Consider the following 288,358-nt stretch of genomic DNA (forward strand, 5'->3'; position numbering starts at 1 on the left):
TTAATAAAGTTTATTTTAATTATAGTTTACTCGTCTGTCTGGTCATTGGGGTGGTCTTGGGAAACTCCTCGAGGTGGAAGAGTTGAGAGGGGTGTGACCCTTAGCACAGTTGGGTCCGCCCTCGGGGTGTGACAAGTGTGTGTTTTCACTATTTACTGGTTGGGTTAAATGCAGAGGTCACATTCAAAGTATAGGTTACCATACAATGGCAAATACGTCTCTTTCTTTTTCAAAATCACTGTTCACCACAACATGTCATCCATTCGCTTGCTCTCATAAGCAGCACTTGTTAGATACATGACAGGTTCTTATCAGTATCCTCGGAAATACAAGATCCTTTCTCGCACAAGACACCTGGAATATTAACAGCAAACGTGACACACTGTGCTCACACTGGGTGAGCTTAAAAGCGCCGTAAGCTGTTGTAATAAACAAATTCTTTCACCGCAGGAAGAAGCGGACAGTCTGTGATTTGGTGGGGTTGTATCAGCTCCCAGGTTCCCTTGGCTGGCTCAGATCTATTTGATAGCATTTATCAGGACAAGCAGATGTCAACTGCTGCTGACCTTGCCAATTATTACTCTAACAGAAAACTAATGACAGGATTCCCATTCACTCCTGCTGTGAAACCTGATAGCTGTCATTAGGTTCCTTTACTCATTGCCGAATTTTGTAGGTATGACTGATAAGGAAAGTTGTATTCAAACATGAATGACTCGGTTTTGGTCCGGGATGTTTTAACTGACAGCTGGATTAAAATATGTCTTTCTTTAAAGCGTCAAGGGAGGCTGGTTTCAACAGACTCTTTGGCATTGGTCAGCACAGTGACATTTTCTGATCAATGATGTTAATGCAGATGATGCACAACGCTTGAGCTCAGCAGACGGTCAGGTTCATTGATCGATGGATCGCTCACATGCTCAGAATCTCTGAATTTCTCAGTGTAGAGAGACTCCATGAAATCATACCTTTTGTAAGTTTTGAGTTCATTTACTGCAACCCTTTCTCAAGGTTTAGTCACAAAATATTTGATTATTTTTGGTGTTCATGAACACAATTTTCCTCTATTTTAATGTCAATGATAACAAATGTCTTTTCATGAATTTCTGTCTATTTTTCGTGTCCCCCATCACAACTTTCTTTTTGTCATTTTATGTATTGGCTTTTCTATTTTTTCTATTTTTAAATCATTGTTGGTTGGGGTTTAAACTTGGGGTTTGGGTTAGGATGTCTGAAATGTAACAGGAAGTTGTTCTAACCCCAACCCCAAGCGACAATGGAAAAAAATTCATAATGGATAAACCAATAAATAAATTGACACAAAACAAAATCGAGCTTGGGGTCATGAAAAACAATATACACTATAAAAAATGCTGGGTTATTTTCAACCCAGCGTTAGGACGAGCCCAGACCACTGTGTTGTAATTTAACCTATGCTGGGTTGGTTCATTGTTGAGTTATAAATATAAACATTTATTGGGTTAGTTCTGGGCTGAGCGCGTCCCAGTTTGACCAAGCACTGGGTTGAAAATAACCCAGCATCTTTTAAAGTGTATAAAATTTGTGCTGAGTGACATGAAAAAAGTTTTTTTTTTTGACATTTGTGCTCATTGTCACACACACACAAAAAAAAGAGGAAAATTGTGCCATTCTACCACAAAATGCTTTGAGTTAGAGTTGTTTACTGTACTGTATGTCCCAGTACTGAATGTTAGTACTAGTACTAGTGTGGAACCAAAAATCCATTCCGATTCTAGATTTGGACCCTTACTATTAAATAAAAATTCCTTTTATCAATTCCTGCATGCATATTTAAGACAGCTCAAGTGTTTTATTCAAGTTTTCTGTGAAGACCTGACCTGTGACAGTTTACTCAAAGATCTTTGTATTCAGTTTTTTTTTATTTCAAGTCAAGTCACATTTAACTGTATAGCACTTTTTTAGGTTACACTTTATTTTGATAGTCCACTTTAGACATTCAACTAACTATAAATAACTTTTTGTCAACTAACTTTCAATAATTTGCAACTATACGTCAACTAACTGTCATTAGAGTATTAGTAGACTGTAAGGGTTGGGGTAAGGGAAGAGGTTTGGGTTAGTGTAATAAGTTGACATGCACCTGCAGAGATACTTATAGACAGTTGAATGTCTGTTGAGATATCATCACAATAAAGTGTTAGTAGATATTAAGCAGACAGTCTACTAGTTCTCTAAAGATTGGTAGTTAATAAGTAGTTGCAAAGTAACTTATAATTAGTAAAATGTCTAAAGTGGACTATCGAAATAAAGTGTTACCCTTTTTTACAATGTTTTATTGCTTGTAAGCAGCTTCGAAAACTGGGAAATTATTAAATACATGTGTATATAAAATATAAATAGTATTATTGCAAAATTGAATGTCCTTATAAATAGATTATAATCAATTAAAATGGTACACACCTTTTTTTGACTATCAAATATGTAGTTTACTATGATAAATGAGAGGTGTCATATTGGATACCACCTGAATTTAGCTGTTTTTCTCTGGTATATTATTTTGCATAACAATCAGTAATAAGTGTAGACTAAATTACCATATCTATTAACTTCTTTTTACCACATCTGAATCAAACTGGAAATAAAAAGAATTGGAATCACTAAGCTAAAACGAAATTGGAACTAATAAAATTCAAACAATACCCAACCCTACGTGTGACCGAAAAGTACATAAAAACCTAAAAGAAAAGATAATGGTAATATAATGCTTATTGTAGAAGGAATTATATCTCATTAAAGTCTAGTATTTATGGTAAATTCATTTTAGGTACAGTACACTCTCAGATTAAAAGGTACATTTCTGAGAATGCAGATGCCAACACAGATTTTGTGACATGCACTCATTCTGAAAACCACAAACAAAACTTCACAAGGTACAGTAACAGACTGTACAAACCAGACTACATTAAACATAAATTCTCTTACAGCAAGAATAAACATTATTTCCTGCAGTAAATTAATGACTACAGAAAAAAATATAATGTTTAGATTTAGGACAGAAGAAAGAATGCATTCATCAAATAATTTCATTGTAGCGCTGCTTCAGAGAGTGCATTATACAAATGGCAACATCTCGGTTGCTCAGTAAATAAAAGCTTTAATTCTGTATAAATATGAATCACAACAACATAAATACAAACTAAATGACGTTATATACATCCCCGCAAGCATCTGCCACGCCCCGGCCACCTGACTGTAGATGATTAAATGTGTGTTCAGTGGCGCTACACAGATCGATCCGCGAAAAACAAGTACAGTACCGCAAGAGCGACTAGAAAGCATGCAGAGAAGTCTGCTTTCGTGATATTTTGATATCATACGCCATCCGTTTGCACAGTAACACACGTCAGACCCCGCATTCTGTCTAAATAAAAAAGAAAAGTCTCAAATAAAACTGGTGATCAATTTCCGGTCGGTTCACATGCCTGTGAAAATGTATAGTTTGGCTGCTGAAACCATCAACTCATCTGCCTGATTTAAAGGCGGGGTGCATGATTTAAAAAAAAAACACTTTGGAAAAAGGGAGTCGAACCAAGTATGAAAACACACTTGTAGCCAATCAGCAGTAAGGGGCGTGTCTACCAACCATCATCGTTGCCTGGGTTGCAAAACCTACTTAACTGAGCTTGTGTTAAATCAATCAAACACCTGTATTACTAAGAACATAACCATACTACCAATTTTTGCTTATGTTAATAGACATCTGCTGTTTTCTTAAGCTGATCTTAAATTTACTTACAAGAAAGACATTTTGTAATTCTACATGTTTTATACTGACATGTAAGATAGCTTTGTCACATTAGATTAAGCCAAAGTCCATTAGTTACACAGGTACAGATGCAGAAATATACAGTAGACTATAATATATAATAGCATATTTGTATATTTGTAGTTTGTGTTGCTGTCATAATACAATTATAAATGATAACAACAGATAGCATATTTCTATTTTTCACACATAATATAGTGTGATTTTGTTGTTGTTTTTTAACTAAAGGGGGCATCACAGTAAAAGTCTGCTTTGGGGATCATTTGGCCAGCAGCAGCCATGTGCAAACATTAAAAGTATTTATATTTTGTACATTATCTATTACAATATAGCTTATCAATCAACTAGTTGCATGTTTTCTGCCTTCTCTCAAGCATTTTAGAAAATGGAGCATTTAAATAGAGTAATCATTTGATCTTATAACTGAGCAATTATGCCCTCTTTTCCTTGGGAAACTTCACTTATTTCTCATGAATCCTCCCCACAACTTCAGTTTAATACCTGAGGGATGTGTAATTGCATTCGTCTCGGACCAGTATTACAAGCCGACTAGACTTATGCATTATTCATCTGCATTCCCTTTGCTGTAGTTCAGATTAGAGGTCATCGTCTTGTAGAAGGCGAGGTGATGTTACACCTGCCCACTGGTAATAATACTGTTGTGAAAACTTTCAAGTATATTTACAAGTATAACAGTGCAAGTTATCTTACAAGATGCTCTCTCTCTCTCTCTCTCTCTCTCTCTCTCTCTCTCTTTCTCTCTCTCCGCCTTAGCTTACCTGTCATAATCTTTGACACACTGCAGGATCTCTCGCTGATCATTGATCCTGCTTTAGCAGTATCTCAGTAAGATATTGGTAACTCAGCAGGCTTAGTGTAACGCCTTTAAGGGTGCAATTAGAGAGTAAGACACTTTCATTATTCTTCTCCAACATAAAATTGATCATTGACATTCATACATTGTGTAGAGGAGGCACGGCTGTACTTCCATAGCCAGTGGCCAAGCTACGTTTACTATTTTTTCTGTGTCGTAAATGACAGGCAAAAGCTTTGTTAAAAATGCTTTGCATCATGGGAAAGCAACATAGAGCAATCAAATCAGAATTATATTGACCCACCAATGCATTACAGTCCCCCCCCATAGGGGTGGGGTCTTACGTGTCTTTTCCACCATCAAGATTTACAGATGGTTACCCATTATGCATGAGGTATACAATTGTGATCACCATAATAAGCCAGACTTTAACATAAGCTAACTCAACACAGACAACACAGGCTATTTCTGAACCAGGTCAGTACAAATCTCAAGAGCGGTCAGTGTAGTGAAGGTCCAGCGTTGCCATTTATCAGTCTGGCTAATTTACAAAGATTGCACAATGCGGTTACCTCCACAAAGATGAACAAATGTGGCTTTTAATGTGATTGCCAGAGGCGCTTGTGCCATCAGTCAAGGTTATGTTTGCTTGCGGTCATGGGGTTCAATATTATCCTAAGAATGTAACAACAGTACATGTGGATGCTTTGAAATAGCACCTGTTAAAATTAATGAGGCAGGGAGCTGACTGCTCTCCTCTGTTTTATGCATGGGATATTTCTGAAGACATGATAGCACTGCTACGTTGCATTGCAAGAAAGCCATAATTTACTCTAGGAAGTTTGCTGGAATCATTCATAAGCCAATAGGTTAACACGTAAACGAATTTGTCAGTACAAACAATCTCGCATTGGCTTGCATTGATTTGTCAAACGACATCAGCACAGTGTACCCGCTATGATCACTTTAAGCCCGGATGAGAACAGGAGGATGTGCTCCTTCACTCCGAGGACAGGTGGATTTATCATCCCTATAACAAATCCAAGAATTTGTCTAAAACTGAATCCAGATGAGGGAGCATTCAAAACAAGTGAATTGTCCTGGCCTTTGATAGCAGCATGAATGCTTTCGAGGGAAATGACGCAGTAGAAAATTGGTGAGCAATCGCAGGGTTCAGATTTGGCATGTTGGTTCTCCCATTAATGTGCACCCCTAGGCACAGGTGTGTCCATTTAGCATGAATAATCAAAATGGCATCCTGTTTTATAGACGTGTGTGTGTGTGTGTGTGTTTTTCGGTTATAGCACCCTACGGGTTTCTGTTTTAATATAAAAGAGAGAAAGTACAAACCTCAGTCACACTTCAGCAAAATTACATCTCCATTTTGCAAATGATTCCTATCTCGATTTTTGCAATCCCTTTGGAATGCATATATTAGGTAGGTCAGTCTCATGCCAACTGCCTGTTAGTTCTGTGCTTTGTAACGAATGGTGATCTTCCAAACGTCAGTAAGTCGTGCAACACCTTCCTTTTCACCTTATTTACTAGTTTAATTTCACACGCTGGTTGTAAATGCATGCCCTTGCACCGTAGATGTTTTACAGCGCATTTATTTTCCTGCTGAACCGCATGTATTAAGCTGATTGCTGGTAAGCTGTTTCATCAAGAGAGAGAGATAATGTTACTACGGTACATTGAACTTATGACTTTGCGCTGCCTTTGTGTTTCCCCAATAAAAAGGTCCTTGTTTATGATGAAGTACACAAAACCTTTATAACACATGCCCTTTATAGAGAAAAACACGTCCTTGATTACACCAAAAATATCTTTGTGACTGATGGTGGGCTTTGTTAAAGTAAATTGGATTGTGTGGGCATCAACAACAGGTCATTTTGATCGAGACACAGTGATGTGCCGGTACACTTTTTATTAAGAGAGGGAATGGGTTTTTAGGACAGGTGCATGCTCTAACAGTAAAGTCAAGGTTTAATAAATCTCCTTTGAACCCAATGTGTTCATATACTCAGTACCTCAGAGGTACACACTGATTCAAAATGTATACATATCTGTACCTAAATAATACATTAGGATCTTTTTAAAGGTTACTGCCCCCCAGGGCCGTGCACAGACCTTTTGAGGGGCATGTGCTGAAACTGAAAAAGGGCACCCCCTCCAAATAAATATCACTTAATAATCATCTTAATAGCTTTATATTTATTCGCTATTAATGATTGAAAAAAATCACTATTAATGAATGAAAAATTACATTTTATGATAGCTTGGCATTATACAGTGCAAACGATATCTGCCCTTTTAAGTTGCCTTTAACAATTTACATCCTGGGTGTTTGTCTGTATTAGGCCTATTTGTAGTCATGTGTTTGTGAAGTGCTCTTGTGTACTCGCTCTTATTTAATTGTAGAATATATTAATTTTAATTTTTTCCTCTGCTTACATAAAGTTACATTAAAATATGTTTGAAGAAAAAAAAGGTATTCTGTTTGGTTTTATAAGCTAATTTTTATTATTTTGTTAACATGTTTATGTATGTGATTGAGAAGAGGGGGAAATAGGAGATTAAAGATCAAAATAGGAGATTATACTATACTATAGCCATACCATTAGCATATTCAACATGTATCTGCCTACCTGGCAAAAACTGTGCTGATGACCAGGAACCTTGGTCTTTTGAAGGTGCAAATAACTGCATTACTGAAAAATATACTAAATACTAAGTAGACTTAACTCTATGCAGTTGATTTCAGAATAAAAAGTTATGAACCAAATAATCATACAACAATCATACAACTCCCTTGACTAATTCAAGGCATAAGATACATGCATATACAATAAATTATATCCAGATTGCATACTGTAATGAGTGACAGGGCAATATAATGTACATACTTGTATCCTTTACACGTTTTTCGTCTCTATCCAGTTTTCCCAACTGGGCATCTGATGTCTAAGACCTTTCTAATCTGATATGTTTTTGGTGTTAATGTAGGCTAGACCAGTGGTTCCCAAACTTTTTCAGCGTGCGGCCCCCCTTGAGTAAAGTGCATTTTTTTGCGGCCCCCCGAAAGAAAATTTATGACAAAAACTGTTTTAAAATGTAATATTTTAATTAAACAAAACATATAAAATTATACCTAGAAGTGCTGTTGGTTAGTTGGCTTATTATTTTTTAGGTTTAATTACACAGAATTCATGATAAAAGAATGTATTTTATAAAATGTCATAAAACTGGGGCCCCCCTGGCACAATCTCGCGGCCCCCCTGGGGGCCCCGGCCCCCAGTTTGAAAACCACTGGGCTAGACATTTACCCGCGCGGGCGCGTCTTCTCGCGTGAGATGTGTTGACTTTAGTTTAACGATTGAGACGCGTCATGCAAAAAAAGCGGTAAAAACCCGACCGTGCATTCCGTATTGTTGTCACGGGTGCCCTTCACATGGGTGAACACTTGTTTAAAAACCGCTCGCGCTTTGTCATAAACTCAATTTGGTCGCAGTTTGGAGCTCTTAGTGCCCCCTGATTGCCCACTCGAACAATCCCGTCTATGGATAATTCGGCTCTGCTCAAATTTATCAAACATGCGCCGTTATATACTAGTGTTTCTTTCGTAATGAGACAGCATTTTGTACTCAAACAACAAGATACTTATTTACCGTTGCAGGACGTTCAGCTGCCTCTGACTGCTGTGGAACTTCAGCTCGCTGCACTCAGGGGGCGGAGTTAAGATGTTTGACAGACAGTTTGAGCGGATCCAAAAATATTTAGTTTTTTAATAATTTTATTTGATAAATATATTTGTAAAACACACAGACAGAGGTAAATGTTTAACAATATCATTAATTTATATATATAAAATAATAATAATAAAACACCTCCAAAAAAGGGCACTTCGGAGTGTAAGGACAAAAAGGGCATGTGTTCTGCACAGGTTGAGCCCTATCTGTGCACGTGCCTGCTGCCCCCTACACTAAAACAATCCTGTTAAATGTTTATGCCAATTTGGCTGACAATCAAAATGATCTGGCACTCCTATGTGGTTATGCATTTGTTGATGTTAACAGCACAGGCATGGAAATAAACTTTTTATAGTTATGTTTAATTGGATTCATTCATTGTGTCCACATTTAATGCCTGAGGCACCGTTTTTGATGGATGCAGCATATTCACACGCTACATAACTTTAAACACACTCGTATTCTTGTGTTTTAACAATCACTTTATTTAAAACATTATCAACATTATTTAGTTTTGCAATAATGGACAGAGCCGTATAAAGAGTTGGAACGTATTATGATCTTGCCACCATACAGTTACTTGATTTGTGGTGCTCTCATCCAGGCTAAAGTCCCGTAATCTTATAATGAGATTAGGAGTATCACAGTTTGATTTCACTCATTGATTTCACATTGATTTCAGTCTTTAACATGACCCTACCCAATCAATATATCAAGATATCAAGGTTTTCACAGAATGTCCTTTATATAATATACACTCACCTAAAGGATTACTAGGAACACCATATTAATACTGTGTTTGACCCCCTTTCGCCTTCAGAACTGCCGTAATTCTACGTGCCATTGATTTAACAAGGTGCTGAAATCATTCTTTAGAAATGTTGGCCCATATTGATAGGATAGCATCTTGCAGTTGATTGAGATTTGTGGGATGCACTTCCAGGGCACGAAGCTCCCGTTCCACCACATCCCAAAGATGCTTTACTGGGTTGAGATCTGGTGACTGTGGGGGCCATTTTAGTACAGTGAACTCATTGTCATGTTCAAGAAACCAATTTGAAATGATTCGAGCTTTGTGACATGGTGCATTATCCTGCTAGACGTAGCCATCAGAGGATGGGTACATGGTGGTCATAAAGGGATGGACATGGTCAGAAACAATGCTCAGGTAGGTCGTTGCATTTAAACAATGCCCCATTGGCACTAAGGGGCCTAAAGTGTGCCAAGAAAACATCCCCCACACCATTACACCACCACCACCAGCCTGCACAGTGGTAACAAGGCATGATGGATCCATGTTCTCATTCTGTTTACGCAAAATTCTGACTCTCCCATCATTATGTCCCAACAGAAATCAAGACTCATCAGACCAGGCAACATTTTTCCAGTCTTCAACTGTCCAATTTTGGTAAGCTCATGCAAATTGTCTTTGTAAACCCTAGAAATGGTTGTGCGTGAAAATCCCAGTAACTGAGCAGATTGTGAAATACTCAGACCGGCCCGTCTGGCACCAACAACCATGCCACACTCGAAATTGCTTAAATCACCTTTCTTTCCCATTCTGACATTCAGTTTGGAGTTCAAGAGATGTCTTGAGCAGGACCACACCCCTAAATGCATTGAAACAACTGCCATGTGATTGGTTGATTATATAATTGCATTAAAGAGAAATTTAATAGGTGTTCCTAATAATCCTTTAGGTAAGTGTAGGATGATTTTATGTAGAAAACATAAAAAATATGCAAAACAGGCATTGCCTATGTGGATGATAATTGCATAAAACATCTCCAGATGCACATGTAAAAAATAGGCCTACATCAAACTCTGGGAGCAAAATCCATAACTCCACACCACAACTAATGCAACAGTTACTTAAAAAAACTACTTCTGTAGTAACCAAAGCTGTCAGACAAATGTGGTCATCGCTCCATTACTTCCAGGAATGGCAAGCTCCAGTAGCCTGGTCATTTCTCTCCACTCATAAGCCTTCGTGTTGAAAACAAACAAACGACAAGGAAGAAAATACATTTTAATCTTTTTCATAAACAGCAGCATATCCCCTTTCATCCCCAGTCTGATAAAGGTGTGTGTGGTTATGATAAATTATGTATGTATTATTTGTCTGTGTTACTTAATAAAAAAAAGAAAAATCCCATCTGTTCAACAGCTGGAAGTTAAGAGACTTACTGCATCACTAAATATCTATTCCTTTAGCCATCTCTATCGCCTACTGAAATTTAGAAATGTCTTAAATGGAGCCATAACATGAGTTGTGCAGGCTAAATTAATTTAACAAGTGTTAAAAATATTAATGGTTATATAGTTAGTAAAGTGTTGCCCAGATTCTTGGGCGTTGAAACTATGACCCGCCCACTTTTTATGGCCAATGATATTGGACCCACTCACATTTTCTCCAATGTAGCGCATATGTCTGTTTACTTGTCAAAACGCTGTCAATCAAATCCACCCCAACTCCAAGCGACAATGGTTTAAAAAACAGAAACCAATACATAAAATGACACAGAAAGATGGGAAGGGAAGGACTGGTGCATCATATGCACGCAAAATTGGAATTTGGCGTATGTATTGCATGACTTTTCACACTGCATGCTATTTATACGCACTTCATGAGAATGGGTTGCTATTCGTCATGATATAATGAGCTGTCAAGGTGTTTGACAAAGATACAGTACATCTGTGAGTCACACTTTGGTAAAAACTGATAAAAAGTGTAAAATTGATCCATACTGATTAAAGAAACTGATCAAAGGAAATTAAGAGACCACTCTAAAATTATTTTGACAAAATAATTGTCAGATGTGTGCTTACCATCATTTATCAAAATGTGAAGAGTTTGATTATGAAATAATGTTCTTTGATTGTGCATTCCAATTAATAGCAATCAAACAGCAGTGGGTTTGTTTTGATTTAAGCCTTCATAACAATACAGCTAAGTAGCGTAATAATTCAGGCCAATCACAACGCACAGATTAGCTGGCCAATCAGGGACACAGAGCTTTTCAAATCTATGAGTTTTGTACAAAATCAATGCGTTTGAGGAAGGCAGGATATCTGGAGCTACAAAAATTTACAGTATGTGAAAAATAATTTATTTTTAACCATAAACCATGTGAAACACATTTTTTTAATTATTAAAAATGGAGTTCATATCTTTAAACAACATGAGGGTAAGTAAATGAAGACAGAATTTTCATTTTTGGGTGAACTATCCCTTTAAAGGTTCTTCATGGAACCATAAAGCTTGACAAAGAACCTTTCAGGAACCTGAGTGTAGTGGCCTGAACCCCAAAGCTCAGGTGATTAAAAAGAGCATAAAGCAATGGCAGGATCCAAGAGCAGAGCCAAAGGGGAAAGAAGAGAAAGGCCTATCCATCATTCCCCGTTATATATAAGAGAAAGATGTCTTACTGTTGAGAAAATGTGGTGTTGAGTTTTTTGCTTTGCTAGATGTTTCAATGTATCATTCATGAAAACTTCACTTCCTTGCTATTTCACTATTATGCCTGCGCTTTGCATTGGCAAGTATTATTCTATTCTTGTTACTACAAGTGCAGTCAAATGGAATTTAGTTGAACAGACCAAGTGACACTAAGATGAACTCTACTCTTAATGTTTGCTACAAGAGTAAAATTTAAAGGAAAGCAGCACCGTTTTTTAAGATTTTACTATGTTCTTACCTCAACTTAGTCAAATTAATACAATTAATAAAAATACAAATTCATTTTTTTCAATGTGTGCACTTCATCTTTGCATAGCGCGTTGTTAATGTGTTAGCACTTAACCTAGCCTCATTCAGTCCTTAGGATCCAAACATGGATGAATTTAGAAGCCACCAAACACTTCCATGTTTTCCCTATCAGCCGGATCTCACATGAAATCGTACATATTTTACGAGTTGGCTAATTCGTATCAATTCATACGAAGTTAACTGTATTCTCATCTATTCTCATGAAAAAACAACAACGAAACTGAATATGAGTTGTTGGAAATGTGCAATTGTTACTTTATGGATAGGCCTATAAGTCAAACTAATCAATTCTTAGTTAACCTGTGATATTAACCAACTGTTGTCATGTAAAACAGTGGTTCTCAAACTTTTTTCACGTGCGGCCCCCCTTGTGTACCGTGCATTCCTTCGCGCCCCCCCCCCCCCCCCCAAAGAAAATTTATGACAAAAACTGTTCTAAAATTTAACATTTTAATTAAACAAAACATATTAAGTTATACAAAGTAGTGCTGTTGGTTAGTAGCCTTATTTTTTAGGTTTAATTACACAGAATTCATGATAAATGAATGTATTTTATAAAATGTCATAAAACTGGGGCCCCCCTGGCACCATCTGGTGGCCCCCCTGGGGGCCCCGGACCCCAGTTTGAGAACCCCTGATGTAAAATCAAATACTCTAAAAAATGCTGGGTTATTTTCAACATAGCGTTGGTTTAAAAAGGGATGAGCCCAGCCTGTTGGGTTGTAATTTAACCAATACAGTTGTTTCAACACAAAGTGCTGCTGGGTTGTTTTAACCCATTGTTGGCTCAAATATAAACAGTATCTGTTTTTATTTAACTCAACGGCTGGGCTTGTCTCTTTTGCCCCAACGCTGGGTTGAAAATAACCCAGCATTTTTAAAAGTGTATTTACATGTTATCAAGCTCTTTTAAGGTTACCCATCTTACACTTTGTTAACCCAAAGATGCACATTTACATGTGGGCATCTCTCCTCAACCGGTTTAAACACCTCTTGATAAGCACTGTGGGTCTCCATCCACCAACGTCTTTTTGTGTTGTCTTTTCCTAAACATAAAAGTAAATATCGACCCAAGGCTTCAGTGCAACCCTCAAAGCCCAACATATGGCAGTGCCCGCGTCTCCAATCCGAAGAGCAGGCATTTGTCTGGAGTGCCAATCAGACCAATGACAGCGGCATGTGGGCGTGTGTTGAGAGTGCATGAGCTGCTTTTTGAGTTTAGTAAATGACTGCAGCAAGAAATACTGTGAAGCTGCTAGCGTTTATGAGCGCCTTATGTGCAATGGCACAGACTCTGTGTGCTAAAACATTCATGTTTTGCCATTTATCACGGGGATTTTAGGGAAACGTTGAAAGCGAAAATGAGCAGCGTCTCGTAACTGGACCAGACAATGGAATTCGCGTCATGCAGCAGTAACAATTCACCCCTGGGAAACGAGTCCGTGCTGAATAAGACTACCTGCAGGAGCACATCGGTCAGAGGTAGCTAAACCTAGCGTGTGGCTTCAAAGCGACACATTTTCCCATTGGGATGCGTATGAAAAGAGCCTCGGAGGTACAGAGAAGACGCGCGTGTACAGATTTCCTTTGACTTTGGTGGCATTCCGACGCTGCGAGGAGATCGCGTGTAGTTGCGTTTGTTGGAAATCGCTCGCGCATATCGCCTGATGTGTTTTGGGATGAATATATTTGCCGACTGCACATCTAAAGCTGTTATGGATCGCTGGGAATGAACAGCTGAAATTGATCTCATCGAGTTCCATTCACAGCACCGTTGCCACCTGAAATCCCGCAGCCCGCTCGAGTCTCTGTTCGTGGTCCTGACACGGAGCTCGGCTTCACCTGAACAGCCTTTGTCGGGAAAAACATGATCAGCTCGTCTGTACGATCCTGAGATTTCTGTGGCCTTTTTTGTGGAATCGGAAACGAGCAAAGGACGAATCGTTCACCTCAGAAGTGAGTGGAGAGGGATTTGTAGGGCGCACTGAGCTGTAGCTAACTACATCCACTCAAATCCGACACGATGTTCGCACTCGGGATTTATTTGTGGGAAACTATTGTATTTTTCAGGTACGTATTACGGTATCACACGTACGTATCATCATTTTCATTTTGTGCATACTTTCAGTGTATTTTGCGTTCTTTCATGCTGAAATATACGATTACTTTAGTTCTGTTGAGAATATTGTGTTTCAGGAAATAAGATAAACAATTGCAAATAACGATTGACGTGTTAACATGCTTTTTAAAAAATTGGCTTGGTGGAAATGCATGTCTAGAGACTGAAAAGAGAATAATAAACTCATAAATCATAATTGCGTGACGTTCAGCCATCCGAGTCATTCACTGCAAAGCATTACTGTTAAACCGGACAAACAGCGACCACTAGTGGCCATTTGACGAATAGGAAGTTATCAACAGGCAATTCGACTGCAACTCTGTCAGTCATGGGTGTATTTATAAAAAAAATGTCGTTAAATGGTGAGGCAGTCGAGAGTTACAAAAACAAAACAATCATAGATCAAAGGGTTACAACACAGAGTGGGAGGATGTGTCTCCAAATGTAAATTTGTTTTCAGTGCCTGCTTACAATCTCATTGTTTTCCAGCATTCACTCATTCATTCATTCAATTATTCATTCATTCATTCATTCATGTAATAATTGGTTTATCCACAAATGGCATTGTAAAGCGCAGTCATAAGAGAGCATTTACAATTTCCTTTAACGATTAAGCTATGTCACCATTTTCATACATTTATTGAATTGAATTAAATTATTTCATTTGATAAAAACACACACAAAATGTAATATTCAAATAATGGTTTTTCTTTTCTAAAATTATTTGGTTTTCCCAGATCTGCCATTGTTTAGTGCAGTCCCATAAGAAGAGAGTGTAAAAATCTCATGCCACCAATTTTTTTACATTTTAAATGTTTCTATCACATTGAATTAAATTGTTTAGTTTGGAAAATATACACACACACAAAATATGATAATCATTTAAACATTTGTTCCAAGCTTAAATCGTTTTCATGTTATTATTTTCTATCCTTAAGGTAAGAATTCAGTATTAATAAATGTAGCAGGGCTTGATTCACTGTGTCTAGCTGGTGGTTTGCAGTAATTGTTTTGCATTCTGTGTGCAGTGTTTAGTTAATGAACTAGAATCAGGATATTGCAGTCTCAGCTCTACTGCTGAACTTTGCAGCGCCTGTTAATTGATATCTCTTTCCCAGTCCCAGGCTCATTTCACATGCAGACTTATTACTAAACATTGATCACTCTGCCAATGCCAATATCACTGACAAATACAAATCGTACACAAACATCATTTGCCCTATGAATTGCGTCACTGTAATTGATTTTCGTGTAAGCTTGCACATTTTCCATGCAAGGATTGTCATGCGAGACGCTGGTGTGTAAACGCCTTTCGAGTATTTTACCGTCCATGCATAAAACAGGCATGATGTTATGTCACCACACAAAGAAACACTGTATGCTGGTAATGCTACAATTACAATTACAGTAATGGCAATGGCTTCCAAATATAGTTAGCTGTAGCTTAGCCGTGATTGCCCAACCTTGAAAAAAAAATGGATAATGAATTTACATCTTGTCTTGGTGAATTGGAGATTGATTTCAATGTTCATGACCTTACTCGGTCAATATGAAAGATTTCAAGGTAATTTTTTCACAAAATGCTCTTAACATAACGTAAAGTGATTTTATGTAGAAAATAGTAAATCACAAAAAACGGCTTAAGATGCCAGGTCACATATCTGTTCCAACACATGGACATGCATTATATTTTTTGTATTATTTTACATCGTCATCTCTATGTTGGATTGCTAATGTACATGCACCCCTGCATTGGCTTTGATAATGTACTTGCATCGCTACGTGGCATTAGTGCATGTGATTGTTTCTCTGAAATCGCTCTGCAAAGCTCGTCTATGAAAACCATGAAATTGCACAGAACCCCCAAGGGTTGATATCAGCTAATAGCGACATTTAGTATTGTGCTTTGCTCATAAGAGACCCTCTTTGGTGATTGTATATACACAGGTAGTGGCAGCAATGAAGCAAAACGTATGTGTGTGTGTGTGTGTGTGTGTGTGTGTGTCTGATTGTAGTGCTATTTAAACTTAATTGTCTCATTTAAGGCAGAGTTATGTGAAAAGAAAAACACCAAGTTCAACAAAAAAATTGCCTGCCCTAACAAAGTTCTGTGTGTGTTTCTAACCACCGCTATTAGACAAGTTCATTACCAACTGCTGAGGCATTAAAATACATCATTTATCAGCAAAGACCAAAGCAGATCACAGCACAAATAACATTGACTGTCGCTATAGTGTGAAAGCAATTTATGAGTCATCACCTTTTTTATTTTATATAAAGCACTGGCCGAAAAAATTACTAACCCAACCTGTTGGGTTGTAATTTAACCTATGCTGGGTGGTTTCAATATTGAAATGCTGCGTTGGCCCTTTTTGACCCAATCATGGGTTAAAAATAACTGAGCATTGTAAGAGTGTAAAAAGAAATCAGATGATAATATGAAGAGTTTGGTTCCGAAACGCGATAAACGGCATTAAAAAATAGTTACGACCAAAATCAGTATTGAATCTGGTCAGTTTTAAAAAGTAAATTCTTAATTGTACGCAAAATCCGATATCCGCCGTGTTATTCTGTCATCTTTTCACCCTTTTTTTCCAAAACATGATAAACGCCAGTTCTCCTTCTCTGCAGAATGCAATAAATCCGCTCAACCAATCACAGCGCACCATTCCACACATTGTAAACAACAATGGCAGCGTCTTAAAAACTACACACAGAATCCTAGTTTTCCTCCTCTACTTTGTTCTTCGTGATCAACAAACAAACAAAAACAAAATAATACTTTTGATGGCATTGCTAAACCTGTGGTGGTTTTCTGTGGCGAGGAAGAAACGTAAGCCATTAAAGTAGAATAATTTACATCAGAGGCACTCGGACGCAGAAAAAATGCCGTCTGTTGCTTGTTCTCACACGACAGCATCACGCTTCTGTCATGCTAACACATTGACCCATTGATCTTATGAAAAACTTTCCATTATTTTATTCGAAGTTAATGAAAATCTCAGGACCAAAACATTTTACAGCTGATCCATGTGTAAAAGTGTATTCCACTAGTCAACTGAATGAATATAACATGGGAAAGATGAATGCACATTTATATATTGATTCAATAGATTTATAGCATTTTGAAAAAAAAACCCTTGTCATTAATTTAATACATTTTGCGGAAACAATAATAATTTTTTATAATAATTCTTTGAAAATCCAAATATGGATTTGGATTTTAAATGTTCTATATTTTCCCAAAAAAGTGTGTAGTAGCCTAAATCTGCTCACATGTTTTCCTCTGTACTTCAGCTCAGAAACCACACTGAGAAATGAAAAGCGGTTTGAAGAAATAGCGCCTTGGTGTCAGAGAGGGGCTTTGATTTCTTGAGTGTTACAAAATGCAAGATCAATAAGGATTCTGCTCATCAGTGGTCTTAAGAACATAATGAGCTACACTTAGGGCTAATGATTGGATCCTCACATTAAAGTATGCAGGTCTCTTGGTTATTTGCATATCATTTCTGGCAGCATTTTCTGGTTTGGGTCTTGCAACATCAGCGGAAGCATCAAACCCCCTCCACCGCCATGGGCATTATTGATTAAGGTTCATTTGTCTAGCAGTGCTGCTTTGATCAGTGAAACCATTAATTACTAGAGACATAGTTTAAAGTCAGTCAAGAACCCACACTACATGTCCAGGTTCTCTGTGTGCCAGACCAAAACTAATAGAGACTGTATCCTGAGATTTCACACAGCCACAAAAGATTTTTTTTCGACAGCAAAGTGATACAGAATGATTCTGGAGAAGACTCCATAATCTGACGTGCCATGACTAATCTAATTATGTTTACATTGCAAAATCGTCCAGCCCAATGGATTTTGTTTGATCCTGTGTTTGCATTTGAATTGAGTCAATGTGAAAAACAATTCACACATTTCATTTATAAAATAAGCTGATGTATACATTGACTATCTGCAGATTGTATTGCAAATTGTCACCTATCACTGTCCATTTATGTTTATGCTTCAAAGAAGGAGTTTATTCAGCATTTTGATATTCAAAGCAGGTTTTCTTTCTTGAGAAAGATGATTTATTTCTGCTCTTGAAATCTAGATCCGCACCTCCTAAGAAATTTCGCTCTATGATGTATCCACATTTAAATGCCAAAGACTCTTCCAATTTAAAAGTTACTCAAGCAGACGCCGGTAAATGTTAATGAGAAAAAAGAATAATGATGTGCAGAACAGAAAAGACCATCGGTTAGGCCGAACTAAAAGTAGGACTGGACACAGGAAGTCAATAGATGTTACAGAATAATGGATATGCTGCCAAAACAGTTAGACAGGATTCAATGGCTGGTTAAGAAAATAAAGCAATTTCCCCAAAGAAGGAGCCATGAAATTGGCAAGCAAAAGAAGCATGTCTCAAGGACCTAGGTGAAATCAATATACCACAGGCTCTTTTGTGATTATTATCCTTCATTTTTCATCAGACGGACTGAATGCTGTTGGTTCAAAAAAGAACTTTAGGGATGTGGTATATGTGGGAGGACATGAAGAGGTTTTTACATATTAAAATCCATCATGCATAGAGAAGATTTGACAATTAAAAGCAGGCCTGCTGAAGAGCCCTTTGGAAGCAGTTAAAAGCATGGCTAATCGGCATAAAGTGGTGGTCAAAAGCCCATGGGATGAGGGATCATGTGATTTTCAGGCCAGTTAGTGACCTATCATTTAATATGAACTCAGCAGACAGGTTACACAGTGCTAACAGAGAAACAGATATGTACCATATTATCACTAATTAAATTCTAATGGAATCGAATGCAAATGAAGACACGGATGTTTATGCGTGACGAGATCTCCGAATTAATTTACACATTCATTCAGTTTTTTTCAAGGATTCTCCGTCGGTGTAGAATTAAATTAACTTCTCTGTGGTGATTTGCACACATTTAAAAACTTTTCTAATTTCCTTTGTTTTGTATCAGTGTTGAAAATTACAGCAAATGACGCAACATTTCAGCTAGAAATGAAAAACGCGACTCCAGTCTGAAATTTATCAGCATGCCTCAGGGCAGAAAATGTAATAATTAAGGAAAGTCTCATAATGTACTTGTCCTGCATAGTTGATGCTTTCGTCGAGACGACGGCTTTATTCAGCAGGTGAACAGTTCTTTAATGCCACTGTCTTTCTTTCTCGAATTTCCCAGCTTGGCAGCGTCCCAACAGGCAGCAGCACGGAAAGCTGCCTCTCCCATGCCCCCGTCAGAATTCCTGGACAAGCTTATGGGAAAAGTGTCTGGTTACGATGCAAGAATCAGACCTAATTTTAAAGGTAGGTATATCCACCAATACACTATTGGATATCACAGGAATATAGCCACGCAGACCTTCAAATGCATTCAAGAATTGGCAATAGATGTCTAGGTTTTTTTTATACTGAAGAAAGTGAATTTGACAAAAAATAAACTGTAAACACAGGTGATCTAATATGCTAATAATTCAACAGGTTTCTAACATTTAAATGCAACACACACAATGTCCCTGTGCAATACAAGATTATATTATTAGGGGAGAACCGGGACGAAAGTAACAAAGCAATTTTCTTAAAGCCCTGACTACTTTTGCATTCTGAGCTATGACAGCATCTTTAGCACGTAACCCTTGACAGAGCTGACAAATATTGGGCTATTTCGTCATTGTTTTGCGCGTGTAGGTCAAGAAAGGTGTTTTCGACCATGATAAGTAAATTCCTAAAGCGATATTTTTTTTTCTTATAACGTGTTGTGTTTCTTGTATCATGTGTTACAGTACTGATCAATCTACAGGTTATTTAGTGCTGTAACACATCCTGAAGTTTTTTCAGAATAAAAGTAAATCGGATTTAAATGTCAGGAGTTTCTGTCAGGTCGAAAGTATAACACTTGTTACTTTTGTCCCACTGCTAATACTTTTGGATTTTAATAAAATGTATAATACTCTAATTTGATTAAAACAAATTTTTATCGTGTTCATACTTAAAAATACTTTTTTTAATTCTTATATATTTTTCTAAACAATTTAAATGTGTACTGTCAGGTTGCTTTGGAAACATTTGATGAAACTGAAATTTAAAATGAAATGTAATTTAAGAATTATTTGCAAAGATAAATGACAAAATATGTTTACAGTTATGGGCATGTATATTTACTTAAAACAAGTGTAACCAAAAAATCTATCTTGTTATGTTGTTCCTATGTTCAAAATTATAATGAAGTCATTATACATTTTGTTCAAAATTCCACCTGGTATTGATAGACCACACTTGTGAGTTATTGACCACAGCAAAAATATATCTATTTCTAAAACATTATCTTTAAAAATAAAAAATTCTGAAAATCTTTACTTTTGCCCCTGCTCTCCCCTATTATATATATTTTATTATTACATAATCATATTACATAAATTCACCCAAAATGAAAAGTTCTGTCATCATGTACTCACCCTCATATTGTTTAAAACCTGTATAAATGTTTTTTTTTCTTCTGCTGAATACAAAGGAAGATATTTTGAGCAGTGTTTGTAACCAGTTTTTCAGCACCGTTGACTTCCACAGTATTTTGTCCTACTATGGAAGTTAGTTGTGCTCCTGCTTTCTGCTTGATTATAAATGATCTTCCTTTGTGTTTAGCAGAGCAAAGAAATGTATACAGGTTTAAAGGGTAAGTAAATGATGACAGAATTTTTGGATAAACTATCTATTAAACAATCAGTCTACTGTTATTTTTCAATAAATATAGTGCATATTATAGCTGAGTAAATGAATTATGCTATTAGTTTTATTTAGAAACCTGTTCCAAAGCTGGCTACATTCCTGTTTAAGGAATGATCTTTATCATTATCCTGAGTGTATGTCTATGGTGGTACTCGGGTACCTATAAGTTATATAGTGTGATGTGCTCTGGCAATGTTAGAAATAGCCACTGCAAGATACATGTCAGAGGTTTCCTTATATTCAACAGTGTCAAGCATTACAAATTATAGTGTGCCTGTTTCTTGGCTATTCCTGGAGATACACAACATTTTTCTTCCAAAGGTATTTCAGTATCTGTAAAATGGAATATTAAAAATAATCGGTTTAAAACAATATTTTAGGAGAATTTGTTGGGAAATATTTGTAACAAACCAGTGTACATAAATGTAAATACATATTGAGTTGTAGTTGTTCTTCTTTAACTTGATTTACTGTAGTGTGAATATAAAGTTCAACCCTTAAGGCTGTTCAACCCTTAAATATATTGTATATAAATTGTAGTAGTGTATTTATTCAAAATATAATGTTTGAATGCATAGGCTATTATTTAATAAGAGCAACTGAAATGTCAGATTTTCAGATCATGCATGTTTATTCTCTGGAAACACATTACAATAAGGTTGTATTTGTTAAAATGAGTTAATATATTAGTTAATATGAACTAAAGGTCAACAATACTTTTACCCAATTACAGTTCATGTTAATTTCAGCATTTATTATGGATTTTAACATTAGTTAATGCACAATGAACTAACATGAATAACTGTATTGGCATTAACTAACATTAACAAAATAATATAATAAATGCTGAAAAGTATTTACAACCTTATTGTAAAGTGTTACCTTTATTTTCCAAAAGATATATCTTGTATATTTATGCTTTTAGGAGAAATTGAGACTGGCTTTTCCTTAAAAAAAAAGATTGATTATAGCATCATTTAATCAAAGGAACATCGGAGCAATGTATCCAAGGACCTTGTCTGCACTGTTAAACCCGTTTGAACGCTTAAATGGTCCTGTTTGATTATGAGGGGCCTTGCATCTTAACCTTGCTTGTGGCAAAGGATTAATGTCTTTTTTGTTGGCAGTTAGTGCTGTGATATGGCGAATGAATTCTGACATCTTAAATGTTTGCCGTTTGCTGACTTTTGCTGCATTCTTCTTCATGGTGAACTGCATTTTACTCTGCACAGTTGGTTGATTGTTTTCTCACTTGAAACGACCTTGAAGTCAAATTCATTGTGCACCTCATAAACTCTGCATCTGTTAGAATGTTAATGTACTGATACAAAAAAAAGGGTCATGAAATAACAATGTAAATTAATAATTGTTTCCCGAAAAAAACATGGTAATCTCATTATGTAATCCATTCACTTTACAATTTAGGGACACATGTGGTCACATGACCAGACAGGACATTACGAAATACAAGAGTTAGTCACGGCCGTCCGGTCAACCGTGTAAGTTCACGCTGAGCGGGGAAGCTCGCGGGTTCACGGCCAATATTCTCCACTGCACGTCAATAAAACTCGCATAATGTAAGAATCGTTTCTGAGGAAGTCCTCAACCGAAGCTGAGCGAGGACGTTTAGAGGGTCGCTCCTACGCAAACAGCATCTAATGTGAGAAGACATTTTCTCCAGCTCGTGGTGAGGAGGAGCTCACCTCCTCTGATTATTGCCTCTCTCGCAAATTTGGTCGTACAGCAACAGTGAAAAAATGAAGTGAAAATGATGAGACTTGCCTGAAGCAACGAATGTGCCGGCATGAGAAGAAATTACACTGATCATGACTGGGACTCACTGTGGGAAATCCTTCCAAATGATTTAGCCGGGATTCAATCGAAACGAAAATCTCAAACTCTGGCATATTTGGGGCACCCCATGCGGCTAGATTGATATATTTTCACATCTTCCACTTTCTCGTTCAATCAACGAATGATGGAAGTTGGCACTTTTTCTCATTACAGTACAGTTGAAGTGTGTAATTTTTTTCTTTGGTAAAGTACTTTCTCCCATCCCATAAAGGGCAAGCCACTTAGTTTTGCAGTGAACTCTTAAAAATAAAGATGTTTTCATGAACCGTTATTGGCTAAATTGTCCCATAAAGAATCTTTGGCACCTTTATTTTTAAGAGGGTGCTTTGTTTATTCGAGCTTCCTAAGCAGCCTAAGCTAGCAACGTTGTCACAACCAATGAGGTGCGTTTGGAGGAGTGGCATTTTTGTCTAACCAAACACGAAGTGTTCAAGAAACCTGTCTGAAATTTCATTACAGGAGTGTCCCAAAATTACACACTTCACCTCTCAGTCTCTGTAATTGAAATCATTTTCCCTTGAATAGACTATTTCTTGACGGATCAAAGTGCCACGTGTAACAAATTGGGAATGGGTGAATCTGGGATAGGGACCGTTCGTCCGCGGACAGGCAGCTAGCCGGAGCCGTAATCTGCGGCCGCTGGTGATGAATGGTGCGGAGTGCAGATGTGTCTCCGGTCCCGGCGTTAACCTTGTCCCTTCTCATCAGTCAATGTGAAGAGCAACAGGGCCGACAGCCACGAGGTGCTGCGGATTCCTCCCAAATAGTGCAATCATCGGCTGCTCCGGCTTCCCCCTCACCCTTCGACCAGCGGTCTCGCACCTGCCCCGTTTCAAATTAGCTGCCACGATGCATTACAGTCATGATCCGTGTAATGCTTTCTGATTACTATGTCACTTTGCTTCTGAATGGGTTCTATGAGACAAGTGTACATTTGTAAATATACAGTCTGCTGCGGTATATTTACTGATTGCTTTTTGATTTTCTTTTTGGATGTCCTGTATTTTACCTCTTTGCATCTGCTCCTCATTCATGTTATGAAGTGCAGAACCGAAGCATTATTCGCTGGTGGAGCTTGATGTTAATTCTGTGCTATCAGCACATGCTTAATGGGACTGTAATAGGATTAATGGGAATACTGTAATGAGCGGGGGTGTAGCGTTCACATACAAATGGCAATGGCGAACCTACTGATGCTTTTCACTCGCTTCAGATGATGAAGAATGAGAGAGGAAGACTCGGGTGTTTATCGTGTGATTTTCGAAGCTGTTGGATGATGTATTTAAAGAGTAAATTTCAGCGTTTGGGTCCCTAGAATATACAAGGACATGCTAAAGATTTGAAAGTTTCCTCTTTAAAGGCTGTGAATTTGTTACATGATGCAATGCTTTTCGGAGGTGGTGTGAGTTGTTTTTTCACAATGGTGGAAATGAATTGCTTTAGGATTACACTAGGGAATGATGTTTTGGCCTTTAAGAATACGTCACAACAGAGCGATCTGAGACAGACGAAGGTTAGATCTGATTTAAATTTTTCCTACACGTTTTAGCTCATCACCTACAAATTGTTTCAGTCCTCACAGGGCTGCAGACACTATCATGCATGGAAATGTAATTTTAAAACTTCTGTTACTGGGATTCGAAGTCGAGGGTGCGACTTATTAAATTTCCAGTGCAATTTTTCACAGTCTGTTCAGGAGTGCTATGAGATAATGTGCCAGAAATAAAACTTACATATGTGACCTGTAGTATAAAATACATCGAACTGATCCAGTCAGGTGCACCTGTTTTTATAAAACGTTTTATAAAATGATGTTATTTTTTTCTTTATTTTTTTTTTAATATTTTTTTCATTCAGACTAGTCTCAGCTTATGCTTTATATCTTCTGTAGCTTTTCTCAGTATTATCTCTCACGTGTCTAGACAGCTTGTGATTTTTACAGTAGGTTTTCTCTATGAGACAGGCGAGACCACCAAAATGTGTGTAGCAAATTGTCATTACCTACAGTAAGATCTTTAGAGAGATCAATGAAAATCAATGAAGGCTCATTCGGAGCGGGATTGAAATGGTTAACGTAGTTCCTTTCACACAAAGGATAAGCCTCATGGGAAGTCCGGGATTAGTCGACGCTGGCATTATTAGTGAACATGCAGTTCTTTAAAGTCCTTAAATCACCCATTTACTTTCATGTTTGTTCAGGTTAATTGCATTTTATTGGATGAGTGATTTCTGTTTACAGTTGTATGCAAATGACGGCCACCGTCGGTGCTGCTGCCCTATTGGAATAGATTGAATTGTATTCTTTGTGGTCAATTGTTCACGTGGTTTTTATCTTTATGTTTGTGATGCGAAACAGAAACACAAGAAATTATGTATGTGGTCTTCTTGAGACCCCGGATGTAAAACATACTGCCCAACGTAAAAGATTAGGAATAAAAGTAAATAAATTAAACTATATGGGGGGCTGGTCCTGAAGTACGTTCCCATTCCTTTTGTATTACACATACCTGCAACCGAGTGAAAGGCAAACCAATCTGATCATTTAAGCAAAAAAAAAAAGAAATTTTACACTTCGTGCGAAACTTAAGTGAAGCCAGTTTGACATGTAGTCTTTGCATTTTCCCTTTCTCTAGTGTATTGCATCTATTAGTGCATTTTGCTAACCTTTGCCTCCCGTGACCAGATATGCATTGCAACCCCCATCCTTTCCTTCATTTCAGTGCTTTGCCTCTGTCCTGCCCGCTCTGAAGTTTTGGACGAACAAGTGCATCCCTCCTTACCCGCTCTTGCCCTTAGTATGCCCTTAGCACCCAATACTCCCTGCCACACACTTCAACGCACAAAGTGTTGGCATATGTAAAATAAAATAAGTGAGCCTTGCTGCTTATGTTTTTTTGTTCCGCAAAGAAAAAAATGAAAGCTAAACGTCTTGCTGTTAGAATATCATGTGATTAATCCTGATCTTTTTTTCATTAGACCCACAAGGCTCCAAATCGGATGGTACTCACAAGAAAGGTACTTTCTTTTATTCATCAAGGTTCATACAAGCTTATTGATTCATGCGGGCGAGAAAATACGTACAGCAGCTGGAGTATTTCTTGGATAAATGAGTTGAAATGTTTGTGTGTGTCATTACGCCAGCGTGTTTGTTGGTAAATGGCTGAGTACAGTAACGTTTTTAATGGGAATAATTAGACATCATTTGATGTACTGTCAATTATGAAGGCTTGTGCTTGTAAAACGTTAAATGATGGCCATTGGATATGCATCTGATCTGTATTTGTTGTCGTAATAAATATTATTGCCTGGCCCATTCACCTGATGCAAGATCAAACTATTTGGTTTCAGGCAGGACATTTGCAAAAATAGTGTACATTTGATTATTAAATTCCTGTTGCTCTCACTTCGGAAAATGACAATTTTTATTAAAATCTGTGCGCAGCCTCTGGTCGTTGTTTAATTTGTTTTTCGGTTCAAAATGGGAGCTTTGTTTAGCTGTTTAGCACCGGCTCATCCCATAGCTGAGTTTTGTGTAGCTGCGCATGGTTTTTGTCTCTTTGCCATTGATCTTTCACTATTCTTGGCTTAAAAATAATTGAACGGAGAAAGCAAATGAATTTCTACACCTGACTGAGCAGAAAAACAGCAAAGAATGTTGTTGGCTCACCTATAATCGAACATAATTTTGATGCTGTAAGTCATTTATTATGTGCATTTAAATATTACATTTACATAAAATCACATTTGACTGATTCTGATCAATCCACTCATGTAGTACACGTAATGCCGTCTGTCTTGAGACTGTAGCTGTGGAAGATTTGGTCCTGTGGTTTGCGTGCCGGCAGCAGGCTGTTGTAAGTTCCTGTTATTTAGCTTTATTAAGGATATTGGATATCCAGCTCACTCTCTTATCCAGACTAATGTGGAGTCCTCTGAATGTTTGTCACGGCTACAATGTTCTCAGATGAATAATCATAGCAGTGGTATTCACAAATCACATTACTGTGTATTATTCTGCATTCATCACACAAGGTTTAATCATCATTTTACCCAGCTTAGATTATTGCTATCTATTGGTTTGCTGTAAAATATCTGTCGTGTGTAATGAGTATTTTATGCATACAATAATGTACATTGTTTCATGCTAATAATGGTCAGTAATTATTCTTCATCTCGGGGTGTTTAAGTTTTTGGTCTTGATACTTTATACACAATGAGTAATAACCATTACCACCTAATATGTGAGATATTATATATTAGTAGTCCATGTAGTCTAGAAAATATCAGTTTTAGCAGCTTTAGTAGCTATTACTACCCAATGTGACAATATGATAACACTATATATTAAACCATGTGTTTTTAACAGAGGATCCATGGAGGTATTACCAGGAGTCCTTCAAATATTGTTAAATAAGTAAATTCAGTACAATTAAATTTCACATCGTATGTTTACAGTATTTAACTGTATACTAAAAATGTATACATTATTACGCTTTTTTAATATTTATATTATTTAAATATTTTTGGTAACGTAAGCAGTATGTTAATCCAGTCTTAATTTGATACATGTACAAGATACATAATACATGATGAATATATGATGTAAGTACTACTTTACAATAAGTTACAAAATACACTAAAATAGCTAACATGAACCTACAATGAACAATATTTAGACGCAATACTTAACATTTATTTATGTTAGTTCATGTTAATTTCAGAATTTCTTAATCATTTTTTAAAATCAAAAGTTATAATTGTTAACATTAGTTAATGCACAATGAACTAACATGAACAATTGTATTGACATTAACTAACATTAACAAAGAATAATACATTATGTAAAAACTGTATTGCTTTGATTTACAACTAATGTTAACAAATACCAGCTTATTGTAAAGTGTCACTGTGATTTTTAATAAGTAAATGTTGCGAAAGTATTGTTTATTGTGCGTTCATGATCATTATTTTGTTCAACATACAACCATTGTAAATTGAAAAGTGATACCAAAATTATATTTAATAGCATAGACCAATACGCAGTCACATTGCTATGAAAATATATATTCATAAAAATAAATAAATAAATAAGAGTTTTTGTTAGTAAATGACAGTAAAGTATTTACAGACAGTTTTAATTGGGAATAATCAGACATTAGTTGATGTCAGTTATTAAAGCTTATGCTGATAAAGCATTCATCAAAATGGCCATCTGATATGCGTTTGTTCTAATCATACTGTATTGACATGCTATCTGATATGCTATTAGTTAATCTTTTGTTGTATAATTGAATATTAATCTCTTGCCTTTTCACATGATTCAAGATCTTATTATGTTAATTCAGTCATATTGCTGTAAAATAGATTTATAAATAATAAACAAAATAAATAATATATAGAAATAATAACCTGTTAGATTTTACCAAATCTACCACACCTGTATATATATTTTTTATTATTATTCTTTTTTTACATTTTTTACTGCACTGTTTAAAAATATTTATTATTTTGCTGGGGATGCAGCAGTTATAATTTTATGATTAGACTGAGAATTATTCAGTAGATTCTCAGAAGATTCATTCACACATCTGTTTCCACAGAGCGAACTGCCACAGAGAAACACAACTCCACTGAAATCTCACAGCAAGAGTTTTCCTTGCTTTCTCCATTACTCGTTGTTTTTTCTTAGTTAGTCACCACATTATGTAGGGCATCGAATGAAATGCACATCCTGAAATGTATAATCTATGGTATTAAGCAATGTTACCTTAATTCGAAACGACAGTAAATTCAATGGCAGCTTTGACCCAGGCCTGATGTCATTTTCATGCAAAGTCATCACAATACCATTACGATTTGAGCAAATCCCCAAACATTAGTTTGTGATGTCATGCACTGCCTGTACTAGGGGCGTGAATGTATGGCTCATTGAAAAGATGTGTGTTTATAAGCAATATGACAATATGTGCCTGTCAGAGGATTAAACATAGCATAGAAGAATAGCATAGCGTGTGGGCTCGGAAAGAAGCTTGATATATGTAGTGAGTGACACATATTTAAATATTAGTTACACCTTAGAGACTCCATAGCAACACCCTAGCAACCACACACAACATCCGAGCATTGTGGCACAAAGGCAAGCATCATTTATATATTATTATTAATATGAATTATATTATTTAACTATAATTTTTTTTGTATTGACCATTTTATCTGATGACTTTTGCAGCCAAAGCTAAGCTAGCCAGATAACCATTTTAATCAAATGGTAGTCAACTCATTCTCTATTCAGGGCTCGGTGCTATGGCCCGCCTATTGATTTATGTCTGTCCCTCCAGCCTCTCTCCTCCAAGGCTGTCATGTTTCCCCGTATCAGTGATGCTAGCCTCAGGGGCAGGAAGAGATCCTGGTAATTTAGCAGTGTGTCATTACTTATAGGCATGTGACAATGCAAACTCAGATGCTCTCACTGAAACTAGCTGTCACTGCACGGCTAGCTCTTCCCGCCCGAGCCGTGGCTGTCTGGCTCTTATGAATTTTAATACAATCCCCTTAATGGTTAGGGTCGCCTCCAGCTGAACCAAACTTGAAGTGATGGATGGCTATGGCTCCTGTGCAATCTGGATTTTGTTTGTTGCTGTTTAAATGCACGGAATATAAAATGAAACAACTGGATTTTGGTGGACATTTCATCCAATTCAGTGTCGTTTATAATTGTTTTTGATGCACAGAATTGTGAGGTTGCATTGCTTTAGCATAAAGTGAAAAACGTATTTTCCCTGGATCAAAATATGAGTTTGGTAGCTATATGATTAATAGCTAAAATAGCTTAAAAGATTAAATTAATCTTTAGCATAAAGCTCATTCATTGGGGCATACTAATACTACCAGTAACACTGCTGAATAGCTCAATTCGAAAATTGCCCCGTGCCAATAGATTTACTCAGCATTGGCTCTTATGTCAGTGCATGAGGAGTAAGAGGAAGCCCTTGACATTTGGCTTGCGTGATGTTGATTCAGTGAAGTGTGATGAAAACGATGTGCTAACACGAAGAAGCCGGTAGGGCACTCTGCCGTTCCTTTGTTTGGAGTGGCTATCACTCCACTTTCTGTGAGAAGCGCCTTGCCAGGACCTTACAGGTACAACCGAAGCCATATAAATATTTAATGCCTCAGTGTCATTGTATTTCTGCTGAGAGCAGCTCGATTTTATACATGAGCAATATCATTAGGCTTGCTTTATTTATATTAGACACTTTCATCTGCGGTGGTCCACTTACCTGAGAGGCATTTCGAGTGCCCGTTGTTTGCAATAAATCTATTCGGCTCCCGCATTGAGGGAGTCCTCGGGGTGCAACATCTCGTGCGCCATTTTCTCCCAAGCTGACCAGCATTAAACAGACTAATGACTATTCGGACGATATCATTCTTTTGCCGCAGAGATGGACTGCGGTATTGATCAGTTTAGGCACAGACCTTGTTAATAAATGACTATAAACCGGTTTACTGTAAAGAGGTTGCGAGTGTTGGTTTATGAAGGAGTAATTGGTCTCTAAACAAAAAGAGCTGGTTTGTCGGTGTGTAGGCAAGATTGTGATTCATGTTTTATTTTATATTAAATAAGAAATGAATCTAAATGTAATGTTTGTTAATACGGTAGAAATGTTCTCCGTCTTTGTCTTGGACGGGTTTGTCTCTAAGAGAGAAGAGGCTGATCTTTACGACTTGCGCGTCCTGTTTACGTCTGGGTGATAAATGGAAGCGCAGTGAAACGTGTGAGGTTTCTAAACTACCGTCACCTCTACAAGACGACGGTGGAGGTACAGATCAGAAATTAAGATCTGAGTTAAAAATATAAATAACCAGAATGTCCCTCCGCTGGCTGTTGCATCCCTCTGCAGAGAGCAGTGCTCGTAGGAGAGACGGGCGCAGATTGTCTGGCAAAAACATGGCACTACAAATCATTGTTGCCGATGAGTCATTCGTTCGTGACAGATAATGAGCTCTGTCTTTCTCTCTCTCTCTTTCTACTTATTGGAGGCCGAGCTCACAAATGAACTGCAGTGAGGGTGAGGACATTAGATTTCCTCTACGCTGCGTCACATACTGCAAGGAAAGCCAAAAACAGACAAATGATTACAGCCGATATAATGCCCAGTGGAAGGAATGTGCCAGGAGCAATGAACCATTGGGCCTCTGCATAGAGACTCATACAAGAACTGCCCCTTAACATTGTGTACACACTCAAACAAATGATTTTTGCTGCATAATTTACTTTTAAATGAATTATAATGAGCTTATGTAACACCATTCTTGGGTATTTTGTCATACATTCATTCCATTGAGTTTAATCCATTTAAATTTGTACTTGACCAGATCTCTGCATCGGGACTAAATTAATATTTTTTTGTTGATTCAGTAAATTAAACTAGTTAGAGTATTTCTATTTTATATTGTATGGGACTGAATGGGGAGAGAACATTCGCAATCTGTAATTGTTGCCTCTATATCGCCATTCCTGTTTGCAACATAAAATTGCAGGTTACTTTACGAACTTTAAAGGGGGTTTTAATGCGATTTCATGCATTCTGACTTATTAACACAGTTTAAGAGTTGTAACTTTCATGCTAAACATAAGCAAAGTGTCAAAAAAGCAGTTGAGGTGGTGACAAGAGTATTTCTGGTCCTAACTCACGCCTACTTTTTCCTACAAGTTTCGGAAAGTTTTTTTTTTTTAATGGGGGTATCCGTTACAACTGATTGACCCCATATTCCTTTTATGGGCCTTTACCCCTCAGAAAAGCCCACATGCCCTGCACATCAAGTGAGAGCGAGAGTGAGCATTAGCATAGTAGAAGTCAACGTTAGGCTATCACTGCACAGCTCGCGACAACTTTGTTTTATCAAGATGGTTCGACAGAAGAAGCGTGTTTTAGGATGTAGGGAGCTTTCCAATTAACCCTGTCTTAAGACAACAGTGGATGCAGTTCGTTTTTCAGAGACAGCAATGTAATTGCGAATAGGTTCATTTGAGAGGATTGCTTTACAAACAAGGCTCAGTTTGACGCTGGATTTGCCACTTATTTTCCGGACCAACTTTAAAATACCCCGTTTATGAGTCGCAAAAACAGGCGGTAAGTAAATCTAAATCTTGTGTGTTTTGTTTGCAATCGGCACATACATGCATGTAATGTAACCAACACCAACAACAGCAAACATTTTCCACATCAGTTGGCATTGTACTGCACTTACGACATTTACACATTTTAAACGGGCAAATGCAAAAAAAAAAAAAAACATGCCGCATTTTTTTTATTAAAATAGCAGATAAACAAAACCAGATAGAGACGGACATCTTGCTGTAATCGTTGCTGCTGTTGTTCCTATTGATCAATGACTGACTCAGTGTCTGATTCTGAATCATATAAGGCTGTATCTGACTGTAAGCCATAGTTACTTAAAAAAAGTTTTTATTTCCATTGATGTCACAGCTGTTAGTATTCAAACATCCAAAGTACCAGTAACTCGTTAGCTCCACCCACCGTATGACTTCAAGTCTTCGTATTTCTCAGGCAAAACCGTAAAGGCCGTTATGTCTTTTCATAATCTGACAACACAAAAGACTCTTTGGACATGCAAAGGATGAAATACTACTCTATAGGTAACCAAGATTAACATTAGATTGGCAAAATGATGTGTTATGTGAGCTTTAAAGTCCCCCTGTAGTCGATAAATGTATTACTTAAAACTCATCATTGAAAATCATAATAGCATATGTAAAAGTTCTTCCTGTGACAATAATTTCTTCATTCTTTCAAACAGCTTGAATGTAACACTACACCCTGCCTCATTTAGTATATGTGGATCTATGTATATGCAAATTAGTCCCCACCTCTATTCAATCACACAGCTTGGACCATAGATATAAATATGCGGAGTCGCCGCCTCGACTTTTTGGGAGACGCTAGAGCTTGCAAACATCTTATCACGCCACTCAGCTTTGTTTAATTTCAAAACTCAACAATGGCACGAAAGATGAAGTGTGTTTTTGGATGTAAGGAGAAGAAATCCAGCCTTATGAAAATAATGGATATAGTTTATTATTCGGGGTAGCAGCGGAGTTTTGCGTGTGTGTTTGATGCGGTGGATTTTCCCAACCGGGTCATGACGAGTTGCATGCGGTAAGACTTCTGTCTTATGTTGGAAATAGTTGCGTGCATATTATATAAATGACACGAACATGTAGTGAATCATAAGTTAAAACAGTGTTGTATAGTGTTGCATGACTCGTACTCGCTCCTCCCGCGGTATAACTCCTCCTTCTTCATTTTTTCGTACGTTATCGGAAAGATTCCGTAAAGCTAATCTTTCTTTTATAAATCTGATTAAACTAAAGACTCTTCGGAGATATAAAGGATGTCATACTACTCTATAGTTACTCCAGATTAACATCAGAAATGCAGAAACAGCGTGTGTTACGTGAGCTTTAAAGCATATTAAAAACACCACACATACATATAAACAACAATTAAAACTTGATTATCAACACAGGGGGACTATAACGACTTTTCGCTAAATCTGACTTAACATCTTAAATGATAAAATATTATTCGTTATTATCGATGTGAATTGTGGTAAGGTAAAGCGACAGGTTTCAACACTGATTGTTTATGCACTGCTATCTCATAATAATTCATATGTATTTTACAAAGTGGCTAATTTGTATTCATTCATACGATAAAATTTGCTTTTGCCCATGTGATATTGTGGTTAGGGGCGGGGTTTCGGTATTGTTTTTTATGATAATCATATGTTTTGTGCGATTCACTTCGTACGAATCATACAAATTAGCCAAGTCGTAAAATATGTATGATTTCTCGTAAGGTCAGGCTGGATATAAAATAAATAAATACTGATTGCAGCTTTAAAGGCGTTCTAAGCGAATCTGCGAGACGTTAGTTTTTGATGACGTTTGAATTGTTTTCAAACAGACGAAGCGTAGCTAACTCCTCCCCCTCCCAACCCCCCCACTGTGTTGTTATTGCCGTTTGTGGAGCCTGGGCTGTCTACAGAGATCGCGTTTTTTACAATTTGATCAGCGGACAGGCAGCAAGCAGATAGTGAGGAGATGTTTGCTGTATGTAACAAAAAATGTTTTATGGTCTAAAACGCGTCAATTCGCTTAGAGCACCTTTAAGTAATGTTTCATCTGTTTTTGACAATGAAAAATATATATTTGCTGGTGTTCAGTGTTTTGTTAGGGTAGCACTGGGACAGTCAGTGATATTGGAGCTTAAACGGTTAAGATGAAGAGTGGGTTGAGTTTTGGTTAAGCAATACTTACAATGTTTTACTTCCCTACTGAAAAATCCAGCAAAGACCAGCATAAGCTGGTAGCTGGTTTTAGCTGGTTTAAGGTGGCAGTAGCTGGTCTAAGCTTGTCCTACAAGCCTGTCAAGCTGGTGGGTCAGCTGGTCTTTCAGCCTCACCAGCTAAGTCCAGCTACAGTAGACCAGCTTAAAAAGTGACCAAAACACAGCTAGACCAGCTTGCTACATCAATACCAGCTAAAACCAAGCCGAGAGACCAGCTAAAACTAGCACATCAGCTTAAGCTGGTCTTAGCTGGATTTTTCAGTAAGGTTTAGAAGCAATTACTGTGTAAATGACAAAGTGCTGCTTTCTTTGTGAAGTTTTAATAATAAATGACATTTAAATTTGGTGTGTAAGTCTCTGCCATTGTTCACTAGTGAAATTAGATTCATTTTCAGTTTGACAAGTTTAGCTTTTCAGTATCACACGTGTCAAGGATGCATATTTCAAATGTGTTTAAAGCACTGTCTACAATTCAATTAATTATTTTTAGTACACACAGCAAAGCTATTTTGGCATCACGAATATGCTGTGACTTGGGATTTATTTGCAGGTGATTATTATTCTTTGGACAGGTTACACCTCATTTTACACCTCACAAGACTTTGCAGATTGCAATATGTCCCTGTCCAATAATCGATGCATTCAGCACTGTAGATGCCGCGTGTGGCTGAAGAAATGGGTTGCAAGCTTTTTTCGCTGCTGTTCAGCAGCTCTGTATCTAACTTCATGAGAAGTGGGGAGCAGTCTGACAGGGTCTTTACGAGGGCATGAGCAGCGTGTCACTCAGAATATCTCCCACTCCCTGTGTTCACACAGCCATATGTGATGGATCGTTTTTTTATTTTGGTTTATGGTTTCCGTCCACCCGTGTACATCTGTCTCCTTGACTGCAGTTTTTCATTTATACGTCTCATTGTGCCTCAGCAAAGAGATTTACTTATGATATTTCCTAGAACAGGAGTGGGGAGAACATTGGGTTCCCTTAGTAAAGCGTTGCACTCTCAGATTTCGTTCAAGGGTTTGGTTTTTCATCGGTGTGATAATATGGTGTGCTGGCCTTTGAAAGAAAAGTTTTTCTTTTGCTTTTAATGTATCATTAATATTTCACTTTGACAAATAATCTACTCCATGTACTGTAACAGTGTCTTCATTTTAAGAGATGATAAATATGTCAAAATGATAAATATATCTTAAACATTATATTCATTATTTTGATCATAATGTTCATATCAATATTTACACAGGTAAGTTTTAGTAAGTAATAGTATTTTTATACATAAAAGACTTTATGTTATTAAAATCAATCAACTTTTTTTGTCAAGATCATTTTAATTTTGTTTTGTTTTGTTTCTTTTTTGTCTTTCCGCAGGTCCACCTGTGAACGTAACATGCAACATTTTTATTAACAGTTTTGGATCCATTGCTGAAACAACAATGGTGAGTGCACAGATCTCTTAAAATGTATAAGTTATGGGTAATATGTATGTGATGGGGGAGTGTATTGGATACATTTCTATGGACATATAAAGTCTATGATTTGAATATTTACAATTTTGAACTTTTAAAACTTTGAACTTAATTTTTTCCTATTTTTAAATCATTGTCACTTGGGGTTGGGGTTAGATTCGGGGTTTGGGTTAGAAAGTATATTTATGTATTGGTTTCTTCATGTTTTTCTTCCTCTTTTAAAACTATTCTCGCCTGGAGTTGGGGTTAGAGTTGGGGTTTGGGTTAGGATGTCTTAAAATGTAACTGGTGATTCTAACCCCAACCCCAGGTGACAATGGTAAGAAAATAAGAAAAAAAACAATGAGAAAACAATACATAAAATGAAACGAAAAAGAAAGTCGTGCAACGCACACAAAACACTATTTATAGAAATTTGTGCGAGTGTCATAAAAAAGACATTTGTGCTCAAGGCACGAAAAAAGCTGAATTTCCTGCGATGGACACACATAAATTAATCAAATTTTGCTTGACTCTAACACGACTTTCCATGAGATAAATCTGTTCATATACAGTGGGGCTGAGAACCCCACCTACCTGCAGCTTTGGACAGTATTAAAGGTATCCTGGTTCCCAAACTTTTGCAGCATGTGGCCCCCCTTGTGTACGGTGCATTCCTTTGCGGCCCCCCAAAGCAAATTTGTGACAAAAAACTGTTCTAAAACTCAACATTTTAATAAAAAAACATTAAATTATACAAAAAAGTAGTGCTTTTGGTTAGTAGCCTTATTTTTTTAGGTTTAATTACACAGATTTCATGATAAATTTCTGTATTTTATAAAATGTCATAAAACTGGGGCCCCCCTGGCACCATCTTGCGGCCTCCAGTTTGAAAATCACTGTGCTAAATTACTTTAGGTGTGAGGGAATGCCCCGGTCATCAGGTGAAAGGTCATCATGTGGGTCATTTTATTTACGGCTAAATTATTGGTTATTCATTTAATTTAGAGTGATCAGGCTTTCACAAAAAGGCTTTTAATAAGGGCTTTTAAAAAATTTGCCTTTAAAAGTGCATCAAAAGGCAAATGGGCAGGTGCTGATGCTTCGAAAAACCCCAAACCACCACAAGGCTGCACGTGCCTGTTTCCAATCCAAAAATATCTTAACCCAGGGAATGCCAAAGCCTTGATAGACCGAGATTTCCTATTTTGCACGAGCTGAGCAAAGCCAAAACTTTATCTTGCAGAACTCCCTCAAGCAGAACAAATGCAGCGCTTTCCACTCTTTCTTTCCTCCATAACCGGCCGAATTGATCCGAGTTGTTCGTGCTCTTGTTCACACTGAGCAGGCAGCGTCTAGATGCAGGGAAAGTAGCAGGTAACTCCAGCAATATCGATAAATCTTTAGTGCTTATAGGCAACCGAGAACAATGTTTTATCCAGTAATGATGTGACCTGCTCTGGCCACCGCTCGGACAGGCGCTTCCCCCGGCGCTTCTTCTCCGCTGTCCTAATTGTTTACCCTTTTTCAAAGATATAAGGCCCAAGGGAGAGGCAAGTGCCTATTTAATTAGATCACAAACTCTTTCATTTTCTTCAGAAAGTAAGAGATCATGTACATTTCGCAGTCCGTCGTTTGTTAGCAGAGTTGGGCACGCCAGAGTCGTGCAAGACGCCAAACTTTTTCTAATATGTCACCGCCAGGAAAGGATCTGGCCTTGGGCTTGAATCGCATTATGAGTGGGTTGTTGCCATAAATCACTCTCTTTAGCCTAGAGAGATCAAATCAGAAAAAAATGTGTGTGTGTTTGTGCTGATGAATGTGTGCCCACTTCCTTGCTTGTTTGCAAAATCGTTTTGTGGGAAACCAGCTGTATGTTTGAAGGGTGCCATTTGACTTCATGGGTCCTGTTTGTGATTCAAGTTTGGTTGTAGTAATGAATGTCAGATACTAACATTAAATAAAAGATGTTTACTAATTTTGCGATATTAACGTTTTTTGCGACGTTAAATCTGCTAAAGTGGAACAAGTGTTTGCTTGAGAACAAAACTGTTTGCACAACCTGCGTAATGGGGAGATAATACCATTGGTAATGAAGCCGCAATGTATTGCTCTCATGTCTTTGCAGGGTTCATTTTGTTTCAATGACTGTGGGTTGTTTATCATAAGAGAGAAATATTGACATTGTGAAATCGATGGGACTTGTTCTTTTGCGTGCTACGGTGGCTGTGCTCTCTGAGAGGCAAATCTAATAACCCGAGACCCATGATTCTCTTCCATCAAAATAGCTTAAGATTCTGGGGGTGGACTGCTCACCTTACATTAGGATAATTGCCCCAAAATGTCCTCGCATGTTGTAGCTGATTGCTGTCGCAAAGGTCATCCGCTATTTTTCTCCCGTGTGGATCATCTCAAGTCATACCAAGGTACATTACTGGCTAGACATTTTAATGGTCTCCTCAAAATGATAAAACTGCTTATATGCTTCTGAAGAGAAATTGACAATTAGTTGTTGATGCAAAATGTCACTGATCTGAGTCTGCGCGAAATAACAATCACATTGAGCTGAATATGTTGTGACTTGAGGTCTAACATACTTAGACTAAGGTTAGACACACATGCAAAATAAATAAATACAGAAGTGCTTGTGAAATTGCAGTTGATGTTTGCAGTGGTCCTGCTCTGATGTATTGACATGGCTGTCTTTGTGTGTCACAGGATTACAGAGTGAACATTTTTCTAAGACAGCAGTGGAATGACCCTCGGCTGGCTTACAGCGAGTATCCTGATGACTCCCTTGACCTTGATCCCTCTATGTTGGACTCCATTTGGAAACCCGATTTGTTCTTTGCCAATGAAAAGGGCGCCAATTTCCATGAGGTCACCACTGACAACAAGCTTTTGAGGATTTCAAAAAATGGGAATGTCTTATACAGTATAAGGTGATTATATGAATCAGTTCTGTAATTAATATACCAAACAATGTGTTCTAGTTGTTACACTTATTTCAAATATTTCTTAAAGGGACACTCCACTTTTTTTGAAAATATGCTAATTTTCTAGCTCCCCTAGAGTTAAACTTTAGATTTTTACCATTTTTGGAATCCATTCAGCTGATCTCTGGGCCTGGCGCTAGCACTTTTAGCATAGCTTAGCATAATCCATTGAATCTGATTAGACCATTAGCATCGCGCTTAACTCTTTCCCCGCCAGCGTTTAAAAAAAGTTGCCAGCCAGCGCCAGCATTTTTCATGATTTTCACAAAAGTTTAATGCCTTCCAGAATTTTTTTTCTTTAAATATATAAACAAACAATATATCAAATGAAAGAACAGAACCTCTGCTTTCAAAAAAAAAGTTTCATCCTACCTTCATTAGTTCTCTTTTATCACCTCTCAAATATGTTTCTTCAAAAACACACATTTTTGAGCAAAAAGCTGAGATAATTCAATTTTTGTGAAGGACTTTTGATAGAGATCAGATGCAGAGCGATCTTTAAAACATACACAAGTTCTTTCTCTTTCACGTAAGGCACTACTTCCGTGTTGTATAAGTTGCGGAAGTGGTGGTTAATAGCTGTATTGCGGAAAGCCAGAAATTGGCAGGGAAGCGTTTTCTATTAATTGACGAGTTATCTCGTCAATGGCGGCGACATAGATAAAAATAAAAATAAAAAGACTTTCGATATTTTTCCTATTTTAAACTTGACTCTTCTGTAGTTACATCATGTACTAGGACCGACAGAAAATTACAAGTTGCGATTTTCTATGCAGATATGGCTAGGAACTATACTCTCATTCTGGCGTAATAATCAAGGACTTTGGTGCCGTATCATGGGTGCAGGCGGCGCAATGATATTACGCAGCAGCCGAAAATACTCCCCTTAGTATCTTTTAGGAGGGACTATTTTCGGGCACTACTTAATATCATTGCGCCTGCTGCATCCATGATACGGCACCAAAGTCTTTGATTATTACGCCAGAATGGGAGAGTACTTCCTAGCCATATCTGCCTAGAAAATCGCAACTTTTAATTTTCTGTTGGTCTTAGTACACGATGTAACTACAGAAGAGTCAAGTTTTAAATAGGAACAATATCCAAACTCTTTGATTATTTTTTTGCGCGATGCTAATGGTCTAATCAGATTCAATGGATTATGCTAAGCTATGCTAAAAGTGGTACCGCCAGACCCAGAGATCAGCTGAATGGATTCCAAAAAGGTAAAAACAATTGTTTAACTCTAGGGGAGCTGGAAAATGAGCAAATTTTCAAAAAAAGCAGAGTGTCCCTTTAAAATAGGTTTATTTTAAGTATAGTTTGAAGTTTGTATGTAGGCACATCAGGCCTAAAAGGTCCACTGAACAATGAACATTCAGTTGATTCACTTAAAATTTGCACTTTCAACAATACAGTTCATTTGATTATTATAAGCGTTCCTGCTAAATGTAAACCACTTCAAAATCTTAATCAAATCATACACTATTTAGAAAGCACAGATTTTGATTCTATTATATAATTATGCATTATTATAAAATAAATGATTGCTCAAAGCAGAACTATCAAGGGATGTTTTCTAGCACATTTTTCAAATCTACTTTATATCTTATCATTCTAGCTTTACAAGGCTGCAGTTATTGAATTGCGATGTGGAGTGTGTGAAAGGAAGGTCACGTCTCTTAACTTGACACTATCAAATGAACCCTTTAGATCAGTTTGGGCTCAGCCCTGAACTCCCTTTAATTTGTGCCAGGAGTTAGATTGAAAAATTCGAGTAAATAACCACCATCCCCTGACGTTATTATAGCCTTGAGTGAGATCTGCTCATCCGGGCTCTGCAGCGAGCTATTCTTTTCTTTTATCTAGCTTTAGGATCTTAGAAGGTAGTTAACTACGAAAATAACATACTCTGAGTCATAGTTTAATACAGCTCGGATCTGTAAAAATTATGTCAAATCAACATATATATTTTTTTATGTTACTTTAACTTAACAAATGAAGTTAAACAATTTCAACTTGTTTTTATAAATTATGTACTTTTTATAAGTTATGTCAACCTATCACAAGTCAAAACTTAAAATAGTAGGTTGAATTGACAAAGTTGTTTTAACTTAATGCTGCATTTTTTTAAAGTGTAGGCGATATAACTTTAGATTTAATATCTTGTTATCATTCTAAATGTTACTATTATAATACTATAATATTTTTTTAGAATAATAAAACACTTTTTTAAGGTATATTTAAGATGCTTTTATGCCTTAATTTGGACCGTGGAGAGTTGACAGGGAAGTGTTTGGTGGAGAAAGGGTAGCAGCATCAGCAAAGGACCTCTGAGATGGGCCCATCTGTGCTTATTAAATAAATGCTTGATTTTGACCTTGTGAAGACTTTTATAAAATGAGCACATGTAAACGCAGTTTGAGGTGATAAGAGATTATACTAGAACCTTTTGCAACAGTCTTCTTGCACAGCTTGCAAATTATGTTTTAGTGTCTGTTTTCTAAAAACCAAGGCGTCACAATATTACAGATTGAATGTTGAATTTTGGGTACTAATTCATCATTCACTCCTGTGATTCTTTCCATACCTTTGTCGATTGCTGTTGCCATTTTGATAATGACGAGTTACATTGCACAACTCTTGAAGCATAAAAGGAGTGAAATTGCCTATTGATGTCATGTTTGGCACATTTATCCTAATTTTCAACAATAGGATTCAATATTCACAATATTCTGTAATGTTATATCTTCCGCACAAATATCTCAGTAATATTGATTAGTCGATATATCACACAGCGCTTGTTTAAATGCATCAGTTTAATCAGTTTACCACTGGAAAAGAAAGGGAAATAAAATAGCAGTCTTGATTTTATTAGTTGCATATTCATTGCTGATAGTGGATCTTGTCGTTCTCAGAATAACACTGATTCTGGCCTGTCCCATGGACCTGAAGAATTTCCCTATGGATGTGCAGACCTGTATAATGCAGTTGGAGAGCTGTAAGTATGCCCTGATCCTTTCAGCCAGATGGAGAGGATTTATTCAGTGGTGCAGAGATGGATGTTGTACTGGCTGGCACGAGGAGATGAAGAGCATAGTGATTTAAGAGAGCCTTCAAGTAGATTCAGCAGTCAGCAGGGAGAAGCTTCTAGTCCCTGACGTCACTGTAGATCTATGTTATATTTCTGTATATTTGCCAAATTAACGGATATATTTGGGAATTTTTTGTTTTGTAATGCTTAACTTTTCCATTGTAAACAATGTCCTGTCTGGTGCTTATTTTGCATTATGATTCTTGGAACAAAAACTGTTGATGGGGAATTTTTGCACGCTGTCAACACGCTTTTATACAACACCCTGTCAACATTGTTAGCGAATGATGTAGTCCCATGCAAACAAAATGGTTTATAAATTCTTTTGTTTCCTCTCTCTTCTACTAGTCGGCTATACCATGAATGATCTTATATTCGAGTGGGATGAGAAAGGAGCTGTGCAGGTGGCAGATGGACTGACGTTACCTCAGTTCATACTGAAAGAAGAGAAGGATTTGCGTTATTGTACCAAGCACTATAACACAGGTTAGTGTCATTTAATCTCATGTTATTTTCTCTGTGAAACTGTTCAGCTGAGCAGATAACACACACACACAATACTCTTATATGGCTGCTATCACAAACTGTTATAAATGACTTAGTACGGTTCACAGGTTCAGCTAAAGGACAGGGACCATATTTCGGATTCTTCTTCATGAGCTTTCGATTGAGTTAAATACCATCTGCTCTGTCAACGTCAACAGTCAAAACATTTTACACTCCAGATAGAGTGGAAAAATGCTGAAGGCCAGACTAGTTCAGATTGAAAAAAGAAAGAAAACAGAAGGGACAGTTAGAGCAGATTTTTTCTCTTTTTTCTTTAATAATAATTCTCATTGGGATAATGAGGGTAGCTTCGCTGGATATATAATGTAATAGTCATAATGATATTACAAAAAAATCATCCAAAAAATTAAAATTTTGTTTTCATTAACCACCTTCTTTCCAACTTTGTGTAATTTTCTGTAACGATACACAAAACAAGAATAGTCATCTGTCTCAAACTCCAGTTGTAAAGATAAAACACTATAATGCTATCATAAAAGACTATACGATTTCTGCACTACATTTCAGTGCATTTTAAAAATGGTGCCAGTGATCAGGTATGACACTAAACGTCATTGACAGTGACCCTAGACCACAAAATCAGTTCTAGTAAGGGTCCACTTTTTGAAATTGAGATTTGTAGATCATCTTAAAGCTGAATAAATGCAACTATTTGAATTTCTGCAATCTAGGTGTGCAAAAAATCTAAATATTGAGGAAATTATTATATTAAAGAATAATAAAGTATGAATGAAGTTCTTGGCATCACATCTTACTGATGATAAATAAGTTTTTGATATATTTACAGTAGGAAATGTACAAAATATCTATCTAGTGACATGCAGAGGTGGAAAGAGTATTGAAATTTTCTGCTCAAATAAAAGTACTGTTACTTTAATAATATTTTACTTAAGTACAAGTAAAATTAGTGGTCTAAAGGACAAGGGAATATAAATCTCAAACTAGTTGTTTTTAAAGTGCAAAAACATAAAGTAAATAAAATAAAAAGCTTTTTTATAACTAAGAAACATTTATAGAATTGTTTAATGATTTTACAGGTGAGTTATGCACTTTTAAGACAAAGAATAATATAGGTCAGCAGCTAGTAAATACAATCACAATCACTATGTGTATATATATACATACATACATACATACATACATACATACATACATACATACATACATACACACGCACTCACACACACACACACACACACACACACACACACACACACACACACACACACACACACACACACACACACACACACACACACACACACACGAAATTACCATATTGAGCATATAATGAGATTGTGTCATGGCTATATTTAATCCTGACACGTTTATTGTCTTCCATCTAGTTTTCGTGGCCCAGCAGTATAAAGCACCTTCAGTGTAATTTTCCCTTAAGTTCACCCTTATGTTTCCCTTAAGGGTTAAGGGTGTTGCAGAATTTATTTTTTACATGTTTTCTGTTGCGTCTCCATGGCAACAATAGTATTTTATAACAGCAAACCTTGATTCCTGTCAGGAACCACTTAACGATTACACTTACCTAAAATAACTGTTTAAGGGATTACACTGTATGCAACACCCTTAAATTATTCTCTTAGGTAAGGGGAATTTACCCCTTAAGTGTCACAATTATCTTTGCAATGTCTAATGACCCTGCGCATTCTCGAGGACGTTCTTAAGTTGACATGGTGTCAAAAACGATTGACGCGGCATGCAAATGAGCGGTAAAAACTTACCTGAACATGCTTGCGCAGGTTTGATGTCATGTTTTTTTATAAAATGCAAGTTCAGTCACCTTGGGCAAACACAGCTCACACTGCATAATAAAGCTATTTCCTTTCTTGCACTTGTAGTCAAATTGGTCGCTTAAATATGGCCAGGGGTTTCTTTCATAAGAATTCACTTCAGGGTCTACATCACCAGTGCCTGTCTCGTCCGCTCCTTGGTTATTTTTGTGAGTTAAGTGCGTTCCCCCGCCCATCAATCAATCAGTATTCGTGGCGTGCCTTTTTTACTTTGCATATTTTTTATATATTTTTTTTTACTCAGTAACAGATTTAAGTTGTAGTGAAGTATAATACTTAAAACAAAACATACAGATTTTAAAAACTACTTTAAAAAGTATGTACACAAAAAAACTACTGAATTATAGTTAGGCGAGTAAATGTAATTCATTATTTTCCATCTCTGGCGACATGCTGTGCCAGCCCAGCTTCAATAAAGTCTATATCATGAATGCATAGCTTTCAATAGCATGCAGTGTTCAAATATAGTGATTGATAATAAAAGCAAAGCACTCAATGTTATCTATGCTATCTCATTTGAACACAGATTGTATTGCATTGCCGTGTAAGCTTTGAACATCACCTCTGACCTCACTCTTGTGCACATCGAAATCCATTGAAGACTCTGGGGACGCCCTAAAACTCATCATCCTCATACTGTGTCTGTTTATCTCTCTTTTCGCTCCTCTTGGCGTAAACATGTTCTTATAGCACAAACACTGAACATCCAGCCCAGTGCCGAGTGCAAAGGCTCTGCCGCTCCCCAGTCAAGCATTAACCGGGAAATTAAAGTGTCGTTTTTTTAGATTTATTAGCAGCGATCTATTTTGATTTGCAGTCCAGCCTCATTTCAGTCCAGTTTGTTCTCCTTCAGTTGCACTCTCTTGTGTCTCTTGGGAGAAATAGACATTAGATGTAGTATTTTTAATGCTGCGTCTCTTTTGTTTTTCGCTTGGCTGTTTGCAATCAGCAGAGATCGTAATTCAAATGAAAGGTTTGCGCTTTTGGTTTGAGTTTTGGTGTCAGTGCTTCTGTTTGTTAGAACGTGTATTTACCTTTTACATATTTTATTTTATTTTATTTTACTTTACTTTACTTTACTTTACTTTACATTATTTTATTTTATTTTACTTTATTTTATTTTATTTTACTTTATTTTATTTTATTTTATTTTACTTTACTTTACTTTACTTTACTTTATTTTATTTTATTTTACTTTACTTTATTTTATTTTATTTTATTTTATTTACAGTGTCGAAACTCATTTTGAAGTACCATGGGACTTTAAAAGGCATATATTAATAAATCTGCAATGACAAAACACAGCAGATGTGCTGTCGCATCACAGACAGGCAACAACGAAACCCATGTACTTTTTCTGTTTCAGGGAAGTTCACCTGTATAGAGGCCCGTTTCCACCTGGAGAGACAGATGGGTTATTATCTGATCCAGATGTACATTCCCAGTCTCCTGATTGTTATTTTGTCTTGGGTCTCTTTCTGGATCAACATGGACGCCGCCCCTGCCCGTGTAGGTTTGGGCATCACTACTGTGCTGACCATGACCACTCAGAGTTCAGGATCTAGAGCCTCTCTTCCTAAGGTCAGTTGGTTGTTGAATTTTTTATCCTTCCTTTATTACATTAAGCTGATTTTGTACATAATATTATTTTGCCGTTTCATTATGTCCCGCTGAAGGCCTGCGATTTGCATTTATATTGTACTACACCCTCCTCCATCATAATATCATAACCAGACAATTTGTGGCCCACTAACATTATCTCTTACTATTTCTACTCACTTTTTAAAAGCAATATATCACTCTACGGTAAACCTAACACACACACACACACACAAAGTAACTACAGCGTATGTATTTTAATACAGCATATTAACTGCGGTGTCCTACCTAGTGCAAAATAAATGTCTTGTCTGTCGACGCCACATTTTTTCGGGGTGACAGCTTTGCGGTGATTATCTCAGCATTAGGGTTTTGAAAGTAAACATCCCATTTACTTTCTTCCTACAGAAATGAATTTATAGCAATGATGTCAGCTTTAAACCTTTCAAGACAGGCCTTTCAGATTGCGTTAATATCTAGAAGTCTCAAAGCAAGGGTGTCCAAACTCAATCCTGGAGGGCCCGTGTCCTGCAGAGTTTAGCAAGGTAGATTTATGCCGATTTCATGTTACTGTACATGTAAACGCCTTAACCGACTTCCTTGCAATTTTGTTCATGTGCGCACGTTTTTGAGTGTAAAAGATAAATGTCACAAACGGAATTAAGTGTAAAGTAACGCATAAAAGTCTGCTCTCGACTCATGCAGTTGACAGAGAACTGCAAAATGTAAAACTTGTGTTACATTAACAGGTTCTGGATAAGACATGAAAAGAGATACAACAGTATAGCTTTCGGTTATTGATCTGCATTAATGAATACAAAAAAATCTATAATAAACAGATCTTGATAGATATTTGCTTATTGTGTGAACACACTCATTAAAGAAAATGTAATTTAACAGTTAAAAGAGGTAAATATATTTACATAATTAAAGTTTGTCTGGACAGCTGAGATCACTGTTTATGGTGATCATCTTTTACATGTTGTCAATAAATCAGCTGTCTGTAATAGAGGAGTAAAAGTCCTCTTTTCAAATGTTTACTTGATAGAGTACTGTATTTATTTATTTATTTTGCTGCTGCTGTCTCTTTTAGTGTAAATGTAAGATGAGCAACAACTTTTTGCTGCAAGCTGTTGGCTTTCTGTCAAGTCTGATATAGGTCTTAACCATGGGCGGAAATCCCGGGGGGGTCGGGGGGGACAGGACCCCCCCTATCTGAGGGTTGTCCCCCCTAAATTATCATTAGAATATGTGTATTGAAAATAATTTAATGATTTATAATACTTAAACTAGTTGTGTAAGAAGTGAAACAATACAAATGCAAACGGAGCAACAACAAAAAAACGTTTTAAATATTTGGATTCCCCCTCCCTTGCCTCACAGTGGTTTGGTCCACTGCCCACGCCCCTTTTACCTCACCACCACACATTCCGGTGGTAGAGAAGTGTACGGAGCCGACGCGTTAATAAGCTATATACAATACAACGTTTCCCATCACTTATCAGTTTATCCTCATATGTTTTAAAACTGGACTATTTTGACATATAAACATGAACATATTTCGTTTTCTGAGAACAGAAGCAGATAAACGATCAAGAAAACATTTTTATGCATTCATGCAGAGGTGAGGCAGAGCTGAAAGTAACAAATTACATTTACTCACCTTGCTGTAACTGAGTTTTTTGTGTACTTTTACTTTGAGTAGTTTTTAAAATCTGTACTTTACTTTTACTTAAGTATGTTTAAAGTATTGTTGGTTACTTCGCTACATGTTAAATCATATCCGTTACTGAGTAAAAATAAATAAAAAAGTAAGGTGATAAAGACGCGCCACGGTCGGATGATTGATTGATGGGCGGGGGAACGCGCAAAAAGAACCATGGAGAGGGACGAGACAGGCGCAGGCTAATGCAGACCCTCAATTCAATTCTTACGAAAGAAACCCCTGGCCATTGACGCAAAGCGATTGTTTCATTCAGGTAGGGTTCATGCTCTTGAGTACGGAGTTTGAGAATTGCCGACCGTGTTTAACCGCTAATTTGCACGATGCATTTTTAATACATGCGCATTATCTTCCGAGGTCTAGCAGCTTCGCGTCAAGTCAAACAACTTGAGAACGTCCTCGAGAATGCGCAGATCATTAGACATTGCAAAGAGAGAGAGAGCGCGAGAGAGATAGATTGAAAGACATCAGGTACACAGGTCTGGGAGCTAATAAACGTGTAAAGGATGTATAGTGTATAGCCATGGCACTCATCTCATTATATGTTCATTTATGTATATAGTTTAATAACAATGTATGTTACCAGCAATACATCAATTACAACCTTCATATAATGATTGTATTTACTAGCTGCTGACCTCATATTATTTTTGCTTCAAAAGTGCATAACTCACCTGTAAAAATCATTAAATAATTCCATAAATGTTTCTTAGTTATAAAAAGCTTTTTATTTTATTAACATTTGTTATTGCACTTTAATTGTAGAGATGTTTACAATTAAAAACATAGTTTGAGATGTATATATCCTTCCTTTGTGAACTATACTAGAAACCTCTCCCCGCTGTAAAAAAGTAACTCTTAAAATTAAAATGACTTTTTACTTGAGTAGATTTTTAGACCAGTAACTTTACTTTTACTTAAGTAAAATATTATTAAAGTAACTTTACTATTACTTAAGTAGAAAATTGTATTACTCTTTTCACCTCTGCATTCATATGTATTAAAATTAAATTTGCGTCCGTTCATAGAGAAAGAGAAACGTTTTCTATCTGTACCCATTTCCTTGCAAGTACAATTTTGCCTGTATTATTGGTGTCCCCTTCAAAAATTGTTCTTGAAAAATTTTATGTTTATTGTCCCCCCCAACATTTAGATGAGATTTTCGCCCCTGGTCTTAACAGTTCCATCTTTCAACAACATCATCTTTGCAAAGCCAGAAATACATTGTGACAGATTTACAAAACATCTGGCCCAAATGTGAAGCACAGACTGTTCATTTCAGATTGAAATGATCAGTAACCTTGTTAAACATGAATTTAAGCTGCATGTGTGTGAACGCTGGGATCTTTAAAGGCGGGGTACATGATCTCTAAAAAGACAATGTTGACATTTGAAATTACCTTAACAAACACACCCCTACCACAATAAAATCAGGACCTTCTTTTGATATACCTGCGCCACACATACACAACCCAGGCAACAATGTCAGTTAGTAGACACGCCCCTAACTGCTGATTGAATACAAGTGTGGACACCTTTTCCAAAGCGTTTCTCAAAAAATCAAAAATCATGCACCCCGCCTTTAAGGATGGTTTAAATACAGCCAAAAACATCAAACAGGTTTAGTAAAATTTCTGCATATTTTGTTTTCTACAATTCTTCTAATGTTGTGGGATAACGTACTCCTGTGTGACTGCGGGCCAAATTTCTGAACACTAAATAACGGTGCAATCAAGTCCTCCTGGGAAGTTCATATTTATGATCTTGGAAGTCATTGTTACACCATGATGTGTGTTCAGGTGCTAAAATGACACACTGGCCAATTTCAGCTTTTTAGTACTACTGCTACAAAATGAAGAGCAGCAGATGGGCATTGGCTGTGTAATTGATGATTTATGTATTTTATTATTCTCAAGCTGCCACAGACAATGATGGGAAATGTAGTTTGGTCACTCGAGCCTAGCGTTGTGTGTTCTGGCAAGCTTTATCTCTATTCTTTTTTTTTCAGCAGTACAAACACAAAACCCCCAGAAACTATACATTGACAAATACGATTTAATATGATTTTATTATGAAGACTATTTACATACCCCCAACTCAGACTTAGGTTTAGAGGTGCTCAAATTTACTCAAGATGTATTATAAGGTAAAAAGATATGAAAAAAATCTCAATACATTATCATTAAAGGTTTAACTGTACTGTATATAAAAGTAGTGTGTATAAGCAGTGGGTCATCAACTTATTTAACGATTGCTTAACGATTTTACATTAATATATTAAATATATTAGGGCTGTCAGGATTAACGTGTTAAAATGTGATTAATTCATTAATCATTTATGTGTTAAAAAATGAACCTGGTTAATTGCAGTACGTTTGACCACTAGTACCGTCATATACATTTATATTAGTGCTGGGGAAAGATTAATCGTGATTTTTTTTGCATAAGATATCAGTGTGTGCTTGTTTGTTAATTTTATGTATATATAAATACTAGGGGTGTCCTCGACTAAGGATTTACATATTCGAATCATAATTGTTGAATCTTTCTATAGTAGACAGATAGTCGAATCATCTATGTGTGTGCGCATGGGTGGAAGGGGCACCAGGTAGTCAACAAATGGTTAACTTTAATTTTGTTTCACAAGCAGCACACAGAAATAAATGTCTGATTAAGTGACCAAAACTGTCTTTGAAGTGATGAACGAAGACAACATGACGATGCATTTGAATCATTTTTAAGTTAAAATGAAAAGCAATATTGACATTCATTAAATGATTCCTCACAAGATTTTAAAGCTAAGATCTACAGAACATAAAATAAATATATAACATATCTTTTTGTTATATCAAACATTTTGATAACTAAACTTAAAAACATGTGATCCTCTGGGAAGCCCCCGCTACAGTTCAGCGATCTTATATAATTTTAAGATTTAGCGCGTCAAAGCAGTCATGACCAAGAAAAACCCCGACAAATTACATATAATTTGTGATTATTACCATAAATGATAAAAGCTAAACTTTATATACAATTCCTTAAATGTTAATTAATAAAAAGAAAAACTCTGAAATTAATGATTTTATAGATAAATACGCTTTAGTAATACCTGCTTGCTTACTTTGATCATTTCTGTATTCACCTGATGATTTTTATATCATTTATTTCATGAATTTCTTTTCTATCATTTGAAAGTGAACACCGACCATAATATTAAATCACAAGAGAGACAGTCGTGTCTGGCATACATTAGGCTTTGTGCAGATATTTTCCGTGTCATCAACGAAATTTACAAAAACGGCTTACCTGTTTTGAAATGTAACTTTTGACAAGATAACCACCCTGTTTTAAATACATTTCAAAACTTATAACTGTTTAGTTTGATGAACTCCTAAATATTAGATGCAGAGCACCTAGCACATTCGGCTAAATTACATGCACCAGCACCATGGCCAGCGCAACATTAATACAACGAAAAGCAATCCAAAATGTATGTTTATAATAAATAAATAATTGTAATAAAATAAGGTCAGAAGTAACAAGGTGCAGAATAGGGCTGTCACTTTTTATTCGATATTCGAATATGCATTCGAACCTGACGTGAAATATCCGTATTCAAACTATAAATAAAGCATCCGGTTTTTTAAATGCAATGTGTAGCGCATTTTTTACAGTAACACCTCGTAATAGGAGGCTGAGCGTGAGACCGACGACGGCAACTGTGCGCAAGAGAGGAAATCAAATGGGACCAAAATGAACCTCATGTGCATGTCAAGATAGAATTATAGTTTGTATATAAAATTACATATTATTGCTTAATGTTATAGTGTTAAATATTATAGCAGAATAAAAAGCTTGTGTTAATACGTTAGCATTATGAAATTAATGCCCAGATATTCGAATATATTCGGATACATTGCATGATATTCGAAATCCGTTCAAATTTGATTTCTCTCAAAAGTGACAGCCCTAGTGCAGAACAAATATGTGTAAAATGCCCGATGTGCACGGAAACAAAACACCAGCCAAATAGTTAAATCAGATAACCCCGAGTGATTTATAAATAAAATAAAACAAATTGTTAAAATAATGAAAGTAAAGCCAGAATTGCCAGCTTTGTCTTTTTAACTGCAAAAACAAAGAGGCCACTGCTTTGCAATGCATGGAAACCTCTTACCATATGGACGTGCAGCCCTGTCACGGGGGTTGTTGGATTTATAACGCATTTTAAAAATATTAAATAAATCAGCTACTTCACATATTATTTGCATAGCATTATCATAATAGGCTGTATTTTAGCAACATGAGAGTAAGTAAATGATAACAGAATTCTCATTTTTAATATTATTATTCTAAATGAATACCACTCATTTAAGAAATCATTTTCCCCCTGTTTTTTCCCTATAAGAAAGTTTTTGTCATCCCACTCTCACCCCAGTGGGCTCCATTCATTTTTGCAATGTTTTCTGAACCATGCTGCTGTAATGCAACCTAAACTCCACCACTACTTTGGTCACTGACTCGTCAAATAAAGTGAATCTCAGCTGAGCTCTTTTCCAGGCCAAAGAAGAAGCTCTAAACTCATCGCCCCAAAAACACTTCAAATGTCAGCATTAGCAGAGACCGACCCGCATACAGCCATGCTCTGAAAAATACTTTGATGCAAAACCTTAATTCTTAAATTCTGCATTTAATATTTATTACCATTTTGATCTTTATGTCAGGCTGCACCGAGCAGCGCTTCCAGCTCATTGAATTCTAGATGAAAGTGCTTCTTGTCTATTGTACCTTAAAATGGGCATATTTTACAACTTTCTCAACTGGAAAGTTTTAAGCACTTGAGCTAAGCGAGTGACTCAGTGCGTGAACTCTAAGCCTGCCAGTGACTCACACTCGTGCCTGTCCTCTGTTGATTTTGCCTTGCTGCAGGTGTCCTACGTGAAAGCCATTGACATTTGGATGGCCGTCTGCCTACTCTTCGTCTTCTCCGCCCTGCTGGAGTACGCCGCTGTCAACTTCATCGCACGCCAACACAAAGAGCTGCTGCGCTTCCAGAGAAGAAGAAGACATCTTAAGGTGAACCCTGCAGTCATGATCTCTAAGCCGAGTAGACTTTGTGCTTTACATTCAGATCTGCTAAATATTCACTTTGTTAAGGATTCAAACAGTCAATATTTGCATTCAGAGAAACAAAACACACAGAGAGTTAATATTTCATCTGGGCACTGAGCGGCAGTGTCTGATGAAAATGGCGCAGCGCCACATTCAATAAGCAAAGCCCAGGTTTTTTTAAATTGGCTTTTCGCTATGCTGGTTTGCTAATTTTGCGAATGAAAATCTCACAGAAACATTACATCATAACCTACATTTAATAAAAAAATAAAAAAGGGAAACAGGAGCTGGTGGTGTGGACACCAAAAATGTGACCTTGCCTGTGAAATCCCCAACTTTTATTCTTTTTCTGCATAAAATCATCCTACATAATAAATGTACATTAAAATATAATCATAACCATGTCAAAGATCAAACTTTTTCATAAACAACGAAGAATGTGTTTTTTCACCATTTATGACATTATAACTTGTGTAAATCTTTACCTGTGTTAACACTAACTATAACAAGCAACAGCAAATTATTGCTTTTGATCTTTCCTCCATACTGAGATTGTACCAAAATAAAAGAAATAGGTCATTGAGTAGTGTTAGTAGACACAGACGAATCTGTTCATGCACCTCAAAATAAACCAAAAGTCTTATCGTTGTAATCCTCAGTCTGCCTCTGGGCTGCACGTAATAGGTGCAGAGAAATTATTTGGGTACCTTTAGCCCCATACAGGGAAATCCACAGGGACACACATCGGTTGATAGCAGACCTGCCACCATTCGGGCCCCAAGGGCACAATGGCACAAATCACAATTTTAACTGTTTGAAATGAATGCCCAAGATTCCCATCCAAAGACCGCCAACCGTGACATTCCAGATGATGTCACATGAACATATATGATGAAATATTACCATGTATACTTTATTACTTTATTTCAGAATGCGTGACAGAGCTCCAATTTTGCCGCATTATCATTATCACCGCCCCGTTAATGAAACTCCCCGGCCACGGTGATCCACGGCCGCCATTCGGCCCTCCATCCTGCCTCGCAGGGGCTATCAGTCAGTACTTGCGCTCTGCACTGCAGCTCGGAGCTGTCACCTCACTGCACTAGACAATAAAACAACTCCCCAGCATTACCACGGGAGCTTATCGACCTTCTCTCGCTCGTGTCTCTGAGACTCAGCTAGAATGAGGATTCCCCCTGCTGGACAGACTGAGATCTGTGTTCATCAGTGACCCCACAGGAATCTTGTTTTTACGTTGTGGAAACAGCTGTCCTGAAAGATTTCACTCGTGCGCTGTATTTCACTACAATAACCTGCTTCTCGTTCACTAATCACCCATAATCTACTTTAACCAGACGCTAAATGCACCAGAATTGACTTAGATTTATTATAGAATGTGCATAATGCACTAAACTCGGTGCTGTTTGCCCGGCACAATTAACATCGCTGTATATCCGTACACAGTAAAGGATTTCATTTAAAAGAGATGCTTGTGTACATTTTTTAGTCATGATGGCAGGAATTATTAACATCCACAAATCATGATCAAATGAAATTGTAGAAGAGCTTTTAAAGCATGGATACAGTATATCCTGACGTGCAGCGTTGTTGAGTGCACTTTAAACATTTTAAGGAGTCGCTTCAGGTGCATGAATTGCAGTGATGGAGTACAGTTTCGGTATTGCAGTAATCGTCTGTGTCCTATTCCAACATCTAGAACTGGTTGGCGAGATATTTGCACTGTGTACCGTAAATGAAAGTCATTTCTTTGGTGAGTCAGGTGCTGAAACAAATCAGACAGCATATGCAAATCTACCAAGCTATCAGCAGGTGCAGTACATTTTTACTGAATTCCATCCTGTAATGAATTGGTCAAGCATCTCCAAAGAGTGAAAAATATTGAAAACGAATAATAAGGCAAAAGTAACTCAATACCGCTCAGCAAGGTTTAACCAATACCACTTAACCAATACCAAGGTATGCAGAATATCATCTCTGAACGCACAACATCAAGTCAAGTCAAGTCTCAAGTCTTGTTGTAACAAATAAAACTCTTAGAAGAAATAAAGAAATTACAAACATTTATATTAAAGAACAAAGTTGCACATTAAGAAAGGTCTAAAATTAGCATTAGGCACAGAAATCGAATTAAATGGATAATAACACTGTCTTTATTGTACAAATTAAATATTATTATTATTATTATTATTAGAGCAATAGAAGTGATTTTCTGTTTGTCTTGGGTTGTTTGATTAACATTAATGACACAGACTTAAGTAGGTTAATTGAGGTTACTGTCTCTTTAAGAACAAATAAGCCCAGACTGGTTTCTGACTGGTTCCTTAAGACATAAACAAATGTTTTTATTAGAAAAAGAAAACCGTGAGATCATTTTGTGTGTATGTGCCCTGTCAAGAACAGAAAGATGTTATGTTGGCTTACTTTTTGAAACATTTTTCTCTGTATAGACCGTTTCAGCAGTAATAACATAAACAAGCCGCTGTCGCGGTCCGCACGTAACTTCCGGTAAACTCCGCTAATATAAATAACAACAAAGTTCTTTAAACATAGTTTATTTGTATAACAAGCAAACAAAACAACACATAGATTACCTAGGAAACCAAAACATTTGTTATTTTCGACGAGGCATTTGTTCAAGAGATGAGTTTAGCAACTAGTCAGACCATTAAAAAAACGAAACCGGAAGTAAGGTTCGGATCCAGACGTGTATCACGTGCGTCCGATAAAACCGTCTATATGCACTACTGAGGGCTCTTAAACGCGTTCTGCTCACACACAGACGGAGGGTGAATTCCAAACAGCACTTCAGGAAGAAGATGCAGCAGTCGCTTCACATAAAAACATTACGTTGTTTTTCATTGCTCTATTCAGCAAATGTTGTTAATGGACTACAGTATGACACACAGTAGCGCAACTCTGGACCTGACTGCGTACAGAAATCTGTTCACTTAAGCGCCTTTTTGCGGTTAAATTGTTTAACCATTTAAACATTTGCAAGCCTTAGAAACATAAACTTTCCCTATTTAAATTGCATATTAATCCACGAATCGCATGCAAGCAGAACCGCTGGTCCGTCACAGCACTACCCAAAGCTTCCGATTAGCTTCCGATGCGGCCAGTGCAGTCGACATGTGTTCGCTAATGTGTGGCCGCGCTCGGGCAGGTTGTAGGTGACGGAGAGAGGGGAATAACAGCGAGCTCATCAGACATTTCCGAAAAATAAACATTGTTCAAGAGTCCTGCGGCTCGAGTCCGAGTCGAGTCTGAAGTCTTTGAGGACGAGTCTCAAGTCGAGTCTGAAGTCACTGTGTGTGCGACTTAAGTCCGAGTCTCAAACTCGAGTCCCTATCTCTGATCGAACCTGGAAGCAGATGAGCTAAAGCAGCAGACCACGACGGGTGCCACTCCTAAACTTGGCACAGGTTCACCAAAATTGGAACTGGAATTGGAAAAAACCCACTCTGCCCACTCTGATAAGTCTCAATTTCAGCCGGGACATTCAGATAGAAGGGCCGAATTTGGCGTAAACACCATGAAAGCATGGACCTTTCTGCCTTGTATCAAAGGTTGTATCAAAGGTTTAGACTGGTGGAAGTGTAATGGCATTTTACACGGTATGCGGCAGCTGCGAGTGTTAATTTTCAATAGAGGACGTGCGGAAAGTGGCAAAACGGGGGTGGTTAAAGAAGTGCCTTGCTCGTGCACCCAAAATCATGCCCCTTCCACGAACACGGCTCTTCATGGCAGAAATATGAAATATAAACATATTTGCACTAAATGCTACACAAAACCCTTCCACTACATGACAAAAGATGTAACCGCGCGGCGATTTGGCCGTGTACCGTGTGAAACGACCATAATGGTGTGGGGGATATTTTCTTGGCCCTTAGTACCAATTGAGCATCGTTTTTAAATTCCACGGCCTACCTGAGTATTGTTGCTGACCATGTCCATCCCTTTATGACCACGTCTGATGGTTACTTCCAGCAGGATCACCGTGTCACAAAGTGTCTTCCACAGTCACCAGATATCAATCCAATAACGCATCTTTGGTATGTGGTAAAACGGGAGATTCAGATCATGGATGTGCAGCCGACAAATCTGTGTGATGTTATCATGTCAATATAGATCAAAATCTCTGAGGGATGTTTTCAGGACCTTGTAAAATCTATGCCATGAATAATTAAGGCAGCAAAAGGGGGTCCAACACGGTACTAGCAAGGTGTGCCTAATAAAGTGTCCGTTGAGTGTATCTTGCTGCCCTGAATCTTAAAGGTCACCTATTTCATCGCTAAAAACAATGTTATTTTGTGTATTTGGTATAATGCAATGTGTTGTTTATGTTTCAAACACATTGCTTTCACATACCGTACATTTTTGTAGCTCCAGATTTCACTTTCTTCCTGAAACTCACAGATTTTGTTCAAAACTCATTGATTTGGAAAGCGATGTGTCCCTGATTGGCCAGCTAATCTGTACGTTGTGATTGGCCTCAATACCTCTGACATCAGCCGGAAATGTGACGCTCCTTACCGTGTTTGAAAGATTTGCTCACATTGCAATGCTAACAGGAGTTAATTTACAGGCCGAAGCGGGAGGAATTATGATAATGTCGGTCTTGTCCACGTCAACAGGCCCAGGAAGTAAACTGTTGCGTACAATCCGTGTGTTTGTTGTATTCCAAGAAAAGAGATTTATGTTGGAGACAATAACTTGCGTCATCATTTACTTTGGGGTTTGTACCGTTTGCATATCATTATCATGTACTCACTAAAAACAGTTGGGTTAAAAATAACCCAATAAATAACCCAATGGTGGGTTACTATAGCACCGACCCATTGTTGGGTTATTTTAACCCAATGCATTGGGTAGAAAGTTTAACCCAATTAGTTGGGTTATGAAATAACCAATTTGTTGGGTTATTTTTGCAATGCTGTTTTAACCTCATTATTATTATTATTATTATTATTATTTATTACTATTATTTGCTTTATAAATAAATAATACAAAACTTCCAAATACATTTATAATGCTTTATTTTCATTTAGTCATTTGCACCTGCATTTAAATGTATAAATACATACATGTATAGAAGCATAAATACATACACACATACATACATATATACATACATAAATAAACAAAAACATAAGAACAGAACAAATCTACTCCATCTTATCCAACTAAAAACTGCTTAAAAGCATAGTTCACACATTTTGTCATCATTTTCATCCTCTCATGTTCTTATAAACCTGTATATAAGTCTTTATTTTGATAACCACAAAGGTATATTTCAAAGAATGTTTGAAATCAAACCGATCATGAGCCCCATTCATTTTCATAGTATTCTTTTTTCCTACTATGACAGTCAATGGGGCTCATGATCTGTTTGGTTTCAAACATTACTCAAAAAATCTTCCTTTATGGTCATCAGAACAAAAAAAATGTATGTTTGTAACGACAGGAGAGGAAGAAAATTATGACATAATTTTCATTTTTTGGGGGAACTGTCCCTTTAAACAGGTGACAGTGTGTTAAGGAAACATCACCTGGTACAAAATGTATTGTGTGTTACAGAAACTACTTAACAGTAGTGAAAGGCTTGGGATACTCTGTCTAAAATGTAAAAAATATTAAAGCACATGTCAACTGCTGGTCTTGCTCCTGGGCCATGCCTCCCCACGAAAACAAAGGCTTGTGATTAGTCGAATTCATCCCATAACAGGACATGGGGTCTTCGTCCTACCTCCTCCTCCAAATACTGAATTATGTTTGTTTTCTGACCTAAAGACAGAATTTTCACAATGTAAATATGCACACATAAACAGGATAAAAAAACAAGTGTCATAAATGATACTTACAGGTTGAAAATGTATAAATGCTTGCTTTGCTTCTTGGTACTGTAGGAAGGCTGAACCATCTTGCTGGCCATTTTGTAAGGTTTTTAATGCAACATCTCCAAGAATGTCTACATTTAATGAAAAGAATAATTAATTAAATCTCAAAGCAAACACATCTGGCAAGCTGAATAAATACTCTACTTTGACAGTAGATGTCGCTGAAGAGCAAGTTCAACCGTTACCGGGGTTACAGTAAACAGTAAAAGACGTGCAGGATTAAACAGCGCTTTATCAGGCGACAGTAAGACGACAATATAATAGCTTCTTAAGACATTTCCATTCAGAAGCACATTTATATTACAGCTCTGTTTCTATAACACAGACCGGCTAAAAAAATATTTGGAGCCAAAAACAGCCGGTCGCATTCTCTTACAAAAGTTAAAAACGGTTTTTACTACACTTTAAACCAAAAAGCATTGTCTGTTACAGAAAACACGGTTAAAGCAACATGGCAATCAATACGCCATGAAACTAACGTAATACTAAAAAAAGACATGATTCATTTTCGTAAGGGATCATGCTGTTGGTGCTGTTTAGTATTAAAATAAATTGCGATGTTTTTCCACCTTTATGATGGTTTAAAAACGCGTGTTGGCATCAGTTAATCAATGGAACAGGTGTAACGGACAAAAACTAGACAACAGCGTTTTTGTACAAGTATTTGTAGAAATCGTGGCTGATAGTTTACTGTGTGTTAGAGCTTAAAGACACTTTGTAGCAAATAAAACATTACACAGAGATATATATTTTAAAACGTACCTCTCGTGTCTGTCCGCACTCAGCAGTGGCACCTGTCGACCATTGAAATTCAAAATGCGTGACGTGAGCCCGATTTTAACCCATCGGTCTGGGTTGTTATAGAAATAACCCAATACAAGCTAGGAATAACCCAACACAACAACCCAATATGTTTAACCCACCTGTTGGGTAAAACAAATAACCCAACGGTTTTTAGAGTGTACTAATACACACTTACAGTACAAACCAAAGGAAATGTAAAATAATGAATTAGACCATATGTGCCCTTTAAAGGGATAGTTCGGCCAAAAACGATATTAAACCCATGATTTACTCACCCCCAAGCTGTCCGAGTTGCATATGTCCATCGTTTTTCAGACAAACACATTTTCGGATATTTTAGAAAATATTTTAGATCTTTCTGTTGATTAAATGTAATGTTACGGGGTCCAGCAATGGTCCACGACCTTCAAGTCCAAAAAAAGTACGTCCATCCTTCACAAATTAAATCCAAACGGCTCCAGGATGATAAACAAAGGTCTTCTGAGGGTAATCCGTGCGGTGTTGTTGTAGAAATATCCATATTTAAAATGTTATTAACGTAATTAACTACCTTCCGGTTTCGCCGCCATCTTAGAGTCATCCACATTCAGGATGAGCGCTTACGCAGCATACAGCGGTTTCTCTGTTGCTGCTCTGTCCCCCGCCCTCCGAATTTGTCATACGTCACTAAGAAAAGTGCATACACTACGCTAATACTCTCTCCTGAGTCTAAGATGGCAGCGAAACCGGAAGGTAGTTAATTACGTTAATAACATTTTAAATATGGATATTTCTACAACAACACCGCACGGATTACCCTCAGAAGACCTTTGTTTATCATCCTGGAGCCGTTTGGATTTAATTTGTGAAGGATGGACGCACTTTTTTGGACTTGAAGGTCGTGGACTATGGGTGGACCCCGTAACATTACATTTAATCAACAGAAAGATCTAAAATATTTTCTAAAATATCCGAAAATGTGTTTGTCTGAAAAACGATGGACATATGCAACTCGGACAGCTTGGGGGTGAGTAAATCATGGGTTTAATATCGTTTTTGGCCAAACTATCCCTTTAAAACAGTCAAATGTTTGCAGGCATAATAATAAAAATGAAACCCGTCCATACTGCCACATCAAGAAAATGCTTCCTAGTGCAGCCTGCAATATGCATCATATGATGAGTGGATGTGCTGTGAATAAGTCTGAGATGGACTGAATTTATCTAACTTATCTAGCATTGTGCACTTTTCATTTTATCTTTAAAAAAATGTGCATAAAAAAACGAAACGTTTTGACGTTTCAAAAATGCATTTGCATGAACAAGAGCTCTCATCCTTTAAAGTGAGCTATTTTAAAAGCATTTTAACTAATAGCATTAAACTCAATCCAGTTTATCGCCACACAAAGTAAACTACCAGAATCACTTCCGTGCCGTGGTAGAGTTTATTAATAACTGGGTGAAACCGTACAACCTCTGGACTGCAGATGCCTTTGACTTGCTTAACAATGACAAGTGCACATTAGCGAGTGGTGGATTGATGGAGAGTAATCACCTTGTTAAAGCTGATTGTGATGCAGAGGGGATCACTCACGGGATATTGTCCCATCTATCTGCACTCAGCTCTGAGCAGTGCAGCTGCCGTCTGTAAGCGCGTAAGATGCGAAAAGGGATTATCTATGTAAATAAGAATGAGGGGATAAGTAAGACGCCGTCTCACTTCTCTGACTGGCCGTCCTTAGGTTGGCTGAACGCGGGCAGGATAATAAAAGTGCAGGATGAGACTGTTTTTGAGTTATGCGGTGTGATGGAGCTGAGTTTACTCGAGTGTTTAATACAGACGGATGTGTTGAGTGAACTTGACACTGGATTGTATGTGATGCAAAATTGTACAGTCTTTTGTTATTGCCTATACGGGCTTATGTGTTGCTTGTTCGAGGTGTCTGACATGGCAAGCATGGCTGTTGCTATTGCTACTTGCTATTGCTGTTTGTGATTTAATAACAAACACAAACATTTTGGGGCTTGTCCTGGAATTTTTGTGTTACGTGAACTGTGTGGATTGTTAACTCTTTAGCAACCCAGGAAGTGGTCCACTATCTTCCTCATCATTCAGTTATACCTCCACCCTCTTATGTGTTTATTTTCAACAATATAACAAGAAAAAAGAAACAAAAATGTAAAATAATATCTGTTTTCTAATTAGGTTATTGTTTAAAGTTTAAAGGTGCAATGTGGGACTTTTAGAAGGATGCTATATAATATGCACAACTAAATTATCAGTGGTGTATAAAGACCTTACATAATAAATTGTATTGTTTTATTACGTTATAATAAGTCAGTTTTTATCTACATTCACTGCGGGTCTAAACCCTAAACAGACAAACTGTTCTACAGAACACGTTTCGTCCCTACGTTGTCTCAGAAGAAGACATGTTTGTACTGTGGCACCAACTGTACCGTAGCTTCTCTTTGCGCTTCAAAATTGAGACTTGTTGCAATTCACAATCTCACCACTAGATGTTGTAAATACTGGACCTTTAAAGGGTCGCTTGGCATGTACTGCACATAAAAGATAACTTTGTTTAAAGGGGCAATAAGTAGGATTTTAAGTGTTTTATTAATCAAAATCAATGTCTTTATTCATAAATATGTGCTCGTTGGTGTCAAATGACCTCTGCCAGTGATCTGACTTTTATTTGTAAGCTTAGAATTTCTTCTCTTTACTTACATTGAACGGGTAAGTCCAAGGAGGCATCCATATCGTTCCACCGTATTAATAAACTATATTAGCAGACAGGGACAAAAAGCACTTGCCTACCAACGCGTTTCCACAACGCGTTTTCATTCAGAACACGTGAACCAGCTGCAACAGACCAGGAGATCAGTGATTACATAACGGCTACCGTAGTTGCAACACGCATTTGGAAAGGGGAGGAGCTAGTAAGCACTGTTTGAATGCAAAATAGATGGGGGGTAGATCCTACTGATTGCCCCTTTAAGACATGAAAATTATATGATGAAATGACATTAATTTTTAAAAATGTTTTAATGAATTTGAGTGAATGATCTTTAACTTTTGTTATGGCAACTAAAATAATTTGATCGAAAATTACAGCGCTTTGACTATTTTAGTTCCCGAATTATTGCTGCGTAATTTTAACGTTGCATACATTTTGTGCATCTTTGATGGCAAATAAAATCTTAAAATACAAGAAGATTCTTTATCTTTTTGTAATTGTTAATAAAATATTAGGACTGTTTGATACTAATGGGTTAAGAGATCCAGTACGTTTCAGGCTGCTAAAGACCCTAATATGCAATATGATTGGTGAAACATACATGCATTTAAAGGTAAAAGAGTCGGTTGCTTTTTCTAAAAGAGCACCTACAGTATTGTTGATTCTAGTTTTAACATTTCCTTTGGTGTGTAAGTGTGTATTAGTACATGTTAACAATATGCAAAAGGTACAAACCCCAAATTAAACGATGACGCAAGTTATCGTTACCAACGTAAATCTCTTTTCTTGGACTATAACAAACACACGAATTGTAATCAACAGTTTACTTCTTGGGCCTGTTGACGTGGACCGACTGTAAGACCGACTTTATCATAATTCCTTCTGTTTGGACTCACAGCCTGAGATGTACATCTGTCAGCATTGCATTGTGAGCGAATCTTTCAAACATGGCAATGAGCGTCACATTTCCGGCTGATGTCAGAAGTATTCAGGCCAATCACAACATAAATATTAGCTGGCCAATCAGGGACACAGCGCTTTTCAGATCAATGAGTTTTGTACAAAATCAATGCATTTTAGGACAGCAGTATATCCGAAGCTACAAAAATCGTGTTTTTTTAGCAGTGAAATAGGTGCCCTTTAAAGGAACACACCAACATTTCGGGAATTTGGCTTATTCACCGTATCCCCCAGAGTTAGATAAGTCCATACATACCTTTCTCATCTCTGTTCATGCTGTTACTATGTCTGATGCAGCCCCCACTAGCTTAGCTTAGCACAAAGACTGGAAGTGAATGGCTCCAGCTAGCATACTGCTCCCAATAAGTGACAAAATAACGCGAATATTTCCCTATTTATGTGTTGTGATTTGTATAGTCACACCGTGTACAAATAACAAGGTCATATGAGATACTGGAAACTATATTCTCAGAAGACGAAGCACTGCTACTTGGGCGGAGTGATTTTCACAACTCTCTTCTCCTCACCAGGGGCTTCTCGGGTGCCGCAAGCATATCACTCCACCCAAGCAGCAATGCATTGCCTTCTGAGAAAATATATATACTGTTAAAAGATGGCTGTGTCTCATACACTCTAAAAAACAAACGGTGCTATATAGCACCAAAACAGTTGCTTTGGATCGTAACGATAGAAGAACCATTTTTAGTGCCATATAGCACCGGTGAAGAACCAGTGAAGCACCTGTGTAGAACCATATAGTGCTATGTAGAACCATATGTGGTGCTATATGGCCCCTATATGGTTCTACACTGGTGCTTCACAGGTGCTTCACTGGTGCTTCACTGGTTCTTCACCGGTGCTATATGGCACTAAAATGGTTCTTCTATCGTTACGATCCAAAGCAATTGTTTTGGTGCTATATAGCACCGTTTGTTTTTTTAGAGTGTATGACCTTGTTATTTGTACACGGTGTGACTATACAAATCACAACACATAAATAGGAAAATGTTTGCGCTATTTTGTCACTTATTGGGAGCAGTATGCTAGCTGGAGTCATTTACTTCCAGTCTTTGTGTTAAGCTAAGCTAGCGGTGACTGCGTCAGACAGAGTTACAGCACGCACGGAGATAAGAAAGGTATGTATGGACTGGGGGATACCGTGAATAAGCTAAATTCCCAAAATGTGGGCGTGTTCCTTTAATATTGCCCTATAGGCAACAACTTATCAATGACACAGAAAATACTTTCATAAATTCATTTGTTTTGTTGAACACATAGCAAGATATTTCGAGCAATGTTTGTAATCAAGCAGTTTTTGAGCACCACTGACTTTTATAGTAGGATAAAATACAATGGAAGTCAATGGTGCCCCCCAAAAATGGTTACAAATTATTGCTCAAAATATTTTCCTTTGTGTTCAGCAAAACAAAGAAATGTAACTATCCCTTTAAGTAAATTTAAAATGTATAACTTTCTTATTTACACTGAAGTAAAGCTTTTAGTTATACTTGAATAAATTAAGTACTAGATTTTTTATGCAATTAAGTATTAAATTAAATTAAATTTGAAATGTAGTGAAGCAAAACAAAAACATTAAGTACAAATACTTGATTAAAGTAAAAATACTTCACTACTTTACATCTCTGCTTGATACTACATAGAAAACACTAATCTTTGGGATAAGGCATGGACAAATGCCACTCATATCATCTTCAAAAATGTAAAAGTGTATTTTATACCATCTGCAAAACTACTAAATTCAGTCTAAGGATGCAAACCTATTTATAAGTATGGTTTATTTAATAGGTACCGTAAGAATCAATGCTTGTCCTGAATTTTCTCTCTTGAGCCAGCACTTCTAACTTTATCCTGGAGGTCACAGGAAATAGAGACTGAGTGCAGATCATTTCAGTGGTTTTAAATAGACGATGGCATGTGGTGAACAGGGCAAGAAGTACTGAATATAATTTTCCTCATTTTAAAAGGCTTAATATTCTTCACAGAACAAATGTTATTTGTTGGGTCCTCATTAGAATTCATGAGGGCACCGAGAAAGAAAAAGGGATTTTATAAGCATACATTCGTCTAAGACACAACCGTTGGGGATATCTGCATAATGCACGAATCTTTTGTTTTACGCCGCTCATAATATATTCATTCTAAGTCACCCATAGGTGATAAAAGAGCCGATATTATGTAAATGTAATGCTTTTTAATGGTACACAAAGCAAGGGTGTAAAGAAAAAAATCCCGCATGACTTTCACACAAATATATACTGATCACGGTACCAGGCGTCCTATGCAAAACATTTCGAATATATATATATATATATATATATATATATATATATATATATATATATATATATATATATACAACCATAAAGTAGGCCCATTTCAATCTCTGTCATTTATCACCGCGTCCCAATAAAAGACAGAACAACATCAATCACATCTAAGTGCTTAGATTGATGAAGGAGCTAAGAGGTCCTGTATGGTGCGTCAGACGCCACACCCCTGATTTGCAAACGCCGCCGTGAGCAGCATTCTGATGCACGCTTATGATGTTGCGCCCCACCGTAAAGCTCATGGATGCGGGCAGCCTGTTGTTTTTTTCTCTCTTTCCTCTAACAGTCGGACTGGGAACATGGCCGGCTGATGCGGTAATGGAAAAGCTTTAATTAGGGAGGGAGGGTAATGAATCTGGCAGGGCCGTGCTGGAGGGAAAGTGACGCAGGACGCTGCGCTTGCCGCAGCCCTGCTTCTCTTTACAGCTCCACGTCACGTCTTGGAGCTACCACATTAATCATATGGCTGCAGAAATAAAGGCGAGCATCCGTAATACTTACAAATGGTGAGCCGGTGCAGCTGAAGGACGGGGAAGGTCGTAGCACCCCAGCATCAAAGATAACGTTGTATACAAACTAGAAAGACTATGGAATAGCATCACCCCTATATACACACACACACACACACATGCTTATCCTAGTGTGATCTTCCATTTACCCCAGCACACATTAAAAGTTATAAATGGGATAGCTGAAAGACAAGGACAGAAAGAGGACAAAGTGTCTAAAAATGGAGTCCTGGAATGAAAATGGCTGATCTTTTAGGCTCCTTTCCCAGCGCTTTGTTTTCTTCATTGGTTTGCACCTGCAAATGAACTACGTGCATTATGAAGATAATAATCCTGTTTTGCTTCCCCCGGTAATCAATGGGAAATGTCTATATGTGCTTGTAATTTTGGTGCCATTTTCATTATAGGTGAAACGTGCACTTTTTACTACCGGCATAAGCAAATGGAATTGCAAAATAATAATTGTCCATTTGCAATTGGTTGGGAAAAGGGATCCCTGCCGCACATTCACAGCATTGGTTAAGCAAACAAAACAACATTTTGGTAGCACTGCAGAGTTGCCTGATCTCATGGAAATTGGAAGTGCTTTAGCAAGGTGGCTAATTTGCATGAATTTGCACGATGTGAATCGTACAGAAATGAGTGATTATTAGAAAAACACAATAATGAATTCCTACCCCAACCCCACTCCTAAGCCCAAAGTCACTGAAGCAAAAACCATGTTGTTTGTAATGTTTACATTATTAAACATTTGTTGTCTTTTACTCAATTGTGTTGTATTGTATTGTGTCATATTGTTTGTTGGGTACCGCTTATCTTGTGTATGCTGTATATTTGTATTGTGTATATTGTCTTATGAATTTTAAACAGTCATAGTCGTATACAGTGTATTCGACTACAGTGTTCGAATTGGGGGGGGGGCTGGGGCTATAAGCATTGAAGGACCTCCTTTAAAGCACAAAAATATAAAATAGGGGGATCCCCTGGTTTATATTAAAATACTACATGAATTTAAAATTCTCATGCTGCGCTGCCACAAAGCGGTACTGTCCATTATTTGCCCCAATTTCGCAATAAACGAATCAGGGGCGTAGTGTGTATGTTTGTGATTTCAAATTTGGTAGAATGCATAGAAATTATGTCTTAAGCCCTATTCGGACGGGATTAGTTTTACAGGGGGACCTCTGAGAAAATCGTGCTTCTCAGAGGTCCTCTGTGTTTTTAGTTCTGTCCGAATCGGCCATGTCTGTGTTTTTCACTGACGACCTCCGTAAGAATTCCAGTGCAATTTACCTACTGTTTTTCGCCGAACTCAGAGGTCCTCTGAGACATTTAATCCCGTCCGGATGCAAATGTCTGTGTTTGCTCGCAATATCTTTTGAAAACGTGGTTCATTTCGTGTTTTGGCCAACGTGATCTGCCGTAAGGTCTTACTAATGCGCGTATATTATATTTCCTGTGTACCATTCATTCAGATATGGATGTTTTTTCCCATTCGGTGAAATAAAATAATTAAATCAAGACGAGCTGAATATCAAACACTGTGACTGGCCACTGTAATATCATTAACATTATAAGGTAAGAAACTCTGTTCAACTCCTGAATGATTATGTTAATTAATAAAGATAATAAATTGTTATTAATCATTATTTCTTAATTTCTTTGGGTTTATTAGCAGATATTTATATAAAACATGTATAGGCTAACGTTACTTTAGTATTATTTGTATATTTTATTTTGATTTGTTAAAATTAAATTTATAAATTACATGTTCTGTAATAATTTTACATTTAAAGCAAAATAATAAACATTACAAACACGCGTATCCAGAGCACGTGCTCTTCTACAACGCCCAAATGCATGAAACAGACACTCCCATCTCTGGAATAGCCTGAGAATTTTAATCCCGTCCGAATCGGTACATAAAATCACAGACGTCCTGGGGGACATGTTGAAACTCAAACGTCGTTTGGAAAACTAATCCCGTCCGAATAGTGCTTTAAGTGATTTTTTTTTGGCCACCCCAATATAATCACTGGGTCTTACCTGGCCACCCCTGAAAAAAAAAAACGATCTGGCTACCCTCCTGAAACAAATCAAAAAGATTTTTACCTGAAATAAATGTAAACCCTTTTTTTTCCGAGGATTTGTAGATTTAGGATTGGATTAGAGGCTTTTTTATTATTTCACACTTACTTCAGGGGTAAAAAATTGTTAGGTTTGAGTTATGGCTAATTCTTTGATTAAAACGTTGATCCAGGACCAACAACAACAAAAAAATGTTAATCCAGGATCACATTTTATTATTTTTGCCTGGCCAGGGGGGCTTAGGTAGGGGACCCTCATAATCTTTGACATAATCGAACACTGATCGTATAGTGCCTCCTATGTATAAAACTATCTGTCAGGAAGGCATCTTGCTCCACCAAAATTGCATTGTACATATACGTGACATGTATCTATCTTAAATGAGATCACAAATTAGCCACCTTATAAAATATGGGTGTTCCCAGAGCTTAGAGCATTGCATTAGCCATACACGTGTTTGATTCCCCCGAGAACACACATATTGCTTTATTGTACACATTGAATAGATTGTATGTTGCTTTGGTTAAAGCATTTCCCCAATGCATAAATGTAAAATAGTTACAAATTGAGGTGAGATTGTGTTGATGTATTTAAAGGAAAACACCACAGTTTTTTTAATATTTTACTATGTTCTTACCTCAACTTAGATTAATTAATACATACCATTCTTTTTTCAATGCGTGCACTTAGTCTTTGTACAGCGCCTCGTGAATGTGTTAGCATTTAGCCTAGCCTTATTCATTCCTTAGGATCCAAACAGGGATGAATTTTGAATTATATGGCACTTGCAGTACTTCGACCTCAGAACGCAGTAACATCATCACTCCTGACTACTACACCTCTCGCTTAAACTTTCGTCAATATTACTGCGCCCGAGGTCGAAGTGCTGCAATCTAAGTGCTCTTCCATACAATATAGTTCTCATTTTTACCCACTTAAAAAATCTCCACGTTTTATTTTGTGCCACCATACTTACTCGTGTAACTACTCATGTAACAGTCTTTAAATATGGAAAACATGAAAATGTTTGGTGGTTTCTAAATTCATCCCTGTTTGGATCCTAAGGAATGAATGTGGCTAGGCTAAATGCTAACACAATCACGACACATTGTACAAAGTTAAGTGTACGCATTGAAAATATATAGGTATGTATTAATTAGTCTAAATTGAGATATAGTAAAATATTGAAAAACGGTGGTGTTTTCCTTTAAGCAACAGTCTCAGCATATTAAGATGGGACTTAATCTCAAAAATGAATAGTAGGCAAAAGTTGCAAAGCAAGGTCAGCATTTAATCTCCTGAAATATTGTGACCTCTGACTGCTGTCCAGCGAACATATGTCAATAGTTAATTCTCATAAGCGCATGTAATCCATTAGCCTGGCTCCGCCCTCCTACGTGCTTCCGCTTATTTTTCATTTCGCTTCAGCAGTACGTCTGGGATGGCTCTATAGAGTTTCGTTTTCTCCTGCAAAAATCTGCAGGACCAATCAGCGAACAGATGGGGGTGGCTAAGAACGATGACGTTGAGGTCGTGCGTCAGTTTGAGTTGTAGTTCAGTAACGGCAGCGGAGAAAGACGTGAGAAAAGCTATTTGGTCCGTTGTTGCAAAACTGCCGAATATACAGAAGTTAAAGCCGGAGCAAGAACCAGGTTTGCTAACTTTTGTTTGTCTGATTATTCTGACTTGTTGTTTCCGGACGGTTTCGGTGCATGATATACGTCACGACCACACGTTAGCGATTGGCTTTGGCAGATCCTGAGTGACTCTGGGCAGATCCAATAGTTTTAAACTTCAACAATGGACCCTCCTTAAAGGAAGTAACGCTTTGCAATGGAGCGTGGCCAGACTCTCTGTACAAATGAAATGAATGTACGAGAGTCTGGTTATACCAGGCTAGTAATCCATATCATGCTGTGCCACATTAAAGATGTGTGCTGCAGATCAAGCCAACAGGATTGAAGGGATCAATAAAAGGGCATTAAAGGCCAGGCTCTCCGCATTGTTTAAGGTGGAGTGTGTGGATAATAGGCTTGTTGACGCTTGACAGATGAACGATTGTGCTGTGTTGCAGGAGGACGAGGCAGGAGACGGCCGATTCAGCTTCGCGGCCTACGGCATGGGCCCGGCGTGCCTGCAGGCCAAAGATGGCATGGCCATTAAGGGGAACAACAACAACGCGCCCACCTCCGCCAACCCCCCTGAGAAAACCGTGGAGGAGATGCGCAAGCTCTTCATCAGCCGCGCCAAACGGATCGACACCGTGTCGCGCGTGGCCTTTCCGCTGGTCTTCCTCATTTTTAACATTTTCTACTGGATCATTTACAAGATCATACGCAGCGAGGATGTTCACAAGCAGTAAGAAGAGATCCGAATATCCCCGTCTCCACGCTCACACTCCCCATCTTTCTGCGCCCGCCTTTATCTCAGTGCAGCGCTCACTTGCTTCCGGTGATGATGAGCCCCCAGCAGAGGTATTTATGAATATTTTTCGTCTCTTTCTCTCCTGCCCCCCCCCCCATGAATAATCCGGACCTGTGCAATAGCAATGCAGTAAAATGCATGATATATGAATGTGGCAATATATTTACTAAAAAAAATTCAAAACGACTGAAGTAAATATGAAACTTTTTGCAAAACGTCTCTAAGAACTTTGAAACCGACGACTGGGAATCCCAGAGGAGGAAAACTTTTTTTGCAACTTGAAGACGTACTGCATTGGGAGAATATGGAGAATCGTTACAGCTGTGTAATATATATCATATATATTTAAATTATAATACTTCCATGAGAACGCCTTTGAAAGTTGAACGTATTTTGAGATCGCAAGGCAGTTCGGGCTTCCATGAAAACAGGAGGAAAATGTGGCGGGTCCTGTAGACCCAGATTTGCATTTGATGTGTGTATTACAAGCACTTGTCAGAACTGTCCCGATGTTTAACTCTGATATGAATTACTAATGGAGTGCCAGTCAAAACAATTATTTATTCGAGTTGTGGTCAATGTGTTCCTCTATCTGTGCTCATTTTTTGTTCATGTGCCAAACATCATGTTGCTGTAATACATCTTATTTTCAGGTCTCCGAGAGGTCTCAATTGCATTTTTCATCTGTTTACATTTTCAAAGGACTGTGAAATATTAAAAGCTAAAACGACCTTGCTAAGGTGTGTGAAGGAAACATATATACACATACAGTATATATTTATGTATATGTATGTTTTGGCAAATTCGACCCACTCAGAATGCACCAGAAATGGACACGGATAAAAGCTGAGATCTTTCATAACTCATACTATTTCATACAGCTGAAAGTGTTATTTTTATAAGCTTGGTAAATAAGCAGTACAAGCCAGTGCCATGATAAAACTACAACTATATTTCAAACCAAATGTATATTACAGTGATTTTTCAAACTATATTATGTATGTTGTGCAGCAAAGGTAATAAGTGCACAAAGGTTTAGTTTATGAAATTTAAAATGCATCTTCATCTGGCTTCTCTATGCAATAATCATATATGCAATTATTTTAAGTGTTTATCATGGTAAATATGGATATTTTATTCTGAGGGCCCACAAAGACTTTATCCCGTATCTTCTATTCATCCTTGATTATGGCTATAAAATAGCATTGGGAAACTTGTCTATGCATGGCAAGGCTTTTTTGTGCTATACAGATGATATAGATGTCATTTTTCACTTTTGTAATGTTTCGTTTGACTGCTGGTATGAAGAGATCCACTGATTTAAAACATGAACATGGTGTCCAGGGCTTAACAGGCTGTGTGATAGATGATAGATGCTTTCTGTAGGATATGCAAGTTTGTACCATGCGTAACATCATTTGTTTTTTCAAACCAAAGAGTCATTTTGTCATAGCCTGTATTTATAACAACTATGCTTTTGACATTTAATTTCCTGTTTTCACTTCAGTCCTGGAAACAGACATTTTCAGTTTTGTTCAATTGTAAAATCTGTAATGTTTTAAAACGATACTTTATTTCATTTCAGGTCCCTTTATATTTAGACATTTTGTTACATAGGATAGTCTTGACTGGGCAACACATTACCAAGAAATACAAAAAAAAAGTCTAATTAATGGTATAATAATGTTTTGGTCTTAATAAATATAATGAGATATTTTCACATTTTGAAATAACTTATTGTTTATTTAAATGATCTGGCATCATGACATCATTCGAAGGGCTATTTTTGATTATCAATGTCAAATCCTCTTCTCCTGTATCAATATGATATTCGCATACATATGTATATGTGTTCGTAAAACTGGTTTATCCCCCAACATGGCGGGAATTCCATTAAAACACCGGATTATCAGAATTATATTTAGGACTCATTTAGTTGAAACCAAAATCATTAGTAATTCAAAGAGGAACATTGTAAACCAACAGCAGCACAATGTAGCAAGGTTACATATCATTTGAATTTTGTTGACAGGATCTATTTTTGACATTCCTCATAATCTTAATTTTGATTAGTTCACGTAGTCACCAGACTAGTCTTTCTTAAACTGGTTTACGCTCCATCCGTGAGACTGATAGAGGCATACGATGTATAATATACATCACAATGTACAGTGTGGAAAGTGATCGAGATGCTTTTGATGTGCTCATTTTTGATGCAGGCTCTGAAATGGGACAATTCAAATATGTAGTCAAAAACACATTTAAAGAAGATTTGTAGAAATATTGTTCAGCTTAATGTTGCCGTTAATGACAGATTTCTTTATCGACAAACCCTGCTTAAGGCTATTTCTGATACTGCTCTCTGTGTAAATGACAACAGTTTTGCCCTCACACACCCAACGTGCTAAACGCAATATAAAAGACGCGAACATCTGAGATTAATCCTGGCTTGGGAATACAAGGGCAATGTGATGTGAAATGTGTTCTGTATACAAAACAGGTTTTTTTTCTTTGGCCTGAGAATCATGCAAATGTCATTTTATTGTCCATATGATTTCAGTCAATCGAAATTATTGAGGCATGATATTGTTTTTGGCTTTCGCATTTATTTCTTTAACCCCTTTGTTGTTTTGAACAATGACACATTGCGTACTTTATATTGTAATCGCCCATGAACCGATGATGTCAGAGTGACAGTGGGCATGGTGATCTGATGTAAGCAATGTATGCAAAACTGTGGGTAAAGTTTTCATTTTTGCACAAGTTGGTATGGCCTTAATTTTTTGGTTGATTTGCTTAAATTGTGTATTGGCACAAAGTGCATCTCTTCATTTGCTTATTGACAGAGTGCATCGGAGTGCACTTCCAATTGGTGAAGAAAAAAAATGCAGATCCTTATTTTTATGTTCCAATACTAAAATGTGGAATTTTGCATGAATAGAATTAAAATGGCAGATATTTTTTGGCTTGTACAGAAATGTGAGCAATTTGAAGAAAAAAAGGAATGTACCATTTCTGCTATATCTGTATATAACACGATATTTATTGAAATATGTCATAATGCTAAATCTAATTCTACTATTAAAGGTTTTCTGAACTAAAATATCTCAACTGTTTGTGAGAGTTGTGAAGTTTGTGAGAGCTGAATCTTTAACTATTGCAGTGACTTATGAGTCAGTGATGCTCATTGGTGTCTAAAGGTATATTTAGTAAGCAATTCATCTAATCTTGATAAAAAAAAAATCAGTTTCTTTATTTATAATGAGGCATAGAAGAAATGCAGCTTTGAATGTAAAAAGTAGCAGGGAAGTATCATGTGAAAAATTGACCTCTGCATTTAACCCATCCCAGTGAGTTAACACACACACACACACACAGAGCAGTGGGCAGCTATCCCAGCACCCGTGAAGCGATTAGGGTAAGGTGCTCAACGGAACCACAGTCACAACCCACCGGCCATGAGATTCGAACCGGCAACTCTCGGGTTACAAGCCCTAACTTCACCTATTTGTAACAGTATGAAGATAAAATAAAAATATAAGTATACTAACTCCTGAGGCTCTTTATCAATAACTTGACCGTGTAACCAAGTAATGTTGGTTATTTTTTGACAAAATAAATTATATAATAATTACCCTATATTGTTTTAGAAGCACTCGTCACTGGGGCAGTACCCTTCCTTGTGTATGGTGCATTTCTTCGCGGCACCCCAAAGAAAATTTGTGACAAAAAACTGTTCTAAAACTCAACATTTTAATAAAAAAAAACATTAAATTATACAAAAAAGTAGTACTTTTGGTTAGTAGCCTTATTTTTCTTATAGGTTTAATTACACAGAATTCATGATAAATGAATGTATTTGATAAAATGCCATAAAACTGGGGCCCCCTGGCACCATCTCGCGGCCCTGGCCCCCAGTTTGAAAACCACTGCCTTAGAGGTACATATTGTACCAAATGTATACACATTTGTCATAGGTGTCATTTACACTGGGGACATGTCCCCACCACTTTTTGAAATGGCTGATTTTGTCCCCACCGCTTTTTGAAAAAAATTTGTTAAAATGTTCTGAAAAATCAAACAATACTTGTGTGACTTACACTGCAAAAATGACTTTCTTACTTAGTAATTTTGTCTTGTTTTCAGTATAAATATCTAAAAATTCTTAAATCAAGATTTCTTTTCTTTTTCTTGATGATCAAAATGACCTAAGCATATAGGTCTATTTTTTAGACAAAAAATATACAATTTAAATGAATTTGTGATTAAAACAAGCAAAAATATCTGCCAATGGACTGAAAAAAAATCTAAAATTACATTTCTTTTTTCTTAAACACTTAATTTAAGCAAAATTTTCTCACACCATTGGTAGAAATTCTTAGTATTTTTGTCTTTTTTTCAGTAAAAATATCTAAAAATTCTTAAATCAAGATGCTTTTTCTTGATGAGCAAAAATCTAGTTTTTAGACCAAAAATATCAAATTTAAGTGATTTTGTGCATAAAACAAGCAAAAAAATTATATATATATATATATATATATATATATATATATATATATATATATATATATATATATATATATATATATATATATATACACACTTTACAATAAGGTTGTATTTGTTAACATTCGTAAATGCATTAGCTAATGAACTAACAATGAGCAATATTTTTTCCGCCTTTATTAATTCTTGTTAATGTTAATACAGTTGTTCATGTTGATTCATGGTGCATTAATTAATGTAATCAGTAACACCTTCTTATTGTAATAATATATTAGTAAATGCCAAAAATAACATGAATTAAGATTAATAAATGCTGTAGAAGTATTGTTCAGTGTTAGCTCATTCCAGGGTTTTATTTTTCACATAGACAATTGTATAGAGGCTATTTAACCAGTAGTTAAATTACAGTCAGGTCTGCACCATGGACAGAATAAAAAATTAAATAAAAATGACACACACACACACTAAAAATGGCTGGGTTATTTTTGACCCATAATGGGTAAATATTGGACAAAACTGGGTTAAAAATTATCCAATGTTGGGTTGTTTTTATGCAACCATGGATTATAATAACACAACAGTTGGGTTAAAACAAAACAGCATTAGGTCAATTTTAAATCGGCTGTGTGTTCTGTCTAATATTTACCCATTATGGGTCAAAAATAACCCAGCCATTTTTAGAGTACAGAATAAAATTATTAATGTTAGCTAATGCATTTACTAATGTTAACAAATGCAACCTTAATGTAAAGTGTTACCAAATATTTTAACATCATATGATACTAACATAAACACAAGTCCACAATGTGCATGTGCAAATTTAAAACTATTTTAAGTTTTTATTAGTTCATAATGCATTAATTAATGTTAACAGTTACAATGCTTGATTTTATAAATGTATTAGTAAATGCTGAAATTAACATAAACTAAGATCAATAAATGCTGTAGAAGTAGTGTTTATTGTTAGTTCACGTTAGCTAATAAACACAAAGTTAATGTTAAGTGTTACCATTGTTTCTTTTTAAGAGTTGTCTATACAGTGTTGAGTATGCAGCAGTGGTTATTCATTGAACATATCAGAAATAGCCTTTTTCCAGCATTTCCTCTCATATTGTGTGTTCATTCTCTTTTTATGAAACACATAACCTTGGTCTATAGTTAAATGCTAATCCATGACTATTATGAGTATTTATTAATTTTTTATGATTCAAATTCAAAGCGGTGTTTATGGCTGGATATACATTTGCCAGATATTTCTAATATTCTTATGGTGAAGCATTCTTTTATTTTGTGGTTATGAACCCCAACAATTTTTATATAAATTCAAATAATGTAAAAACAGGTTTGTTTAAAGGTTAACCCAAAACTGAAAATTCTAACATCATTTAAACTCTTATATTTCTTAGTTTTGCTGAACACAAATATATTTTGTAATCAAACAGTTTTGGAGCACCTTCCCTTTAATTTTTTTTTATCCTAATATGGAAGTCAATGTTGCTCATGCTACCTTAAAATACCTTCCTTTATGTTTAACAAAAAATAATGTATTAGTGTGTTGGCATTCTTACTCTCGCCTTATGGCTCACATTACAATAGATTTTAATTATGCGCATGGATTATTTTCCAGAAACGCTTGATCAATTTTCCCCCTCCCCCAACTCCAGTTTACCCAGACCATCTGACTATCCTGCGCATTACTACGACATTGGGACGGAATCGCTTTACAGCTGACACAAAAACCGCCACAGGGCCTGAAACCAGTGAAACATGAAGGCTTTGACAGAACGTTTCACAACATACGAGAAATGAATATTTTCAGTCTTAGCCCAGAAACAGAGGCATATATTTTCCTTTATTAACAAACTGACAAAATGCTCCTGAGATTGCCATATTTTGACTCAAAAGTATGCAAGCAGAGAACATAGCTGTGGCGAGTTTTAAATAGCTTGGACCATCACCGTGTGTGATGCAGAAGACTCGTGGGAGTCAAGTAGTTGTGTGAATAAGGACATCTCTTCAACCCACATGTGATATGTATGGGAAAGCAATGGAGCGGTCGCATACAGCAGTTTTTCTTTCATGAATACCAATGCCGGGCCCCCTGCTGGTCAACACTCAGCGGCTACTTATCATACCGTTAATCCAATTGCTACACTTGTAAATCTTCAGTAGATGCAATCACATGAATTTATAATTAAGGTCAATAATCTCATGATACATCAGTAATGCAATCACACTGAGAAAATGGAAAGATGATTGGGCACCGGATGCCTCAGGACACAGTACCTGTGAAAGAACGCTGCTGGAGTATTATTACGTATTGATATTTGTTGAGAGTAGCAGCACAATATCACAAAATCTCATCATTCTGGCAGCTGGGTGATAGATGTCTACGGTCACAAAATTGACTTGCTGTTATGACCAAGACTATGCGGGCAATAACGAAAGATTGAGCCTATGCTACAAGAAACTATAGGTGGAGGATTTCCAGACCTTTTGACCAATTATTATCCATTACTTTAGTCATAAAGTAGCATTTCTAAATTGAGACTGCAAGAAAATGAAAAAGCACAGCGTGAGGCCCCATTCATGACCATGGGAACCCCGTTAACCTCATCCCCAGACAAGACACACCCATGCTTCAAAATAGTACATAGTTTATTTTTGTTCTCTCAACAGTGGAGTTGTTAAAATGTTGTCATTCTTGATGAAGTGCAACAGTAGAAGGCAAACAGGATTCTTTACATGCTAGATAGTCACTCACACACAACCATGATTCGACTTGGTAACAATTCCAAATAAAACCATACTTGCAATTGACCTGAAAGCGGGTGCTAGCAATACACAGGATTGCCCAAGCAGTAAAAACACGTTCCTTTAAGAAACAGGGAGAGAACGCTAAAACCAAATACCAGGTTTCTCCTTCCCCAATTCAAGTAGTTTTGTTTTTCTACAACAAATTCAAGTTCAAACTCAGAAATAAAGGAAGAGTCCAGATAAAGAATTCAAACTCCTGGGTCCTGGAGTGGGGGGAATGGAGACGGGGAACAAGGAAAGCCATCTGTGTTTATTAACCAGGGTGACTTGCATCAGCAGCGAATGACGTGGGAGCTGCCTCACTGACGCGGTCCCGCGTAGCGGGCCTCGCTGGGTCCTGTGCCACGACCGGCTCCGAAACTAGGTTTCTGAGCCATGCCTCCACGGGTAGGTGGTCCCCTTGAACCGCCAATCCTGTCTCGCGGTCCTCCAGGGCCTCTGGGGCGGATGTCTCGTCGGTCACCTTCACGGGCCGAGCGGGTCTTCTTTTCTTCCACGTTCAGCCGAACATCTCCTCGCAGTTTGATGGGCTGAAAAGTGAAAGTAAAGAGCAAGTTTTAAAAAGGTCATGCATTAGATATAAAGCAAGCAAACTAAACCTTAAAACAAAACTTACCCGATTGCTGAGAATCTTCTGCACTGGCTCAGAATCGTCAAACACCACAAATCCAAAGTTAGGCAGCTTGCCACCGCTGTTGATTCTCAACTCCAAGACTGTGCCATATTCTGGGTAAGAAAATAAACAGGTAAGCCTCAACCACAAAAAAATAATGGTTTTAAAATATATGCTTTCCAAAACTCACGTTCAAAGAATTCCTTAAGCTCGGTCTTATCCACATCGTGGGGTACGTTTCCAACGAAGAGCTGTTGGCTATCAGGGTACCGGACTGTTCTCCTCACCTCTGACTCACCACCCTCTCCTTCCCGCAGTGCTAAACAAAGATTGTGCATTAGACAGGTGACACCACAATCTGCATATGATGTATAACCACTTAACGGTGATTTGTGCTTTAATTTTACTTTCAATTTTGTGAGGTGAGAGGCCATTTATATGCAGACAGAATGTTTATTAAACTGTGCTGAAGCTGCCTTAAGCACTGTAACTCATACATAAGATGCAAAATCAGCTCCAATTACATTGTTGCAAATAAATACTGAAAAAAAGAATTACTTTGCACACCTCCTGGCCTAGGTGTTCTGTGAGCTGGGGACGGTCCTGGTCTTTGGTCACGTGGTCTCTGGTCTCTCTGGGGTCTCTGTGTTGTGGTCTGTGTTTCTGCTTTCACCTCTACACGCGGCTACGAAGTAACACAATAATTGTTGAACACCTACTGCAAAACTGCATGTGCACAAAATGAGCATAAATCATTTTAATCAACTCTTAAAACACATCCATTATTGAAGCTTTCTACTGTTATGCCACTAAGTAAACAAGTCCAATGTTGATGGGGTATATAGATATATATAGCTGAGATTTAACTTGGCCTACATGTTACGCAACAGATATGCACGTAAACAACTTGTGTAACGTTTGATCTAGTTAAACGGTACACAAGGCATATTCAGAACTAACATTAATATTTTAAAATATTAGCATTTTAAACAAATCATATACATGCACTTTAATACTCAAACACTATACAAACAGTGAAAGCAACATGTTTATTTACCTGAGCTAATGGGACTCTGACAACATGTGGAGGGACACCTGTGGCAGGGACCACTCCACCCGGTGGGAGATTCTTGCTTGTGACTGAAGCCCACGAGGATGGCTAAAAAGGAAAATAAGCAGTTGAAAGATCTCACTTATGCCAGTTTAGCATTGTAAAGTACAGTTCACATGAGACCCAACTGATAATTTCATGTGATTTTACATACTCAGGGGAACGCCCCCACTGGAGGACAAAAAGCGCTCACGGTAACAAGCAATTTCTTTCATTTAGCTAAATACTGAATAGTTGTTGTGCAATAATATGCACTGACGAGGAGACAAGCCTGGGCTATGCTTCTTTCTGTGTGTTCGTTTCTGACTGCATTCTGTAGGAGGAATGTGAATATTCTCCCATAAACGTATGTGCAATAATGGCAACCATCAACAAACACTGGTAATTACAGTGCCCACCTTATCAAAGGTAAACTCACGTAAAGACGAGAAATATTAAAAGTTAAAAAATTGTCAAATCATATCTGCTTCATTTTCTTACCTGGATTGTTGTTAACTAAAGAGTTGTCATGTGAAAATGCAAGTGTGATATGAAAGTGAATATGCAACATACGCAATTTTTGCAAATCCTTTCACACAAAGTGTATTAAACTTGTGCTCAGACTGATCTTTATTGTTTATCATTAATTAATGATTAATTAAAATAATATTATACAATACAATGATATAATGTTAATATTAATTTATACCACAGGGTTGTTGAATACTTCATGGATTATTTTTATAAATGCATACATAACCTTTCAAATGCCTTAAAATAATGACCAGAGCAATGTCTCAGCAATTTCTGTGGTATAAGTGGAATAACTGACTCCGGTCCTTTGAATTATTTGAAAATAATGCACACCCGCGGTGTAACAGTACCCCGCATTGTGCCGCATTGCCACCTTGGGTGTGCATTATTTTCAAATAATCAATGGCCTGTTTTCAATTATTCCTTATAGGGTTGTGCCGATGGACGATATCATCATTGTGATGCCACGCCCCCTCCCCACTCGCTGCGAGTCGACATACACCAACTAACTCTCTTCTATAGACTATAGTTAACCTAAAATCTTTGCGGGAATTGCTCTATAAATTAACTTGAAAATAAAACTAATGCATATATGCTATTTTAAATACTTTAGTCTATGCCTGAGAAGTGACGTGTGTTAGTCTGTGAAAATATCCTGTCAGGCATTTGATCTTGACATTGCTAGAATCTTGTCTTTTACATGTTGTATATTTAACTTAATTATTAATTTTGTACAAGAAAACAGCCCATATTAGTCATTTATTAGTAGCCTATTGTAGTGTCTCGGGAGATCGTGCTCATTGTTACATAGATATATGAGGCTATACTGCACTGAAAGCGGCAGTTTAAGATATAATTCACCGAATGCCAAGAACAAGAAAATAGCAACAACACTCCGACCAAAACGTGGGATTTACATACACAGACCATGTTTACATTTTGATGTTTCTGGACAGAAATACCAACTTGTTCACTTTGTCTAGTTTTAATAAGGTGCGGATTGAAGTGCTGGCGGTGCTGAAGACCCGCTCTGATGGAGTACTGGTGGCAGTAATATATTAAAATAAATATAATTATATAGTAAAATAAAAAGTGCACAACTCCTCTTAAGTGAAAGTAATGAAGTAGAATAACGAATAATAATTATATAACGAAAAATTAAAATACCCCCCTGCCTAACGATATCATCGTCCATCGCGATGGTTTAACATAACCATAGTCAACTGCCAATTGAGGGGACATCGCCTAACCCTAATTCCTTACACAATCCTGGCAGCAATATAAAAACGTGATCGCATGATTCAATGCATAATCAGTCAAAGTCTGCATATTATGTTGGGGCTCGCTTTTTTTTAAATACGCCGCACTTTCTTCACCGCATAAATTGCAGATTTCTGCACGCAAAATATGCGGGGCTTTCAAGATTTCATAATCCCTGCATTTTCATAGCAAAAAGTCACATATCTTAGTACAAAGTTGAAAAATGTTGCATTTACATTTAGGTAGTAGCCTAGTGTTAACAGGGTTTTTGGAAATTCACTTTTCTCCTTTTCATCCAACCGCAGTTTTTGCAAGTTCCCACAATTTCATTGCATAAATATCCCGCATATTCCATCGCATTTTTTTAAGAAAAGGTGCCGCAAGATCAAGGATTTTTGCCCGCAACAATCACAAAACTATGCATTTTTCTGTAAGGATTGTATAGAGAGCCCAAAGTAAACTGGCGCTTTCTTGCCCTCCAACCCACATGACTGAAACTATCAATTGAGCATGGCTACTCAACTCTGGGGTCATATTCAAGCTCGACCCCTAGGACATGTGAACAAACAAAAACATGACTTCAAGATTGCTTAAATTCCAGGCCATGGTTTTTGCTTGGGTCAGATCTGAACTCCTCAGAAAATGGTACCCTTGAGGACCACAGTTAACTAGCCCTGCGGTAAAAAGTGAATAATGAGCGTGGTCTTACCTGGTTGCCCTCTGGCATGGCGGGCGCGGTGTCAGCAGGCGTGGGTGAAGGGGGAGATCTTTGAATCTTTTCCTCAGCATGAGCTTCAGGTTGACTGACAGGCTCCTGTTTCAGCTCTACAGCTGCTGGCTCAGGCTCCACCTCTTCTTCTGGCTCAGGCTGGGGCTCTGGGGTTACAGCCACCTCTTCCTGCACCACCTCAGGCTCCACACTGTAAAAGCCACCATTTTATATTAAACCACATTTATGATCTTAGTGGCTCTATTTTGAGAAGGTATTATGTAGAGCAAGTTTTAGACGCTGCATGACTGAACTTAAATAGGCTTTGCCCTATATTGCAAATCATGACATAGTAAACCTGTATGTTCTATATTTAATTTGTATGAAGGGCTAGCCAAAGCGTCCTCAAGCACCTCATTTAAAGTTAGATGATTAGGATATATACAAAAAAGTACATATTCTAAATTAACTGGGGAACCCCAAAAACACAACATATATACGGTTGTTCATCCTTTCTAATTAAATCATAATGGGGACAAACACTATTTGACATAACTGAACAAAGTAAAAAATGTTTACCAGGGTGACTGTTCATAGTATGAAGCAGGCTCTTCCTGGACCACCTCAGGTGAATGGTCCCGCTCCAGCTCATCCACATCTTCCTCAGACTCTGTCAACAGAAGGAAAATTAAGTCAACTTATCACGGTGAGATAAATTACTATTAAGAGCCTAAATACATTAAGATTATCAGCTACTCACCCTCAGGAGGTTCAGAGTCAGAATCGCCAAATACTTCATCCTGGTACCGGAATATATCATTGTGTACGTAGAACTTATTTGCAACAGTGCCCTAAAAAAAGATGACATAGCAAAACAAAAATGTAGATAGACAGGAGTATTAAGACATCAATTACAAAGAACAGAAACCAAAAGTTAATTTGCTCTGAGGGAAAATTGCTCCAGGCACATTAGGTAAAGATCTTGTTTTGCCAAGAACTACTGCATTTTGAAAGCTGCCCTTTAATAAAACTTGCATCAGCCTAATACAGAAGACTGAAAAGTGCAAATGACTCCCTGAAATGCCAAAATAATCCTTTATAAAAGATATAGACTTAGACTAATTACATTTATAAATCCTGCCTTAATAACCAATTAATTTATCTTACTCATCTACTCATTTGTGATTAAAGGATAAGGATTTTTAGCAATCATTTTAATTAAAACTAATTTGGTAATGAACCTTTTAGCCGATCGGTGATCATGTTTGATTGATTCACAGAATAAGCAGTATTTAGTCTCAAAAATAGCTACAAATTTTTTTTTAATAATTTTAACAAAGTAACAGATATAAATCATGCCAAGTCAACTATCAACTTGCCAGATTTGTTGTCATTTAAAAATGTGTAATATTCATAAAGACAAAAGCTGTGAAGATGCACTGGTGCATAAACTGAACAAGATGTATAAAGTCGTAGCCTAGTGGTTAGAGAATCGGGCAACTCTCGTGTTACAAGGGCGCACTCACATTATCCAAACCCAGCCAAACCATACTCCAGCGCGATTGTCCCCCCGTACTCACACTGTACTTCTATCGATCCGAGCCCCGGCGTGTTTTCATAAGGATGCGATTGTTTTGAATAAAGCAGGAAATAAAGCGCTCTCTTAACACTGGAACCCATCGTAATGTCAAGTCTGTGTTTTTTAGTCCGAGTCGTTTGGTGCACGACGACACACAGCCCTCACACATGTCTATCATATTGCTTAGTTGGTTTTTAAAGGTGGCATATGAAGGTAAGTGGCCGCGCAATTGACGCCTCTCCTTTTGAATCGCACTCAGGTGTGATTACACTCACACTATAGCCTTCTGCACCTGAGCCTAAGTGAACCGCGCTCCAGCCCACACCTGCAAGTGGGCACAGGCCCTTTACAGAGCGATCACACTAGTCAAACGAATCATTGGAGTCCAACGCAACCGAGCGCTATTTGGTTTGGACAGTGAGGGTGCGCCCGAAGTCTCATGGCCTGCAGGTTGTGACTGAGGAGCCCTTGAGCAAGGCACCTTAACCCCAAATGCTCCCCGAGCAATTGCTCACGGCTTCGGGTGTGTGTGGCAGTTTCTCAATTCGAAGGCTGCAGCCTGCAAAGGTTGCATACATCATCAAGCTTGGTTTATTCAAGTTAACTGAGCATTACATTAGCAAGTCATAGGCATATTACATCAATTTAAGATTAATTAAGAATAAGTCAACTTTATAATTGTTAATATTATGAAATAAGAAAGTAGCTGTAGCCTTCATATTGAGAAACGGCCGGTCTGTGTTCACTACTCACTGGGATGAGTTTAAATCAGGTGTCACATTGAGTACGCGTTTAATAATTGATAAAATGTCACATTAAAGTATTACACTGCTATCAGTCTACATCTGATAACAGAATCAATGTTCATACCTCAGGTGCCAAAACAAACGTTTGCATGAACTTCCTCATGGGCTGCATGTTATTGGACAGCTCGCCCATGACCTGCACCACCACTCCCTCGTTCAGGGTGGCATGGGCATCCACATGCCTTATCTTAGTGTGGCAATCTCGGAAGCTCAGAGCCATAACCTTCTTATGAATTTCCTATAGGAAAACCATGAAAACATTAACATTTGAAACAAACCATCATTAATGACCAACTCAGACATGAGCACTGGAAATGAAACACTTACCGACTGCCCAAAGACTGCTTCAGCTTGTTTGCCATTACCGTCCAGACCACCATGAACATAAGAGGAGTTCTTGCCATAAAACCTAAGAACAAGTCCAATATGCATCATGTTATTTTAAATACACTTCACTTTAAGCACAAACGTAACCGGTAGGGGCTTTAAAAAGGGTTGCTACTACAGTAATCCAAGATGTTTAAATATAGCTACATATTTTCCATGCAACATATGTAGATACATAGTTATAAGTAGCAAGTTTTACTGTTATACCTTTCTGATCTAAGAATAGTAGGTTTACGTGAAGGCACGTGACTCTCACCTGTGCAGGTAATCAGGAGCCTGGTTCAGCAGGGTGTAGTACTGTCGGACAAACTCTCGCCCGACAAGCTGGGCACTTGGCTTCTCCATCACCATTTCTTTGGTCAACTGGTTTCAACTGCAAGTAACAAAAACATGAAGGTTCATTCTCAAACTCTTTAGACGTTAAACATAAATGCTTAAGAAACGAAACGCATTAGACCCTAGGGTGAAACTGAAACAAATCCCTTTGTTAAGCCAATCGACACGGAATGAGGGCGTATAGAGTCGACGCCTCTACTGTGGGTTTCTGAAAATCATACACCCTGTGGTCAGGGGATAAATCCTTAAAATTCTCTGATGATCGTGTATATCAAAATTGTATAGCTAATAAAACCAAAAGTTGTAATCAGACTGGTCCATTGTGTGATGTAGTGAACTAGGCCCGTTTATCTCCAATGGCCTCGTTGCCACCCTGAGCCTGCTTTTGTGATCACGCTTATGTAAATGACAAGCTGAAGCTAACATTTACGGCAAATTTCACATTTTCTGGAATGTCTCAAAGCACAAAAATTAATAAGGCACGTGTACAGCACTTCGTCGCATTAGGTAATATTAGGTTATCGTTGTGTGTAAAACACCAACCTCAGTAAAAGTATAAAATAAACGTTAAAGTGTGTACGCTTAACATCTAACGTTTAAATACAAAAGTAATTAAATGTTATACGTTATAAAAGACGAGGTAAAATGGATCCTCTCTGACGGAAATGTCGGCTAACAGAAAGCGGAATATAGCTAAAGCTAATTCGCATCGTGTCAAGAAACGAAATCTCACACCGGTAACAAAACTGTGTATTGTAACACTTACACTTTATAATACATGCGTTAAACAAATAACGTGTGATATATTTCTTAAAAAATATAAAAATGTATAATTTAATGTAAAGAAAGGTTTCACGTCAAGCACATGGCTATTAGCTGCGCACGAGCTAACCGAATCAATAAGCTAACAGCTCCGGGAGCAAAAACCATACTATGAATAAAGAAACGTCACGTTCCCCTTAAAAATACAAGTTAAAATATCAAAATTCTTACCCGGAGGGAATCAGTAATTTATATTTGAGATTGAGTTTGAAGTGATTTTAATGAATCACCTCCCGTGCCGGTAGCCGTGAGACTTTAGCTCAGATACTGGCAGCTGCAGCGCGTGTGGCGAATTGCCGGTTTTACATTAGCTGCTACTAAATCAATCCGAGCGGGCACGCAAAAGTCAACAACCAATGAGATCTTCGCAGAGACTCTGCGCAACCAATCAAAATTCGTCTACTAAGAAAATCCCCGAAAATAAGCCAATTATAGTCGATCATAGGATTTTTTTTGTAGCCTTTTAGAATTGACGCTGAAAGGAGGTTGCTAGGCCTGTGAACGTGATGAACATTGAACAATGTTTGGGAATAGTAATTGCGTAGTAGCTACACATGGTGCTTTCTGTTTCTGAAACGGAGTTGCCAGGTGATAGTTGTGCAGTAGAAACCGTACAACACAATTAATAATCAACTAATTTTTAGATGCGTGAAAAAGTCTGTTGTATTTGATCTGTTTTTGCATCCAGTGTTGGGAACGTTAGAATAGGTGATTTTTTTGTATATATATATATATATATTTACAAACATCTCAAAAGGTATGCAGGCAGTTTTATAGAACTATAGTAGCAGTAAATATAACAATATCGACGATTTTGCAAGGTGTACTTGAGGTGCACAGGACATATATTGAGAACGTTTAATGTCCAGTAGGGGGCGACACATATCCCATATATACTGTATGTATATACAATGAACATTACTTAGGATGAGGACGATACAGATCATTTATTTGCAATTAAAAAGGATTAATTTGACTGCCAACAATCCATGATGAGTATTCAATCTCATCACCAAACACTTTTAACAGATCTAATAAGAGTTTTTTATAAGATGGTACTACAGACATGAGTTTGGTATCCTTACTGAATGTTGATACCATTTATATTTGATTTTATTTGTGCATTTGGTAGACATTTTTTATCAAAATAACTTACCGTGCATTTAATCTGTAAATTTTTATTAGTACTTGGGTCCCATGGGATCAAACCCATGACCTTTCATTTGAGCCAGTGGAATACCAAATAAATAAGATAAACAGATTGCATAGCAGATTTTGAGATCAAGTTGTGTTCCCGTATCTCAATCAGTGTGGCACAACACAAAGATACATTTTCATGTAACCAAAATCTATTAGTTCATATGTAAACAATAAAATGTATTTTGTAAATTGCTTAGGATAAATGTATCTGCCAGATCCATAAATGTCTTCTGTTATGGTAAAGGGACAGTTCACCCAAAAAGCAAACTTCTGTCATCATTTACTCCCTCTCATGTTGAAACCTGTATAATTTTTTTGTTCTTATAAAGACAAAGGAAGATATTTTGAGAAATGTTTGTAACCAAACCGTTCGTGGACCCCATTTACTTTCATCATATTATTTTTTCCTACTATGGATGTCAATGGGGTGCACGAACGGGTTGGTGACAAACATTCCTCAAAATATCTTCCTTCGTGTTTATCAGAACAAATACATTTTTATAGGTTTGTAAAAACTTGGATGACAGAATTTTCATTTTTGCGTGAACTATCCCTACACTCTTAAAACGAATGTGTTAAATTAACACATCTTGTGTCTAGTTAAGGACAACACACCTAGTGTGTTGTCCTTAATTTAACACATCTCTGTGTTATTTTTAGAACAACACACTTTGTGTTGTTTTAACACATCTTGTGTTGTCCCTTTTATTTATATGAACTCTAAATCAGCACGAAATGACACATAATGTGTTAAAATTAACACATAATGTGTTAAATAGTTTAACACAAAGCAATGTGTTAAAATTAACACACCATGGATGTGTTAATTTTAACACATTGCTTTGTGTTAAACTATTTAACACATTATGTGTTGTTTTTAACACATTATGTGTTATTTCGTGCTGATTTAGAGTTCATATAAATAAAAGGGACAACACAAGATGTGTTAAAACAACACAAAGTGTGTTGTTCTAAAAATAACACAGAGATGTGTTAAATTAAGGACAACACACTAGGTGTGTTGTCCTTAACTAGACACAAGATGTGTTAATTTAACACATTCGTTTTAAGAGTGTATAAGCTCTGTATATTCCTCAGTTTTAATCATCACACTCATGGTGGTAATCATATTGCATGTGTATTTATACATTTGTTATCCATCCACTTTATAGATCTGTACCTCATTCTGTTTTACAGGGTTAAAGAGAGGGTTGGAAGAAGAGAGGAGTGTTTTTACTCCTCCCTCCCATTGCAGAAGGGGTTGGTCTGAACTCACTGTTCTGTCTGGAGCTCTGCCATTGTTCAGGGTTCCTGATGTGAGTGTCTGGCTGGAAGGGTGAGCCTGGAGACTGGGTAAATCCTGCTTTCTGTAGCTCTGCTTTCCCATGACTGTCTATCCTCACTTGAGACCATTGACGTATTTTCCCACTGCTTTGTGCATTACATGTAACCCACTTGAGTAACCTCTATTTTATAGCATGTGTTTTTATAGTTTTTGAGAATGATAAGTTATAAATTATTAAAAATAATGAGTCCATCACCTCCTGTTTTGAATAATCCCATATGTCAAGGATAGCAGTTAAAACAACTAGACACTTAAAATCATGCTATAGTTCTGAAACTAAGTTTCAAAACAATATTTAAATAGAAGTGTGTTTATTGTTTGAGGTTTTTCAACATTTATCTGTTCAGTGCAATTCATTAAACAGTTTCACTAACCATACAGCCTAGGTCCCAAAATATATTTTTATATTTAAAAGCAAGGAAATTATGTAAACATCCTCTCCACCCTTGGTAAATACTAACATATGTGTTTTAGATTTCTAGCCGCACTGTATACAGTACAGTGACCCTCTTGATGTCGCTGAACTTTATTTTACTTTAGCTGCGTTAAACATGGTAGCATTTGTGAGTAATGCAATTTGAAATCTGGGAAAAGGCAAATAAAAATGGAGAAATGCATGCAAAGATGGTTTTGGAAAATTCAGTAGCTTTTATTTTGTAAGAGTTGCATAGCGCCCACATTGTGGCAAATACTGCAAACGTATGTGAACATGTTAGTGGGAGGAAAAATCTCATCCTGCGAGATTACGTCCTCTTGAGGTTCAAATAATATTTTCTTGTTTTTCTCAAATCTTAAAACACTCAACATTTTACCCTGATCTCTGACAGGTACAATACGCAAATAAACACAACAACCTGTAGATATCCAGGGCTCCAATTGAAATCGTTTTTCAGATTGAAATCAAAACAATAACTCCACCACCAAAGAGTGAAACAAACAAAACTAAAAAGTTTATAAAGCAAGCAAAAGGAACATTTATTTGGAAACTTTATTTTTGTTTTTGTACATTTCCACCATCTGAACTCCAAACTTACATTAAATTCAAGCCCTGATTTTGAGTTTCAAAAAACAAAAAAAATATATCCGTCAACATACGTAGTTCATCATATATTTAATTCAGCCTTTCCGACATCTATTTGGCCAACTTCAGACTAAAAATGGGCAGTGTGATGAATTGTGCACTTTTTAAACATTATGAATGTTTAGTGGTATATGCAGGTTGTTAGAAATCGCGATTAGCACCGTTACTTTGATTTTAATTTAAAGGTTAGCACCTCATCCCAATAGTAACTAGGAAGTGTCAGTATTAGACATGCTTTAGATGACAAGGTCCTTGTCGATATCCTCTGAAATCAGAAAACAATCAGTGTTAGCAAATATAATAAATGATGCAAATTATATTATTAGCATTTATGAAGAAACTCACGCTCTTTAATTCCAAAGCAGTTGGCCCATTCCTCGAGAGCGATGTACTTGTCTTGGTCAGCATCGCACTGCTCAAAGAAGCTGGTGGTGCAGTGCTCCATTGGGATGAGAGGAGCACGCAGAGGGGCCAGTTCAGTGTGAGACAAGAACCTGGTAGAACACACAAAACACACAACCCGTATTTATAATGGGTAGACATGTCGCTAGAATGTCTCTTAAATAATAACTGATACATTTTAAAACTAGATAAACATACCCATCAGCGGGGTGCTGGTCAAGCTGGCCGAATTGCCAGTGAACTGGGAAGATGTACATGTTGTAGTTCTTCACAAAGTCCAGAGCCAAAAGATCCAGAGAGTGCTCACCAGCCTCCAGTCTCTTCTCATTCTCATAGATCTTCTTCACCTAGAAACAGACGGTTGCTGGTGAGATCTGGATTCTGCTAACTTTATTTTGATAGACCACCTTAGACATAACTGCACGTATCTAACATTTATACTAACATTATTCTATTTGCTTAAAATGTACTTTATTGTGATCATCCCTCAGCATATATTCTACTGACAATAGGTACAACTGAACTAAAAGTTTATTCACAGCGATGCCAAAGAAGAACCACTATTGGTTCCTAAAAGAACCATTTAGTCAAAGGTTCATACAATTTTATAATCTAAGATCCTTTTTAACCTGATATTTAAGATTCTTTACAGAACCATTTAGCAAAAAATTGTTATTTGATGGCATCGTGAGAAACCTTTACCCTAACCCAAAGTGTAACCCTATCCCATAAAAGTGTAACCCTAACCCATACACTAACCCACGGGTGTGGATTCCTGGTCCTGGAGGGCCACTGTCTTGCAAAGTTTAGCTTTAACCCTAATCAAACCCAATGGCATTCCCAAGTCATCCTGCAGCCTTTGATTAGATTTTTCAGGTGTCTAGGACCAGGAATGCGAACCCCTGCACTAACCCTACACAAAAAAATAGTGCTAAATAGCACTAAAAGCTCGTAATCATAGGGGAACAATTTTTAGTGCTATAAAGCACCTATAAAGCACCTATGAAGAACCATCCAGGGGTGATATAGCCCTAGATATGTATAATAAAGGCTAGATATCTCGCCCGCGCTGCTGGCCAATTGAGTGGAATGTTCGCATTTGGCGGCCATCTTACCACAGGGCGCTCGCTCACTCGTAGCATTGTGTTTTAATTGTGCATGTACTTTTAAATGACCGTAACTTGCATAATTTTCTATTGATTTTCAAATTATTTGGTTTGTTATAAACGTCAAAGATGTACCTATGACACTGCATACTTATACTAAAAAAAAATTCATGAAACATGTTGAATGCATCCAGAATTATAGCCACATTAATAACATTTGTAAGAAAACCATTTGAAAATTGGTAGAAAATTGAGCAAGTTATGGTCATTTAAAAGTACATGCACCATTAAAACACAATGCTATGAGTGAGCGAGCTTCCTGTGGTAAGATGGCCGCCATAGGTGCTATATGGCACTTAAAATGGTTTCCCTATGATTACGAGCAACTTTTAGTGCTATTTAGCACCGTTTGTTTTTAGACTGTATGCCTAACAGTCTACTAATAATACTCTAATAAGTGTAAGTTGGCATGAAATTGAAAAGTATACTGTCTGAAGTGGACTATCAAAATAAAGCGTAACCTAACTTTAATTCAGCTTAATGGTTACTAGGATTTTGTGATCAGTGCAAAAATTAATTTTCTTTAAAGGTGGTTGATATTTTACTTGTTTTATGCATACATTGTGTCATGTAAACAACAATGGAAAGTTTAGCAGATTAGTCTTGAACTGACTCTAAGTTTCTGCTTCTCTGTGAGGAGGTTGTTGTCCTCATCACGCTCGAACAGGGTCACCAGTACGTTCTTCAGCCAGTCCCTCATGCGCAGGGGAAACTCATTCAACTCGTTGTCCAAGCAGGGGGCAATGTCTGTGGCGAGATTCAACCATTAGAAACAACAGATAAAAAAATCAGCAAGCCAGGAAACCCCTTTGGCATATACTTTATTTTCAAGTCAACATTATAAAACTCAACAGCATACGATTTGGAGTTTAAAAATGGGCCCTTTGGCTAATATTAGTGCCATAGCTGTTATGGTCTTATTTGCTCATGCCAGAAACACATTTCTCTTAAGTTTATCCCTGACTGATGAGACACCCCGCCTAGCAATGAGACTATATGCCACAGCAGGAGCTCCATCTGAGCCCTTCAGTCCCGACTGATCTCATAAGGCATACATGTGGATGAGGAAAATCATTCTGCTTTGAGAAACAAGCCCAATCTTGCTCCGTGCGCTGCCTGTGCAAAGGGGCAACAGGGACGCCTTAAAGCTACAAGCTATCAATCAATCCAAAGCATTTAGCTCCGCTTTTTTAACCCCCAAGACGGGTCTGTGTTAGACATATTCTGTGGCATAAACCGTTTGTTATTATTTTTCATAGTTTTGACAATTTATCCTACCAAAATTATAGCTACTGTGTATCTATTGATCCATACTAGCACATTGAAAATCCTACGGTGTGTTTCTACTTGACTGCGTAAATGTAAATTCCTATTAAGCAGGATGATTTGACTATGCAAAATACCCTAGACTGTATGATATGAAAAAACAAAAAATACACAGTGGGACAAAAATGACAATATTGATATGACACCATCAGTTTGCAGACTTACATTTGCATGGTCCGATGTAGTCCATGTGCAGTTTGTGGCCCTTCTTGGTGCCCTCCAGGGCGCATTTGGTGGCAAAGAATTGGCAGGAGGACTCGTATGTCTTGTTGTCATTGCCACAAACCTAAATGCCACAAACATGAGCAGTTTTAAATGCCACGGCCGTCAACTTGACAAGCTCAGATTTGTACCCAAATCGCATGTTGTGTTTAAACTTTACTGGGTAGGTACAAAGAGTACTTCCAGGCATTGCTGTCACCGTGCATGTAAACACATGAAATAGATGTGAAATAAAGGAAATGAGCAATGAAACACACATGTTCAAACTCTCCCATTGGGGCGGGGCAGGTCAGAGGGTCCTGGCAGACACACATTGGCTCGTTGCTGTCATCGACCTCGCACACCTTGCCTTTCTTGCAGTGATGGTTTAGGCAGGGGTCTGTGAAGAAAAAAAATCTGTCAATTTTTCCATTTTTATTTCCTACATATTTTGCGGCATGCAAACACGTAATGTGGCTGAATGACTGGTAGTCCTGCATAACTATAGTCTGTCGGATCCCATAATTATAGCTGTCTGCTTTTGACTTATATGTAGTCTGTCATTACCCCTGGCTTTATGTGCATCTGTATAATCTATTCACATTATAACAACCTGAAAGGAAGGAAGACCGAATGATGCAAGCAGCAGATGCATCATCTCTTGGAAGAAATACATCTTTATTAATGTACAAAACTTTGCTGCATCAGACTGCAAATTGTTGGAGGTATGGAAGCTCAAACAATTTGATGAAAAAACGCCTCTGGTTATTTGGGAAATGTTATTTAACTCACTCTCAGCAATAACATCCTCCACAACTTCAATGGCCTCATCAAATTCTCCTGTCTCCACCTGGACTGGGTTGGCTCCCACTTCCAGCTCCTGAAAAATAAACAAACCAAAGCACTGTTGATATCGACTGCATAGCCAGTTTTCAAACACTGCTTTTTTAAAATAGATTGAGCTTCAAATGAACTAAATGTGTATGACCAAATAACTGGCCAGCCATGGTAGACTTTGCTTTTGTTTCCAATGCAGCTGGCATCTCTGCGCAATATGGGAAAGCATTGAATCATAAATGCTCCCGTTCAGATATATTTGTGCATTTCAATCTCCCATGGAGTTTAAACGGAAACTGAACATCTGTTCCCATTATGGGGGATAAGTTATCTATTTACGATTATAAAACTTTAGTTTGGATTACAAAAGCCTGGCTTCCATTATAGACAATGGTGAAAGGTATATTTGACTTCATACGGCACTGCGCAGACGTCGATGACATCAAAATACAGCGAGAGCGATTTGAAAGCATACAGAGCAGTCGGCTCTTGCGGTATTTTGATGTCATGCGCTTGTCGGTTCATGCGACACCTCATGACGTCGAACATATCTATTTGGTCTTGTCCTTCAACCAAACATACAACATACCATACGCCATATTTAAATAATGTGACTTTTACGCCTGTCTGGTGACCTGTAAATGTGAAAAAGTGTAACCATTGCAGGTTTGGACATATTTTCCTATTTCAAATAGCCTGTAAAAACATCTTACACGAGTGTAAAAACATTTTTGTGATATTTTTGTGAAATTGACTGCACTACTTCCTGAACTTCAGCCAGCTCCTTGTTTCCTGTCTGCCATTTTTGGACAAACCGATTAATCCAGGTGTGTCTGATTATTGTTATTGTGACTACTGAGGTCAGGCACACCTGAATTAATCGGTTTGTTTGTGACTACTGAGGTCAGGCACACCTGGATTAATCAGTTTGTCCAATAATGGCAGACAGGAAACAAGGAGCTGGCTGAAGTTCAGGAAGAAGTGCAGCTGGGCATAAAGCCTATTTGTGCAATTTTAAAGGGAATGTAAACGTGTCTAGAGACAGGGACACACATTACTTTTATAACACAACATACCTCTTCAACAGTTGGCTCCTCTTCAGTCTGCAAAATGACATAGAAATTAAATTCAACGAAGGTCTATTTATAACTCAAAATGAGTCATAATAAAATTAAAATGCTAATTCGTTCACATGCCAAGGTTGTACATTTATTTGCATATTTAATGAATATATTATTTAGTTTTAATTATAGAACGAGTTCATACACAAAAGATTGACTTACTGGAGCAGCCAGGGTCTTGCCAGCGAGGCAGATCAAGAAGAAGATCCAAACCCTCATCTTGAGTTTCAGCCTAAGAAAAACATAAAAACTCACATCATGAGTTACTGGAGCTTGAGCCATATGGACAACAAAGTCACACACATCAATCAGGCTTACATTCCCTTTTATACAAGTCCACCTATGGCTCGAGATCAATATGACACCAGTTCACCTCACACACTGAACCACACACATTCGCAGTCTTGTACCAGCTGCCGGTTTTGGGATCTGGCAAAGGCTGTGAGCATTATAACATCTCGCATCTGCCATCAGACCTGCTTTGTATGCTGTGTAGCGGATTACCAGCCAATAGAAGTCTGTGTCTCTCCAGACACAGAGGCTGATTGAGATAAGAGCTCTGCTTGTCTTTGTTCTGCTAGCTCAGATGCTTTCCTCCCTCTCAAACAGACCCTGGAAGAGGGACTGATGTGATATGTTCCCCTTAAAAAATACACTCGTGCTGTGGGGCGATAGGGGATGTTTTTCTCTCTGCCCTTACTCTGTGTGTGCCTGTTTGTATAGATGTATATGTTTTTATGGTGTACTTCAGACATCAAAGATCAAAGCTAGACACTATTGTTTGTTGTGTAAAAACACAGGCAGAGTGCTTTAGCTTCCTGTCATGTACATTTAAGGCAGCCAGCCTAATGATATATGATTTAAAAAAATTATCTTGCGTTAAGTACCGTTAAGACTTATTGTTATGATTATAAAAGAATATTTTAAAAAAATTGATAGTAAAAATATGTAGTTGAGGACTTGATGTGATAAAAAAATCAACCAAAGCTACCCATAATGATCATGTTTCAGCATGAGTGAATAAAGGGTGGGATTATCCGCGTCTTATCTGCACATTCATAATTTGTAAAGTTGTAAAATTCCAATGGGAATGAAGGGGGCTTCTTGAATCCACTGACATAACAATAAGTGGTGAAGAAACTACTGGAAATCTCTTTGGCTTGCAGCCCAAGTTTGAGGAATTCCTTGGAAAGAAATGCAGGAATAAGTTTGAGAAGTTTTGTGGTTTAATCTGGCGTTAAAACAGCATTTAGTTGGTTATTTTCTCCATTGTTAGATATCTTTTTATGCAGTTCCTGCGAATCACAAGTTTTCAGAATATAGTTACAAATGATATATTTTAGAGAATTAGGCATTGGGTCAAAAATGGACAAACCCAACCCATTGGGTTGTATTTTAACCTGGGATCTTTTTTAATCCAAAACCTAAAATGCTGGGTTGTTGTGGCCAAATATACACATTTAATAATTTAACCTATCGGCTGGGTTTTTCCCTTTTTTGATCCAACGTTGGGTTAAAAATCACCCAGCTTTTTTTGAGTATATTAAATCTGTTGACTATCATTATAGGACAGACTTTATGTGAATGCAATGAGCAACTCTTAATGTGCACATTTTGCATGATTTGTGTTCCTGCTGGAGGACCTGAAAACAGGACAGGGTGTCAACTCTTTAGTTTTAATTGGCAGAGGAAAATAAGTTGAATGCCACACTTCTCTAATAGACCTAGACGTGGAAAAATACACAATTTAAATGCTGACGTCTCAGAACGTGGCAGACAAAAATCCTCTTGCTTATCTGTCAATAAAAACAAACAATTTCACCGGGAAAATTGTATTTAAACAAGCTAATGCTTATAGCAATGTGAGTCATAGGATGAAGGAAATGACCTTATGTCCTCTTAAATATTTAATTTGGATGTACTTCTTTCTTGTTTTGGCATATTTGTGTATAAGTCACTTGTAGGGATGAGGTAAAATACATTACTGGTGGAGTCGCTTTAGAGCAAAACAACCTGTTTTATTTGGAAGGTCGCGATCAAAATCAAACATCTCGGGACTGAAGGAAAGTCAGCAGTATAAAGGATGCCTTTTTAACTTTGTATTTAATTTTGAGTTGGGCAAGCGGGGGTGTTAACTGTGAGGAAAACAGAAGCTCAGTGCCCTGTTTTTTCCAAAGGGTCTTGGGGCATGCTGGCGAAATTCTCACCCCTCTCCAGAGTGACAAAACAGGTGGTTTGATCCCAGGATAAACAACTGAGTTACTGCATCCAAATGAGTGATGCTATACTTTGTCTCGCTGCCAAAGTAACCTCTTAAAAACAAGCTCATAAAATACTAAACAACACAAGACTTGCATACTTTGCTATGTGAAACGCTTCTGTAATATCATCAAAATCTTTTTTTTAGCTTATTATTAAATACAAACATGTTATTATCATCAATGCCCAGTGCTGGGATACTGAATCTGGTATGGTAGGATATGCTTGATTTATAGAGCTAGAAACCACTTGGCACGAGAATTAAACTCTTACACAAACCACCTGTCCATTACGGCACAATTACTTCCCCGCATCTGTGCATGTTGAGCGCTAAGCAGAAAAACAGACCCCATCGTATTAAAAGCTCCACTGAAAGCTTTTCTGTAACAAACAGTGTATCTGACAGAAGTGCAGTCAGTCACGTGAAAAAAAAAAATGATTAAACTCCACTAAACAAATCACTATTGGCATGCAAAGGCTATGAGGTCGAAACATGCTGTAACGCAAAAATCATGTTTCGCGTGAAATTAAAACTCATCTCTCTGTAACATTATCTTTTTTTCAAGAAAGAGCCGATACAAAGCTAAACCCTGTGCAATTGAAATGGAGGGGGGCCACTGTGGGAAATTTCATCCTTTGTTGAAAAACGTGGATACGGATAAGGTTAACAGGTACAGGGACCTCCGAGGAGGACAAAAACAGTCAAACAAGAGTGACTGAGCAGAAAGATCTGTAACCTGAGTAAACAATCACCTCACCTTTTTAACTTACATCCCATCCCCCAAAGCTGTTTGTAAGTTAAACCTCTCTGAATAACTAACCGTCTGCTTTATCCAGTACAAAGGAAAAGTACAAATTCCATGGCAAAGGAATTAAAACCTATTAAAATGAATGCATACTTTAAAAGAAATCTATTATTTTGGGAATGCCAAGTCATGAAACACAGTTTTTAAGTGAGGATTAAATAAATCTAATCTGCATGCATACTTCAGTTGATTTGGTAACTTTTCAAGTTTAGAAATTAAATACTTTGTGGATTGATTTTTTACTTATCTGCATTGTAAACATGAGTCTAAAGCAGAATTGTAAATCACGGTTGGGTTTTTTCCTTTATTTTTTGCTCCACACAAAGGTCTCTGTTTCTGATGAGAAAAACAAATTGAACCTTTTCTGTTATACCCAAAGGCACATCAAACTTCTTGTTTCAATATTTTTTACAATCTCTTATGAAAATCTTTATAGTGCCCAGGAGGAAAAACACAAACTGGAAAATTGCATCCATGTCATACGACATTTCTCAATACATCTTAAATTAACCTTATACTTTTTGAATTAGGTGCCAAACATTTATCATTTGACTTTTTAATAAAAAATAAACTTTACACATTATATTTGTGGACAGCAAGTCTTGTTTGAGTAAAAAAGTGTTTTTTTAAAAGTAAATATTTTTTTAAACCTGTTTCTTTGTAATAACAGCAGCAGCAGCTGTGATGGTTAGTTTGTTCACACATCAGTCTTGTTTGTCCAAAGAGGCTACATCTGCCTTGTTTCGACATGGTCCCAAACAGCTGCTGAAAAATTGCCATGGAAACCTGCATTCCTTTGGATGGGAGTAATTAAAAGGGGAGGGGCCTCTCTCTCTCTCTCTTTTTCCCTGAGTCTATGACGCTCTCCCCTCCCCCTCCATCTCTGACTCCCGGTTCACCCCTCCTGCTGCTTATGTGGCACACAATATATCACTATTGTGCCTCTCTGTGCATTACAGTACAGTTTTTGTAATGTTGCAAACTTAGCAACCACGCACTGGTTTGCCCAGTGAATGGCAAATAATCTGTTCAAGTGTTTTTATGAAGATATATTTTGGTAACACACAAAGACTGCATGAACAATTGACACCTGCAAACATTCAGAGCTTTCTGTAAATCTGTGCACTTCTTAAGCTAAAGAAACAAACTTAAGCTAATGTTAGCGAATTTTTTTTTCCATAATTATTCAGGTATTGTAAAAAACAATTCAATATCAGTCGGCTATGTACAGAGAAGAAGCTACACAAATGAGTGCTCTTACCTTCTGTCCGTCTAACAGAGAAGCCAGAGAAGAAGTCAGCTGGTGATCAGGTCTGAAACTATCTAACAGCAACACAAGTCCACACAGAAGACATTTGCTGTGGGCAGGCCCGGTCAACCCCCTTCGCTCAGTTAGGGTGGGACGTCCCAGTTAACTCTGTGTATCCAACTCACATGAACTTTTATGTGGTATACTCTACACCCAGCTTTTCATTGTATGTTTGAACTTTGATTTATTGTTTATCTTTGATAAATTGTGCATTATATATATAAGAGTGCTTAATCAATTTATTGTCTCATGGTGTGTAAACCTTTTTTTTTTTTGTTATAATGCTTTTCAATAATGTTACTGTATTGTTTTTTCCAACATAACAAAAATATGAGTAGACAGTGAACTATATGCAAATGTGGATACAAACATAACAGGGCAATGCGTAATTGTGAACTCACAAAGACTTTCCCTTCCAGGTAAATATTATTGAATAAAACATGTCAGATCATGTAGGTCAGTTGTTTTGTGATATATCTGAATAACAATGACTTCTGATCTCACTCTATTAAAGGGATAGTTCACTTTAAAATGAAAATTCTGTCATCATTTACTTATCCTCATGTTGTTCTAAACCTGTATGAATTTTTTTTTCTGATGAACACAAAAGAAGATATTTTAAGAAATGATGGTAAACACACAACAGATAGTGACCATAGACTTCCATAGTAGGAATAAAAAGATATGATGGAATTTAATGGGCACTGCCAACTGTGTGCTTACCATCATTTATCAAAATATCTTCTTCATCATTTATCACAATACTTTCAAAATATATTTTTCCTACTATGCAAGTCAATGGACACTATCTGCTGTGTGTTTACCATCATTTCTCAAAATATCTTCTTTTGTGTTCATCACAAAATGAAGAAATTCATACAGGTTTAGAACAACATGAGGATGAGTAAATGATGACAGAATGTTCATTTTAAAGTGAACTATCCCTTTAAAGAAAAGGCTAAAACAAATAGTAGATTTCAATTATTTAATAATGTGTTTAGTTATTGTTATAAAAACAAATTTTTAAAGATTATTTTTGTTTTTGACACAGTGTTGGATCACATCATATATTATTGATCAATGCCTTTACACCAAACTTGAAAATTGAATTAATAAAATAAAAAGGACTGGTCTTTAGCATATCTATACACATAATATAAAAAATGATAATTTAACTTGATTAACTATTAAAAATTAATTCATGACCCATGATAGTGGTGCATTTAGCTGTGTTAAATATTAGTTTGCTCTAAAGGCAGCTCATATTTCAGATGTGCAGAACAGATTTTTGTAGACAGCGTGTCAAAAAGTGTTGATTCCTGTTAAAAAAGTCTTAAATTCCATGGGCTCTTCCCACTGTCTTTTAATTTTGTTCTCCTTACCACCAGACTAAACTAGTCACTCCTTTCTTTCCACACATGCATGAGACCGATTCCTCAAAATTCACGGTCAAAGAGGTATGCTCTGTTATAGATTGCTAATGTCTGTACTTTCTGAGTGTACAGACCAGTAAGGAGAGAAACATCTGGATGAGACAACGCTGGAAAAAAATAGCTTCTCTGCAACGTGGCATTTTCCATTCTGGCCTGTGCAGACACTGAAGTCGGGCCACAGAGGAGGTGTAATTATTCTATGCACTGCAGACGTGGCGATGTCTGTGGGAGCTAATAAGTTCTCAAAGGGTCACGGACTACCAGGAATTTGTTTCTGATATACAAATACTATATGAAATTAGGTTTTCTGCAAGACAATAATTAGTTTATGTGTAGATTTACATATTGTTAATATTGTATCTCCTTTAGAGTTTTTAACAATATCTTTAATTGTTTACAGATTTGCCAAAAAGATTTCCCTCAAGTATGTGTCTCATAAGTATTTTCCAAGATTAAATCAAAACGATAAAAAAATTAAAATTGTATATTTTTATACTTTTGTGTAGGCATATTTACAAATTTTTTTTTTTTAAATAAATGTTTCCTGTGATGTGATGGGGCAACACCTTACCAAATTAAATAATATTATTTGTTGTGTGTCAAAATATTGATTTGTTTTGAAAAAGCCTCTCTTTGGTTAGTTTACGGGAACTACCTCTCTAGGGACCAAACCCCAGACGGTGGGATTTTGACCTCCGTTTCCTCAAATAAAGTTACACGGGTTCTTCAAAGACTCACATCCCTCGAGAAACAAGTGCTCTTTTCATTTTATTTCCTGTTTAGTCTCTGTGTAAACTGTGGTCATGCAAGAATATCTACACTTGAACACATTAGTTTACAGTCAATATTCACAGTATGTTTCTGTTGTGTGCATTAACATAAAAGAATAAAGTGTCTTGGAAAGATTCACAGCCTAATAAACAGGTTTAGCGGGCATTGCAACCTGAAATATAATTTAAACTAAACAGTAATGTAACTGCATAAGTGGAGCAATGAGCTTTCATCTTCAAATGTTGTAATAGGAAATGCAATAGCAAAATTAAACCATTCAGTCTTTGTCATTGCGTCAGCTGAAGGGATCCCAGTCGTACAATGTGAATGTGTCTTTTCACAGTGAACCGTGTCATTGTCTAAAAGAGCTGGTCTGTAATTTGGAAATGTAAATTGTATTTAGAGGCTATGTGGAAACTATTTCCTTTTCCACAAAAATACACTATTTAACATGGTACAGGTAAACATTATTATATTAGTAACTGAGAGGAGATTAAGATCCATCTTAAATTAGTTTTAGTGTTGGCAGAGGATAAATAGTGATGAGCATACTGCTTACATTTGTGTGTTTTCAAACCTCCTAACCCAAACTATTAAACTTTGATGTGTTTTGCACCAGTTGCATGAAAAATATAATACCATAAAACATATAGGACTTGTTAACTACTTTAAAAAGTGTAGGGGTTTTCATTTAACCATGCTTTGTTGTTTAAACACAAAATGCTACATTGTTTTAATCCATTATTGAGTCAAATGTTTCACACTTTCTGGGTTAATTTAACCCAATGGCTGGGTTTGTCCCTTTTTGACCCATAACTTTGTTGAAAATAAAAGTGTATATGGCTGAATAAATAAGCTTAATGCTTAAATTATTCAAAATCCACTTTTACAAGGTGTTTGGCCATAAATGTGTGTTGGCAGTGTGTGGACACAACAACAATACATTGGATAAAATCCACCCACTCCTCCTTTTTAATCCCTATTAAAACAAAGCAGTCTCATTAGACTGATTCTCTTGGTAATGTGACATCACACAAACAAAGCCCCGCCCATGACCACTGACTGACTGTAATTTTACCCAAAAGCTTTTCTAAACATTTTGGGTGTTAATGCGACTTAATATACTGTCTCAGACTGTTTTAACAGGAATCAGATTTATTTTAACCGAAAACTCTCACTGTCTGTTGGTAAGGGAGTGAGGAGCTGTGGCTTATTTGCATTTAAAGGAACACAGATGAAAACAGCACTTTTGCTCCCACCCAGATAGGGTCATTTTGGACATGCTATAATAATCTGTGGGGTACTTTGAGCTGAAACTTCACAGACATGTTATTATTACATAATATGTGCCCATTAAAATGTTTTTAGCCACTAAAATAGTCTGTGACTTTACCTATAATAAAGTGTTTGCTGCAGTCTTTCTTTATCCAGGATTAGATGTAATCTGTGGCTGTAAAGTGGCATTTTCTAAAAGCAACAATTTTTTATTTTAAAGCTATATATTTAACGTATTATAAAATACCGTTGGAGTTTTGAATGAAAAGCAGATGGGTGTGTAACCTGCTGTTGTCTTCTAAAGAAAAACAATAGTTCTTCCTCTCTATCCCCAATTTCCTTTACTCCACAGATGATTTGGACAGATATGAGTGCAGAGAAAACATCTGGGCATCGATCCAGGAAGACAATGATAAACTAACAGATGGAGCAAATGGACAGAATAGTGAGCACGTCATGATTTTTGCTGTTCTTGTTGCTAAGTGGATTCAAATGTGGTGGATCAGTGCGGACACGTGATAATGGAGTGGACTGCTTCCAGTGGGATGGATTATAAGTGTGTTGGGTTACATGGTGACGTATACATCAAAGATGTTTCTGGTAATACTAAACTGATCTAGCTAAATACGCAAATAAATCTTTGAATAGCATTTCTACTTTAAATGTAATAAGACTGATAACTACATTTTCAGCATTTTTACAAAGTGTTTTTTTTTTTTTTAAATGAAGGTGTCCATGAGTGTATTAAACATAATGTAGATTTCTCTGCATCCTTTACATTAAATCTCATTGAATTGTAGACCCTTAAATCATTTCCACCTTTCCCCCCTATAGATTTATCTCTGGTTAACTATATTTTAGTTATACTTCAGTTTAGTTTAACTTTACAAGCCTAACCAAGGACAGGGGTTGCAAATTAGTCATGGCTATAAACCTGTATGCATGGCATCTACTTTGTATTTTTTATAAAGCAATGTTTTATGCATTTGTCCCTGTCAAATAAACATTAAATAAATAAATAAATAAATTCAAAGAGACATTTTGAGGCAAGTTGCTACTTAAATATCTTATTGTTAATCTTACTGTAATATCTATCTCATTCTCTCTTCCTGAATGTTTGCTTTTAATGTAAATGCAACTGATTCTTTTAATCAATACACTTTTTAATCACAAAACTCCTGATGGGCAATTATTCCTGAATAATTCCCACAGTGAGGATTTGATACAGATGACATTTAAAACCAATGCTGATGACAAGAATATTAAGAATAGAATTATGGTCTCATAAAAATGTCCTTGTGTTGCCACATCAGCAGCTTTCTCATGAAATCTAAAGTAAATGAATAATCCATAGAGTCTTTTCCATAAATGACATTTAGAGATACAAATTAAAGCAGCATTTAATCAACCCCCATAGTCTTTATAATTAGCTTCAGTTTTGGCCCCATCTGTTAAGATTTTTCAACAGCTAATTTAGCACATAAGCAATGACTGCAAACCTATTCGAATTTACTAATGGATTGTATGAAAGCAATCGTTTCATTCTTTTCCATCTTTATTACAATGTGCGCACTGCAGAAATCTTTTTTCTTGATTCATTGTCTTCTTTCACAGTAAAATTAGCGAAACATCACTAAAACAAGGCAAAGTCAGAAGTAACATTTCCATTCTTCACCACGACCTCAGAGAATGTATATCTTATTATATTATCTTATTAAAACATTTTCGTCTCTTGCCAAAAAACACAAAAAATCTATATCTTACATCATATATTTTTATTTCACACTGCTCCCATATGCGTTTCGGTAGCTTAGTTGGTACAATTAGGAACATGATGGGAACAATACTAAGGTTTGAGTCTCACATAAAATAGAAAAAACTAAATAGTTTAAACAGGGAAACATGTTTGCTTTAAAGGGCACATATTATGCCCATTTTTACAATATGTAATATAAGTCTCAGGTGTGTCTAGATTGTGAAGTTTTAGCTCAAAAATACACCAAAGATAATTTATTATAGCATGTCCAAAATGCCCCTGTTTGTAGAAGCAAAAAAGCACTTTTTCATGTGTGTACCTTTAAATGCAAATGAGCTACAACTTCTTACTCCCTTACCAACAGATAGTGAGCACATTCAGTTAAGAAAGATTTGAGAGATCCTGTGAGAGTCTGAGACAGTCTGACAGTCTACAATGTGATAACAAACACACAAAAAACAGTCAGTCAGTGGCCGTGGGCGGGGCTTTTGTTTGTGTGATGTCACATTAACAAAAGAATAAAACAGCATGTCTAATTAGACCGCTTTAATGGGGTGTTTTTTTAATTGTACGGTTGTCTGCCAACACACATTTATGTCCCAACCTTGTAAAATTCCATATTATGTGGCCTTTTTAAAGTCAAACTGCATGAAAATGTTTTGCTATTGTTAAAAAGTATATGGGTGGTTAAGATTTTAGTTAATTAAATGTATATGCAATTCCATGCCTGACCACTGACCCTAACCCTAACCCTTACCATTAAAAAATACAAACCATTAGTTTTAACCATACTTATATCTCAGATCGAGACTTTTGTTGGTGTTTTAAATACCAATGCGAGGTCTCTTAAGTTTATCAAGGAATATTTAATTTTTCCATAGGTAAGCACAGCTTGTCAAACTGAAAAATCTCACATCCATAATGTTTCTTCTTTCTCATGCATGTGTTTTATCACATCCATGTTCACTCTAAAAAATAATTGCCACTATTTAATTTAATGCATTGATGCAAGTTAAAATTTTTAAATAATTGATTTATTGAAAGATTTAAAGTTGCAAACATTTTTTATTGAGTTGTCCAGACATGATAATGTTAATCAAGTTAATAACAAATTATCTGTGTTAGTTTGTTTAAAACATTATTTAAGTTGTAATAACTCAATGCATTTAGCTTGATAACTTTGGGTTCCCAGCATGCTTGCATGGGACTTGATAGTGAGAGTAAATGTAGAAATATAGTGTTATTTTATGCATTTCTAATCAAGAAGAAAACATAAGAAGACTTTTAATGATTATTGTTCTGTACTTTTGGTATTTAAAAGACTTTCTGTTACGTTGTTGATTTTTAAGAGGTTACTATTGTGCTGAAGACTAGAGCATTTGCTCAAGTTGAGAACAGACTCACCGTGCATTACGTTTTTAATCAGATGGCATTTTGATAAAAAGGCTAAAACTGGTTGTCTTCTGCAACCTGACAAGTGTTGTTAAATAAAAGAGTCTGAATCATTTTAGTAGTTTTGTGTAAATCAGTGTCCATGATTGAATCAAATTTAAAATTCAAAAAAACACAAGTATGAGTATTTTATGAGTAATGCAATTTTTTAAGTACATCCAACTTATTATAGTTTGTTGGCCGGAATTAATTTCAGAAGTAGTTGTCTTAACTCAAAATGATTGATGCTAACTGCTGCGTAAATTTTTTTTGTTGAGTCCAAGCAATATTTTACTGTAGTCTAGATTTCCCTTTATCTAAAATAGAAACACAAGTATGATGTTTTTCTTATGTCTGGACTTAAATATATTGGTAATAAATGCAACAAATGTTTTGACTGAAAAGTCACATTCATAATGCTCATGTATCCTGAAACTGACCACTATATTTATTTAAGTAAGATTTTCCATTTTTAGTCAGTTTTTTTACATGTACAATTCCTTTTTAAAGTTTACAAATAAACCATTTTTATTGGTTTTACCCTGAAAATATGATAACTGCATACGTGATATTATCCTGTGAATTTGATGATACAGTAAACCAGCGGTGAGTATCATGAGATGTGGAAGTCTGCTCACTATCAGATACAGACTGTACTGTGCTTGGGTTATAGTGAATGTTTTATCCCTTGATCAGCATGACGTAAATGCACTTGTCTCTACCCGTATATACCCGTCTACAGTCACGTTCCACAGATTTAATATTTTAAAGAATTTCAGCATCTTTGTGTGACATTTATCAGTAGATTTTATCCTCTGCAAATACTGTACTTTCTTTCAAAAGTACAAAAAATGAATATCTCGTCATCGTTCACAGTATGCTCTTTTCTTTAAGACATGTCTGGTCCAGAAGCACATGAGCCAAAGCTGTAGTTACTTGCATGGGCTTGGATTTTGCTAGGATTCTTAGTTAAGGAGATGCATGTGATCCTGTGATAGCAGTTAATTTGCGAAGGGGTTGGTGTTAACAGGGTATATGCCGTATAGCTGTTTCAGCCTGTCACCCAGCGACTCTGTCTGAACATGATACCATTGATTCATGGGCTACATAGAGTTAAGCATCTTTTATCATTTATCTCTTTGGCACTAATTAGCAGTGTGTCCCTTTAATACTGCTGCTTTTACTACTTAGATGTTGAGTAAACAAAATCACAAACAAAATCTCATTAATCATGAAAGGACAGAAACAACATCACACAATTTATTTTTAAAACGCATCTGTATTTAGAAATGTCAATTAAGGCTGGATATATTTTGTACATCCACAGTAGTTAAAGGTGGGGTGCATGATTTTTGAAAAACACTTTGGAAAAGGGAGTCGGGCTGATTACCAAAACACACTTGTAAGTTGTACCCAAGCAGCAGTAAGGGCCGTGTCTACTAACCAATATCGTTGCCTGGGTTTTTTACGTGTGGGGCATGTCTATCAAAAAAGGTCCAGATTCTATTGGGGTAGGGGCGTGTTTGTTTATATGATTTCAGGTGTCAACATTGGCTTCCAGACATCATACACCCTGCCTTTAACTTTCTGATACAGTAAGGTTTGGTATTAAAAAATGTTAATATTTTATAGTGAGCCGTTGTGTAAGATTGACCAAGGAGGTATGAGATATGAAGTCCAACTGAATCTCATATGGACAGCCTGTGGCAAACTGTAAATAATTTATACTGTGATAATATTGTACATTATATTGTGGCAATAACCATCCTTTAGCTTTTAAATATTCACAAAGAAACCTGTTTACAGTAAAGCCAAGGAATGGTTATCATTTTTACAGTGCTGTTGCATTTTTATTATATGAGCAATTCCACCATTATGGATGTAACATTTACAGCCAAAACTTGAAATGTAAATTGCAGAGAATGCATTTATTAACAATATATTAAACCATATGTTTATATTTTCTTAAAGCCCTGATGATAGAGTCATGACATCAAAAACTATACTCATTTTTTCTAGTTTAAAAGAGAGAAACATGCATGCGTTATGAATGCGTCAAAGGTAAGTTTTTGGGAGACCATATCATTTGTAGGAATTATTTGAATTGAAAGGCACAAACCAAAAGCAATAATACACAACAAACGGAGAATGAATGGGTTATCAAAGAACATAGTGTGTGTATATGCACTATATATATTTTATCTGAGATATTAAGCTTTGGGTAAAAACTTTACTATTCATGATAAGGTTAATTTTGCATGCATAGCCCATTTATAATAATAATTTAAAAAAATCTAAGTAATTTAACTTTGTTATTGACCTGTACTCATAAATGTCTGCAGTATCTGAAAAAGACACTCTTTTCAAGAGACTCATTTATTTTAGGAAATTAATGGGCTAGAGCAGGGGTGAGGAGGTCCTCGAGGGCCACTGTTTTTCAGAGTTTAGTCCCGACTCTAATCAAATACTCTTGCATTTCATTTCCAAGTAATCCTGAAGATTTGATCAGGCGTGTTTAATTAGGGTTGGACCTAACTCTGCAGGACAGTGGCCCTCCAGGACCAGGCTTGCCCACCCCTGGGCTAGAGACAAGATATTAATCAAGGATCTCTATAAAACAGATTGAAGTTGGGATAGATCATTTGTCAAGTGAAGAAAAAACTAAATCTTGGCTCTCCTTTAAAGAATTCAGTCACTGATGCAAGTGTCAATAGAGTTCTTGTATCCAATGGGTTTTATATACCATCACCTGCTTATTCACTAAAAGTCTCTTTTCATTTGTTGAGTGCATCTTCAGCCACTGTACATGGCCTGAATGGCAGAGCATTCCTTACATGTTCTCCTTTCAAATCATTCCAGACAACAAAGACGCAATTGTGTTGCTAGCACAGAAGTATGACAAGTTTCTGTATGCTTTATTAATCAACACAGGCTTTGAAAGGAACCCCAAGACTTAAACTTTTGACTTACAAAAGTGAAAGTTGGATCTACTTAAATTAATGTGTTTGGTAACACTTAAAAAAATTCTTAAACTGATAAAACTATTTTTAGATGTTACCAATTGGAGCAATTATTTAAGTTAATAAAGATGATGAGTTGCCCTTAACTTCAAAACTCTTTGTGCCAGTTAAAAAAATCACTGCAATCTATCAAGAATGTAATGTATTCCTTTAGGACATTCCCTTAGACCAGCCTAAACAATACACAATACGTCACTAATGCATTTAACAGCAGGTTCTTTTCAATGACGAACCTGTTGTACATGTAGAAATTCCTACACTGAGGTTTTAGTGGATCTGTATTCAGCAAACTATAATAAAACCACAATTCAAAGGTGTGAGCCATGCATCTATTGGAATGGGAGATGAGGTTTGCACAGCGATTTGTATTATAATGAAACTTTGTCCCCTGAGCTGCTCCATATATTACACTGTGAAATTCAGAGCTAGGCAGCAACCTGATGATTCTGCTCTGCAGTTGCTGAATGCAGAACAGGTTATATTGTGCTTCCTGTCATTGCTTTGTGTTTGAAGTCAAATAAAATTGATTTACCCCAATACATAAACATAAGATTTTAGGATTTTGAAAATATAAAACAAAGAAATGTTATAAAGCAAGTCATATAACCTAAAAAAAAAAAGATTCTGCACTTTCTATAGGTTAATAAATCAAGGTTGCTGATCTGCAAACCTATTGGACAAAAGGTCAGATTGTATCGTCTACAGAAGATGGTCTTGGATAAAATGGATTGTTTGGTTTTGCACAAATGTTCTCAATTTCACTATGCTCAAATCTACTAACATCAACTATGGTTGTATTTTCCAGGAATTTTTTGTCAAACATCAGAATACAGAAAATAAGATCTCAAAAGAATACTGGTAAATTTTAACATGGATGCAAAAGGTTTACTGCCTGGAAACATAACCTATTTTTTGAAAGGGTAACATTGCCCTCTACTGGTATACTGAATGCCGTTTTAAAAATCTTTTTTTTAAAGTTAATAAAAAACAGTTGATATATTACATAATATATTACATATTTCATAAAAATTCTAAGCACCTTACGTTTCATAAAAAAAAGTATTTATCTGAATATGCTATGACCTGGAAAAATAAATTCAAGTACTGAGAAGCTACTATGGTCAAACAATTGCAACACAAGCAAATACAGGAAATCTTTATTTTGTCATGTGAGCATCACAATCACATGCAGACTGGAGAACTTTAGATGAGGAACGTACACAGCCACATAGTAAAAAGTTACATGCCATACTTATAACTGCCAAAAAAAAGACAGTCTTGTAGTGATTCTTCAGGGTGCTTTGATATACAGACTTTTTTAATCCTGATGGTCCCAAAAATACCAGAAGCAATCAAGAAATGTAATGATTTGTCCTATGAGCTGTCCCACTTCATAGTCTTCAAAGCAGCACAATTATGATCTATTAAAACAAAAGGCAGATACTTTTAACATAGCATAACATAAATGCAATTGGTTAAACTTTCTTGTAAAGTTTGTTTGTTCAAAAATACATTGTTTTATTTGGAAAAAAATTATAATTGTGAGGGGAATATTCCAAATAAAAGAGACACGATATAAGAACAATATGTTGCAGAAAAGAAGGCGGAGATTTGAAATTGCAAGAAGGTAAAGACTACCATATAAATCATGTCTGATCACAGAAAACTTGAAAAAAATTAGGATATAAAGTAACCCTGCATAAGTCATATTTCACTGCTGTCTAATAAAATATAATTTCATTTAATGACACAATATGATTTAAGTTAATATGTGTTTTTAGGGGATCAGTCTGTGATTTTTGTGCAATGATATTTCAATGATTTAAGACAATAACACTTTTAGGAATAAAGGTGCTACACAATTTTTGGCTCTAAGGTTTCATGAAGAACCTTTAACATCCAAAGAACCTTTGGAACCTCTGTTTTTTTTTTAGATTATAAAAAGAAAAGGCACCCATTGAAGTGTGTATTGCTCTTATGAGTTGCTGACAACTGATGTTCTCACCTTGCTGTAACAGTGTGCCATGGATGACTGCCTTGTCATTTTGGTCCGATGTAGGTCACTGTTTTTCCAGTCTTTTTCAGTGTTTCTAGCAGCACATCTGTGTCTTTGTCTGACTCAATAACAACCTTCTTGTTGGGGAGATCAATGTCAAATTTTACATCTGTTGAAAAAACACATCGTGTTGAGAAACGTGTTGTTTTACTAAAGGGATAGTTAACCCAAAAATGAAAATTCTGTCATCATTTACTCACCCACATGTTGTTACATCTCTAAAATGTTTAACTAGTTTAATGTACACAGGTCAAAGTTCTTGCAGTAAGAGACTGTAAAATCTACAATATTAAAAACAAAAACTTACCCAGTTTTTTAAGAACACGAGTTACTGCACCCGAGCATCCTTCACATGTCATGTCAACAAAAAACTCGTGAGTCTGTAAAGAAAAATCTTCAATGAATCAATTGTTAAGATGTCATAAACGCTAGCTGGCAAGCTAAACGGCTGGATAGTTATCTTAAATAAAAAAATAAATGATTTAAGCGCGAACTTACTTAAGCGAAACCAAGCAGTAAAACATTTACAAATATTTGTGAATTACATTTCTGATTAAATGTAAATTACCGTCATGATCAGTCTGAATATCTCCCAAAGTGCCCAAGAGTTGCTTTTGACACTGATGATGTACGCGTTCAGTGACGCGACGTCTAGTTTAGGGATCCTTACTAAATTACCACTATTTCTTAACAGCGGTCGTTTTGTGAAACGTGAAACGTTAACAAATTCGCTTTAAAGATCATAAAGTGTAAATGCTTGAACAGTACTTTTTCTTTATATGTGTATGTTATAGTATGTGTTTGCGGGCTTCTTCTAGAGAAATTTACAAACGTTTTAATCACATTGGATATATAGTTTTACATGATCCCTTTGTGTCTTAACCCTTTTTTAGACCTCCCCCTAATCCGCGAAAAAAAAAATATAATTTTATAAACAATAATATTATAATAATTGTAAAATATATATATTTAAGAATATTAAAAACAAATACAGTAATGGAATTAAATACATTTAAAGAAAATGTTTGGTTTATTTTATTTACATTATATTCCAGTGCTGCACATTCGTATCATAACAACATTGTTTTAATGCTGGGATTTAGGAGTACTTGGATATCCGGGAAGGCGATAATTAAAAGTGCTGATAACAATAAAATAAAAAAATTGCGGTAAAACCAGAAGCTGTTCTGCTTGTTCACGAAACTGCAGCGGTAGAAGTGAAGTCAGCTGACCGGCACAGTGTGATCCTGATCATGTGACACAAGGAGGAGTACACGAGTAAGCATACACAATCACACTGCAGTTACAGGCAGTGGGGGCAAATGAAATCGTTTGTGTTCTCAAAGCTAGACATAGCTGTCGGATATGGGGTTTATGATCGTTATATAGCGGGTGCACGTCTTCACCGGTTAGTGTCGTGTTGACGGTAAGTCTGTTGTGTTATGCATGATTGCTGACAGCTAAACGTGCACCGGATCTTACAGTAGGAAATGTAGCGACACTTATGACACAGCACTAACTGCTTTTCTGTGTGAGGATATTATAGGTTATTATTTTAAAAAGCATTAAACTATTTAGAATATAGGATATGCTTCAAATACTTATCTGGTGTACTACATTTACCAACGTTTGATAAGAGATTTAAAAACAGACTGTATGACAGCATGAGGACATGATGTACTGGGACTCCTACTATTCATCATAATGCTCTAAAGATCAACACATTTGGGTTGTGAGTTGTTCTTTTATTTGTAGTCCATCATGGTTTGGCAATACAGTACCTGGATATTAAATGATGGCACTGTCAAAACTTCTACACTTTCTTTAGTTTTCTCTGTCTTTTTTGTGAGGTCCATTGGTCTGTTGTTGTATTGATTCAATTTTTAAATGCCAAGACACTGAGTCACAAAGTCAATGTGGTTAAGGCAAAACAATTGCTCCAAAGTCAAACATTGATTTTAAAGTGACTGGATGGACTAGAATTTAAAATGCTTTATTTGTAACATAAGATGATAATATAGGTTCAGTTTATCATAACTCATGATGTGTGATGATGCTGTTATGACTGCAGTATTTGTAAAAGTTGAATCTTAAATCTGGTGTTGTTTGGGTGTCAATACTATATTACATCTTGTAACCGCTTGTAATAGCTGTCTGAATATAAATGAATGAATGAATGAACCAGTTGGTTTATTTCATGCTTTTAAATATTAGTGCATCAACGCTTACAAAGTATCACATGGTAATATTATGCTACTTTCTGAGTTAATGTCCATCCCTGCATCACAGTTTAAAGAAAACTGAATGGCGAGGGCAATACATTCATTATGTTTAATAATTATTAGTGATGCACCGATGTATCGGCCGCCGATATTTATCGGCTGATTTTTGATGAATTTGAAACCATCGGCATATCGGCAATAGCACGAGAAAGGCAGACACAGATTGTTTATTAATTAACTGCATAAAGAAATCCATTATATGTAAAAAAAAAAAAAATGAGTTAATGTTGCTGAATAGCAAAAACCACCTTTGAAGGTTGTCATGTTGTCTTATTATATTTGTTTTAGCTTAATTTGTGCCTCTCTTATTATGTTGGTCAGTTGAATGTTAAATAGATCCAATCCATGTTCAGTAAAAATAATTTGATGCAGAAATAAACTAGACCAACTGTATAGTATTGTATACAAGTGTTTAATATCAGTATCGGCATCGGCCAGCTGTTGTCTGTTTAAATCGGTATCGGCCCAAAAAATCCTATCGGTGCACCCCTAATAATTATGTATATGTATAAATGTATAATACATTTATATAATAGTTGTAACAAACAACACTTTCAGACAATAAGAACCTATTATTCTATCATTTTTAATATTATTAATACATCTAATCATACAAAAGATTTAGTTATTCCTACCATAAACTATTAAATATACCTAATGCTTGCGTCATGTCAGCTCAACATTTGTTGTGGGATCATATTGTATTTAGCCCTGGGAGATGATAAAAGATTTTATGGCACAGAAAGGGCACATTGTGCGTCACCTGTGTGTTCTGGTAGGGTTAATAACTCTCTTCATTTGTCTGAAATCACAGGACCTGTAAATGCAGCATCTCCGCAGGGAAGCGTTTGATCAGTGAAGCTATCAGTGGTAAATTACACCCCACCAAACCAGCCATGGCCTCTGATATCAACTATCAGGATGGTAAACCAATTTCCTTTGCATTATGATGAAACCCGACCTGACTGTTGTTTTTAAGGTCAAGCTTAAAGCAAACATAATAAATGTGAGTTGATACTGAATGTGTAAATAAAAAATTAAAAAATGAGATACATAAGATCCTGCAACGACAAAATAGAGCAGTTTTTATTGCTTGAGACTATGATAAAGCTTTATTTGTTTGTTGATCACAGGTCCAAACTTTGCTAGAAGAAGTGAGAGCCCTGATGAGGATGAGCCTATTGGTTCACCCGGATCTCCACGGCACCCCGAATATGAACGAATCGGAGGCAGAGCAGGATCCTCGTAAGTGATATACAGTATTTAACAATTATCTGTTCATGCATTTATGTTTCATGAATATATATCTAACCTAAAGATAATTTATTTGTATTACAATATTTATTTTGCTTGCATAGTTTTTTCCAGACATTAATTCATTTACTGAAAGGAAATATTGGCACTGGACTGCTCGGCTTGCCTTTGGCTGTCAAGAATGCTGGACTCCTGGTAAGACCCTTAAACTCATTTGCATTTAGGGATAAATGGTCCTGATGTTTTGTTTTATTTGTTATGAACTATTCAATATCTTTAAATACAAAAGTGTGTAGCTGTCTGTCACAAATGTTTTATTGTGTCGTTGCGTGAACATGGCCTTCTTATGTCAACATCATTTTAGGCTATCATAACTTGTTTCTCCTACGTGTTGCAATAGGTTGTTACTCATCTGATCTACTGCATTTGTTCTTTAATAAACAACACAAACAGTTGTGTAGAGAAAAGTATGATTGTTCAGGGGATGTGGTTTAGTTTCTCACCATCAGTGGTCTGTTCATGTGACCTGGGATGTAGCAGGTATCAATAGTCTTGGCTTTCACAGGACCTAAGCATACATTGCATGCATGTGAAATTTAAATAAAAAAGGCTTCCTTTTAAAATTCTAATTAATTCCTGTAGCTCAATTGGTAGCATTAGCAATGCAAAGGTCACATATTTGATGGAACGGACGTATGTGATAAAAAAAAGAAAGGTGTAGCATAAAGTATGCATAAATGTAAAATAACGTTTTATTTGAGTTTAAATGAACAAACTGCGCCACATTATCCAGACTTTAAAATGACTTTTGCACTTTATGCACTGTTGTACCAGACTGTGTATAATGCATAATACATTATCATGAGCTTTCCGTGTAATTAAATGTACACAGTTGACATTTAGTATGGGGCAGGGTGGTTAATTTAATGTCTCACGGTGCTCCACCTTTCAGTATGGTGCAAGAGTAAACTATCCAGTATGTTTGTTTAAAGTATAATTACACTATGTACATAATGTTGTGTACAGATGAAGTGACTCTGTTAGCCACAGGATCAGCATTATGATGCATGTTACATAAAATGTATGTTTTTAATAAGATCAACTTGTGCATAGTCTTGTTTAAAATAAAAAGCCTACGTGGCCCGATATGTCTCAACAAAAAGGTATCTGTTTTTGTTAATATGTAAGTTTATTATCCCAAAATTTGAGGTAAATCCCACACATCAATTCTAATAGTTACTGTGTTTGTGAAATATGTTTGATCATTTGAGATTAGAAAAAGAAGAGCCAGGTATACTGAGAATTGTTTCATTCATGCCCTATGACCAATATCAATATAACACAAGTTTTATTCATGTTGTGATGTCTCTTCTTGTTGTTTAGGTGGGGCCTTTAAGTCTTCTGGCCATGGGCATAGTGGCAGTACATTGCATGAACCTACTTGTGAAATGTGCACATCATCTAAGTGCAAAGTAAGAAGATTGACTTGTTTTAATCCTTATATGAAGCTCTATTGCTTCATTTAGCATGTTGTTGACTCTATCACCATATACATTCTGGTCCTGTTAGATCACTTAAATAACTGTGAAATGTTCCCAAGTGACATAAAAGCCATAAGGAGCTCATATTATCAGGGTAAACGTAGATGGTGGTTTATTCTGTATACCTGTTCAACTGTTAAATCACACAATTTCTCAAATAAGAGAAAGTTAATTATAAGGATAGTTCACCCAATACTTTACTCACCCTCATGATGTTCAAAACCTGTACGAGTTTCTTTTGCTGCGGATACAAAAGAAGATATTTTGATAAATGATCACAGTTGACGGTACCCACTGACTTCCACAGTATTTGTTTTTCCTACTTAAGTCAATATGTACCATCAACTGTGTGGCTGTTTTATATCTTTTTTGATAATGACAGTACTTTTCATTTTGTGTAAACTATCTATTTAAGCTCTGGGTTGTATATTTGCTCTTCCTAGGCTTGGAAAACCCTTTCTGTCCTATGGAGATGCAGTAGAGTATGGGATGGAGAATGTACCATGGCTAAGCAGACATTCGGCGTGGGGAAGGTAACTGAATTGATTTACATGTTTTATTCATTTCTTTGATCTAACAGTTCACATTTGCATTAATGTGGAATTACAAAAATAGTAAAGACTTTTTTCGCTTTTAGACGTGTGGTGAATTTGTTCCTCAACATAACCCAGCTGGGATTCTGCTGTGTGTACTTTGTGTTCCTCAGTGAAAATGTCAAACAGGTAAATGCTAGATTCAGCCACTGGAAGGGGAAATAATTCCTGATAGGGATTGGGCCACACAATACAATCTATGTTTTTTTGAAGTCACTTAGTAGAAAAGTATCTGCCAAATGCATTAAAAATAAATCCAGGCATGAAGTTCCTTATGTGACCACTAGAGGGAAGTATTGCCTTTCAATTTACAGTTACAAAAACCCAATCCTGAATTTTACCAAATTCAGTCTTCTAATAATATAATATGTTGTATTGTGAAAGAATAATAGTAAATTCTTCAAATATATTTCATGGGCTGATTTTCGTCCATTGTAGGTGGTTGAGACTGCCAATGGGACCACTGTGAACTGTCACACCAATGAGACAGGAGTGATGATCCCCAGCTATGATTCTCGCCTTTACATGGTCTTCTTTCTGCCCTTTATCATTGTTTTGGTGTTTATCCGCAACCTCAAATACTTGGCGCCTCTTTCCTTTTTTGCAAACATTTCCATGTGTGCCAGCCTGGTCTTCATATACTACTACTGCTTAACGGTAAGAGAGCATTAACTTACATCAAACATACAAAATACAACCACATGCAATGAGCAATATACAGTTTGGAGTTCCAGAATTAATAGCCATGCTCAGAGACACATATATAGTATGTCAAACGGGATTTCATGTACCCCTTCAGTTTTTCACAAATTGTTATTACGAATCATTACATACGTCTAGACAAACAATATACAGTGACTTATGTTTTAGTAATAGCTTATAATGGGTTTAAATACTAGCTGGTAGTTCTAAATAAATGTTAAAAGTTATACTGCATTTGTTTGAAGATATCACTTGCAATTCAATTACTTTTTGGTACCAAGAAATATGTTTCAGAATTGATTGTTCTCATCCTGGTTAGAAAGGCAATTCTTCAGACCCCAGTCTCCTGATTTAGTCTCATATGTTATGGATGAAGGGTTAAATGTAAATGACATGTTTTCAGGCTGTTTCCAGCTTTAAATCCTGTAAATCAGACTCCCTGCCTGTAATCAGCAAGCGGGCACTGCAGGCAGGGAGAAATGGGCAAGTGGGTAATGCAATTTTTCAGAGAGGCAAGAAAATTTGCCATGGTAGAATAGAAACAGGAAGTTGGCTGCAGATTGTTGGTTTGTTGTTTGCAATCCAGTTATCATGAATTGTCAAGGGTTTCGTTGATGTTTTCAGAGTTGCTAAAAGGACACAAAAATGTTTTCTCTTACATGGCCCTCAAAGCAAGCAAGCAAGTGCAGGCAGGCTGCCACCTGCTTTCTCCAATGACATTCCAATCTTTCACAAGTTTCAATTGAATAAACGTTTTATTTAAGATGCTCCATTTATAAAGTTAATTAGCATCTCTGAATAAGTAAGATTTTGAAAAAATTTAAAACAATATGTTTAAACTTTTTCTGAATGTCACTACCTATCAAACATTTTGTCATGATTGCAGAATATTCCATATCCGATTGATCTTCCATTGGCTGGAAGAGGAGTCGATTATCCTCTCTTCTTTGGAACAGCAATATTCGCCTTTGAGGGAATTGGAGTTGTAAGTTTTATTTATTTTTTCTCTGCCAATATGTTTGTGTATGCCATAGAAATGGTATTAAAGTGATATTATTAAATTCTCAAAAACTGTCATATCATTATCATTTTCAGGTTTTACCACTTGAGAATAAGATGCAGAATCCCAAAAAATTCACCATGGTTCTTTATCTCGGCATGGGTATTGTCACCGTCCTCTACATCACTATGGGCACCATTGGTTACATCGGCTTTGGAGAGAACATTCGGGGCAGCATCACGTTAAATTTACCTTTGTGTTGGTGAGTGTCAGTAATGTCATAAATTTACCATACGAATTAAAGAAATCGTGACAAATTTGGCATAAATACATGTTAGACTATATAGACAGTCTCTGTGGACATTAACTAACTTTAACAAGAATTAATGCATGCTGCAAAATAGACATGGGCCGGTATAAGTTTCTGGCGGTATGATGATTTTAAGCAAAAATATCACGGTTTCAGTGTTGCGGTATTACCATTGCAACACTAAAATCTAAAATGTGTTTTTTTAAATGGCAGGTAAAAATAAAGCCTTTAAATTATAATATGCTTTCAAAAAATATACTATTTTTGTAATGTATATTTAATGTAAACATCAAATCCGTCACATGACTTAATAATTTAATGAATTTTTTATAAACACGGCTCATACCTTGGAGATGATATCAGAGAACATTTTAGTTGTTTTAAAACCTTGACTGTTTAAAACCTCGGTATACCTTGAAACCAATAACCGGCTCATGTCTACTGCAAAACTGTATTGCTCATTGTTTAGTTGTTCAGGTTAGTTAATGCATTTACTAATGTTAACTAGTACAATCTTATTGTGAAGTGTTACCTATATTATTTGTAATGCAACTGAAGTATCACGTTTTCTGATATTTGATATTCATTATACTGGTAACACTTTATAATAAATAGTTGTATTTATAACATTGGTTAATGCAGTAGCTCATACATTCATAAAATGCATTAAAAAATGCATTAGCTTATACAATTATAAAATCACTCGTTGCAACTGTTAAAGGAATATTCAATTTTCTTAAAAGAAAAATCCAGATAATTTACTCACCACCATGTCATCCAAAATGTTGATGTCTTTCTTTGTTCAGTCCAGAAGTTATTGAGAATTAAGAATTATGTTTTTTGAGGAAAACATTCCAGGATTTTTTAATGGACTTTAATAGAGCCCAACATTTAATACTTAACTCAACACTTAACAGTTTTTTTCAACGGAGTTTCAAAGGACTATAAATGATCTCAAACGAGGCATAAGGGTCTTATCTAGGGAAACGATTGTCATTTTTGACAAGAAAATTAAAAAATATGCTCTTTTAAACCACAACTTTTCGTCTAGATCCGGTCCAGCGTGACCTAACGGAAATGCGTAGTGACGTAGGGAGATCACGTGTTACATATATAAAACGCACATTTGCGGACCATTGTAAACAATAAACTGACACAAAGACATTAATTAGTATCAGTTGACATACAACAACGTAGGAACGGTCCTCTTTTAACACACTTGTAAACACTGGGGCGGAGTTTCGCGTTCGTCCTCTGTGACCTCTTGACGTCATGATGTATTGGGTGGGGTCACGCTGACGCATCACGACCGGATCTAGACAGGAAGTTGTGGTTTAAAAGTGCATTTTTTTTATTTTTCTTGTCAAAAATGACAATTGTTTCGCTAGATAAGACCCTTATGCCTCGTTTGAGATCATTTATAGTCCTTTGAAACATTAACAAGAATTAATACATGTTAAAAACTACATTATTCATTGTTTGTTTATGTTAAAGCAATTACTAATGTTTACTAAAAGAACCTTATTGTAAAGTGTTAGCAAAAAAACATTGATCTTTAGTGTTAAGAAAGGCATACCAGAATGTACATACAATGTGCAAGTCTTTGTGGCAACTGACTTATGCTTGAGTTTCATCTATAATAAATAAAAACAAATAAAAAGGTGGAATTTAATTTTTTTACCAATAATATAAAGTAAACCTCCTTGGCATTTTTGCCCCAAGTCCAATGCAATTAAATGATACAATGCAACAAAATATGTAAAAAAAAAATGCAGCAAATCTTTCCAAGTTCAATGCCAAACTTTTGGGACAACAAATCAACTCTGAGCCATCCAAACAATAACCCCAGTCATAGAAGAAACCTTGGCAGGATCAGAAACTTGTTGCCTTGTTGTTTTTGTTGACTTTTAAATGCATTCGGGCAGACCTTATAGGCAGTGTAAAAAAATTCAGTTTGAAATATAAACAGAAAGCGCCTTTGTGATTACTAATCCTATATTACAATACTAATTTCTCAATAGAAATGCAATTAAAAAATGTAAAAAGTGAAAATATAACTTTATTTACACTACATTTGTGCCCCAGACGCCATCTTGGCCGACATTTAATTTTTTGAACTCGACCAGGCTCGACCAATCACATTCCCAGTGCACGCCCTACACAAAGAATTGTGGGACAGGACAATTGAAAGTATCTTAGGAGACAGGAAGTAAACCTAACATTGGATTCAATCATGCCTTGGATCGGAGGCAGCATTTTAGAGCTTTCGCATGCAGCCCACATTTCATCATGAAATGCATTTAAAATATTGTGAACTTGGTGTAGGCTTGTTGTAATAGCTGGTGTTACCGGTGCTTCACAATGGTCACCCTTTTACCGATTACATCAGTTGCCCACCGCCCCCCATTTTTTTAGTTCAGTTAGAGAGCAGACACTATAATTAAAAACGGAAAGTGTCTGATCAATTCAGTGCGAGCTGAACGTGAGTCACAGTACAAATGAGCAGCAGATTTCAGATTTTATTTTTCAATGAGAGTGAGGTGACGCCAGCTGACTAACAAGACCATGGCAGAAGCCGCACGCTTATTTGTTTTGTAATAAAGTTTAATATACGTGAGTTCGACATTTTGTCGTTTTGTTGTTGTGTTTTTTTTTACCAAGAATAATAATGAACCCACCATTCAAGAAGCGTTTGAAATGAAGAAAGGTGCTCAGTCCAAAATCTTAGGACGGGCCGGCTTTCATTCGTACAACATAACAGAAGTACCAGCTTGCACCGGGTCACTTCAAGCACTTCATATAAACGAGGGCATTGCTGCTGATTTAAAAGTTTCCTCACCGTCACATTCCTAACTTGCTGTGAATAGGCCTTTAAAATATTAAAATTAGGTGTGAGTTGTGAAGCTTTTGCATGCTCACACGACAGGTGAATACAGAATAAGCTGTTTAAACTGGCCATTGAGCCCAAGTGGAGAAAAAAGATGACCGATTTAAAAAATGGGCACAGTCCCAAATGCGTCACCACACCTGAATCTGTCAGTAGGGTGAATCTGCAGGGAATGAGGATGTCAAAGGAGAAGTAGTCGATTCAATGTTGTTTGCAGAAGCAGATGTGTCCATCCTTCATTCATTTGTTGCCATTAGTGACGGTGCAGTGTGACTACAGAGAAAATCCTTCATGATTGCTCATAATTACGCTTTTGATATTTTATTTTTATTGGTGAAATAATTTTAATAAAATAGCTCCATCCTGCGATCAATATGACATAAATGGCTGCAGAAATGATCAACATTTTAGTTTGGAGGAGCGAATGTCAATTGATGTGGCTCATCTCTTTATCTTTTATCAGGCTATATCAGACCGTGAAGCTGCTTTACTCATTTGGAATCTACATCACCTACGCGCTGCAGTTCTACGTCTCAGCAGAAATCCTGATCCCGCCGGCACAGGCGCGGTGCAGCACCAGGTGGGCGCTGGCGGTGGACCTCAGCATCCGTGTGGCCCTCGTATGCCTCACATGTAAGTCCTAATACAACAAGCAACTTTACATGCACCCACCCCTTTCCCAAACTTAACTTCTGCACGGTAGCTGTCTTGTAGCAAAATCCATTAGCCATTGGGTACGAGTTCACGCGAGCGTCAAACAGTTTCCATTTTAAGCACAGCTCAAGGTTGCTTTCAATCAATTCGCAGAGCATTTGTCATTGTTAGTTGAAGGCTATTTTTTAATCTATTGTCACCCTGATTTCTGAAATTGGCTGGGCCTTGAGCATAACAGAATGGATGGGGCTTTGAAATTAAATATGTTCCATATTTGGGTAAGCCTGAGTTGGTCGTCAGTGTGCTTTTTTGCTATATTGAAGGTCATTTTGTTTTGGACCCTCTAAACATGTAAATTGAAAGCCACGTGCGCTTGCCCACCCTCCCTACATCCACATCCCGAGCCTCTGTAGGTAAATATTTTTAGAAACAGCTGGTTATATTGATTTTTTTCAGAGCTGAGATTGTTCATTCCTGTTTGACACGTGAGGTGTGATCTCACATGATTCCTGCAGTGTCTGTTCTGCGCTGATAGCGTTTACGTCAGTAGGTGGTAACGTTGAACACTCCTCAGTCTGTTAACACAGCTTACACTTCCATAAGCAGTATTTTGATCTTTATATTCTAATCTTAAAGGTAGGGTAACACATTTTGAAAAATGCTAACGGTAGCCGCCTAGCAATGAAATCCCGATCCCACCCTCAAGTCAAATCGCTCTCCAAAGTCACGCCTCTTTCCAAACACATGAACACGCACAGATCAGACGGTCACGTCTCATGTCTCATTCACCAGTGAGAAAACTTTGCAGTACAAAGTGAATAACACTTCCAAAATAACCAACATAAACAACGTGTTTACATCAGAATTAGTTTAAGCACACGTTCGATTGTGTAGACGTAGTAACTATATCGTTATGCTAATCCGTAAACGAACACAAATTTCATAAGCAACACAACGTTTCATCAAAGTAGAATATCTGAATCCATCTCAATACAAACATATCGCGTACCTACCTTACCAAAATAAACAGTGCAACGACCCTTTCAGACCCTTTGCCTCCTGTAGCTGTTTGCATCTCGTGGTAAAGCACTAAAGTTACTGATGTTAATTTGGGTTTTTGCTCTTGCTAATCCAGGCAGTTTTTGCTGTTGTTGTTATAAAAGATGCATTTAGTTTTGTTGCTCCTGTGTAGGTTGTCAATTCAGCAGAAAAGTTTGGTGTTCTCGCTGTTTACAGACAGAGCGCACGTGAACGCGCCGATGACGTATGGTATCTGCGTGGACTCGCTGCGCGGTGGGAATTCAAATTACGCTTACGTATGAGGGACATAAAAGGAAACGTCCGTTCGGACCGAAATCTATGATTTGTTGAAAATTTTTTGGTCCTACGCCTTTCACAGATGACATACATTTTTACAAATACATTTAAACAACTTAACACAGTGATTGCTATCAGGATGTGAGGAGACTTTTAACCAGCATAACTAAAAATGTTTCAGGATCAAATCTGTTACCCTACCTTTAATGTTAATGATTTACTCGTCCTTAAGCTATCCATGATAAATATGTCCATCAAATTTTAGACGTACACAATTTGAGTTATTTTAGTAAATGTCCTGGCTCCTCTAAATTGTATAATGGTAGAAACAGGGTCAATGACTTTCAAGCTAAAAAAATTGCATCCATCTTTCACAGAAGTAATCCACATGGCTCCAAGGGGTTAAAAAAGGCTTTCTAAAGGTAATCGATGTGATTTTGTAAGAAAAATATCCATATTTTAAACTATAATAACCAGCTTCCGGTAGCGGCCAATGTGCATTCACCAGAGAGTTTCAGCGTAGGACATAGCTTACAATGCGTAGTAATCACTATGAGCTGTGAAAAGTTTTTTTTTATTCCCAAAATTGTGTACATTTGTGGTCCACAGAAAGAATACTGGTAAGGAATGACACACGGCTAAGTAAGGGGTAATGTATAGGCAGCAGGTTGTTTTCAAGACAAGACGTTCAAATGTCACACTATTTTGGTTTAATTATTTGTAAATATAATAATAAATAATAAATAAATGTTATTAAAAGACATTTATGTTACATTTTTGTGTAATATTAAACTGTACACTGCAAAAAAATATTTTCAAGAAAAAATTCTTAGTATTTTTTTCTTGTTTTCAGTAAAAATATCTAAAAATATTTAAACTAAGATGCTTTTTCTTGATGAGCAAAACGAAAAAAGAAAATAAGTCTAGTTTTTAGACCAAAAATATCAAATGTAAGTGATTTTGTGCATAAAACAAGCAAATAAATCTGCCAATGGGGTAAGCAAAAAAATCTTTTAAACACTAAATTCAAGAAAAATTTGCTTACCCCATTGGCAGATTTTTTTCCTTGTTTTATGCACAAAATCACTTAAATTTGATATTTTTGGTCTAAAAACTAGACTTATTTTCTTGGGTTGTTTTGCTCATCTAGAAAAAGCATCTTAATTTAAGAATTTTTACATATTTTACTGAAAACAAGACAAAAATACTAAGACATTTTTTTCTTGAAAATAATTTTTGCAGTGTACCTGTCAAAATGGTTTGCATCATTCAGGTTTCCGTGTGTTATAAATTTTGTGTGGTTATTATCTGGAAATAACAAACATGGAAAATCACGACTGGCCAATCAGAATGAAGCATTCCAGCAAGATGTGTAATAAGTTTAAATAACATACAAGTATGTTATCATACTAATACTTCATAACAGAGTAGTGATGCATAGTACAATTTCAGTATTGGTTTGTGTAATAATATTGTGTAAATCAGTAGTGTTGCACGTGTGTTTTTTTTTTTTTGCGTTGTGTGACCTATTTACTTTCAACTGGTTTAATGCCAAAACATTAAAGCATTATTGCCACCATTTCAATGGTCATGTTAATGGCTCTAATGCGTACAGGGAAAATTGATAGCATTGTTGTATTGGGAAGTAATCGGATGTGCAGCTGTGGGATTATATTCAGTTAGTTGTTAAACTGAGCATTGTAAACATTGTGTTTTTTTTAAAACCCTGTGTGATAATGTCATCTGCGACATGGGTGGCAGGGGCTAGGGAGAGATGGGCCTTTTTAGTTTAAATTGCTCGGGGCATTCTGCTAGATAATGTTTTGTTAACACAGTTTGCCTTTTTTTTGACATAGAAGTGAATGGAAATGTCATGTGACACGGTGGTCGTGATGTGAAATGCATTTGTTTATCTCCTCGCCTTCATGTTTTTCAAACATGACCCAGTACGAACATAATGCCATATGTGATACGGGTGTGAATAACATCCAGTCTTGACCTTGGGCCAGTTGGACTTCAGCTGTGTCTATTGCAGCGTTCGCTGAATAAAATAAAATTAATATTCTTTTCTAAAAGAGAAAAGTAACTGCATGTGGAGTTTTCTCTCTTGGTAGAGCTAATGCATATTGATGAAAATGTTTCCCACATGTTCAGTCTGAAGTGAAATTGTAAAGGACTAAAGAAATTTGTAATAATTCATTGCCTTTTGTACAATACTTCATTTGAAATCTTTATCTTGAACACATTGTGCTGGAAAACAAGTATTGAATACAGAAATATCATAATCAGATGAAGAAGCTCTGCATTGGTTTGGGATATTAAAGTAATAAAGGGATAGTAAAAATCATTTCATCATTTACTTACCCATGTATGGGTTATTCTGTGGAACACAAAAGAAGATATTTTGATACATGATGATAAGAACATGGTTGACGGTACCCATTGACTTCCATAGTATTTATTTTTGCTATTATGGTCTGTTTCTGAATATTAATGGCACAGCGTGTGAGTCTCAGGTGTGAAGATGTGTCAAACAACCTTCACAGTTCATCAGGCTTTGTGCTGGGCAGTTACAAATAGACATGTCCGAAAGTTCCTAATCAAAGTTTGTGGCCTATACAATCTGGACACTCCACTAACCATTTAGTATAGACCCTCTTTAGTTACCAGACATACATAACACCCAATATTTAAATATGACTGACTTCAGGTCAGGCTTGAGTTGCTTACTTAACTCGCTCAAAGTAAACAACTGTCACAGTTGTCATTGTCTTCAGTGTGGTTTATGTTCTGTATCACTGCAAAAACTTGCAATATTTTCTGAATTTATACTTGTCTTTCAGTAAAAAAATCTACATGTCACCTGTAAAATAAGATCAACTTGCTTAAAATTGGTAAATTGATTTTAGAGGCTACGGGCTCTAATTTAAAGATCTAAGCGCATTGTCTAAAGCGCACAGCGCAACGTCTAAATGGGCGTGTCCGAATCCATTTTTGCTAATTTAACGACGGGAAAAATTGTTTGTGCGCCGAGCGCATGGTTGAAAAGGGTTGGTCCTTCTTTTTTAATGAGTAATGGGGGTATTTTGGGCGTAACGTGCAATAAACCAATGAGAGTCTCAGCTCTCATCCCCTTTAAAAGCCAGTTGCGCTGGCGCTATGTCTAATATCTATTTAGATGACGGACTTTGTAAACTGAAAAACTAAGTGGAGGAAGAAGATCCCCAGTTTAAGATTAATGTTAAATAATTGTGTTGTTTTTCACTTGTATTAAAATTTTTTTTTTTATTAAAACCTTTAAAACCCGTTTTCTTTTAGTCATGGAAGTAAAAAAGCAGGCTTTTAATTGCTGTAAATGTATGGCTATCCAATATCATCAAAATATAATTTACAAGTATGTTAGAAAAGGTTTGTACTCTAAAAATACTTTATTTCTAACAAACAGGAGATAAAGAATTTACAAACGGCTCTCCGCACGTTTCAGCACTTGGACAGCGTCATGAGTTTTTTTTTAAGCATTACTTAAAAATGTTTCTCATCTCACCATATCCACAGGTACAGAGTCATCATAAACAATAAATCTGTGAGGTAGCATTAAAAAAACATTTAAAAATAGATGCATTTGTTTAAAGCGGAGCATTTATTTACTTCAGGTGAAGCTGCTCTATACGCCTAACGTCTCATAATCGGTCCTCATTTATGTCCAAGAGACACAATAATAATCTTTTACATTCAATCCTTTAATCTTTCATATTTAAAAGCGTTTTTGTGCTGCTCCCATTCATGTATGTGATAAGCAAACCCGCGTTGTTGTCCCGTATGTCCCGTTTATAGGCGTATATTACTAATGCGCTCTTTAAATAACAAAAAAAAACGATTGTGCCTCAAAATAGCAACGCGCCAACAATGCGCCTGAACACACCTCGTTTTCAGACCAGAACGCCCATGGGCGCAAAAGGGGGCGCAAATGCATTTGCTATTTAAACAACGTGGCGCTAAACGTGAAAAAGATAATTGCGCAGCTAGCAAAAGACACTTGCGTCGCGCATTGCGCTTCATTGCGCCGGGTGTAAGATAGAGCCCTATACCTTAAAGGTCCAATGTGTAGAATGTTTAGCACCATCTAGTGGTGAGACTGAATTGCAACTACCGTCCACAGCTCAGTCCACAGCTTACCCCTCCCTTTCGAAATCCATAGTAAAGCTGCGGTAGCTGCCACGTCATTGTTTAAGACCACCTAGTAACAAAGCGCCCTCTATAGAACAGTTTGTCCGTTTAGGGCTACTGTAGAAACATGGCACGACTTTCATGTAAGGAAGATGTATGTAGAAAAAAACACCTAATTCTAAGGTAATAAAAACAGTACAGTTCATTTTGTAAGGGTTTTATACACCACTGATATCAAGATTAATCAGATTTTTTTTTATACCCTATTGAGAAATAATTTGTTTCTTCATTTTCATTTATGCGTTTGGAAGAAGCTATATATCCATATATATATATATATATATATATATATATGTATCCAAAGCAACTTATAGTGTGATTGGCCCCTAAGTCATGAATATTTATAGTAATTTTTTCTAAAGAGTAAGATTAAATACATTTTTAATATACATATCTTTAAAATTTTAGGTGTACATTCGAATGTAGATGGCTTCACAGCTAACAAACATGAAGTCCACAATAACGTAGCCACAAAACTTTTTTGGGGGGTTCTTATAAAAAGTAATGTTTCTCATCAACGTGAAAATACAAAGAGATCAATTCCTCATTAATAATGCTTTGGAGACCTTTGTCTTGATTTGCACCTTTCCTTAAAGTTGTGGCCTATAGGGATGATCTTGAAGTAGAAGCCATGCACTCATGTAATGTATGTCAATACTCACTGCGTAACATTAACATTATATGTGAATTCTTTTTTTATTATTAATTCTGAATCTAAAATCAGACACTGAAGAATAATCTGCATTGGGTCTCGAGGGCAGAACAGATGATACTGAAAATGCTTTAGTATCAGAAATAAAGAGAGAGCACATTTTTGCTGTGCCGCCTGATTCTTAGATCTCCAGAGCGAAGCTAGAGGTCTTCATCTTTAGTACACAGAGCTGAGATTCTCTCTTCACTTAAAAAGCCAACAGTGGCTGGGCTGTGCTGATAGTGTGGATGCAATAATCATGTGTCGCAGTGAATTTGGCATGAGAACTGATCCGTGCACTTAAGACATTTCACTTCTCACTTACACTGATATTATAGAAATGTGTGTGTAGAAGTACTTCTAAAGATGATTGACATTACCATATGGGACTGGATACAAAACATACAACAAGTTAAAGGGATAGAATAATGCTTAAAGTTTGTACAATCAATTTGAATTATAATAAAATAGATTTAAAAACTGAAAATGAAATAGTCAAAGTACATTTTACAATCTTTACAAAAATGGGTATCACTCACTGGTATCAACAAAAATAACATTGACTATACATAACTTTTTGAATTATTCAAAACTTTTTGATGTATTCAAAGTAGTGGTGCACTGATGTATCGCCGCCGATATTTATCGGCCGATTTTTGCTGAATTTGAAACCATCCGTATATCGGCAATAGCACGAGAAAGGCAGATACCGATTGTTTATGAATTAACTGCATAAAGAAATCCATTATATGTAAAAAAAAAAAAAAAAAAAGAGTTAATGTTGTTAATAAAATAAATGCTGAATTGCAAATACCACCTTTGAAGGTTGTCATGTTGTCTTATTATATTTGTTTTTGTCAGGAACAGCAGAGAGAGAACCCAAGTGCAAAAGGATGTCGGGGTTTAACAGAAAACACTTTATTATGACACAAAAACAAAAACCCACGAGGGGGTAAACACATTAAACAAGAGGCTTGACAAAGACTAAACACTAAACTAGACTCACAATAGACAGATAAACTAGACTAGATATTTTGACTAGAATAGACACGACTGGATCACATGGACAATACAAAATGAACCTGCATAGAAACAAGGACAAGAGAACATTATATACGAGAAACTAAACAAGATAACGAGGAGGGAACAGGTGATGGGAGTAAGTAATAATTAACAATAAGCAGGAGGACGAGGGGGGCGGGGACAATGACAAGACACCGGAGGCACATGCCGCAGTAAACAAGGCATGAGCCTCCACATAAGGCCTGGGACTGCCAGAAATCTGCCCCCATGACAAAATACAAATATAACACAAGACTTCAAGGCAGAGTCCTGACAGTTTTAGCTTAATTTGTGCCTCTCTTATTATGTTGGTCAGTTGAATGTTAATTAGATCCAATCCATGTTATCCAGTAAAAATAATTTGATGCAGAAATAAACTTGCTAATAGACCAACTGTATAGTATTTTATACAACAGTTCTTTCTGGTTATACAAGTGTTTAATATCGGTATCGGCCAGAAGTTGTCTGTTTAAATCGGTATCGGCCCCAAAAAAAATCATATCGGTGCATCCCTAATTCAAAGTATTCAGTTATTGCTAAATGCATTATGCGATATTTCACGTTTGCGATATTTCAGTAATAATAATTCTATCTTCCAGGTCTAACAAGTATAGACGGTTTCATCGGACGCACGTGATAAACGTCTGGATCTGAACCTTACTTCCGGTTTCAGTTTTTTTAATGGTCTGACTAGTTGCTAAACTGATCTCTTGAACAAATGCCTCGTCGAAAATAACAAATGTTTTGGTTTCCTAGGTAATCTATGTGTTGTTTTTTTGCTTGTTATATAAATAAACTACGTTTAAAGAACTTTGTTGTTATTTACTCTTAGCGGAGTTTACCGGAAGTTACGTGTGGACCGCGACAGGCGCTTGTTTATGTTGTTACTGCTGAAACGGTCTATATAAGAGAGAACTTGGTGTGAAGATGCCCGCAACAAACATAATATAAATACATAGATCAGGCTTGCTGTTACAGTACATTTCAGTAATTGTAGGTTTGACTCAGTTAGCACAATTGTTTAAATAAAACATTTATTTTATTTAGCCAGGGTTTGTTAGTTAAATGTTAGTTAACACATTTCGTGTCTGTATGTGATTGAAAATTCCTTTTTGATCCCCTAAACTCATGCCATTGTTTCAAATAACCAGCATTGTTTTAGAAGCGCTACAGTCTTTATACACAGCCTATGACTGGCTTGAAACAACTTTACATGACTGCTTATTTAGCTTTTTTTGGGAATTAGGAACAGGCTGTTTATGGTCTCTCCTCCTAACTTAAATAGATTTACCATATAGCACCAAATAGGAAGTGCCCATTGCTTTGAAACACAATTTTACGATTCTCAATTCTCAAAAAAATGTAGACTAAACCAAATATACTACACTACTCTACAAAAATAATCTGACAAACACTGACACAGCCTATTCAATTTTTCATGTTTACTCAGTTCTTATGAATTCACAAAGCGTTGCGGTCTGTCTTACAGTATATTACTGTTTGAAAGTTATATACTGTAAAATTACTATTGTTTAAAAGAAGTATAATTGCTTTGGCATTTTGGATAATCAATTTAAACAAAATGCTCTGTCTGATCTAATGTTTATTTTTCCTTATCATGCTATATTTTAGCTTTTCATATTTTATATTTTATGTGCAGAAAAATGAAACTGGAATAAAGTTTCAGCTTTTTCGTAAGTTCTCATGCAGGGGTTTAAAAATGTTGATCCTAAGGACACTGAACAGAATATATAATGTTTATTCTGATCACTTGTGTATCATCTGGGATCGATGCTTATTTCTAAAAGTCATGTTCGACTCATGATAAAATCTCATGAACCTCTTAGGATTTTATTTTGAATTGAAACATATGTTTAAAGTGTAAATGACTTCTATCTCTTCATTTTTATCTGAATTGGCTTATGATGATCATCTATTGATTTTCAGGGCCCAGACAATTTATTAAACTAACAAGGTTTTTAAATGTTTGGGGGTTTGAAGGTACACCCATGTTGGCTAGAAAATGAGTTTGATTGGATTTTTGCGACCATAACTATGTACATTACGCTTGCATGGCATTTTCATGTAGCATATGGTTGAGAACCACTTATTTATTGAATGATCGTTCTCATTTGTTTTTCATCTAGTGTCTGGCAAACTAGCCAAACGATCTGCCGTCTGTCTCTTCTAACATGACTCTTGTTGGAAGCTAGACGTTTAGGGATCATCTAAGCTATAAGTGTGGTGTCAGCATGGTAAACGCAGTTCAATTTTTCTCCAGATGAATGAGCAAATAGATTACTATATCTTCCTTTGCTGTATACAAACTCAGATGAACCCAAACATTGTGTAAATGCACAGTGGGAGACGTTCATTTCATCACATCACTGTCAGTCCACGTTAATGCAGATTAAGAAGCCATGGTGATAATGTGATCTGTTTCGATTGCTTTCATAAAACATGCAGCAGTTAAGTGCTGCTTTTCAAACATTTCAAAAACATCAGTCACTCAGGCAAAAACTCATGTGTCTCATAGAAAACATTACCGTCCATCTTCTCAAGGTCACTTACATTTAACAGAACATGTAAGATGAAACCGTTGCATTTGGCCTTGTTGATTTCAAAATGATGGGGACATTTTCTCTCTTTCTTTGCACGATCTTCTTCTTTAACTGGTGTTATATACTGTATGTTGGCTTTTGTATTAAACTTGAAGTTGAAGTGACCTGGTTCTATAAAATGTTTTTACGTCTGTTTGCTTTCAGATGAATAAGATCTTATGAAAGCTGTTGTCTCGTTTACCTGTTTTTTTGCCTTGTTCATGTTTTACTGTACTGACGTCAGAGAAAATAACCCAGTGTTGTAAAGACCTGAGGATGTGCAACTATAGGCTATTAGCTCAGTTTCAAACCTAGTCTTCATAGGCAGAATACTAACTGAAAGAAATCAATGATATGGAACGCTCTTCATACAGGTTTTTATACATTAAAGGAATAGTCAATTTTCTTAAAAGAAAAATCCAGATAATTTACTCACCACCATGTCATCCAAAATGTTGATGTCTTTCTTTGTTCAGTCGAAAAGAAATTATGTTTTTTGAGGAAAACATTGCAGGATTTTTCTCATTTTAGTGGACTTTAATAGAGCCCAACATTTATTACTTAATTCAACACGTAACAGTTTTTATTCAACGGAGTTTCAAAGGACTGTAAACAATCCCAAACGAGGCATAAGGGTCTTATCTAGCGAAACGATTTTCATTTTTGACAATAAAAATAACAAATATACACTTTTAAACCACAATTTCTCGTCTAGATCTGGTCCAGCGCGACCTAAAGTAAATGCGTAATGACGTAGTGAGGTCACGTGTTACATATATGAAACGCACATTTGCGGACCATTGTAAACAATAAACTGACACAAAGACATTAATTAGTATCATTCCACAAACAACAACGTAGGAACGGTCCTCTTTTTCAACACACTTGTAAACACTGGGCCGGATTTTCGCGTTCGTCCTCTGTGACCTCTTGACGTCATGACGTATTGAGTGGGGTCACGCTGACGCTTTCAGGACTGGATCTAGACGAGAACTTGTGGTTTAAAAGTGTATATTTGTTATTTTTCTTTTTAAAAAATGAAAATCGTTTCGCTAGATAAGACCCTTATGCCTCGTTTGGGATCGTTTATAGTCCTTTGAAACTCCTTTGAAAAACTCTGTAACGTGTTGAGTTAAGTGTTAAGTGTTGGTGTCCATTAAAGTCCATTAAAATGAGAAAAATCCTGCAATGTTTTCCTCTAAAAACATAATTTCTTCTCGACTGAACAAAGAAAGACATCAAAATTTTGGATGACATGGTGGTGAGTAAATTATCTGGATTTTTCTTTTAAGAAAATGGACTATTCCTTTAAGTACCAAAATGTACCTCTTAGCTACTAATATGCACTTTTTGGTACCAATATATGTAGGCCTACCTCTGAGGTACTATAAGTCTTAAGGTGTAAAAGTATACTTTTCGAAAGGGTACCACGGCGCCCCAGTGACAGCTTGGAACCATTTATGACTTATTGATATTTTATTTTTTCTTAATGCCATTCCAGCATCTATGGCTATATTCATGGTGAGAACTGGTTAATCCAAACACAAGTTGATTCATACATATGTTGGGGGAAAGCCAATTTGGCATTTCCAATTCATCTTACCTGCATGTTTTTGGCCTGTGGGAGGAAACGCGAGTAAACCACACTGACAAAGGGAAAACATGCAAACTCACACAACCTAACCCTAAACCCAGCTCGACCTGGGGCTTAAAGTCACCATGAAACGTAAGTAGCAATTGTCTTATTTTCCCGTGGTGACGTAAATCTGAGTGAAATGAAAAAAGGGAGGGCTAGACTTGAATTCGTCCTGATTGGTTCATTTGATGTTGGGTCAAGTTGCAAATTGCTACAATTTTTTTCCTGGACCCTGCCCAACCTGCCATACCATATGACCGAAAATAATTGTTTCGAGAAGGGGAGGAGATTTGCATCTTTAATGAAAGATTATGAGGGCACAGGAATTTATAAAAAATAATGAAGCTCACAGATAAGTCAGCAGTTTTTAATTTTTATTTCATTGCAGCTTTAAACCGGGGACCTTCTTGCTATGAGGCAAAGGTGCTACCCACTGTGACACCTCCCACCATTGCTGTACTGCAGACTGTGGGTCAAAAAAACTTATTTTAGAAGATTCTGAGTATACGATATACTGTATGTTATCCCCAGAGATCTCTGTAAATGTAAATACTGTAAAAGCTTTGCTTGGTTGCAAACTCTGGTTTGACCCTCTTACACCTGAAAATAAGGCTTTTTAAAATCCAGCATTATAGCAGCGTTTCCAGACAGAGAGTGTCTTTGTTTGAAAACAGCAAAGATATCCAAAGGCAAAACAGAGCACTAAAATCACAAAACCTGTCTCTGACACAGCTTAATGTCGGAAGCCTTAAATCTCTAAGAAATGAAAAGGCTGTTGTCCTTTGCCAGCCAAGTGTGCCAATGAAATGGACCATACAAAGATACTAAGATGAATACTAAGAGATGCATGGTCATGCGTAGTTTAAAACACTGTTGTGACACGATCAGCTTGTAATTGTGCCATGCTCTATAAAATGTTAACAACCACTTTGCCTCAAAATTTCATGTACTGTAGATTCACCACAACTATGGACAAAAATGTTCCCAAAACTTAAGCTAAATCTGACAATGCCACCATTGGAGGAACCGAAAATGAAAGCCCGGGATACACTAAATGATTATTGGCTGTCCCAGATGAAAGATTGTCACCGTGAAACTATCGTCGTGATTTCTGTGATCGTGGCTTTTCATCGGTGGTCCTATGTCGTACAGTGAGAGAGGTTCAAAAACTGCAGTTTTTCCAGTCTTGCATCCAGAGATAGCCTACGATAGTTTTTTGACCGTGTCATAAATTCAGCATGATCAACGCACAGTGTGTTTGCTGCTATGACCTGCGTACAGGTATTTGTTTACCACTAGCGCATGCTGGTGACGTTGACGTTGTCGCCGAAGCGTCCATGTCATCGTACAGTCTACATGCTTGTTGTACCCGAGTTTAAACGATCCATGTCGCACAGTGTGATAAGATAATGATCTCATAGGAGGGCAAAAATCCTGCAGTGTATTCCGGGCTTAAGGCAAGTCTATAGTAATTACAGTAGCTTAAATAATATAAGTCTTTGGTATGTCTCTATTTAGGTTGTAAACATGCATATGTACAGTACGTGTGTCTGCGCACGCACATTTGCGTGCCTTGCGCATGCAATCTTGTATTATGTCAAGCTATCAAATTGATCTAGTCTTGACAGGTTCGTGGCAGGCGCCCACAAGTTTTATTGTGTAAAATATGTGCTCTGTTGATTCATAGCTGTTATTATTATGTAATATTTCCTTCCACTAGCAAGAGATTAGCACACATCATACATATGACAACTGTAAAACTCTGAACAAAAGCATCCTGTACCTGTAACGCTGTACAAATGATGCTACGCTGAATGACAGCCTTTCATTGACTTCTTTGAGCTGTCGTTCAGCCAGCCTTTTAACATTACTCAATGAAAACAAAATTGTTTTGTTCCTTTTAGTTCATGTCAGTTGATGTCCTCGAGGCCAGCATGCTTCTTAAAGTTAGTAATTTAATTATAGTAGATATATATTAAAACAAAAAAAATTGATGCACTCATAGGTGTATGCAATGCCCAATACAGTAATGTTGCCTTCCACCTGCTATAACAAGCAGCAAATCATAGTACACCGCAATTAATGTACATAGACTAAAAGCTATTGGTTTTGTTAAAATGTATGTGCCAGTCCTCTTAAACTTCCTCTTTTTAAAGGAAAAACTTTCCTTTGGTTAATGATTGTGGTTACTACTTTCAATTTAAAAAAATTTAATTCCTTCAGTGTCATATTTTTGGGTGTTTTCGCTTTGATTTATTGAAGTGAAAGAGCTGTCGGTGTTTCATACTTGCAAACAATCCCCTGCCTCTGGTTAATGTTTGGGTGACTTAAATACAAAAGCTTCCCTTCATCTGCAAGGTTCATTTAGGAATCAGAAAACAATTTTCCCTGAAGAAAGCCTCAGAAATTAGTGCGCGATGTGTAGAAACTTGAAGTTAATACTCAAAATCAAACCATTTGTGCTTCTGAAAAGGCTGCATTCTCACAGTGAAGTACCTACTTGAAATCAGCTTCACAGGCGAGTGCATCAAAGCTGGGAAGAGAAGAGGGCGGCATGACTAAATTTCCAACAGCGTGAGTGCGTGCGTGCGCACTCTTAATGGAAAGTGGAATGGACAGTGCGTGAGCCCCCTCTGGTCCTTTACTTTTTCTGGGAATGCACTGCTATCACAGACGGCACGCTGACACTCGAGCACCAGGGCATTCTGACTGCGCCGCGCTCATCTGCTTTACCTCCGAAGCCAGAAACTGACCTCCGGTAGCCCCAGGGAAGCTGCAAACCTGATTCTTTCTTTCCTGTCGAAGACAAAAGTAGACACTTGAACCGCCCGGCTCCAAAGGTCTCTGAAAATGCCACGCTGTAAAGAGTGAAGGTCTTAAAAACTGCTTTCGTGACTCACGTGATGCTGCTCTCGTTTTTCACGTGACTATTTGGCCTTTGACTGTTTTAAGAGACCTTCTTATAGTTTGTTAATTTTGACCTTTACTATATACACGCGCTTTGTTCTAAAGCAGTATGTCAATAGAGACCAGGGGTTACAGAGATTTTATCATGGTTAAGCTTTGTTCTTGATCATCATAACAAAATGCATAAAATGTGAAATGAATGTATTATTATTCATTTTACAAAAACAATTACTTTGCCAGGTAATATTGTTTATTTGTTACAGCATGCTTTGGAATGATTGATTCTGATTGGTCAATGACAACATTCCGAATATTGTTATGTAAGGGATAATGTAGAGGCAGCCGGTAGTTATCGGGAAATAAGCCCCGACAGTGTGATCAGGACCCGACGCGAAGCGGAGGGTCTTGTATCACACTGAAGGGGCTTATTTCCCGATAACTACCGGCTGACTCTACATTATCCCGCTTATTACACGGCTACTTGCCACATAAGAAAAAAAACTGGACATGAATATGAATTTGAAACATTTTATTGGCATATTTGTTTTAAATTAACATTTTTTATCCTTCCGCGAAACTTTGCACAGATGCATAAAATGATCGTAATACCTTATTAAGATCCTCTGCTTCATACTTGTCTCCATTTTTTCTCTTTTAGCCAGTCTTTGAGAAGTTTTAATGCCCATTCTGTATTTTTTTGTGTGTTGGCTTCGTAGCTGTCATGCTCTATTTTGTCAAGTTCAGTCTCAGTAAGCTCTCTGTGTCTTGTCGTGGTTGTCCAGTGTTTGTCACAAGATGGCGCCAAACAAACAGTAATCTTTATTGGCGCGGAGCGATCTTACTCGTAAAAGTAGTACCGGCTATGCGTTATTATTTTGGAGCGGTTATTATTCGAAAAGAACGAACCTGCAAATGTCTCAACTGACCAATCAGAATCAAGCATTCCAGAGAGCCGTGTAATAATCTCAGATAACAACCACCTGAAACTGATAACATACGGGCACTGTGAGTCATCTTGATATGTGGAGTTAAATTTATTCTCTGTTTAAAAATATGCATAATAATAATATATAACAAATGGGATTATATTTAAATGGTTGTATTTGCAAATGATCACACGAAAAGTTTTCACTTTTTTATCAATCTAGAAAATATGAAAAATAACAACCCAGTAACTTAGCTTTGATCAACCAATCTCTGGAAGCATGTGAAATAGGTAATTGAAATTTAGCTCCCCCTGTGATGTCAGAAGAGGATAATCTTCACTAATCAACTATAACACTGCCATTTAGTACAAAGATCAGCTCATTTGCATTTAAAAGGACACACCCAAAATGGGAAATTTTTGCTCGCATCTACAAAGTGGAAATTTTAACATGCTATAATAAATTATTTATATGGTATTTTGAGCTTAAACTTAACATACATACTCTGGGGTAGGGCTGTGCATCGATGCATCACGTTCCCAATTAAAAATACCTATTTGAAATCGAATATGAATCACAAGGATCCGATTCTGTGTTTTTACGGATCTGTGATCAGTAGGAGGTCTTTATCAATCTAAAATCACTATAAGTTTGAGTCGTTTATAATATGCTTTTTAAAAACCAACACTCGTCAGACAACGCGCATTTGCACGATTAATTTTCACAACCCTACCCTGGGGACACCAAAGATTTATTTAACTTTATTTATTAACTCTTTTGCCGCCATTGACAAGATATCTCGTCAATCAAGAGAAACGCTTCCCTGCCAATGACGAGATTTTCCGTCTTCCTGCAATACCGCTAAAAAAAAAAAAAAAACGATTCATCCTACCTTCAGTGATTCTTTTGTAATCAGCTTTGCAATATGGGTAAGTTTCTGCAAAAACACCACATTTTGAGCAAAAAGCTGAGATAATTAAATTTTTGTGACGGACTTTTCATAGGGATCGCATTCAGAGCGATCTTTAAAACAGACACGGACATGCAGTGATTCATATTCTTTTTAAACCACCCTTCCGCAACTTTTTAAACCAGGAAGTATTGCCCTATGGCAAGTGGCTGCATGTCCGTGTCTGTTTTAAAGATCGCTCTGAATGGGATCCCTATGAAAAGTCCATCACAAAAATTTAATTATCTCTGCTTTTTGCTCAAAATGTGGTGTTTTTGCAGAAACTTACCCATATTCCAAAGCTGATTACAAAAGAATCACTGAAGGTAGGATGAATCGTTTTTTTTTTTTTTTTTTTTTGAAAGCAGAGGGTCTGTTCTTTCATTTGGTATATTGTTTATATATTTAAACAAGAAAATTTTCTGGAAGACATTAAACTTTGGGGAAAATCATGAAAAATGCTGGCGCTGGCTGGCAACTTTTTAAAAAAACGCTGGCGGTGAAAGAGTTAAAGTAATTACACTGAAAAAAATGATTCATTGAATTTAATCCATTTTTTTAAGGTAAGTGGTTGCAATCAATTTATTTAAGCTACATTTAAACAAAAAAGATTAGTAAAGTAAAATAAAATATAAAACTTTTGTTTAAATGTGGCTTAAATAAATTGATTGCAACCACTTACCTTAAAAAAATTTATTAAATTCAATGAATCCTTTTTTTCAGTGTATTACATTTATTTATCTTAAAGTCTTGTGAAATGTCTCCTTTACGTAAAAATATGCAGCATTTTTGTCAAAACATATATTTTTATGTTACTTTAACTTAAACAATTTCAACTTGATTTTATGTTATGTTAACTTTTCACAAGCCAAAATGGTATGTTGAATTAACTTGCAAAACCAAGTTGTTTTAACTTCATGCTGCATTTTTTTACAGTGTAGGAAATGTTTCTTCTTCTGGGAAGGTTTGCCTTTCTTACAACTAAGCTAATAACATCAATATTTCCTGTCCATAATTACTCATGTGGCAAGTGTAATAAGCTTTATAATGTACAGCCAGCCGGTTGTTATCGCAAATTCCTTCCGGGGTGATTTAAGATTCGGATCACCCTGTCTGGATTGATTCTGTAATAACAACCGATTGCCTGTATGTTATCCCTTTACTTTTCAGTTTATGTTCTCTTTTTTGTTTTCATTTTCAAAGTCAACTTGTATGCAAATTCTATGTTAATCAATAGGTGTGGTTTACTTATTCAGGGAGAGTGTGAGCCAGTGTTGCCAACTTACCGTTTACTTACCTAACTTGTTATTTTACATCATTACCTGGCTTAATTCTGATTGGCCAGTCGAGACATTTGCAGATAAATGGTTTTGTTTTCCCAGATAACAACCGCTCAAAACTAATAACACACGGTACCCGGATGCTGCAAATCATTTTGACAGGTACAGTGTAATATTACACAAAACTTAAATATTAATATTTCTTTTAATAACATATATATGACATTATATTTAAAAATGATTAAACTAAATAGTGTGTTTGTGACATTTGAACATCTTGTCTTATCTTAAAACCCAAAGTAAATGGGTTTTCCTCACGCAATTGTCTGCATTCATAAAAATAAGCAAATAAAATATTTAAATTCAATATTTAGTTTTACTTATGAGTTAATTAGCCGTGTAATAAGTGTATCCCTTACACAAAGCATTCTTGGGTAAAATGCAAATTTTCGTAGTTTAGTCAATATACAGAATATTCAGAATTCGATGAATATCCAATCAGAATCAAGTATACCAGAGAACAGTTTAATAATAGGAACAGGCTAGCCTGCAAAGTATATTATTATTATCTTTATTTAAATATTCTCAAATAGCACATTCTCCACAGAGAATATTTTAAGCCATCAGCATTATGTTACTGTACTCTGCACATTGTAGTAGACCTGGTTTTTGCAGATGATAATAAACTATAGAGGATCACGTGAGTTAATGCCCCAGAGAATGGCTATTTCAATTTCAGATGATTTAATTTGGTTCACCGCAATTGCCTGGTTTGTGAACGAAGGTAGGAAACATCAAAGCCAATCAATCAGTTTAAGACCAATCTTGGTCTCAGTGCTCTTGGATTAGCGTTTCCAGCTTGATTTTAGATGCTCAGAGGTTTTCTCCGCATTGCTCTTATTCGAAGTGTGAACTGTGAGCCCACACTCTTAACTGGAGGCTTTGAACTGTGCTATGAAGCAGTCATAACTTAGATTACATTTCGTGAGAGAGGTACAGTATGTTATATATACAGTACCCTAAATCATGAATAAAGTTGTAGCATAGCCAGGATGGCATTACATAGGATAACTAGATAGAAAAATGTAATGTGAGTGGAGCTCGTGCACACCTAGCCACATGATGATTGAGTGTTATGGGTTGTTGCTATGGGCATTGCTGCTTGGTTCTAAAGGTGTTTCCCTAATCATGTTGATTTGCGGTTGCCAATGTGTTTTGGGATGGTTGCTTACTGGTCCAGGTCAAAATAGCACCTCCTGAGTCTTTGTGATAGTCACTTCAGATCCCACCTTCAATGGAAGTCTTTGGGAGTTGTATTCATTTCATAGGTAGTTGTGTACTGTTTATCAGTAAAATAAGCCTTGCATTTCAATTTAGAGTCATGCTCAAATTTTGGTTTGATGCGGTCAAATTTGACAAACATCAAGTTGTAGTTCTCACCAATGAGGTTGCTTTTCAGCTCTTTGCTATATGGTTGATTCTCACAAAATCCAGATTTAGAAGGTGACCAGCATCAGAATTTTTAAAAAGCCCTTGAAGCCAATAATTTTTTTTTTTTTTGCACAAATAAGATTAAGGTCTGAACTTACTATAACCATTATTTTTAGAGGATTTAAAAAATATTTCCTTTAGAATTATTTAAATTTTTTTAGATTCATGTTTCAGTAATGAGAACTAAAAAGTTGTCTAGGTACTATGACAAACAAAATTTCAACTTTTATCTGGAGAGGCAAAAATAAGAACTGCTTACCTGGTAGCCATCTTGAGTGTCACAGTCAGTTATGTCCCTTCCAACAAACTAAAAAAAAAAGTTAGTTACTTGAGGGCTTAAACAATGATTGAAAATAGTTGTGGAGGATGAAAAAATTGCTCTGGACACATTTATATTCCTTATTATTGTATCTACATTTACCAATGATCACCAAATACCACATGTTTCTTTACTGTAAATGTTTATAGTATAACATGCACTGAAGCTTTTTATTTTTGAGATTTTTTAATTATAAATATAACCATGTCAAAGAACCCAAATCCAGTCATGGACACGTTGCGGTAATGAAAATTTTCCCCTTAAATGTGGAAAAAAAACTACAAAATTGGTTTGTATGATGTCATTTGAAATCATGTTTGTAACTGTATGCTTATTATTTTGATAGCATTTACTTTTTTTATCAAAATGTTTCATGACACCAAGTCTAATTTCACAGGAATCACCCAAATACCTTGGCAATGATGCTAAATTTCATCTGTAAACATGTGGACTCTTAATTATAAGATAATTTTTCCATCTAATTCACATCTGTAATGATAGGATGCCACATCCAGGCCTGTCAGTATTGCACATGATTTTGGTGCTTTGATTACATTTCAATTCACTTCTCCCTTCCCATTTTTTACCACAATATTTAGCTTCTTTGTCTTAAGTGAGACAGAAACGTGCTCTTTTTCATTAATAATACTATGCTGTTTATGACACTAACTGTCCTAGTCATCGTAATGAGGCGTTATGTCACGTTTTCTGTCCATATTTTGAAAGCTTTTTGAAATACTCCTCGTGTTTTTCCTTCCCTCTGACAGTTTAATAGTTGCTCATTTAAAAAGCTGCTGAGAAATAAATGGTTTCCTTGTGATTGATGTGTCTGAGATGAGTTCATTGTTAATCTTTTTTGGCAACAAGAGGCCCTCTTAATGGGCTTGGAAGGATCTATTGAAAAAGTCTCAATGGACTTGTTACTTACAATAATATATACGGATTTATTTCTTTCATTATTTATTAACGGGAATGGGTGACATCCTTGACATACATTTCTTTCGCACTAGGACGTTCCTTTTGTGCAAATAGGAATGCATAATATACTGTATATAATGCATATAGAGCAATGATAAGAGCCAAACAACGTGATTTATATAAATGCTGGCTCACGTTTTTGAAGTGCATCAACACAATCAAACATTAGTCTGACTTCTGATGTGACCAGTGAGTCATACGGCTTTATCGATCACATTGCAGTCACTGTGCACAATTTCAGGTTTCATTAAAAAGATGTAGGCCTGGGTTGTGTCCAAGAAAAGCTGCTCACCCTACTGAAAAGACCAGCTAAAACCAGCCTAAGCTTGTTTGTCGGGTTTATCTGGTTTTCCAGTCTGGTTTTTGCTGGTGTAGCATTTTGGTTTAAGAGAGGTTTTGGGAACCCATTGGTTGTCGGTTGGGATTAGAACAACTTTCTGTTACATTTCAGACATTCTAACCCAAACCCCAAATCTAACCCCAAACCCAAGTGACAATGGTTTGACAATAAAAAATAAATAAATAAATAAAAATACATAAAATAAGACAAATGATGTATGGTATTTGCACGCACCTGCTCTTCACCGAAGTGAATGGGAAGGGTCGTCATATCATATGCACATAAAATTGGACTTTGGAGTAATCCTTGTATGACTTTTGAAAAATTGCACAAAATGATGAGAATAGGTAGGGTTTTGGCCACCTTTTTAGCTGATTAAGCTGGTCAGGCTGGAGACATGCACGCGTGCACACACACACAAAAGCGAAACGTCTCCGCATTGGATAAGAACACGCTATCTTATAGCATTGTCTTCTATGATGTGCAAAACAACTCTGTTAAAATCTAAAAAAAAGTGTTGGTTAGTGTTTCATGACGCTTTAAACCAGCTAAAAACAGCCAACAAGCTTCCAGCCTGACTAGCTAAGACCAGCTAAAAAGTGTCCAAAACCCGCCTGCTTTGCCAGATTAACTTGCTAAAACCATCCTTTGTGCTTTTGTCACACTTTCAGGATTTTTTACAGATATCTTTTATCTAGGAATATTCAGAGCATTTCCGTGAATAAAATGCTACCCAGATGCAGCTGTTTATTAAATATTCATCTAGCTTTTGGCTAAAATATAGACCACCGCATCTATTTCTCGACAATAAACTTGACAAGTCTCTGTTTTATACTTTAAACATTCACTGTCTGACAGTCAGCAACTATTTATAGGGTTATAATGGGTAATTTGTCTCAGCGCAAGTGTTTTCCATCTGTAGTTTTTTCACAGCGCATCCATGGAAATCTTCACATGGCGGAGGGACTTTTGTTGTGTGTTTGAATGAAAACTGCATTGTGACTGAATTATCTCAGTAGTGCGGCCCAACTATGCTCAAACTCTCAAAGCTTTAAACACACAAACTAGACTGGCAATGCTCCAACTCCAACCAACTTATTTTCTAGTAATTAGAGATGAGAAGATTTTAAAGAGAAGACATTTTTTCGACACACTTTCTTTCTGACCCAAAACATTAATGTGGAGTTTTGGACTTTAATCCCAAGCTGAATCTTGGTATCAAATTTTCGTAACCACTCGGGAATTAGCTTTTTTAACTTGGACCACAAAGCAACCAAACAGAAGGCACAAGCGAAAAATATAAAAAAAATATATATATAAAAATACAACAACAACCAAGCAGCACTCCTTTTATTGAGGATAAGTGGGTCTAAGCTATGTTCACACTGCAGGCTGAAACGACCTAATTGCGATTTTTTTTTTGCCCCTATGCGACCTGTATCTGATCTTTTCATGACAGTCTGAACGACACAGATCCGATCTTTTCAAATGTGACCCAGGCCACTTACAGTAGGTATGTGGTCCTGAATCCGATACGTCGGATCTTTTGATATGTGACCTCCATCTGAACGGCCAGGCCACATGTATCCGACCCGTACATCATTGATACACTACAAATGTGATAATTCTGCATTGAAGCAGGCGGGAACGAGAAGATAAACAACAACCATGCGGGACGATGCTGCTGAGACCAGTCAATGGAAGGGAAGCGAGGTCATAGTAGGGCTGGGCGGTATGGCGGTATATTCCGTTACCGCGGAATGCAAATAAGTGGGCGTGGCTAACTCTGACCTCCAGCATGTTAGACTGAGTGTGACGGAGAAACATGTAAAATAGTTCACTTATAAAAATTGAATGAGTTATTTGTGTAATTTATATAATAAGTGCCAGTGAATCCACTGCGGGTCACGCAGCGAGACTCTTGTCTTGCTCGCTCTCTCGCGCTGTCTCTCGCGCTCTCTCTCTCTCCTCATGCAGCAGCCGGCCGTTCTCTCGCGTGCAGAGGTCTCTCTAGGCAAGCGCAAGGAGCTGCGGCAACACCAAATAAAGAGTTCTTCTCGCACATAATGCTAATAGATGTAAAGTTTTCTGAACTTTAAGCAAGCTAAGACAAAACTCGCGTTTATATCAGTGACCCGTGCGCTGCTGTGATGTAGTTTGACGCGCCATTTGCTTATACAAACATATTTGATCGGAAAGAGGAGAAAGAGATGCAAATGTTGAGGTCTAATAGAAATTAAAGGGCGTCAAGACCTTAAAACAAACTTTATGATCATCACATCATAGCACCTGTCACATTTATAGTATCTAGAGCTTCTTCTCTCATATACAGGTATTTATCCTGTCTGTAGGTTTTTGCATATATTTTTACCTGTTCATTTTACATATTGCATATGTTTAATGTAATGTATGCATAAATACAAAATACAATGAAGCCATACTATAGCTTCAATAGTCTATAAAATTAATAACTCAATTAAAAACAAAATTAATAACTCAATTTCTGTATAATCAAGACTTATCTGTTGTTATCTTCTGGGCATTTTCACTTTAACATTATTAACTTTAAATTGCTCATATTTTAAAACTGTGGTGAGCATTTAGTTAAAAGCTATAGTGAGTGGTGTATTTCTGTACATTTTTATCATCAAAAAAACAATATAAACTGAAAAACATGTATACTGTGAAATATTCCGTTCCGTGAAATAAAATGACTTATTCCGTGAAATAGATGTTTGGTCATTCCGCCCACCCCTAGCTCATAGATTTTATTAAAATTTGCTAACACGGCTCCACAAAACGCCATGGCCAAAAACCTTGCTCTCCTCCTTTTTAATTTTCTTCTTAAAACGAGAAGATTGTAATTGTGTTGGCTCCGTTGGGAAAATAACTTTAATATTGCAAAAAGAGCTCCGCTATTGACTACACTGTTGTTGACATCCATGTTTAATGTTAGCTACTTCCGCAAACAACGAGTGACGTCGTTGACCGTTGAGTACTCTTCTGCGCATGCGGGTCACTTCTGGGTAATTTCACATTCACACAGGAGATCACATAAGGTCGCATTTCATTGAAAATGTGAATGGCCTTGCAAAAAAATCTAATTTTTTCAAAATATCAGAATTGAGCATTAAGCCCTGCAGTGTGAACGTAGCCTAATAATGCTATACTGTATATCACCATATAGCACATTTTCTTTGTATTCATTTTATGTGATGACTCTTTATACTCTTACATCAAGACTTGCGCTCCGGGGTTAAATATGATTAATGAAGACTTTTATATCCTCTGTTGCTCGACACCTTTTTGCTTGACACCTCTGGAGTTCCCCTGAAGGTCTTAAAGCGGGGCTCTTCCATACATGAAGCAATTTACTTTAAAGCGTAGCTGTCAAAGTTGCTGCGCGTGCAGATCGAATCCTTGCTTTGTCAGAACGGCCTTATAAAAACAGCTTAAAAAGAGTGGCAGACCTCATTAATCTAGAAGCTCTACAATTTGGCAGGGCATAGTCCTTTTTTCTTTTCAAGTGGAGATATGTGCTGACTTCAGAATATGACAAGGTGATCCAAAGCTGAACAATAAAATAGATGAGACACACGTGCGTACCTGTCGGCGTGTTTGATATTCGAATTGATCACCTGTCTGATCAAATACCTGCAGTCAACAATCTTAACTGGTTTCATTGGTTTGACAAAGGTTGGTTCATTTAGTGTATCAAAGGATGTGGAATCAATTACATAAAACTTGGATCAGCTGAATACAGAAAACCCAGATGGCAGCTGTCCCTGATACAGCGCTGGCCTTGATCTCCGAAATCTGGAGGAGGACACGAATTACAAAACACAGAAAGGAACTTGAAATCTTGTTGTCTAAATGAAAAGTAGGATAGAGCTGCAAATCAACAAAAATAAGGTGAAACGGGTTAATTGTAGGATTTTAAATCTCTTCAGATGCATTGTGTTCATGCTAATAAAGCTGATTGTTATAAAAGTATATTCCTGTAATGTGTAGCTATGGTGCAACCTCCCATCCCATTCCCATCATCAGCGCTCTGAAACAAATGAGTCACCGTCCGAGGACGAATCTGTAATTTTGTTTGTTGGAAGAGGCGAGGTTAGTAGTTCCATCAATTGATCCAGCACATGTCCTAATGTGCATTTACTTTGTGATACCTTGAAAACCCCTGTTCTGCTTTTAGGTCCCAAGGGGGATGTCCCTGCTCTGTAATCCGTTTGGTGTACAACTCTCACATCTTCAAAGTGACCTACATCTCAGTCCCCTTGGACTGTTGTCTCCTTCGTGCTTAAAAAGCCTCTCAAAACAACATATTATACAGCAGACTATTCTCTTACATGGGTTGTGGAACGTCCTCCCAAAGGTCATCCTTCTTTAGTCCTTTGACGTTAATTTGCCAGACACACGGGTGGCAGATTACGGTTCAAAGAGTTTTACGTGTCAAATGAGAATGGAATGTGCGGCCGACAAGTTTTAACAGCTCCCACAAAAGCAATAATAAGTGACAGGTAGCGGGTATGTGCACAAATGCGTGACTGACAGGAATTCGCAACGTGAGGGTTTGAAGATTTAAAAGCTCCTGATTTCTTGCTGTGCACGGTGTGAAAAACGGAGGAACATTTGGTGGGGAGCGATATGTATCACAAAAATAAATAATCCCTAAAGTACTGCTCTGCATGGCCACCGCCGTACCCAAATAAAACAAAGTCATCAGCAATTATTTTAATGCTTCTGTCTTTTTTCCAAATAGATCTACTAAATGTTTTAACCTCCTTGTCTCTCTCAAGACCTGTTGGAAGCGATGCTATGGTTAAACATGATCTCCTTTTGTCGTTTTTTCAGGTGCTCTTGCCATATTGATTCCAGAGCTTGACCTCGTGATCTCGCTGGTGGGATCTGTGAGCAGCAGCGCTTTGGCCCTCATCTTTCCACCTTTGCTTCAAATCATCACCTTTCATAATGAAGGCATGACTCCATTGGTAATGGCCAAAGATGTGGGAATCAGCGTCATTGGTCTGGTGGGTTTCGTGGCAGGGACCTACATCTCGATTCAAGAGATTATCACACGCAACAGTGCCGGACGCAACAGCACACACCTTCAGCTCATGTGAATGTTGAACCACAGCCATTACTCTTTATATACTGTAGTGAGTTCTGCTTGGGATTATTTTTGCTGACCATTTCTTTATGTTTTTTTTGTTTGTTTTTATAGCACTGCATTTCTTCGCTATGAGTTTTGGCGAGGTTTTTTTACTTTTTGTTTTAGAAGTACCTTCTTTTACTCAAACATGGCCATTTCTCCAAATGTTAAAGAGACACTGCGCTTTTTTTGAAAATAGGCTAATTTTCCAGCTCCCCTAGTGTTTAACATTTGATTTTTACCATTTTGGAATCCATTCAGCTGATCTTTGGGTCTGGCGCTACCACGTTTAGCATAGCTTAGCATAATCCATTGAAACTGATTAGACCATTAGCATCATGCTAAAAATAACCAAAGAGTTTTGATATTTTTCCTATTTAAAACTTGACTCTTCTGTAGTTACATCGTGTACTAAGACCGACATATAAAATTAAAAGTTGCGATTTTCTAGGCCGATATGGTTAGGAACTATACTCTCATTTTGGCGTAATAATCGAGGACTTTGCTGCCGTGCCATGGCAATATAAAATAGTCCCCTGCTATTAAAAGTAACTGCGTCGGTCTGAGTACACGATGGAACTACCGAACAGTCAAGTTTTAAATAGGAAAAATATCGAAACTCTTTGGTTGTTTTTTAGCATGATGCTAATGGTCTAATCAGATTCAATGGATTGTGCTAAGCTATGCTACAAGTGCTAGCGCCAGACGGAGATCAGCTGAATGGATTCTAAAACTGTAAAAATCAAATGTTTAACTCTAACATTTGATTGGAGCTGGAAAATGAGCATATTTTTTTAAAAAGTGGAGTGTCCCTTTTAGGTCTTACAATCTTAGCAGAAAAATCTGTGTATGTTAGTTTTTTGTTTACCATCTCAGCAGATTCTTGAGAAACAAGTTTTACCTCTGCATATTATAGACCTCATGGTTTATTTTATTTTTGGATTTATTGGGTATTTTTGTTTTTATTATTATTTTGTGGAAATGCATTTTATATACAACTACAGGATGATTTATGTTTTTAAACCAAACACAAGATGCACACTGATATCCACTAACAGTCTCTATATACAGGTATGATCTCATTTAAATGTACAGTATACATTTTGTCCCCTCTAGTTTTTAAATATGCTCATGATCTTTACCACAACAAACAGTTTAACTTTATAGAAACAGTAGTGTGTAGTTTTTAATTCAACACTGATTCTGTTGTTAAACACACTTATGACTGTGGTACTTGAATTTGTTTTTTTTTTATGTGTGAACTTGCTGTATATATTGTTAATGGTGCCACATTTTTTTGGGAATCTTTTTTGTATTTGTTGTAAATTTTCTGTATTTTCGAATTGCACTCAGATTCAGCATTTCAGTGTAATAGGTGTTATTTGACGTGTGTACTGTACATGTACTGTAAGTTGTTTGTCTATCCTTGCTGATTTTAATCAGCATATTTCACACATTTTAAAGTTTTACACTATACAGACATGATATGTCAGGGACAGATTCATCTAAAAGACCAGGGCTGCTTTTCCCAATAATGTTGTCACTTGGCACGCTATGATTAAAGACTCTTGGGAGCAGTTTCCCAGACAGGGATTAGACTAGTCCTAGACGAAAATAAATGTAAGAGCTGTCCAAACTGAATACAACTTGCACCGACATATCTTAAAAAACATCAGTGCCCTTTGTTTTGCCTCAAAATGCACACAAGTAATGTTTTTAGTTTGTTAAAACTAATTATATTTCATAATTAAACTAAGGCCTAGTCCTGGCTTAAACTAATCCACTCCTAAAGGTTTACCTTAAATGCATTTATACCTTTTCTAAGCGTGTTCCCCTAACTGTACCTTAGGAGGTTGATTAAGGTTTACTTTCTTAAGTACAACATTACCAGGTGCTGTCCATTGCGGTGGTGATGAATTGGTTGATATTAATAGTTCGCTATGTTATGTGAGATAGTGGTAGAAGCACTTCAGATAAAGTTGAAATGTATTCATTTATTAGGACTATCTTGTAAAAATAATTCAATATAATTTTGAAATAAGTGTGCAAACCGCAACCTCATGCTCAAACGTATAATGCATCACCCTTTACCCACAGTATGCCTTCACTTGCCTTTGACCAAACATGGTGTATTGTGAACCTGTAGTATCAGGATTATATTTGTATAGAAAGACTGAAATGTTAAAAAGATTTTTTTCACAGTGGTGGCTACTAGCAAAGTGAACTGCTAACAGTGATTAGGTAACATTATGAACATATGACTTACAGAATGTATACTTAAAGGTTGGGTGCACGTGTTTGGAAAACGCTTTGGAGTCGGGCAGAGTACCAAAACACACTTGTAACCAATCAGCAGTAAGGGGCGTGTCTACTAACCGACATCACTGCCTGGGTTGCGTATGTGTGGGGCGGGTCTATCAAAAGAAGTCCAGATTCTATTGGGGTAGGGGCGTTTCTGTTTAGGTGATTTTAAATGTCAACATTGGCTTTTAGAGATCGTGCACCCCGCCTTTAACTAAGACATTTAGTAAACACGTATTAACCATAGGGTACAGCTTAAGGTATAACTCAAGAAGAACGTAGCATTGAGGTTTTGGGAAATGCAGCCCAGATTTGTGATCATATTTGTACACATTTATTAAATTCCAAACATAAAAATTCAAACAACCTGTTGTTAACTTACATGTAGTCTTATAAGAATTGGTACATGCTCTTTGGAATAATTAAAGAATGGATATCGTGCCTGGGCGTTTTTAAGTGTGTTTGTAAGTGCCAGAAGTTCATTCATATTTTTATGTTGAAGGGCATTTTAGTGCTAAGGTTTTGCCTTATCCAAGATGCATCACTGCTATTGCTATGAATGGGGGAGACTGCAATGGTCTAGCAAAGGAATTCCTGCCTTCCAATTAAAAGAGCCAGTCGTTGTTTGCGCACGTGGACAATGACATGACACCCTTCAAAGACTTTTGCTAGTCACATTAGATGGGTTAAGGACAACTTTACTATCGACCTTTATTGACTTCCATACTAGTATTTTTTTTTACTTTGGAAGTCAATGGTGCTTTATTACAGATATTTTCTGTAAGAAATTATGACAGGTTTGTAACAAACTGAGAATGATGACAGAATTTAAATTTTTTAGTGCACTATCCCTTTAAGTGGTAGAAAGTCACACACAGCAGGTATCTGTGTAGAGCAATTTCATGCATAGTTATGCTTTTAATCCTGATATGAAATAGAAATGGCATATTTACACTCCTTACTCAGGAAAATAAATGGCAGATTTTATCCGTACTTCAATAAGCATCATGACTTTACACTCATGTTAAATAACTAGTAAGTAAATTGTGTGAGAAATACCACGTTTTTTTACACGTGAAACATGAACACATGTTATATTGAGCGCTGTAAACACAATCAAAGCTTCAAAAAAAACAGGAAGAACGGGATGTTTAAGTTTGATGCCTTTGAGTTGGGATGTTCAAGGGTAACATCTGCAGTAGGTACTCTGTCAAAGATTGTAATAACAGTGTTTTGTACTGGAACCGTTCAAAAGAAAATTGGTATGGTACACTGTCATTATTTTTAAGTAAAAATATAGACTGGACTAAAGAAAAATGATTTTTTCTATTGCCACATTCTATTCAGTAGTTCCAGATGCAACTTTCATTCATGTTTTTACGCAACTAAGTGTACCAGTCTATACTGTATGAGCAAGTATCAGGACTCAAGTAAAAGTGACTCACTTTTAAAAAATAAACAATATCTTTGTGTATGGTGTATAGGTGTTTCAGAGTGATTATAGTAATGTCAAAGTCAATATCTATTAAACATTGTGTTTTGATTTTGCAAAAGCCCCACAGCTTACCAGTTTTAGTCTTATACACACAGACAGATGCTAATAAGCGATTTAATCTATTGTAACACCTATAATAGTCAGGAATCACAATAACCACAGGGGATTGAGAGGAACTAAAGAGGGTAATAAGTGAAAACAGCTGAAGAACATGAACTCATAATTATATTAAACAAAATAAAATATTTAAAAAATAAACAGACAGAGCATAAGTTTAGATCCTGACAGAAGGCACAAAAACAGATTTGCAATTTACCTGAATCTAATGTTCAGGCACAGAACCCACGGCTGTCATGGACCGGTCACAAACAAACTACACTGTAAGAATGATGTCAAATCAACAAATTAAATTAAATTAAATATTTAATTATGTCAATCTATCACATGTCAAAAAGTATAATAGGTTTAATTGATTTGCAAAACCAAGTTGTTTTAACTTCATGCTGCATTTTTTTACAGTGTACAGTGCAGAAACTGTACAAGGATGTCAAGTGTGTGATGATAATGTCACAAGTCTTATTGTTACACATTATGAATGACCAATGTCTTGCCTCATAGACTTCTATTGTAAGGGTATTACTAAAATATACTTAAATACATTTTTAGTACATATTATTTTGTGTTAAATAATAGTGTAAAAGTTATAAACTACAAATATAAAAAATTAAAATGTATAGTTCTTCTTAAGTAGTACCTTAGTTCACTTAAAAAAGTATACTTAATACCAGTATCACTGTACTTGAAGGAAAACACGGAATGGCGGAAGAGCACTTAGTTTGCAGCACTTCGACTTCGGCGCAGTAATATTGACGGAAGTTTGAGCGAGAGGGGGAGTATTCAGGAGTGATGATGTTACTGAGGTCGAAGTGCTGCCATCTAAGTGCTCTTCCGCCATTCAATTAAATTTTTTATCCACTTAAAAATTGCCAAGTTTTACTTTGTGCCATCATACTTACTCGTGTAACTACTCATGTAAGAGTCTTTTAATAGGGAAAACATGGAAGTGTTTGGTGGCTTCTAAATTCATCCCTGTTTGGATCCTAAGGAATAAATGGGGCTAGGCTAAATGCTAACACATTCACGACGTGCTGTACAAAGTTCACACAGTGACAAAATAGATATGTTTTAATTTGTTTAAGTTGAGGTAAAATATTGAAAAACTGTGGTGTTTTCCTTTAAAGGGAACATATCATGAAAATCTGATTCTGATTTAGTCAGATTCCCCATTGCTTCTATCAACCTAGAAAATGTGATAAAGATCAACCCTTTAACTTTGTTTTGGTAAACTATTCTCTGCAAGTATGTGAAAAAATAGGTAATTGAAATTTGACTCCCCTTGTGATGTCAAAAGGGGATAATACGGCCCCTTAATCTGCACTATCCAACCACGGCACTGCCATTTAGTGCAGAGATCAGGTCATTTGCATATAAAGGACACAACCAAAATGGCACATTTTAGCGCACACCTACAAAATGGCAAATTTAACATGTTATAATAAATGATCTATATGGTATTTTGAGCTAAAACTTCACATGGATACTGTATTAAACAAGTCTTGTGAAATGTCTCCTTTTAGTGTTTTGAATTAAAACTTTTATCAAATTACTGCAGTTAAGTATTTTTTAAGTAGGCCTACTTTAAACATTTTTAAGGTTTATTTAATACTAAAGACTTTTTGCATATAAAGTAGTTTGCTTGATTTTTTTTTCAGACCCATACAAGTTGAAAGAGTTTTCAACAGTTAAATAACTTCACATCCTGATGTTGTCTTGTCGACAAAGCTTTACTTGTACTGTATTGAGTCTGGAACAAGCCTATCTGAAGAGATGGGTGCAGCAGACACATTTTTTTCTCGGATAAAAATCAGAAGTACTTTTACTGTGATTTGGACTCTGTGCCATCTTCAGCATAGGTGTGGTGTGTCTGTGTTTTACTTTCAAACCCCGAGGCATCAAAAACAAGCTATTTGTCCTCAGTGACCCACAAAGCTTCCAGTCAGAGATAGTTTTTTATTGCTGAACCTGCTCTGAATGGATGATAACCGGCAACAGACCATGAAGAGAATTGCCCCAAGCAAGTGTTAGTTTTGCAGTAATGTGTGTTGACTTGTATTTATTGTAGTTTTATAAACATTGTCAAACACATGTCAAACATGTACCTTTGTTGTTAATCCATAAAAACAACGCCATGTCAAAAAGATTTCTTTATACTTTTTAAAAGTACAACATTTTCTCTCCTCCCACATTGGAGTGAATATTTCACACATTTTCTGACAAAGTTAAATACAGTGATGATTAATGTTTAATAAGTCTTATTACTATAAAACATGATATTGTAAATGAAAGCAGCATTCAAATTCCCGGTCAAGTTATAAGAATGTTTACATATAAAAATATGATTGTTAAATAAATCTTTGATCTTTTTGAGGAAAAGTGCTGAGTGGGGAACTTTAAATAACATAGCATTGCACATTTCAATTTCCAAATACTGTACTTACACATAAAACACACAAAAATGTGTGTGAAACATGAAACTGGAGCGCACAAATTATATAAAGCAAAACACAATATTCCTTGTGCACTTAACATTGAAATTGTATGAAAAGTATGATACAAAACAGGCTTTAACAAGTTTTCATCAACAAGTCTCTCTGCAGCATCATTTCTGTGTAAATGTGTAAAACATTGATACTCATATCTTAGAGTAAATCATACAATCTTCTGTGAAACTGAGGTCAGATACTGTAATACAGGTGATACATTTCAATTAATGATGCTCACAAATAAAATCTATCAAAATTATAATATTCTCAATAAAATGTTCTATATATAATTCATTTATTAGATATCTGTACTAAACAAATAAATATGTGTCATAAGTCAAATTTATGTGTTAGTTATAAGTGGAATGTAGATGCAAGTGTTAATTATAACCATTAACCTCATATATCTTCCAGAAACAGATTTTAAGATTTATGTAGTTCTAAACGTAGGTTCGGGAGGAGCCTAAACATTCAGGCCTGTCAATCATCATCATCATGGGCGTATATAAGGCAGCCTTCAGGCCTCCGCATCCAGCTGCAATTTTTTCCGCCATCCCTCCTCCTCCCCATCTCCTCCTTCACTCTGTCTTTCTTTTGCAGGGGGTTGAACTTGGGGCTCGAGCCCCAGCCTCAGGTTCGCTCTCTCTGAAGGTTCAGAGCTCAGGTACAGAGCTCCCTTCGAGGACAGCAAGCCAAGTTCGTTTACCATTAATCATTAAGACGTGAATGCGCAGGCGAACTAGTGAAAAGAGATTAATACTTTAAATATTGTAACAAAATTTAATAAAAAAAACTTAAGATTTCATCAAATGAACAAACATATACTTTTGTGCAAATTTAGCTGCTGTATGCTGTATACAGTGACAGTGACTCAAAAGATGTCAATATTTGATATAACAAAATTTTAAAGTTATAAAATAACATTCTGATGACAATAGATGCACCATTAAGAGGTTTTTTTTTACATGTACCTGCACAAGTATATTCCTTTGACTCATACGCAGTGTTCGACACGTGCATTTCGACAAACTGATATACTTGAAGAGTTTGGTTCCATAACGCGATAAACGTCTTTTTTTATAGTTACAGACCAAATCAGTATTGTATCAGGTCAGTATTGAAAAGTAAATTCTTAATTTTATGCAAAATACGATATCCGCCGTGTTATTCTGTCATCTTTTCTCCCTTTTTTCCAAACCACGACAAACACCACTCCTCCTCCTCTGCAGAATGCCATAAATCCACTCAGCCAATGACAACGCACCATTCCACGCATTGTAAACATTAATGGTGGCGCTTTAAATAGCCTACACACAAAATCCTTTCCTCATCTACTTTGTACTTCGTGATCAACAAACAAACAAAAACAAAATAGTAATTTTGATGGCATTGATAAACTAAACAAACAAAAATCAAGCAGAACCTAAACATTTTACAGCTGATCGCTGTCAAAAAAGTTCAGCAATGATTTATGGCATTTTGAAAAAAAAATACTTGTCATGGATTAATTGCATTTTGCATCTGTTTTTATAATAAATCTTTGAAAATCAAATTATGAATTTGAATTTTTAATGTTATTATAACCCAAAGATGCTATGTGAAAGTTTGTAACAGATAGTGGTATTCATCATGTCACTTCCTTGGTATAGAAAACACATTTTTACCCAAACTGGATTTATTGCATTTTGGAACCAAACTCTTGCTGGCTTACATACTCCTGTACTTGCACGTACAAAGTATTCACGGTTACAAAAATCTGGCAGTGCATGTATTATACTGATGAGAAAATTTGTCTCACATGCACTGTACATTGACCCTAACATACGCGTAAAAGTGAAGTATAATTTAGTCTTCGCCAGTTTATGAAAGACACAGTGGTTGTCTCCTCGAAAAAACTTTTAACAGTGAAACTTGAAAATTGCAAGTACAATCCTTTTATACTCTTTTCTAAAGTTGTTGTTTAACACTCCATATATCACGCCATTTAGACAGCTGTTAAAGTATGCCATGAAATAACTGGCTGTGAAGAGCCACTCCGGTATGGCTTGACCCAGTCCGGGGTGGATGGCCACCGCCAAGCCTATGAAGTTCAGAGGAGCCCAGCAGACGGCAAACAGCACGAACACCACAAACATGGTGAGAAAGTTTCGGAAGTCCTGAGGTTTGATCTTGGGCCGACTGTCGGGCTTGACCCGTTTGCGAACCTCTATGACAAGGATCCAGATGCGCAGGTAGCAGTATGTGACGATACCGATGGGCACAATGAAGTGTACCACCACTACCGTGATAGTGTAGAGCGAGCTCACCGATTGGGCGAAGGTGCACGAGTAGACTCGTGGGTCGTACTGCAGGGACTCCACGAACCAGTTTGGGACGATTGCCAGGATAGTCAGCATCCAGACCAAGATGACGTAACATGCTGTATTCTTGTTGGAAAAGAGCTTGTCGTATTTAAGGCTGTGGCAGATGTAACAGTAACGGTTGACTGCAATACCTGTGATGTTGAAAATAGAGCCAATAACACTGAGGCCCATTAGGAAGCCGCTGATTTGACAGTGAATATCACCGGCAATCCAGCGGTCATGGAAGATTGCACTTAACACTAGTGGGTACGGATAGATGGCTACTACCAGATCTGCTACTGCCAAACTCACCACAAAGGCATTGCCTGGAAAGAAAAGAAGAATATTGAAAATATTTTATACAGAGACTTCATTTGAAGATAAGAAAATAATTAAGTGCTTAAGTTCATTATGCATTATGAATTGCAGTGTTTTTATGAATTGCATTATAAATTGCTTTTTTTTATGAATTGCATTATGAATTGCAGTGTTTTGTGACTTTCTCTTGACACATTTCAAAACAAAAATACAGAAAAATTGAGCTTGCGTGGTTAAGTGTTTGCTTTAAAGCAACACTTTGTAGTTTCCATGTAAAAATGACTTACAGCTCCCCCATGTGGTTGAAAAGCGCAACAGTGCCTGGTATCAGACACTCTTCTGCAGGCAGGGGGAGGGGCGGGGCTGTGTTTCCTACCCTCCACTGCCACTTTCAGAGTGTGCTTGTAGCAGCTAGGAGGTTGCTCAGGTTGCAGCAACAGCACAATTTGTCCAGTTAAAAGTTGTTCTAGCACTGAAATAATTTTAGAGACATTATTTAAAGGTAAAAAAACTACATAGTGTTGCTTTAACACTGTAAACTACATAGTGTTGCTTTAACACTGTAAAAAAATACTTTGCTGCCTAAAAAAATTTTTGTTAAATCAACTCAGATTTACAAGTCAATAGAGATGAGTTGTCACAACTTGTAAAATATAGTTGAGAAAAGTCAACTTAATTTTATAAGTTATAACAACTCACCTGTAGTTATAACAACTCATCTCTAGTCAAGTTAAATAATAGTAAGTTGAAAGTATTTTTTACAGTGTACTAGCATAAAACATGTTTTAGGCTGAACTCCTTTTAAACCAAATTATTGCAATGAAGACTAAAGGTTGGAATGAATCACTTAATAACAGTTTATTGTGATACAAATCACCCCTATTACCAGTTGAAGGTCTTGATCGTTGCCATCAACTATTTCCATTTTTGTGGTGTATTTGAAATTAATGCTTTTCATGTTCATGTAATCATTGTTCTCATTTTACATAAATGCCAGACTCATTCTGTGTCTGATAAGCCCAAAACAAATAGATATGCTTGATATGACTCACAAAGATCTCTCGTGGGCTGTAAATATTATTATCAAATGATGTTTACAAAAATCCTAGGAGTTCATAGCAATGACCTACACCAAATAATTGGATTTTGTAATGTTTGAGCAATGCATTTATTATGATGTTCACAGTAACCACTCATGGTAACACTTTATTTAAATAGACCACTTTAGACAGTTTAATAACTATTAGCAAATATCAACTACCAATCTTTATAGTATTAGTAGACAGTCTGCTTAATATCTGTTAACCCTTTATTGTGACGATCCCTCAACAGACATTCACCTGTCTATAAGTATTTTTGCAGGTGTATGTCAACTTATTCTACTAACCATTACAGTCTACAAATACTCTAAAGTGAATTGACATATAGTTGCAAAGTTATTTATAGTTAATGTCTAAAATGGACTATCAAAATAAAGTGTAACCCAACTCATGTAGTCAATGGCTTATTAAATTAACAAATTGGTACAGACATTAAGACTCGATTGACCTTTTAAGATCAACATTAAAAGAGGATTTAGTACAGTAGTTTGATGTGAGCACATTGATGAGCTAAAAACTCCCAGTTGTTATGTTGTATATGCAACAGCAAATGTTTATGATTTTTATTAAACATTATTTTAATATGTTGCTTTTGCCAACTTTTATCAAAACAATTAGCCATTTGAGAGATTTTACTAGGGTCAAAACCTGCCTAACTGTGGTAAAATCTTTAAGTCTTTAAGTGGCGTGTTGTTTTATTTCACCAACAAATTTGTTCACACTATTGTTTAAAAATAGCTACTTTGAATTTCATCCATTTAAATGCGCTTTACACACAACAAGCCTAATGCCAGATGCTCCATTAAAACAAGTGCTGTATTGACTTTTGCATCCACCCCAGTGACTGGAGGCAATGAATTGAATTCTTTAAATTACTGAACGCACGTCTCACATCCAACAGTGTTAACCCAACCAAGTCTGCGGGGCTCTTGCAATAATTTTCTGTGTCCCTTGAAGAGGTACAGGGACCAGTCACATTTTTACCTATTTATTCTATTTACTACCTATTTATTCTCTACTTAGTGAATCAAACGATTAACAATGACAACCAGAACATCATTTACTCACCCTCACGTTGTATTGAACCTATATGAGTTCCCTTATTCTGCTGAACACAAAAGAAGAGATTTTGATAAATGTTGGTAAGCACACAGTCAACGTTACCCACTGACTTCCACTGAATTTGATTTTCCTACTGTGGAAGTCAATGGGTACCATTAACTGAGTGGTTATTATTTATCTTTTTTTTGATAAAAAATAAATAATAATCATACAGGTTTAACAACATGTGGGTCAGTAATTTGTTACCCATATTTTATATACCTAATTTCTATAATGTGACCTACATGACACTCTTAACAATACAAGTGCTTTATGATGCCTTCAAAGAATCATTTTTGACTGTAGGGTTTTTTTTATATAAAAAGAACCTTTTAAGCACCTTTCTTTATACATAATGATTTGGATACATGTAAAGTGTAAAAGTAAATAAAACACACACATACACACATATTACAGCTAAGCATAGAGCTGTAAGTATTGATTATTGAGTGCATCAAAAGATCATACTGTAAACCTGTTTCTCTGCCAGCATTGTGAGCATCTACATTAAAAATGGCTTCGTAATGACTTCATTGTGGCATTGTTTGAATGGGTTGAACAAGTTCTTTCTAAAAAACTAAACATATCACTTTCTTTATTAGTGAATAATAGAAGTATAATTAACAAAATTGAATAAACACATCAGGTAAGAGTCTCTTTTGTAATATAATGCTTGCACAATAATAATAATTCAGTTAATAACAAATTATATGTTGCTTTACATTAAGGTTGCAGGTAACACTTTATTTCGATAGTCCACTTTAGACATTTTACTAATTATAAGTTACTTTGCAACTACTTATTAACTACCAATCTTTAGAGAATTAGTAGACTGTCTGCTTAATATCTACTAACACTTTATTGTGATGATATCTCAACAGACATTCAACTGTCTATAAGTATCTCTGCAGGTGCATGTCAACTTATTCCACTAACCCAAACCTCTTCCCTAACCCCAACCCTTACAGTCTACTAATACTCTAATGACAGTTAGTTGACGTATAGTTGCAAATTATTGAAAGTTAGTTGACATGTAGTTGCTAAGTTATTTGTAGTTAGTTGAATGTCTAAAGTGGACTATCAAAATAAAGTGTAACCAGGTTGCACAACTTGTTTGTTTGTTTTTACATGCAAGATGATAACTTAGTTTCAAGCACTTGTTAAGTGTATGTCATGCAAAAGATGAGGCTGATCTCAAAAAGAAAAGTGTATATTATGTCCCTATGCTCATTAAAAGCTTTTTTAAAATGTTATTATTGAACCTTATAGCCACTTTATAACTAAATCACTAAACTTAAAGGTCAAGTTGTGCTTTGTCAGATAAGACCAGTGGTCAGAAGACTCATACAAAATTAAAGCTGACAGTGTTGCATAGATGCAATACAGCATCCTCATCCGTGCATGCTTCCATGTGATAGGATTATCAGGCACACTTGCTCACATCTGGCTCACAAAGTGTAATAATAAAATAAAATAAATTCATGAATAAATAATCATTTATAATCAAGCATGATGTATTTATAGAGATGTATTTACCTGCCTTCCTGAGTTTTCGGTTTCTGAAGACTGACACAATGACCAACAGGTTGCCCAGTACATCAACTATAATGGTGGTGATGAGCACGCTGGAGAGTAAAGTCACCACCCAGGGGAAAGAGAGATACTTGCTGTCCTGGTTTCCGGTAGAAATGTTCCTCAAAAAGGCATCCGTTCCATCCACCATCCTCAATTTATCATCACGGGACAGCGGTGAGGAGTACTGTCCTCCGGTGCGCGCGCATCTGTGGAGTAGTGGGTTCATTCAAAAAGAGAACGGCTGCTGTGCGCGTAAAACACTGACGCGCACCGTAAATACGAGTCATTTAAGTAGAAATTTTGACAATGAAAGGACGACATTTAGATAGCTCTAATGTCAATATCGCGATGTTTTATAGTTACGACACTTCTTGTTAATTGTAAGGATGTATCGCCCAGTTCAATCAAAACGCAAAGAGTTTCCAGCTGCCACAACGACGCATTAGGATTAAATGAAAATAATACTTCGTTTGTAGCAGTTGTGTTTGGCGAGCGGACGGACATTTTCCAGCGCGTACCTTTGGTCGGTAACTTCTGATGTGCTCTGGATTAAGAGACGCCCATTCATAAATCTGATGCACGTGCCTCTAAAATACAGTTGTGTGCATTCACCCATCTACATTCATAGTGCTGTGTCCAAAATATTTCGACTTTATAGTTCTTTTGTGCTCGGGAATCCAGATGGAGATCCGTTTGCCTTCGCTGCCAGAAATGGATTTATATGAGCGTGTGCGCTGAATTGACTTTCATCCGTGTGAAGCTGGATGCTGATGCTGAGGATGCTCGAGCTGGTCATGTGAGGCACCTGATGACTCTATCACACTGACATGTGAGCAGGTGCGCATCCTAAACCACCAGCTCTGCAGGTTCAAGATGTGAAATCTAGTCACATAATTGAATAATGGAAGTATTATAGGATCTCACAAAAAATATGTTTTCCTATTAAATATAGTTTTTGATTTTGTTTAGAGGTTTCTTTCATAATGAATGTGCTGTCTATAAACTAAGTATACACTAAACTATAGATAGTTTACCATGTGTGATGGTAGTCTGTTCTATTAACATTCATTCATCGGATGCCTGAAACATCTCAGAAGACCTCTGACATCAATTCATTCATCAAAAAAACACATTCAGCACCCCATGATCTCTTTGAACCTCATGCTTATGGTTGTCTCATTCACATCTCACATTATCCATCATTCGCTTTTTTGTGTGTGCACCTTTCCAATGTAAAGAAAATCCAGAAATGAGTTTTTACTTGTTTATTTGTTCTTTTCTATTCCAGCAGGATGATCCCTGACCAGTGAAATGAGATTTTTTTCAGAAATGATTGGACACCAGCTGTGGAGTTTGGGTTTTTGGCCCATAATAGGCTTTTTGGCGAACGTCACATGACAAACCGGAAAACAGGTCTCATCGCTTCCGGATGTCGAAGAAAATTATAACAGCAGTATGAACTGGCAATATCTATAAACGTTTAACGTATTCAGCTAACCTATTTTATGTGTTGCATTTATTCTATTTCAGTATCGAAATTTAGAAGAGCAAAAATAAAACTGATCTTTCTTTTAGGGCATCTTGAGTCAAACATCTAAGTTTTTAATGAAACACATGCAAAAGACCAAAACCGGAAGTCATGTGACCTGTTTTGAGAAATATGGACATTTATTGCACAAAATCCCTAATAAGCTGTCAGTAGTGTGTTAGATTTCTCCTGCTGCCCCATCATCTGATCTGTCAACTATCTGTGCTTCTTGTCAGATTTATTGATGCTTATGACAGACTATGCTAACTTTTGCTAACATACAATTTGTAATCATTCATTCAGAACGGATTTGCATTATTGGCATTAAAAAGCAGTGATTATGTTGATTTGGGATAATTCATCAATATATATTATAGAACCAAGTATTATGGATATACATTATATATCAAGTGGCAAATAAGTGTCACATTTGATAAAAATTAACAATGTATGATATAAATTTTTGAGGGCATTGGTATTTGCATGTGAGTTGTGAGGTCATACATCTCTCCTCTTTTAAAAATGCATTAACCTGAAAGCACTGCTGCCCCCGATTTGCTGCCCCCAAAAATGTCAGAGGATCACATTAATAACCAGACCTTGCTGTGTGCACAGCATTACGATGCAAAACATTGTGCCGTGTGCTCCAGCCGGTGTTTAACAATCCAGATGTGAAGGGGTTTACCCGCAAGACAACACTGTCACATGGAGATTAAGAGGGCGCTTGCATCACTTTAAATGATGACTCTATGCTCACCCTGCCATGCTTGTGTATGTGTGAGGGGAGGGGTGTTGGTTCAAATGAATTTTGAATGACAGAGGGGTAATGCTCAGTGGCAGTGCTGATTACAGACAGTTGGGTTGCAGTCGAGTGCGTCAGGGTTTGAGGTGACCCATGGTGATTAGCTGAGCCTCTGGTCTGCTTCTGCACTAAATCATACTTAATCTGTCACTCGGTTTGTTACTTTAATATCAAGAAGTCATGGGAACAGCCGATGCAGCTTTCTCAACAAGTGAATGCCTACAAGGTTACTTCCTATATGTTATTTATACAACGGGGATGTTGAATGCTTTATTCTGATTGGTTGAGAAATGTTCCACAGGTATGCATTATTTTTGTATAAACGCACACCTGACCTGTCAAAAGTATTAAAAGTGCCCTATAATGTAAAACTGTATTTACATAAACATAATAGAATTATAAATAAAATGAATAATAGGAGTTCTGTACATATATGACATATTGTGAGCCTCAAACACTTGTTTCCTCCTTATGTTAACCTTGAATGCAAAAGACTGCTGGAAAACATGCCAATCTTAACATAACACAGACTGTGACATCACATTGTTTTAATATATGCCCCATCATCAAATTACACAATAAATTAATTACAATGTTGTTTCAATGCTAAATACAAAATTGTGACTGCTGAGTTAGCACTACATGCTTGTTAATGTTATATGCTAGCGTTTAGGCGGAAGTTCTTTTATTTATGTTACAGTTACATTTTGCAGGTCCATAGAAACGTCCATTTATATTTTATTCTAAAATCTGTATCTTGGTCTGATACAGGCTCAAACACAAGGTCTGTTTACACACACTAAGAGCTACTGAAGGAACTGCTGTGTGAAACAGCCAATCAGAGCAGAGCTCGACTTTATTATTCATGACTCTTTCAAATAAGGTAATAATGGAGCGGTGTAAGGTGCGTTACCACCTTGGTTGTGCATCATTTTAAAATAATTTAATGGCCCTTCGTCAATTATTCCTTACATACTTTGCACATTTTATGTCCTGCTTAAAAATGTTTTGTGTAAATCAGATCACCTAATGCAAATTTCTCACTGTTTCTAAATATAAATAATTTTTAAAGGGCCACTGCATGCCTTGACTGTTTGAAACGGTATAGTACTGTAATATGGTGGCACGTTGGTCTCAATGGCTGCATTCAAAATTGCACCTTCTTACTATAGTAAGTTTAAAACAATATGTGACAAAAGAAGTATGTTTGAATTTACAGAACTCATAAAATAGTAAGTGAAAAGTACCTGGATGACCTATTTTGTCTGGCTGGATTGTAAAGTGTGCATTCGGTGGTCACTTTACTATCCCATGAGGCCACGGAAGAGGATTTGTGAATGGAGATGACAAAAAGCAACTGACACTGGTAGGGCAAATAAAAAGGACAACATGCCAAATGTACGTGTAGTACGTCCGAACTTTATTTGTACTACACACATTCGTATTATATAGAACATACTTTTTTTGAGCTTGTTAAAAACAAAGCTTTGAACCGGTTCACAGAACGAAAACAAAAAACAGAAACGCTGAATGTATAGGCATGTCAGAATTACAGTTATGCCACTTACATAATGTAGCCTTTTTTAATGTTTGATGACAAGATAGAGACTTAAGGAAAATTATGTAAACTAATAATTAAGTTTATTGTCCTAATGTTCAGCCTACTTATTTGTATATCCAACAGCTGACATGGAACGTTATTAATCAGTTCGGGAACTTTATTTTTTTTGTTCTTACCGGTTCATGAACGTCAATTTTAGGGTGGAACCGAAAACGTTAAAATACTGTTTCTGGTCGGAACAAACCAATTGGGGGAAAAAATCTGGTTCAAAGCCTGGTTAAAAATTTGCTGTGGTTATGCAGCTGTTTGCCAGTAACCTACTGTAGATTAAGATGTTATTTACTGGCAACAGTTTGTTCAAAGTTATATGAACTATAAACATGAACTCTTTGTCTTTACAGAATAAAATAATAAAATAACAGCCTCATGCAAAGCATTCTGGGAACCAGAAAATTTTCTCTTTTTTGATTCCCAGAATGCTTAGCATGAGGATGTTATTTTAGTTTTATTATGTAAAGATAAAGACTTTTTAATGTTTAATGTTCATTTAACTTTAAACAAACTGTTGCCATAACATACATTTAAATCTACAGTAAGTTACTGCAAACAGCAAAAATTGTCACAAAAAAACGATCATTTTGCTTTACAAGATGTCAGCAGTATGCTACCAGAAGCAGTGGGGATTATTTTTGTATTTGATATGCTGTTACTTGCATTATTTGAATCACAGAGCACTGCGGTTTCTGCAAAATATCTTCTTTATTGTTCTACTAAAAAAAAATGTCACCAACATATTTTTATTTTTAAAACACAGGTTATACACATTTTGTATAGTAAACAATTTTATTTTCGATAAACATATTTTTTTCATATTTTCTATAGAGATGAGAAATGGCAGCCAACATAAATTCTCTCACAGAGGAACTCATTTAAAAAAGCATGGGGTTCAGCCAGCATTGAACTTTCTAAATACAAAAAGGTACATTCGCAACATATGTCACAACCACACCCACTTTACAAACAACTGTTCATATTCACAAATACTTACAACAGCTGCCATTCATATTTACATCAACACTGTACTGTCATTTTGAAAGACTACAGACTAAACACTACAATGAAGTAGCAAACAAGGGAGAAGTTTCACCGACCACATGCAATAAAATGAGATGGCAAAAATCAATGTGCAGTCACAAATTTGAAATAAATCACATGTGTCAGTAGCATTTACTTAATAACATATAAAAATTCCCATTCATTACATTTGAAATAAAAGCAAAATACCCATACGACCTCCGTCACTGATATGAATACAAATCAAAATCTTTGTAAAATATAAAATACAGCGTATTGTTCAAACAATGAGTTTGAATCAGTTCATGTCTTATCAGCAGATTTTATTTCATACTTGCAAAGTATTTTTTTATCTTTTTCATTTAGTAAGCACTATAAAAGTTTGACAAGTAGCATTAAAAAGCTACATCAGGATTTCTCATGGCTTGAATTGGTTTGCCTTTGATCACTAAAAACTGCATAACGTCTGCTGCATCAGAAGTTTATAGTGTCAAGTTCACATTTAAAATTACAGCATCACTGCTATTCACCAAGTACTGCAATTTGGACACATTCAGCTAAAAGTACTTTAAGTTGACAAACATTTCTCCATCTACTACTGACATCTATCAAACATCTATGATAATAGGGGACATATATTTCATAAACATCCATGTAATTTCACATTGCGTATTTATTATTTAGCAAAGAACCAGCCTCTGCTTCAGTCTATTCTCACAAATCAATGCTTTCTCCTATACAGCTTTCTATTGTTGGAAAATATGTCTCTTGATACACTGCATCAGTAAAATGCATCTTGGGAAAGTATACAAATATTCTTGCATGGTGGTTGTCGGGAGCACAAGGGATGCACAACAGTTTGTTAACATAAAAAAATAATTTGTGCAACAGTTTGTGTCCAATCTAATAATGACATGCCACACAACAAACAGTCATTTAATTTAAACAAATGGGATTATATATAGATTTTCTAAATTAACAGGACAGGGTGCGATTAAAGTTGTATAATTGAGGGTGCATAATCTTTCGACACTTTTTAATCACACCGTAGACATGTTTAAGGTCATGCAATTTATCTACAGGAATGTAAAATAGTAATAATATTTAGATTTTACACACATTTATTCGTTTTTTCCCCTGAAAACGACTATTAATACTGATAGTCTTAGTGCTTGTGTGGCCTTCAGCCATTGAGCTTCATATACTATGTGTAAGAAATGACCTTTCGCGTTCAAACTCCAACAATGCAAGACTTTAATGCCACTGCAGTCTTCACGATTGGCTGCCTAAAACATGACCTCTTCACAGCTGCCATAGTCACTTTCTACCATATCTGAGCCGGCATAATTGCGAGATGTCCTTTGAGCAGATCCAGCCCGATTGGATCCACCGCTATCCGCATAGGAAGGTTGGGCCACACTCAAGCGCACACTGAGCCTTTTGTAGCTGTTGGAAACGTTGTCCATGCTTCGAGTGTGCTGGGTAGGGTAGTAGCTTATGGCAGTGTACTCATTAGGGCACTGAGGGCTGGGCAGTGGCAACCCATCCGGCCCTAGGAAGTCATCTAAGTTCTGGTTGCTGTAACAGGGGGGCAATGGAGCGCGGCGATCGACACGCTCAAGAGGAAAAGGGAAGCCTCCGAAACGAGAGTTTCTGCGGGGTTCGGTAGGAGCGTTTGAGTAGGTGCTTTCCACGATGTCAAACTGTGGGAATTCTTGAACGGAAGGTCGGCCGTAGTAGTCAGGATCTGCTGGATACACTGTAAATGAGAATTTAGATGGATTAGTGTCTTGATGTGCTGGGACCGACTTGTTACTCATCTCAAAATATTTAATGAGGTGGCTAAAGGCAGAAGCGTAGTCCAAAGGTCCCCATACAAAGCGCATGGCGCAATTTTCGTCATCATAAGAGTGTGCGCATAAAGTACGTGTGCTGGCAAATTTGAAACTATGCTTTGCAAAGATGTGCGTTTAACTGTGTGTGTATGCTCACGTATGCATAAAAACAGACTATACTGTGCCAAGGGCTTAATTTGTAAAGGTGAATCATACAAAACATACAATTTTGAGGAAAAAGCATAAATTAAACCCAACGTCCCCTTAAACCCAACGTCAATGGGGTGAAATCAAATCGTACAAATACGTACAAATGAGACTGTACTGTACTTTGTGCGATGTTATGAGCGAGAGGCGAGCCTGTTATTCATTCAGTCTTTATTATAATATAATATAATATAATATAATAAAATATAATATAATATAATATACTAATATAATATAATATAATATAATATAATATAATATAATATAATATAATATAATATAATATAATATTCGAATATAATATAATATAATATTCGAATATAATATAATATAATATTCGAATATAATATAATATAATATAATATTCGAATATAATATAATATAATATAATATTCGAATATAATATAATATAATATAATATAATATAATATAATATAATATAATATAATATAAAACTCTATATAATCTATATACATTGAGTTGAATCGAAAATCAAGTATAAAATTTATCCAGAGAATCGAAATCGAATCGAGACTCGAAATTGAACCGATATGATTGTGAATCGAAATCGAATCTAACTGGAACATCTGAATCGATTCCCAGCCCTAATAAAGTATAAAACCATCACAGAATGTGGCAAATCATTTTGATAAGGTAAATACTGACCCCCAGACTATTTAATTACTTATTTGGGTGACTGAACAACTAGTAAAAATTTATATTTTTGACCCTGGACCACAAAACCATTCATAAGTTGCACGGGTATATTTGTACCAATAGCCATTGTATGGGTCAAAATGAGTGATTTTGTTCCAAAAAATTAGGATATTAAGTAAAGATCATGTTCCATAAAGGTATTTTGTAAATTTCCTACCATGAGTTTATAAAAATGTAATTATTATTAGTAATATGTGTTGCTAAGGACTTCATATGGACAACTTTAAAGGTGATTTTCTCAATATTTTGAGTTTTTTCACCATCAAATTCCAGATTTTCAAATAGTTGTCTATCAGCCAAATATTGTCCTATCCCAACAAAGCTTATTTATTTAGCTTTCATTGTGATGAATCTCAAAATGTATGAAAAAAATGACCATGTTTTGTGGTCCAGGGTCACATTTGTGCATTACCTTACTTTTACTGTGTATATTCATTTGTACCTTCTCAAATATTATTATATTGCTCGACTGTTAGGGATAAACTGTCCTTGAGATCACAATAATAAATGTGTTACAGTTATTTGACCATATTTTAAGTAGAAGTTTAATGAAATATGGCCTGCGCATGCTTTTCAATCACCTACACAAGTGTACTCAGCCACAGTATTTGTCCTCCCACTTTCTTATCTGCCCTCTTCACATCCATCAACAAATTCCAAATTACTGAAGCTTCAAAAATAAAACTTCTTACCTTCATAGTCGTGCTCCCAGGTGTTTTTTCTAATCGAATCGTTATCAGAGCAGGAAGAGGGCGGAGGAGGTAGATTGGGGGCCACGCTGCAAATCACGGGACCTTGAACCCGATGCGAGCGAGGTCCTACCTGAGGACCGAGCTCCCGCTGGCTGCGAGGTTTCAGTGAACGGAAGGGACTATTCTCCAGATCGCTTCCGGAGCCAATCAGGGTGCTGATCTCCACAGGAGAGCTGATCTCCTTTGCTTTCACCATGCTTTTGGGCATAGTTGCAAAGTAACCATTGGAATCCTGCACACAGCCTGACTTGTGCTTCTTATGGCTGATGTACCATTTTCGAAGACACACAAAGCCCACAACGACAAGGATGAGCCCCAGTATGCCTGCACAGATCTCTGCAATCTCCACATAGAAGTACTGAGGAGAAGTGGTGCGCTCACAGTGGATCAGGTTCTCTGCCATTGAACAGTCAAAACCGTTGAGACAGGGATTTGGAGTGCAAGCATCTTCTGTATCATTCTGACATCTGTCAAGAGAGAAACAATGAAATTAGCGTACATTTAATGAAAATTGCACAGAAAAAATTAGAAATAGTAGCAAGTGAGTTAGATCCTCTTCATCTTTTTAATCTCCAACACACTTTAAATATATTTATATATATAGTGTATATACACATATATATATATATACACTCACCTAAAAGATTTTTAGGAACACCATACTAATACGGTGTTTAACCCCCTTTCGCCTTCAGAACTGCTTTAATTCTATGTGACATTAATTCAACAAGGTGCAGAAAGCATTCTTTAGAAATGTTGGCCCATATTGATAGGATAGCATTTTGCAGTTGATGGAGATTTGTGGGATGCACATCCAGGGCAAAAAGCTCCCATTCCACCAAATCCCAAAGATGCTCTATTGGGTTGAGATCTGGTGACCGTGGGGGCCATTTTAGTACAGTAAACTCATTGTCATGTTTAAGAAACCAATTTGAAATGATTCAAGCTTTGTGACATGGTGTATTATCCAGCAGTAAGTAGCCATCAGAGGATGGGTACATGGTGGTCATAAAGGGATGAACATGGTCAGAAACAATGCTCAGGTAGGCTGTGGCATTTAAACGTTGCCCAATTGGCAAAGTGTGCCAAGAAATCATCCCCCACACCATTACACCACCACTACCCGCATGCACAGTGGTAACAAGGCATGATAGATCCATAACCTTATTCTGTTTACGCCAAATTCTGATTCTACCATCTTAATGTCTCAACAGAAATCGAGACTCATCAGACCAGGCAACATTTTTCCAGTCTTCAACTGTCCAATTTTGGTGAGCTCGTGCAAATTGTAGCCTCTTTTTCCTATTTGTAGTGGAGATGAGTGGTACCCGGTGGGGTCTTCTGCTGTTGTAGCCCATCCGCCTCAAGGTTGTGCGTGTTGTGGATTCACAAATGCTTTGCTGCAGACCTCGGTTGTAACGAGTGGTTATTTCAGTCAAAGTTGCTCTTCTATCAGCTTGAATCAGTCGGCCCATTCTCCTCTGACCTCTAGCATCAACAAGGCATTTTCACCCACAGGACTGCCACATACTGGATGTTTTTCCCTTTTCACACCATTCTTTGTAAACACTAGAAATTGTTGTGAGTAAAAACCCAGTAACTGAGCAGATTGTGAAATACACAGACCGGCCCGTCCGACACAAACAACCATGCCACGCTTAAAATTGTTTAAATCACCTTTCTTTCCCATTCTGACATTCAGTTTGGAGTTCAGGAGATTGTCTTGACCAGGACCACACCCCTAAATGCATTGAATCAACTGCCATGTGATTGGTTAATTAGATAAGTGCATTAATGAGAAATTGTACAGGTGTTCCTAATAATCCTTTAGGTGAATGTGTGTCGATATTGTTATAAATCATTAACCTAAAAACACATAGCTTATTTGGCACAAGAAAGTTTGGCTATAGAAAAACATTATTAATTAAACTCTCAGACACAATTTCTACTTGTAACATGTTCAGAGAAATGCAGTTCTGTTTAGTAGATAGGCCTTGGAATATACATCACCATACAGATCCAGTAAATTTAGCAAACAGGTGTCACCTAATTGTGCAAAGTGCAAAACATCACAGGAGTTCCACTGTGTGATTCTTACCTGTTTCCAGCAGTTTGCTCTGAACAGTTGCAGACGTAACCCTGAGTGTTTGGCACGCACAGACCATGGACACAGGGTTGAGATGCACAGGGATCGTCCGTCAGATTGTTCTTCTCACAGTGGGAGCCATAGTACGACAACGGACAGCTGCAGCGAAACTCTGGAGGAAAGATGTAAAACTGTATCTCATGCTTATTTCTGACAGGTCAAACATATCAATAGGATCTCCTTTGGCCTCAGATTAAAGTGTAAACTGCCACTGGTGTCCAAATAAAGAATAAGCACAATAACATTTTATTCTCACCTCCACTTGAGTTTTCGACACAAGTGCCTCCATTCCCACAAGGATTACTGGCACAGCTCTTTACATCAGAGCAGCACTGATAGATCCCAAAGAGTCTGCCACTCTGTGGGCCAAAACTTGCCATCCCCTCCTCCTTTCTCACTGCTTCTCCATTAAACTCTAAGCTCTCCAAACAGCCACTGAATCCGGGTCGCAGGGCATCTGTACTGGGATTAGAATTGGCAAGCATCAAAGCCCCACCGGACTGAGTAAGCTTGCAGGGTCGTGGCAGAACGGTGGAGTTGGTGTGGCTGGCATCTACGGTGAGTCTAAGGGTTGTGCCATTGACCAACAGAGAGACGCTGTGCCAACGGCCATCAGCCACAGGATGATTGACCACCTGCAGGCTGGCAGGGACCGTGTTGCCACATTTATATCTGAACCGCAGCTCCTTGTCTACCAGCTAGAAAAACACAAACACAATAATACTTCAGGTCAGATCAGAAAGAACTTAGTATATAAATTCGATGCCACCCATGCCAACTAAAATGCAAAAAATAGGCACTATTGTCATACGGGTTTCCCAAACATTAACACTCTGCCCCAAAATTCACGCCACTGTATAAAGCAAAAGTTGAAATGTCAGACCACTTTGAAAGCACTTCTTAAAGAATTGCATTGTATACACTTTCATACAAATGCTAAACATACAAATAATGTGCTTCTGTTTAGATTTTAACGTCAAAGATTTGGCACACTTCACCTTTAAAACCTTTATCTTAATCTATGAAGAAGGTCTGGGCCTTGCATGAGGTTAAAGGTTTATGAACTCGACCCTGGTATTATGAATAGTAAAAGAGCAAGCAAGTCTCATGCTGAGGAGGGTTAGATAGGTTGTGTTTTGCACAGTAGGAAGTGTTCGCTCTCTCTCTGCGGGAGATAAAAAGCACTTTGAGCGATGAAGGTATATTTAAAAGAAAGAGCTCGAGAGAGTGTTTGGAATCGGGATGCAAAGCCCGTCTCCAATCAAAAGCATTTGGATGCATGCTGACATTATGCAGCTTCAGCGTTCCACCGCCAAATAATAGATCACTTCCATATTTATTCATTACTTGCCTGTTCTGTGCATTAAATAAACATAGCTGGTGTGTGTACTTCCAAATTAAAAGTATTACACTGATGCAGAGGGTATGCATTATTAACCATCATCTCTTTCACACCAGCCTCTTAATTGCTGCGGCAAAATCTTCAGAGAGTCTTGTGGTGTGAGAACCCAGCGCTGAGCCTTTTGCATAGCAGTCAGCCCATGGGTTTTGCTCATTGGTTTTCATTGGTTGGGAGTGCTGTTTGAATTTGTGCAGTGCTGGGGCACAAAGAGGAGCTTCTCCCGGGAGGACTGATAGAGGGTGAGCGTTCGATCTGAATTTAAGTCCCTTAAGGACCAGCCACAAATAATGGGTAAAACTGTCTAGTATTATATTACAGTGCATGCTGATTAATTATTTCATTAAGTATGAAGTTGAACTACATTACTGCCTTACATTTTTACCAGAATTATGTATCTTAAAACAGCATGGGGAACAGGTGCTTGCAGAACATTGTTCAATCTTTTAGGCCAAGTGGATTATCATTGATAAATAATTTTAAAGGGATAGTTCACCCAAAAATTTAAATTCTGTCATTATTTACTCACTCTCATGTTGATACAAACCTGCATAAATGTCTTTGTTCTCATGAACACGAAGGAAGTTATTTTCAGAAATGTTTGTAACCAAACTGATCATAAGCACCATTCACTTCCACAATAGGAAAAAAGAATACCATGGAAGTGAATGGAGCTCATGAATAGTTTGGTTATATGAGACAATTATTATATTTTTGGGTATCCCTTTAAACATTTATTTTTACTGTTAAATACAAAATGAGAAAATAATATAGAAAAAAATTAATAATTCCAGTTTGAAGAAAAACCTATAATGTAATTTAAAAGTCCTTGCTTTGACTCTACACTGTATTAAAAGATATCTACGGAGCCCGTCTCATGACATGGTAAAACTTTTTTTTTAAATCCTGGCCATAAATTAGCAACAACAATTCCCACAAATTATTAAATCGTGGCCACGTTTTAGTAATTCATTCCCTCGTTTAAGTTAAATCGTGGCCACGTTTTATGAATTAGTGCCCAGAATTTTATTTAAACCATCAGGACATTAACACAATGCTAACACATCTTTTAAAATATCAATTATAAAACGGGCAGTTCTGGTTCTTCATTCTGATTGGTTGAAACGCATTCTAAGCTGTGATAAAATACACCGGTAACCTCATGGTTCAGACCACATTACATAAGTATCACTGCGCCACTGTTGCTGCGTACTGATTTATGAAAATAAACAACAGTCTTTAATCATATTTTTAATTTGTCTACAATTGCACAATTAATGGTGATATCCAGATAAATGTCAATAAATATTGTTGAGTCATCTCGTCGATAAAGAGAAAACGTTGTCTGAGGAGTTTATAACGCAAGTTCATACGTCCGCTATTATTCACTGGGTGGCGATCTTACCCAACTTAAACACTGACGCATTCACTCAACACTGAAAACACAGCGTGTAAGTTTTGATGGCTTTGAATCTGATCACTTACATAAGTTCTTCACAAAAATTGAATTATCTTCGGTTTTAGCAAAAAAATTGAGAGGTGATAAGAGAACAAGGTAGGATGAAACGTTTTATTTTGTTTGTTTTTGTTTGAAAGCGGATGGTCTGTTATTTCATTTGATATTTTATGTTTATTTAAAGAAGATAATTTTTCTGCAAGGCATTACACTAAAACTGGGTGGCAACTTAAAAAAAAAACGCTGACGGGGAAAGAGTTCAGCATGCTCCCAAGCATATTTGATCATCACTTCAACAGTTGCACAATATCAATGTTAATGTATAAATTAGATGAATGGTGATTTATAAAATAAACACCACAGTCTTAAATCATTTTTTCATTGTGTCTTTGCTGCATCTCTGTTGGTTGTGAACTGCGCTCTGTTTCAGTCACTCTTGATTCTGAGGAACTACTTTGTTTGGCGGCAGAGTAATATTTGTACTAATATAATTACAACTTATTTGTGTTTTATTTTATAAAATCCCTCTAACGTTATGCATATGAAGTAACCGTTTTATAAACGCAATAAACCCCCTCGAAGCATTGGGGTTACCGTGCATTTTATAACAGCTAAGGGGGTTTTAGGCACTCCGCTTCACGTCGTGCCTAACAACGCCCCTTAGCTGTTATAAAATGCACTGGTAACCCACTGCTTCTTGGGGTTTATTGCTTTAATTCACTATAGACATTATTAATGACGCATACTAAATGCAGTTTTATAAATGGCCACGATTTAAAAAAAAAGTTTTACCATGTCATGAGACAGGCTCGGTAGATATCAGTTTTATCACATCATGCCACAGTGATGTTTCTGCTAATAATGTTAGATCGCAACTGTCAGTATTCATAAATGCTACAGTCGCTTAACTGACAAGTCACCTTTTCTTCCCTCTCTTGTCACGGGGGCTCAATTTCCATTTGAAAGTAATTACCTAAAACGTAAGATAATATTAAGAAATGTATGAGCGCAGGAGTTAAAAAGTGAATTCAAATTGTACAAGTTTCGAGATATCCTATCTTTCCAATTAAAAATGTGATGAGACAGGAGCTGGCTGGAATTTGCTGAGGTTGACATGGAACGTAACGTCTCCAGAGAGGCACATAAACTGTGTCATGATTCTCTGTGAAGACTCTACTGGATGACCATCTTTAACAATTCCTTTTGAAGCCCTCCTCTAACAATGAAATGAACCAGATTGCCAAGTTTGAAAACCCAGAGGTAAAGCTTTGAAAAAATATAACTGCACTTTTGATGTTGCAAGCCACTTAAAGTGAATTTTCCATTATGATGTATAAATGAGACATCCACCGGGATGAGGGATATATGGGATTTTTAAGCAGAGGTTGCAGTTTCAAGTAGTACTTTTTGCATTACTTATCCGTATTGAAATATATAGGACATGAGAAGCACTTTTTTGTGTAACATTACTTCCTACTGAAGTGTCACAGTTGCATTATGCCTGATAAATAAAATAATACTCAAAATATCCTCTCTGTTTCTCTGAGAGCAGTTAGCCATTCATTCATTATTTAGAATGCCATGTAAACAGGTTGATTCATTACCAATACGCTTGAAGGCCACATCAAAAAAAAAATTCATTTCCTCCTCGTGTCCTTGAATATTAACATTTATAGTTTGCAGTCAAGTCAAGTTTCCTAAGCAAACAGTTTTTTGTGAGCGGTGGTGGCTGGTACACATTTTTGGGGCGCAACCATTGATCTATATATTGTAAATGACTGGATTGCGTATGACGTCACAACTGTGAAGCCACCACACCACCATGTTGGTATGCCCAAACATACTATTAAACGAATAAGACGTTATCAGTCTCCGCTTTTATATCTGAAGTCTCCCTGTACATTATTACAAAGCAAAACTGTTTGTAAGCATCCGATTTCTTTTTTGGATGGATTCAAGTTTCCTTTTTGTTTGCTTTTGGGTTTGTACCTGGGTTAATTTACAAGTATACTAAGAAAGCTGAGCTTTGTTTCTAGCTTTGGGCTAGAATGTGACAGGCAAATAAACAAAATCAAGATATCTTTTCTCAGTTAACTAGAAACTGTCGTACCTCTAATGTTCCCCAGTCAGATGCATTGGTAGTCATTACTGTGCCCTCCGTGTCAGATGTCTTAAGTCGAAGAGATAGATGAAAGCTCTGTTTGTCTTCTTCCATGCGATAAAGGTATTTCAAATAACCTTTACCATCAAATCTCACAGCAGATTCTGCAATAAAGTAAGGCAAAAACTGTCAATATTTTGCAAAACATAAATCCACCTGCTTGCAGTTGAATGAAATATTGAGTGTTATATACACAATGCATTCATTCATACAGGTACATTCTATATCGATTTCCCGGTGTAAGCATTACTTCAATAATTGCATTTATGAATTTACTCTAAAGAATCTTTTCATACCCCATAAAATGAATGAAATTCTTAGTTTACCCAAAAATATCATCATTAACACACCCTTTAATATATTTCTTCTATAAATAACAAAATTATTATATTTTCCATATAATAAATAATAAAGCCTTCCATGTCGCAATTGCTCTGAAAACCAATAGTTGGTGTTACAAGGAAGGTAAAAGTTGATGGTTATCTATAATCGCCTACCATTGCAGAAGCAGATGCTCTCCCAGCTGTGCTGTGGAGTGATGAAACTAGCTCGAGCTGTGGCATAGCTGCTCATTCTCCCGCTCTTTATCACTACTGAGTTTCTGCAACCCTGTGGTGGACAGCTGGTACCCACACAACCATCATGCTTCAATCTCAGAATGTCCAAACCCAATGTATTTTCCACAGATGAGAGGACCCCAGTCAGCCGCTGAGCTTGAAAAGGCTGAACAGAGCCATCCTGAGTTCGACGGACTACCAATACCTCCGTGTTGACGGAGTTTGGCTGTTGTTGCAAGCTGGCAATGTGCAGCTCCTGTTTGGGTATATTGAGTTCTATGCCCAGGCTGCGCTGGAGGGTTTTCCAATGATCGGCCACGAACTCCTCAGCCGAAACACCTGCCAACCGCAGCGTGAAGCCCTGATCCAAAGCGTGCTGAGCAGCGGACCAGACTTGAACCTTCACTGCAGCCCAGATGTTGAACTTTCCATCAGACACACTGATATTTAAGTAGTACAGGCCTGGCTCCACGTCCTTCTCTACCACGATCTTTCCATCCACTGTGTCCACAGAAAACAAGCCTCTGTCTGGGATATCAGAGATGAGTTTGTAAGAAAGGACATCGTGGGGGTCTTGGTCGGTGGCGTGCAGTTTGCCGATCACTCGTTTGGAGAATGTCCCACCAGCGGTGGTGATAAAAATCTCGAGCGGAGTCACGGTGGGTGGAAATCTGCTCTGCTCTGTGATGTTGATCTTCACTACACATATGGAGGAAAGTGGAGGGTTGCCGTTGTCAGTGACCTGTGGGGATGAAATTTAGGTGATGTGAGAAAATCTATTTTGGTGAAATGTAAACAGTACAGTGACTTTTGAAGAGTCATGTTAAATTATTTAAGAGGTTTAAAGATATCAATCAAATTTACAATCACGCATCAGACTGTTAGAAGTGTACACTATAAAAAAAGTTTGTTTAACGTAAAATATTATGTTACCTGGTTGCCTTAAAATGTTGAGTTCATTTAACTTAAAAATAAATACTTTTTAACTAATATTTTTAAGTTGAATGAACTCAAAATATTAAGGCAACCAGGTAACATACTTTTTTTAAGTTGAACCAACAAATACAATTTAAAGGTGTAACTATAAATAAGTGGCATCCGATGACTTCTTTTTCAAGAGTGCATGAATGCGAAGCTCTTCACAACATGTATTTAGCCCATCATGTGTGTGCCTCGCCGTGTCAAAATATGTGTTCGGCACGTCATGTGAACCTACAGTATGTGCATCACCCGTCATGTTAAAATACGTGCCTGCTGTAGACACTTCGAAGGGGTTTATGATAAAAGAGGCGCTCACTTAATCTCATGTATTATCAGAGATTAGTGTTAGGTTAAGGTCTTGTGAGTATTCTGTGAACGCGAGCGTCTCTTTTATCATAAACGCATGTGCACGTATTTTGACATGATGAGCCACACAAATGACCCGCCGAACACATTTTTAATTCCTGCCCCACGGAGGAAAAGTCACCGACTGGCACTGCTATTGTTGATTCACCATCATGTTGTTTCAAACCTATATTACTTTCTTCTATAGAACACAAAAGGAAATTCTCCATTATATATGAAAAAGCAGAAAAGATACTGATGGCGCAAACTTCAAAAGTGATCGTAAAACTACCTGAAAATAGCCAATGTGACATGCAAGTGATATTCCACGCCTTTAAAAAACTACCTGAAAATAGCCAATGTGACATGCAAGTGATATTCCACGCCTTTAAAAAACATGTTAAAGCTTTGTGTGAGGACCAAACAATACATGACACTTTAATTTCTAAGCTATTATATGGATTCTGAGAACTTAAAGGGCCCATAAGTCTTGGAATACTTTTGTAGTTTTTTATTGTATTTATTTTGCATGTTTAAGAGGCTTGGAAGTGCCACAGTCCTTATTCATCCTTACTGTATTGACCATATCATATGGGTTTGGACTAACATACACACATGAATTTTAATTTAAAAACAGAATAAAAAATTTTTTGTGTAACTTTCTTTAAACTCAAACCGAGCTGTTCATGCATTGTGCAGTAGCTGAAAAATACACATAAAATCCTGTACCTGGATTTTCAGCAGATGCTGAGGTTTGCCTCTCCTCCTCAGTGGCGAGGATATGGACAGCAGTCCTCCTTGGTCAATGTGAAAGTTCCTGTCCTCATTTCCAGAGACAATATGAAAGGAGAAGGGAGGACCGTTCTGAGGCGTATCTCTGTCTGTAACCACCAGCTGTAAAATCCCACTGCCCACAGCCTCACTTTCCTATCAGACCAAAAAAATGCAGATGCTCTGAAAATGCAGTTTAACCTCAATGAAAAGTAGTAGTCTATTTTTTAGCAAAAACATGCTCTGTTTTGATAAGGACTCGATCTTGCTCGTGCATTCATAGTACATTTCTCTATTTTCTATACAGATGGTTTAGCAACAACAACATAAAAAATGGCTTTTGAGGACTAAACGCAAATAGAATCAATAACAACAGAGTCATTTTACAGTAGTTTATTTCTGACAACAAGGGAAATAAATGACAAGTAAATTACCTTGTTCATATACGTATGTATCATATCTAATGCGTATCAACTATTACATTGAGCTAAGATTACTGTGTAAAATAAAATGTTAGCTACACGTCCTTGAATTCTTGCCTGGCTGCCAAACCTCTCTGCACAGTTGTGATCCATGCTCGTTGTCTGCCCTCATCTTTAGCAAACCAAAACATTTTATTTTCGATAAGGTATATGTTTCAGAGATCAGTTTAGCAACTACCCAGACCGATATATGAGTACAATCTGGAAATGTCACTTGCGTTCAGGTGCGTAACCAAAAACTTATTTTGCTGTAGCAAGATATTTTTTTTATTCAAAACGACTTACAATGCATTAAAATATAAAAAATTGTATCACTATGTGTGTGTTACCTGCTGATCAAACCTTTGGCTTTTTGCACAGATAGTGCAATGCTTTTTCACTAGCGGAGAATTCAATCTCAATATTGGTTGGCAAAATATATATATATTTGGTTTAAAGACACAGCTCAAGTTGACCAAAATAAAAAAACAGCATATGGAGATTTTATCATTTGGTATGAATTTGCCAACAAATCAAGTGTGTCTTAGTTTATTCTCTTCAAATTGGCACAACTAGAATAGGTAACTGAAACCAAGTGCCGGCCTGACCGACATGAACCTAATTGTTTCTGACCACCTCCATGGTGCCAAATAGCTGCTCCAGTCTAAAGACCCCAACACCTTGGGTGGAGATAAATGGGGTGTAAAAAATATTTCCAAGTCAGTGGAGTTGGGCCTATAATTAGAAGCAGTGAATACAGCTGACTACAGGGGTAAAAGCCATCCAAATACTGGCACAGAGAAACATAGCAGGGAGGCAAATCCATAGCTGTATTAGACATGGCTGATTGGTTCTTTAGCCTGAACTCTTGCAGCTTAAAGCAGCGATGAGAACTTTGAATCTAATGTTTGCATTACATCCTCTACACCACAACACTTACATAGCTGGGTCTTAATGGTAATAACAGAATTGACACTGACTAATTCAGACAAGAGGAAATTAATAATCATAATAATTAATAAACAGATTTATACTAGGAATGCAATGCATGTTTACCTGAAGAACAAGGTCGTGACTGATCTGCGAGAACATTGGTGGATTGTCGTTGACATCAGATACAGTCACCGTCACCTGGACGGCAGTAGATAATGGCGGATCTCCTTCATCGTTCGCTTGCACAGTTAATGAGTAGTGTGTTATCTGACAAGAAAGAAGCCAAGTAAGTTGATTTACGACGATAGAAAGATCCCTGCGCAATAACAGCAGTCAGATATGAAAGGTGGTGATTAAAAATGTTCTTCTTTGATCAGTGGACTCAAAGCAGACACAGCCAAATCTCTGATAAAACATGCGAGTACGTGTTACGGATTCATTGGTGCCGTCTGAACTTGCCACCTTTTTTCTCATGACTAAACAGGAGACATGCTCACCTCCTCCCGATCCAGCGCCGAGTTCACCGTGATGCGGCCTGTGCGAGAGTCGATGCTAAACTGCTGCTTGGGATCGCCGTTCACAATGGAGTAGAATATGAAGTTGTTCGGTGGCCCATCAATGTCAACGACAGTTACCTAAGACAGATGCACGATGAATAGAAGATGAGCGCACCTGAGTGGTATTAGGCTAAGCTTTAAAGCTCTGGATTATAAATCAGACTGCTAATGCTGTAAGAAACACACTTTAACAAGCTGTCAATCACTATTGGCTGTTTTCTGATCACTTAACTGACAGATGTAGTTAATCATTTACTCAGCAGCTGTCACCACAACATGGTCATTAACGGATTGAGAACATGTGGCTTTACTTTGCTTAATTTTTGCACAGAAACTGCGCATAAAGTCTGAGAATCAGGAGGTGTTTACTCAAAATAATTATGAAACCAAATTAATTGGTGGGTAATCATTCGTTTTACCAAAAGCTGGCAGATTTTCTTTTGCCTTACTTTTGCCAGCATATTGTGTCTTGACATTGAAATGAGACAACCATGATCGAAAGCAATCAGCAGGTATGAGCTTGAAGCAGTCAGCTTGTCATTGTGTGAGATGCAGGAACAGTCTGTGTTACCTGCAAAACTGTGTCCCCACTTAAAATGTCCTCTGCAATCACTGTACTGTAGCTACTGCGGTTAAAGACAGGTGGGTTGTCATTGACGTCTGTGATATTGATGATAACCGTGGTAATGTCACTGAGCGCTGGTTTGCCCCTCGCACCCTCCACTGACAGGTAATACTCGTGGCGGACCTCAAAGTCCAGTGTAGCATTCAACGACAGCGTACCTGTGGGACAAAGCAACAATATTACATGCTTTTCATCCTGCACCACCGTGTTCCTTTAAAAAACTAATAAGGCCCTAATAAGACCCTATTCCAACAAAATGTGAAATTAAGCCTAAAGTCTCATAATCTTAGTTTGATTTAACTCATTGATTTCAATCTTTGACTCATTGTTGTTTTTTACTGGGCCTGTTTCTGTTCTTTCTTTCTTTCTTCTTCACGTAATACAGATAATAATAACAAAGTCAGTGGCGTTCCTGCTTAGTGGAAGCATCTTGTTTTCAACATGTGCAAAATTGTTCTCTGTAACATTTCTTTTTGATGATTTTAAAGATTTAAGTGCTATGTTGTGTCACTTTGTGGCTTTGGAGACCCACCGCCATATAATTAACATGACTGTGTTTGTCCGTGGCACGCGTTCTGTCAATAAAGGTATGTTTGTGCCTGTGTCTGATCACAGAGCTTGTGTTGTGGACGTGGTCTTATAAAAAGGAGGTCTTGTCAATGTGAAGTGTTATAAAGGTTTGCTTCAGTGCTCTCTTTCAAAACACTCGTTCATTTCACCACAAGTGCCTCATTCAGCCAAAAAGATTGTGTAGCTCGTTTATTGCAATTTCTGAAACTTAAGATTAAGAGAGATGTGGGCTGCTATGAAAATAATCCATATGGACTGAAATTAGTATCAAAGTCAGATAGGGGTTTATGTCCAGTCCTATTATGTCCTTATGTCCCATTTTCATGGCAGACAAAAACTTCATGGTTTGTGTCACAAGAGATGTACAGGAAAATGTGACACTTGTGCATGGGTAATAAAATGTAAAACTATGACATCTACTGGAAGATGTAAAAATTGGATCCTAAAAAATCAGTTCAGGAATTATATATTATAAATATCAGTATAAACTATAGACAACAAAGCCATTGTCATTTTATAATTTCTCAACATTACTCTCATCTACCAACAGCTATGAAACTGAACTATACCTTTAAATAGCTCATAGTTATCCTTTAACGCATTACACCTCAAGGTAAATACAACTTCCTTCATCTGGCTAAAATAAATAGTCAGTTTCCATTGACAACATGCTGGCGTGGGAATAGGGCAGGAATATAATAATTAAAGTTAGCCTTAAGGATATAAACGAGTGTAGGTTACTCCAAAATATTGGCAAATTTTACATTGAGAAAATGTAAGCATTCAAAACTGTTATTCTGCAAATATGGATTAACGGTTTTTAGCATTCTGCACTTCAGTTTCTCATCAGATTACTTAAATTCCCCGAATGGCAACGGCTAGGTCAGGTGGTCTTTCTGTGAGCGTTACTCCCACAGGCCAAAAACATGCAGGTTAGCTAAATTGCAGATGTCAAATTGCCCTTCCCACATTTTGTGTATAGATCAACTAGTGTGGATTCACTTGTGTGTAGATTAACCAATTCTTATATAGCCAATAGCCATAGACGCTGGAATGGTGTTAAAAATGCATAAATACTGTAAATAAATACTCCCACTGAACAAATTTCATTTATCATTGAAAACCTTTCAAAGGTGCTTTTCAAATGTCATTATGTTGTTAATCAAATGATGATTTTCATCAAATGTTATCACAGTAGCCCTGGTAATGATCTGATATGAAGATTAATGCTACTCTACTATTATCAAATTTTTTTCTGCCTCCATAAAAATCATATTAGTTATGAAATTAGATAGTGGCCTTGCCTGATTGCCTTTAATTAAGTGTAATAGGCAATAGTGAAATAAAATTATTTCTTACACCGATAAATGTTTAAAAAACAATTCTGATTAAAATGTTTTGCAATTGCAGAATGACCCAATTGTTTCCTGATACACGAGCATTGTTATATTTATAAATATAAATGAATCATTATGTCTCTAGCTGTTTATGTAAGACTGCATTGGGACATTTGACAACAATTGTCCATGTGAAAATATCAAAAAGCTTTTTATGCAAATACGCCTCATATTACGTCTAAAGAACAAGAGATTTCTAATGAAATGTAGTGACATCTAGAATGTGTCAAAAATTGTCCAAAATTAACCAAAAACTAACCTTTATAAGGAAATATTTCTAAAATAACAATAAAAAGGCTAATTGATTCTGAACTACAATACATGGTAAAAAAAATTGTAATGGTCCCAGATGTCACTTAACAAGTAGTCCTAATATGTGCCATTTAGGTACTAATAAGCACTCTTTGGTAACAATGTGTACCTCTGAGGTAGTGTTGTAGTCAAGACCACCTAAACCGAGACCAAGTCATGACCAAGACAGGTCGAGGCCGAGACAAGACAAAGACTTTAAAGGGTCGAGACCGAGTCAAGACCAAGACCCAAACAGGTCGAGACCGAGACAAGACCAAGACTTTAAAGGGTCGAGACCGAGTCAAGACCAAGACAGGTCGAGACCGAGACAAGACCAAGACTTTAAAGGGTCGAGACCGAGTCAAGACCAAGACCAAAACAGGTCGAGACCGAGACAAGACCAAGACTTTAAAGGGTCGAGACCGAGTCAAGACCAAGACAGGTCGAGACCGAGACAAGACCAAGACTTTAAAGGGTAGAGACCGAGTCAAGACCAAGACCAGGACAGGCCGAGACCAAGTGTGTGTGTGTGTGTGTGTGTATGCCATCAGAGAAGTTGATAACATAATCAAATGCATTGCAGATATGTGGGAATTTATCTTTGTCTATAAGCAAATAAAAGTGAACAAACACTAAAGAGCTGAAATCACTTAACCATTTAATCTGAACTGTCTTTCCATGGCTTGCCATTCACTTAACACATTTGCAGGTGTTTTAGTAATAAATTAATAAACTGTCATTGGGAGAAACTTAAACAATGCTTAAACAATGCCAACATCATATGCCAAACCTGAATAAACTGCATAAAATTAATGATAAAAAATAAATTTGTGATATGCACTGCAGAAAATGATTTTCAAGAAAAAATGTTCTTAGTATTTGTTTTGTTTTCAGTAAAAATATCAAAAAATTCTTAAATTAAGATGTTTTTTTCTTGTTAAGCAAAACTACCCAAGAAAATAAGTCTAGTTTTTAGAGCAAAAATATCAAATTTAAGTGATTTTGTGCATAAAACAAGCAAAAAAAATGGGGTAAAAAAATATTGAACCTTTTTCTTAAACACTACATTCAAGAAAAATTCAGATTTTTTATTGTTTTATGACAAAATCACTTAAATTTGATATTTTTTGCTGTAAAAACTAGACTTATTTTCTTGGGTTGTTTTGTACATCAAGAAAAAGCATGTTAATTTAAAAAAAAATTGATATTTTTACTGAAAACAAGACAAAAATACTAAGATTTTTTTTCTTGAAAACCATTTTTTGCAGTGTGCCATCAGCTGTGGTCTTGACCGGTCTTGAAATAAAATTCCGAGTCCTATTTGTCCGAAACCGAGACGAGACCGAGTAAAAATGCGGTTGATTCCAAGACGAGACCAAGACCTTTAAAAAGTGGTCTTGAGAACGGTCTCAGAAAGACCAATACCGGTCTCGAGAACTACAACACTACTCTGAGGTACTTATATGAACTCTTTAGGTGCAAAATGTAGTATTTGAAAGGGTACACCCCAGTGACAGCTATAAGACCCTTTTACTTCCTATGTGATCAAACAGCCTGCGCACGCTTTTTGGCAATGAAAGTGGTGTTGTTCCCCAGTGGTTCTAACGTGTTAGCTCAGAAAGTTTATTAAAAGGGTTTCCAAGAATCAAAATGTCTGGTTGTTGTGTATACAACTAATATACGTATATATGTATCTGGCAACTTTATATTTGACCATCTGCTAACGTCTTCTATCCACTCCACTATAGTACACGGATCTGGTAGCTGTGTTGAAAAAGTTGATAAAGTTTACTTTTTAAAATAACTTTCCCTGTCTGTGTTGCTTCACTGCTGATTCTTGCCATACTTCTGTTGCCAAAATGCAACATCATTGTGTACAAACGGTAGGGACCATTTATTTAACCACGATTTTCTTTAATTTATTTGTGTACAGTGTGTGTTAAACATTATCTAAGTAGCTCACCATGCAAAATACCAACACCACATTAACGAAAAAGTCCAGCCCTGTCGAAAAATCTAATGCATGCCCTCATGTGCTTTGAGAGTATACAAACCAACAGTTATGTGCTTATAGGTTTTGAAAAGGAAATTACTTCAAAATAGCCTCTAATTCATTCGCGCAGAATGCCTGCTAGCAGACCTCACAGTTTTTATTGTTTGACAAGTAATAAAGAGATCAACTCAATCCCCCATTAAAGGCCTACAGGATTGAAGGCTCTGAGGATTTGTGATAAGAGAGAGGCAGAACTACACGAAGCGAACAGATGTGAACGAAGCTGACATGTGCCTGTGTGGATTCAAAGCATGTCGGCACAGGTTTCTCAGTGTTTAACATTACTGTAGTCATGCTGAGGAAAATTGCTCTTTCAGTCTACACGTGTAAACCACAGGACCAATGAATAGCGTGCTTGCATGAACATTTTAGGTCACTGCATACTGTCATAGTTTCATTAGTGCATTTAAAATGTGTAAAAGAGTAAAAACCAAAAATTAAGCTAAAAGCATCTAAACACTTGACCTGTAGTTTATTCTTGAGTTCATATCTACAGAACAAATCAAACAAGCAAAAAAGAGAAACATAAATAAAACAGCCCTTACCTGTCACAGGGTTTATCTGGAATCTGCCGTCCTCATTGCCTGAAATGATAGCGTATCTCACAGGCTCATTTTCTGTCCCATCTTTGGTAAGCGCAGACACAGTGATCACCTCTGTCCCCATCTGAAATGATTCTGGGATCTGTACAGAGTACTCCGAGTTAGGAAACAGCGGTTGGTAGTCGCTCAGTACGACCACGTGCACAGTGATCTTGGCGGTGGAGAAAAGGTGGCGAGGGAGGCCTCGATCTGTTGCTTTCACCGTCATCTCATAGATGGACTTGTTCTCATCAGCTAAAAATCTCTCCAGTCTCAGAATGCCCGAGATCTCATCAAGGGAGAAGAAGCCACTGTCGGCGCCTTGAAGAGAGTATCTCACCTCTGAGTTTATACCTGGAAGAGTTATGCAACATAAATTTCTCAGTATTTTACTGTTGAAACAAAATAGTAGTTTTTTAAAGCAACTACTGTACAAAGCAATTCAAGAACAAGTTTAAAATCAATGACTAATAAACCATTTTGAATAATGTTCACGCTGTCAAGCAAACATAAACTAAAACCTTGCATGCTTTGATTTTACACATCTGCTAATGCTCATTTCAAAATAATGTCATTAAATCATTTGTTGAAACCACATTACATAGTTCAAAAAGAGCAAAGCAGTTCAAATTCCCATGAGTCCCATGTGTGTACTTTGCATGTTCATACACATCTCCAGGTGTGGTCTGTCCCTCCCAAATCATGTTTGTCTGTCACATCTTTCAATCCTACATCAAACACTGCATACCTTTACTGTTCCACCTTATTACATTGTGTAAAGGAAAAAGAAAAGATCTAGGGGCTTTTAATCTGTTCTGGCTGAATAAACAGAAAGCAGTCTCTCTTTAACACAGTTTTTCATGACATTGTTATGTGTCCGCAGAAATACTTTCATACCTGTGTCTGGGTCTTTGGCGTAGATGACAGCAATCGGTGTCCTAATCGTGGTATTGTCAAATACAGAGATCTCATAATGGTTCGTGAAGAATTGAGGTGGGTTGTCGTTCATGTCCTGCACCATAAGCATGATGTCTGCCTGACAAGAATGTCCACCACCATCAGTTGCTTTGACAACAAGATCATACTCCGTTTCCCTCTCCCGGTCCAAGATGGCAAGAGTAAATAGCTCCCCTGTTCCACGAAAAGCATTGACTTTAGTGATTTGTTGCATGATAGCAGGGTAGCATTGGACACTGATGTATGATATCGGAGACAAGTACATGCTTGCAACTTGAATTAAATAAATGTGACACGAAGGATTTATTTTAAAAAGTTTCGGACCATTTTTATCTTGGAAAAAGAATTATGATTATATTTAAGGTTAAAAACTGCCCTAAGGGAAAGTACTTACAAGTTGTATTTCGTTAAACCAATATAAATGTCTTGTTAGATGTGAAATAGATAGGAATACCTGGAAAGCAGGTCACTTAAAATACTGTAGATATCATAAATCTAACACTTTCATCGTCGTCAAGGAATTCCAAAAACGCTGCATCTTATCTACTGTGCTAAACTCATTTCCTTGAATCTCAACTAAACCAAAACAAATTCAAATAGAGAATGTCCCTAAAAACCGTCTAAAGATTGGTCTAAAAATAACCTGTTTTGGAGTCAAGATGGAACTTGTCTGCATTTGGCCCGTGAAGACTAAATGAGACTTGTCCATTAGTTCCAATGTCAGGATCAGACGCAGAGATCTTCAGGATGAACAGTCCGGATGGGGAATTCTCCATGACTGCTTCAGTATAAAGTAACTAGAAAAAGTAGAAAATGTAACACTGTCAGCATACTATACATATTTTCCAAATCCAAACATTGTTTTTTTGTTATTTGTGAATAATACAAGTTTAAGCACTTTTTTTTTGGAGAATGCCTGACTTACTTGTTCACACAAAGGACTATTGTCATTGATGTCAAGAACATGAACCTCCACATTGGTAGAGGTTTGGAACCTGCCATCTGTGGCCATTATCTTAAGGATGTATTTGTCCTTGTCTTCTCTATCAAGTGGACTATGGGTAATGACACTCCATTCGTTATCTGCTGCTGTGACTGAAAACTGTCCCAATGGATCTCCATCTGCAGAGAACACCAACAATATGCGTGCATGAGCAAAATACATCATTTAGTCATTGGCAAAAGATATAACAATTAGTGACTGTATATTAGTCTTAAAATTTGAGATGAGTTAAACTGTATGAGTTCACTGAGTGCAACTAAAGGTGTACACAAATGGCTTACCTGTTATATAACACACAATCTGTCTATTATCTGCAGACACATCTTTATCAGCAATTGTCAGAGTGACGATTGTCTCTCCAGGCCTGCTGTTTTCCAAGATGGAGCCTTGGTAGAGCTCCTCTTTAAACTGAGGTGGGTTATCATTTTCATCTGTAATGGTCACTTCAACTAGCACAGAGGAAGACAGCTTGACAGCATCACCATGATCGGTGGCTACCACATACAATCTATGAAGTTGTTTGGTTTCTGAGTCAGCTTGTTTTAAGGTAGTGATCCAGCCAGTTTGTGAGTCAATGGTAAACATGTCTCCGATGTCATCTGGCTCTGACTCAAGTGTGTATGATACTTCTCCGTTGATGTTTGCATCTGCATCAATAGCTGTCACTTGAATGACCGTGGTCCCGGTCGGCAAATTTTCTGCCAGAAAGGCTTTATAGGGGTCAGCCTCGAACATGGGCTGATTGTCATTGACATCTTGAACCTCTATGTGAACGGAAACAAGAGATGCTACATCCGTGCCATTATGATTACCGTGGGCGATGACATCGATCTTATACATCTTGGTTTTTTCATGGTCAATGTTCTTCTGCATCATAACTGTGCCACTATCTTTGTCAACGGCAAAAACATGGTCTCTGTTGCTGTCCACAGTGTTTCCATTCACCAAGCTGTATATCAATGGAATATCAGCATCTGCCTTGATTGTTCCTATCTCATATCCGATAGGGAGGTCTTCAGATGCTGAGAATGAGTACAGTGGTTCGGTAAACCTGGGCAGAGTCGCTTCAGGAGGGACCACATTGACCTGTACCGGTACAGTGGAGTTGTAAAATGGAAGACCTCCATCTCGAGCCTTAACTTTGAAGTTGAAAATCCTATTTTCTAAGCCAGCCAGACTCTCTTTGACTTTGACTATGCCAGTGAAAGGATTGACCTCAATAATGTCCTCTGTAACCTCCTCAGCGTCTTCTACTATGTATGTGACATCTGCATTTTTACCTTCATCTGCATCATATGCCATTATCTGTATGACCGGTGAGCCTTTGTTCACTGTGGACTGAATAAAAACTTGATATTCTGAGGCTTTAAACTCGGGGGCATTATCATTCTCATCTGTTAGAATAATCTTTACAGTGCAAAAGCCCACTCTTCCTCCACCATCCTTAGCCATGACCTTAATAGCAATCACTCTCTGCGATGGATTTTCTCTGTCCAAAGGCTGAGAAGTCACGATTTGTCCATCCGCATCGATGGAGAACTTCTCATCTGCTAGCTTGTTAATGATAGTGTAATCAATGCTGCCATATGGCCCATCATCCGGGTCAATAGCAGCCAGCCGGATCACACGTGTTCCTATCTCTGCATTCTCTGCCAGATCAGCCTCATAAATGTTCTGGCCAAAATAGGGACTATGCTTGTTGCCATTAGTCATGTCGATGTTCACAGGGGCGGCCTTTTGAAAGACACCGTCAGAAACTGCAACAGTGAGGTTATAAAATGGATGCAGATTTCTCTTGCACACATTCGAGAACGAGATAAGTCCAGATGACTCATTAATCGAAAAATATCTCCCTTCATTGCCAGAGAGTATCTTATATTGGAGATCATCCTTGCTGTCAGGGTCTGAAGCTTGAACTTTGATAACTATGTGACCGCAAGTGGCCATTTCATCAAGAGTGGCATGATACGATGACTCACTAAAATTGGGAGGGTTGTCATTAATGTCTAGAACATTTACAATGACGTGAGCCTCACTGCTGAGAGGGGGCGTACCTTTATCTGTGGCTTTAACTTTTAAAGTGAACTGCTTTTTGGTTTCATAGTCGAATACTTGTGATGTCACCAAAAGCCCAGTTAGGGGATCAATTTCAAAAATCTGTGTTTCTTTGTCAATCAGTTGGTAAGTTAAATCTGAGTTTCTGCCAGAATCTTTGTCTGTGGCTGAGACTTGAATAACAGATGTGCCAATAGGAAGGCCCTCAGGGACCTCTGTAACATAAGTGGGCCTATGGAAGACAGGAGAATTGTCATTTATATCTTCCACATCAATCTCTACTCTTGCTTCCGAAAACATACCGGTGACAGAATCTGTGGCACGGACCGTCAAAATATGTTTTGTTTGAGTCTCATAGTCTAGAAAGTCAGTGACACTTAAGACTCCTGTTTTGAAATCGATGTGAAAGAACTTGGAGGTGTTTTCTTCCTCTAGATTGTAGATAAGGCGGTATCCCTCTGGGTTTCTTGCTTGCACATGCAGGATAGTTGTAAAAGGAGTAATATTCTCTGGTAATTTCAATGGGTAGAACATACTTTGAAATATTGGATGAGAACGATTTTGCACTTGGATGTAGAGAAGTCCTGCTGCTGACAGACTGGGCTCACCCTCATCTGATACCAGCACAGTGAGCACATATTTATTCATTGATTCAAAGTCTAAAGGTCTTTCTAGCGAAACATCCCCAAGATAAGGGTCGATTCTGAAAAGATTAAAATCATCCTCCAGTAAAAAGATTATAGATCCATTCTCACCAAAGTCATCATCAGTTGCCAGCACTTGGAAGAGAACATCCCCTGGTTCAGTCTCCTCAGAAATCATTAACGAATGAGGCAAATTTGATATCTTAGGAGTATTGTCATTGATATCATCTATGAAGACTTTAACATGGGTAACATCTACACGTGGTGGATGTCTCGTGTCTCTGACTTCCACAACCACGTCATATTCGTCCTGTTCCTCCCTGTCAAATGGGACACCGGTCGTCTGTAAAACTCCAGATGATGGAATCACTACGAATTTCCCATGTGGGTTTAAAACAGTGTACTGCAGAGGCTCATTGAGGTAGCTCCCTGTTGCCCTTAGGACTGCTAAATTTTTTGTAGTTGTAGTGTTCTCCTGTACTGTAGCCATGTGCATCCTCTCCTCAAACTTCAGACTAGTCTTTGTTGAATTAATGACATTGATTTTCACAATTGTGGTGTCTTTGTACAACCCATCCGAGGCAATGATTTTTAACTCCTCATTATAAGACTGTAATTTAGACCTCAAGTCATTTATTGAGATCATTCCAGTCGATTGGTCTATTTTAAATATGTGATTATGATTACTTTCTGATATTATGTAAGTGACTGCTGAATCTGCATCATGGGCTGTTACTTGGATTACTTCCATGTCTTTAAAAACAGGTAAGTTAATGGAAGTTTCATATACAGGTAAAGCAAATTTTGGAGGACAATCATTAAAATCCAAGACATTGATATTTACCCTGCATGGTTTGGATGCACTAAGCGCAGGCTCACCAGAATCCCAGACCTGAACACTGAAGGAATATTCAGGCGTTGATTCAAAGTCAACTGTAGATTTTAATGAAATGGTGCCCATGCTTGGGTCTATTTTAAAGACTTTTTGAGCTGCAGGTTCAAGGATTTTGTAGACCAGAAGGGCATTTGTGTCTTTGTCACCATCTGATGCCTTGATCACCAATGGCACGTTGTTGTCCCCAGTTACAATGCTATTCACTGGTGCAGACTCACTGATCTGCCCATAGTAAGTGTCTTGATAAAAAATAGGAGCATTGTCATTTTCATCTATTACGTACACATTGACCATAGCATCAGATGAGACTCCCGCAGTACTTGTAGCTCTTATTTGCAGTCGGTAGGATGGACGCTCCTCAAAATCAAGTGCTTTTTGAACAGACAGGAGTCCAGAGTTGACGTTGATGTCGAATGTCCCATCTGGGTTTCCATTAATGATTTTGTAAATCACTGAGGAAGGGCAGCTGGCGAAGATGGATAGCATTGGGGAGTTTGGAGATATGGCCTCACTTATCTCAGTGATGTATTCATCTGAGGAGAACATGGGAGGTGTAAATTCAGACAGTTTTACAGTGATGGTTACTGGGCAAAAGGCATTGCGTTGGGGAAATCCCTGATCTGTGGCTTTTACTGTGAGATGATACTGCTCCTTAGGAAATGTGTCTAACACCTTAACGACATGTATGTTTCCTGTCACCTGGTCGATGTCAAAAGAACCATCCACATTTCCACCTTCAGGAAAAATGAGAACATTTCATGTCAACTCAGAAACAAATTACATGTAATTATTATTTCCTAACTGGAACCAAAGTAGGATTTACAGTACAAGCGTCACAGTAAAATAAAGTAAAAAGGCAAACCAATTATTTTACCTGTGCCTATGAATTCAAATTGCTACTTTTCATAATAAATATAATATAAAACTAACACGCAAAGATACCATAATGCTCCAAGCAAATATCTCACCAGTGTGAAAGGAATAAACAATTTCTGCATTGCTGCCGGTATCCTTATCCAGGGCTTTGACTCTCAATACTTCTGTGCCAGCGGGTGCCAAATTACTTATGGATCCCTCATAATGAGTATTCATAAATGCAGGTGTGTGGTCATTACAGTCCTCCACATGCACAACAACTTTTGCAAAGTTCTTTTTTATTGGGATCTTCTCATCTCGGACCTACAAAGATAAAACCTGTTTTAGTGTCCATGTCAAATTAAATGATATACGTCTTTAAGAGTTAAAGAGACAGACAGGCAAACTTTTGACCCTTTTAGTGAGGAATTCTGAGACAATGTTTAGGGAATTTATGGTTTTCCCATAAATTCCAACCCATCCATATCTCTGTGTGCATCATGGTAATTACATGAATTCCAATACACTTGGAATCTAACTGCAAATGTCTTATCCTATGACATTGTCATGTCGATTAATAAATTTTTCTGGCTTACCAGTAATTGCAACAGGATCAAGTGGCTATCATAACCATTTGCATACAACCTTGAGACAAGAGTCTAGTTAAGTCAAGGGTTACTTTACCATTACAATCAGAGTGTGAGTGGTTATGGTCTCATAGTCTAGCTCTTCTTTCAGGACAAGCACACCACTCCTTTGGTCCAGGTGAAAATACTTCAGGCTGTCTGGGTGCAAGCTGTTGTGGATGGTGTAAAAAAGCCCACTGTTTGTATCTACATCTCGAGCGCTGATGTGAACGATCTCTTTCCATGGGGCTGTGTCCTCTGGTACCCTCACCTCATATAGGCTCTTCAGGAACATGGGCCGATGATCATTTATATCTACGACTTGAATGTAAGCCTAAGGGACAAAACCCATAAGAAGTTTATCGGCTTACAATGAGAATGTAAAATGATGACAGTAGTAAATCCTCTATTCGCATATTGTGTGACGGCTTTACATGTTTGCTCATACCTGAGTGGTTATAGCCTGAAATCCGTCGGTGACTCGGACAGTTAAGTTGTAGTTAGATTTTACGCTTGCATCCAGGCGCCGGGCTTTGACAATCATTCCTGTGTTCTTCTCAATGTAGAAGTTCTGCTCTTCATCCCCACCTAATATAAAACATCAGCTATGGGTTAGGATTAAATACTTCCCAGAGTTCATAAGATTTAAATATGTGATTGTCTGGGAAATCCAAGCAAAAGTGTCCTAATCAAATTGTAAGATTGGAAGCATCAAAGTTTGATTTCAGTCATTGATTTCACATTGATTTCAATCCTTACTCCGTCAATATAAAGTTTTCAAGGTTTTATTTTTTACAGAATGGTCTTTTTATGTGGAAAAGGTAAAACACAAAAAATTACTCTAACTGGGTTTTCACAGACTGTAATTCACATAAAAGTATAGCTCACCTAAAAACAAAAATGAGTCATCGTTTATTCAGATAGGTTGTGTTAACACATACGGGTGAGTAAGTAATGACTGATAAAATTTCCTGTGAACTAAGCTTTCAAACCAGCAATTTAAGTGCAAAATAGCAGGATGATAAGCCTACATGTATGGCAACTTAAGGCTTTGATGAAAAGCACCAGCACTGATTTCAGATACTGTACATGTCAAAGTATATGTGCCAATCACACATGCCTGCATGAGGGTTTGGTGTTATTGTACAAGGAGGTGTATAAGACAAAACAAGGGCATATTAGGAGGTCACTCCTGACTGACACTGTGTACGTGAGATTAGCAGTATTGTTTAAAGGGAAATATTTGGCGCATGTAATATAAGACCAGACGTCTTTCACAGTGGGGGTAAATTCATGCCTGCTTTAACAGATGGTGTTTATTAAGAAATCCACCTATTGAATGTTTTTTGATCTTGTTTTAATGCGATTATAGTATCTTTTCAACTTTGTTTATTTCTTAATTTAACACATTAAGAAATCTTCAAATTGATTTATCATCCTCTTTGCTGAACACAGACCGTGTCTAATATTGGTCTTGATGGAGGCTTTGAGATATGCTCTGAAGAAGTTATTTGAAGATCTCTGCTTTATTCACATAAATACTCGGCACAATACACAAAACTAGTCCACCAGAAAATAGCTTTTAATTGTCATTATAAAACCATAAAGTATACTTTGTAAACATGCGGAAAATTTCAGAGAAAAAGTGTGAAATTCTTGGATCCTAATGTCTGTTCTACCACAGTATGCTGTTTAAAAGATAATGTGTTCATGCGTAAGAGTGTGTTAAAGGAATACTCCACTTTCATTAAAAAATCCCGATAATTTACTCACCCCTATGTCATCCAAGATGTTTGTGTGTTTCTTTCTTCAGTAGAGAATAAATTAAGTTTTAAAGGGAAAACATTGAGGATTTTTCTCCATATAACGGTACATTCACACAGGGCGAAAGTGTTAACGCTTGACGGAAGGCTTGTCTGAAGCGTGGCCAACAGCCAATCACAGTGGCCGCAGCACATGCTCCAATCTTCCATTAATGTAATTGGCTGGCTCTGCCTAGGTTATTTGTATAAGGCAATCTGATTGGCTGACGCTCGCGTTGCCGATTGAAAAGTTGAGAAATGTTCAACTTCTGCCGCGAGCAACGGCAGTGACGGGGCGCCGACGGATCCACAATTCAGTTCGCCAACGCTTGACGTCAAACATTAAAAGTAAATGCTTACGCCCTGTGTGAATGCGCCGTAATGAACTTTAATGGAGTTTCAATGTAGCTTCAAAGGGCTCTAAACAATCCCAACCGAGGCATAAGGGTCTTATCTAGCCAAACGATCATCATTTTTGGCAAAAAAAGTACTTTTAAACCACAACTTCTCATCTTGCACTAGCCGTGTGACCTTACAGATTACGTAATCACGTCAAAGGTCACGCATGATATAGCAAAACTATCAGCCCAGTGTTTACAAGCGTGCAGAAGGAGGACCATTCCGACGTTGTTGTATGTGCAATGAGACAACTAATGTCTTTCTATCAGTTTATAGTTTAAAGTGGTCCACAAGTGGGTTTCACATATGTAACATGTGACCTTTCGACAAAAAAGACACAAACATCTTGGATGACATGGGGGTGATTAAATTATCATATTTTTTAAGTGAAATATTCCTTTAAGGAATGTACATGAATGCCGTCCTGTCATAATCATAATTCTCTGAATGAGTCTCTGGGGCTAAATGTAAGAATGCAGGAAGCAGGAGTTGAGTTCAGGTTCAGTGCTTAACTGGAGGCAAATATGGGTTGGTGGGACCTGAAAGATTGACGGTGGAGCTCCTCTAGTGCTCTGGCTTATCATCTGAGGAAATAATGTCTCACTAAGCCGTGCCTTCTGGCACCGATCTTATCACAGGGTGGGAAGCTGTAGCATCACAATGACCAAACCCCCAGTAGGCTACTTTACCATGTGCCAAGACAGCCAACACTACTAGTGTACTAGTTATAATCTTTAACAACTTTGACAACAATAAAATTCATTATTATGGTGTGTTTTATGATGTTTTTAGCCACCAAAAATAATCTAAAAAAGTATAATGTTGAAACAAAATAAGTATACCACCCACCCCTACTGACACTTCAGCTCTTCCCCTCCATCTTCAATTGTTCAAATGATATTAAAACATATTGAATTTTTTTTTTTTTTAAGTTAAAACTAACATCATTGGTTGTAAAATCTTATCACATCTTTTAAAATTCAATCTTTTGGCATTGGGTCAAAAACCATTAGATTAATTTAACTTGGAAAATGTTTCTATTTGACCCAAAACAAGCATTTTGAGTTGAAACAACCAAGCATAGGTTAAAATACAACCCGGTGGGCTGGGTTCGTCTCTTTTTGACCCAACGTTGGGTTTGAAAATAAGCCAGCATTAATTTAGAGTGTAATTTGTACTGTAACCAGCAAACAATGAATGGTAAATAATAGTCTTGCTTACCAATAATGTCAAACAAGAGTAGATTCTTAGTTATCTCTGTATGGATGATCCCCACCATATCTGTCACAGGATCTGTCTCCATAACCACATAGTTGAAGGGGGGTTCATCAAAAGCGAGCACTTCAGAGCTTTCCTCAGGCTGAGGTAGCCACTCAACATGCAAACGGGTCTTAGACATTCTTGGAGGGTTGCCTTGATCTGTTGCTTTAACCTATGGCAATGCGAGAGAAAACAAAATTAAAAGGTGGATTTTTAAATATAAATATATATAAGTACTCCAAAATGGTATATGCCATACCGTCAGAATACTGTAGTTGCCTTTATCAAACTCTCCTCTAGCTGTTACGACCCCGGTCTCAGGATTGATACCAAAACGATCCTGAAGGCTGTCTTCAAGGCTGTACGTGATCATCCCATTGAGCCCCACGTCGTCATCACGGGCAACCAACCTGTAGATCTCCTGAGGTTCGGCTGTGCTCTGCTGTTCCGGAAGTTTTACTTGGAAAAGTTTATGACTGAACTGAGGACTGTTATCATTCTCGTCCAAGACTTCAACAACTACGGTGGCAGTAGAGCTTAGGGAAGGACCTCCTTCATCTGACACCATCACCTAAAAAATAACAGAGGGGAAAACAGCCATGAACCTCAAACCCTGCACATATCACAAAACCAAAGCCATATTTGCTGTTTACAGAAAAAGACATTGCATGCATATTTAAAGCAAAACAAATTTGTATAATTCAGTTGTCATGCATGTAATTAAACAAATTAATAATCAAATAATCAAACAAAATAAAAGAATAATTTATTTGGGGAAAGGGCTTTATTACATTACATTATACGATAAACAAACTTTCTTAATTTACAGTGTCATATATACATACATATATATAGAGCAGCATTTTATAAATGTATATGATCAGGCCGAGTATCATGACCTATATAAAATCCGGATGTAAATGCACCAACCTCAAAAATATGCTCTGCTTTTTGTTCCCGGTCCAGGGCAGCAAGGGTGCTGATCACACCTAAACAAACAGAAAATGAAACAGACGGAGTGAGCAGTCGCGCTGCCTTTAGATGGATGGCACACCTGTTTATTCCCCCCCTCATGTTACCCACTTTCTTTTCTCGCAGGCTTGTTTTTAAAGCTTTATTTGTTTTGTTACACTGTTTATAGTAGGTCAACCTGTGGTGTACAAGCCGTGGGAACGGCAGTTATTATTTATGTTCGCGTCAGTGAGGATCCATACTGTACAGTAGCAGCCAAAAGTGATTCTGACATCTTAGCCCTTTATTCAAATATTTTATTAAAATGCATTAAAAATGTTGTGTGCGTGTTGCGTCAGTGTGTTTGGACTATAAAATTAAGCTCAGCTTTATAAATAATTTAAGGAGACTTGACAAAACACACAACATATGTGCACAGTTTATAAAGATATAGTCTTTATAAAAAAAGACAAAAAATGGTCACTTTTAAAAGTACATCCTTGCACCTAAAGATTTCATATTTCTAACTCAGAGGTACATATTGCTACCAAGGAGTGCACATTCATACCTTAAAGGTAATGTACATACTGTTTTGTTATCAAATGTATACATATGACCTTTTAAAAGGGTACTGCCACAGTGACAGCTTGGGATTTTTTTTACCATTGTTTCTGACAATGCAGCAGAAAGACAAAAATGTGACCACAATAGAGGATCAACAAATATTAATAACAAAAAAAATGTAGTCAATGTATTCTTTGTTATATTTCCACTGTGGTTTGGCTTGTGGCCACGTTATTTTGTCCAATGATAAATCCAGGAAAAGCTCTATTTTTTACTATATTTCTTATATTTGGATGATTTAATCTGTCGTAGCCATACTGTATAATTTTTCCTGCCCGGACATCACCTTTGGCCTTTACTGTACATAGTGCCTGATGCATACTGAGACCTAAGTGCACAAGAACCACTACAGTTAAGAGTAGCAAGAAGCATAGTGTTATGGATCAACGTAAGAGGTTGACAGATATCTCTAGTGTTATGAGTGCTCTATGACAGAACAGCACATGTTAAGGGTTAGACAAAATACACAAGCAGTTTAACACCACTGCAATAAACACTTGAAAATGTCATTTCGGTGGAGACACACATACAGCATCTTTCAACCTCTGCAGCACTAAAAAACAAATCCTGCTGGGCTTTTATGATGGCCTGTATTTAGGCAGGTGATCCTGTGAAAGAACTTCCAGAAAGTGTGGTTTTGACATTAATGTCCGCCCGTGGGAAGCCTGCCCTGTCATGCATGCTACAAATACATGGATTTGGAAATATCTCCTCAAGTGCTTTGAGCATTCAAATGTGTATATATGAAACTACTAATACCAAAACCCTTTGTTTCGATCTACAGGAGATGATTCAGTCTATCTTTGATGATGCAAGCTATTTTCTCAACCCACCCAAGGAGTGATTTATCTTATCTGTTTGCCCATTGTAAGATATATATCCATTAAAATACAATAAATGAGCTGTTTTGTGGTGATAAGCTGTTAAGGCGGTTAGCTTAGTCACAATGTTCATTTTAATGATGAATCATCTGTGCTCGTCCTGTTCTGACATGGAGCTACAGAAACCTCGAGAGTGAACTTCAGTCCTTTTAGCCCTGAGGGAAAGAGCGAAACAGCGCTCAAGTGAGATTTGTTGCTGATTTTGGCTCTTGAGATGTAGCATTGATTTTATTACCCTTTCATGTTCATTTAGCATTCTCCTTGATCCTCTCCAAGACTGTTCATTCATACAGTATTCATGGAGAGTAATGGTTCAATGTCACACTAGTTTTGTTAAAGACCTGTTTGCTTAAAGCTTCCAGGCAAACTTGCATACTAACATTGGGTATTTTGAATACTCTACAAACCTTTCAAGAGCATTTTAGTGTGATGTAGCCTTTATAAAATACACCCCAACCCCCTCTGTTCTTCTTTGTAATTCTTGTCTATTAGTTCAGGGTGGGGCAGATCGAACAACAAAGGGACAAGACTTAGTAAAAACAAGTGTAAGCTTGCAACGCTGGTTAATGCGGTTCCAATTTTCATAGCTACTGTTCAAAGGCCATGTTAAGCTGCAAAAATGGTCAGAGCTGTTGTGTTTTTGTGATTGTGTGCAATCTCTGTGGGCCTGCCGAACAACTATTTTCACCCTTGACCCGAAATTACACACACTGATCACAGTATTCACAGTACAGTAATTAGAGACTCTATTCATTGTGCCCTTCACGTGGCATACCACCGTTACGTAAAAAGTGTGCCTAGACATGTTTGATCAATCTGTTAAGAGATTGTATTATCACACGAGATGAATCACCATTAAGATGAATCAGCGCCAACAACTTTAACAAAATCCGAATTCATTGAGGTCAAAATGAGTTTTGATTGTGAATTATTTAAAGAAGAGTTTACCTGTTTTTCCATCTATGGTGAAATATCCACGTTGAGAATCGATGATCTGGAAAGTTAGTTTTCCCTCTGAGGACTTGTCCATATCGGTGGCAGATACTTTAAGCACAGATTTGCCCTTTGGCAGATTCTCTTGCACTGAAGCAAAGTAAACAGGTTGCGAGAGCTCTGGGGGATTGTCATTTATATCCAAAACTTCAATGTAGACCTCAGTCCAGGATAGCAGTGGTACAGTGCCCAAATCTTTTGCATAAACTGTTAGCCAATAATGTGGCACAGCCTCACGATCCAGAGGACCTGCAGTTTGAATAACACCTGCAAGGTAGAAATGTCTTTAATTAATTAGGTCGAAACGATATACTGAAGTACATTTATGCATTTTGCTGACGTTTTTTTTTTTTTTTCAAAGCAACAGTGCACTTAAAGTATTTAAGTAGGTGTGTTTCCTGGGAATCAAAACCAGAGCATTTTGTATTGGTCGATCTGCCAATGGAGCTACAGAAATAGGTACATTGAAATATCACATGCATTTATGTTTAAGGTCCACTACTTATTTTCTGTGAGTCCTGAATTACTGTTAGCAGTGGTAATAAGAAATCCCAATAATATATAGATACGCATATAGCACCAGGTGTCGACTACCCCATTACCGCTGAAGCTCTCAAATACGGAGGCCATCACACAGTCAGACAGCTGTGCAATATATGCAATGATGTCTACATGCAAGAAAAAGCACCAGAGCAATTCACCACTAGTCTCATTGTCCCATTGCCTAAGAAAGGCAACCTCACTTTGATGAATAACTATAGAGGGATCAGCCTGATGTCGATCGCAGCAAAAGTCTACAATAAAGTTCTTCTTAACCGAATAAGAAAACCAGTAGACGCTATCATGAGAAAGAATCAAGCAGGATTTCGAAGAGGAAGAGGATGCACCGAACAAGTTCACATTCTTAGACGAATAATTGAGGGCGCCATCGACAAGAACCTAGACCTCTACATCATATTCGTTGACTTTAAGAAAGCGTTCGACTCGCTCATACGAAACGTCATGTTCGACATCTTGCGACACTACGGAATTCCCGAAAAAACCGTAAGAGCTATTCGCACTATCTACAACAACTCAAAAAGTCAAGTATTGGTCGAGGGCAAGCTATCAGAACAGTTCAACATCTCAACTGGCGTTCTTCAAGGAGACACGCTAGCTCCCTTTCTATTCATCATCGTCATAGACTTCACCCTAAAGAAATCAGAACAAGAGCATGCAACATCAACAGGCTCACATGGCTTCACGACGAATCTATCAAGATCATCGAGATATCCAGCCACTTCACTGTTCGACCTCGATTTTGCCGACGACATTGCGCTGCTTGAGGGCGGCGACAACAACAAGCAGCAAAATCTAGAAAAATCGCAAGCTCAACTACAAACAACAGCAAAGTGGGCTAGACGAGTAGGACTTGAGGTCAACATTAAAAAGACGGAAGCATTTAGCAACCAAGAGCTTGCTGGGCCAGGGATGCCGATCAACTTACATCAATTCATTGAACTCAACGGACAAAAAATCGAGTGGACAAAAGACTTCAAGTATCTTGGCTCTTACATCGCGTCGAGCGAAACAGATATCAGAGCACGAAAAGGACAAGCGTGGGGAGCATTCTGGAAAATGAAGGATGTATTTCTATCAAAAACTCTTCCAATCAAACTCAAACTAAACATCTTTGAAGCAGCGTGCATCTCCGTCCTCCTGTACGGCTGTGAAAGCTGGATCATCAACCAAAAAATGCAAAACTCACTCAACAGCTTTGCCACCAGTTGCTACAGAATTATGCTCGACATCAAGAAAATAGATCGAATAAGTAACCAAGCTGTATACGAAACAGTTGAAAAGAACCAGCTTATTCTTCAAATCCAACAAAGACAGCTACGTTTCGTTGGCCACTCACTCAGAAGAGACCCAAACGACCAAATTAACAAATATGTGTTATATGCACCCGAAGAACGACATGGCAAACGAAGCCGAGGAAAGCCACACACATTATATCACACATACATCGGCAAACTAATTAACAACGACATGCCACCAACTGCTGACGAGATGAGAAGAGCTGCTAGCAATCGAACAGAATGGAGAAAACTTGTGACCGACTGCAAACCCGTTTTGTTCGCAGCCGATTAATGATGATGAATGATGATGATGATGATGCATATAGCATGTTGTGTTAAAAAACCCTAAATATCTTCTTGACCTCAAGGTTATGACAGAAACATGATTTATTGTTTGCCCTAACATGTGTATGGCACCATATGTCAAATTCTGGATCAATATAAAGTTCAGTAGTGTCCACAAGGTATTTTTCCTGCCACGAGTAAAGCATGTAGAACATACATGAAATATTGTCATCCCAAACATACCTGTTTCTTCATCAATCGTGAAGACGCCAAGCCCTGAGCCATCATGGATATAGTATCTAACAATTCCATCTCGTCCAAGATCGTTATCCACGGCGGTGAGTGTCAGAACTGAGGCTCCTATTTTAGCATCCTCCATAACTGCTGTAGTATGTACAAACAGGCTGAAGATCGGCCGGTTTAGATTTTCGTTGACGTCCAACACTTCGACTTCGATGAAACACGAAGATGACATAGACCTCGGCTTTCCGTGGTCTACAGCTCGAACAGTTAGATTATAGAACTGCTGTTTTTCGAAGTCCAGTTCATGCTCTAGGGTCAAGCAGCCTGTGGAGGTGTCTAGAATAAATGTTCCAGCCTCATTGTTTTTCAGGTTGTAACTTATAAGGCCTCCACTATCCAGATCCAAGTCGAAGCTTTCGACCCATAACAGCACTGTGCCTAGAGGAGCGTCTTCAGGAACTTTGACCTTGAAGATTGTTGGTACAAACTTCGGAGGATTATCATTAACATCTTCAAGTACAACCACCAGATCTGCAAATGAGAAAAGCTGGGGGTCTTGCTTGGCTTGATCTCTGGCCTCAATTTTTAAGTCATATCTGCTAAAGGTTTCTCTATCTAAATGCCCAGTTACCTTCACCACCCCTGTGACTTCATCAATCTTGAACAAATCCGTGAAGGTTAACAGCGAGTATTTAAACTCCCCATTGTCATCAAGGTCAAAATCCACTGCACTGACTTTGAAGATGCTTTTGTCGAGCTCTGTATCCTCTGGGATCCATACAGTATATCTCGGCTGAGAAAATAATGGTGGATTGTCATTCGCATCCAAAATACTGACAGCAAGCAATTTCCAAGTAGAGGTTTGTGGAGAGCCCAAATCATACACTGTGATGTTGAGAATGTAAAATTCTTTCTGCTCTCTGTCCAGTGCACAAATGACTTTGAGGTCACCTTTGTTCATGTCAATATAAAAACACCCATCTTCGTTTCCACTGGAAATTGCATAGACAAGCTTTCCGTTAAACCCAGAATCATTATCGGTGGCGTTAAACTGCAATACAGAACCATTGAGATCAAAGTCCTCCCTGATGTCAATCGAGCTTGGTGTGCTCGTGAAAAACTTTGGAGAGTGGCGGTTAATGATATGAATATCAGAGATGGGCTCGTCTTCTTTGACGTTAAGAGAAGGCTTAAATGATTCGATAAGCTTTTCTGTCAACTGCCTGGTAATTCCTGTGTCTTCGCAATGCGTGATGGCGCCTGTTCCCTTGGCTGTGATACGCACAGTTACAGTGTTACGATCAGCATCATATTTGCCATCTGTTGCTGTTATTTTAAGTTTATATAAAGAATTATCTAATACATAAGTAGAGATGGCCTTGGCAAGTTTAAGGCTGCCAGTAAAAGGGTCAATAGCAAACAATCCATCATTATTTCCAGACTCTATTGCGTATATAATCTGCTGCAGTTCATCCAGATCAAGTACTGACATCTCTGCTATACTCCCCCCCACTGCAAAGTCTCGAGGTATGGAGGCATTGCACGCCACCCGCTCAAACACTGGAGCGTTGTCGTTAATGTTGGTCATGGTAATGGTTACTGAACATTCGCTCACTCTATTGAAAGGGCTGCCGCTATCAGAGGCCCAGATTCTCAGGTGGTACCACCTCTTCATGAGTTCATAATCAAATTCCTCAGTAGTAGAAATCACACCGGTCAGTGGGTCTATACTGAAAGGCACAGGAGCTGTGTTTGCTATTGCGAAGGTCACAAAACCATTGTTATCTTTATCAACATCAAAAGCGGAGACAGTTAAGATGCTTGTTCCGATTGGAACATTTTCAGGGAGGGAAGCTTGGTATGAGGCCAATGTGAAACTAGGGGCATTATCGTTTTCATCAATTACATCCACAATGACCCGGGTTACCGCTTCTCCATTATTAACCGTGACATCAAACTCATAATGAGATTGCTTTTCAAAGTCAAGAGACTGAGTGGTCACAATTACACCGGTTTTGGCACTGATTTTGAATCTATGGCTTACTGGGTTTTCTTTGATACTGAACGTTGTATTTCTTATACTCGAACCCACGGATACTTTAACTACATGAGTTTTCGGTGGAGAAAACTCACTAAGGGTGACACGGTACTGTTCCTGTTCAAATTTCATGGGTTTAATTTCAGGTGAAGAGATATGGATGTTTTTTATTTGTGTTTGCAAAGAGGGATTACTTCTGTCTATTGCTTGAAGAGAAATGTTTAATCCGAATTGGTTTTCTGACCAGTCAATCAATTTAGTTGAGATCAGTTGAAAGCCATCGCCCTGCAAAGCAGAGGGAACAATCTCAAAGCTCTTCGGTGAATCTCCTTCAACTATCCTCAAAGACGTCGCTTTCTCCTTCTCCTTGGGATCCATCTTGATGTTCACATTTATTGTGCAATCATCCATTTGAGGATTTACTTCACTGATGGGTGTGATAATGGTAAAGTTTTCTGTTACCCTTTGCACGTTCACAACAACCGTTGCTACATTTCCAAACTTTTGAACACCAGAGATTTTCTTTGTCCTATCCTCTGCCAGAACGGTGAGCTCATATTTGTCTCTCTCACTAGCGTTAAGTCTCTTGACAAGCGAAACCATCCCAGTGAAAGGATCAACAGCAAATGGATGGGATCTAGTCGTGAATGAGTAATAAAAGTCGGCATTGCTGCCAATATCAGCATCTGTTGCGCTTACTTTCACCAGACTTGACTTGATCGGTGTGTCTTCTTTGATTAGCACATTATAAGAGGCAGGGTAGAACAGCGGTTTCAGATCATTTGTGTCAAGCACCTGAATCGATACCTTTGTTCTAGCCTTGTTGTCGTAGATGCTTTCTGTAGCTTCAATAGTAAGAGTGTAGATGTCCCGTACCTCTCTGTTGAGCACAGCAGAGTTACTGCTTCGGGTTTTGATTCTCAGAAAGCAGAAATCTCCGACAGCTATCTCCTCCACTTTGAAAAGACCGTCATCATCACCAGCAACAATCTTGTACTTGATGTCCCAGAAGGGATCAGATAGTACGATACCCATCCGGACAGGACTTTCCAAGTAAGTTCTGGGGGCAGAGTTCTCATAAATGCTGGCATTGTACAAATGATAGGTGAACCTCAGCAGAGAGTTGTCTTTAAGCAAGCTCCCCTGACACCTGGTTATGGTTCCTAGGACTGCCGTGACAGTGAGAATTATGGCTGTATCTGTGAAGGCCATTCTCTCTGTCGGGACCTGCAGACCTGAAACAAGACAAAGAACAATGTTTTAAGGGGCTTTTTAATTTTATGCCAGGTGGATAAAAGTCATGATAAGTTGCTTTGTTATATAAACAGGTCATATATTCATGTTTGCCCATATTCAGATTAAAGACTTACACACACTTATTTATCCAATTTTCATCTTGTTAAAGACCACAGTCTGGTATTTTTCCTCATTTTTTCACATGTCTTGACAAGCTAGAACTGTTTAAAACAGATGATACCCTTTTTCACACGGTTTAGCTAGTCAAATACAATACATTAGCATATTTAAACTACACCACTACTTTGTGACACTATTCCAAAGAACTCTGTTAAAGAAATTAAAACTAATTAAATTTACTGTTGATCATGTATTATAGTTTATGTCAAATTCCTGTCTAAACATTTATGACAACAATTTAAAAAGCCATAAATCTCTGTATCTCTCTATCAGTCTTTTGGTTTGTGTGTGATGGGGGTGGTGGGGGGTGGCTTATTCCGAGGAACTAATTTGTGACTTTAAAGGAATATAAACATTGCGTGTGAGTTAGTTACAGTAACAATACTTTTTCAGCTATATGAAAGCTATGAAAATCCAGCCGGTAAAAGTTGCGAAATCCCTCGGGGTGAGTCTGTTAGCAGTAGGATGTACTGTGTGCTACCCTGCAGCCTATACTCTCACATATACCTGTCACCACACGTTCAGCCGGGCGGCAGGGCCTTTCAGATCATATTTCACTATCAGATCTCACTTTGCCAGTTTTGTTAGATTCAACGACATTTAAGGATACTGTGAACACCTTAGCATGCAAGCACACTTCCTGTATTGACACTGTATAATAGAATACATTGAGTGAAACCAGCAGAGTATTAAGAACGTAAAATCAAATATTGCATAGGTTTTAAATACATGTGACATTGCCTGTGAAAGCCAGGCTAAAGGTTAAAAATCAAATTGTGAGATAACAATTGTCAAAGTTTGATTTTAGCCATTAATATGATTTCAATTTTTGACATGATCTTACTCAGTTAATATATCAAGTTTATATTTTCACAGAATGTTCTTTACATTGTGTAGGATGATTTTATGTAATAAGCAGTAAATCACAAAAAAATGACTTTAGATGTGTTGCAGGGTCACGTATATTACTGTAAAACATTTTTGTAAGAGCAGTGTTTAGCAATTTGTATAAAGTGCAATGTCTTAAATTCCTTTGTCGTAACCTAAACGGGACTCTTTATGAAACTTTCTCCTTTATGTTTTTGATGTTTTGTGGTGTATGGGTTTATAACTTAAAACCACCTAGATTATGTTAGCTCTCTCGGTTGATTTATTGTTTGCAAAAGTTGTGGCCAGAACCAAGCATCAACATGCCCGTAGATGCGTCATTTTCAAGAGAACAACTAGTTCAACTGTAGTTGAGTATTTCAAGTGACGCAAAAGCACATTAACTGACAAACCTCTATCTGAAATGATGCCATTTTTGCTTGTATTAAGGAAATGGTTGCATAAAAAGGAAATGGATGCATTTTTGTCTGTTTAGATTAAAGATGAAATATTTCTTCAGAAAAAAATTATTTCTTATCAACTCTTCATCTATACTCAAAATCAAACGGTGCTAAATAGCACTAAAAGTGGTTCACTGGCTCTTTATCAAAGAGGAACCATTTTAAATGCTACATAGCACCTATGTAGCACCTGTGTAGCACCAGTGTAGAACCATATTGTGCTATATAGAACCATATCTGGTGCTATAGTGGTGCTATAGTGGTGCTATATCACCCCCGGATGGTTCTTCATAGGTGCTTTACAGGTGCTATATACAGTAGCACTAAAAATGGTTCCCATATGATTACGAGCTTTTAGTGCTATTTAGCAAAAACATTTTAGAGTGTACAAATATGGAGACTAGGGCTAGGTGTCGATTCAAATGTTCCAGATCGACTCGGTTTCGATTCACAAGCTATCAAATCGATTCGATTTCGGTTTCCGATTCAACTTTCGATTCCGATTTTCGGTTCGATACAAATACTGTATTTATAAAAAAGAAAGGTAATTAATAAAAAGAAATTAAAAGCCACAACACTATAGTCGTTGTCTTGCTTGCTAAATCTAAAATGCTTCCATACCTCAGACTTTTTATGTGAAGGTGGCATCAACGTCGACAGAGCACCTGAAACTGCCATTTTAAGCACTGAATGAATGAATGACTAGTTCGCCTCTCGCTTCTTGGTAACATCGCGCAAGGCAAAAAAGATGGTAACATCCAGTGGAGAAGACTAGGGTAACGTAAATCTTATGTTCAATGTTTGCGGAAATAAATATGAAATAATCGATTTGTGGCCTTTGAGAATCGATTTTGAATCAACCACGTTAAAATAAAAACGATTAACCGAAAAATCTTTTTTTTTCTTTGCCCAGCCCTAGTGGAGACAAATGTGTTGATAATGTTTGTAATTTTTGTAATGTTAAGATTAATCAACTTGCTGTGCAAGTCATTTCAACTTACTATTTAAATTTTTGTCTAGTGAAGAGTTAATATAACTTATAAAACTTGAAGTTTAAATTACTTAACAAAATTTGATAAGTTAAAATAACATAAAATAAATGTTGATATAACATCAAATGACATAGATTTTTTTTACGGTGTACAATGTTTTCAATCGTCAAGCTTTTTAAATAAATAAAGGTTTGGCAAATCTTCCACACTGTAAAACATTTTAAGCATTTTTGTCTAATCAACACATATTTCTATGTTACAATTTCAACTTGAATTTTTTAAGTTATGTCAAATTTTTTAAGCCAGAACTTAAAATAGTATGTTGAATTGACTTGCAAAAGTTGTTTTAACTTTGTGCTGCATTTTGGTTTGCAGTGCATAAACTTGGATATATGCTACAAAATCATTTTTATAATTAGTACCAAATAATAATTGTTAATATGTATGTGGCATTCTAGCAATAAAAATATAATTTATTAGTGATTCCTTGTAATTCGCTTCCTTAATAAATTAAATGCAAAAGAGAACCATACATTTCCATGGCCAACGCTGTAAAAAGCCAATGCTATTTTTCCATACGTACTAGGAGGTCTTCATTGAAGAGTTTGGAGAAGTAGCTTAATCCTACTTAAGTTGGCCTTGGTCAACTGTCTATCATCCTGACAGTTGTAAATTGATAATTAATATATAATTATCTCACAGTTCAATACCACGTTTTAATGATGGACCAGGTAAAATAGCCCTTGTTGCTGAGATAAGACATTACTAGTCTTAAAATAATAGTTAATTTTCACCAATTTTACTTTAGGCCTCAACCATGCTGTGTCCAGTAAACAGATTAAATACTGTACTGCTTTAAGATGTTAGAAAAAATAGTTTCTAAATATAAATTTGTGGTATACAAAATAATATTACAAAAGTTTTTTCTAGTATGTTTAACAACAAAAATATGAAGCACACTTTCAGTTTGCATATGTGCATGGTAGCACCTAGTTTGCAACGGGGAACTTTGGATTATTATTATTTTTATTTCGTTAAATACTTAATTCTGTTTTTGGAAAACCTACAAAACCGGTTAAATTTGTTTCATTTCCACACTTTGTGATTGTAAAGCCCATCATAATGTTCACCATAACAAAATAAGATTAATACAATTACTACAAAACATTGTTAACAAACCCACAATGACTTTTACAAATCCACATATTTAAACTGTTTTGTGAAATGAAATATCCACTTTAAAAAGACAGAAAGAGAAGTTAAGGAAACTGACACCACATGCCTGACATCTCAGAAACTTACCTGAGGTCCTGGATTCCAGTAATGCATAAAAGTTTTCAAAGTCCTCGCACCTTTATGACAGTATTCCAAAGCGGCAATAAAGCTAATCGCTTTTTATCCATAATGAACACCAAAATACTTCCAAAAAGCTAATGTTGAAGGTTCCAGTCAATTTAGCATGCTCACGACTGTAGAGAGTTGTAAGGCTGACACCTTATTCCCTGAGGAATCAGGTTCATCATCTCCTCCCCAATCCTGATGACATTGTCCCTCCCTCCAAAACTCTTCTCCCTCCCCCTAAACTCAGCCCAACACCCATGAGCCACCAGCCAGGCTCAAAAAACAGATTGGAGGCGTTTAACTTTTCTTTCCCACCTCTCTCTCTCTCTCCCTCTCTCTATCTCTATCTGTCTCCCTCTCTCTCTATCTATCTCTATCTGTCTTCTGTTTAGTTTGGAATTTGGGTGAGGAAGAGCGCTAGTGCTTTACACAAACTATACCAGAACGTTTTTAAAGTTAAATGTACAAATTTGCTTATTTCATATTTTTTCAGAGGTCATGACAATGTTTTGCTTCATGTAGTTTATGGAGAGACCTCCGTGCTTTTGAAGTTTGTTGACAAAATACAGAAACAGATTAAAGAATATTAGTGCCTGAATAACTCACAAGCAAGCTGAACACAAAACTCCTCCAATGGATACCAGAAGGCAATTAACTATTCTTAGGGCTTGCGCTTCTGCTAACAGCCCGAAGCACATGGTCTTTGTGTAATTGTTATGTAAACAGAGATCCCTGTTCACATTCAGACAGACTGAAATGCGGTGTGTACAGTTTTGCTGAAGAGATCAGCACGTTCTTAGCAGTAAGGTTCTCCAAGATAAGTTCACCACCTTTTTCCACGGTTAATCCATTCACAGTGCATTCATGATGAAGACCCAAAACGGCTAAGGAACTGTATACAGTGAGGTAGGAGAGCACTTTTTAATCCACTAGAAATGATGCCAGGACCTGCCATGGAGTGAGAGAGGATGCGCACATGGACCCAGCCAGCAAGGGAGCAGGCATGGCCCACAAATAAGACCCAACAGACGGTGGGCACTGAGCCACCGGCAGCAGGTGGACTTTGCCGAAGTGCACTTTGAAGATGAAGTGAAAAATGTTAAACCCTAAGGGATGAGACGAAAATTTAGAGAGAAAGCCACCTGCATCTTTATTTCACAATATTATTCATTTAGACAGTTCAGTTTCATAATAGTATTTGTAATAACAAGCAATACAATACTGGTCATATGTTGTTTTTCCTGCTGATATGACGTTATGCATCAGTCGTCACCTACAAAATTCATTGAAGTAATCTTTTTACTAATACCATTATTTACAAGCTGATAGATACAAATCATTAGTTGGTACAGCATGAGAGTGAAGCTGGTAAAATAAGCAGCCTCCTCTGTGTTTGACAGAAACACAACGGTTTGAGTGACATCTTTTATCTGCTTCCTCCTCAGATAATGCATGATCTTTGTATTGTATGTCTTCATTTCCCTTTAACATTAACAGTCAGAGGGACATGAAAGAGTAACATGGTACATATCATTTGCTGTTATACTTCTTTAATATATTGATAAAATATATTATTCAGCATTGTTCTACAGAAAAAATATATATATTTTTAGAACAAAATATTTCCTTGAGAGGTAATAGAAAGAAGACTGATTGTCAAATAATATTTTATATACTCTAAGCAGTTTTCAGAGCACTTTTGTTTGTAAAATTTACTTGTTTAGTTTGCTGTAAAATAAGATGAAAATCTAAAGACAGTTTTAATAGAAAATAAATTAATGGGATTTTAAATTTAAAATTATTTACTTTTCAAATGTTAAATTGACTTTGATTTCTACACTTAACTTAAAAAATTACTTCAATTGGTAACCCCTTAAAAAAGTTTTTTTTTTAAACTTATTCTCACTTTAAAGGTGCAGTGTGTTAGCCTGGTAGAACCATCCTCTGCTATTTTGCTTCGCTTCATAGACAGAGTCTGGCTGGGCATAATTGACAATCGTTTTCCTTCTCATGGGAGGGGCTTGTCTGAAGTTTAAAATCATTGGTCTAAACGTAAGCCAATCACATAACGTTTGGATATGATGTGCGTTATGCGCCAGCTCAGCCGCATCAAATTTCTGCTGTAAAACACACGCATGATGTGAAAACAAACCCATCGAGCGAAATACCGAAGTTAACATGGCTATGAACGACTTATGCAGATTATGTAAAGTAAATCGGGCCAGAGCTAGTTGAACACTATCCTTACGGTGTCTTTCCACTCACGTCTAAGTGGAGGAACGCCCCTCTCTCCTCTCAAACTCTTCCACCAGACAGCCATAACCATATGTAAATTAAATCTTCCTACCTTTTTTTCTGGTTAATCAGGAACGTCACCAAAGAATGTTTGCCCACGCGTCCTCCACCATTAACTGTGAACAATGAAATTTCCTTCCATGATATCGATTGTTGTGCACGTCAAGCTGTGCTGCACACAGTTTCTCGCTGGCGATCGATAATAGTTGATAAATTAAACTTTTCCCAAAACCTGTCGGGAGTAGGGCAACAACATAATCTCCATTCAAAATGTTTAACAAACACTTTTCTTGTTCGGGATTAAGTTGGCAAGTGCCGGTTCTCCACAACAGAGCAAATAGCTTTCTGTGCCTCCATGTCCACTACAAACTACAACCGTACATTCGGCGCTTAGCGTCTACGTCACGGCTCTCAGCCCGCCCTCTGTTCATTGATTCGCCGGTTGTTTTGAAACCTGAGGAAAACGGTTTGAATGGGAGGTATCTCAGACTGAGTACAGAAGCGTAATGAAATTTAGCGGAAGTACAAAGTCTGACGTAGTCAGGCTAGCAGTGTGTACCTTTTAGCAGCATCTAGTGGTGAGGTTGCGAATTGCAACCAACGGCTCAGTCCACTCGCTTTTGAAACGCATAGAGAAGCTACAGTAGCCACCACCGAAAAAACATTTCATAGACGGAGACAACTAAAAAAAAGTAAAAAAAAAAAAGGTTGGTCCATTGAGGGCTTCTGTAGAAACATGGTGGCACAAAATGGCGACTTCCATGTAAGGGGACCCTCTGTGTATGTAGATAAAAATGGCTCATTCTAAGGAAATATAACGGTTCATTATAAAAAGGTCTTTATACACCCCTGATAATATAGTTTTGTATATTATTTTTCATTTTTGTCAAGAGATCCTTTTAAAAATTACACACTGCACCTTTAAGTGAAAATGTAAGGTGAAAAAAATTAAAAGAAATAATTTATTTGGTAACGCCTAAAATATTTAAACATTTTCAACTTAAATTTTTAACCGTTACCAAATGAAGTAATTTTTTAAGTTAATCCAACTTTTTTTATTTTTTACTTTTTATAGTGGTATTTCCTAATTATCAATATGATTAATTATGTTAAGACATTTATAATCTACGTTGTTACAATATTACTGAAAACTACAAATTCTTAAATTTTTAATTAAAATATATATTTTGAAATCAATTTGAAATTCTGTAAACTCATTATGTCATTCATGTGTCAGGCTTTGTAAAGGCTAAATCACACTGATCCAACAAATGCCAACGAACAGCAAAAAATCTCATTTATTATAAATGAGAATGATGGTGTTTGTTGTCATTTGTCGGATCAGTGAAAATTTGCCTTAAGTTCAATGAACTGAGCTATTTTTTGCAGTGATATAAAGTTTCCTAATGACAATAGCAGACCATCCAGTAATGCAAAAGCCTTACAGTAACAATGAAAATACTTAGTGATCAAATGTCTATGACGTTTCGTGCCCTTCGGAAAGATAAATCATAACCAAACTCATTTTAATTAAACCAACCTTAATATTTGACAATAAAAAATAACAGATGATGCACACTCTCAGAAATAAAGGTACACATAGGTAAAAGGTGCATATTGGTACCTCAAATGGTACATAGGACCTTTTTAAAGGTACCGTCACAGTTACAACTTTTATACCTTTTTTCTGAGAGTGTAGCAAATAAACATTCAATAATTATTTATTGATACCAGTTTTCTAAGTAATAGCAAACACAGCTGAGAAAAAGTGAAAGTATTAACCATTGCTTCCCATGACTTTTACTGGCTGTCAGACAGACCTGCTTGTTTATTTGTCAATGTGATAAACAACAAGCGAATGACTGAAACTCACAGCTGTCTGCACCATGTAAACAGTGTCCTGCACTCACTGACCACATGGCTGATAGACACGTCAATGAACTCTTCAGTGTGTTTGCAGGGATCATGGATGGATCACTTAGGGGCAGTTTTGCAGACAGGGCTTAAGCTAGTCTCAGACATAAACGCATGTTGAGCTTTCTTAACTGAAAACAGCTTGCACTGACACATCTTAACATATATCAGTATCATAGTAGGTGCACATCAGTGATGTTTTTGTAAGGTATGTTTGTATAAACTACTTAAATGTCCTAATACAACTAAGGCCTAGTCCTGGATTAATCTAAACCCGGTCCGGGAAATTGCTCCTTAGTGTTCAGTTTCATCTCTGGATGTGCTACCAATCCTCAGTGAAGGGGTTGGTAATCAATCACTGTGCAGTTCATGTTTCATTAGTTACCTGCAGGATATTTTTAAAGAGACGGTTCAATCCAAAAATAAAAACAACTCTGTCATTCGGTCACATGTCAGTCCAAACCCAAGACAGTTATTTTTTGCTGTGGGATACAATTAAAAAGCTTGATGGATGATAAACTTACACTTTATTTATTACAATGTGCTGAAACATGTTATGAGCACAATTTAGAGGAGCAAATGAAAGTTTTTACAGCCTCGCTGACAGATGCTTAGAGCATTATTTAGCAACTTGAAAAACCTGATTAAAGTAGCTAGAACAGACCACAATACAATGACAGAGATATGTTTGTGTAATATTAAAGTATTAAGTTTGCACTTAAAGGTATAGTTCACCCAAAAATGAAAATTCTGTACTAATAATGTACTAATGATGTTACAAACCTGTATTAATTTCTTTGTTCTGATGAACACAATGGAAAATATTTTGAGGAATGTTTGTAACCAAACCGATCAGAGGCCCCATTGACTTACGCAGTAGGAATAAAGAATACAGGCAATGGGGCCTCTGAACAGTTTGGTTACAAATATTCCTCAAAATATCTTTCTTTGTGTTCATCAGCAAAAAAAAAAAAAATGTATACATGTTTATAACAACATGAGAGGGAGTAAATTACTAAATGTTAATTTTTTGGTTAACTATCCCTTAAATTAATGTAAAATTATGAACAATTACTTTAGGTTTTTCAGTTAAAATATACATAAAATGTCGTATTAGTCCCTCACAGTGTTAAAGGGGACATATCATGAAAATATGACTTTTTTCATTTTAAGTGCTATAATTGGGTCCCCAATGCTTCTATCAACCTAGAAAATGTAAAAAAGATCAACCCAGTAACTTAGTTTTGGTCAGCCTGATTGCACAAAATACGTGAAATAGTCACGCATTAATTTGCTCAGTTTTTCATGGCATTGTCACGTATTTCCACCATTTTACGTGCCCATGCCACGCATTTCTTTTTTGTGTCAGTTTCACGTATTGGTTACTCAACTGTTTTTCCTATTTTCTTACAATTGTCGCTTCGGTTTGGGGTAAGAACAACTTTCTGTTATATAAAATGACATCCTTACCCAAATCCAACTCTAACCCTAACGTCAGGCGATACTGGTTTAGAAAGCATACGAAAAATCGTGTTAACCAATACTTTAAATGACATCCTAACGCAAACAGCAAAGCTAACCCCAAAACGAAGCAACAATTGTTTAAAAATACGAAAAACAGTTGAGTAACCAATACGTGAAACTGACACAGAAAAGAAATGCGTGGCATGGGCATGTAAAATGGTAGAAATACGTGAACTTTCCACAAAAAACTGAGCAAAATAATGCGTGACTATTTCACAGAAATTTGTGAGATCAGGTCGGTTTTGGTAAACCATTCTCTGCAAGCATGTGAAAAAATAAGTAATTGAAATTTGGCTTCCCCTGTGATGTCAGATGGGGATAATACCGGCCCTTAATCTGCACTATCCAACCACGGCACTGCTATTTAGTACAGAGTTCAGCTCATTTGCATTTTAAAGGACACACACAAAAGGGCACATTGTGCTCACACCTACAAAGTGTCAATTTTAACATGTTATAATAAATTATATATATGGTATTTTGAGCTATGTACTCTGGAGACACCAAAGATTTATTTTACATCTCAAAAAAGCCCCCTTTACAGTATGTCGGAAATGTCCCTTTTAAATAAACTTGAAACAAATGTGCAGTGGCGGATTTAGCAAATTGGGGGCCCAAGGCGAAGGTATGACTGGGGCCCCCCATCCGATCTATAAAAGTTTTTTAAAGATTTTATAAAAAAAATTTTTTGACCAAAACGAAGATGGAAAGCAGAGAACACAAAACAATAGAGAATAAGTAAATGGGGCAAAAACAGCCACGAACAGTAAATGATTTAATCTGATGCTGCACACAAAGCCAATGTTGTTACTAATCTTTCACATGCCCAAGACTGTAATAAAAGGTACAAAAAATCCAGTCCACAATCACTTTTTATATTGAAAATAAGTAATTGTATGTGTGTTTCCCCAAATCAGTTTTAAGTAAGTTTTTGAAAAAATCATTAGCAATTAAAGAGTAAAAATCCTGGATTTTTTTAGTAAACATTTAGCCGTTTTAATCAGGACTGAGGTTGATTAACAGATTTATGCAAAAAAATCTAATATTTATCTGATTTTACAGCAGTTTAATTTAGTGGATGTTTTCTTCACAATCATAATGAAAGGGTTGTGAATTTGCCCACAGTGTATTGTTGAGATTTTGAAAAACAAATTCAAAGTGTTTCCCCAAAATATGTGTGAAAATAAAATTTGTCAGCAAAAATCATTCCAATTGCTGAAATACAGAGAAATTTGTTGCCAAATTAAGACTCAACAGCACTTCATAGTGAACAGAACCATCACCAACATAACATAACATAAGGATTAAATTAGTTTTTTTCTGTAGTAACGTTATTTACTTCACCACAAAATCATTTTTTATCAGTGTAGGGACAATTTTTAAGATTATTTCTAGCAGGACAAGGCGGTTGACTCACCAAAGCCCCATTTTTATTTATTTATTAGGTTGGTCGGGGGCCCCCTAATATGACTACTGGTATGGGGCCCCAAGCAGCCGCCTTCCTATGCCTCTATGTTAAGACTAAACATTTGGAATAAAGATGTTACATTCTATTAGCTACATAAACTCAAATTGTTATTCATCTGACATTTACCTTGTCCAGATCTTTGCAAAAATGAATTATAGACAACTCTCAATGACCTCTGATTGAAATGCTGGTCAGTGAACAACGCAATTGCTGCTGTGTGTTTATTGTGTTTGGAGCTGTCAAATAAAGAGAGATGAATGCATTAACTGCATCATTAGAATGTGAGCAGCTGCTTGTGGCCTGCATAGCAATTCACACTGAGATCAGCGAGAGCTGCGTAGGGCTCAGACCGACAGCTCACTTGCGTGTCAGTCCGTCTTTGCAATGCTAATCGAAAGATTTCCTAGCTGGGTGTTTCAAGAATATAATGAATGTTTCTTCGGGGCAGATCAGTGGGTATTATGCTTATTTAACAGGGAACACCTGTATTATTATACAAATCATGTGTTTGAATAGAAACATATTTATCTGATTTGACTCCAAGCCCAGCTGAATGTTATTTTATCCACATCATGTGAGCAAAAATGACACTTCTGCCTAACCGATGTGTGTGGTTTTATATGACATTGCCCAAGCATGTTAAAAATTCAGGTTGATTCAGTTCATACAACTGATGACAAAACTTGAACATGAAAAAAACTTACACATAATTATAAACGTTTTTATGTGTATGTGTAGGTTTATGTTTCGATTTACTGTTTGCAAGACACTGTTTTATGTCAGCTCTGACTGCTCATACAATGATGTTTTTTATCACAGATGTTTTGCTACAGGCATTAAAGCAAGACAGGTAAATCACATATAGCACCTATACAAAAGTACAGTATGCTGCCATTCCTTTTATCAAGAGATGAGAGCAATTTTCTTTCGGCAGACTTTTTTGTCAGACTCTGGGGGAAATAGATGGCACTCTTTACTAAATATTTGTGACCTTTGCTTTGCACTTACAAAAAGCATGGATTGAAGTCACTTAAAGAAATAAAGACTTATTTGTACTCCCCTGCGAGAATGAATTGTTGCTTCGATTGTAGCTGCCCTGTTGAAAAGAACAGCTTTGCTGGTCACCACCATATGTTGTGTTTTTGGCATGCTGGGATCCCTGCCAGACATCCTATGGCAAGCTTCCTTTGGTCAATCATGCTGATCTCACGGGAATTCATAACTACTTTACGAGGTGGCTAATTCGGATGAAGTTAAATGATGTGAATTTAAAAAGAATGAAGCCCCACCCCTAAACCAAAGCAGATTGTACAAAAATGTACACACGAGATTGTATGAATTTATGAAATTAGCACCTTGTAAAATAGTTATGAAATGCCATGAGATTGTCAGAAACTGTTCCTTCGTTCACTCATTCACTATTCCCTATATAGCAAATGACAATTGAGTCCACTATATAGGGAAGAAGTGAATGAAAATGAGTGAGGGATTTCGGACACTGACGTAAATACCATGCATCAGAGATTCGTCATAAACCCTTGCACCTGTGTGGCTTTATTAATTGTACTGTGAATTTTATTGTATTATTGTATTAGTTGATAAAAAAGAGAACAAAGCAACTGCTTGTCATATCTGTTTACTGTTGTTTATTTATTGTTTAATAAAAATGTCTGTCAGGGTCCTTCAGCTGATTCCAGTTACGTGTTTGTCTCCAAATGTATCATGGGAAATATGAGTGAGCGAGTGTACATCGAATGCACCTCAAAATCAGAGTGCATTGTGGGTAAAAAGTAGTGAATGAATGTAGGGAATGAAGTTGTTCAATCCGGTTTCGGACACCACTATGGCCACCACCAGATATAGTGCACAATATAGTGGATAGGGAGTGGTTTGGGATACAGCTGTAGTGTGTGCTAGTCTATTCTGCTATTTCCAGCTGGCTGAAGCAGTAAAGTTTGTTGTTCTAAACCCATATGACCGTCTTTCTTTTGGTCACCTGCATAAACATAGCAGTGAAGTTAAGACTGTGTCTTGAGAAAAAGTCTGACTAACTAGCAATTAGTAAGGGCTAGTCAGTCTTACTATTTGGATTAAAATAAGACCAATCTACAATAAAACAGCTATGATCAGTCTTGAAGAGAAAAATAGATGACTAACGTTTAAGACTAGTCTAAGAAAATTATGCAATCGTCCACTGGTGTCATTGACACGCTTCATTCCTCTCGATTAGTTTTAACAGACTGTGAACAGGACTTCACACTTTTGGTATTAACAGCAAAGCTCACTTCTGTAAAGATTATGACAATATGTGTAATCTGTGTTGTTTCAATCCATGATTGGCTAAAATATTGACAAAACCAACCACTGGGTTAAATGAACCTAAAAAATTCCCATATCTTACCATGGGTTGGAACATGGTACAATGCAAGTCTCGAGGCCCAATTTTGATTTCTAACCTTCCTGTATTTATGACCCTTATACATCATCTTTTTAAAGTAACTTGTATCTGATATCTGCATTTACACTAAACACTTAGTGAAACAATTATAGGTAGACATACTGACCTGAAACAGCTTAAGCCACAGAGGAAGAAAAATGGTGCGATATGCACAGGACGTAGATGATATGATTAACACAACCCATGTGCTTTATTCCTGCTAACACTTTCATGGGTCATATCCGATCTGTGCCACATGAGAGAGAAAAAACTGTAATAATTTACTCGAACCATGCAGTGTAAATGCGGCCTTTAGCTAGAAGTATAGACGATTTCAGCAGTAACGACATAAACAAACGGCTTTCGTTGTCGATGTATAACATCCGGTAAACTTCGCTAAGAATAAATAACAACAAAGTACATAAACATATTTTATTTATATAACAAGCAAAATAAACAACACGTAGATTACCTATGAAACCAAAAATTTGTTATTTTCGATGAGGTATTTGTTAAAAAATTAGCAACTAGTCAGACCAGAACAAAAATAAAAACCGGAAGTAAAGATCGGACCAGACGCTTATCACGTCACCACACATGCGTCGGTGAAACCGTCTATAGCTGTTTTTCACAAATTTTATCATCAAAATAGTGCTGGCGCAATAAATGAAGAATTTCCAAGGCACTTGAATAGTGTAAAGAAGTTAAAAAGCTGGTTTTATCATGGCTTAACCATTAAAAACAGGTGACAAATGCACCTACGTGCTGTGTCTTACAATCCTTCAACAGCAGATAGTCAGTGCTGGCGCAATGTATGCGAACCGCTGGATTATTGGACTTTTTACTTGTAGGTTGCACATGCATGTACAGAAGAATGTATGCACCCCATTTTGCATTTTATTGCAATGCGCATGCAACAAACATTTGTGTACACGTTCAAGTCAAATAAGCTATGCTTTGCAATTCTGCAAAATTGTGCATTCGACTGTGCGCGTATGTTCATGTACATGTAAAAACAAACTATATTTCAGGCTTTAGAGTGTGTTCTGTAGTTTAAGTAGTTTGGTTATTCTGCAGTTTTTTTATGTTTTTTTTATTTTGTTTAGTTTTTTTGGAGCTTGACAGGCCCTGCTCACTATACTGGATGTTTTCATTGTAGTAATAGATGGACCATGAAATAACTTTTTTTGGTGATCTAATCCCTGAAGTCCAAATTGGCTATCAAGAATGAAATTGACAGTTAACGTTTGTAAAACAAATTTTTTTGTTTATACATAAACATTAAATCTATGAAACAAGAGCCGTTTTGCTATTCAAGCAAAGAGCAGTATATTTAAAGTATTAAATGAGGCAGGAACAAAAGCCGTATTTAAAGAGAAGGGTGGGACACGTGTTCCTTCTGTCTGAAGACAGTGGGGTGTAATTACTGGTTTTGAATGTGAATCCTACCATACAAATCTATCATTAGGGTAAAAATGAGAACATTTCATTCCTTCTGACTTGATCACTCTCAGTATTATTCGAAAACGTGCATCATTCTGCTCAATAGAGGGTTACGAAGAAGAAGAATTGTATGTCTATGTTGAATTGTCCTTGTAATTAAGTGCATGTTATTTGTAGAAACAACAGAAAAGTTGCACAGAGCGGTAACAATTCCAGGTCACCACCACATTAGTGTACTGTATATAATGAAGCAAAAGATTGTTTTCAGAGACTTATAAAACAAGTTTGGCTATTACTCACTTCACCATTGAAAGCTGTAAAACTTGCAAGTTTTTGCACTTGAGGCATAATTCATTTTTCTTACCACCTTGTTCTGCCATGAGACAGAACATCAAGCCAACAGGGAACAACGAGTGCTAGAGCGGAGAGAACACCTTTCTTCATGTCACATCATCACCGTCATTACTTGGCCCTGCTCTAACCAGGACATGAGGGTGGGAGGGGGACGAGTGGAGGGGGGTTTGGGTGGGTTGTATAGATGTAGGATGAGATAGGGCAGAATATACAGAGCGGGAGAGGCAGATGGTGCATGGTTGGAGAGAGTGGGTACAGGAGCAGGCACTCTGCAGCACGCCCAGGAAATACAATCAAACTCCCAGCAGACCTGCTGAGTCTGACATACAACACATACCTCTCTCTCTCTCTCTCTCTCTCTCTCTCTCTCTCTCTCTCTCTCTCTCTCTCTCTCTCTCTCTCTCTCTCTCTCTCTCTCTCTCTCTCTCCTTAACAGTTATATTGTTACGGGTATTTGTTATAACATGAATATAATTTGAAATGATCACCATAATGATCACTCTTTTTTGGGGCATGTTAATGCATGAGAAAACTGTGGAGGGTGCAATATTGTGTACATATCTGTTTGGATGTGTTTGCTGCCCTAAGGGGACTGGGACTGATTTATAAAACATTTCATTCATGAATACATTTAAATATACATTTTTACATTGGATTAAATGCTTTTACCTTTTACATAAAACTGATTTTTAAATGCATGATTCATTTTGAATGAAAGGATCTTAGGGTGGGAAAAGTACCCCTTTTAGCACCCTTATTTTTATGAGTGCGCATAAGGTTATAGTGAAAGCTGAGTTTTTAGGGTCAGACCAGGTACAAATAGCACTTTAAGGTCCGCATATTTCGGCTCGCAGTGTAATATATTTAAAGTTATTTATACTAGGATTTGTTGAGAGAGACTAAAACTGGTTTAGTCAGCAGGCTCAAATTTACAGATTTGCATTGCAAATCTGACAGTGATGACATCCTGTTGTGAGGTGCATGTATGTTTTATCATTTTTATCTCTCAAGCCTCTATCTCCCCTGGTACCATTTTAGGGTCCCCCCAGTTGGCTACGGCCCCAGTTTGAGAACCACTAAACTAAACAACAGTGATATCCACAACAAAGAAAGTAGAGGAGGAAAATACATAACAGGTCAAGGGGAGTTATTTATTTAAAATTGTTTGGTCGTTTTGAAGCTTAAAGGAATTTCTGGTTACTATAGGAGTGGATGGTGACCGAGGTGGTCACCATTTACTCCCATAAAAACCCCAAATAAAAAATTTTACAAAGTCTGCGTTTAAGTTTTGGAAAAAAAGGAAAGACACTGGGGGTTCAAAACGACATGAGGGTGAGTAAACAATGACAAAGTTTATTTTGTGCGTGAACGGTGCTCCGTTTAAGCTCCATTTAAGTGCAATAGTGCAAAAACAAAGAGTTTGCTCAGATTTTTGTTCCGTCCTGTTGTGACAACGTAGTTCGGGTGCAGATAAGCAAAGTGAGCTGAAGAGTTTGGATAAGATTAAGAGCTGGAATTATTCTCATTAGAACAAAGAGCTTTTCAAGAAGATGTCTGTGGGTGTTAACGCAGGAGAAAGAAAGACCACTAGTGAAATGCAAACAGATAACACGGATTCCAGAGTGCTACACAGATATCTTAAGATGAGCCCATGGCCATGAACTACTCCTCCTCTCACCCACCACACAAACACATACAGATACACATACGTACACACAGCCCAGAAATCTGCAAGTAAATATTCATTGTTATCTAGAGAGGAGACAGATAAAGCCACAGTGAGATGTTTATGGGGGCGATGGTATGTCATTTTGGTGGGAATATTTTTTTCTGCAAAACGATAGCCCTCAGAATAGGCTATATTACAGTTCTCCTGTTCTGCAATGTCATAACAGTCACAAGATTCAAACAATATCTGGATAATCTTTGTACATGTCCCCTCTATATACAGGTAGGGTGAAGATTAGACATAATTGAATGAATAGATTATATCCCCTACTATTCCCATACAGGATAAAAGCAGCTATGGATAAGTTTTGTTAAAAGCAAATGATGTTTCAACAACACACAAGACTGTAGTTTAGTTATGTAGTTGTTAACTAACTGATGTTTCAGCCTGATCTCACGAGAATTCGTACATATTTTACGAGCTGGCGAATTTGTAATTTAGATGAAGTTAAACGTGCAAAATGTACGATTCTCATAAAAAACAACAACAAAACTCAACCCCTAACCCCAACATCATAGGTGTCAAGGCAAAACTTACAAATAAGCTTCTATACTGAAGCTTAGTGGTAGAACGGTCGATCTAATGTTTTTAAGAAAACACATACTGATAAAATGTACAGCTTGTATGTACATGCAGACACTTTGGATAACGGCATCTGCCAAATGCGTGGATGTTAATATAATTTACATAAATGTTTTAAGTCATTGTTATTTACTGTAATACGCCCAAACTGGCCTGACTACATTAGTGTTTCTTAAACTGGGGGTCAGGCCCTCTTTGCCAGTGGGGCCCCAATTTTATAATTTATCAAAAAATCTTTTTAATTAAACTTCAGGCTATTATTTATTTCATTTAAATTTGAGATTGTTTGAGATGTCATGAATTATCTTTGGGAGGGGCGCAAAGGACGCACTCTACTCAGGGTGGAAGGGGCAGGCTGAAAAGTTTAAGACCCTTTGTGCTACACTAACAAAATAAATGAATTTTCTTATTATTAAATCAAGTAATAATCCCTTAAGTGTATGTTTCTTCAGTGTGAAATGTTAAAACAAAGTAAACATTTTGGATTTAGGATATTTGTTGTAACCTTTCACCCAGTCCATTTTTCAACTGTCAAATGTTTCTTTATCACAGTATCAGTTTCTCTCTCAGGCTCTGTCTCAGCAAGTCTACCTGTGCAGGCAAATGCATTCACTGTAATTGCTCAACAATGCTGCAGGCACAGCTTAAAACTGGCAAGGTCTGAGCTTTCACAAGGTTCTCGGTCGTACCACCTACAGTTTAAAGCATCTGAATCCATCTCAGAACAACACATAAATAACTTGACTTAATGATGTTAACTACATAGATTTCGTAAAACTGTAATGCTACTTTTCAAGATTTCTTTAAACATTGGGTTTCATTCACTAAGCATGCGTACGCCTAAATTTGTTCGTAAAATATATGCGTATGGACGTTTGATCTTAAAAATCATGTTTCAACAAAAACTTTCATACTAAAATTTATTTTAAATGCATGCAAAAACGTAAGAACAACTTAGACCACACGTGTGCAATAATCATGGAAAAATATATAACACAGATATATATTATAGGGTTATTTTCCTTGTTCATGATTATTGCGCATGTGTGGTCTAAGTTGTTCTTACATTTTTGCAAACATTAAGAAGAAATGTTAGTATGAAAGTTTTTGCTGATTCATGATTTGTTAGTTAAAACATTCAAACACCCATTTCAAGAACAAATTTGTGCGTACACATTTTTAGTGAATGAAACACAGTGTGTGATCAATGACCATAAAACATGCAGAGATAGGGCTGATATGTAAAACATTTATATTTTAAAGCCAACTTGTTACCCAACACAGAAGTGGCATTTTGTTATAAGTTTGGTGGTATTGCGTATAGATTTATTGACTATTGCATTTAAATATGTCAGGTATATATCACAAGTACATATCTCTACTGGGCAGCAAACCAGATTTATGAGGAATGTTAACTTTGGCTGTGATCTATACAAGAATGTCCTGTGTATCATAACACTGAAGTTGTCATGTAGGGGGAACATTTATTCATCCCTGCAGCTACAATATATGATATTATATAGCAACACTGTTGAGTGAGCATACTGCTTGCCTGTCATGCAAATTATTATGTTATGATAGAATTGTCATGCATGAATTATTCTGCACTATGCAAGGTTGAGTGAATCCTTCCTATAGTTCTGTACCTACAGTACAGGATGCATCTGTGTGGGTTTCAAAGTAACATTATTACAATAGGAGATGTGTAATTTCAGAAGAATTTTACTTCCTGACCTTTGTATCCCACTTTGCATTGTTTAAGTGTTTAGGACAATTTACAGCTAATAGTGTACAGCAGGCCCGGCATCAAGGAAGGGCTTGGGGGTGCTTAGATCTCGTCTGGAGATCCTGATGCTCCAAAAAGTAATTAAACGTCTAGAATTATCTACATTTGCTTGTTTCTTATAGTTTTTATGATGCACTGTCATGCTGGTGTGAACGATTCCACATTGATGCATGCAAATAAAATAATCAATTTTTAAAAAACATAATTTAAAGGGCATATAATACAATATTAATGCACAGTTTTATTGTAGACCAAATAAAATACACCCATAACATATTAATAATACAATGTCAATTAGAAGTAAAGCGTGTAGGACAGGCAAAAGAAAATAAATGCAGGACTTAATTTATTTAAATTATGTGATTGCTAAACGCCCACTAGCACTGACACTGTGCGCCACCCACAATTTTCAGAACTAAATGTCTTCTTCAGGCATCAATCAGTTTTAGTGTGACCTCTCTTGGCACTAAACACATCTTGAGATTTTTTGAGGAGACTGAAGTCCTGAAGTAATTCGATTAGAATTAGAAATTAGGATTTAATTTAATTTAGGTTTAAGAGATCCTGCAGCTGCCTGCTATTGCTCAAGTGGAAGTTTACCCTAAAAACTTGACACTTCAGCTTATACTTTTATACTGTTTTTAATACTACATACACTTTTTCTGTATTTTCTGGTTGTATTCTAATAAAGAGACTGAGAAATAATAATAAATGATCACTATATAATTGCAAAAAACACTAATTGTAGCATGGTGGACTTTTGCACAGTACCGTATGTATATATGTTGCACTGTAAAAAGAATCATAATTTTAAAGGAAGAATAATGTAAAAATGCTATAGTAAAAACCCGTAAATAAAAAACCTTGACACCTTGACATATTAAAAACTGTAATAGATTTAACCAAATATTACATTTAATTTTACAGTGAAATAAAGTAAATGAAAGTTTTTTAAATTTAAAATATATGAATTACCATATACTTCATGGTAAAAATCTATATAAAATTCAACAGGATTATGTATTTACTTTTAAAGTAAAATATTGTTTCAAATTATTTTTTCTATAAGTTAAAAATGCAAGTCACCATAAAGTGAAAAACAGTAAAAGGAAGTTCCCACAATTCCCTGCGTGAACTTTACTGTAATGAAAAAAGCAACCATATTTTTATCAGTTTTGGGTCCCATATTTTTTAAGTGTTTTTTTTTTTTGCAACCACAACTGACAGTTTTTTAACATAAAAATGGCAGATTTTTACAGTGAATCAAACATTTTAAATTGTCTCAATAAACTAAAATATTTCTTGTTGTTTCATAAAAACTTAATGACAGCAAAAACAGCATTTAATCAAATAGATAGGAGAGCAATCTGTTCTTAATTATTCTGTAATTAACTTGTTCTTTATTTTTTATGAATTATATAATGAGCTGAATCTGAAACTTTTTTGAATGCATTTATCATAGTACGATCACATGCTGACATAAATCACATTTCTGCATAACTGCACAGAACCAGCATTAAGTCCAACAGGCTGACACACACATTTGACTTATATGGAATGAAAAGAATCAATACCAGACAAAAGACTGTGCATGCTCAAACACAATATTAGCTGCATGTGCCAGACATTCAGCTTGTATTAAAAGCAATAACGCCTGTATTACCACTTACTACCCATGAACCCACATCTCAAAATGTGTTTACAGCAATCTCTGGCTGAATATCCCAACAACACTTTCAATCATTTTAGCAACAATGCCTTATCTTCTTTCAGATATACATTTAGCTCTGATCTTTTTACATACCTGCTCTTTATTTAGAGAGCGTGTTTGCTGTAAAATAATACTAAAGAGAATCTAAAAAGGGGAATGTTGTTGACAGATTAATATGTTGCTGCAAATAAGCAAATGAGAATGAAACATCGTATGCAAATAAAAGTGTAATTGTGTCATGTATTTTATTTCCCAAAATTCAATTAATAGAAAATGCACTTGGCTCATGTTAATGTACTTGACCTCTGGCCACACTGACAAATTCCAGCTTTGTAATTTGATAGACGGGATTTTCCTCAGCACTATTTTTGAGGAAAACTTTATGACAATGCATTGTCTGAATAGTGAACTGTACCCGTTTCGGATCTAAACGTTGGAGGATTATTTGGCACACATGGGCTGGCATTACCTGCAGGCACATGCAGAGAGATTAAATGTGACTCATGCATGCTCATCATATGGCCTGTGAATACCAGGGTTCTGTTAAATAAAACCTGATCCCCTGATAAACACACACACACTTTCATGTTTTATAACATGATAACTTATGGTTTCTTTCAAAGCTGTGGTTTTACAAACTTTCTCTCATAACAGTGGCACTTTATCCCATAAAACTGAGCTTTATGAGGTATCTCTGACCAAATGTATGCATTCTTTAATGTATTGCTTTTCTGTAGCTTAACTGGTAAATTATAGCATTGCTAAGGTTGTGGGTTTGATTGAATGTAATTGTTCATAAATGTATAGCTGGTAAAGCTTGTATGCACTGTGAGCTGCTTTAACTAAAAACACTTGTCAAATGCATAAAATTATGCTCTTGGGATAATGCAGTCTCACCGAGTGTTAGATTTTATTGACAGGACAACTTTGTATTAAGCATGCACTCTGAAACACAAATGCAACATCTCCATCTTGTGGCCAATGAACGCAGACGACGTTGTTGTTTTACTGTAAATCGGCAAATAGACTATTATTATAAGACAGTTATTTGTTGTGATATGGACTTTTAGCCTAAGGTCAGAACCTATCTTGTTTACCTTTCAAAAAGTATTTAATTAACAAAAATAAACAGTTAAACAGTCAATTGAGTATGCTGAGTCACAAAATCATAAAGAGTGTGAGGTAACACTCAAGCCATCTAACCTTCAATACTGATTTAGTGGATCATGATAGCTTGAGGATGGTGTTACAACCATAAAAAGAGAGTTTTAGCCCATTATTGTGACATGCCAAAGGCACCGCCATATTGCAGATGTCAGCATGTCTTAAACAAATAGTAAAGTAAAAGGAACAGCTATGGTTTTACTGGATTAAAAAAACAATAATGTTTACAATTCTCACGAGCTACAATAACTGAAAATCTTGATATTAAGACATGAAAAAATATTCATTGCAATAAGAACATTAAGGGAAAAAAACATTTTTTGCCTTATTTTATTTATTTTGCTAAATGTTATTTGTATTATTTTATTTTCAACGTATTTTAATCTATTTTCTTATGTTTCTTTATTTACTGTATGTATGAGCTCCTGAAGCGACAACAAATTACTTGTGTGCACACTTGGCGAAAAAGTCGGATTTTGGTATTTCTTAGCATAGGAGTTTAGCGTTTGTTCTTGGGGGACATCTACCGGCAAACAAGGGTACTGCAATACTTTGAGATTAGCGAGAGAGTATTTATGGTTTAAATTAATTAAAACTATTTTAGCCTTAAGTTACTCAGAAATGTCATATAAATTCTCATATTTTTTATTTCACCAATAGCTCAAAGTCATAATTGGCTCAACCCCCAAAACCCCGCCTTTAGGTCAGTCTTGACCTTCCCAATATGGCGGCGCTGTTGCCCTGCGATTCTACGATCTGTCAAGTGGTGTCTATGTATGTGGCTACAACCACACCTTTATGTTTTGTACTAAAATGTTCTCAAAATGTTCTAGGAACAAGATTTTGATTAATGGTGTTATTATTAATGAAGTGTGTAATGATGATGATTAATAATCAGATGTTTTTCCTCCTACCTTTAGGAGTCGCTGCTGCGCTCTATTCCTCAGTGCTGTTTATATCAATGCGGAACAAAAACCATTCAAATACCACAACACATTCACATGATACTCTCACACACATACAAGGGGGTACATGCTGCAAATTTAATGAGAGGTGTCATTGTCTTCATTGCTTCTGGATAAGGACTGTCATCCTGTCAGGTCTCCTCTTGCTGTGATTTTCAGAGCATGCTCGCTTTTAATTTTGCGAATAACTAGCGAAATACCGACACAGTTTGCGTGTTTAACTAACTTATATAGTGTGCAAAATGACACGCACTTTTGTGTTTTTGGCTCTGTTCGCTGCAAACTGTTTTATACTGGAGACCTCGTGCAGTTTTCAGAGCAGAAACATCATCAGATTTACTAGGGTAAATGACTTCTGTTAAAACATCGTAATAAAGCAGAATCGAGTATAGTAGACTGATTGTTAATTTCTGTCATTGAGCAGGTGTTCGGGTTTTCTTGGGAAAACTGCGGTAAGCAAGGTGATGCCGCACAGATGAAGACACTGAAAGTCTCTCCCGATCCCATTGCTATTCCTGGACACTTGACAGCAGAGGCATCGGGCACCACATCAGTAGAGTTGACCTCTCCTCTTTCTGTGAGTTAAGACAAAGTTATGTTTAATAGTAATGTCATTGATGGGATTTTATCTGTCCTTTTCTGAAAGAAAAAAACTTACAAATGTTTAAATAAATGATTTAATTATTTAAAGACGTTTTTGGAGTTTGGGTTTGGTCATGATCACTTCCTCTTCTGGGTTATAAAAACAGTATCAAATAGCAGCACCTATATTTAGGAAGTGAGACCATGAGACTATTTTTAAATTAAGTTAAAAGTTAAAAACTAGATTTGCAATACAAATATTTATTGTTTGCTAGTGTGATGTCTTACAAATAAAATATCAAAAAAAATGTTTTATATGCTATCTTGCATGGTGAACCTCTGCTATTTTTATGGCCTGCTTTAATAGATAATTTTTATGTCCTAAACATACAGTTTGATGTGTATCATGTGACTTTCGAAAAGGATTGTAAACCTGCATGTCCACATTCAAACATGTTAGAAAGCCAGTAACTGAACACTGTACTTTTTAAGTACATATCACAGATCTCTTGATTTTTTTTTTTTTTAGGTGAATGTGACACTGAAAAGAGAAGTGGCTGGTTTGTGGGTGAAAATACCGTGTATAGAGGAAATAGGAAGTTGTCATTATCCTAATATCTGTGACTTGCTCGATCAACTAATTCCTCCAGGACAAGACTGTCCTGAGCCTCTGCATACATATGGCCTGCCCTGCCACTGTCCATTTAAAGCTGTGAGTATGTCCTTCTGAGCTTGTTATGAGGTATTATTTGTACTGTTTCATGATGACTTTTTATTGTTATTTTTATGATTTGTATTGTGAAGTTTTATGGTGGTTCTGTTGTACCTTGTTATAAAAGTTTGTAGGGTAGTGAAATTGGATTGTGTACCCGAGAGTCCATTGTTCCCTTTTTGGACAATCAAGTTTATTACAGTTTAAATGGTCTTTATGGCACATCTGTAGTGTGTTTTATTTATTTTTTCTTTATGTTTAAAGTATAAAGCCATTACATCTTTTTTTCCAGGGTGACTACGCATTTCCATCTTCAGATATCACCATACCTGAGATTGAACTCCCCAGTTTCCTGACCAATGGCAACTATAAAGTGCAGGGTGTTTTAGGAAATTCTGACGGAGAGTTGGGTTGCCTCGATATCAGCTTTTCTTTACACTCCCAAAACTAACACAAACCGAGATCAAGGTTTCTGTTCCGGGTTTTGGGCTGGTGCTTGCATAGGCAAATGAGAAGTAGTGTACCAACCTACAGGAGTTTATTACTGTACACAGTACAAATCAGTTTTAAGTGACAGAATCCACAGTAATTGTTGGCCTATTTGCTATACTTATTTTTAATTAGAAATCTTCATCTCATCTCATTACCTTATTTAATTGTATTTTAAATCAGCTCTAAAACCAGCAAACAATGAGATTTTTGATAAGTCCAAATCACACTGTGATTACCATTGTTTGACTTGTAATCAGGTTTTTTAAATCAAGTTTTAGATACTGTGCAAGACTTTGTTCTCTTGCTGATTTGTATGTAAGTCTTGTGTGATCAATTGTGTTTTCTCAAACAATGCTTTTTAATAAACAATTGAATTTTAGAAGTTTACATCTGTTGTGTTCAACTTTTCCAGTAAGTAATGTTTTTTTTTTTATGTAACAATTTATCTCAAATGGTCATTTTAGTCACTATTCTTTTAAACGCCACAGAACATGTGTGTGAGAGCTGTAGTTTTTATTCTGCACACTTGGTGGCGACAAAGGTAGCTGTAGTAAAGGAAGTAAAAGTTTTTGACCTCGTCGTGGCAGGCAGTCTTACATTTTAAAATGTTGGTTAAACAGAATGTGATTATTGAGTGATAAACATTTCTCATCTTTTAATCTTCACCAGCTGCTCTTTTTACATAAATGCTCAAAATAATCAAGTTTGAATACCACATCATCACAGTATTTCCTTTTAAATTACTTTTAAGCTAGATTGAATTGAATTTTGTTTTATTTTTAGGTGATTTTGACATTCAGAAGAGAAGTGTAGGTTAAAATATACTGGGAAGTTGTCATTATTCTATCTGTGACCTGCTTGATCAACTCATCCCTTCAAGAAAGGACTGCCAAAAATGTTATAGCAGCTGTCCAATATATGGTTCATATTTTGTATCGGTATTTTAGTCTTTAATTTATTCTCAACACTAAAAATTGGCTGGTCTAGTTGTTCCAAAATGTTTTCAAGGTCTCGTTCTTCTTGTGTTTTGAAGCTTTGCTTGTGTTTACAGAGCGCAGTATAACATTTACATTTAGTCATTTAGCAAACGCTTTTGTCCAAAGCGACTTACAAATGAGGTAAACAATATAGGCAATTATAGCAACACAAGAATGGCAATACTGGAAATAGTCTTAACACAGTATACATAACCAAGGGTTGTTTGGGTTTTTTGTAAGAATGTATAGATACAGATCAAGAAAAAAGGAAAAGAGAAAGACAGTAAGTCTTATATTAGGAAGTGAAGTAAGTTAATGGCGGAAGAGATGTTCATGTTTCACGTGAAAAAAACATGGTATTTTTCACACATTTTACTATACTACCTCTATAGCGCTGTTTTCACTAAAAATCCTAAAAATGGGATAATGTCTTCCTTCTTCTATAAAGTCCCTCCTTCAGAAATACATAAAGAGTTCTGATTGTGTAGTTTGTTTAGTGTGTTGTGATTCGATAGCAGCTTAGTTTAGCAATGCGTTTTGAGCTTAGCTGGCGACTGATGTATTCCTGTGGGCGGAGTTTAGTCAAAAACTCTTATATTGACTTAATTAAAGCAGGAAGTAGAGGACTGTAGTCCAAACCGGCCGTTCGCTGTAGGCTTTCAAAGGGGACGTCTATTAAAGAAAATATATCGCCTGGCAGTGAACTTTGAGCTTTATAATTTTGCAGGTATTATATGCTCTAACAGCAACATTACAAACTAACTGAATTTTGACAAGTGGGATCAGGAAGAACGTGACCTTTAAGTCTTTGTGTTTAGGGTTAAATCCATCATGGGGCAGTTTCCCAGACAGGGTTTAAATGAATCCAGGACTAGGCCTTAGTTATATTAGGACATTTAAGTCGTTTTTTAAACAAACCCTACATAAAACAATACTTGTGTGCATCTTAAGACAAAACAGTGCCACTGATATATGTTAAGATATGTCAGTACAAGGTGTTTATAAAATGAAGGCAACTCAAACATATATTTTAGTCTGGGACTAGGGTAAAGTTAAGCCCTGTCTGGGAAATCATATTTTCCGCTTCCAGGATTATGCTTTCGTCATTGTAGGGGTCTATAAAATATTCGAAATACAAGCTGTTTTTAATATGGTAAGAATCTGGAAGCCTTAAAGTTTCTAATTTGTGTCCTGGTTGCACGAATAAGGTCAATTGTTTTTTCCATTACTGTCATCATTGTTTGCATTCCTGATTTTTACAGGTTGTCTTTAAAGTGTAATACAGCCCTCAATCCAGATGTCCAGGTGGATTGTCAATGAGAGCAGACGTCCAAACAGAGCAAGACTAGCCATGTTTTTGAGTTTTACTGACGGCTAAACATGAATCAACCATCACTTAAAAAACATACAACTGTGTGTGTTTTCTCTCTCTCTCTCTCTCTTTCTCTCTATCTATCTCTATCTCTCTCTCTCTTTATATATATATATTTATATATATATATATATTTATATATATATATATATATATATATATATATATATATATATATATATATATATATATATATATATATATATATATATATATATATATATATATAAAGTCTCAAAGTATTACTGTTTAAAGACCTTGAGGTTTATACTATGCCTGGGGTCAGAAGGGGGTGGGGTAGGAGGGTTAATGGAAAGAATGTTATCTTCTGGTTGTCTAGGAGGCTGTGTCTGTTCTGTTTTTAAGAGCTGTGTGGCACAAAGCACTTTCAACACCCTGTGACACAGACTCTCTCACACTAGCACACTACATGCACCCAACAAAACTATAGAACAAGGGGGAAATATTTTTATATAAAAAATATATGTTTATCTGGACACCATTTTATGTACAACATTGCGAGAAATAAATTATAAATGAAATAATTTTCCTATAACATGTTTTAAAATTAAAATGTTTTAAATGTCATTTAAATTTTTATTTCAATTCTATGCATGCTAAAGATTGCATGAGTAAAAAATTAATTCTTGTTCTTGCTTTAAAATGACCTGATTTTGAAATAACATGCCCTCTTATGTGATAACCCTGTTAACTCTGGCATGTCATATGCTAAATACAATCATGCAGTATTATTAGATTACAGTGTTTTTTGTTCTTGTAGATAACTGCAGACCTTATCTAACAGACAGCTAACTTTATTATTGTCACCATTGAGACTCTGCTACAGCTGCCCATCAATGGAAAGTTTGTCATCACGCACACTTCTGAGCAACAACTGCTCTATCGCTTTTATGACCGATTACAGACCTGCTATAAATAGGGGGAGTTTTGCCAAAAATAAAAGTCTCAATTTACCCAAATGATCCAAAGCCAGTGTATCACATTAGTGCCTAATATACACTAAACAAGAGACCAAAATAGATATCTACTACTACTGTATACACCATATACAGCAGTGAATATGGTTACATCAGATATCATGTTTTGTCCACTGAAAGGTGGACATTATGATGGCCAATTAATTTTCAATAGTTTAAATATCAGCCGCATTCTTGCACTCAATTCAGTTCACACTCAATGTTTAACTCATCTGTAATCAAAATGACACGAGTGATGAAATTTTAACTGGTGACCAGTATAAACAATGCCTGTTATGTTTACATTCAGCATGCGCATCCACATATCTCTGGACTGTGCTATGGCTCATTGCTGTTTTGACAGTTTCTCTAAACAGAATTCCTCTGAATCAACAGGGTGACAGTATAGTATAAAGTACTATACACAAAACAGCTCTACACCCCTGTTATGACCTGTAATAGCCATCTATGATATTTAACCTTTTGTAGAACATTCAAAAATAAAAAAATTAGCTTTACTGTGAGAAAACAGAGATTTGCATAATGAAAACCACCATACAAGTGGCTCTACCTTTTTGACTTCAAGGTCCCCATGGTCCACAACAATATTTTAAAGATTCAACCTACTATTTTAAGTTTTGACTTGACATAACTTATAAAAACAAGTTGAAATTGTTTAACTTTATTTGTAAAGTTAAAATAACATAAAATATATGTTGATGTGACTTTATGGTTGTGTGGTTTATGGTTCAAAAACACAATGGGCCCTATTTTAACGATCTGAAACGCAAGTGCGAAGCGCAACGCGCAAGTGAGTTTGTGGGCGGATCTTGGGCGCTGTTGCTATTTTCCCGGCCTGAGAAATAACTCTTGTGCCGGCACAAATCAATAAGGGGTTGGTCTGAAGTAGGTTCATTATTCATAGGTGTGGTTTGGGCGTAACGTCAAATAAACCAATCAGAACGCTATCCAACATTCCCTTTAAACGCAAGGGTGCAAGTTTCATGGCGGGTTGCTATTATTATGACGGATTTACCAGGCGTAAGCCAGGAGCGGTTTACAGCCGAGGAGACCGACGTTCTTGTAAGAGCAGTCAAAGACAGAGAAGTTGTTTTGTATGGGGATAGGAGAAACCCGCCCAAATCAGCGTAGGTTAAACAGGCGTGAGAGGAAATAGCCACAGTCTCATCAGCTGGCATCCCCATCGTTGCGCCGCAAGCGCTACAATGATGTCAGGAGACGGGGAATCCCAAGCTTGCCAGCATAAATCGGGCACGCCGTGTAACGGAAGGTGGATCTGCGTCTACACAGACGCCAGCAGAGGACATCGCTGCGTCCACCCTCACCGCTGAAAGGGTTTGGGGGCTTTGAAATCGGACCCAAGAAACGCAAGCAAGGTCCAACCCCAAAGTACACTTACAAATCAAGTTCACATACATTAAGGTTTCTTATGAAAGCATTTTAATTATTATTAACATAAAATAAACATAATACAGCCACACAACAAACTTATGAAAATATTTTAATCGTTATTTGCATGAGACTTTTTTAACGCAGCCACACAATAAATAAAAACTATCACCACAATGCTCACCACTATGATTCCCCTTATCTCGTGTATTAATATTTTTTATTGTAACAATTTAAGATTTGCAAAAATAACTGTTGCATCTGTGTAGATTAGATGCAAAGTGTATGCGCGTTGTGCACGCTATACATTATGGTCAAGCATGCACCCTTAAAATAGCATAATGAACCACGCGCAACGCGCCACTGACTTTGAACTTTTTTTTTCTGGTCAGTGATGCAATTGTTTTTTGAAACTGCAAAATAGCATCAGGGATGGTTTGCGCCGGAACACGCCTCTTTTTTTGCGCTGAACCGCCCAGGGAGCGCAAGTTCATTCCCTAGTTTGCCGACGTGCGTCTGTGGAGGGAAAAACCCGCTGTGCGGCGGTGCAAAATACGAATGATACATGCGTCACTGACAAAGTCAATTGCGCTGGGTGCAAGATAGGGCCCATTATTTTCTTCATATAGTACAATTTTGGAGCTCCAGAGTTCACTCTCTTACTGAAACGCATGGATTTAAAAAGCACTGTGTCCCTGATTGGCCAGCTAATCTGTACTTTGCGATCATCACCTGGAAATGTGACGCTCCTTACCATGTTTGAAAGATTCGGTCACAATGTAATGCTGCGTTCCAGGCAACCTGTAACCCGTAACTCATGACTTCAAAACCACGACTCTGAACTGGGAGTACATCGATCTAGTACGAGTTCATGGGTGGGAAGTCACGGGTTTGACTGCCGTTCCAGTGCACTTTCACCGGTAGAAGGATGTAAAAACACGAGTTACAGGCTGCCTGGAACGCATAAGGTCGTGAGTCGTGGTTTTGAAGTCGTAACTCACGGGTTTAAAACACTGCCTGGAACGCAGCATAATGCTGACAGGAGTTAACTTACAAGCTGAGTCCGAAGCGAGAGAAATTATGATAATGTCATTCTTGTTTACATCACCAATCCCAGGAAGTAAACTGCTGCCTACCATCCGTGTGTTTGTTGTAGTCCAAGAAAATAAATTTATGTTGAAACTTTGGGGTTTTTACCTTTTGCATATCATTTACATGTACTAATACACACTTACACACCAAAGGAAATTTAAAAAGGTGAATCGGACCATAGGTGCCCTTTAATATTTAGTAATTTCCCATTAATTAATAAAACATCTAATGCACACAGTAAGGCAAAAACTTATGAGAGAAGTTTATCACAGATTCTCAGTAGAGTTAGGAGATGCGCAAATGTGACCCTGCCCAGGTCATTTTTGTAATTTACTTTTTAACATAAAATCATCCTTAATAATGTAAAAAAAACATTATGTGAAAATATAACCCTTATATCTTTAATATTGACTGAGTAAGATCATCTGAAACACCGCAATGAAAGTAAAATCAATTACTGAAATCAAACTTTGATACCTCAAATCTCAAAATTAAATTATGGAGACTTTGGAGACCTTTTCATGATCCTTTTAAACAATTTATTGAATAAGCATCCAGTCAAAACACACTTAAGTTACAAACATTTATTAATTAGTTAATGCGAAATAATTTATGTCAGCATCTTTTTCCTTTGTTTAGGAACTCAGTGCAACAGTTTGGTTATATTCGAGGAAGTTGCGGCTGGCGGCAATTTGCGCATCTATGTACAGATTCTTCGTAAATGCGGTATGCGTTTTTGTTACGCAGCCATGACTCTGAAGATCCCGCCCATCGCCCCTCTCCTGCGCATCAACGATCAATGAGAGAGCTCATATTTGAAAAAGGGTTAGGCGATCTGTTACTACACAAGAAAGGGGGGTAGGCAAAGCAGAGGAGAGGAGCATGGGTTGTCACAACAGCAAAGTTTGTGGCCAAGTCTCCCGGAAAAAGGTAAGTTTTTACATTTTCGTTCAGCATCTTCAGTGAGTTTAAAAATGATACAAAGATGCAATTTGACATTTGAGGCGTTAAAGATGTATGCACCACGTGTGAATGATATCTCTGCTGTGAAAGTCACTCTTGTTTTGTTATTTCAAATCACTTGTTACTTCCTCTCTAATGCGTTAGTTTAGTCGACGTGAAAGCTCTCGTGTTAGTTTCTTGACTTGTGAAAGTTTTAATTAGAAACAGATGCCGGTTTACTTTAAAATGTGCTTTTGATATGAGTTATGGCCAGTTAAAGACGTTTAATCTTGGATGTTAGTGTGATAATTTTGTGTCAATTTAAATAGTTCCGCATTTACATTAAAGGAAACGCCAGTATTGCAATCACAGCACGTTTAAAATTACATTTTTGTTTTAATGTGCGGGAAAAACTAATGCATTCTTGTGACATCTGGCTCGAGCTTTCATTAGCCCAGACTGCTGAAGGATTCAATACAGTGAGCTTGAATGTGATATGCACTCTCCCAAGTTCCTCACTGCCAATTTTAATGTGCCCTATAAAGTGACCCACACCAGACAGACAGAGTTCATTTGGTCCTGTTAATCACATAGCCATGTGTCAGTATACTTGACATGGACAACTGGAAACGTGTAAAAGTCTCTGAAGACTAAACAGAGAAAGCTTTACACTTACAGTCTGCACCAGATGCATTAAATGCACATAACCACATGACTGTGAAGTGTAATAAACCGAAGGGTTCATTAAAGTTTTAGAACATTTGGTTCTTTGCTAAAGAGCCTTTAAATCCATGAAAGTAGTGTTGTGGATTAAACTGAATTATGTTGTGAAAGCAGTTCATGGCCTTGGTGTTTAGTTCGTGATTTATTTTTGGAAAGTAATCCTGCTTATTAATTGCCTACTGTATTGTTTAACTAAGAAGTGTTTTTTTTTTAAGAAATGAAGCATTGTAGATGTTTATTATGTGCAAAATTACATCAAATTGCCATTTGTGCATTTTAATGCTTGAATTAAGGGATTTTTTTGGTAATAATGTGATGTGATAATGCTTTTGTTTGTAAAATCAAAAATGTATGTTAAAATACATTTACAATCTGAACATAATACATCACCGAGATACATTTCAAACTTTTGAAAGTGAACAGGCATATTACATGTAAACATACTTGACAATGGTTTATGCACAACTGAACTATTTCAATAGGCCTAACATCATGCAGCTGTAGTAGCAACCCAATACAGTATAAAAAATGTATTATACAAAAGTAAACACATAACTTCCTTAAAATCAAAGAATTAAATTTTTTTTATTACTATCAGTAGTAGTGTACGTTGTAATGGTCAGGCAATATTAGTGCTGGCCGGTATCTCAAGTTTTTATAGTATCTGTATTTTTTCCCCACCAGAATACGTTATGAGACCATGAAGTATGGTCTGATATAACCCTCCTTTGCAACAAAAATGTACACTGAGGTCAGATGTAAGCTTTCAACCAGCTTGCATGTTGTGCAGCTGTATATTAGGAAGGAACCCCCGTCTTTACATTTTATTTTTATCATGTGCTGTTTAACAAAAGTAATCGTGACATCTCATTGATTCTTTTCTCAATATGCAATCTTGTCTATACTTGTGAACTTGTCATCAGTCGCGGCCCAAGTACTGTTCCAATGACAAGTTCACATAAACTCCGGATGTGTTCTTGATCCGGCTCTTTTATCGAGGATGCATAGGTGTCTCGTGTGGACTAATGACAGCCAAGTTTCCCAAATGCATTTTGCAGAAAGGGCAAGAAAACTGCATACGTATTACTGTTTATGTGTCGCATAATATTGTTTTAAAGAGTAACTAAACCCTAAACCAACTTTTTTTAGTTAATGATCTGTAAGAATGATGCTTTATTAGTGCTGTTCATTGATTTTAGTAAGTTTTTTTTGACATTTGGAGATAAAGTGTTTCAATACTGCAATATATGGTGTAAAAACGTCTGAGTGCTGCCCTCTTCAGGTTGAACGGTGGCTACTGCAGTTGAATTTTCCTATTGGATGTTGGGTCCAAGAAATACCTCGTGACGTAAGCAGGTTCACGCTCACCACGCCCTTGTTACGATCTCACCACACACTTAGTTCGTCCCCTCTATCTCCGTTGGGATCTGCCCACTTTTCTTGCATTTTTCAAATATTGCAGTGGGTGGAGTCAGGCTCTGACCAGGGGTTTAGTTACTCTTTAAGAGTTGTTTTTGTGAGAATATATACGTATAAACTTGAAATCTGGGTTCAATTTGTAAACATAGCACCTATATTTAAAGAGCACCAATTATCCGTTTCACGCATTTACATTTTCTTTGGGTGTAACTGTGTGTTTACACCAGGCGCGGAAGAGGCGTCAAAAACACGCTATTTGCGCGTAGTTGGACGCTTAAACATTTTGAGTTTACTCACTTCATTCGCATGTGAAATTCTAGTCATGCAAGACAATCACGTGTAAATTCGTGTGTAGGGAGGCGCTTATATAGCTCTAATTGAGTAAACTTACTAGATTGTTCGACCTCCTCACTCACTTTCTTCCAAACAAGATCATTTCAATTCCTGTAAAAGTACGAAGATGTCCCGTATAGCGAAGATTATTGTCTTCAATTGTTGTTTTGTTTTTCTGCCTATGCTCGCTTCCTGTAATCACGTCACTGCTAGAGCAAGCTCCTGATGTGGTGCGAAAATCCCCCAAAGGTACAAACCCCAAAGTAAACAATGACTCGAGTTATCATCTCCAATGTATATCTATTTTTTTTGGACTACAACAAACACATGGATTGTTGCCAACAGTTTATTTCCTGGGTTTGGTGATGTATGACCGACATAATCAGAATTCCTCTCACTTCGGACTGTAAGTTAACTCTTGTTAGCAACTAAATCTTTCAAACATGGTAAGGAGCGTCACATTTCCGGCTGACGTCAGAGGTATTCAGGGCAATTCCAATGTAAAGATTAGCTGGCCAATCAGTAGACACAGAGCTTTTCAAATCCGTGCATTTCAGGAAGAGAGTGAAATCTGGAGCTACAAAAATGTATGGTATGTGGAAAATAGTGTTTTTTTTTACCATAAACCACACAAACACATTGTATTATACCAAATACACAAAATAACATAGTTTTTAGCAATGAAATAGGTCCCTTTAAACTTTTGAGATGTGAGTTCCAGGCTATCAGCGGGTGGTAAAATGACTAGGGTTGATAAGGGGCGGTAAGTTTCCATGGAAACATAATCTGGGGGATTTTGGAAATATGCAAAATTGGAAACTTAATAAAAATGTATGGGAATTATTTGGAAATTTAGGGAAAATTATATAAACTATCATTTACAAACATAAATAAACAAACTTTTGTTTGATCATATTCATAAGCAAACATGCATGCAAGGTAATACAAAATTTGAAGAATCCTGATACTTCACTACTCAAGCCTGGATTTATTTTATCAAAAATCCTTCAGAAAACATTCTACAATAAATAAGCATGTTTTGGAAGAATGCAAGTACACGCAGGGGTGTGGCCTCAATGGCCCTTCAGTAAGCTGTGTGAAGTGACTAAGAATTTGCAGGGTAGAAATTAAACTGAAATTGCATTAAATCTTGTCGTTTTAAACTAAATTATGCTGCAAGATTTGTTTAACTATTTTTAAGTTTCATATTATAGGCATCTCTTCCAGTTATTTCCCATGGAAAGTTTCTAGCCTTGAATATTTCCGGAATTATGCAACCCTAAAAATGACTAAATACAACAATAGCATGCAATAAAATAATGTTGATAATAATGGTCTCAGTACTGTATACGAGTGGTGCAATGTCGAATTTAGTTAAAATATGCTGAGAAGCTTGTGTAAACCCACAGGCGGATCGCAGAACATCTCATTTCTCACAAAGGTGCATCCTCCTTGCATCCATCCGAGTTAGTTTTCCCAAGGTTGCCTGGCAAGAACGGTCTTCACAAAAACACAAGTCTATTCTTTCCACTCTTGGAATTGAGAAACGGCCTTTGACCTACATGTAAATATGGTTTACACTTTGTAGAAAATACTAAGCGTACCGCCATCATTCCAAAATTACTGAGATGTAAATTTGGGTCAGTATCACCCAGCCCTAGGCAAAATGCAAAACTATTCGTTTTATATGCAATTGACTGAATAGAAAAACTTTTGTCTTGTGAAGCCATATATGAACAACACAACAAATGTCATTTCATCTCTAATATATATTTGATCTGTACGTTCTTTAAATGTTGTTTTTACAAATGAGGACTTGCCAGTGCAACCAGTGCAAGTCCATGTTTTGTATCTGCCTAATTTGGTTATGTTTACCAAGTGACTGGGTTTGCACAAAACACTTTTTTTGAGTTTGCAATTTGCATGGACGCACAGCCTTTTGTCACCAAACGATATATGGAAAGTGTTGTTTTCCTTTTAAATATTTAAACATCTATACTGCTGTTGATTATACACGGTCATAGGGTTAGATGCATACTATTCTTAATGTATTTAGTCATGCTGTATACAACCAAAGTAGAACATGAATATTCGGATCACAACTGACCGGTTGAGAACCACTGCCTAGATAAAATAGGATTTATATCGCATGCAGCAATAGGGTCATGATTTAATTTTACAAATATCAGCTTTGGTTAGTTTATGGGTTCCACCCCAAAACCATATACTTACTGTACATTGCTAACGTACTCATTAGATTGCATAACACCCAAAAGTCATAAAGCAGTAAAGAAGAGGATTGTGTCTTTTGTTACTCTTGCTGGAGGGTGTTGCCTTTAATTGAATTATAAATTGGTTTGCTTCAAATTTGAACTACAAACAAAAGATTGTGAACTTTTGAGAGAGATTATGCACTGGTTTGATGCCATGATGTGGGTATATGGGCCTGATGTCAGCAGACATTTGGCGTGTAAACTTCAAAACATTAAATCACTACTGAACTGGTCTGGCCTTGAGAAATCTTTAAACAGTCACACCACAATGGGACATTCTTTACTCACGAATTATAAACGTCTTTACATTTAAATGCTTGCTCAAAGGAAAATGTTAAAACCACACAACATCCAGGAGAGAAGTTGCAGTATTTTCTGGTTGAGTTTAGGGCTGTGGGATTTCAGGAAGCCTTTATATTTAGTTTACCTGTCTTTCTGTTTTAATAATGTTTTGGATTGCTATTTCCAATGTAAAACCTGTAGTTTAGGGATTTTAAAATGCTTCATTTCATTTGCTTACGAATATGCACTGGATTACTGTAAGTGATTTGAAGGTGATGTCATGGTTGTGCAATCTCTTGAGCGCATATTTTGCTAGCGATGTAAGACTGGTTTGGAATGTAACAAATATTGACATGCATAAAACCTTTATGTAAAGTTGCACACACGTTTTGCTTTTGAATTATTGATTTAGAATCTATAGATATAAATGAGTAACATGTATATATTCCTGTTTATTCAGAAGAAAAATCAAGCAAAAGAAGGTGTGAAGCAAACAAAGGAGGTCATCAATCTTCAGGATGGGAGTGGTGAGTGATTTCCCTGAACCATTTTATGGGAATGCACTGTATCAGGGCTACAGTTTTTGTGTTTGGAAGCATATGTCTTTTTTTTAGATAAAACATTGTGACTGTAGTTTCCTGGATACAGATTTCTTTACAATAAAAACATTTTAATGAACCATAATTTACCTGTCGGGCACCATGTCAATATATATAAAGGCAGTATACGTCGCAGTTAACGTTTAAACGCTTGTTTACAACTTGCATGTCCTGTGTTATTTATTATACATCGAGTACTTTTGAATGTATCCATGATCCCATGTGTTGATTTTGGCAGAGAACCCCTAATGCGCTTGTGTTGCTGCATCTGGGCAAACCTGGTATTGTTTTATGTAGCTAAAGTATCAGGCATACCCTTAAGAGAAAAACATGTTTTCGATTGTGCTCCACTAGCTGTACTTTCATCTGAGGAGCAATGCTCTGACTTGGAGAGTCAATTAAAGGCTTACGAATGGCAGCTGAAGATACTCCATGCAGTTTTGACGGCTTCGGGAGACCAAGAGAGAGACAAGCTCCTCAAGGACCATCCTGGAGATGTTTGTACATTGGTCCACAGGATTACAGAGAAGGTAGAGAAGCCATTATGAGTCTTAAACCTATTCATGATGAAAACGCCATCTGTGTATTTGATCCTACAGTATATGATTTTTTTGTTGAGTCTTGTGAATGAATGGAAATCTTCTCGAGTACATGTAGCTTCAAGTTAAAATCCATTCAGGAAAGACTAGTATTTTGATCCCAGATTATGTCAGCAGCTTGTTATTATAAAGCTGCCAGCGGTGATAAACAAGTCGTGCTTTTCCATTAACGCATAATTGGGAACTTAACTGATTGTGTGCACGTTTGTTCTGATGTCTGTATAGGGCTTGAGAATCGGTGCTTTTGTACATCTGTCCTTGCGTTAACCCTTGACCAACAATGGTAAACCTGTTTGCAGGGAGGGATGTTATTCATTGCCCTGTAAGGAGGGCTGGTTCGTATGTTTAAACATACAGTACAGCAGAACATGACTTGTTTTAACAAGGAAGAACAAAAGATGACATGTCCTGACCTTTTTAATATAATATATATTATATTTTTAAACAAAACAATATTACATAACTGTACCTGTAACTGTTATTGCAATGATAAAGTGACCATATATAAATCATCAAATCACCAAATTTGTATGCAGTGTAAAATTATAAACTAATGTGTGAAGTATTTAGTGTAAAGTCCCCTTATACTTGCGCAATAGCAGAACCTGCAGGCTCTTTTACACCTAAATTAAATTCTAATCTATTAATGACTTCACTCTTCCCAAAAGAGTTTAAAGGCTTATTTTCCAGCTCCCCAGTTAAACATTTGATTTTTAATGTTTTAAAATCCATTCAGCTGATCTCTGGGTCTGGCGGTACCACTTTTAGCATAGCTTAGCATAATCCATTGAACCTGATTAGACCATTAGCATTGCGCTAAAAAGTAACCAAAGAGTTTCAATATTTTTCCTATTTAAAACTTGACTCTGCTGTAGTTACATTGTGTACTAAGAAAGACCATAAAATTAAAAGTCAGACCATGGCAGCGCCCGAAAATAGTCCCCTTGATTACTTTCAATGGCAGGGGATTATTTTTGGACACTGCGTAATATCATTGTGCATGTTTTTTGAAATGACAAACCACACACGACGGGCTAAATGCATGTTGTGACGAGCTTTGCATCGCGCACCCTCGAAAAAGAAGCCAATGGCTGCCACTGCTACATGCACTAAAGGTCCCATTACATGGAAGTCACCATTTTGCTTCTACAGTAGCCATAAACAGACAAACTTCTTTACAGAGTGCGTTTTGTGATGATGTCCAGTGGCGTTACCGTATCTTCTCTGTGTTTCGAAAAGGAGGCCTGAGCTATGATCTGCGCAGTTGGCTGCAATTCACAATCTGTCCACTAGATCCCGCTAAAAATCCACACAGTGGACCTTTAAATACAGCAACCCTGACACTGTTATTTTATCATGCTATATCATATTTTGCAATGCATGTCCTATGTGTGAACAGGTGAAGGCCGAGATAACTGCTGATCTAAGTGATCTTCATGAAAAACAGATGAGGAGCACCGCAGAACAGCATCAGAAAGGAACAGAAGGTCAGACAGTAGAGCCCATCTAATAGTGACTAACAACAGCTGCCACTATGTGAATGTATTTGTGTCTCACGAAAGGAATCTGCCAGGATCATACATGTCAATCTAGAACCTATTTATGTACATCTAGTCATTTTCGGTGTAGAAAAGTGAATTGATGTTTACTTTACAGAGCTAAAGCAATCACACGACGAGGAGAAGAATGTTTTAAATGAATCTCATGCAGCGGCTCAGAATGCTTTGAAGGTAACACCACTGTTTAGATTTGCTTAAATATAATTTCTTAAGAACTGACTTAATAAACTGCGCCTCCCAATTTAAGCCAGTCATAGCAAAAGTGATTCATCTAAACTTTCTGTGAACTCAGGAACAGATTGAAAGTCTGACATCAGAGCTGCGGCATTTCAATGAGTTAAAGCGTAGAGCTGAAGAGTCCACGCTCAGGAGAGACCTGCAGAGAAATATTGAGGTTTGTAAAGATTATCAAAGCACATATCAGATAAGTGTGGTTTCAAGATACAGTTCATTTAGTTGCATCTATTGTGCTGTATCAGACCCATGGCAGCCCTGGAGGATTCTGGGAGCAGGAGCAGGAAAGCCTGTTATTCGTCATTGAAATGAAGCGTGAACGTTTACTGGACCAGGGGAACAAGCTGCTGCAGATGGAGACGCTGGTACAAACGCTGATTTACTTTATTTTTTATGTCTGTCTTGAAAAAAAAGTTTGAAGAAAGTTGTTGTGTATTTTGTTATGTGCATTAATCAAGTGGATAGGAACAATGGGTCTCATTCAAGCATGCGTACACACAAATTTGTTCTTAAAATGTGCGTAAGGACGTTTTAACTTACAAATTGTGATTCAACAAAAACTTTCATACTAAAATTTCATGCAAAAACGTAAGAACAACTTGGACTACATGTGCGCAATAATCCTGAACAAGGAAAAAGAACCCTATAATATATATCTGTGTTATATAAAATATATTTTTCCTTGTTCATGATTATTGCACACATGTGGTCTTACGTTTTTGCATACATTTAGAAGAAATAGAAGAAACGTCTGTACGCACATTTTACAAACAAATTTGTGCGTACATGCTTAGTGAATTAGCCCAATCTTTTTATCCATTGTTTACCAAAGGTTGAAGACCCCTGATCCTGAATTAACATTGTAATGTGAATTTTTTTTCCAGAAATGAGAGCAGGTGCATGTTATTTGTTTAGTCATGGTGTATATTTGCATGTGGCGTGTGGTTTGCAAAATGAAATGCACAATTGACCAGATAAACATTAAAAACGCGTGAGGACCCTGATAAAGAAAAAAGTTTGTTTGATGTTCTGCTTGTTATTTAATTTTGATTGTCAGGTTGAGAAGAATCTTTCATTGGAAGATCAACTCCTGCATGTTTTACAACAGAATGAAGACTTCAGGGTCCGGATAGAAAACTATCAAAGCCTCATACAGTATGACTACTACACACACACATACATACATTTTACTGCACTCACTTCACTGCTTAGCACAGTGGTTCTCAAACTGGGGACCCAAAATGGTGCCATGGGTATTTTATAAAATACATTAATTATAAATGCTGGGTAATTGACAGCACTACATTGTAGCATATAATATGTTTTGTTTAATTCAGATTTTAAGTTTAAGATTGTTTTGTCATGAATTTTCTTTGGGGGGCAGCGAAGGGGAGGGGGGACACATACAGAAAAGCAAGAAACAAACCTACTTTACAATTTTTAGTTTTGTTTTGTTTTAAGTCACTCAAAAATACATTTTAACAAGTTAATATTTTAATATATTTAAAATTTCTTTTAAAATATCTACAGGGATCATTCTATTTTCCTCATATTAAAATTGGCTGTGTGTTTGTTTTTATTACATGAAAGTATTGTTTTTAAACGTTTGTTAATCCATATCTTTGAATATAGCGCCACCTGGTGTTTGTTTAATTATATTTCCCTTTAAATTTGAGATTAATTACATGTCAGTTGTCACTTTAAGGTGTAGTTCACCTAAACTTCCTAAATTAAGAAGAAAATTTCCATTTATTTATTTAATTGCTATTTTTCATCATCTTAATCTTGATGACTTTGTTCTGTGGAAAACAAAAGACTAAAAGAAAGACATTGGTGACTTTAAGCATGAGTTGCAGGAATGAAAGCAGCATTGTCTTATTCATAAATTAAATATTATTTTGTGTTGCATATTTTAATAATGAGCTGCTTGATCTGGTTTACAAAAATTAGTCTGAATGCCTGCTTATCTCATTAATGGGGAAGCGATGTCAGAAAAAATAATGTCAGATGTCAAGATTCTTAGTTTTTCTCCCAAACCTATCATATACCTATAAGTTATCCTTAAACAGCAGTTAATGGTTATGCAGGTTTGGCGCACCATAAGGGTGTGTGATGACAGAATGTTTGATTGAACTGAACCCTGTTCTTTGTTTTTGCAGGCAACTATCCAGAGAGCAGATTGACCTGCAGGAGGCGCTGGAGAAACAGTCTGTGCAGAACCAGAAGCTCGGACAGGAGAAAGAAGAGTTGCTCTTTAAACTTATACACCGCAGAGACTCATGCTCTTCTTTTCATCTTTCATCTATTGTACCCACAGAAGTGTCGCCCAGCTGACCTCCAAATCATCCCTGACACCTGTTTCCAATGTCTACCTGGATACGGGGGGCTAGTTTTTTATGCCAGTTTTATGGAGTGCTGTGCTGAAATGGACCTAATCACTGCATTTATCATTTTATCTGGCAAAACAAATATTTTTTTGTACAGTTTAAGATTTTTTTTTAAAAGACTTATCAGGTATATTAATTCCGTTTTGAAATGGCTGTAGATGTAATGCAGCAGTTATGTTAACAATTTAGTAACCACTCATGACTGTAGGTATTTCTTTTCGTGTTTTTTTTTTTTTGTCCAGGAAATAGCAGTCAAGCAGGTTCTCTGTGTATACAAATATGGTTATAATTTTTGAAGCAAGAAGCACTTGTATGTATAAGATGAGGCTTTGGGATCTTTTCAGATGCACTTGCACTTTTAAATCAGTGGTTTTATTTGTAAGAGACACGATCGGCCTCTGCAAGGTTTTAGCGAATACCAGTACTTTCAATCTACAACTTCCCGGCTTTCAGAAAGTTTTCATTATCGTTGCTGAACAATACTTAAGGCAGATATGTTTTGTTTTTGCCACTGTACCTGTAATGGTCTGTGTGCCATAATTATGATTTTTGTAATGATTCTAAATCTTCTGCCATATGTTAATGTCTGAATCAGTGCCTTTAGTGAATGTTGTTTCCTTGAAAACCAAGCAATAAATCTGCATCTTAGGGACTGTATTATTACATTATATGCAGCTTGCTTTTGTGGAATAAGATGTTTAAAGTAAATAATTGCATTGGGAAAGTTACACACAAATAACATCAAATGACATGAACGGTTATAAGCAGGGAAACGTTTAGTCATTCATTCTGATTATTGAGATGTTTTCCAGATTATTACAGTTCTGTTCCCAATTAAATATGACGTCAACTTAACCATCCCTCTAGTCTAGAGTGCACAATAATATGTAGACAAAGTTTGAACCAAAGCACACTTGCATACCTTGTCCATAGGGGGCGCAAGAACTCAATAAGTGAAACCTAAAATAGTAATTTAATGTCATGTTATGAGTTAATTTGCCAAACTATGAAACAACAGCACATTATAATGCACCAATTAGCCTAAAAATGTATGTTACATACTTTTCATTAGGGGCCTGTGGAAAATTGTCACCATTGAAAACAAGCACTGTTATTTATTTCACTTTACATGTTCATCTTATTTCAACGTATGTTTTCACTGAACCTGCAGGAGGATTTGTTCTTTAAGACTGAATTGCAAATTTAAGTGTCGGTGTTATTTGGATTGCATTGCAATATATAGGCAAGCTCACACCAGGCCTACACGTCTTTTGGTTTGATTGTGTGTAGTATGGGGCACCGCTACGACGAGAAAACAAATGACAAGAAACATTGTTTTGTGTAAGGACCACATCGATTTAGTTGGATCTAAAATTATGAATTTCGAGCATGTATTTAATAAACTATACCGTTTCTAAATCGTTATCAGATGCCAGTTACGATGTGTGCGAAGACTGATCAGCGTATACGTCTAACCAAAGTACCGCGAGATCAATACTATAACAGAGCGTTCGAATCGCTCTCGCGGTACTGTGATGTCATATGCCGATCGGTCTGAATGACGAACACGCCAGTGGCGCGTGTGAATGGCCTCGAAGAATCGGACAGACGGGAATATCGTCGTTGAAACATTTTTGAACGTAAGTTGTGTTTTATATAATTTACGCTCACCTTTGTTTTGACGTCACCACAGACAGTTACGCGTTCCATATTTTTGATGACATAAAGAAGTAAAAATTCTGTTGATTAAAAAATATTTTTCGGCCAACTGATCTTTCTCGCCATGACTAGACTATAAGGTCAGACACCCAATAACTTTCACTGCTGCGTGTAATGAGACACTGATTGGTGGGTGTTTCTCATGACAATAAGAACATAAAGGTCGGCTGATTGACAGATTGAGACGTTTGCCCCTTGGTGCCCCCATATTAGACAGCAGCACTTCCCCGTTAAGAGCCCAGCTCTTTTTGCGGGTTAGCGGATGTTAGGATCACTGGTTCCTTTACTGCTTGACATGTTTGGACAATACCTGCCTAGCCAGTAAGATAAGCACAGGTCAGCCCCCTGAAGTGATGTCAGGAGGTTCCCAGAGCATTTAACAGCCACCTGGGAGACCCTCACAAATGTTTTCATTCCAGCCAAAGAGAACACCGCAGACCTGAAGTAAACATCAGACACTGAATGATCGAACCAATAAAATAACTTTCTTCAATATGCCAACTATCAGACAATATAAAACTAGGGTAGGCTATACGCAGGTTCTTTTTGTTTCCAAATTGTATGATTAGGGTTGTTTATAATAGGTTAATAATAATAAATAAATAGTAACAAAGTTGTTGCATAGTGTAATTTAGTGGCCAGACGTTTTTATGTAATTAAAATAAATAATTTAGTTAAAATTCTGGAACCGCTACACCCTTGGATTTATTTATTTAAATTATTGATCCTTTTATTAATTGATAAAACTATAGCACTTTTATTTTACTTTAATTTCTCTCAACTTAAGGTTTGGTCTAAATGCCTGGAAATACAAAATATCCTTATGGTGTTTCATTTTTTACTATTTCGTTATACTATAAATAATACGATGTACAGCTCGGAATTAACATTTGGAAATGGTACTTCTATGATAATAAATGTCATTTTAATAAGGAGAAATATCCGTTACCAATTTAAATGGCATCAATGTTCAGGTTTGAATGCATGACAGCCTATATAAAGTTAAATTATATGTTGTAAGTTAATCAAACATTTTTATACTGTTTTTAAATTATTAATCTTAAGCAAAATGTTTTGTTATTTTTGTAATTAACGGGAATTAGTCTTACCAAAAGTTCTATTCTAATATTTTTTACTTTAATAATTGGAATAAACTAAACTATCCGAGTAATTTAAATTTTAAGCTTAAAATTTATAAAGACGTCTTAATAACAACTAAAAATAGTTTATCCTCTGAGATGGCGGGAAGGCGCGCGAGTTTTATGTGTACCTCAGTTTAAGCGCTGTCTCTTGTGACATCATCAGCCCGACAAATGTAATACAATACCTGTCTTTAAATTCATTATCTGTTAATAGCCCACCAGAAGCGCCCCGTATATGCATAAACAATATTGAAAATGTGTTGCTATTAACTTACATCCTCTCCCATGTGCGGTCATTCGAGGGCTTCATTTATTTTATTCGTATTTTGCAGCAAAGGTAACCTTGAAATTGCCAAGCGTTGATGCAGACATGATTCTTCTCAGATAAGATGATTGCTATTTGGGGCTGCTGCGTTGTTCCTTATCACTTTGACTTAGAACAAAAAAGGTGAAAATTGCACCCTGGGGAAAACAGCTTTGATTAAAAGGTGTGGGGCTGGTTATCACCCCACTTTTTACACACCATAATCAGCTTTATTTCCTAAACTCGGGCAAGGCTTTGCTGTTTCGGTGCACCAGTATAATATTTTAAACCATGTCATACGGATTTGGGCTATAATGAATTGGCCATTAGTGCAAAAAATTAACCATAATATATTTGATTCACTTAATTGTTTTAGATATTAATTGCATCCAGTTTAGATGTATTTTTATGTCCATTTGTCAAAACAATTCTTCACATTTTAACAGTATAAGCATTGCACATTAAACACAACAGGCCTATCTAAATAAATGTCTGTTTGCACATATAATAAATTAAAATAATTATATTTTTAAGACATTTAAGAACGCTGTAAGGTTTATCTTCTCTTATCCTCACCGACTTTTGAAAGATTGAGCGTCTCTTATCCCTATGACATTTAGGTGTATTACTGTAAGAAACCACTAGAGGGCTCTATGCTGTTGGCATTGCAGGTGCTTTCTGAAGTTGGCCCAATTCCTATGGTCGCTTTAAATCAGATAAGATACAACATGTTTGCTCTTACTACCCGTCAAATTTGTCTGAGATGATAGCGCCATGTGTCTGGTTGGTTAATAAATCAACTCGATTTGAAGGGTAGATTTGCTAAATTTATATGATACCGGTTTCGATGTCAGATTAGTGATTAGTAAATTCATGGTATTTATTTTCTGTAAAATTACTCGCATAGATATTTAAGGTTTCTAGTTGTGTCAATTAGAATATTATGTATTTAAATTCACATTATTTAAGGCTTATTTAACATTTACACAGTAAACAGTTGGATCAATTTAATTAAATACATGTAATTAGTAACACCTTAAAAATACGTTTATTCAACTTAAAATTTCCCTTTAGTTTTACTTTTTACAATTGAACTTTTTAAGTTGAATCAACTTTTCGGTTTTTACAGTGTACATGCTACAGTTTTGTTTGTGAATGAAATTTACATTCACATCATTTCGAAAATGCTCATTTTTTATTACATTTAATTATAGTCACAAAGGATTGCGTGGTATTCAAATGACCCAAATTGAGATGAATAGATTGACAGTTTAGATGAGCTAGTGAATGGGATGTTTCTGTCTTGTTGAAATATGTGCTCAAGTTCTTTTGAAACTCCTTCATATGTCTTGTGCTGCTCAGTGTTATGGTGAGTTATGGCATTTTTTGCATAGCTCTCATACAGGTGAAAACATGCAGAAGAGATTGAGTTTAGTTAATGGTACACCAACCCAGAAGCAAGCTGTCCCCAGGAATAAAACATAAATTATTGTTTAAAAGCTGACTACGCCTCTGCTGCTACTACTAGGCCCTTGGGCCAAGTTGGATGTAAAAACACAGAGTGTAACTTTGTGTAAACAGCTTGCTTTAAATATAACATGTAAAACATATACACTTGTATTTCTGTGTACACAGTGTGATAAAACAACTGTTGTGGTACCCTCATGATACATAAGTAAGTCTTTGTGCTTTATTAAACCAGGATCAGGGATCATTCTTTTTTTATTTGGGAGGGGGGGTGAAACAGCAGACCACTATTTGTAGTTACTGAGTGAAACAATTTGTACCCAGCGAAACAGGCATTTGTTTAACAACACACATGGACGCACACCTTCCCAAACTCTCTGTTATTTATATTAACAATATTTTCCTGGAATAATAGCTTGTTTGTCGTCGCATAGGGCTAATAGTACAAAATACTCAGATGTGGTGTTGGCCAAGCATTGCCCTGCAGAAGTTTTGAGCGCACGCAGGAGCGTGAGTGACACACACTTTATATCAATTGCAGATGATGGACAAGAGATGCAGCCTAGCTACATTCCTTCTGTGCATAATGTCTACACTTTCATGTCTTTCTTTATGGTACGCGCAAAGTCAATTTATGTCAGTTTCGTAGGATGAAACAAATTTGAAGTCAATCATCAGTAAGGACGGTTTTCAAAGTCAGATCTCTCGGAAAATGTTTCCTGCCATAATCTGTCAACCTGTTATCACTTTAGCTGAGTCATCCAGAGCATTAAAGGAAATTGTTTACGTTAGAGCAAAAAGTAAAGGAGTAAAAGTTGTTTACTTAAAAGAAAAAAAATATATAGAGATTTTGTGGTAAATTTTTGTGGTTAATGTTTAATATTCACTTCATCCCCCTCTGTGGTAATGCGTGGTCCCCAAAATCAAAGATCCAAATAAAGCAAACGTCGTAAGAACATAACGTAACACCAAAACAAACAATGCATCAACATGAAAACAAGAAAACAAACAGAAAGATATACAAAGGCTTAATTGTGCACACCAGGGAGCCGTTTGGGCTGGTTAAAGCCTCTATTTAAAGCCCCATCACCTTTAGGGATTTCACTGGAAACATACGCCACCACAGGAAGACCCCAGGGGCAATGCAGACACCCCCTCTCCTCTTAGCTCATCTCCCCTTTACAAAGGCAGAGGCACCCTACCTTGACACCTGTCAACACATTAGGTGTCAAATAAACTACCTTTCAACCTGGGCCAGCAGGTAAGCAACTGAAAGACCTCACTTGACAGCATGGATCAGTGTCCTTAAGTCCTTGGGCACAATACTAATGGGGCCGGCATGATCTATATACCTATTATTTATAAAAAAAGTTATACAATTAGCAAAATGATTGGCGAAATTTATATGTTTTTATATGAGTTTGGGTCACTATACCTAAATTTCTCAATCCTCATTATTTCTTGAGTTTGGTTGTAAAGCATCCAGCTGTTGGGACTGCTGTAAATCTTCTTTTATGGTTACTTAGATGGTAATTTATCTTAAAAGAAATTCTACAGGTGTCTTCCCAAAGTGGTCTGGATCAGATAAGGCCAATGTGACGTACAGCCGCCCCTGCTCCAGGGCCAGCGTCACACAGATTCACCAAACCAACGAAACTAGAAAGTAATTATACATTTCCAGTGAAAATCAATCTTTCCTTACCACATTTTGCTAAAGAGCACTTGACTGATGTACAATAGACGAATACCAGGTTCTTATTTCTTGTCTCCTAACAGTCGCTGTGTGCGCATACAGTACAATGAAAAAGCTGGTGATTTGACATTAGAGCAAATTTGGCTTCAACGTGGTCTGCAATCATTGTGTTAGTCACAGATGCGTTTGAATGCATGACCGTTTTCGGTTGAAACATTTCTTTGAAAGTTCAGTTTTCAAGTCGTCCATTGTTGTTATTAACCTCATACTGTACCCAAATAAAGAAACGTGATACTTTGGAAAGCATTCGGGTGTTTCAGACACAAATATTTAGATGTACTGTATGCACGATTACAGTCAACTATTAGTGTGACAAGTTATGCCAGTTAATTTGACTACAGAAGGATGCCATTTGCGTCACTGGCATGTTTTGCGGATGAAAACATGCTAGCTGTCAATCACCCGTCAGAAAGAAATAAAAACATACCCTGTCACAAATACTGACAAAGAGCATTTGTTGGATGTTGGACTTTTCCCAAAGCAAATAAAAAAACATGTGAATCAAAAGATATCGACATGCTGAATGTCACGATCAATCCAGGATTCATCCCTTACACAATGATTCTTTATTTTTTCTATCGCAGGATTTGGCAGTCACATCATCCAGAAGGTACAACAGGTTTATGATGCGCTGAAAATCTGGAATAACATCCTAGAGATATCAGTGCTTGGTAGATCAGTGTGATGTCTCTTTTTTATTATTTTAAATATTGACATGTTCAGTCAAGCAATTTGTATGCCATCATCGCTCAATGAATGGGAGAAGTATCTGCCCGCACTTCCTGCTTAATGATCTATCAGCATGTCATGACTTCAAATGTTTGAAAGACAGCTTTTCTGCAAGCTGACAAGATCAAATATCTTTTTTAGTGCTTGTAATGCACTGTAAATTGCGGTAACGATGACTATTACCGAAATCCTACGGAGGATTTTGGGAAATGGGAAAACTTTTGTCGTGCCAGGTGGAGCTGAGTCACTTTAAGACATATATAGATAAATGTACAGTTGGTTCAAGTCCAAACTTGTAATACTCCTTCATCAGCAAAGAACAGTTAGTAATGTTTAAATGTTGCAGCGCCTGTCAGTTTTGTCACCTGAGACACCACAGTCTGTCTTGTCTTTGCTTAAAGTCAAATCATTTTGCTCTAGATTGCTCATTTGAAACAAAATGCTGCATGCCTGATGTCACATTATCAGGAATATATCCCAGAAAAGTCTTTAGGAATCATTTAAATTGCAATGATCATAACAACAAAGTGTAATTTTGTAATCGTGCTATATTTTATTATTTTAAGACGATCTGGATCATGGGTAGGGCCCAGACACAGGATTTCATACAGCATAATTGTTCATTGTATAATTAGGCTTCGATGAATCACTCAGTCTATGCCTGAAGGGCCATCGATGCGAAATGAATGGAATGTCACGTCTCTAACAGGAAGAATACGGAGAGTTTGTGTCATGTCTTGTTCAAAAGATGATTTAAACAAAACTGCTATACTGTATGTCACAACAGATAAACATTGCAAATTAGAGCTTCATTTAACAAGAAACAAAGGACCTGGCCGTGCACCATGCAAGTGCAAGCCGTGCCGGTTAAAGGCCTTTGTAGACAAAGCAATAAACAGGAAGTGTGAAATTATATAAAACATTACCAAGAATTACATTTAATTTGTTTGACGCAACATTCAGAGAAACTTTCGAAACCAATGGCAATAAAAGTTGACAAGTGCCGCTGGCATATACAGGGACATCTTGTTTAGCATGGCAGTAATTGTTAATGCTTTGGTAGCAGGTCAAATATAAAGCTTATGTCAGAACAAGTCAAGATTTGTGGTTTGCACTATAGCCACGCTATTAACAGTGGCTCTGTTTAGGTAACAAAACTCGCCCCAAACAGCCACGCGGGCAAACAGTTGCAGGATTAAGGAAACAATCCGGTGAAAACTGATGCTGTCGTTAATGAAAGCCGTTCTGTCATCTCCTACTACAAGAGTGTGTCAAAATCCACTGTTCGCGGAATAAAAGATTTCACATGCGTTTCGCGAAAACCAAAAATACGTTTATGAGAACGACGAGAGCAAGAAATCTGAAAATAATAGTGAGGTTCCCCGAGGGGGGCACCGAGTTGAAATAAAGCCTTCGGCCGTTGGAGGTGAAGAAATGTTAATCCTGAATTAAACGATCTGGCACTTTACAAAATACGAGACAATTACACGGATAATTATACCAAGCCTTCACACAGTGCCCGTGGGTCACAATTAGCATAATACAGGCTTCACACAAGGAGTACTCAAGCGTCTCCAGGTGTGCCTGTTACAGTGCACAGACCTACTAGGGAGGTGAGGAGTGTGTGTGTGTGTATGTGTGTGTGTGTGTGTGCGCAGGTATGAGAGTGTGTGCGTTTTTGTGTAAATGCTTTTTTTAAAGCAAGAATAAAAAGTGCAATTGATGTAGTTTAGTTTCTAAATTGTGTGCTTATACTTCAAGAAAACATAATGCATTGATTACTTTTAGCTAGGTCAGAGAAACATTAGCATGGTAACTGCACCTGTATGATTCAATTACACCTCTTCATACAGTGGGTTTCATCTTGGTAAACGATTGGTCTTTGGGGACATATTCAAAATGATGCAAAATGTCAGCATTTTAGCTGTCTGTGCATAAAACTGTACATGCAATTTTGATTATCACTAGAAATTAAACTATACTATACTCAGGGGTCTCCAACCTTTCTGTGGGCAAAGCTACACAATGAATAAAACAATCTGGAGGGCTACTTTTATAGTCTACTCAAAACTTTTTTGTTTTACTTGTTGATTTATTTTATTTTACTTGTTATGTTTAAGTATTGTTTAAAATTTTAACATGCGTCAACAAAGCCAAGCTAATATGAAAAATATGTAATAATTAACCCTAATAAGTCCCTTGGGGTCAATCTTACCCCCAAGCCACTTTTATTTAGTTTAAAAACATGGTTCCCTTCATCTCAGTGGAATAAGATTTTGAGACTTTTCCAGATTATCTGTCAAGATTCATATAAAAAAACTGGGCTTGATTCGGTCGTTCTAAAGAGGTGTAAAAAATTCACCAAAAGAGGCCATTTGGGGGTAAAAATGACCCCATTTGAAATGAATGGGAAATGCAAAAAAAATCATTTTTTTCTTGTTATTCATCAAATAAAATCAATGAATCCAGAATAAATCTGAAATTTTTGACACAGAAAGGTAGGCCTGGTACTAGAGCACAAATGCAATATAGAAAAGACATGCTTAATCACACACACACACAAACAGATACACACAAAGGTATGACTGCCACAGAGAGCATTTTTTACAGAATTTGGCAAAAAAACAGCCACAGATGCAAAACAAAGATGTAAAATGCTCACACAGGTGTGTGCATGCCCACACACATACACACACACACACACACACACGCACAAACACACACACACACACACGCACACACACACAGACTCACAAACACACACAGACACACACACGCACAAAGACACAGTAAAACTTACACACACATAAAGACACAGACACACACAAAAAGACAAAGTCACAAACACGCACGCGCGCACACACACAGACAGACACACACACATACAAACACCCTTACATTTAGTCAAATTTCTGTGGCATTTTGTAAAAACAGACATTTCAAAATGCATCAAAAATATACTATTTGAAATAATTTTTATTTTTAATGACTTTTCTAAAGTTTATATAAACATAAATTCACAAAATGTTTCACTAAAGGATTTATGTTGAGCAGTTGGCCACATTCAGTAAAATGAATTTTTTCTAAACACCAAATGGTCGAATTCAACACATAACATCTAGATCAATATCTAAAAACAATTTAAATCAAATTTAAATAATAATTTATGCAATAAATTTTACAGGCAAGCAAATGGTGTAGTTGAGGAATTGAGTGGTAAACAGGTACAAAAGTACTTCATATCTCCCAAAACACAGCTTTATTGTATAGATGGGAATTAAACAAAAAAAATTATGCATTATTTGTATCATTAAAAATGTGTATATTTTTTTGTAATCACCCTTTTAATTTCTGGGGTCATTTTTACCCCCAGGGAACTCTAACGTATACAGGAAAATAGGGGCTTATGAAGGTTAAATATTACTATTTAGTTTATATAGAATGTGCTTTGGCGGGCACCTCACAGACTCGTTGGAGACCCCAGCATTGGGTTAAAAAGGACAAACCCACCCGTTGGGTTTAATTAACTTTTTTACCCAACAGTTGAAAGTAACCCAGCATTTGCATAGTAAGGCAGTAGTACAGTTCATGTTTAGCATATATGAGATAAACAAAGCCAGTCTTGAAGCAGGTGGGTCTGAATCCCCAAACACATTTGTTTTGTAGTAATAACCACCTGACAGTTTATACATTATTCGGCTTTTATACCAAATGCACACCTATGCTTCGCATCGTGCCACATGTTCACCTTGGGTGTGCATTATTTTCAAATAATTCAATGGCCCGTCATCAATTATTCCTTATGTGACATAGATATGTAAAAATATATGTATACTATAAATAAATGCGCATAAATTGATGATTTGAGGTGATGCAATTTTTATACGTGAGAAGAAGAGTGCTACAAGAGACCTAAAACAAGCACAGGTTGGCTGGGTTTGCAGATGAATTTCTAAATATATATTTTTAATCACAGAATCGCTCTATTGACCGATAAAAATCAAGTATTCCAGAGAGTTGTGTAATAAATTATGTTGCTATATTATTATATACTGGTGTGAAACTATCATAGTACTCATAGTAGTCAGTTTCTAAATGGTGTTTAATTGTATGATTCCTCTAATAGAGGCCTTAGAGGCAGATCTTGTGACATCTTTTTTACTGGATGTTACAGCTACCACAGAATCACCATCTGTACAGGCAGCTTGGCTTCTCTCATTAGATCACCATTATCTATTGCGGACGACATCTATTGCGGTTCACAGCCAAAACATCTGTCTTTACAATGTGTTTCGCAGAGTAACTACAATTCAAGCTTGTGGTCATTAGATACAAATTAAGCAAATTATTTGCTGCTTATTGCCTCTCCAACAATGTCCTGTGTGTTGTAGTTAACCCTTTTGAGGTTGATATTATTAACCTGGGGACTTAATACAGGTGTTTAAAAATTTGAATGGAAATCATTGCAATAAATTGATAATGTCATTTCGTTGGGGTGCAGGGGAGCTTTGCTGTGGAAGTCTCCCAATGCAACTGACTCCTTGAATGATTTAATGTTGTTGTTTTTTTTAAGTCAACAGCCCATCTTAGTGCGAGGTATTACGGACTCTCTGGCTTCAGTCCAGGCCCTGAGGGCTGCTGTCATGGACGTCAACAAGACTTCCTCTTCTTGAGCAGCAGGGCCTCCTGCCAACACCAGAGCCACAATAGGGGGGTAAGACCATCTAAAGACTACTCAGCCTGTCAGGTTTGGAATCTGCTTAGCATTATGAAACGCTACAATCGAAAGAAATTCTTAAACTAACAGCGTAAGTATTTTTGACAGCGTTGCCGAAGCAATCACGCAACCAAATCAATTCACCTGTTCTGACAATATGCAGTATTAACTGTATCTACTGTATTCCAACATAATATGTATTTAACAATGTGATTTATTTGTATGAATTTGTGCGATTTCATTCATATGTTTTGTGCGATTTGCTTTCACCCCAGTGACGTTGGGTTTAGGGGGAGGGATAGTGGTGGATTTTAATTAATGCTTTCTCCTCATAATCATATGACTCACTTCATACAAATTCATATTTGCCACCTTGAAAAAAAAACATACGTACGAATTCCCCGTTAGATCAGGTTTGTATTCTCTTTAGTCACACTACGCCCAAAAAAAGTAATAATAAAAAAGTTTTTAAACTCATGGTTGGGTAAAATGTGCACAAACCCAACCATTGGTTTAAATTAATCTAAAAAAAAAGTTGTATTTAACACAATATTATGACAATACATAACCATTTTACAATGTGGCTAATTCTTATGAATTCTTGTGATCTCATTAGGTTTCAGTATGATCTGCTTTCGCCCCAGTGACTTTAGGTTTAGGGTTGTGGCTTCATTATTTCTTTTTTAATAATAATAATAATTTTATTAAACTGTCAAAAGATTAAACGTGATTAATCGCAAACAAAATAAAAGGTTGTATTTGCAAGCTATATTTGTGTGTTTATTGTGTAATATAATATATATATACACACACAAACACACATATACACATGTAAAAGTTTCTTAAATACATGCATTTGTGTGTATTTATTAGGGTGCACCGATACCACTTTTTTGGAATACGAGTTCGAGTACTTGCATTTCAGTACTTGCCGATACCGAGTACTTAATAAAAAACATGATTTAAATTTACAGGTAACAGCTTTAATCATATAATTTAACAAAAAAACAAGGGACTAGTTTTCCAGTTTGTTGTAAACTCTGCCTCTTTGGACAACACAAGAGGCATTAACCCCTTACACGCCGCTCAAACATAGACATTTCTCAGACCGTGGTATCGATCCCTGGTATCGGGGGACTTTTAACGAGTACGAGTACTTTAGAAAATGTGGTATCGAGGCCGATACCAGTATCGGTATCGGTGCATCCCTAGTATTTATATATACAAACAAATTACACACAGTGCACAAACATATTATGCAAAACAACCTTTTATTTTGTGTGTGATTAATCGCGATTAATCTTTTGACAGCCCTTAATTTTATATGGATTCATACAAATTTGCCACATTGTCTTTGTCAAAAGATTAATCGCGATTAATCACATAGAAAATAAAAGGTTGTATTTGAAAAATATATTATGTGTTTATAGTATAATTATTTTTTATATATAAATACACACATACATGCATACATTTAAGAAAATGTTTATGTATGTATATATTTTTTAATCTATATATAATATAAAATATATATAAAATCTCTCTCTCCCTCTGTATATATACACACATACACACTTGTAAAAGTTTCTTAAATATACATTGTGTGTATTTATATATACAAACTAATTACACACAGTGCACAAACATATATTATGCAAAAACAACCTTTTAATTTGTATGTGATTAATCGCGATTAATCTTTTGACAGCCCTAATTTTTATACGGATTCATGCAAATTTGCCACATTGTCTTTGTGAAAAGATTAATCGCGATTAATCACATACAAAATAAAAGTTTGTATTTGGAAAATATATTTGTGTGTTTATAGTGTTATTATTTTTTATAAATAAATACACACATACATGTATACATTTAAGAAAACGTTTATGTATGTATATATTTTTATCTATATATAATATTTTGACAGCCCTAATTTTTATACGAATTCATAAAAATTATCCACATTGTAAAATACAAATTCCTGTGCAATTACACTTCAATATTTTACCCAACCATACTTGAAACAAACTGTGATTGTATAGATGAATAAAAAGACAGACACACACACACATTACAAACACATATTCCTATTTATGCAAACGAGAATAAAGCAAAAGCGTCTTTTTGGCGAACATTTCCGTGGATAACAAACAATAGCAGCTAGCATTTGTCTCACCAAACTGCCAGGCGTAATGGTGCGCCTCTCCGCTGTAATTTATGCAGGGCTGAAAGCTGTTCCAGCGTGGTTCGGGCCTTCTGCTGGTTTCACTCATCCTGGTGCCCAGACCTGCTCTCTTGTTCTTCCAAACAACTGTGACTGTTTTAATTCTCCTCACTGATTAGCCCGAATCAATTAAAATGGCCATGCTGGGCCCAACAGCAGCACAGCATGTGGCACTTAGAAACACATTCATCAGAGCCGGCCTCTTAATCATGCTTTAATTACAACACGGCTCTAGAGAGATGAAGGACCACATTAGTGCAGCATTGCTTGTTCCTGCTATGAAGCCGACGGTAAAAGTTGCCTCACTTGAGCAAAATAGTTCTGCTCTAATGGCTGTAATTGGCAAACCTTAATTTTTTTCAGTCAGGTAATAAAGTTTGAAGTGTGAGTCATTAGACCAAACAACCTGACATTTTCACAAATTGCCGGCTTTAAACGTTGAACTAATTCAGACGTTTTTGGTCACTTAAGAAATGGTGCAAAAGCTGAATACGCGTTAGACTTCACTTTATAATACTCGACATTTACATAGGGTATCACTGATTGTGGAGGAAAACGTTATTTTAAAGGAAAATCAATAATGACTGTGGTTTGTCAATTAATGCTGCTTTTACACTAATCCTCTCCTCATTGTGGAAAGACCCAGGACTAAAGGGGAAAAAAGTGAATCGCTTTAATGCCATCTAATGACGTTACCTCTAAAATAGCCCCATACTGCTGGGAACAAGCTAATCCATGCCCGGTCCTTTTCTAGCGGTCGTTTTCAAACTAGCCGCCGCTCCTCCCACTCCTCAACCTCTCATGGAGAGAGAACACAATAGACACCTGCAGGAGCCGCCGTCATTGCAGGTTCCCAAAACAACTCCCTCATTACGAGCGACAGGACCGGAGCTCGCTGTATTATCAGGAGTGATTAGTGAGGTGCACACGTATGCTTCATAGCCTTCAGTCCTGCAGTGAGTTTGCATTCCAATGTTTGTCTGCTCTTTCATCTCGTCATCACTTTCATGGCATGTGGTGTGATATGAAAACACGCCTGAAAGACCAGTTCAATGGGAGCACATAAGTTAAAAGAAATCTATCTATCTATCTATCTATCTATCTATCTATCTATCTATCTATCTATCTATCTATCTATCTATCTATCTATCTATCTATCTATCTATCTATCTATCTATCTATTTATCGTCTGCCGTCTCTAAAGGGCAATGGTGCAAACTCCTGTCTCACAACCATAGCACCTTTAAATAGATGGTTACTAAGATCCACAAAATAATATTTAAAATATTAGTAAGCTTAATTTCATATATATAAATATCATTTATCGGGTATTTTTAAATGGGAGGTGTTTTTTCTGGACCCTAAACCGTAGATTCGACAACTTTGAAAATTATATTATTTTGTATTATTATTTTTCATTATTGTTTAAAAAAGTGCTTCAATAAATAAATAAATAAATAATTATTATTTTTTTGATCTTATCTTCTTTCCCTCAAAACTTAATGTAAAATTTTTTGCCTGTATTTTCATGTCACTACCGAAACAGTATAGGTTTTTTAGTTGCTGATACTACAAAACTTCTGTAATGTATCCCTATCTCTCTCTCATAGCTACATGGTGAGTCCTACCATTGAGGTAAATTTGTTCAAAATTATGAATAAATTATTAAATCTGTGTGTAACTTTAAGGAAGCATCACTACCAAACACCTTTGTCCTTCATTTTTGTGTGTTTTTCCAAAACATTTAGTTTTTTGTGTGTGTAAAACTGTTCAGAACTGTGCTAACTGATTAGCGTCTTTGAGCTAAGCGCTAAAGTATTTAAAAGGCGGTTTACACCTGTTATTAAGATGCATTTTGGTTGATCAGATCACAAGTCGATGACGCTAAATACAGGTGTAAATGGGGTGTTAAACGTTTTGAGAACGTCCACTTTCGACCACATTCAGAGGTAGTCGAAAACGCATCCGCGTGCAATTGTGATGTAGGCCTTGTCCACAAGGACACGGGTATTTTTATTACCGTGACTTTTTTACACGGTTCGGCCATTCGTCCACACGGAAACACAGTATCATGTTACTGAAACCGAACATTTTTGAAAGTTTTTTTAGAAACGACGGTTGCAGAGTTGTCGTGTAGACAGTACAACCAGGGTTTTGCTTCTGATTAAGGCTTCTCATTGGCCAACGTGACTTTACGATTAGGGTTATATCACCTGCTGGTGTGGCATGCTCTTGACAGCGTGTGATCAAGTGTTTTTGCGTGTTCATGTAGGCGGCGATTTCTTTTAAACCGAGCATGTGTGGAGGGGATTTTTTTTAAACCGCAGGAGGAAAACTCTGGTTATAAAAATACCTGTGTCCGTGTGGACTAGGCCGTAGATGGCCATGTGATCGAATGTGTTTGAGCAGCCACAAAAGACCGCTTACTAATGTGATTTCAATGTAATGTAATGTAAATGTAATGTGATTGTAATGTAATTGATCTAATGTGTAATGTACAGGGCACATGTTTTTACATCGGCCTTCTAGCATGAACCAACAGTGTTCAAAGTGATCTTTCATTGAAAAAACTGAAGGGCTGCTTTCCGCCTCTTTCGATTTTGTTTCATTTTGCAAGCGTGTGAAAGTTGCGCGAGCTTATTTTATCAATTGCTCTGAAATATCAAGCTCTCATTGTGCAACAACAACACAAGCAGCGGACTTTGACATAATATAAGTGCGTAACAATTTAAAGGAACACTAAAGAGTTTTTGCTCTTTGCTCCCCCTACAGGTTGGAAGCAGAATTGTCCATTACCACTGTCGTAAATAATTTAGCCTACTGCAGCAATGCTGGCTCTGATTGGATTGTAGGTCTGCAGTAAAGCAAGTTTTTGTAGTTTTCACTCGAACTACAGGACCGCGACCCGATGGTTGGAAACTTCTTTAGTGCGGTTTTGGGGATTCAAAGCGAATGTGAAAGTGCCGTTCACCCTGTTTCAAGTGGATGAATGACTGAAACTTTTTTGGAACGTTATTTTAATGTAAAAAAACTCTTTGGTGTTGCTTTAAACCCCGTCATTTCTCCCACTTGTGTTTTAACGAAAGCAGAGGGATTCTCCCACAGACCACCCTATCAAATTAATCGGGACAGAAGCGGACAAAAGAGATGGATTAAAATACCAGGTGTATACGTGAATGTGTCTCTCTCATCCATTTGTGATCCGATCGACAAAAACGAATCATATTACCAAGTATAAACAGCCCACTGTCGAGTAGGTTTGTACCAGTGATGCGCGGGACAATGTATAAACAATCTGCACCCCGACCGAAGTTTTCAACTTTTTCAACCGAAAAAAAATGTTTTACCAAACCGAAGTACTAATCGTTTAAAATAGTTAATTGGCATCTTTATTTCGAAACGACCCGATCAACCGCGACCCAAATATCATTACAAATATTTTTGGATGACTCGTAACCGCGGGCACCCCCTCATTTTGGATCAACGCGAACATCACTGGTTCATACCGAAACAACCAATACATGTGGTGAAGCTTCGTTCTTGCATCCATGTTTTTCTAGGGACAATTTTAGTTGAACAACAGTTCTGGCCCATCTGCAGTATATTCGTATTTAAAAATACTCTGAGAAACTGACTAGTTATTTACCATCCAATTTTATTGGTGAATGCATGCATGCTATTGCCACTAGCCTGGTAATTTTTTGGTCAATCTGCATTATATAACCAGTCAACTAGCCAAAATAACATTAAAGCTTTCCTTTACTTCTCCAGACATTAACTTGTCTTTCTTTAAACCACAGTTCATTGCTTTACTTTTGTGACAAACAAACTAAACATATAGGATTAAGGAAATAAAGATATTATTAGAACTTTTTTTGCATCAAAGCTGAAACAGATTGGGAGTTAATTGGTCACATGAATTTATGGCTGAGAAAATATTTACTTCAAGTCATATGTTGGCAGTTCACTTTGTGTGACATTTAGTGTGAGATCTGTGCTTCTCCGCTACTTTCGGCGGATTCGCACACAATGAACGTCCAATCGCAGTCCATATCCCACCACTTTTGGGAGTTGTCTGGACGGAGTTATTTCAGAGTGTTGGTTGTGGAGGTAGAGCATCACTGTGTGCCAAGAAAAGCCCTCGCAAGGGAAGAGCGGAGGACAGATGGCCCTTCCATTTGAAAACAGTGTTTGGTGTGCTGCAAGAGACTCTGGAGATAGTTTGGACTTTTCCGCAAGTTAAGAGTCAGAGAAAGCAGATGCTTCTGCATATGGTTTCCTTCAAATGACTCATTATTGGGTTTAATGGCCTAAAAGTTATTGTGATTTATTTATTTATCTAGCTCAGTTTCAGTCAGCGTGTTTATCAAACATATATTTGAGATCACTAAGCAGTTAGTCGCTTTACCTCTGTTTCTACATTACACTACACATTCCAGTAGTTATTTGGTTAGTTAGTGTCTCCTCTGTTTCAACAACTCTGCCATGTGTTTATGGAGTATAAAGATCATTTCACTTTGATCTAAAGAGGCGGACAATAAAGACCACAGAACGTAAAAGACAAAGAATACAATATCAGAGACAAGCACGTCATGAATATAGCATTTAGCGCAGAGGAAGTGGGCGTCCCTCATCAAGTGGGCAAACTCTCATTAGAGGCAAATCCTTGACAGATTTCACAAAGCACTCTTTTGAAGTCTTGGCTCACTTAGATGCTGCCATTCAGGGTCTTCAATTCTAAAGCCCCTCTGAGAGAGCCTACATGAAACCATTGGTACACTTTACAGAGCGAGTCAAAATCCTTAACGACAAAAGAAACGAATTTAAAGCTATCCTTACATGTCCAAAACCTTAAAAGAAAAAATAGTTTGTAGATTTTTTTCCGGCTATAATAACAAAAGGAGAGAAAACGCACACACACTCACCTACAAAATAGAGAGTCATTAGGCAAAATATTAACATTTGGAGTTAACATGACTGCTCTGGGCAGGAGTGCGGAAACTTGCACGCTGGGTAAAAATACCTTCCTTTTCCCGGCAGAGGTGCCAAGCCCTGAGGCAGAGGGGGCGTGGAGTTTGGTGGAGCTTGCCGGCACCTCGGAAAGCCCAGAGCAACAATCTGTCGTGACAACAAGATGGTACCTTCATTATCGGCTTCATCGCCCCACACCTTCTCCTCATCAGCAGAACGGGCTGACAGCTGAGGTGCCAAAGCTAGGCGGGCACTGCCGCTCGGCACTCTGGGAAAGGGACTGTTCCTGGTGTGCCTGATGTCCCAGGTGCTGCCGATCACACATGCATACACACAGAAACTCGCATTCAGAGTTGACACACACACACACACAAACTATAGATATTGTTATTACAAAAACATCAACCGCATTTGATACCGCGATAACCAAGTTACAATAAATACCACGAAACCAAAAATGCTGAGGTTGCAGTTTATGTTGTACTCTAAACACATTTCACTTTTTTTACGTGTTGTACGCAAACGTGCACGTAAATTTATTTCCCACCAATTTGTCTTTGTTGATAATTGACTTGAGATAATAGGTTTGGTTGATATTAAGCAAACAGTGTTTTGTTGAAGCTGAGCAATAACTTCAGACTCTGTGTTCACTAAAAGGTTCCTCAGGTGTGTTTATTATATGCAGAAACCGTATGTCAGGGGCGTGGGGTCTGAGCCGTGGACTTTGCCTCGGGCAGTGCAGGTGTGTAAGCTGGACCGACAGCGCTGGGAGAGCACCAACATTGAGGAAGAAAAAATAAATAAACAAAATAAAGAATGTCCCATAAAAATGGCTTTCAGGCCCCTTTGAGAAGTAAAGGCCCTTTAAATCTACACAGTGCTGATTCAGGGAATTCAGACAGGGTGAGAGATGAAATCAGAGATCTCAAGAGTGTTTAAGACTGGGGGAAATATGTGTGAATCAGAAAGAATCCCCTAAAGCATGGCATCCGGTGAGAGATGGCTGAGCCTACTTGACTAATGTGCCCAGTTTTGTGCAGTCTATAACACCTTTACATCCAGCACCTGAACAGGCGGCTAATCCCTAGAAAGGGAGAAAAAGCATGTGCATGTGAAAAGGTGGAAAGAAAGAAAAAGCGCGTGGTTTTCTTCCATGGATTCTGCCAACTAAGCAGTATTTTGACGGAATTTGAAGCGAAAGTATTTGATGAACGTATAATAGGTGCCGAAAGCATATGGTTAATATCATTATCTAGTTTTTGATGGAGGTGACGTTTAGCGGCATTTGCATCTGAGCTGTTAGAGAAAGCTTGTCTTGAGCAAGTGCAAACACTGTCCTCTAGTAGGGTGACCATACGTGCCATTCTTCCCGGACGCATCCCGTCCAGGATTTCGGTGCGTCTTCCGGAAGTCGTATTTGTTGACCGCATATGCCATTCAGTTAAAAACATAAGATATACAATCGTAGTTTCATTCTTACCCAAAATGTAACGGTTGCTTTTCTGTAATAATAATAATAATCCTCTATGACGTATGCGGTCGACAAATACGACTTCCGGAAGACGAACACAAAATCCTGGACGGGATGCGTCCGGGAAGAATGGCACGTATGGTCACCCTATCCTCTAGGCTGCGGTTGTTGTTTTGGTTTTACTTGCGCATGCCTATAGACTAAAATAACACATGCGGGTGATTCTCACGAAATCCAGATTCAGAAGGTGTCCAGCATCAGAATTTTTAAAAAGCCCTTGAAGCCAATTTTTTTTTTTTGCACATATAAGATTAAGGTCTGAATTTACTATAACCATTATTTTTAGAGGATTTAAAAATATTTCCTATAGAATTATATACATTTTTTAGATTATCATTATCAAAAATTTTCATTACCTCAACATGATATTACATTAAATGTATGTATTTACAAACTCATGTTTCGGTAATGAGAACTAAAAAGTTGTCTAGGTACTATGACAAACAAAATTTAATCTTTTATCTGGAGAGAAAAAATAAGAACTGCTTACCTGGTAGCCATCTTGAGTGTCACAGTCAATTATGTCCCTTCCAACTATATTTTTTTTTGTTAGTTCCTTGAGGGCTTCAACAATGATTGGAAATTGTTGCGGAGGATGAGAAAATTGGTCTTGGACACATTTATATTTCTTATTATTGTATCTACATTTACCAATGATCACCAAATATCACATGTTTCTTTACTGTAAATGTTTATAGTATAACATGCACTGAAGCTTTTTATTTTTTTTATTTTTTTATTATAAATATTTCCCTGTCAAAGAACCCAAATCCAGTCATGGACACGTTGCGGTAATGAAAATTTTCCCCCTTAAATGTGGAAAAAACAACAAAATTGGTTTGTATGATGTCATTTGAAATCACGTGGAAAATAGTACATGAAGAGATGTTTGTAACTGTATGCTTCTTATTTTGATAGCATTTACTTTTTTGTCAAAATGTTTTATGACACCTCATAAGTCTAATTTCGCGAGAATCACCCATGCGCACATAAGGTGGGTGCTTGCTTGGCACAACTTCACGCAATGCTTAGACTGCTTAGCAACGGCAGACACAACAGGAGCGCCCAAGCAATTTGGATAGAAGGAAAATGTGAAGCGCCCCTTATTTAGTTTATTCATCAAAGCATTGTAGATATAGCAACTCATGAGATCTACCAATCAGAGAGGCTCAATTAAAATTAATTGCACATATCTGCCGATTTTCCGGGATCGGCGCCTATGCATGCGCGTGATGTCACCATTATCACATTTACGTATTCTGCAGAAGATAACAAGGTGTCGTTATCAAAAACGTGCACTTTGAAACCCGTCTTCAAAAGTTCAAGTTTTCACAACATCACAACGCTGCCGTCGTGTAGACATGAAAACGTTCCCGTTTACATTTAAAAATTGTTGTCGTGTAAACGGCCCTTTAGTGCACAGTGAGAATATAACAAAATGCTTTGATGCACACAGAGGTCTCTTGACATCCATGTAATTTGTATTTTGTGTATGTCGTCTCATCACAGGCATGAAAACAGTTTGGAAAAGCAGCACGTGCATGAATGTTAATACATGCTGAGACGCATAAACAGGGCATTTGCGATCCATGGTGTTTGTCATCCAAGTCACATTTTCACACCGTAAGTTACCCATAAACCTCAGATATGTTGATAGGCCTGTCATCATCTTCGCACAATTTCTTCGCAACTCCATGCAGCCTAATTAGAGACTCAAATGTGCCATTGACAAATGCAGAACGTCTCGCAATATTTGAGTACATGAACAATAAATTACCATAAACAATACACTAATAAAACACATTAAATTATGCCATAATCTCAAGCTAATTACGTACAGTCAAAACTAAATAATCACATGGATCTTTATGAATTTCGAGAGAAAAATAAACACCGTCACTGACAGAGGCAGCAAACGCATTTGCAAGCAGATGCATTTAAAGGCAGAAAAGAAACTGCAGAAGAGGTTTATTGAATCAGATGGTAAAAAATAGGTGCCTATAGGATTTTATTTACTGTAGGACTGGGAATTGTGCTCTATAAATGCAACTTCCTGTACTTATGATAAACCAATGATTTAACATTCCATTAGTTTTAGATAAGCCCTGTTATTGAATGTAATCCTTAAAACCCATTTAGCTTTTGAAAGTAAACTGTTTTGTAATTAGTGTATCAAAAGTATTACGAGCCGGAATCAAAGCTACGTGTCTTGACATCCCTCATAGGAGAGGGACAATAAGTCTGAAGCAAAAGACTTGTCTTTGCATGCCATCTGTCCTCAGCTCTGACGCTTGCTCTAATTACTGCTTCTCCCTTGGCTAATGCTCCCTCATTAGGCATCGGGAGCATGTGCAATCCACACAAGCACTGAGAAATTTGCACTAAAAACGCTAGCTGGAGCCATAATGGGATCAGAAAATCTGTCTGGTGCGAAAGGCAATTCACACTCGCGGCTAAACGCTCATTTTGCTTTTCTGTCTCTCTTAAATTTGTGCATCATTCACTACAACAACCTTCCAGTTTTAAATTTTTTGCTCTTGGTTGGAAATATTATACTCATGGTATTTAGGACAACGCTGCATTTAAGCATGTTAATAGTTTTTAAGTTTGAAAATGTGGTATTTCAGTAAACTTTTGTTGATTGAGTAGAACTTATTTTTAGCTTCAATAGAGCACAAATGTTATGATAGCAATTTTAACCGGAAAGTTATCCATGTTGTTCTCTTTAAGGTGGAAGATCTTTGGCACACCACAAAAACAAAAACAGTAGCATGTGTCTTAACTTTTATGCTGTGCCAAATTGCTTTCTTGTTTTTCTTATCGTGGTTTGATTCTAATGTTTTGGGAGATAAAAAAAGAAAAGGTTAGTCAGTGTATTCAAGTAATTAACTTTATTATTGAATCTCATTGTTCTGAATAGATCAAACATGTAATTGCAGTACAGATAAAACCGATACAGTGTTATCTTTATTGTAATCAAAGAAATAGGAAACGGTTACAGCACACATCTCTAGAATACCAATTCTCATTGTGAAATCATTGCAACATCATCAGTGTAATGTAAGCATGGCTCAAGGGTTCCTTAAAAGGACTGCTGGCATCAGATGAATAAAAACTGTAATTTATATTCTATTACAAAATACATAAAAAAAACTACAACTGACATGATAATTTGGGTTAGTATTCATGTATTTTGATTGATGTTCAAAATGTACTTCATAAGCATCAATTCCTGAAGGCTCAATAGGCCTGAGAGATCTTACAATAAACTTGAAGTTAATGATGCGAGCAGACTACAATTCTTTTCCAAACACTGGAATCGTCGAAGCTGCTACGCCCCCATGTCACGTCCGGTCGGCTTGCCAAGCGGGAAAAAACACGTGTTGAGTGCTGCAAGTCAACCTCCTCTAAGGGGCTGTTTACACTTGGTATTAAGATGTGTTTTCATCGATCGGATCAAAAGTGGACGAAAGAGACACATTACGTTTACACCTGGTATTTAAATCCATCTGTTTTGTCCACTTTCGACCGCTTCTGTCCTGAATACTGTGAGGGGATGGTCCGTGAGACGGTGGGCGAGTCTCTCTGCTGTCATTCGGGAGTAATTAGGAGTTTATATGGACGCAAACTAATATTATGTCGGAGTCCGCTGCTTGTTTAGCAAGTATACATGCTGCACAGTGTTTTGTACGTTTATATGTTGGAGCTTTCTCTGAATTTTCAGCGCAATTGATGAAATAGGATCGCGCAACTTTCACGTTTTGAAAACGAAACTACGGAGAACACCCGCAGTAGTTTTATCAATGAAAGGCTAAAAATAGCGCTGTTCACCGTATGTTCACGCCAGAAGTCAAAAAAAGACGTAAAACTTGTGTTTAATTCCTCAGATTAGATAAATGGGCGGAGAGAAGGTGGTCGCGTGTGACTGTTCGAACACATTCAACCACATTTGCGTTCCGCAACTCCAAAGTGATCCGATCGAAAGTGGTTTCGACTACCTCTGGATGTGGTTGAAAGTGGTCGAAAGTGGACGCGTTCAAAACGTTTTGAACACCGTTTACACCTGGCATTAACGTTGTCCACTTGTGATCCGATCGACGAAAAACGCATGTTAATGCCAAGTGTAAACAGCCTCTAACTTAGCTAACTACAGCCAGCTGGAAGATAGCATGGCAGATGCAGGAGACACCACAGGAGCTGCTCTTTACATGGAAAACAAAAAACAGCACGCGCCTCCCGCCTTCAGCTGAACTCAATCAGAACACACCCTTGTGCACAGCAGAGCGGCGTCTGTGACAGGACCGGTTGTTTCTCTGAACTGAGATCTGTTTAAGTTTCACAACAACTTATTTCAGTTGCTTAAGAGTTATTAAAACAGCATTTAAACGTGACTTATTGGGGTATAGTCTCATAATCCTGTCTGATGGTAATAAAAATGCGTTTTTAAGGTGCAAAGTACTGACAGATGTTCATATGACAGGAAGTTTCGTTTTATCAGGTATGTGCGTGTACCATATTTTTCCACTGGCAAGCACGACTAACATGGCAGGGCATCTGCGGGTTTAAGGTCAGATATTATTTTTCATAAAAGTCTTAGAATGTTTAAAAATGGCACAGAAACCTGTTCTTTCAACAAAAAAAAAACTAAAAATCAAGAATCGAATGAAATTCTCCAATCCTTAGAATCGAATATGTAATCGAATCGAGGATTCGGAGAATCGTGACACTCCTAGTAGTTTGTGTCAATTTTATAAAAACATTTCGTACTGCTTGACCCTCCAAAATCTTAAGACAGAGCAGCCAACGGAAACCACGTTTGTTACAATTTGATAATCAGGATCCTATAGTGTCATTTTCTGCATGAAGTCTAGCATTTATTGTGACTATTTATAAAGTCAGCAGTTTGAAATCTGTAAGTTGTGCGAACCTACTCGGCAGAGGGGCTATTTATACCAAGCGTGCCGCACAAGCCCTGAAAAGTGAAGTCAAAACATCTCAATCGCCCCCCAGTGACTGGTCCCAGTATAGTTCATAAACCCCGCCTCCCCCATGTTATTCAATGGGACTTGAGACCAACTAAATAAATGAAATACATTTCAATTATCTTTTTTCTGAAGCTGGTTTCTGTCATTTCCTGTAGTTTTTATCACACTGATATAAATACAAGTGTTTGTTTTTAAAATAAGTTCGTTTTTAGTTAGTTAGTTAGTTAGTTAATGCTATAAAATCGGTGGTGTCACGTCATGATTGACAGCTGTGATATGCGCATTCTGCGAGGGCGGGGCCTTGATTTTGCGGCTTTACTTCCTGCTCACTACTGCGCATGACTGGTCCCGCAATCGCTACAGCACAGACTCAAGACCCAAGATGTCAGCGCCGTATCAGGACACTCGCGCCTTCACTTTTCACCAAAGGAAGAGACCGAACGGGCGTCGTCAATCTTTTTTTACAGTCTATGAATTATACCTGTAAAAAAACGGTAAAATTCTGGCAGCTGGGTTTGACGGAAAAATACTGTTAAATAATGGGCACAATAAATGACGTAATACAAAAATTTTACAGTCATAAAATGCACTTTTGTCGATCAGATCACAAGTGGACAAGAGATACACAATTGTGTTTACACTTGGTATTTTAATTCGACTGCTTCTGTCCTGATTACTTTGAGGGGGTGTATGTGAGCGAGTCCCTCTGCTTTCATTTAAATATGAGTGGGAAAATGAAACCTTAAAGACTGCGCTAAACACTGCGGATTTGCTCTAGAAATCAGGTCTGATGCTCGGTACATCACAGATCAATAAGCAGAGAGTAGGCAATCTTTTGTGGCTGCTCAAAAAATACATTTGCATTTTCGACTACCTCAAAATGTGGTCGAAAGTGGACGAGCTAAAACTTTTCACAACCTGTTTATACCACTATTTAGCGTCATGCACATGCAATCCAATCGACCAAAACGCATCTTAATACCAGTTGTAAACAGCCTCTAAAGGTACTAAAGTAAACTTTAGAAATAATAATCAGTTGCATTTTCTGTACATTGATTAATGTTTTGTCTGCTTGTGTTGTCGATTCAATGTCGTGTTTTTAAAATATATTATTTTGAAAAGTAGATATCTAAAATCAAAATAATTTCACCTTAGACTAGGGATGCACCAATAGGATTTTTTGGGCCGATACCGATACTGATTTAAACAGACAACTTCTGGCCAATACCGATGCCGATACCGATATTAAACACTTGTATACAATAGTACACAGTTGGTCAATTAGTTTATTTCTGCATCAAATTATTTTTACTGAACATGTATTGGATCTAATTAACATTCAACTGACCAACATAATAAGAGAGGTACAAATTAAGCTAAAACAAATATAATTAGACAACATGACAACCTTCAAAGTTGGTTTTTGCTCAATTAACACACAAGCAACTCATTGCCTTTATGCGGTTAATTAATAAACAATCGGTATCGGCCTTTCTCGTGCTATTGCCGATATGCTGATGGTTTCAAATTCATCAAAAATCGGTCGATAAATATCGGCGGCCGATACATCGGTGCATCACTACCTAGACTTGTGTGTGTTTTCTATGTGTCGTAAGCTAAGAGAAATGTCGATTGCACCACATACTATTGTTACTTTTTTTGTTATGGTGCTTTGATCTATATACTGTAGTAATTTCATAAGATCATGATTCGCACTCAAATAATGTATTACATTTTTTTCCCTTTACATTTTACATAGGAGGACAAAATACAGACATTTTGGCCTAATGCCTTCTTTAGTGTGTTAGCCATCTCGTTTCTATATCCACATTTTTAATAACACTGATTGAATTGACATCGTTATTCTTCAATTGGCTTGATTAATCACACAGGTGCATTTACATTAAAGGTCCCATTCTTTCTGTGTTTTTGAAGCTTTGATTGTGTTTACAGTGCTCAATATATCATGTGTTCATGTTTCACGTGTAAAAAGCCACAATTTTACTTATTTCTATAGCGTTGTTTACATTGTCCCTTAAAACGACTTGTCCCTTCTTCACAAATACGTAATGATTTCTGATTGTGTAGTTTGTTTAGTGTGTTGTAATTCGACAGCAGCTTAGCTTAGCAGAGCCGTTTAAGCGACTGACATATTCCTGTGGTCAGAGTTGCTTTGACGTCATTCAACCGGGAAGTAGAGGGCTGTAGTCCAAACCGGACTTTCGCTGTAGGCTTTGAAAGGGGACTTCTACTAAAGAAAATATATCGCCTGGCAGTGAACTTTGAGCTTTAGCATTTTACAGGTATTATTTATGCTCTAACATTACACACTAACTAAAGTTTGAAAAAATGGGATCAGGAAGAACAGGACCTTTAGTATTCAATTGGCCTACATACAATATAATGCTCCAAATACATCAACAGAGAAATGTCCACTACACTCATGCTGGGTTGTTTTAAACCAGCACACCGCAAAGAAAGTGTGGAAGTATTTTGTCAACAAAAGAAAACTAAATTGCTTTGTGGAGGTTATGTCACGTCTGGCATATACCAATTTAACTGGAACCATCCGTAACCATATTTAGTATGAATACTGTAGGTGTTAATAAAGGAGAAACTAGCTGAAGCAATCAAGTTGAAAATGGTTAACATCTGCCCTTAAAAATGTGAAATCCCATATAAACAAAGTGTTTTCACAGTGTCTTCTGGAGGCTTCTTTTAGACAAAAACTCGAATTGTTAACAACGCTATATCCATGATTGACTGCAGCTCTTAAGGGATTGACATCATAAAGTTTTTGAGACGATTTCTTTACAGTTTACAAAAGTGCTTCATTATGTTAACACATATTGACCTTGTCTTGCTCAGCTGTCCAGCACTGTTTGGGGGAAAGTGAACGGTTAATAACAAAATGTTGACTGTAAATAAATAATGTAACGTGATGAGACAGTACGTGCCAAAGACGTTATTAGCCATTTTGCACTTAATATCAGCCCTATCTTAGCATTATCGGTTCTTATAACAGGGTTAGAATAATGTAACTATTCAGTGTTATTTACATTTAGGCATTTGGCATACACTTTTATCCAAAGCAACTTACAAAGATTAGGTAACAATGAAAGCGATGTGTCATAGGGAGGCAATAATACAAAAGATACCCAACAATACCTGTCAAGACCTGATGAGGTTTTTTTATATAATGCTATTTAAATGCTTTTTTTTCTAAAATGCTATTTACAGCATTTTGGGGTCCTAAAAATGCAAGCTGCATTGAAGACAGGTTTCATAGTGCAAGTTTTGGAAAACAACGGCTTGTCATGTCTGTCTACTACAGTATGTAAATGTGAATCTATGATAACAGTGACATCATTTGCATGAGTTAATTCAATCTATAGGCATGTTTGAGTATAACTAAAACAACAAAGGTGGCCTATAGGACTGTGTTTGAGCTGCTCAAGATACTGAGTTTATAAACGCTTCTCCAACAAAGTTAACAAAAATTACTTTTTTGTCCAGGGTCACTTGTAGTAATAAACTTCGTCCATCTAAACAAAACTACTCAATGCCTTCGCCATCATGATCGCTTGTGTTTATCGCTCTGTGAAAGAATGCGTATGTGCGCAGGCATGTCATGTTTCTTCCAATATGTACATTTTAGGTATGAAGTGTATTTTTTTTAAAAGTACCATCCCAGTGACACCTTTTGTACCTTCATGTACCTTTTAATCTGAGAGTCAAATTTTCCAAAAATGCAAAAATTGTTGTTGTGTAAACCAGTGGTTCCCAAACTTTTTCATCCTTGTGTAGGGCGAATTCCTTCGCAACCCCCCAAAGAAAATTTGTGACAAAAAACTGTTCTAAAACTCAACATTTATACAAAAAAAAAAAAACATTAAAAAGTAGTGCTTTTGGTTAGTAGCCTTATTTTTTTAGGTTTAATTACACAGAATTCATGATAAATTAATGTATTTCATAAAACTGGGGCCCCCCTGGCACCATCTGGCGGGCCCCAGTTTGAAAACCACTGGTGTAAACGTTCCCTTAGGCTGTAACCACATTAGTAAAAATACATATTTGTTTATCACAAAAATACTGGGTTCAGACATCCAGACATTATTCACAGCAGTTCTTCTATCAGATTAAGTGTTAAAAATAAAACCATGTTTTGAGGATGGGCAACGCAAAGGTTTGATCTTCAGGCAAAGCCACAGAAGAAGCTGAAGAGGTGATAGAGGACTAAAATATCACTTGAGTTCTGTACCGTTCCCAGCTCTTGTCTCTCCCACACAAGAGACCCACAGCCAGCCCCTGTCCATCTGCACCGGCAGGCACCTCAGCTGGGAGAGTTACAAGCACCATCCTCCTTCTTCTGTTCAGGTCAGAGTCCTTCACACTCAATGACATCATCATTGTCTGTCAGTCACTAAAGCTGCGAGCCTCCTGTCTCAATACAGACTTCATCCATGCCAAAAAAGTGCCTCCAAACTGAAAAATTACTGAGGAATGCAGATCTACTGTAGTGACACCGTACGTCAAACAACCGGCTTTACGTGGGCTTGGTTTGTTTGATGCACGGCGATGTGCTGAGTAGCTGGCCATCTTTAATGTGTGCAGACGGCGATGAAGTGATGTGAGCCAATCCAGCCATCTTGTACTGAGAATTCAGGGCTGGGCAAGATTTGGCCATCTGTAGCCACCGCAAAGCGTGAGTCTGCAGCCAGCCCACATTGTGTTGTCAGTGGCGGCACGAGTTCGGGGGGAGTATGCTGGAGATGTCTCACTCCTTTCTGTTGTACACTATCACCCACTAATGGCGCATGAACTTTTGAGGGGGTGACATCAATTACTTGAAAAGATTTAATGAGTGTAAATGATTTATCTTAAGTGCAAAAGAGGAACTGGGAAGGAGCTCATTATGTAGTCAGTGATTATCACCTGTATATTAAGTGTTGTTAATAGTAATGGAAATTCTCATGTTACAGTGCGCTGGAAGTGTCATCATGGGGGCTCAAAACTCAATCAACGATTAAATATTACTTGACATTGTTTTTATTAAAGACTTGATTCGAAATTCTTTCTATTTAACTTGGGCGGCCCTGTTCTTCATCATCCAAAATTTACTTGGACAGGAAGATCGGCCTGATCGACATGTAAATTGATCACATCATCACAGTTGGGTGATTATGTTTAGTGGTGGGTAAAACTTAAATGCTAGGAGAGAATGTATGAGGAAAAGAAGACAATGTCCTTAGAAAAATTAATGGGAAATAATGTAATCTGCAATATGGTGATAAAAGCAGCAATGGAAGCCTAAAGGGGGCGTTTACACCAAAGCTTTTACGCCCGCAGCCGGCGTATGTTTTCAATGGTTTCCAATCGAAGCATGACGTTTTTCAAAAAAGCCAGCAGCTAGCGTTTTCAGCGTACCCAGCAGCGTGCTTAGCGCTGAGCGCTGAGAGTTAAAAAATATTCAGTTCGTCAATGTCAGTTCTCACACAGCCGTCCAATCACAACGGAGGAGGGGCGGGACAAATAGCACAGCAACCAATCCGCGCATTGTACAACGACTAATAAACAAAGTAGAAGTATCACAGCAAGCAAAGCGCTTAGCTGAAGAAAGCTGCCAGTCGGCTGAAACAAAGCTGCCAGTCAATGTCCGGCAGGCTTTTTGATGGAGGCATTGCTTTATATTCAAAAAACCAGCTTGAATGTTTTTAATGTTTGATTTCAGGTAAAAGCAGGGGCGTCAGATTGTGCTGAAAAGCGGTGGGGACAAAAGATCAGATGAAAAAACATTACAGCAGGATGGGAAAATATTGAATAACAGCACATCAAAAATGGGCATAGCGTAGACCAGTCAACAACACAAAAATACTCCGCATAAAACCCTCAACAATGTCGACTGCTCATGTAACCGTCCCTACAACACCAGCACAGCCTAACAGTGCCAAAGCACCATACTGTAGAAAACCGCAGCATGTTAAGTCAATTATTACAATGAAATTCATTACATATGTAAAAGAAAACATACCATAAGCATACAACGCAAACAAGTCGTACACTGCAAAAAATGATTTAAGAAAAAAATTCTTAGTATTTTTGTCTTGTTTTCAGTAGAAATATCTAGAAATATCTTAAATTAAGATGCTTTTTCTTGATGAGCAAAATGACCCAAGAAAATAAGTCTAGTTTTTAGACAAAAAAAAGTGATTTTGTGCATTAAACAAGCAAAAAATCTGCCAATGGGGTAAGCAAAAAAATCTTGAAAATTTTTCTTAAACACTAAATTCAAGAAAGTTTTTTTGCTTGTTTTACGCTCAAAATCACTTAAATTTGATATTTTTGGTCTAGAAACTAGACTTAATTTATCTTAATTTAAGAATTTGTAGATATTTTTTATGAAAACAAGACAAAAATAGTAAGAATTTTTGTCTTGAAAATCATTTTTAAGTATACACTGCAAAAAATGATTTTCAAGAAAAAAATTCTTAGTATTTTTGTCTTGTTTTCAGTAAAAATATCTAAAAATTCTTAAATCAAGATGTATTTTTTATGAGCAAAATAACTTAAGAAAATAAGTCTAGTTAAAACAAGCAAAATTATCTGCCAATGGGGTGAGAAAATGTAGCTTAAATCAAATGTTTAGGAAAAAGAAATCTTATTTTAAGATTTTTTTCTCACCCCATTGGCAGATATTTTTGCTTGTTAAAGGCTCATTATGCAGCTCATTATGCAAGCCTTTTGTTTCCTGAGCTGTCAATCAATCCTTCTTGCATACGGCGCCTCTAAACAAGTGTCTTACAATTTCTAAATCAATATATTATTTTATGTGAATGAGTAAGCAGAATGATTTTCACATAATTTTTAAGAAAAAACTCTAGACAACTACATCCTGTTTAGAAACGTCTTGTAAAAACATGTTTAGTATGAGATTTGTGGACTTATATCAGTGACTTAAAAATGTTGCTTTTTTTAAAAACCATGCATAAACATTTTTCTATAGCCCAGTTTGTGCTGAACGCAGTGTTATGAGACACTTGCATTTATTATGTTTTAAAGCAATTGAAAATAGACCAAATGTAAGAGCATGTCACAACCTCTGACAGTGTCCCGTAATGGTCGGACCCCAGAGGGTTAAGCACAAATTCACTTAAATTGAATATTTTTGAGTAAAAACTAGACTTATTTTCTATTAGGTCATTTTGCTCATCAAGAAAAAGCATCTTAATTTAAGAATTATATATATATATATATACTAAGTAAGAAAGTAATTTTTGCAGTGTAAGTCGCACAGGTATTGCTTGATTTTTCAGAACATTTTAACCAAATGCTTTCAAAAAGTGGTGGGGACAAAATCAGCCATTTCAAAAAGTGATGGGGACATGTCCCCAGTGTAAATGACACCTATGGGTAAAAGTACAAAATTGATGGTACCATTATTATCAAATGTTGTCACTGATTACTGATGTAAAACATGTTAATTAAAACATTTAAACCATTATGAATTTTCTTTCAAGTAAATAGAAACTGTAGCCTGTTACCTATATAGAAAACAACTGCCAGCAACATTACCATGTTCGCTGCCATGTTAACTTGCCTTGAAGAGCCTTCACCATAACCTGATGAGAACAAATAAGGTTCAATTGTTTTTAAATTGTGTTGTCTTGCTACAAAGTGTCTAAATACAATCCTTTGATCATATTTCAAACATTTAATGACACAAACCTTGCAAATGACCCAACTAAATAATCCTTTGAATGACTAATTGTAGTTAACTTGTAACCATTCTTCTTTTTCCTGTTCGACTAGTAAAAACCCAGAAATTCTTGAGTTTTTGAGAATTGTCTAATCAGATTGTACTGTGTATGGGCAAATTCCCTTTAGGAAAGTCCCGCCACTAGGCGACCATGTTTTCAATGCCTTGAGGCAGTTATTTCAGTTGTGCCAGACTAAAGTCCTATGTCAGATATCTCTAAAATCACAATTAAACCACAAATTGACCAACAATTAAACCTGACATCAACTTTACCATAAAATTATTCTCTTCATCTCAAATTGCATTAAAAACACATTTTTCAAAGTTGTTTTAGCTTTTGTACAAAGCCCCTCGCCCAAATAATCATAGTCTTATCGATTGATGATTGGTTCTTTGAACTGGAAGGCGAGACATCCGACCGCAGAGTGGTCAAATTGAGTGCTGCATTTCCCCTGTTCACAGTTACAGCAGTGCTCAGTCTTGTTATATCAAATAACTTTGGTAAGGGTGTGCTGAATAAGTCAATCCACGTGACTCTGGTGATCAGTATAGTATCTTCTTAAGAACTGCAAGTGTTACCATAGCAACCAAGATTTCCTATAATTTCCTCAACTTTACCCTCAAGGTCTTCCAGCTGATAGAAAGGTGCTTTTATTCACAGCTAAAGCAAGTGCTAAAATGTCTAGAGTTTACTTTGACATATTCTCCAGATTTCTTCATTAGCTTTCCTCATTGTAACACACAACCAGACACCACCTTTGGTTTAAGGCCGGCACACACCAAAACATGATCAGGCCAAATGTGGGCCGATTTACCACCTTACGACAATCCTAGGTAAAGCCATAATCGTCTTCGTGGGTGTACCTATTATGTAATCTGATTTTCTTGTGGTGTGTTAAAAGTAAATGAATCTGCTCAGAAGCACGTCGGGGCCACTCTGGTCACAAAACATGTTGAATATTTACGTCGATCAGAAATCATGTTGTGTGGGGGGAACCCCTAGGACAAACATGCAAACACATTGTAGATTAGGGTGGCCATTCATGCCAGTTTCGCTGGACACGTACCGAACATGTTTTCGGGTGCGTTCTCCGGAAGTCGCGTTGGTTGACCGCATACGTCATCAAGGTTTAATATAAAATATATAAAAAGCAACCGTTACATTTCAAGGTAAGAATGAAAGTACAGTGATTGTATGTCTTAAAAGAAATAAATCTTATTTTTCAAATGTATTTTAACTTAAATGTGAGAACCTCCGAGGACGTATGCGGTCGAGCAACGCGACTTCCGGATAACGCACCTGAAATGTCGGAACTGGCACTAATGGCCACCCTATTGTAGATTGCCACTTGGAACAAAATGATACTCAATCAGAAAGCAAGTTAATGAAAGACAAACAACCACAGTCATGGTGCAGCAGGCACAGTCCAAAGTGAGATGAACATCAGAGATGTAAAAAGCAGTTTTAATGCCATTTCTTTAATGCATGTATTCTCAGAGACTTACACTGTTGGGGTTCTGGCTAGAGGGGATACAGCTATGACCTAAATCCCGTATAATGTTGGGTTTAGGGTTAGTTTTGGGGGTAGGATTTGGATAAAAACAGTGCTTTTCTAGGTAAAAATTTGAGATGGTTCTTACTGCGTAACACAACATCCAGGGGGCGGGGTTGGATCTAGATCCAACTCCTCCCACTTTATATACTTTGTTCCGCCAAATGAACCAGTATATTAACGTTGTTGCAACCCGCTATTAGTTGCAACCTGTGGTCACCAACATTTGCTCTTAACAATTTAAGTTTGATTAATAATATAGTTGAGAAAGATTAATAATTTATAAAGTATCACAGTAAGGTGTAAGTGGAGGTAAGGACACGTTCCCGACATTGTAATATCACTGAAGGGATTTATTTGTACATTATCCCACTTATTACACAGCTATTCCTTTACGAGTAAATATATAAACAAATTTATTTTATATCTTTTATTAGCAAATAAAAAAAAAGTAAACCATCTGTTGTAAGCAACGCGTAAAACAAGTTCAAAGTCCATACATTCAGTATACTAATTTCTAAACAACATGCCATAGCCTATATATTTTAATAATTATGCATATTTCTTAAACTGCATGTGGTAAGATTACTCGTAGTAGGCTTACCCGAAATGTTTTACTCCAAAACATTATAGCAAAAAACTTACATTTCACCCTAAAGGCACTACTTTTATTGTAGTCATAAGTTAAGTTAGTTTTTATGTCTAAAGAATAACTTAATTTAGTTATGACTTTAATGCGGAAATGGTAACGCAGCAACACGTGTATGACGTGTCTTGTGGTAAAACTGCCGACCAATGGGATCTCTGAATCTGGATCCAGCTCCGCCCCTGAATCTAAATCCAACCCCGCCCCCTGGATGTCGTGTCATGCAGTGAGGCGCTACTGAAAAATTCACAAGATTTTGGCTGTAACTGTATCCCTTCTAGACACAACTTGTTTGTGAACAGAATCTGATGATGTGTGGTGTGCTGTTATGACCACATAGCGGCACTCCACACACTTTAGGAACAAAACTGTTAAATCATAGATTTTTTGTCTTATTTTTGTGGTCTCTCACATTTTAAAAATCGGATAAGATTATAAAAATCTTTCAGTGTGGGCCGAGCTTTAGAGAACATCTAACATCCTGCATGTTCTGCTATGCTGAGGAATAATGCATTAAAGAGCCCCTATTACATTGCTAAAAACTTTATTTGGTGTATTTGGTGTAATACAATGTGTTCACATGGTTTATGGTTCAAAAAACACATTATTTTCCACATTCTCCTTTATGCCAGCTGCCTCCCTAAAACAGGTTGACTTTGTACAAAGCTCATCATTCTGAAAAGCGCAGTGTCCTTTGATTGGCCAGCTAACCGGTACGTTGTGATTGGCCTGTATATGTCTGACATCAGCCGGAAAAGTGACGCTCCTTACCATATTTTGAAGATTAACTCCCAATGCAATACTATCAGGATCAAAACCCTTAGTTCATCTCTCAAAGTAAATATCTGTGTCAATGAACATGTCAGTGCTATCAGAATGACAAGTCAAATTGCTTAGTCATGTTGTCAATATAACAGATGTTCTGATGTAAACTACAGCTAAAGTTTTGATGACATTTATTGTAAATTATATATACCTTAGTGTATGTGGGAGTTTGATTACAAGAGACTGGACAAGATTCACACTTACGCTTTTACTGTTTGTACTGTAATTTGTTGACAGACCAGTTCATTGCAATACAGAAAGAAAAGACAGCACTGCATAGCACAAAGAATAAATATAGTTGAAATGTGCAACAATCTCCTGTACAAAATATGCAGTGCTGTAGGAACTCCTGACGTTCCTGTCTGTTGGGCCACAAATTCTCATCCACATCACAATGTATATATATAATATCTTCTCTTACGATGCAGCATGGAAAGAATTTTTTAGAGTCTTATCCAGCCTCTGCAGGCATCTGGTGTGATGTCATCTCATGCTGTATCTATGGCAGCCAGAAGGGTCATCTGTGTATGTGGCAAGCGATCATATACTTTCTATCTCCATGCTGAGAAAAATACCTCAATGGGGTTAAGGAATAGAGAGTAGGGTGAGAGGAACTCCATCAGCATACTGTTGTGGGCCGCAAACCACTGCCTGAGGATGTTGGTACTATCATATACTTTAGCACAGGGGTGGGCATCGAGGGCCACAGTCCTGCAGAGTTTAGCTTCAACCTTAATCGAACAGACCTGAATGTCATTTCCAAACAGTCCTAAAGACTTCAATTAGATTTTTCAGCTGTGTTTGATTAGGGTTGGAGCTAAACTCTGCAGGGCTGTGGCCCTCAGGACCAGGAGTTGCCCACCCCTGCTTTAGCAGGTCATCTCCAATCTGACCCATCCCTTTTTCAGGGATGAGATCCATGTAATGAGTGTCTAAAAAGGTGACAAGATGATCTGTATTGTATGGCCCAATAATCTAAATACAATTTTGTCCTTCCATTGTGTTGTGCTCTGGCTATATACACTCACCTAAAGGATTATTAGGAACACCTGTTCAATTTCCCATTAATGCAATTATCTAATCAACCAATCACATGGCAGTTGCTTCAGTGAATTTAGGGGTGTGGTCCTGGTCAACACAATCTCCTGAACTTCAAACTGAATGTCAGAATGGGAAAGAAAGGTGATTTAAGCAATTTTGAGCGTGGCATGGTTGTTGGTGCCAGACGGGCTGGTCTGAGTATTTCACAATCTGCTTAGTTATGGGATTTTCACGCACAACAATTTCTAGGGTTACAAAGAATGGTGTGAAAAGGAAAAATGATCCCTTATGCGGCAGTATGTGGGCGAAAATGCCTTGTTGATGCTAGAGGTCAGAGGAGAATGGGCCGACTGATTCAAGCTGATAGAAGAGCAACTTTGACTGAAATAACCACTCGTTACAACCGAGGTATGCAGCAAAGCATTTGTGAAGCCAACCTTGAGGCGGATGGGCTACAACAGCAGAGACCCCACCAGGTACCACTCATCTTCACTACAAATAGGGAAAAGAGGCTACAATTTGCACGAGCTCACCAAAATTGGACAGTTAAAGACTGGACAAATGTTGCCTGGTCTGATGAGTCTCGATTTCTGTTGAGACATTCAGATGCTATAGTCGGAATTTGGCGTAAACAGAATGAGAACATGGATCCATCATGCCTTGTTACCACTGTGCAGGCTGGTGGTGGTGTAATGGTGTGGGTGATGTTTTCTTGGCACACTTTAGGCCCCTTAGTGCCAATTGGGCATCGTTTAAATGCCACGGCCTACCTGAGCATTGTTTCTGACCATGTCCATCCCTTTATGACCACCTGGTACCCATTCTCTGATGGCTACTTCCAGCAGGATAATGCACCATGTCACAAAGCTCGAATCATTTCAAATTTGTTTCGTGAACATGACAATGAGTTCACTGTACTAAAATGCCCCCCACAGTCAACAGATCTCAACCCAATAGAGCATCTTTGGGATGTGTTGGAACGGGAGCTTCGTGCCCTGGATGTGCATCCCACAAATCTCCTTCAACTGCAAGATGCTGTCTTATCAATATGGGCCAACATTTCTAAAGAATGCTTTCAGCCACTTGTTCTGAAGGCAAAAGAAGGTCAAACACAGTATTAGTATGATGTTCCTAATAATCCTTTAGTTGAGTGTATATACTTGCCAGTTGATGGTTCATGAGATGCACATTCATTAGAGAAAGTCAAGATTTACCTGGATTCAGGATAGATTAAAATAATCTAATGGATATGTATAGAAATATACTTGACATATTATGACAACTTGTTCATCCATTTTGCATGTAAAGAGTAAAGACTTATGCTATGAACTAATGCCTAAATTTTGTAAGGGGTGAGACTGTTTAACAGAGACCTATTATAATACATTTTGATCAACATGGCATAAGCAATTGATAATGTAGGAAAAATAATCATATGCATGGATGTACCAAAGCATTTGCAACTTGTAAAGATTGAACAGGTAGTTTTGAGAATTTCAAATCTATTTTGAGAAATGTACCAAAGCGACTGAGAAAAACTGTACTATCGTCTTTACTACATTATTAATACAAGATGAATGTGATCCAGAAAATGCAAGCTGATCGATCAACTTTACCAGCACGGCTTGAGCAGGACCTAACAGATTGGTAAGGATACTAAAAAATTAAAACCATGTTTGCAAATGTGATTGTAGAAATGACAAACAACAAGCGCTACTCTACAACAAGCGTTTGAATCATGGTTTATTAGGAGTAAATTCTTTAAATAAAAAAACATAGACTACTTACAGGCTGTATTTCAGAAGTGGGCCGAATTATGATAATAGGGACTTTAAGCAACAGCCTCTGGTGGAACGGCAACGGCATTCTGGCGTTGTATTGCGTTAACTGCTACTTTGCGACGTTCTACTGTAACGGTCTACTACGGGAGAACAGCTGATTTGCCGTAGTCGCTACAACGTGAGAGATTATGTACATAAATATTATGTTTTATGGCATATGACATTGTAATTGCATCAGTTTATGATTTTACCAGTATTTTATATAATATGTGTTCGAATGTTTTAAATTTAAGCTAATTTTAAAGATTTTTAAGTATTCAACATTTTCAGTATTGCTTAAATCTAGGTTTTTAGACTTATTTACATCATACAATAGTAAAAACTCTTCTTCTGACAAAAGATTGTCATTTAATGCCAGCAATCCTTCTTCTCTTGCTTTTTTAAATGACATATTTTTGCATCTTAATAAATGAATTAATACCGCGTTGCGCTGTCCTGTTTACGTTTGCTTAGTGATTTTTACGTTCTTGGCTACGGTGGTCTGACAGCTTACTTCCGGTCGCCGTAGCCGTTCCATTCCCAGCTGTTGCTTAAAGTCCCTAAAGAACGTTGTGTCCACGTCAACAGGCTGAAGAAGTAAACTGTTCCCTACAATCTGTGTGTTTGTTGTAGTCCAAGATAAGAGATTTAAGTTCGAGACGATAACTCACGTCATCGTTTATTTTGGGATTTGTACCTTTTGCATATCGTTAACATGTACTCACACACACTTACCCATCAAAGGAAATGTAAAAACGTGCATTGGATAACACATGCTCTTTAGCTGCTCTTTCATAGTTAGAGTTTTTAACAATGTTAAAGTTTTTAGTGCAAATCGTTTTGTAATCTTGTGGTGGTGTAATGCAGGCTTTTCAAAAAGGAAGGGGGGATTAAAATGTATGTTTAAGCCGAATGCAAACCTTGAGCCAGTGTGTGAGTATAGGCAGAGAAAGCACTCCGCTCTGTTGCTCATTTTCATGCAAAACGTAAGCATACGATCAAAGTCTTTACCAATATTACAGAGAACAAAAACATAATATGACCCCATCAAAATCATGATCTAAAAATCAATTAGGCCTCACTAAAAAGTTTAAAATCTGTTCTTTGTCTCATCCTTATTT

General features: G+C 36.9%; 9 protein-coding genes and 1 long non-coding RNA gene across 12 annotated transcripts; 4 read left to right on the forward strand and 6 right to left on the reverse strand.

Annotated features, from left to right (window-relative positions):
- The first annotated feature begins 13,333 nt into the window (after positions 1 to 13,333).
- On the forward strand, positions 13,334 to 73,453 carry glra1 (glycine receptor, alpha 1). Of its 2 annotated transcripts, XM_065271547.2 has the most exons (10): positions 13,334 to 14,210; positions 19,461 to 19,585; positions 25,835 to 25,873; positions 35,603 to 35,670; positions 38,398 to 38,621; positions 41,591 to 41,673; positions 42,115 to 42,252; positions 45,505 to 45,719; positions 52,390 to 52,536; positions 69,993 to 73,453. In XM_065271547.2, exons 1-10 carry the CDS (start codon positions 14,164 to 14,166, stop codon positions 70,278 to 70,280), a joined length of 1,374 nt encoding a protein of 457 aa, XP_065127619.1. In that variant the 5' UTR covers positions 13,334 to 14,163; the 3' UTR covers positions 70,281 to 73,453. The 2 variants fall into 2 exon arrangements, with proteins under 2 accessions (XP_065127619.1, XP_065127625.1); XM_065271553.2 differs by lacking the exon at positions 25,835 to 25,873.
- On the reverse strand, positions 57,657 to 59,425 carry LOC135748296 (uncharacterized). The gene is made up of 3 exons (XR_010532009.2): positions 59,253 to 59,425; positions 58,455 to 58,561; positions 57,657 to 58,377 (listed from the first exon to the last, which is right to left on the reverse strand). It is a non-coding gene; the product is annotated as an uncharacterized lncRNA (long non-coding RNA).
- Positions 73,454 to 77,488: 4,035 nt separating the features above from the next.
- On the reverse strand, positions 77,489 to 86,127 carry g3bp1 (GTPase activating protein (SH3 domain) binding protein 1). 2 transcript variants are annotated; one of them, XM_065266483.1, is made up of 12 exons: positions 85,973 to 86,127; positions 84,900 to 85,016; positions 84,584 to 84,665; positions 84,321 to 84,494; positions 82,632 to 82,722; positions 82,451 to 82,541; positions 81,872 to 82,082; positions 79,336 to 79,437; positions 78,846 to 78,963; positions 78,469 to 78,597; positions 78,282 to 78,391; positions 77,489 to 78,195 (listed from the first exon to the last, which is right to left on the reverse strand). In XM_065266483.1, exons 2-12 carry the CDS (start codon positions 84,992 to 84,994, stop codon positions 77,965 to 77,967), a joined length of 1,434 nt encoding a protein of 477 aa, XP_065122555.1. In that variant the 5' UTR covers positions 84,995 to 85,016; positions 85,973 to 86,127; the 3' UTR covers positions 77,489 to 77,964. The 2 variants fall into 2 exon arrangements, with proteins under 2 accessions (XP_065122555.1, XP_065122554.1); XM_065266482.1 differs by having other exon boundaries at positions 78,837 to 78,963.
- Positions 86,128 to 89,296: 3,169 nt separating this feature from the next.
- Positions 89,297 to 98,944, reverse strand: sparc (secreted protein, acidic, cysteine-rich (osteonectin)). The gene is made up of 10 exons (XM_065266531.2): positions 98,807 to 98,944; positions 94,643 to 94,712; positions 94,436 to 94,462; positions 93,315 to 93,402; positions 92,801 to 92,922; positions 92,487 to 92,607; positions 91,609 to 91,742; positions 90,028 to 90,176; positions 89,773 to 89,921; positions 89,297 to 89,692 (listed from the first exon to the last, which is right to left on the reverse strand). Exons 2-10 carry the CDS (start codon positions 94,697 to 94,699, stop codon positions 89,664 to 89,666), a joined length of 876 nt encoding a protein of 291 aa, XP_065122603.1. The 5' UTR covers positions 94,700 to 94,712; positions 98,807 to 98,944; the 3' UTR covers positions 89,297 to 89,663.
- A 10,737-nt stretch (positions 98,945 to 109,681) lies between these two features.
- Positions 109,682 to 111,245, reverse strand: atox1 (antioxidant 1 copper chaperone). The gene is made up of 4 exons (XM_065266534.1): positions 111,165 to 111,245; positions 110,904 to 110,976; positions 110,546 to 110,705; positions 109,682 to 109,961 (listed from the first exon to the last, which is right to left on the reverse strand). The coding sequence occupies exons 1-3, from the start codon at positions 111,168 to 111,170 to the stop codon at positions 110,581 to 110,583; spliced, it is 204 nt and encodes a 67-aa protein (XP_065122606.1). The 5' UTR covers positions 111,171 to 111,245; the 3' UTR covers positions 109,682 to 109,961; positions 110,546 to 110,580.
- Positions 111,246 to 111,865: 620 nt separating this feature from the next.
- slc36a1 (solute carrier family 36 member 1) lies at positions 111,866 to 147,972 on the forward strand. Its single transcript, XM_065271576.2, has 12 exons — positions 111,866 to 112,022; positions 113,693 to 113,802; positions 114,012 to 114,123; positions 114,237 to 114,327; positions 115,516 to 115,604; positions 116,117 to 116,206; positions 116,311 to 116,395; positions 116,705 to 116,923; positions 117,855 to 117,953; positions 118,064 to 118,230; positions 121,629 to 121,798; positions 147,400 to 147,972. Exons 2-12 carry the CDS (start codon positions 113,775 to 113,777, stop codon positions 147,666 to 147,668), a joined length of 1,419 nt encoding a protein of 472 aa, XP_065127648.1. The 5' UTR covers positions 111,866 to 112,022; positions 113,693 to 113,774; the 3' UTR covers positions 147,669 to 147,972.
- Positions 147,973 to 155,829: 7,857 nt separating this feature from the next.
- Positions 155,830 to 160,704, reverse strand: mtnr1al (melatonin receptor type 1A like). Its single transcript, XM_065266515.2, has 2 exons — positions 160,494 to 160,704; positions 155,830 to 156,764 (listed from the first exon to the last, which is right to left on the reverse strand). Exons 1-2 carry the CDS (start codon positions 160,678 to 160,680, stop codon positions 155,995 to 155,997), a joined length of 957 nt encoding a protein of 318 aa, XP_065122587.1. The 5' UTR covers positions 160,681 to 160,704; the 3' UTR covers positions 155,830 to 155,994.
- A 4,502-nt stretch (positions 160,705 to 165,206) lies between these two features.
- On the reverse strand, positions 165,207 to 209,893 carry fat2 (FAT atypical cadherin 2). Its single transcript, XM_065266530.2, has 24 exons — positions 209,680 to 209,893; positions 202,604 to 205,876; positions 200,193 to 200,504; positions 197,719 to 197,777; positions 197,048 to 197,359; positions 196,750 to 196,960; positions 193,776 to 193,915; positions 193,386 to 193,661; positions 192,815 to 193,025; positions 188,534 to 192,580; positions 188,175 to 188,371; positions 187,893 to 188,046; positions 187,190 to 187,423; positions 186,257 to 186,646; positions 181,347 to 181,558; positions 180,716 to 180,853; positions 180,342 to 180,485; positions 178,783 to 178,980; positions 176,668 to 177,469; positions 176,120 to 176,274; positions 171,411 to 171,852; positions 171,107 to 171,266; positions 168,949 to 169,475; positions 165,207 to 167,256 (listed from the first exon to the last, which is right to left on the reverse strand). The coding sequence occupies exons 2-24, from the start codon at positions 205,851 to 205,853 to the stop codon at positions 166,784 to 166,786; spliced, it is 13,044 nt and encodes a 4,347-aa protein (XP_065122602.1). The 5' UTR covers positions 205,854 to 205,876; positions 209,680 to 209,893; the 3' UTR covers positions 165,207 to 166,783.
- Positions 209,894 to 229,093: 19,200 nt separating this feature from the next.
- On the forward strand, positions 229,094 to 231,263 carry gm2a (ganglioside GM2 activator). Its single transcript, XM_065271608.2, has 4 exons — positions 229,094 to 229,434; positions 229,515 to 229,667; positions 230,202 to 230,384; positions 230,677 to 231,263. The coding sequence occupies exons 1-4, from the start codon at positions 229,333 to 229,335 to the stop codon at positions 230,833 to 230,835; spliced, it is 597 nt and encodes a 198-aa protein (XP_065127680.1). The 5' UTR covers positions 229,094 to 229,332; the 3' UTR covers positions 230,836 to 231,263.
- Positions 231,264 to 237,486: 6,223 nt separating this feature from the next.
- ccdc69 (coiled-coil domain containing 69) lies at positions 237,487 to 248,717 on the forward strand. The gene is made up of 9 exons (XM_065266499.1): positions 237,487 to 237,634; positions 243,137 to 243,203; positions 243,630 to 243,805; positions 245,274 to 245,361; positions 245,531 to 245,604; positions 245,726 to 245,827; positions 245,913 to 246,032; positions 246,725 to 246,822; positions 247,827 to 248,717. Exons 1-9 carry the CDS (start codon positions 237,587 to 237,589, stop codon positions 247,999 to 248,001), a joined length of 948 nt encoding a protein of 315 aa, XP_065122571.1. The 5' UTR covers positions 237,487 to 237,586; the 3' UTR covers positions 248,002 to 248,717.
- The last annotated feature ends 39,641 nt before the right edge of the window (positions 248,718 to 288,358 follow it).

Source organism: Paramisgurnus dabryanus, chromosome 16 (genome assembly GCF_030506205.2).
Source record: "Paramisgurnus dabryanus chromosome 16, PD_genome_1.1, whole genome shotgun sequence".
NCBI lineage: Eukaryota > Metazoa > Chordata > Actinopteri > Cypriniformes > Cobitidae > Paramisgurnus > Paramisgurnus dabryanus.

What these genes read in the sequence shown, in the direction of transcription:
- glra1 (XM_065271547.2), top strand. Translation starts at nt 14,164, where the DNA reads ATGTTCGCACTCGGGATTTATTTGTGGGAAACTATTGTATTTTTCAG. An exon ending in TACCAAGCACTATAACACAG is followed by an intron (nt 42,253 to 45,504) that starts GTTAGTGTCATT and finishes TTTCTGTTTCAG; the next exon opens with GGAAGTTCACCTGTATAGAG. An exon ending in GAAGAAGAAGACATCTTAAG is followed by an intron (nt 52,537 to 69,992) that starts GTGAACCCTGCA and finishes GCTGTGTTGCAG; the next exon opens with GAGGACGAGGCAGGAGACGG.
- g3bp1 (XM_065266482.1), bottom strand. Translation starts at nt 84,994, where the DNA reads ATGGTGATGGAGAAGCCAAGTGCCCAGCTTGTCGGGCGAGAGTTTGTC. An exon ending in TGACTCTGAACCTCCTGAGG is followed by an intron (nt 82,542 to 82,631) that starts GTGAGTAGCTGA and finishes TTCTGTTGACAG; the next exon opens with AGTCTGAGGAAGATGTGGAT. An exon ending in AGAAGATTCTCAGCAATCGG is followed by an intron (nt 78,196 to 78,281) that starts GTAAGTTTTGTT and finishes TTCACTTTTCAG; the next exon opens with CCCATCAAACTGCGAGGAGA.
- sparc (XM_065266531.2), bottom strand. Translation starts at nt 94,699, where the DNA reads ATGAGGGTTTGGATCTTCTTCTTGATCTGCCTCGCTGGCAAGACCCTG. An exon ending in GGAGGATGTTATTGCTGAGA is followed by an intron (nt 92,923 to 93,314) that starts GTGAGTTAAATA and finishes TTTTCTTCACAG; the next exon opens with ACCCCTGCCTAAACCATCAC. An exon ending in CTGCTTTGGAATTAAAGAGC is followed by an intron (nt 89,693 to 89,772) that starts GTGAGTTTCTTC and finishes TTCTGATTTCAG; the next exon opens with AGGATATCGACAAGGACCTT.
- atox1 (XM_065266534.1), bottom strand. An exon ending in TCGTGTTCTTAAAAAACTGG is followed by an intron (nt 110,706 to 110,903) that starts GTAAGTTTTTGT and finishes TTTTTTCAACAG; the next exon opens with ATGTAAAATTTGACATTGAT.
- slc36a1 (XM_065271576.2), top strand. Translation starts at nt 113,775, where the DNA reads ATGGCCTCTGATATCAACTATCAGGATG. An exon ending in GGAGGCAGAGCAGGATCCTC is followed by an intron (nt 114,124 to 114,236) that starts GTAAGTGATATA and finishes TTGCTTGCATAG; the next exon opens with TTTTTTCCAGACATTAATTC. An exon ending in TATACTACTACTGCTTAACG is followed by an intron (nt 116,924 to 117,854) that starts GTAAGAGAGCAT and finishes TCATGATTGCAG; the next exon opens with AATATTCCATATCCGATTGA.
- mtnr1al (XM_065266515.2), bottom strand. Translation starts at nt 160,680, where the DNA reads ATGGTGGATGGAACGGATGCCTTTTTGAGGAACATTTCTACCGGAAAC. An exon ending in CCGAAAACTCAGGAAGGCAG is followed by an intron (nt 156,765 to 160,493) that starts GTAAATACATCT and finishes TTTTCTTTCCAG; the next exon opens with GCAATGCCTTTGTGGTGAGT.
- fat2 (XM_065266530.2), bottom strand. Translation starts at nt 205,853, where the DNA reads ATGGCCTTCACAGATACAGCCATAATTCTCACTGTCACGGCAGTCCTA. An exon ending in TTCAGGCTATAACCACTCAG is followed by an intron (nt 193,662 to 193,775) that starts GTATGAGCAAAC and finishes TTTGTCCCTTAG; the next exon opens with GCTTACATTCAAGTCGTAGA. An exon ending in GTGGGGACACAGTTTTGCAG is followed by an intron (nt 180,854 to 181,346) that starts GTAACACAGACT and finishes CATCTGTCTTAG; the next exon opens with GTAACTGTCGTTGACATTGA.
- gm2a (XM_065271608.2), top strand. Translation starts at nt 229,333, where the DNA reads ATGACACGCACTTTTGTGTTTTTGGCTCTGTTCGCTGCAAACTGTTTT. An exon ending in ACATCATCAGATTTACTAGG is followed by an intron (nt 229,435 to 229,514) that starts GTAAATGACTTC and finishes GTCATTGAGCAG; the next exon opens with GTGTTCGGGTTTTCTTGGGA. An exon ending in GCCACTGTCCATTTAAAGCT is followed by an intron (nt 230,385 to 230,676) that starts GTGAGTATGTCC and finishes CTTTTTTTCCAG; the next exon opens with GGTGACTACGCATTTCCATC.
- ccdc69 (XM_065266499.1), top strand. Translation starts at nt 237,587, where the DNA reads ATGGGTTGTCACAACAGCAAAGTTTGTGGCCAAGTCTCCCGGAAAAAG. An exon ending in GCCAAGTCTCCCGGAAAAAG is followed by an intron (nt 237,635 to 243,136) that starts GTAAGTTTTTAC and finishes CTGTTTATTCAG; the next exon opens with AAGAAAAATCAAGCAAAAGA. An exon ending in ACCTGCAGAGAAATATTGAG is followed by an intron (nt 245,828 to 245,912) that starts GTTTGTAAAGAT and finishes GTGCTGTATCAG; the next exon opens with ACCCATGGCAGCCCTGGAGG.